The sequence below is a fragment of the Opisthocomus hoazin genome, chromosome 5 (assembly GCF_030867145.1).
Source record: "Opisthocomus hoazin isolate bOpiHoa1 chromosome 5, bOpiHoa1.hap1, whole genome shotgun sequence".
Taxonomy (NCBI): domain Eukaryota; kingdom Metazoa; phylum Chordata; class Aves; order Opisthocomiformes; family Opisthocomidae; genus Opisthocomus; species Opisthocomus hoazin.
Window position 1 is genome coordinate 82,064,346 of NC_134418.1, and position 288,358 is coordinate 82,352,703.

Genomic DNA, 288,358 nt, shown 5'->3' on the forward strand with positions numbered 1-288,358 from the left:
GTAATGGTTTTAAACTAATAAAGGGCAGATTTAGACTAGATATAAGGAAAAACTTCTTTACTATGAGAGTGGTGAAACACTGGCACAGGTTGCCCAGAGAAGTAGGAGATGCCTGATCCCTGGAAACATTCCAGGCCAGGCTGGGTGGTGCTCTGAGCAACATGATCTAGTTAAAGATATCCCTGCTCACTGTGGGGCAGTTGGACTAAATGACCCTTAAATGTCCCTGCCAACCCAAACTATTCAATGATTCCAAGATTCTGTGATTATATTTGATGATCCAATGGCTACTGTATGAAAGAAACAGAAATTGCTGGAAGGTAGTTTTGGGTAAATGTACACAGTGCTCACTTTTGTTGTTGAAGCAGCATGTGATAATGCTCTCTGGAGTGTGAAATTTTCTGACAGAGCCTGTTTGAATACAAATTTCCCTGGATATTGTCACAAATGTAAGTGCAAGTAGAGTTTCTTTGGATATTGTTATTCATTTTCAAAATTTCCTCACATCTATTACAAAGAGAAGTATTTCAGAAAAACTCTAATGTGCTCTGAGCTTCTATTTTGTGACAAGTCTGACAACCTCAGTAATACATATTTCTTCTAGGGTTAAAGGACAAACATATGTGAGCTACCAATTAAGAATTAAGGTGGTGCATATGTAATTACAGTCTGACCTTTGAGTCTTTAGATGTCATCAGGTTCAGAAAAATTTATATTTTTTTAATGAAATAGAATACATTATTCATAAAGAATGTTTAACTACACCATTCTCCCGTGTTCTGTGAATTAGCCATCGATGCAAAACAAAGACACAAATAAAAGTTACTACTAATCTCAAGCAGCCTTTACACAGGCAAAAGCTGCCCAAACATTTTTGTGATGACAGATAAATCCCTCGCTGGGAGGCAAGGGTTAAGATTGTTTTAATGTTGCTTTAGATGAGCTGAAAACTACCTTTGGTCAACAGTGTTTTAAAGGCACATCCACAAGATGTCTGCAGGACATCTCGCAGGATTTTTTTTTTTTTTTACACTAGTTCTGAATCAAAGACTGGATGGATGTTAAGACCCCGTTCATCTCGGTTCTACAAGCTGGTCCTTCTAAGCTGGGTCTGGGGAAGATACACATACTGTAAAGCCTTTTGCTGTTTGTTCCCATTTTACCTCTGCTGGAGATTAGGAATTCATACCTACAGGGCTTTGGGAAAAAAGAATAAATTAGAGTAGTCATTTGTTTGCCTGTTCTCACTGCTACAGTGAATCCAACATCATTTATGTTTTATCTGCTTAACAAATGTCTTCCCACTGCATTTAAGTGTAGCACAATGATTCTTGACAACTTTTTAAGTAGAAGTACCTGAGATTAACCTATTTGTTCTTCCTGGAGAAATATTCTGCTTTCTTCTGTTCTTTTAAATAACTAACTTAGTATTCAGGCAAAGTTTAACTAATGCCTTACTTCCCTGACTTTCTAATTAAAGAGAGGCTCAACACTGTGCAGAAGCCTTTGAATTCTACTGCATAAATAAATGAACATTCCCTTCCCTTTCAGACAATCCCTAGCCTTACAACACTTTGCTATTATGACTTCAGTGAATATACTGTCACTACTGATGGCATAGATGATTACAAAGTTTTCTCTTCACGATACATAAAAGGCAGTTTTGGTTCATGATCTGTCAGCAGCTTGTATTTAAGGTCCCTTCCTGTACATTTCCTTCATGCGTGGCTGACTTTGAAGTCTTTTTTCTGTATGTTATTAAAAAGCAAATGTTGCTGCCATTTATTCTCTTTTTTTCAGAGTACATAAATCAGATACCATGTGAGTGAGAGAGCCTGTGTTTTCAAGCCGAAAACTTTCACGCGGCATAAAAGAATGACAATGTCACTTCCCCTAGCTGGAAAGACTAGTAAAGGACAAGAGTTTTCAAAAACACTGCAGCTGTTTTCGAATAAAGAAACACATCAAGATATTTATAAGGGAGGGGAAGAACATTCGTATCACTCAAGTGAGAAATAGAACTTCACACGGTATCTTTGCATCATATACAGTTCATATAACCAGAGCATAAAACTTGCAATGATCTTTTTAGTGAAGAGAATGCACCTAAATATGGATGTATTTAAGAGTGAATACATTTTAGGGGAGTGAAGGAAGTAGTAAACTGTATAGAAGGAGTAATGAGAAGCTGCTGTTAGCAATATCTATTTGCTCTAACTCCCAGGAATACCCCTGTGACAAGAGGTAAGCTCACTACTTCACCTGCCTGCCGAAAACCCCATCCCATTCAACACTGGAGTCTGTGTAAGGGAAGTTAAAGACTCACAAAATGAGGAATGGCCTCATTCTTAGCCTGAAGCTAAATACATCATGCTATACACATCGTCACTTGCCTGAGAGAGAAGAAAAAAGACCAAAAGTGAATTAAAATCCCAATTTAGGACAACAAAAAAACAAAATAAGCAGGAAATACCAACTCGTGACTATAGCAGTACAGCTGTGGTGTAGTTATATTAATATAGGCAGGATTATCTAAGAATACAAGTGACATAAAGGAGAATATTTATTAGACCAAATGACATAGCTGGAAAATCCAAAATGCCCCGGGACACATAAGTTTTTCTGACTTGGTTACTGAGGAATTCAAGCAATACACAGAATCTGAGGAGGAGATCTCAAGCTCTGAACTTCATTCCCAGCTTGCTTCCTTTCTATTGAGATATGTTATAATGCAGACATAGCACTGAAAGCTCTAATGTGACCACGTACTGCACACCTATTCCTGGGAGAAACATGTAGGGTTGTTATTCTCTGTGATTCAGGATGGTGATCCTGTGACTTACGGTGGTGAAACACTGGCACAGGTTGCCCGGAAAGGTAGTGGAGTCCACACCCCTGGAAGCACCTAAGGCTGAGTTGGACAGGGCTCTGAGCAACCTGGTCTAGTTAAAGATATCCCTGCTCACTACAGGGGGTTGGGCTAGATGACCCCTGAAGGTCCCTTCCAACCCAAAGCATTCCATGATCCTGTGATTCAACCTGGCTCCTTGTGAACCAAGTACTTACATAGGTCAGTGCTCTATGACTAGTTAGTTCCTTTTATTATTCTTCAAATGAACTGTCTACCAAGCAGAGTATCCACGCTTTTCCTTACAAGCATTTGAGCTCAGTTTTAGGATAGGGGTGTTTGTGTAAACTGTCAATTAGATATGAAATTTTCTTTTTAGAGATGAAACTTAAAAACTTTTGGTTTGTTCCAGTTATCCTAGAGAAGGATGAGACCAAAGACAGTAATGTCTGACACCAAAAAGGGAAGGGTTTGGTTTTGATGTTTCTGCCAGAGATGTGGGAATGTCCAAGATGCATGACTCGGGTCTTTTCACTTGCCTTCCTAATTCGTGACAAGTCTACTCCCTCCCTGCCAGTCAGAACATCCCACTCAAACAGCTGTTTGGGCCAGCTGATAACAGTTTAGTTTTTCCTTGCTGATCTGTTTACTTTTACTCAGCTTACTTTAGTCTGAAGAGAAGACTTGCATAGTAATTGTGCTTGCTGTCCTGTAGAAGAAATTGCTTATCCTGACTGCTAATTGGAAAGAAGAAAAAGGTGATGCGAAAGGCTCTCAGGCCATGGAGACATTTTCCTACATATCTGGGTGTATACTAATAAGGAACTTTTAACACTAGAAGAATAACTTTCCAGAAAGTCCATTGTCAATACAGAAATAACAAAGCAGGGATGAGTAAGAATAGGAGTAGGAAAAGGTTGAACTTCTACGGAATTATGAAGGAATGAGAATCTGTACACAGTCACCTGACTATAAATGTGGCAATGGGACATGTACGTTTTGGTTCAGAGTCTCTGAGGGAATTTATGTGAAGAAGGATGGCTTTGCTGCTTAAAACAGCTGCTGAGGGAAAGCAAACCAACCCGATCTCCCTTGCACCTGCTCCCAGGGTTGTGTGGTAGCCTCACAGGAATATATTTAAGCTTCTGCCCCTCAGCTATTGTCTCTGCCTTAACACCATCACATTGCAGGGCAAGACAGTCACGAACTTTGGATTACCTGCACACAGGTTTCAGTTTTCTCATTCAGCGTCTGTTGGCTGTCTTGTTTTCTCAGTAGCAAACGTTGCAGTTATGGTGGGTGACTTGTTCTTGTGGGGTCAGACAAAGCTCCGTCTCCTTTTGACCTTTGATGAAATGAATCACATCATATGTTTCACACGTGCCCTTTCCAGATATGTTACTGCAATCTATCTGACAAAGAGATGGAGGAAAGGACAAGACAAAATAATAACTGATGTTATCAGCAACAGCAGGAGCAGAAGATCACAGGTTTTTGAGTTTTTCCAGCTACATATGATTTTTCTGAGATAGCAGAGTAAACATGCATTTCTTTTACAACACACAAAACCTTTTTCTTTCTGGAGAAAGTCAAGCCACCGCAGGAAAAAAAATATAAGCTATAATACACACCATCTCTTTTTCCTGTCTCCTTTCTCTGTCCGCTACAACTAAGACTTTCAGTGGTTGAGTTTCTGGAAAATTCATCTGACTTGAATAAAGCAGCATAAAGTCTTCTCAGCAATTACTTCAGCACATACTGCTGAGCTCAGCCTTTATGGAAACTGCAGTTCTGAAGTTGGTCTTTTGTAGAAGCGGTAAAATAAGCATAAGCATTACCTAAGCATAACATTTTCACTTTATAATAAAAATGATCATACATCAGCAAACAACCTGAATTCTTCTGAGCTGTTCTCGAGGAAAGTTTGCCAATAATTTATCCACCAGTGAAACAAATGTCTTTACCAATGACGTGAACAAAAATGGAACAAATTCAGTATAAATCCTGTTATTAATGTAAGCTGAACTTTGTTGAGCCTTGGAAAAAGCATTTTTTTTTTTACAAATAAACACAAAGATGTGAATATGTGATTTAACAAAGATGCTGCCAAGTGTCTACTCCAATAGGTGTTTGTATCAGCATGATTGCCAAGATATTCTGCATGTTGCACACAAAGTGTGTATCATGCTTGCATATCTGTGCGTTTGAAAATATCATTTATGTCTTAGTTCTATACATAGCGGTTACAACACTTTATGGTAGTTCTTGGGTCTGAGTGTGTACGCGGCCACATCCCTGCCCCGCAGTGGGATGAAAGCTGCTGTGCAACAGGCTTTTTCTTCTTACTCTCTTCTGTTTTTCCTGGTAATGCACCTGGTAATACAGGAAGGACACAGGAACACCTAACCATTCTGTCTGGAGCTAAATTTTGTATTTTAGATGGCTTTTCACTTTTAAGAAATTTTCCTTCATTTTATAGAAGATAAAACTCCTCACTCCCATAATCCAAGCAGAGAGACTGAATTTTCCTTTACAGCAGAAAATGAGGGAGATGAAAGGACACAGTTCAAATGCTGCAATCATTATGTGTGCCACTAGAAGATCTCTTACTGCCTGCCTGATGGGTAAAAGCCATCCTCACGAGTTTTAAAACTTGTGGTCTTGTTTAATATGTAATAAAACAGAGGACCCTGTGCCCACAGGATCTGCAGATGATGAATACCTGGTTCAGAAATGGAACACAATGTAAATTGAACAACTCTCCATTTCCAGACTTCAGGTTTAGATTATATTTTTCTTCGGTGTCTTAAATACAACGCGTGTGTCTTAAGCAACTAAATAATTTAAGTTTTGGAATGGAACTAATGTCCAAAGCATAAACAAAGCATATAGACTAACAAATAATAAAAATATATTACTTATGAGCACTGTATGCTGACAAAACAGATTTTTAAAATTGTTTTCTGAAAAGTTATGGGAATAATAATATCTGGTAAGAGCATTTTTAATGTTTCATCAAGGGTCTTAATGTTCCCACTCCTAATCTCAGACTGAACATAGTATTTCATCTGAAAAGGGTATTATATCACATCTTTTTCCAGAAACTGGTAATTTATTTGTCTAACCTCAGAAAAGAAGCCAAAGAAAACCTCAATTCTGCCTCTATTACCTGCCTTTACCAGTTAAGACATATCTCTGTGCAAACAGTAAGAAGTCTGCTTGGATGCTAACTCAGAGGTGCAAAGAATGTTGATTCGAGATTTTATCTCTCCACAGGCAATAGAGCCTACATTTTGACCCAGTGAAATTACTCTATTATTTGTAACTGCTTGAAATATTCATATAACATTATTTTACAGGTCCCAAATGGTAATGTATGCATACCCAAAGACAGAAGGGGAGGCACTTTTGAAAATTACCTATGATTTACATAAGATATATACCCTGATATATGTAGCAACAAAAATATGAATAATGCAGAAAAGCAGGATTGGATTACTAGAGTTTTCTGCATATTCATAACTAGGCACAAGAAACATAAAAACAGTCTCAGCACAGTCACTTTTATCAGGAAAAAACCAAACATTTACATTTTTCCAATAGGTACTGTGCTTGATTTCTTTCTTTTCCAATCATATAGATTAATTGCCTGCAGAAAGGGATATTTAACTAATTTCAAGTAGCAGTAAACAGAAAAAAACTGTTCAGTTGTGGAACGAACACTCTGAGAAAGCGACCGAGCCACATGCCTCTCTTAGCCTGGGGTGCAATAGATTTTTGTCCTAACAAAAGATACTAAAGGCTTTGCTAAAACCGGAAGTATAAACCCTGTCAATATGTGAAAGACCTGAGCACCTTTCTGCTTTTTTCAAAGTAGGAAACGTCATGTGGAGTGTGGGAGAGGAATAAGCCCATTTAAAAAAGGGGAGATGTGAAAGAAGGAAAGAGCACATGTGCAAGAGAGAAATCAGTCAGATGAAGCATTTCTGAGCTTTGAAATTTCAAAAGGATATGCTTACATACTCTAAATAATCTGGAGATTTTTATAAATAGGTGAAGTACCATTATTTTCAGCTGGATTATTCTATAAAGACACGTGATTGATTGAAAAAAATGTTCCCAGAATATTTATTTGAGAGATGTAACTTATCATGAAACTATGTCCGAGGGCAATAAAATGTTCAAATTCCACTATACTCAGCTCTACTTTAAGACCAAAAAAATTTGAATTTCAAGTGATTTTGTGACACAGATTTGAAATAGCTCATGGCAAGTATTTGGTATTCTGTGTGAAAAAGGCACACCATCACATCACTAGTATTTTTACAATATGAGAGATATTAATCCATTGATATTCTTACTTAATGTCTTTGCGATGAACGAAACCTTTCTCTATGGGAAGCCATCATATTTCTTACATGAATAACAAGAATACTTCTTCCTGCTAGTAACAAGAAGCTATGCAACAGAACTTGAAAGATTTTTATGAGTTATGAATTTCTGGCATAGTATTTAACCTGTAATATTTTTTATTTTTTATGTATTTTTCAACACACTGGAGATGTTGAGTAACACACTGATTTATGCTAAGTGCCATAAGACCTACCAGAAGTGATGATTCTCTTCTTGTCCATGGAAAACAGAGTTTTAAAAATCAAGACTTAAAGTGCATTACAAAATTCAAGGAAAGTTTTAGCTGATACTGAGGCTTTGGCATATGCTCTGATATGAACAAAACAACAATTGAGCAAGTATACAGAATTTTCAGTGGCTCTAAAGGAGAAAAAAGGCTTCTGTCAGCTGCGCTTGAACCGCTGTCTACAGACTACAATCTGGCTTTTTTTTTTTTTTGTGGATCACCACGTAGAGTATATTAACATTTTCTCACTTTTTAAACTTTTTCTAACTCAATTTTTGTATGATATTATTTTTCACCCACAATGTTATCACAAGCAGAGGTAGCTGGGACAAGATAATCTTAGTCCGATATCGACAGGGGTGTTATTTATTAATGAAGCCATTCCTTTCATTTGTGTACTTTTACTGAAGTGGAGAGCTAGCAGAGCATCTCTTCACAAGAGAAATCTGAACCTCTTTGTAGAAATTTCAATTCAGACACCTTCAAAATGCCGAAAGAGTTTTACATCACCAGCAATCAATACAAAGGATAACTTGGAATATACATCTTTTAGTACCGAGGAAAAGATATTACTTCATTTGCAAAATTTTCTATGACTTCTCCACGAACATATCTATCATCAGCAGTAATAACAGTAATGATCTTTGATAAGTTCAACCAAGAAATAAGGAAGCGTAGCTCGTAAAAATAGAACTTCAGCTTTCAAATAGGCGATGTTATTCTGCACACAGCAATTACTCCTGTTGTCAGCAGGATGAAAATTTACTACCCTGGGAAGTCATAAAGACTCTGATGTGTTCTTACACAACGCAGCGTGAGCTGCATCCGAATGCGACTGTCCTTACCGAGAGCCTCCCCCTCCCCTGTACGACGCTGTGCCAGTGCTTGTGCACAGTGCAGAGCCCCACTAAGTTGCACACCAGCGATATCTATGATTATTTCAAGGCTGGATGTATTTTCTACCTGTTTTAATCAGGGGGCTTTTTCATTGTTTTAGAGAGTATGCTAAGAAGTGGTTTTGGCAGGACTGCTTTTCTCCAATGCCTAAGCAGCCAACGGAGCAGATCAAAATTTTGCGATGCTTCTTAGGATGGATGTGGCACAGCTATGAAAAGGAAGCTCACTTGACACCCAGAGCCATGACTACTGTTTCTGTGAAGGTGAAGAATAGGAGAAAATACACCATCAGCCAGAAGGGGAAGGACAGCCTTATGCAGCACCAGACACAGGAATAACACGAATCAAGCTGCTGAAAATGCTACTGCAGTCGCTGAAATATTTGACAACAAGGGATACTCCAGAAGAAAATTTTGCATATGCAGCTGAGGTTTGCTGAGGGCTTGCAATTTTGCCATAGAGATCAATCCTGATGGTGGGGCGAGAATAAAAATTAATTAACCATATAATGTAACGACCTAATGACAGCTGTGGAATGTTGATATAACAAACTCATGTTGAGGATTTGGTGTAATCTATGGCTGCAGCTCTTCAACAGGGCTAGTAGCTGAGCTCTTTTCTAGGGCTACCCAAGCCACTCTTTTTGGTTCTGCAAAAAAACTGGGGACGTGTCAGCCTACTGGCAGACAATTTGGACCAGATTTCAGAAATACCTGTATTAGTTATGGATATCATGTCAGCTGACATGGTTATTGACTCACAGAAATTTTAGGTTTTAGTACTTTTGACTCAGTCTGTAAATTTTATACACATATGGACCAGCACTTGAAGACAAAAAAAAAATTGTTCCCATTCCTAGTCCAGTATCCATTCTGTATCAGCATATGTCATGCACATGGAGAAGTTAAATTGACAGAAATAAAAACTTAAATTGAATTTAAAAATATTCACACAGAGGTACAAAAAGTGATTCTGTGAACATGAAGTACAAACAACCGTTTCCTTTCTTTCGGTGTCAGATGAATGCTACGTATTGAACATTTTTTAGGATTCCTTTCTGTTCTGGCAGATTGAACAACAGAGATTAGTGATTGATCTCTTTGAATCACCTATATAGAGAAATTTCCTTACAGGTTCCAAGCGATCAAGTCAGAATATTCCGGTACGGTGCTTCATCAAAGGGAATTATAGATTAAACAAATAGTAACTCAGTCTCTTTTTTTCTGGTCTTTTACTACAGAAATGTATGTTTATTCAGTGAAAGCTTGTCTTCTGCCCATTGATTCCTCAACATTTCTTGTAAGCATTGTTTATTTAGTTGTTTTTTTAATCAATAAAAGCACAAATAAACTGCAAGTTCACTAAAACTAGCACAAAATAAGAAGGAAAGAAACTACATTTACAGATAACTTTTTTTAAATCAGTAGTGCCATACAAGATAATTCAGAATACAGTAGTATTTGGAGTTAAAATCTTCTTGTTTAATCAAAGTTCCATGATTATATCTAAAGGTGGATCTTGAAGATACTCTACATTCCACCAACCAGACTCTTTTCAGTGGTGCCCAGTGACAAGACAAGGGGCAACAGGCACAAATTGAAGCATAGGAAGCTCCAGATGAACACGAGGAAGAACTTCTTCACTCTGAGGGTGACAGAGCCCTGGAACAGGCTGCCCAGGGAGGTGGTGGAGTCTCCTTCTCTGGAGATATCCAAGACCCACCTGGACAAGGTCCTGTGCTGCCTGCTGTAGGTGAGCCTTCTTCAGCAGGAGGTTGGACTGGGTGACCCACAGAGGTCCCTTCCAACCCCGACCATTCTGGGATTCTGTGATTCTGTAACCACAGAACTTCCCAGAACTCTCAGGCTGGTTGTCTTTTGGATTAAGCTCAGGACATGTGCCTTCTACAAGAATCTGATTGGCCAAGTTTGCCTTGTACAAAGATGACTGAGGTGTGGGAGTTAGAGATGCAGGCTCTTCCTCATCAGAGACATTTATACTTGATGCACACGAAAAAAAAAACAATAATACCCAGGTTCCTAGAGATCTGACGACTCTTTCACTTCCTTTTATACAGACGGTGTTCATTCACACACGACGGCATCTGCTGTCTTTCTCTGTCCTGTATGCTCCAGTTTCTGGAATATTAGAAGTGTTTTTCTGTTTATACCTTCTATTTATTCTTTTTTAAATCAGTGCTGTGTGGTATACTCACAGTGTACCATACAATCAATTTTTCCTGAGTGCATATAATTTTTACATTATTTGTCCTAAATGTTGTTAATAATGACCTGATTGTATCTTCATGGTTGGGTTTTCCTATAGTCATCTCCCTACAGTATTATATAACCTCAGTGTACAGCTTTTCTCTTTTTCAATCCTATCTCAGTTCTGCCTGGAAAAAAAACCCAAAACTTTGCAAATGTGTTTCCTCCAGCCTTGTAATCATTTGTAGTCAGTATTCAGTTTGGTATGATGTGCATATTGCATAGCATATATTGTGCTCTGGGAAGTAACAGCAGTAGTAAAAAAATAAAAATAAAATCCCTTCACGTACCTTCCAAGTACAGCATGTAAACAATCTGGTACACAAAAATTTGCTCTATACTATTTTTTTCCATTAGTAGGTTGTCACACTTTACATTCTCTATCTCATTTTTAAATAATTTTCTTCTCAGTTTATCATGAAACAGGCTCCAGAATTGCTGATTTAAGATTTAATGTGACAGGTTTTACCCTACTGATGTCATTTTCTCTTTGAAGCATATGAAGACAAACTATCAAAAGGAAGCCATGAAACCACTGGATAACTGCGGATTAGTGTCCTGGTGTACTGGGGACCTTTGAACTTGAAATTATTTCGTTGAACTACCTTAGCACTGAAAATTAAAAAGGGTCATGAATACTATCAAAGAAAACTTGCAGCTTTTATTCAAACTAATACTTCTGTGATTATGTTTGCACTGTTCTTTCAGATCACTTCCCACAAAGTTTTTCCCATGCTGCCAAGACAGTAGTTTGTAATCTGAAATTGTTTCCCATGTTATCAGATTGATTCTGGAATGTGTTTAATTTACTGCAGTAAGATAATATCATGACCATCACTTGTTATCGCCTTGTATTCAGTTTTTATCTCAGCTTCCCAAAATGTTAAATCAAGGTTTTGAAATTTAGCACCTACTGAAAGCACTACAATCTGAATCATATATGATTTAAAAACAGCTGCTAAGTTCTTGGTTAAATATGATTATAAATGGTGTATCAAGCTTGTAGCCTCTAAGCAATAAGAGAAAATTTCTTTTCTGAACAAAGAAAGATACGAAACAGTGAACGGATCTCAAAAAAAGTTAAAGCTCATATTTGGGCACTAGATTATCTCAGGTTTTCTTAGGTTTGCATATCCAATAATTATAGCAAAAAACATACATAGTGTTGCCAGGGAATAAAGAAACTGTTGTGTACAGTAACTAACTTAAACAAAGATACTAACCTAAACAAAGAGGCCTCGTCAGCTATGACGACTTGCACGCACTACTTCAAGCCCGTGCTGATTTCAAAAGGAAGTATTGGTTGTTTTTATACTCACAGATCAAGGTTAGCATCAAGAAAATATTTTCTGAGTCAGAGAAGGGATATGGATATGCGAAAATACCACACAGTGAGATCAGCCTGTGATTGCTTACAGTCTTGTGCAGCTGAGTGTAAAGAAAGTAATGAGAGCTGTGTGTAAAGGTGGTAAAGACTTTGTGATAACTGTCTTTCCAGTTCTTTGTCAGCAGCAATTCTTCAGACAGTTCATTGGAAAAACATTTTGTATGTACTAAACCAGTCCAAATTGTTATCGTCTATTCCTGTAGCATGCATCCTCATATAGCAGCACAGAATATCTCTAAAATAGATGTAGTTTTATTAGGCTTGTGGTCGCAAATAGATTTTCTTTATTTTGTTTCATCTTCATGATTGTTTTGGTTTGGCCTGGATAAATGCCAGGTGCCCACAAAAACCGCTCTGGCACTGCCCCTCCTCAGCTGGGCAGGGGAGAGGAGATATGGTGAAAGGCTCCAGGGGCGAGACAAGGACAGGGAGAGATCACTCACCAGTTACTGTCACGGGCAAAACAGACTGAACTTGGGGAGAAGAGGAAAGTTTAATTTACAAGACATCTTCCCCCCACCCCTCCCTTCTTCTGGGGCTCGGCTTCACTCCCATTTCTCTCCCTTCTCCCCCCGAGTGGCGCAGGGGGACGGGGAATGGGGGCTGTGGTCAGTTCATCACATGTTGTCTCTGCCGCTCCTTCCTCCTCAGGGGAGGACTCCTCACACTCTGCGCCTGCTCCAGCATGGGGTCCCTCTCACGGCAACTGTTCTCCATGAACTTCTTCAGCGTCGGTCCTTCCCACGAGGTGCAGTCCTTCGGGAACAGGCTGCTCCAGTGTGGGTCCCCACGGGGTCACAAGCCCTGCCAACAAACCTGCTCCAGCGTGGGCTCCTCTCTCCACGGGTCTGCAGGTCCTGGCAGGAGCCTGCTACAGTACGGGCTCCCCACAGGATCACAGCTTCCTTCAGGCATCCCCCTGCTCCGGCGTGGGGCTCCTTCCATGGGCTGCAGGTGGAGATCTGCTCCACCGTGGACCTCCGTGGGCTGCAGAGGGACAACCTGCCTCACCATGGTCTTCATCACGAGCTGCAAGGGAAGACTCCTGCCCCTCCTTCTTCACTGACCTTGGTGTCTGCAGAGTTGTTTCTTTCACATCGTCTCACTCCTCTCTCTTCACTGCTGTCTCACCCTGAGTTTTTTTTTTCGCTTTCTTAAATACGTTATCCCAGAGCTGCTACCACTGTCGCTGAATGGCTTGGCCTTGGCCAGCGGCGGGTCCGTCTTAGAGCGGGCTGGCACTGGCTGTATCAGACATGGGGGAAGCTTCTCGCAGCTTCTCACAGAAGCCAATGATTTCTTAACAAAAATCATCCACTCCAGAGACTTCTTTGCTCCTACCTCAGCAGATACTCAGGAGCACATGGTTGCAAATGACAATACTGTTTCCTACTGAAAGTTTTTTCTGAAGGTGAGATGCAGGGAAAAGAAAGTCTATATTTACATGGCTCACAGAAAATGACATTGCAATTGAACAGAGAAATTTTGCTTTTATGTTTTTATATCATCAGAGATTAATACTGAAATATATACATCATATAAGCTACATAAATGTACACACATGTACAGATATATACACATATATAATAATCTTGTACAATGATATTCTTTACTGTGACAAAATTTTTAGATTTAGTGAAATATTTTATACACTCAAAACCACATTTCTGTGCAAATGAGGAAAATACGATTGAAATAACATGCTGTTATATGCTTCACATTCACCTGATGTCTTACTGTTCCCCAAACATTTAAAGTAATAAGTTCATTATTTTTTATCCTCCCATTATATTTGTTCTCATTTTCATAAAGATGTAAAGAAAGCCCATTTCATAAGTCCTTTCGCGAAATACAACAAATTATATTCATTACAGAAAGTCATACTTTCTTCCTATAATTTTTCTAGTTTCATGGCTATTATCTAAAACAATGAATTTTTCTAAAACTCCGGTTGCAGACAACTAGTAAAATAATACACAAATTGCCATATTTTCAAAAAGTCCCCAATAGCTCAAGGAAATATCACACACGTGAAAGCCAGCATTCCTAAACAAACATAGAGATAACAACCCTGAAAAACTGCAAGAAGATGTATTAACAGATTATTCTACTCACACATCTTCACAGCTCTGCAAATCCTATCGCTGTGGAGTACTGAATAATTTCACAACAGTACCGAATTCCATTACAGAGCCTTCATTACTGGATTATTGGCCCATTAAAGCCATCAATGCATCGTTCTTGAATAATCACCATAATGATGAGCCACTGCCCTGAAACATAATGATGTGTATAAGCCCTGCAGCAATAATAAAATCACAAATTAATGTATACTAATACAACAAAGTACTAAGTGGATTTGACAACAACCAGTAAAAAGACTGGCATGCCTGTTTAGTATTCCCTAAAGCAATGAGAACAGTGGGTGAAGAATTTATTTTAAATACACCATGTCTAAGAGAAGATACGAAGAAGGAAATACTATTCTACCATCTCTGAAGTCCAGCCATGGAGGTACAACAAAATTGTGTCTGTATGTTTGTATAACAAAGTGGTTTATTCTATATTTTCTGTATTTTTCCCATTTATTAATAGAAACAACTGGGAGAGTCACAGAATAGTTTCAACAAAAATTCTGGAAACAGAGGTTCTGTATTTCCCAAGAGAACAGATACTGCAGAGCCCCTAGTACTGCACATTTTCATTTATGTCTTCCAAAAAACCTTCACCTGTAAGCTGATAAGATTCCCTTGCAGGAATGAGAGAGTAGCTCATTTTCAGTGCTCATTCAGCTCTTGTAATTTCTTCTGAAAGTGCCAACAGGGATGCCAATTAGTTGAAGTTAAGATAGATTTTATGATGTGTCTTGAGATCCTTATTGTATTTCGTACAGGTCACTGACCCACTGTTGGCTAGTAATACATTACTGAGCGAGAAACTTCAAATTGTTACGATTCATCTACCAAGCTCTCAATTCTTTTTTGAAGGGAATTATTACATTTTCCTTCTTTTCAGATAAAAACTGGATTCTACCCTGCAAGATACGCTTTAGCTCAAATGCAAGTTACAGAACTCGGTTCAGGGGCAATTGAGTGAAATATTATTATGACCTATGGGAAGCGATCCAAGTATATAATCAGCTTGCCCCTTGAGCTCCTCAAGCCTGACAGTCGATGAAGTTCAGCTGAAATCTTCGTGCTTTTTGAATCTGCATTGTTGTGCACTGTGATAAGCTGCTTCTCAAAGAAGAGCTGTTCTCGGAGTTCTGAAGCGGCGAGGACACCCCAAAACAACTATTTACTGCTCCAGTTGTATTGATAGAAGTGTAATCATTGACTGCAGTGCCTGCCACTATAACAAAGTGGAATCTATTCACCCATTATCCTTGAAACCAGTGCATTTTCACAGTTAGCTTTTTTCTTTTCAATCCCTTTAAAATGAGAGAGAGCAGGCAGATGAGGAGGGGTATTGCTTCTAGATGATTTTTTTAAAATAAATAGTCTAAGCCTGGTAGGACAGGCAAGTTCATCTGATGATATTTCAGACTTCCATGCACATGTATGGTTTCTACTTTCCTGGCTGTAATATTTTTTAGGACACAGGGGAAGAAGAATTATTTTCAGTTTGGAGGGCACTGCTACGTTAACTATAAGGAGGCTGAAGGGTCTTTAGAACTTTGAAATCCATCAACTTGCCTCCCTGACCAAGTCTCTTCACTTAACAGAGAGTTTCCTGATTCTTCTTAATGAACTCTCTGCAAAAGAATGAAGATACTAAATAATGTGCATTTTCTTTGGGGGAAATTTGCAGCCGGCTACAGTCTACTTGCCCTCTTTTGTTTTTGAGGAACAGAGGTAAAAAATAAAAATGGTTTGCATAGGGAAGGCAGCGATAATATGCTGTAGCTGTGACCCCACTCACAAATTGTTGGTCTGTGAGTACAGTGAATACAATGAATAAGGCTTCAAAACTCTTAATTAAAGAAAGTGCCTATAGTAGTTTCCATGGTTAGAAACCTGCAGTCAAGCAAGTCTAGTTCATTCTTGCTGTAAAACCTTTGCCAATGAACTTCTTGACAATATATTTTATTTCATCTGGTCAGAGGATGTGGTTGCTGACTACAGCATACAAGTTAGAGATGTAACAGATGGAGAGAGTACATTAAAACTTAAAATTTTTGCATATATAAGGCAGTAATACTCCATCTGGGACTTACTCCGCCTTTGTGCTTCATCAAACACCTCGTCAGGCTGCAGCAGGCATCCCAGCTTTTATGCTTCACAGACTGTCCCAAAGTTCTAAATACCTAGACAAAACTTTTCAAACTACATTTTGCTTGAATGCGTTTAATCCACATGGGGATGGTTTAATATTTTTACCTTCATATTTTCAAACCATGCTAAGGAAAATGGTGCTGTTTCAACTCAAGCAGATTAAGGTTGCATTCATATTAAGGTGCTCAAATTTTTAATGAAAAAAAAAGAAAACAGCTTATTGATCAGAAAACTAGCTTTTTTTAAAACTTAAAACATAATTCTGGAAAACATTGTTATTAAACTAGATAGTCCTTACAGGATTAATTGCCTGTAAGTCCCTTTAGGCTGAAAAATAGAAGTGTTAGGTAGTGAAAAATCCAAACATTTCTCAACTGTTTTCAAACTTTTCTGGTTTTGCCGTTGTCAGCTTTGTATTCTTTTCATTATTTCTTTTTCATTTTTTGAATTAGCATAAATAATTTTTTAGTCTCATCTGAGACCATTTAATAAGCACAATTGATAGCTTTTTGCACTTCGACTGTTTACAGTTACTGCTGTGGTATCTATGTCCAGTTCCAGCAGATGGCTGTTATCCAGTGAAAAATACTGGATTAATTAAATCAGCTCTTAAATACAGAAGCCTTGTGGAGCCAAACTTCTACAGAAAGAATATAGAGCAATAAGTACTTCCTCTCCTTAATTTGATTAATTGCATTGTTTACTGGTTGTCAAAATTTACTATAAAATGTAAACAAAAAGTAATATTTGTCCATGTATAGTAACTATAGCACAAGGTATACTGGACGTATTTGTGAAAAGAGCATGAAACTAAATCCAAGATACATTTAATTAAAAAAAGATTACTCAAACTCTGCAACATAGAAAATAAAATTACATCTAGTTGAATTCTGGGACAATGCTAGGTCACTTCAAACCTAAGCTGCATTCCAAACACACAGTTTTCTGCCTCCTCAATCACAGTAAGGGAGGAGTCACAAGCTAGACAGCAGCACTTGCAACGCTCTTCTCAGCAAATGGCTGAATCTAACAAAGCCTATTGCTTTCTGCATACGCACCGGTAGAGGTGGGAGGGAAAGGGACAAATGCGGGTGCCCTGTTTTGGAGGGTACTTGTGGGAGGAAACTGTCCCCAGTCCTCTCAAGCTTGGCTTAAGCTCTTTTGTTTCACACCATCTGACTGCAATCCTGCCGAGTCTGCAGTACCCAAGGGAATAAAGAGGGAATCGTGCACACGTTGACAGCACTGCAAGTTGTCCAGAAAGGATTTTAGTTTTGCACATGTTAGAATTTGGCTGGCCCACCACTAAATCTCTCTCTTTGCACAAAAGGAGGCATTCAATGGAATAATTGCATCTTGGGGACATGTCAGGGAAAATGGAGTGAGAGGACTCTCTTGCATGAGATGGGTATGGTGCCTCCAGCTATTTACGTCTTGGAAACTTTATCTGGCATTGTCCCAGCATGGTTCTGCTTAAAGTGAGTAACACAGTTCAAAGTGAGATACAGAGATAACTTCAACACATGAATATATTTAATGAAGAATGATAATTTATCTTTTTGCTGATATTAATTAGCAAGTGAATAAGGTTGCACTCCAAACACCCGAAATCAGCCAGAGCTTTAAGGCAGTTCTGCCTATGCTTTTACTTCTATGTGAGTTTTCCAGCAAAATTAAACACATTTTACAGAGCTGTTTTTATTAGAACTTAAAATGGAACGAGAAATTATTTAAAAAAAAAGAGAGAAAAAAGAGAATGTGAACAAGGAGAGAATTCTGGCTCCCTGTGCCAGCTATGTCCTTGAGGAGCAGGAGCTTTCATTTAGGGTTGCTTTCATCCAGCAGCCTTTCCTGCCTTCGTGGACTGTGACAAAGTAACCCTACACAGTCTCTCTGTCACCCTGGAGGGATAACTTTGGATTTACTTTCTGCTCAGCAGTCTCCCAAGCTTAGATGTTCTGCAGAGGTACCTCTGCCTGCCTCAACTTACACTCTGAATACTTCCATCTGCTCCCACAAAGGAGTCAATCTGTTCCCCTTTTCAGAAAGTTTTGTTTGACAAAGTATGCAGCAACCAGGACATGACAAACTGAACCCTTCTTGCTTCCCAGATTCATCCAGAGAAATAAATATTATGTACAAGGTGTGAACAAATGGAAGAGCTGCTTTTCACAAAAAAAAAAAAAAAAATAGGCCATAATGAAAGGAATCAGAAAAGAAAACTGAATGAGAGGTCATCAGTTTTAAGGAAAAATTGTAACTTTGCTGTTGAACACAGAATTAGTTGTTGTGGTAAAAGATAAAGAACTTCTGCACTTTCAAAGAAAATTTACTCAGTGTTTCCCAAAGCAAATACATCTCTGTCCTATTGCTCAGAGGAAAACCTTTCTTACCTTAGGCATAGTGCTGTCACTGGAGAACACCTATAACCATCCCAATGCCTATCACAGCTTCAACACTCATTGTGCAGAAATGGCGTTATAAATGCATTTTTAGTTGCGCATGTACGCTCCTCTGTAACCTGGTCCTCAGGGTCCATTCAGCCTTGGAGTATGGACCTGCCCTGTGCTTTTGGAGGAGAAGATACATTCCCTGTTTTCTTGATGTTCATTGTCAATGCATAGAGACATGTTGGAGTGGACATCCAACATGCTTTCAAATGCTTGCAAAAGACATTCTTCTTACAAGGGAAAATTTTCACTTGAGGAGGAAATTTTCCTTTAGCTATTGCAACTGTGAAGTTTGCCGCTGCATGCAAGTGGGACAGAGGAAGCTCTGTGAACCTGGCTACTGGGTGGACAGGCAGAATAGGCAGGTGCATGGAAGCTACATCACAGCCATCATGACATGACTGCACATAAGTTTATCAGAAGAAATGGAGAAGAGATGGCACTTTACAAGATAGAAATAAATCAAGCAACACCTAGATTACAGTGTTTTTCTTAAAATAAGCAATCCAAAACATCCTTTATAAATTATTTTGGAGCTATATTTTCCACAGAAAAAAACCTGGAGACTGAAGAGCAATATTCTCTGATTTAGATTACACTATGGGACAGTCAGAAATACTTCCTTCAATTCTTCTCCTACCATGGGGAGACTACAACAGCTCTCCAGCCAATTTTTTTATATTCTGTGCCCTTATTTACAGAATGTCAGCTACTGTCTTCCCAGCTAATCAAAAAGTAATGTGATAATGCTATGAATGCTGATACTGTAGGCATCAGACTTTATCGTACCGAAAGTCTGCTAAGCTTTTTCCTTTGTGCAAGAGCAGGTCCTAAGAATTCTACCAGAATCACTAGGGAATGATCTCTGACATTTTAGATCTATTTTTTCATGTAATTATGCAAATGTACTAATATACTATGTCTTACTACTTATATTTCACATCAGCTCATCCTCTTGCATTAGAACATTATCCTGCATGCATTAATTAAGAAGTTCTCTCACTCCTCCTCCCCCCTCCCTGCCTCGTAACTGGCTGGAAGTGTATTTATTTACTGAACTTCTAAACTACATACCAGGATTTCTTCTTTTCTGGTTTGCAGGTCACCTAATTCGAAAGCTCTCTAATCTTTCACTATTGCAAACAGTCCGAAGCCCTCTCTTCTGCACACCATGGCACCTATGATGTATAATCTTTAGTAATGCTTCTCTACTTTTCACATTTCTGTTTAGTGTTTGAAAGCTCTAAAAGATTTCACCAGTCTCCTCAAGGAAAGCTGATTTCACTCTTACCTGCTCCTCTGAGGACTGGCTGGATTTCATATACTACCAAGGAAATCCGGAACCTGTATCTATTCCAGGAATCACAAGGCACCATGACAACCAGTCACTTTATTTGCTGTACAGATTATATGGCTTTACTCTCTCATAACAGAGCTCTTTTTTGCCCTGCCATTTAATTCTTTTTCAACTTTTCAGTTTGCTACCCTTTTGACTACTATTGCTGGTCACCTGCAGCCCATCACTTGCTGCTTTCTCAAAGGCAAAATCTCTGCTGCTCATTATTAAGATCAATGCTTCTTTAGTTTTTTTCCCCTCCCTGTAATACACCTCAAAGTTTCCGTGCTCTTCCAGTTACTTTTCCATGTATCTGCCATTTGACTTTGAGAACTTCACTGGCCAGGTTATTGTGTGGATTTTGTCATATTTTTCTTTTTAACTTCTTGTCATGACTCTCATTTTCATTTATTAGGTGCATTTATATTTAGAAAGGAAACATTTAAACAGACAAATAGGGTCAGTAACCGTACTGTTAGGGTGATGACACCTATTTGCACCTGGATACTTTAATATTTTGTCTGAAGAAAGATACTTTAATCACTCCTCCTCTCTTGCATTAGTTCCCTCATTCTTCTTTTAGTACAGTTCCCGTATGTTCTCCTTTGAACTTTTTTGATTCTTTGGTCTCATAAATCTTCATGCCCAGTCTAATCCCCTTTCAATGTCCATTTTATGCACAATTCTTCAGTCAGAAGAAATCCTGGAAATTTGCAGATTCCTTAATTTACTTATCTAAATTCAGAACTCATTGGTGCTTGCCTAATATTGTTTGATTTTCTCTCTGGAACACTGCTTCTTTCTCTCTTCACTACTAATTCTTTGCTCTACGTTGGGCTGAAAGGTTTGACAAACTAAGGAAAGCTGCAGATAACAAGGGAATGCGCAGAGCAGTGATAGGTGAATTAAGAAAGACAAGCTGCTGTGAGCAGATGTGTGATTATTAGGAGCAGAGTTAACAAGCAGAGAAAAATGTAGGGAACATAATGAAATTAGACGAGTTATGAAATCCAGCTTGTTAGTATTTAATGAGGGAAATGGTTATAACCCTCGCCTGTCCGAAGTGACTCTTTCCACTAATGTAATCCATTGGTTACATCAAGGTGGAACACCCTGCATGCTATAAATTTCATGAGAATATCTACAAATGTTATTATAACCAATACCAGCCAATGTTTGCCACACTGTTGAAAAAGGTCAAAGTAAATTAATCAAAATTTGTAGAAATGAGTATCAATAGCAATCAATTCTTTATGCTCTTGCTAACAGTTACATAGTACATATAAAACTAATTTGAGCTGTTATTTTTGTTGTTTTACAAAGGTCGCTTTGGCTAATTTCAGTGGTAAAATCTTCAGAAATTAGAATAAGAAAACTTTTTTAAAAATTAAATAAATAAATAGCCAACACTATTTCTTATATTTAACTTTCAACCATATCTATAAATAAGTTTGTCTGGCATTGTCAGCAGAAAATCACATTTGAATGTGTGAGTGTTTCTAATTTTCATGAGTTTTAGAATCCTGTAAATCTCCCCACCTTGTGTACTACTGTATCTTTACATTTACTACTTATATTACTTACAAACAGAAAGATATGTCAAAAGGACTCCACAGTACCATTTGTGATGAAATCTTTATCGAATTCAGTGAATTGCAGATCTCCCCTTGGACACAATACCAATTATTTTAAATGTCCTTAAGACTCTTATATACGAATTCTTCAAGGAGGCTAAGATTTCTTAAATACAAGGGTAAGTATTTATGCCTGCAGACTTACAAGTGTAGTTAATATCTATAATGAGTTTATTTAGAAAATTTTGGAGAAACTATAAAGATATTATCAGGTTAAAATTGTTCAGTCCTCAACATTTCAACTAAAGTAAGTAAAACCTCTAAAATATTTCACAGAAAAAAAAAAACCCTTTCAATATTTTTTGTATTTGCACCTGAGTTATTAGTAAACAGGTGTTTAGTATTCAAGAGCTCTAGCTAGAGATTGTCTATATTCCTTGAATTCCAGACAAAGTACTAGAATAACTTTACACTGTATCTTGTGAAAGCTACAGCAGAAATCTAGTTGACATCTTACCCAAAGTCCCAGCTCCTTTTTAAAAAGAAAGAAAAATTCTTGTCCTCCTTCCCAGCCCCTGAACAATAACCTGCCAACTAATTATGCTCAAACTTCTTCTTAGTCTTCTGATGATAATAGTCATATTCTGATGATAGTTTGCTGCTTGCAAGTAAAAGTGACTAGCTCAGAACCCTTCAGGCTGTGTTGTAAAACACTGTTAAACAGCGAAAAGGAGTGATTAAAAAAAATCGTATTTTCTCTAAGAAGAGAGTTGTACTATTTGCTTCTAGTTCAGCAGTCTACAAGGGGTGACACAATCAAACCCCAAGGGAAGAAAAAAAGAGAAAAACCTGATTACAGCTTCCTAGCTTCATTTCTATTATATTCTGCATTAGTATTGCACAGGTGTGGAATTCAAATGTTAGACTGTAGCATGTAAAAACAAGTTCTTTCAAACTCGATGAACCACAAAAAATATTGCCATTTAATTAGCAAGGTTTTGGTTAGATCATATTCAACTCAATATTTAGAAGTTCACATATCTCTGGCATACTGTTTGCTACTATATAACATAAAGGGTGAATATATGGATGCCTGCTGGTTAGCTACGCACTAAGCCTCTCAGGTATCTCCTGTTTGACGCTTACATTTTATTTAACTACATTAATCCACTTGCTCATTTCATTATTAGTAAAGGGAAGATGTTTGAATCTCCAGATTTTGATTCTAATTCCACTTGCTTTTCTCAGCCCTCAGTGGAGCATCAACTTCATCACCTTTTCTGACTTTAGAAATAATCTGTTTTTGAAATCAGTTAAATCAGAATTTATTCCTTATTTGGAGACTTTACTCTAACCGGATCCTCTCTGTCCTTCATGTCTGAGATTCATGTACAATTCCCTATGCCTGGATGTTCTTCTATTGTTTCTGACCACCACCCCTGTTATTAATTGGATAGTTCCTTTCCCATAACTGGTACTAGTACTGGAGTGAGCTGCATCCTGAATTTCTAACTTCTAGATCTTCTTGTGAACCCACCTGGAGTCCTGCATCCAGTTTTGGAGCCTTCAGCACGGGACAGACATGAACCTGTTGGAGCAGGGCCAGAGGAGGGCCATAAAAATGATCAGAGGGATGGAACACTTCTCCTATGAGAAAAGGCTGAGAGAGTCAGGGCTGTTCAGCCTGGAGAGGAAAAGGCTCTGGGGAGATCTTGCAGCAGCCTTCCAGTACCTCAAGGGGCCTACAAGCTGGAGAGGGACTTTTTACAAGGGCCTGGAGTGATAGGACAAGGGGGAATGGTTTTAAACAAAAAGAGGGTAGATTTAATTAGATGAAGAAAGAAATCCTTTACTATGAGGTTGGTGAGGCACTGGCACAGGTTGCCCTGAGAAGCTGTGGCTGCCCCCTCCCTGGCAGGGTTCAAGGTCAGGCTGGATGGAGCTCTGAGCAACCTGGCGTAGTGGAAGGTGTTTCTGCCCATGGCAGGTGTGTTGGAACCAGATAATCTTTAAGGTCCCTTCCAACCCAAACCATTCTATGATTCTATGATCGTTTCTTTCCCCTGGAGATCAAAGTGCTTTCCACTCAAACCATGCCTCCCCCCAATTCCTCAGGGGCTATTCAAGACTCTTTGGCATCAACCAGGGATGGGAAATAGACCTCTTTATTGCCTTAATTTGCTGCTATGCTGAATAGCACTCTATGAAAACATCGACTTTCTCTTACATACTTCATTGACAGCACCTCAGTTTTAAGTTTTATGAACACAAGATCTGTACTGCATGTATTTCACTGTATCCAATTCAGAAACAGAGGTTAAAAACTCAGTAGAACTATAGGCAAAATTTCATAACTGCTTGGGATGCTTCAGTGAACCCCTCTTGCAATAAACAAAATACACCGGGGAAACGGTGAACTGTATTACTGATGTTGGAAGAAAATATACTCAGTATATTGAAATCCACCATTCCTATCCTGAAAGCTGTCATAAACTTTAACTGGTGGCTACATGCTAGAAAGGCAGAACTTCTGTTTCATTCATGAAAAAAAATAGTCACAGGCTTAACTAGAGGGCTGTTGAAAAATAAATGGTTACTGTATAATCTCAGTCTCTGGAACCTTTTTTAATTCCACAGTGAAAATTCAGAAAAAATTGTATTTCACTGTAAAACCAGAAGCTGACACGGAATTTCCTGTTACCTGACCAGTGAATCACACCTTTTGGTTGCAAAGAAGAAAAATCTTCAAGTTTTCAACAGAAGAGTCCCAACAACAAATGGGATATTTGTCAATGTGAAACACAGTCAGGTTACGGACCTCTACCGTAGCATCCTGGTAAAATGCTTCCACTAGAAGCTTTATCCTAAATAACTGTAAGAGCTGAACAAGAGATTTTCCTTGTCAGCCAGGAAAAAATCTGCTTCATTATTTCCTTACTGTCACTATTCCACTGTTATTCACTGCAGTCGATTCTCTTCTGTCCTTTCCATTCCCTTTCAGGCCTGCCATTGTGCAAAGAGAAATGAGATACTGGAGTAAAAGAATTGTTTTCAAAAGTTGATCCAAGTTACTCAGAGACAAGGAGTATGGAAATTAGAGAGAAAGAAACTTTCAGAACAAAGTAGAATCTCAGCAGTAATAACCCAGGGACAAATTACTTTTGGACAAAGTGACATATTTTACACATCTGTGGCATGACACATCAAAAAATATTTGCATAGCTAACGATAAAACTAGGAAAAATATCTCAATATTGACTCCAATGTCATTATAACAAAAACAAACCTTGAAAAAGAATTTGTGAGCATGGTCTAGAAGATATCTACCTGATAGCTGGACATGAACGGGTAAGAGGTAGCCTGAGAATCACCAGAGTCTATGAAGCCTGATTTCCAGAATTTTTTTTCCCTGAATGTATTAGCTTTCATCTCAGCTAATCACACCAAATGAAATCGTGTTACACTAGAGAGTAAACAATCCACATAGGAGAGATGTTTTCACTGAGAAGTAGGTTTTCAAATATCCAATAAAGTGTAAGCTGTCAGGGGGTTCTTCTGTGATTCAAACATTGCCAATAGATCTCTCCTGTGTGGTTTCTCTGATGCAGAATAAGGGCTTTGCTCATCACACCGCATTGTGTCCTGCAACGAATATACTAGTAAGGCTGCTAGTCTCTGCATGATGTCTCATATTTATGAAATTTGTAGTAATTTAACATCTCTGAAGCTCATCAGACTTGTTGGCAATTTACTTCAGGGTTCAAAAGTTATTAGGAGGGACTAACAGGCATACAGTCACACAAACCTGTACATTATCTCATATGTACAGATCAAGCCTGAGAATGTTTATTTTCTGAGAAAAACAGGCTAAAAAAAAAGTACACATGTTTGAATCTTTTAGAATTCTTTGAATGCACAAGTTCAGTGAGATCCTGTGAGGATAACTTAGGTGGACTTTCACAGTCTTGTCAAAGACTTGAGAAGACTCCATTCAGGAGTCTGAGAAATGAAGTAACCATGAATGGCAAGGCCAAGTATTGATATGGATAAACACCTACCTAGTGGACCAAAGAGAAGAAAAGTTTCATTGTGGGAAATGATTAATAGTTGTGTTTCAGACAAGAACTGTCCCTGGAAAGCAAGTGAGCAATGAGACAATATATCTGCAAATAATACTAAATTGTTAGGCTAATCAGGACCAGAAAGAGCTGTGAAGAGCTCCAGAAAGCTGTAAACAATCAGGACAATGGGCAACTTCATAAGAACACGAAAAGTGATATTGCCAAAAGCAGGTAGAGTGCATAAGGAAAAGAAATGTAAATCTTTCTTCTTAAAAATGACAGTCATAAACAAACCAAAGAGTTGGGGGTATCAAATGGGAAACACTTTACAAGTCAGTGTTGCAGCTTTCTCTGGGCTTTTGATCACTTCTCTTTTAAAAACATTTCAGATTGAAAGAAGCTCAAGCAGGGTGAAAATACTGAAGCTATAGGGAAAAATGCCATATGAAAGGAGGCTGAAAATGTTGGGGTTATTTGCATTATAAAAGAGATACATAAGAGGGAACATGAGGAAAACCTGCAAAATAGTCAATGAGAGACTTGATGGAGTCAGCATACTTATCTCTTTGTTTCATACCACAAGAACATGTGGACATTCACTTTAGTTCAAAGGTGGAAATCTGAAAGATTATCTGTACTTTTTCATATAAAATGTAGTTAAACTGTGACAGTTCTGCTTTCAAGAATATATTTAGGTTATATTTAGGAAGATTCAAAGAGGAATTGAGTATTTATATGATGATCAGGTCAAAGTCCTCCAAATTAATGACAAATAAAACTTCAGAAGTTAAATTCTGCCTTTCATGGCTTTTATGCTTAAATCAGTCTCCAAAAATTAGAAAGCAGCAGGTGACCTATGTATGCCATACATATGCCAACTGCACATTTCTTAACTCAGTTCCTCAAGCTCCTTGGTTGTGCTCTTTCTAAACATAAATTACTGTATAAAATGACCACTAGACTAGTCCAGCATGATATTTAGTTTACTTCTGTGTTTCTGTGTAGTCTAATTGAATATGCAAGTTCTAATGTAGAATTACTTTATTTTTTTACAGCATTGCATTATAGCTCAGATAAGAATGCAGCTCAAAGTGAATTCAAAAATGAATAAGAAATTAAGGTAGTTACAAATGCAATCTGAAGTACATGAACAATCATTTTATATAGCTAGCAAAAATCTAACGGATGCCTAAGCAAGCTTCCCAAAGGAACAAACAAGCAATTAAAAAGTCAAAATCACAAAAATGTCAGTGGTTATTTTGGCTCTCCTCCCCATCAGGAGCACTCATTAAATAAACAGAAGTCTTCTTTTTACATTTCTGTGGTTTTGCCTTTTCCTTGAGTGCTTATTGTTCCTCTGGGTTTTTGGTTTTGTTGGATATTGCTTTCTCCCACATTTTATATTACAGCCTGGATATAAGGAATATAAATTGTAAACTAGTCTCACCAGATGTCAGAATTACCATTGTGTTAAAAGGGTCTCAGGCTAGAGAAGCTTATAAAAATGAGCTTACTGTGAAATAATTTTTTTTTTTTTTAAATAAGATAATATAAAGATAGTAATAGGATAAGAATATCTGCTTGCATTCTGAAAAGGACTTAGGTACCTGTTAGGTGCCTATTAATTTCAGTTAGTATCAAGTTCTCAGCGTTGGTCTTTGTCAGTTTCCCCATTAACTCTAAGAAGTTCACTAAGTTCTTGGTTCTAGAACTGTTCCATTAAATAACAGGAACTACAATGTCAGAAAGGTCATTTTTTTCTGGAAGTGACTGTCTCATATCACAGAAGCACATAACACAGTAGAAAGAAATATTGTATTGGTCCATTTCTACCATAAAAAAGCTAATTCTTAACATCAAAAGACATGAAGAAGGCTAATTCTTCACATCCACCAGCCGAGAGAACAGCTCTACAAAAGGTAACGAAGTTCTTTTATAAAAGTGGCAATGTACATAAGGTTTAAAATACAGTAAATAAAAACATATACTTTGATCTGAAGTCCAGAAGTGGGAAGATAATTTATTACTATAGAGTTTAGATAACAGTTCATCACATCTTTGAAAGACATGTATTATCAATTACACTTATCATGGTATTAAATCATATATTAGTCATCTTTGATTCTGTATAGAAATAATGTTAATATGAATACAAATCACTGAGGAATGAGATTATTCTTAGTTATAGTAAAGAAAATGTTATTGGTTTGGTTTGGGTTTTAGGAAAAGATATGAAATGAGTAAAGGTCTACCTGCATCATTGTATAAGCTAACGATGGATTTTGGAGAAACTCTTGCTATAATTATTCACTACAATGTTCCTTCTGTCTCTCTGTCTAACAATTGATGCCAGCTATTGCCAAAAAGAGAATATTGAAATTTATTGATTGCTAGATTTTTTTTAGCTGTAGCAATGCATATGTTCCCTGTCATGGAACATTTGTAAATAACTATTTTACTAGAAAATCACTAATTTTTTCTATGATAGTCAACCTGATTTTTTCCTCAACTCAGAAAACCTTTTAGTCATTAATTGTAACATCTAACATGCATTTAAATATCCCTTAAAATTCTGTTAATCTTATAGCAGGATACCTGGTCCCCTTCAGGGTTGTGCTGAATATTTGCCAGGCAACTTGTACCAGTGATCTTCTTTTAAAAATCATCCTGTCACTCTCTCAGCAATGTTATATCTGTCTGACAGTGTTGCCTCCTCGCTTTCTCTTTTTAGTTTCATTAACTCCTGGCAGTAGCCAAACTTGTTCATAAATGAAAATGAGAAGACCTTGATGAGGTTCATTATCTCTGAAAGTGATAATTATGCGATGATCAGAGGACAAGATGTTGATGCAGCAATTTTTGATAGGTGGAGCTTCAAGCATAAAATTATAAGCCCAGTAACAAATGTCTGTGGCGATAGCTTGGAACAAAGCAGGGAGTGAATAGTAACATTTCTAAAGAAAAATTGTGGTGGAAGAGGCCCAGTGGAGGCATAACAGGCAAACAAAGAATACATCAAATAGGTTGGCAAGATTGTTGGTTTCTATTGGTAGTGTCACTGGAAATTAAAAGAAAGCTCAAGTGCTGTCAGGACAAGATATCCTTTAAAACAAATGGTAAAAAATAAAAATAAGATTAGCTGCAATGAACTCGGAGTGCTTTATGATCCCTGAAAACAATATCAATTTCAGTCTCAGGAACAAGAGAGTACAGAAAAAAACCCTAGGTGATGCTACTTTGGGTTGAGACATTGTACTGATACTATACCAAAACTGCTTAAATAAAATAAATTTATGTTAGAAACAGCAATGCAGCAATACCTATGAGTCAGAAAGTTGTGATTAACCTGCTTCGTCTGCTGCGTAAGCCTGCAGAAATGTTGCCATTACTGTTAAGGAGAGCATGTTAGCATTATTATTTAAATCGCACTGAAGCCCTTTGAGCCTACTTTCTTCTTGAAAGGCATTTTAATTTCCTTGCCTTAGCTTGTTGTCTAGGCTCCCTCAATAACTGATAGAGAAAAGTAAGCATCTCTGGAGGACAATTAACACCACCTGTATTAGGCTCCATCTTTGGAGAGAATTAATCAGTCTGTGGAGGGATATTATAGTCTAACTACCATAAAGACAGCGTAGATGTCTGGTTTAAACTGCACATCATTTTTGAATACTTCAAATTAATTTATGTCATTTTCACCCTTGATCTTCAGCACATGGTTTGGATCAAGTGATTAACCATCTAATCAAAGCCACAAATATTTTAGGGATTTTGCTGAAACAAAGCATTGAGATGTGAAATGAGACACGTTTGTTTGCAGCATAGGACCACAAGCTTCAGTGAGGACTCCACGTAGATTATACAGCAAAAATATCATATGGCACTGGAAGAAGCACTAAATAAAAATAAAAAGTGAATCATTCAGGGGAAAGCTATCAGTAACTTTTATCTCAGCACAGCCTCTCTTTTCATTCCCAGAACTATTTTATAGATCACGGACTTCTTGCTCACCGAAATACTCCCAGTGGACTTTCAAAGGGCTCGATCACTTAGACTAATTTCTCATGTAATTCTGTTGAGGTCAAACAAATCTAGGATTGAGTCTGGGTCTAGGATAGACATAGAAGGAGGACAATTCTGACCTGTAGATTTTAAAGGAATTTGGACAGAAAGGGCCAAGAGTAAACACATTAAAGGAATATATTAAGGAGTAACCCTGAATTAGTTAACTCATAGACTATATAAACAAGATAGAAAGCGTTTTGTGAGAAATATAGTTTGATTTCAATTTCTTTTCTCTTCCTTTGGAGTTTACTTCTGTCCATATTACAGGAATTCAAATGCTGAATGGGAATATTTAAGCTGAGTAAATTGGAATTTCCTTTGAAAAATTTGACACAGAAATACGAATTTAAAAGCATGACTTGCCTTTTGCTTTCTTTAGTTTATTCCATTGTTTACTCTAGAAAGAAATACTAAAAAAATAAAAATACATTGTATTTCACTTGTGATTGTGCTGTCAAAATGTCTGTGCCTTGTAGAAGATCTCTTTTAATAACTCCTGAAACAGTTATTTTGAAATCCAATAACTGAAATCTTAAAAGATATGGTGTAGTTATTCTCTCTGTAAAAATTTGAACCACTAAATTTTTTTTGCATCCTACTGTATCCGTTCTCTCTCACTGCACTTTCTAAAGAGGTTTTTTTAAAGGTACATTTTTCAAATGTGTCCTTGTACTTTAGGAGCTGAATATGTATTTTTTAAAATTCCATCGATTACAGAAAGCTGATATCCACATTTTGTGTGGATTTAGGAACACACAGTGGCAAATGGAAGTTGAAGCATTGGACATCAGGACTCTTTATGGACAGACTTTTTAAAAAAAAATTCACTAAGCACAAGACTGAATGTTTAATGGTATAACTGGTATAACTATCTTTTAAAAATCTTACTTCAAGTTTCGCTGGGAAATCTGCAAACAGCTGCCCTTAAAAGAAGGAATGAAAGAGGCACAGAGAGGACTTACATGGTTAAATTTTTCACAGGTTTATTTTGGTCCTGTTCTCTCTTTATTTTTTTTTTTTTGGTCATTTGCTGTTAGATGCATAGTTATGGGCTTTTTGGTTATCTTTTTTATCTCCAAAGTCTGCTTTTCCAAGTGCAGTGTCAAGGTGCCTTTCTTTAAATTGGTAACCGGCACCGTTTTATGAATGCCTGACTGTCTCTACCATGGAAAATGTTCCCCTGCAGTACAATTTTAAAACCAGATTATGGTCACTGTAATGAAATCAGGGAGTCTATAACCTCCTGAACTTATTTTTCACCAGCTCAGAACAGAGACTGTTTTCATCTGTGGGTTGAAGTGTCTGTAAATAAAAGGTAGTAAGAATAAAAAAGTGGTATAGCTGCTATTGTTAACTACACTGTGCTTACATCTTTTTGTGAGATGCAAAAAGCACATGAATATTAGACTCTGACCTCTTGAATGAAGGCACAAAACTTGCTGTGTACTTACTCATGGCCTACGATTCTGGAGCATGAATTCTGTCCAGAGATGCTATCTTTTAACAAAAAATATTTTGAAAAAGAGAAATGAGACAACAATAAATAGCTACGATAATAGTGATAAGAACCAAGCTTACTCATATAATGGCTGTAAATGCCTAGGGGATGTTTGAGCTTGCTCACATAGCGATTGCAAATATCCAGTGGATGCTTCCTCATGATCAGAATCGAACAATGAATAATGGTTTGAGCCTTAACTCTTTAACAACATAGCCAGAAAACAGGTTCACCTGGGGCAAATGGGGAGAAAAGCCCTGTGACGTTATATGAGCTGACTACGCCAGAGAAAAGTCTTCAGCTGAGCAGCTCAGTCTGTGCTTTCGACATGTAATAAATTCCACGTTATGATTGAAAGGAGGACAATACTTCATGTCTTCTACCAAAGCGAAAGCAGGAGCATTTGAGGTGTTATTCCAACTTGTCACTGACTTCGCTAGATAGTAAGCATATTTCTAATGTCCATCTTTTATAAGGGGCTAGTGCCCCCTACAAAATACTGGTTTGATTTCTTTTTGTTATCTTAATAATTTACAAAATAATGCTTGGTCGGACTCCTCCTAATCTGTATAAACTATTTAGAATGAAGATGGGATATTAATAGTCTTAATTTTTTAAGCCAAATACAATAATCTCTTATCTGATAATATGAATGTCCTTTTTTTTTCTTCTGTCAAGAATTCCCTGTAAGTAGAACCTAGTTGCAGAGGAAGAAATAGTGCGAAGTGACAGTTTCCTCTGATACCATAAAACTATAAATCAGGTAAAGAGGCATACCAAAAATTTCTTTAAAATTTCTTGCTTAAATAATGATTAAAGTTAGTGTTGTTTCAATATCCGAAAAGGTAAACAGAGTGGCCAATGTAATTATAAGCTGTACAGCCTGGGTGTCAGTCCTGGGCAAGTAATAGAAGAGCTGATATGGTATGTGACTAATAGAAAATTAGAGGCAGGTAATGCAGTTAATGATAATGAAATGGATCTTGGGAAAATATATACTGTCAGACTAATCTGATAGTCCTTTTTTTCCCCCCATAAGATTATAAGCCAATTGATAAAAAGTAATTATCTGTAAAGCATTTGTCTTGTTTCTGCATGACAACTTGATTAAGAAAGTAGAATGATACAAAGTTAACATGAGGTGCATTGACTACACTGAAGCTGACTAATGAGCAGTCAAAATATAACGCAGTTGTCACCGAGGGGGTCGATTCCAGCTGGGTCTCACAAACATTGATTCTTGGTCTCGTTCTGTTCAGCATTTTAACTAACAGAACAAAACCCCATAAAATCAGTACTGACAAAGTTGGCAGATGACGTGAAGATTGAGAGAATGATAAAAAAAGGGTATGATAGGTCACAGAGTATGAGCAAACAATATGTGCTTTAGTATAGCCAAATGAAACATGATGTATATGGAAAAAAGTATGTAGTTCAGAATTAAAGGAGACTGTCTATGGAAGCCTACAGTCTGTGATGTCCAAAAAGTTAAATTAGATTATTACAGAAGACTTTTATAATTTTTGAATGTATAAAACCAGAGGGAGGTAAGCTAAAAAGTCCAGATAATATAAAAGCTAGAATAGCTTGTTACTGTCCCACTGTGAAAGAAGGTGAATTGGGCTCACCTCTGCTCTCAAACCAGAATTATAATGGGGAGACTCACAGTAAGAAGTCCAATTCCACCAGGCTGTAGATGAAAACATGCTTCAGGTAGCAGAAGAGGCTGCAGAAACTTTGGGACTTTGAGGGCTCTAATTTAACTCCTTTTCTTCTCAGATTCATTACAACCCCATGTCTTCTTTTCTCTCCCTTTTTCTGTCCCTCTGTCTCATCACATTTCATTTTTCCTTTCATTTATCCGACCTTAACAACTGTGAGAGTTACATGCTGTTTGCCGCCACTACTGTTTCCATTCTTACTTTCATTCATTCTTATATTTTGCTCCTTATTTTCAGCCAAATGTCACTGTTGACCTGTATCATGCCTTTGGGCAAGGACCACCAACTATTCCATGACTTATCAACATCTATCTCACCTCTTAGTTACGCTTTTGGCAGTACAGGACTACAAACCAGTTTCTAATCATAAAATAATTGAAAGAAATTATACTACCTCCCACTTAATTTTATTCATGAATGTGTTCAAATGCTTTGGGATTTTCACAGAAAATCAAGCTTTTTGAAATGTTTACCTCCTCCAAATACTACGAAGTCTATCTGTAGCACTGTAATGATCCTTCAAGTCTCTGAAATGAAAAAGGTTACAAGACGGGAAACATTACTGACTTCTTGTATGAGATGGATTTTCCCCCTCCTACATTTGTTGAGCGCCCACTGCATGTTTGCACATTCAAGAGGATGGTTGATTTAGTCCAAATTCAACCAGTTGTAACTATGCTTTTGATGCTTCCAGCACCAGTTTTCAAATTCCACCCACATCTTAATATCTTGAAGGCTGGTCAGTCACCTCACCAGCAAGGGTGAGTGATTACTGGTTTTCTGGTACTTGACAGAGTGTTTTCTCAGTGTAAACTTGCCCATAGGTGATTACTGCTGCTAAGATAATTTTTAACCCTTTATCCAATAAGCAAAAATTGTTCTGTTGGAATCATCGTATCTAGTGACATCATGTATTTTAGAATTAACATTCAAGTTCATGTGTTAATCCAACCTTTCCTGCAGGGAAGCTGGGTGTGATGGGTGTGACTCATTGATTAAAATATTGGCCAACAGCCAAAACCCTCTCCACTTCTTAATTTATCCTTCACAATAAACAGCCTCTGGCCATGCCCCAGCAGACAGACTCGGACAGATGCAGGAAGACTGTCAAGTACTAAATGCCCATCCTGACGACTTATCCACACAGAGAAACTAAATGCTAAATGTAGTCCATGCAGAGTAATCTCCTCAAATGACTTAATTTTCCTGCCAATTCCTGTAGTAAAGTCAGACTACAAAGCGGAGAAACTTGCCTCTGTCATTTCTGCTGTCCTCCAGACAAGCCATACTAGATGCTACTTTCTTCTGTGTTTCTTTTACTGGCAGTACTCCTAACTTATTAATCAATTTTCAGGCATGCAGATTCTTGAAGTAAATTACAAACTACTATGCAAAGGAACATATAAGTTCCACTACCAAGCTAGCAGTAAATGTATAGTGTTTATGCAGCATTTTTCTTGTGTGTTGACTTCATTTCCTTTACTCAAATGATAGTGTCCTCTGTCTCTCTCCCTACTAATATTTTTCTCTGCTAATCCAGACAAAGCCTCTTTACCTTTGGGACTGAAGGGTTAATCTTCTTCTTTCCTGCCTGGCCTGTATATTTGCTCTAGGAGTTATCAAAAGGATTTGGAATGAAGTGTGAAAATGAAGTCAAAGCACAAGGGCATATTGCCAGACAAGGTAAAGTTAAGAAGTGGTATAGAATTTTTAGAATTGTTATATTTATAATTTGCCTATATTAAGATTGAGGGGTCAGAACAAGACAGTTAATTTGTCATAATATTCTAACAGAATATATATGTTTAAGTGTCAGTGACTAGAAAATACCAAATCTTCTGGCTTTAAAAAAGAAAGAGTGTAGGAAAAAAAAGAAACTGACAGAAAAACTGTAATAGGGTAAAGAAAAGGAAACAGGGAGAGGGAAGGCAAAGTGAGACTTTTCATGGCCAATTTTTTTTCAAAGTATTTCATGTGCAAAGATTTGGTAAAGCTAGCTACTCCTGTACAAGATTAATTAACTAGGCAAATCAGATGAAGAATAAATCATAAGTAATCAAGGACAAGAATCACATCTATTATGTCAAATATCAGAGGTCTGATCCTGTGTTACCTTACATCTTGCCTAGTCTTTTTCTAATGAACACAAAGCATATACAAGGTAGATATAAAATGCCATTCAAATATGTGAGGCAATCCGTGTGCCTTGTCAGACCTTTGCACCTTTCCAAGACTAGAAGCGACAGGACAAGGGGCAATGGGCACAAACTGAAGCACAGGAAGTTCCACCTGAACATGAGGAAGAACTTCTTCCCTCTGAGGGTGACGGAGCCCTGGAACAGGCTGCTGTAGGTGACCTTGATTCAGCTAGATGGACTAGATGACCCACAGAGGTCCCTTCCAACCCCGAACATTCTGTGATTCTATGGACAAGGTGCAGGGCAGGAAAGAACAAGCATCCACTGGTAGAGAGAGACAGGAGGATAGACACAGGTGCCTGCTGAAAAAGCTCACCTCATTCAGTGTGCAGTCCACAAATACTCAGCAGAATCACTGCTCTCTCTGTGTAGCTTGTTTTGTCATTTCTGTGGCTGTGAAAATAAAAACTACAGAAGATATCCTTTGAGAACTCTGTCTGAAATAGACTATGTGGTGTTGAGGCCAAGAGTTACCCAACGTCCTCAAAATTTTTCAGCTCCTCAGCCCAAGAAGAATGAGAAGTATTACCAGTCCTGAGGAGGACCTTGGTTGATGGGCAGTGTATGAAATAATGCAGATGTCAAACAGGTTACAACAACAAAAAAAGATAAAATCACTACACTAGACAATTAATAGTATCTTTTTCTACTACTTTCAGGTTACCATGTATTTCTTCATTAACATTAAAAGATATATTAATGAAATTGAGGAAAAAAGCCAGTAACTTGAACTTAGGCAAAAAGGTAAAAAATCTAAAATTATATGAACTACTTAAGTACATATGCTTTTACAATTCTTCCGATACATAGCATTTTGTGTCGTGCTGTTTATATTCTCAGATAAAATGATCAGTCTGAAAGCACTGTGCTCACAGAATTCCAGAATGTTAGGATGTGGGTTGGAAGGGACCTCTGTGGGTCATCCAGTCCAACCCTCCTGCCGAAGAAGGGTCACCCAGAGCAGGCTGCACAAGACCTTGTCCAGGCGGGTCTTGAATATCTCCAGAGAAGGAGACTCCACAACCACCCTGGGCAGCCTGTGCCAGGGCTCCGTCACCCTCTGATGTGAAGTTGCTTGCCATCAGTCATATTGCTATTTTTTTTTGGTCTAAACTTTTCTACATGTTTTGTTATAATTTTTCAGATAATAGATCCATTATGGTCCTCTGCAACAGATTATTTTTATCTGATTGTTCCCTCTAAACTTAAACATTAGTCACCCTATCTTGTAATGTTGCTCCTATCTATCTCCACTGATCAAGTTTTAATAACTCTCTTACTTGTGTTTCCTTCTGGTCTGGAGTATATTAAACAACTTGCCAGTTATGGAAACTTTGAGTGCATCTAGTTTTTAATAATTTTGATTTGTTGCAGGAAGCACAAAAGGCTGGAATCTCAGTAGGATTAAATACATTTAGCTTTCCATAGTTCTATGAAATTAAATGGCAGTGTGCCAGTCTATATCCTGTGGGCTTCTACACATAAATATGGAAACAAAATACTTTTGGCAGGAAATATTTGAGGATTTTCTACATATTATCATTTTTTCTTTTTTCCTGGGGAAAGCAAATTCTTCCACATAATACCCTAAGGGTTTGCAGTTGTAACAATGGGGAAAAACGCAGTGCATTCCTCTTGGGAGACGACAGAATGAAAACAAAGTCCGTCTATAATTCAGAGTGTATCATATAAAAATAAAATAATAATAAAATAATAAAGATGTGTTTCATGAACCAGAAACTCTATTCTTCAAGAAATGTAATAGTAAAGTAAAAAACATAATTCATTAGTGATACAAAATACAAGAGTTTCCAAGTAGCAGAAAGTCTTGAAGTAATTTCTTCATTAGAGTTTATAAGAAAATTGAACATGAATTCATGCATAATGAAGGTTGAATTAGCAGCAAATAGGAGACATAACATCCATAGCACCCTCACAAGTGATGAGAGTACTTTGCTTAACAGTGAAGTCTGCCCAGGTGAATCCCACCTTCAAGAAGCTCATTTGCACTTTACAGCAGCATATAATGAGATTAATGTGGTATTCAGTCTGCTTAATTAAAGGTAACTTCCCAATGGTCAACTTCTTAATTAAGGAAGTGGCCTAAGTAGGCCAGTATTCCACTTTTTGTCATTATGACTGTAATCAGTAGTGCAGTACAAGTTGTATGACACCTCGTGCAGCTGAAGACTACTGCTTCAGCTTTAAGTGTTTAGCAGAACTATTCTTTTTCTATGTAGCAAAATGGCAATATTTGCTTTTTCAAGGACATAGGTTATAGCTGAATTCATGTGACAGACGGAAGATCTGAAGTCTAGGACTGAAGGACAGCATCTGCTTCTCTGGCTTGGCGAATGAGATCTGCTGCTGCTTGGCTGCTCAGGCAGCTGCGCCGAGCGCAGGTGCTTGTCTGGGGGTTTTGCTTTTTCACATAGCTTTCTGAAAGTTTACTTTTCGTTTCTGTCTTCACCTTTACTAGCAGATTCAGCTACTGTAACCCCATATTACTATTTATGGCACCATGTAACTGCCAGGAGAACATTACATATGACAAAGTAATGGCAGAAATTTGTCTCCGAAGTGGTTACAGGGTAAGAATTTGCTCCTGCTCCCTTCCACTGTGAACTGCATGGCCTTCCCAACGTGGTGCCAACCAAACTTTGATGACGTGCTCTAGCATCCAGCTCCGTCTTGTTTCTGATCTCTTTTATCTAGACTATACTCGTCCCTTGCATTAAAACTGTGTGTTACACCAAAAAAAAAAAACTGAGTGACAAAACAAGCATTCCAGGCATGAATGTTTTAACAGATGATGAAGTAATTAATTCAGTTGCTAACTTCAACAGAGCAACGAGTTCAGCATGTAAGGCCTTGAATTTACAAAGCTGCAGGCACACAAATGCCTTGCTCAAGTATTCACTGAGTTTAAAACATGAACACTGTCAAGTATTGAACTAGAAATGTGAGAAGTAAACAGTTTACCTACTTCGAAGATGCAAAGAAAAAAGCAAGCCAGATGTGGCCATTTCCTTATAGAAAGCAGGGAGGTGGGAAAGTGATATGCAAAGACCCTTTTTTGGTACGGATTTAAACCAGCCCACAATGCAGACACTGATGTGATAAGTCTGCTATAAAGGCAAATTAATATAGATAAGCCTGAATATAAATCCTACTAATAAACATTTCCATATCTAAAGACCCTTGGAATAGAAGCTGTAGTACCACTGAAATAAAAACATTCCTTCAATGTTGGCCTTTGATATCAGATTTCAAGTTATTAGGCTGATATATTTCATATGTACAATTCATCTTAAAATAGATGGAATAATGAATTTCCAGCAAGGAAGCTGCTGATAGCCACGGTTCCTAGAACATGGAACGACTTTCGGCTTTTCACTGGTAAATTACAAAAGTAATCCACCCAAATGCCTGACTAGAAAATAGGATGTGTCCTGGTTTCAACTGGGACAGAGCTAATCGTCCTCTCAGTAGCTGCTGTGGTTTGGATTTAGTATGATGAGAATGTTGATAACGCTGATGGTTTTAGTTGTTGCTATGAAATAAAGGACTTTTTCCAGTTTCCCATGATCAGCTGATGAGCAGGTGTGCGGGAGCTGGGAGGGAGCACGGCCAGACAGATAGCCAATGGAAATACTCCATACCATGGACGTCATGCTCAGTTTAGGAATGGGAGTTAGCTGGGGGGGCAAAAAGCTCATTCTCTCTTCCATGAGCTCCAATTCTCTCTTTTCCAGGAGTCTGAACTTTTCCAGTAATGTGTTCTTTTTCAGGAGTTTCACTAAATTCATGAAATCTGCAATTTCTTGGTTCCGCAATCGCTGCCTAGGAACTGGCTGTGAATTGTTAATCAGGCTGTGAGAAAAATTTCATTGTACACAGTTTGCTTTGTGTATTCATTATTATCATTATTACTGTGATTATTATTATAGTAGAATAATTAATAGTATTATTATTGGTATCATTATGATTTGTTGTCCTAGTAAACTGTCTTCATCTCAACCCACGAGTTTCCCTTTTTGTCTGTCTTACCCCATTCTGCTAGGGAGGAAGGGAAGGGTTGAGTGAGCGGCTGTCTAGTGCATAGTTGCCATCTGCTGGGTTAAACCATGACAGAATGTTACTTTAACTCTGTACAGCGGGATATTTTTACACTTTACCCAGCAAACTCAAACTGATTTTCCAGATGTGTGCAATGAAAACGAAGCACAAGATGCCTCTCTCTCAACATCAGTAGTAATTTTGCCATTCCCATCAATGGCTCTGATACCGTATGAGCAGTACTTGATAGCCTAATTTCAGCGACGGGATGGGGATATGGCTTTTTAAATTGAGCATCATGTATGCATAGTGTACATCTCACCTCAGAAATGCCTCCTTCTTGTAGTTTGGAACACCCTATGCACTCTTTTGACCTGAAATAAATGAAAATTTTCTAGGCCATATGTTCATTAATGTAATGAATGTAAACACAGGAATAGTTAGAAACTAGAAAGACATTATCTATAAATACTTATTATTTAGCATTGCTTCCCATAGAAACCAAAAGGTAAATAGATCAGTTTAAATCATGGCTTATTATTACTGCTAGCTCTTTCTATTAATGTTCTTAAAGGTATCAGGAAAACATGAATATTTCTGTCTGATTCTTCAAACGTCTTTCATTCACCCACTGATTTTTTTACGTGTTACACATACATCCCATATGCAAAGCACAGTCCAGTAACTACAGTAAATAAAGGTAAAAAATACATCATTGAACTCTCAGGCTTTAAAGTTACCTTTTCATTGCCAATGTGCTGAATTCAGTTTTCTTTTGAATATTCATACAAACACAACACTGGCAACTCTCCAACTTTCTCCTCCTTAGAGCTTTAGCTGGTTCTTATGGGTGCATTTTTTTTATTTGAGATTTTCATTTTTATTAAAACAGTACTAAATCTCTAGGATTATAATTATAGTATTATACCAAATTTCTATTTTTAAAATAAAGTCAAAATATCTCCTTTCAGAAAAATTATTGTAGCAAGCTTCAGTATTTCTTGATGTCAACACTTAAAAATATTTCTCTTCTCATGCTGCAATACAGTGATTGTGCTTCTGAGACTTTTTAAATGACTATTATGCCAAGGTACCATTAAAACAGAACTTTAATTTGATCTAATCATCTGCACCCTTTTCTTCCAGCAAAATAATTGAAAGGAACAAGCACATGATATTTAAAATAGACATTTAAGCTTAGTTAATATAAATGTTTAAGCAAAGACAAATATGTTAGGGTGGAGGTTTTTTCCTAGCCCTACTACTGCCAGCCCTACTATAGTCTCCTTTTTAAAAAGGAAATTATTTTAGTGCATCAATTTAATTTCTCTGAAGAAAGTCATATTCACAAAGGTAAACCCTGTAGTTTAGGTTTCTGGTTGTTCTGTTGTATCTATTCTTGGAAATGCTAGAAAGAGTTTGCTTTTTTCCACCCGCCTTTTTTAATATGATCTAAAAAATAACCTTTGAAGTTAACGTCTTCATCCCGCAGAGAGCAAGCAGTTTATATGAACATATTGTAAACGTTATCAGTACAGCAGCTGTCTGCCTGTTGTAATGCTGGCCATCTTTTGTCCTTTTTGCTTTTCTTTATTCCTCGCCTGCAGTGCTAATGATTTAGCTTGTAATGGGATGAAAAGGTGAAAGAAGGGGCAGGACCAAAATGAATATGATGACAGAATTTGTGTGTCTGCTGTGTGAACCATCTATCCTAACTCCGTCCCAGTCCCTTCTGATTGCATCCCTTCTTCTATTTTTAAGACATAGATCCTAGTCAAAACACAACATCTGAGAATCAGAATGGGTTTAGAAAACTGTGGAAGTGAGTTGATCAGAACATGAAGAAAATCAGATCGCTTAAAGGCTTCATCAGTCTTTGCCATTACATCCATCCACAGAAGAAAATTGGTACTAACAGAAAAAAGAACCACCAACAGGAGACCATTAAAGAAATCTTATATCATTGTTACTTCATTTTGCAGGCATAATAAATTTGGCCATTATCTGCTATAGAAAAGTTTCTCAGTCTCATATGTAGTTTATAACGGTGTGGTTTATGGGTTTAGGGGAATAGCTGGAAGGGAGATTTTTGTAAAGACACTATGAAGCTTATGAAAATTGTGTTTAAATATTAACTACTTAATTTAAATGTTGGATATGTCATTCAGGGAAGGAACAGAGGCAGAGTTCAGAGAGATACAGGTACGTAAAATCCTTAAAGTTCTTATTTTAAACACAGCAGACTTAAGTTTCAGTCTGCACAGTAATTATTGAAAAGACCTGCAAGACAAATGAGCTTTGATTTGTGGTTCATCAAAGAATTGGGGTTTAGGGTGCAATCAAATTTGCTTGCAACACGACCAGCTTTGATGTCCTGGCTAGCACTGCTGCCTATTCCTTTCTGGTGCAATCTGGGCTGCTCAGCCACAAGCAAACTAAGTTGGTAGGCCAGTCTGGAGGAAGCTGCATTACTGCCCATGCTGCTCCTTACTTGGGATTAAAAAATGGCTCCCGCCTTCCTCTCTTCTAGCATGGTATTTTTCATAAGCGCTAGACTAATTTACAGGACTGCTGGATATATAAGCAAGCTTGTCTGAAAATATTTTTTTTTCTTGGAATAAATTTATATTCTGTTGACACTGCAACCTGAGGTACTGTTGTGCATATCAGCATTTTTAATGTACACTGGTCTGCTCATAAAACCATTGCTGCCTGAGTCTACATACTGTCACATTTTAATGCCCTAGCAACTGAAACAAAAGAAAATGTGATATAAACCTTTTCCAAAATAATATTTGGGAAACAACCAGTGCCATTTACAAACCAACAGAAATATAACTATTTAATATAGCAGTACGTTCTGTTCTGCTCTAGTCCCTCTGCCTGAATATAATATCCCAAGCATATATCACTTCCTTTACTTATGCTAAGCACATACAACTAACTCAGATTCCTGACTTTTCTTCTCCACTTCTACGGCTTGAAATGAGATCCAGATGTTATTAAATTCTTCTATTTTGTTGTCTATCCTGTAAAGATATAACCTTTCCATATGATGCCATGGATTCAAGACCCATTCAAAATTCTGGTCATTCCTATCAGTCCAATACCATGACAGATTTCCATTCAGAATCATCAGCCTTCTAGGCGTCACCTTTAACACTGATTCAAACACAGCTATAATTCCCGAAATATAGATGAGCGAGAAAGAAGAATCTGACCTTGTTTTCCCCAGCTGCTGACTTGTCTGGTTGTTAGTGGTTCTTTGTGGACACTTTCCATGTATTCCTTTATTTGCTCATAGTGCTAAGGTGTTTAAATTGCTTCCTATTTACGTTTAAAACTCTGTTTATAATCAAACAGCACTTTTTGTTCATGGTGTTGAAATACTTCTACAATCTCTCTCTTTGAGACATGTTTGGAGAAATATTTGGGGAAATGTCTCCCCGGGTTTTGAACTAGTTCACTAAATGGAAAAGAAGCTATGCAAAACACAGGTTTTGATCTGAACATGACCAAGCAGACATTAGAGACCAGACTGCAAGAGCCATTTTCTGATTGCCTAAGCAGTAGATGCAAAATTTCAACCAGGCTGTAGGACGGGGATTCAGGATAATCGCAGAACTGAGAGAAGGGTGCTTAAATCAGCTTCTAAGAAAAGATAAATAGATGGAGATCTCTCTTCTTTCTTGGCCTGTGCTGTCTAACCAAAGGCAGCAGTGAGGGGCAGCTGTGAAACTGGGATTCAGAGTCAGAAATCCCTACTCCTCTGAGTGATGGGGGAGGACATTACAGGTACGACGGCTGCAACCTTTTAGGAGGGTCAGGACTTCAATCCCTGTGTGTCTGTGCCTTTCCTCACCTCTGCAGCCAGGAATGTATGTGCCTACAGAACCACTGATGGTAAGGGTGAGAGCACTCTGTTGCGATGGGACCGTCCTGGACTCTGCTCCCTGCTTTCAAAATTCTTAAGATTTTTGTCCTATAGTAGTTTAATGTAAACTGTATCAGTATGTGAGTAATTATGATCAGTCAAGTTTCCGTATGCCTTGTGCCTTCTTCAAAAATCAGGTGTTATTGCAGCATATAGTAGGCATTTAGTAGAGTGGCAGAGAATGAATAATGAAACAACAATTATTTCACTGTGAGATAGAAACAGTAGTCTAGATAATGGTTGGATACACTGAAAACTTTTTTCACAAGAGCAATTTGTTTTATCCCAAGAGGGGAATATGATTGATTAAACACAATTAGTTCCATCTTAGCAATGTGTTAAAATACCTGTTTTAATTTTAAACACAAGTCGTATGTTACATCTTTCAGGAATGGCTGAGATTCAGAGTACTCTACACTCATGAATTGTTTTTTAAATCCTTGGAAAATGGACATGACACAAAAACTATTGAGATCAGTAGAAATGTAGAAAAATGGGACTGGGGAGTGAGGGCATGGAAATCATTCAAACAACCTGCTGGGCATTCGGAATAGCCCCCTTGCTGTTCCCATATTACTCCTTCATGAAGTGACCCATTTTAAAAGCAATTAGGTTATGCTCCTGTTACTCTGACAAGGTATTTTTCAATTTATAATCTAAATGTGTTCAGAGCCACTTTATACCTACTTCTTCTTGTGTCAACACTCGTCCTTTAGCTTAAGGGGGTGGTGGTGGTGGTGTGTGTTCCCCTTCCCTATTGTTTTCTCTTTGATTTAGTTATAGACAGTTATCCTCTACAGCCTGCATTTGCTTAACTAAACCAAGTCATATTATTTTAGCCTTCCCTATTAAAAGATGTGCTCCATTTATTACTCAACCCAGAAGCAAATATTTCTCAATATTGACCCTCCGTGACCCCCACCACAAAAATTCACAAACCTTAGAGCAGATTTCAGAAATATTCAAGTTGTTCCTTACATTCGCAGTCTCCGACAGTGAGCAGAGCACTGCAATTTTCAGAATAGGTGGTATCTCAGAAATAAAATGGCACTGCAATAACAGTGCACAACTCTTGGCTTTATTTAACAGCCAAGGACTGCTGTCATGGATCTTTGTTGCTGCAATCAGAAAGTACATTCTTGTTTCCAAAATTAATTGACATCCTCCCCCCTTCCCCCTTTCATACATATTTCATTCTAGCTTTGAATTGCTCCTGAATTCTAGCCAACAGAATGGATTTTACGATTCACGACTGAAAAAAGAATGACATTGAATTTAACCTTCTAAATGTAATCCTTTTAAGTCTTGGTGGCTTATAGTACAGCCATCTTGGTCTTAAAGGCAGCTGTTTCCTCAGATTTACGGATCAATTTTCACAAACACACGAAACACTTATTGTAGGTCTCAAATGACACACGTTCAGGAACTTTACAATAATGAACAAAGACATTTTTGTAGTGTCACTAAACATATAATCAAGCTCTCAAGAGTCTACAGTTTTGTGCTGAAGTGCTACTTTATGGTTTTCTTCCTTCTGGCATTAACTCTATTAGATGGTCTGTACAACCTGATTATTTGTCCTTTGTGGAACATTCACCTTTACCAACTGTCAAATAAAAGCTGCTAAAAGACATATCTTGCAAAGAGCGTTTATAGACAGAGTCACATGTGCAGTATTCACTATACATTGAGAACATCTATCTGTTGTAGATATAGGGAAAGGGTAAGTTGCAGAAGAACTTAGCAGGCTGAAGGCTAAAAATTAGTAAGAGTTCTCATGCTTGATTTCCACAAAGTATTTTCTAGAGATTACTGTGACCTTAAATGTTGTGAATCTTGTGAGAGATTCTTCGATAATGTGCACTATTCCATGCAAAATCTGGAAACAAAGATACAGTGGATTTACGTGAGAGAGATAGGAAGAAGAGGCATATAGGACTAACTCCCACCAGCTGCTGTGATCTTGGATGAGAAATTCCATGTCGACAGCAAAGGGGAGAGAAGTAAATATAGGAAAAACTGGGCAAAGTGTAAGGAAAAGAGTGTGCCATGTGCCGCAATCCAAAATGTCTTTCTTTAGCTCTGCTTTTATTAGTTGCTTCTCTAACTCTGTACCTAGTTTTGACTATTCTCTCTGGAGCTGTAACTTGGATCAAGTTTTACATGATGCGGATTGGACTCTATGCAATGACCAGCATATGAAGAATGTTTCTTTTCTGCTTCAAAGAGTTGAATTTCCGAGTTTACAATTAGTTCTTTTTTATTGTTAAAATCCAATTGCACTCCTTTCTTTTAGTTTGAATTGCATGTTCTGAATATGGCTAGCTTATTGTAATTTAATTATTCTATTTAACTGTTACTGCTGTTTATGTTTCTATGATAGAATATGTTGTAACATCTAAAAAAACCAGCATTCTCTATGTAGAGACCCCAGTGAATAATAATCAGTTAAGACTGAAAATGCTGCAATGAACTACATCTTCAGAAGAAAACGTTCTGCTCACATCACTGCATTTCATTTCACCTGAAGAATTCACTCAGTGTAACAGAGAACTATGATACTGTGTATGAAACACAGAATCCATATTTTTCTGAAAATAAATTATTTATGTCAATGACTAATAATGTCTTAAGTTACTATGCTAAAGTTGTAATGCATTTTATTTATGCCAATGCCAATTCTATGGCAACAGTCCAATGTGTGATATGAAAATCACAACTGAAAAAAAACCCAACGTATGGAGAAGACAGTAAAAAAGACTTGTAGCAATTTTCATGAAGTTGAGAGTAAATAAAATCTAAAAAAAAAAAAAAAAGAAAGGAGATGGAGAATATTTCTGGTGTGCTATGCTCCCTCCTTTCTAACATTAGATTCTCTGATACTAGAATTTCATTACACTGGCCAACACTGGACACGAGCTGTTAGTGTGACATACCACAGTATTTCTTTACAAGAATATTGAAAACTTAGCTGCTGCGTTTCTATTTCATTGAGGTACAGCTTTATTAGTGCAGTCGTTGTGGTGGCAGGGATTACCATTAGTGACCTACACGTATATTACTCCTTAAAACAGATTTTTCAGTGCTGCTCATTGGTTTGATGTTCAGATAGAAGTTCTTGGGAAGTGTAAAGTTGTTGCTCCTTCATGAACAATAAACTGGAATGCGGGGGGGGGGGAAAGATCATACAAACAGACCACAGTTTTTTGTCCATGTCAACTTTAATGTACTCATACAGCTGCCATACTAGCATTATATTGCCTTACCTTTGAGATAAGCCAAAACCCCTACTTCTAGTACAAAATTCTTTAAGAAATGTTGTGGTTTTAGTCTAGGTTCTTGTCCAGATTTTAGTATCAAACCGGAACCAAGAATCTTCACATTTCTGAACCAGACACAGAAATTTCACCAAGTGCCTTTCTGTGTTCCTTGTCCTGAAAGACTTTATTTAGAGCTGAAATAACTCCGGGACCCTGCATAATTCACTGTGAATACCATGACCAACCCTTTACCTAGGGAAGACAGGACAAAACCATAACGACTTTCTAGAAGAATAGTTCCATCAAATTAATAGCTGGCTAAGACTCAAAACTCTGTGGCTTGAGTACAAGATTTTTGTGAACCTTCAATGTCTCTGCTTAATAAAAGGTTGCCAAAATACATGTCTATATCCTATCCAAAACAGTGCAAAAGGCTGATCCAATAAAAGCCAAAATGCTAGTCATCCTTCATTTGTAATCTAGTTGTAATAATATTTCTAATGACTACTATATTTAATCATAGACATCTAGATGATAGCTGTATTTAAAATGCACAAATGTACTGGATTAGACAAAATTAACTCAACTGAGTTCTTGAGTTTTGTAATATTGCTTAGAGTAGTGAGGTCTTTTTATCGCTCACACTACAGCAGAAACCATCATCTACCTGGAGCACATACAACATGCTAGAAATGCAGGATTTGTGTAAAGAACTTGTACAAAAGAGACTGTGAAAACAGAGCCAGATTTTTGTGTTGTTTTAGCCACGGAACTTTCTCAGAAGTCCTTATACATTTTCTCCCATTAGGGAACATTCTGCTACAAATGACCTCTCAGTGTTTTCACATTCCAGAACCATCATTTGGTTTTAAAGCCTCATATAGATCTGATATCCAATAGCACAGCTCTTTCCTTTTTTTACACTTTGCAACCTTAATTGCTACTATTTTATAAACAGCAGTGTGGACCATGACTACTTGACTGAGCAGAACTTTGAAACAGAACATATGCCAGTCTCTGCGGAAACAGGAAAAACTACAGTATCTGCTCTGCATCAATTACCCTAAGTGAAAATAATTTGTATAAGATTTCTGATCTGTTCATTGCATGAAAAGAATAAAGCTAGAGTTATGTGACACCTCTTATTAATTTTCAGGCTGAGAGGACTATCAAAACTAACTAGGAATTCTAAAAGTTCTATCTTTAGGTGTCAAAAACATTTCCACAGAACTACAGCTTCAGCAACTGGTGAAACTAAGCATAATTAGTCATAGCTAGGCCTTTCCTAAATTTTCAAAATCAAAAGCAGTTGAAAGCTTTTTATTAAGGAGACAAGTTTGACCTTAATGAAATTATACATTACTAATAGTTTTAAAAGAAATTCTAAATGAAATGGAAGAAGAGATATAATCCATGGTCAGTTTTTAATGTAATAAAAGCAATTGGTTTCTCTGACTTAAAAGAAATAGCATGTTCTGTGCTCAGTAATACTAATCCTGGCAGTTGCTCCTGGCCATGTATTTCATATAATTCTGAAAGGTACAAAGACATGAAAAACTTCTTACGCGAAAGAGAACTCATGGATATTAAGATGACAGAGGGTGAAGTGAAGAGTGTGGGCTTTGAAGAAAGCAAGGCAATTTTCAAAGCAACTAACTTTTTATTCTTTTTCTGGAGTTACTCTGTCAAAGATACTTAGCTCAGCTGTCATTTCTTCCTTACTAAAGCCATATGTTTCACAACTTAAATCAGCAGATCCTTCTGTGTTATTGGTGGTGAGTAGCAGAGGTTAACCAGACGCTCTGCATGCAGATCATTCTGTTATAGGCAGACTCAATTTTGAATAAAAAAAAAAAAAACAACCAACCAAAACTGCCATCTATAAATCATAGACATTTTCAGGTTTCTGATCCAGGAACTGAGAGGAATAAAATCTCTTTTTTCTTACCTGCATAATTAGTTCATATTCATTACGAAAAAAGCATTTTTTTCCATGTAATTTCTCTAATATTTTCAAATTCAGAGTAAGTCTGTTCCAATATTTGCAGTGGCTTCAGCAGAGCACACAGCTAGGATACAAGACATTACTCCGTTCCATCATGCACAATAAGCTTTTATGTATTGGACAACTTTAGTTTTAAATAACATGAGGTAATAAAGTTTCAGTAACATCCACTGCCTCACCATCTGAGTCACATTCAGTAAGATATTTCAGATGATGAAATACTTTGTTTGATAAGGTGTGTTATGTGGGTTACATTTTGTAGAAGCTGCCTTAGGAAATGGAGGGACAGAAACCGAAACCTTACTGATGCTATCATGGTTTCAGTAATGTGTTGTTCTCCAGGAAAAAAAAAAAATGCTTCCTCTCACCTTCAAACAGCTCTGGTAGGGCCACTGAAGAGTCTCAGAGTTGCATGCTCCTGTCAAAAGTGTCACCTTTGCATAAGAGCCCCACCACCCCACTCACAGCATGTTTCTTTTTCTGGCATCATCCATTACATTGCAGTAGGCAGGTATCCTCATTCCAGCATACTGATTAACACATTGCTGATTTAATTTGAACAAAATAAAAAACACCTGTCTCTCATAACAGCTTTCTGAAAGGGCAGCATTTGAAGAGCCAAAACAGATGATATTTGAAAGCTCAGCATTCCTTTAGAGGATCAGACAGGTGCTATGCAACGAGGAGAGGTGTTATGCTGGACCTTGTTCTCACCAACAAGGAGGGACCGGTGGGGAATGTGAAGGTGAAGGGCAGCCTTGGTTGCAGTGATCATGAAATTGTAGAGTTCAAGATCCTTAGGGCAGCGAGGAGGGTGTACATCAAGCTCACTATCCTGGACTTCAGAAGAGCAGAATTTTGGCCTCTTCAGGGATCTGCTGGGTAGAGAACCATGGGATAAAGTTGTGGAAGGAAGAGGGGTCCAGGAAAGCTGGTTAATACCCAAAGATCACCTCCTCCAATCTCAGGAGCAATCCATCCCAACAAACAGAAGTCAGGCAAAAACACCAGAAGGCCTGCACAGATGAACAAGGAGCATCTGGACAAACTCAAACACAAAAAGGAAGCCTACATAGGGTGAAAGCAAGGACAGGTAGCCTGGGAGGAATACAGAGAAGTTATCTGAGCAGCCAGGGATCAGGTTAGGAAAGCTAAAGTCCTGATAAAATTAAATCTGGCTAGGGACATCAGGGACAACAACAAAAGCTTCCATATGTATTTCAGTGATAAAAGGAAAACTAGGAAAAATGTGGGCCCTCTCTGGAAGGAAACGGAAGACCTGCTTACTCAGGACACAGAGCAGACTGAGGTCCTCAAGGACTTTTTTGCCTCAGTCTTCACAGCAAGTGCTCCAGCCACAGTGTCTAATTGCAGACAGCAAAGGCAGATAATGGGAGAATGAAGAACCGCCCACTGTAGAAGATCAGGTTCGAGACCATCTTAGGAACCTGAAGGTGCATAAGCCCATGGGACCTGATGAGATGCATCTGCGGGTCCTGAGGGAACTGGCAGATGAAGTTGATAAGCCATTATCCATCATATATGAGAAGTCACGGCAGTCCTGTGAAGGTCCTACTGGCTGGAAAAGGGGAAACATAATCCCAATTTTCAAAGAGGGTAAAAAGAAAGACCTGGGGAACTACAGGCTGGTCAGTCTCACCTCTGTGCCCACTAGATCCTGGAGCAGATCCTCCTAGAAACTGTGCTAAATAACTGTGGAAAATAAGGAGGTGATTTGTGACAGCCGATATGGTTTCACAAAGAGCAAATTGTATCTTATAAATTTGGTGGCCTTCTTACTGCATTAGTGGATAAGAGAAGAGCAACAGATGTTATCTACCTGGACTTGAGCAAAGCATTTGACACTGTTCTGCGTGACACCTTTGCCTCTAAATTGGAGAGATGTGGATTTGACAGATGGACCACTTGGTGGATAAGGAATTGGCTGGATGGTTGTTGCACTCAAAGAGTTGTGGTCAACAGCTCGATGTCCAAGTGGAGACCAGTGATGGGTGGCATTCCTTAGCGGTTGGTATTGGGTCTGGCACTGTTTATTATCTTTGTCAGTGATATGGACAGTGGGATTGCGTGCACTCTAAGTAAGCTTGCTGATGGTACCAAGATGTGTAGTGCAGTCAGCACACTGGAGGGAAGGGACGCCATCCAGAGGGATGTGGACAAACCTGAGAGATGGGCCCATGTGGACCTCATGAAGTTCAAAATGGCCAAGTGCAAGGTCCTGTACATGGGTTGGGGCAAACCCAAGCACAAATACAGGCTGGGCTTAGAATGGATTGAGAGCAGACCTGGGGAGAAGGACTTGGGGGTGCTGAATGACAAGAAGCTCAGCATGACATGGCAATATGATCTCGCAGCCCAACTGTATCCTGGGCTGCATCAGAAGAAGTGTGGCCAGCAGGGCAAGGAAGGTGATTCTGCCCCTCTGCTCCGCTCTGGGTGAGACACTGGGAGTCCTGCGTCCAGCTCTGGAGCCCTCAGCACAGGACAGACATGGACCTGTTGGAGTGGGTCCAGAGGAGGGCCATAAAAATGATCAGAGGGATGGAGTACCTCTCCTATGAGGACAGACTGAGAGAGTTGGGGCTGTTCAGCCTGGAGAAGAGAAGGCTCTGGGGAGATCTTGTAGCAGCCTTCCAGTACCTCAAGGGGCCTACAAGAAAGGTGGAGATGGACTTTCTACAAGGTTCTGGAGTGACACGACAAGGAGGAATGGCTTCAAGCTGAAAGAGGTGACATTTAGATTAGATATAAGGAAGAAATTCTTTACTCTGAGGGTGGTGAAGCCCTGGCACAGGCTGCCCTGAGAAGCTGTGGCTGCTCCCTCCCTGGAAGTGTTGAAGGTCAGGTTGGATGGGGCTTTGAGCAACCTAGTCTAGTGGAAGGTGTCTCTGCCCGTGGCAGGGTGGTTGGAACTAGGTGATCTTTAAGATCCCTTCCAACTCAATCCACTTTATGATTCTATGATCCTCTGATTTCACCTTCAGAGAGCATGTGTGACCAGACCTTGCTTAGCTAACATGTAGGAGGAGGCAAGTTCAGAGAGGAAAAATCTCTCTCCAGATCCATGCAAGGGTGATTCAGCTCTCCATGGCTGCTGTTCTTCTGAGCTAAAACATCATCTGTTAGTGACCTGTGGGATGAGTGGCAGGAGCTGAAATCTTTGAATCAATGTTTTTCTGGGTTATCTAGTTGCTTCTTTTCTTTCCCACATCTTCCCAAGCCCAATTTATGGTCTGTACAGAAAATAGTTTTGTTTTCATGCAGACACAGAGCTGTTTTATTGTAAGATAAGAACATTTTGGAGTTCTGACACAGTCATGTAGCACAAGCCATCTACCTTTCTGTAACCATACCGTCAACCTACCTTTACTTCAGGCCTTCACCCTGAACTAAGTAAAATGTATATCATCCTCTCCATACCAATAAAATTCTATGGAAGAGTTGCTTTTGGTCTCATAAAATTAGTCCAAGAAAGAAAAAAATCCTTGATTAGCACAACAGACTAAGGATGAAGGTAGACTGCAAAACTTTTACCTCAAAAAGTATGTGTCAGTGAACAAGCGCAAGCATTTCAGCATTCTAGCAGCTTGTCATCCGTGCTCAAATTTATTTTGAATGGAGACCTTTCCAGAGCCGCTGACATAGGGATGAATCTGAGTATTGGAAGAATTGAGTGCTTTATGATAAAGTTGAATAGTAATGCTGATGCACACCAAAATAAATATAATAAATAACAAGCTTCTGCATAGCGTGCAGTTTTTCATCTGCTTCTGTATCAGTTATGTGGAGAGCTGACTTTGTCACAGTAATACTGCAGATGTGTTTCTATCACTTTTCTTTAAGTAGAACCTAGGTGCAACTCTTGGCAACAGAACAGGATTTCTGTTTGAAAAGGAAGGTGCTCTAAGAAGGGTAATTTTAAAAATTTTTTTTAATATTATTAACTTCTTTCTGATTAATAAAAGCATACATAATTTCATATAGGGTATATATTCACTGTGTCCACCACCACCAGATTTATTAAAAACAGCTAATCCACACGAAAGATGTGGTGAGGAAAAAGTGCAAGAAACCCTGTCTGGGGTCAAGAGCTGTGTGTAGGCTCAGGCTCTGCCCTGTTGTCTGGCCCCAGCACTGCCAGACCTCAACCCAACTCTCCCAGCTCCATGTACTGGCCTAGCGTGCAGTGATGGCTGTTGTTGACCGCAGTCCTTTTCAGCAGTCCTGCCTTGCCCTGGCTGGACACTGGGGAGCAGGTCGTGCTGGGGGGTATTGCCTAGACCTTAGCCTCACCCACTGTCCCTGGCTCACTGCCCTTGTTGGGGAGCCCACTCCTGCTTGTCCTTGGCAATCATTTCCCACCTCTTCTTAATGGTTTTGGCAAGGGTCAATGGTAGAGCTTAGAGACCATGTATGTTCCCAATGCATGTAATGTTCACAAAATTCATGAAAGATTTGTCTGCCACCTCTTTGGCCAGCATAGGTTTCAAGCCTAGAACTATCAAAGACAGTAGTGAGCTGATAGGTTCTTGGTTAGAAGCTAGTATGGAAGGACTTCTGCAGAATTCTAAAATGGTGTAGGAAGGAATAAAACAGTAAATATGAAATATATTGTAGAAATCTAGGAAAGATGAGAGCACTTCACTGCAAACAAAAGTAGTAGTTGCATAATGGACTTTCACCAGTCTAGAAAATGTTATCAGCAATAGCTCTGAAACGTCTAATATGAGACGATCAAATCTGTTGAATTAGAAGAAACTATTGGAAAGATAAAACCAAGGGTTGGAAGAGGTAACACACATAAAAAAACCAGTGCCCTAAAGACACAGATTTTCCATCTCCGATTTCTTTTAGGCTTTATATCATGTGAAATTCTGATTATATAATGATGTCTCCCTGTGCACCAAGACAAAACAGATCTAGCTACAAATAACATCATGTGCAGAAAAGGAAAATAGTGGTTCATTTTATTCTTTTATAGATAGGCTCTGTTCCACATTTGTATACATACATAATATATGTAAACTGTTCAAATATTCACTTCCTCTGCTCCTCAAGTGCATTGCAAACAATCCACCACTCCATTAGAAGATTAAAATACCTTGTCTCCTGCAATCATGATCAGAGGGATCCTGAAATTAGGAGTAGAACTAGATAATCACCTCTGACTCTTTGCAGTTACACAGGTCTGCTTATGTCTTCTTTTCTTTCCCCCAAAGAACTGGAGAAGGATTTCTAGACTAGGAGCAGAGGTCACTAATAGTAGAGGACAGGGATTTAAAATACATGACAGATTTTCTTTTTTTTCAATAGCACTGTAAAAGTTGTGTCAAATGAAGCCTATTTGTTTTTCTAGCTGCATGTGCGTTCATTTTGTCCTAGTGGTAATTTTAATTATGACTGAGCTGCTATGCAGAATCTAATCACATTCTAAATTTATAGCTAAAGTATTGAACCAAAGCTAGTTTTTCCTTCCCCAACACAGGATTAGATAAAGAGCTTGATATTCAATTTTATTTTTTTTCTTAGACATGCTAAATTTTTCTTCTTTGGGAGGTTTTGAGCTATTTCTTTTCCCTGATAAATGGGAATCCTTTCAAAAAAGCAGTTAGGGTTAGATACTGACTACACATACTGACTGCATGTGTAGGAAAGTTTGAAAAGGATTCCTTCTCTCGAGTGCCCATTTCCACAACTGCAGCTCTTTTGCTTGCACTGACGAGACTGGTAGCTGTAGGGAATGTTCCTGTCGTATGAGCTGAGAAAACTCTAAATTTCAAAGAAACACCTTCTGAGAGATCAAAAACAATTGTGCTTCTGATGGCTTTTTCTTCTGAAGTATCTTATTCACCATTTTGCTTATACAGTATTCCCAGTCATATCGAACTACAGTGTAAAAAACCCCCTTAGATTAGTTTCCTTGACATTAATACAGACTGTTTTAAAATAGTTTAGGTTGTTTCCATTAGATTCTTTGTTTATTAGAAAGCTTTAAAACTTAACAAGGTAAATGTAGTGAATTGTAACACGGCCAATAACCCCTACTGGGAAATGCAAAAACTGTCCAACTCATATATAGACTAAATGAAAAGTTACTTTTGTCATGTCTGGTTTTATCTGTCAATCTTACTACATTCCTGTTTCCTCTGTTTAGATATTTATGTCAGGGTTCAATTTTTCTTTTCCAACAAAGACCAAATTTTAACAACATCAAGAAAAATTAATGGAAACATTTTCAGAAGTGTTAATTTGACCTGATCTTTTCCTGACAGTTGATACTTTCCAGTCTTGATTTTCCAAGGGTCTGGGCACCCGTTGCAACTCCGGGTGGTAACTGAAGCAGCAAAACCACAGAATATCTATGAACCAGCCCAAGATTTCAGTCTGGGCATTCACACAGATGAAGGCACTTAGTGTCAGTAAGTAACCCGGTAGAGTGCAGTTTTAATTCTACTGAAAGGCTGAACATGGAACTCTAAATTTCTTTTTTCAGCTTAGTGTGCCTGCTTTGAGGCTGTACTGAACCCCGGGGAATGCCTTCTATGTTCAGGAGTGAAAGGAAGCTGAGTTAAGATTTCAGCATTTCAATTCAATATTTAGAGTGCATTTCCATTCATTAAGCCAGGCAGCAGGATGACTTTCAAACAATTACGAAAGATAGTATGCCTACTGCAGTAATACACCTGCTCCAGATCTGTCACGGGTGATCTGTCTCCGCCATCTGAAACATCACTCCAGAGGATCTTATGTCTTTAAAGTCATGTTCCTAAGACAAACCTTTCTGCATTTCATTGACTCCTTTTCTCATTTTATTTCCTTTCCTTTCACCTTCTTGTTTCCTTTCAGCTTGAATTAAGAAACCTATCCGTAGCTCATCAAGGAACAAAAGCGGGCACGCTGGAGATGACACTTTTTACAGTAGCTTCTGAATTTGCTAGAAATTAGTTCTAGAAAGGCCAGGCCATTTCTGCTTATCAGATAGTGTGAGGAAAGGTTTTCAAATGTGGCTGACGGTGGACAACATTAAAATGCTTGGCCAATACGGAACAGGAAAAACTGATGTGATAATATTAGCATGAAACACTAGATAATCTGTCCAAAATTAATTCAGTCCGTTTTACTGACTGATATCTATGGTAAAATAGGCAAAAACCACAAGCTGTCACTTTAGAGGTTTCTCACCAACCTATCTCTAAACTTCTTCCTACACATTACACAGTGTGCAGCCAACCCCAGCCAATGATATTTGCTTCCAGTATGCGACAATCATGCTCAGCAGGATGGATAAGCTATCAGAATGCTAATATAGGGTGACATATCCAGCTTCTCACTGATGATTGTAGGAACCAATTTCCGAAGGAGGGTCTGCTGAAGCAAGTAACGTGTTTAATGCATGTGTTAGTGCTGTGCACTTAGACACCACCTGATATCTGAATCCTAGGTGTTTTAATTTTACGGGGGTTTTTGTCTGTATTTTTTTACTAGTGCAGTAGAGAATTGATGGGGAATGATATTCCAAATACACGTTTTTTACTGTCAAATCAAATGTTGATGTCATATAGATAGAAATTCTCGTGAGAAAATCTCTCAGTGATCCCTACTCTGAGAGTCAGTTGTTTTGAAAACTCGTCACTTCTGACTTACTGTGTTAGTCTTGTTTAGCCATTGTCAAATCAGCATTTCAATATTTAAGCAATTTAGCTTTATAAATTATCATGCTAAGTTTCTCATCTGTGCCTCACTATAATTTGAAAATCTCTTCTCCTGCCAAGTTTTTCATAAGCACTAGAAATGTACTGTAATAATAAACATCAGAAATGATTATACTGATACAGCTCGTCCTTTTGGGGAAATTATTTCCTTTACACCAGGTAAGCACGAAGTTTATAGTTGTGTTTGCTGGAAGAACTGATGTGGAAATTGTGCCTAACTGGATAAATCAATGTATTGTTTGGGCAATAAAGCAAATGATATTGCATAAGAGGCTGATAACTAGCAGTGTAGGTGCTAGATATTTAATAATGTTTAGATGTGCTAGTACTTGTCTGGTGACTGAGTTTTCAAACTTCCGAAATTATTCAATAAAGTATATTATCTTTTCTGATGTTATCCACCTTCATGTAGAACTAATGGAATTTTCAATTTGTAGTACCATAATTTTAATATCTTAAAATTTTAAAGCAGTAAAGCCTCAGCCCTGCTTCATATGTTATTGCGATTATATAAGATCGACATAAGGGAGTCTGGGAGAAAGCAGGTTGTCTTTGTAGCAGGAATAACTCTTTGCACCATTGCCTCATGTCAGCACTGCCTCTGTGGGGAGGATTTGCTTCTGGATTGCAATTACAGATAAGAAGTGGTATGGAAAACTCACTAGCTTTACATTCACCATCTTGCTTAATTTCAATCCTTGAGCCTGCCTTGGTGTGACTAGAACCTAGCATTATGGGGTTTTTTGGTCTTTTCAGCGTACTCCCATGGCATGGATATTTATTGCTTTCTTTAAAATTGGACTGTCCCATCTTGCTGTTCTACCCTCAAAGCAAGTTTGTATTCCCCAGTTTAAAATGTAACTATTTGGGGGTTTTAAAAAGTGTTAGATAATTTTTCATTCTCATAAGGAATTTCTGGTGCTCTAAAATTTTGAATGTAAAGCCCTATATCTTACAAAGCAATTCAAGGAAGACAGTTTGGCATAGCATCCTTCAGCCGTCAAACCTCCTAAGATGCTTTTGTGGGAAAGGATAGTAACCCTCTATTGATACATTTATTGGTGGTATTTATAGACAGATTCCACAACATCCCAACTTCACGTATTCTGTAGTAATAATTTAGAAAAAAGTCTTAAGAACACAAAAGTCATCATACCTTGTTATGTAACATCCGTAGAAGTTCAGATACCCGTTCTCAGCCAACCACCAGCCTCCAGACACACTTTGTCCAAGGGCATAATGGAATAGAAGGTAAAAATCTCCTGGATAAGAACTCCTATGCAGAAGGGTGCTGGAGAAAAATGTGGACCCAGGGTAGGTATACTACTGGCAATAATCTAGATTGATTTTTCAATTAAAAACAGAGTTAAGTGAAGAGTAAACATATCTGTAGTTTCATACTGTTACTATTAGACTGCTAAAACATTTCTTCCACAGATAAACATACTTTGTCCTGTTAATCTCATCTCTGCTCGGTGAGATAAAAACTTATTGTTTAAAAGCATATATATAGAAATTGTTGCTCTGAATATTCTACAAAGCTGTTTATGCAATATTTATGAAAAGGAAATTCTGCCAGCATTGTGTTATTTAATAATAGTAGTTTAGTGCTCTTTGCAGAAACTGCATGGTGGTATTTTTCTCAAAAACAAAACAGTTTAAGTGTTTTAAAAAATTGACGCAGTGCAAAATATGCAGCAAAGTTTTTTCTCCAAAATAAGTAGAAACCCATATACAGGATTACTATTCACCAGTAACTTGGAAGGCATTGTATGAGTACAAATGACAGATTATACTCTCCTTAATAAAACCACAGGAATTGATTTGGATTTGAACTAATGAAGATCAAAATAATACTGCACTTCTTTCCATGACATTTTTATTTCTACTACCCTTTTTTAAGGAGACAGTTTATAACTTAATGAAATAAACTCCTAAATTAAGTGAACATTCATGTTTTTTAGAAAGATATTAATCTAGCCATTTAAATCCTTAGGCAAAAGGAACACCACAGGGTAGTATTTTTATGAACTCCCATTCCTTCAAACACAGGCATGTCTGTCTTGTGAAATAATATCCAAAGTGTGTCTCTCAATACCAAGAAACAAGAAAGGAAAAGAAAACCAACAACAAAAAAGTCCAACACCACCAGCCCGCCCTTCATGACAAAGAAGGATAAAATGCAGGGAATAATGGAAGAACTTTAGGAGCTGTTGGAAAACTTTACATTTCACAAAAATATTAAAAAATTATAGTACTCTGAGAACTTCCATATTGGGGGTGCCAATATCTCAACCTTTCCCCAAAAAGCCCACTGTGACAGCATTTCAGCTCTGACCTTCCCATCTCATATTTGAAATCCAAACTGGGCAATGGAGAGAGAGAGGTTCTTTATGTGGCAATTCAGATGTCAGTAGAAGCTCCTTGAATGCTGCTGATGATTCACGTGCCAGGTACTGCATTATTGGGCTTCAGGAAATAGAAGTATCTCAAGCTGGAAATTCCACTAATATTTCCATCTTTGTTCCCAACACTGAGTTAAGTGGCTGTTTTTATAGATCTAGAACCTAATTAGGTTATTTCAGTAATGTTCCAGAATAGAGGGGACCCAGTTCTATCTCTCTAGACCTATAGCTCATAACTGACATCCAAGGTTTTTTGAAGGATCTTGTGTTATTAAAGATTTGATTCAGATCACCATTTTTTACGTAAGCAAGCTCAGAAGATGCTTCTCACTATGTAGCTAACACTTATTTTAGAACTCCTGATGAGGATTATTACTGTTTGTTTTACTTGTTTAAGCAGGGGGGTTTTGGAGTGTATGAATTACTATGGTTACAGTCCAAATGATAAAGAACAATAGATCACCCTTGCAACTTTGCTTTGCAATGATATTTGAAATAGTGCAACAAAATTAATAAAAGAAAGAAAATGTTCTTTGGCAGTTGTTCTGCTTTATTATTCCTCAAAAAGTGCTGCATTGATTTCTACTATGGTTGCACTTCATCAAAGGTTAATTTCTCATGTTCTGGAACTTTTATAGATCAGATAAATAAAATGAAATTCTGAAAAACATCAGCAAAATTGTAAGGTATTGGAAGAGTTAAAATATTCTCACAGGTATGAATCTTTTTAGCAGACATGAAAACAACGCCTAGACCTTTTTTCCTAACTCTATTTCATTTTAAGAAGGACTTCGTGTTTGAAAACTAATTACTTCCAGTATAGATTTACTTTTTCAAGAGATTTAGAAAACAATGTAAACTTGAGTGACCTTTTCCATGAGTTTGAGAACAGCAGTGTATCAATGAAATTATTCAATATTACTAAATGTGACTTTTGCCAACCAAGACAATGTAATAGCAGAATCCTGTTTGACAGAATACCAGCAAAAGAAATTAAACACTTATTGATCCATTTTGAAACAATTCAATGGAAGTTATATTAAAATGGGATAATTTTGTTGATGCATCTCTCTCACTAACAATGTTTCAATGTTTTAAAAGGTCATGCTGCACATTTCTGCAAGATACCTGATTATTTTAAATGCCATTTAAGCACCAATTTTGGACAACGAAGGAAGGAGAAGGAGTATTTTAATTATGCAATTAAAAAATGCACACTTTATGCTTGGTCAGTCTTATTTTTCATTTTGTTGCTCTGTTCTAAGTAGATTTGCTTTTAGCAATGACAATTCTTTGATTTACATTCATATTAGATGTGTTTATTAAAAAAGTACTAATTATGTGGGATTCCATCTATTCTGTGATCTTCCTTGAGGCTGTTCTTTCAAAGACTGGTTTCAGTTCCCAAGACTTCCACTCAGCCCAAGAGAGTACATGCTTTAGCATAAACGCAAATGGTTAGGCTAAGTGTTATTATCACTAACTTTGGCAATAACATTGGCAAAGCCAATTTGATCAATTACTTATACATATTTCATTTTAGTCTTGTAAAAACACACAATTAACTTCTGATCAAAAGAACTGCAGGAAATTACCTCGTATCTGGAAACAATGATGTGACTATCCTGTGTGAACAGAATGTGGCAAAACCGTAGCGAGCGTGTGCTTGCAGGCAGAGGCTCAAAGGTCCGAGCTGCCTTTTTCAGCTGGCTGCATTGTTATCTCCGAGTTCACAATCGAGCAAGCGGCCTCTGCTACCCAGCCTGACATTGAGAACTGAAGAAAGCTGGGTCTCCGTAAGGATCTCTTCTGCTTTTAATAGGCTCAGAAAAGATGGGGTCAGGCTGCATAGTATGAACACAAAGCTTTTAGATGACCTTTTCTTTTTCTCTTTTCCTGTTAACTAAGTCTGTTTCTTAATATTATGCCAACCTGTCACATCCTATGTTACTAATGATAGACTGACTTCGGAGGAATTGCTGTATGGGACCACATCCAGGACAAGTCCAGTCTACCCAGAGAGGAAAGGTTACGGACTCCTTCTTCAGCTCAGCAGATCAGGATTAGCCACTCGAACCGTCTTTGCAAAGAGTGGGCAGAATCTGAGATGGGAGCAGGATGACTGTGCAATAGTGGATAGCTTTAAAACCTTAATAAATTCAGAAGTGACTGTTTTAGCCAAGCACTTGATTTTTATTTGCTATTATAATGGAAGTTAAACAATGATGATAAAATCTCAACTGTTTGCATAAGACTGTCTGGGGGTTTACAAGAAGTATCCAGCATGTTAGACAGGTGACACGAAACTAAATATATACCAGGCAAATACACACTCCAAGCTGCAGCCCAAATCAATGGTCTGGGAACCAAAACAGGGCTGAAAATAGAAATTATTTTCATTGTTCTTGCAGGAACACAAATTTTGGAATATATTTTTCTGAGATAACCTAAAGTTAATTCTTTTATAAGTCTTTTTAAAATCAAATAGTACACTGCAAATCCTCCCAGATAATTGCTGACTGGGAAAACACGTTATTCGACCAAATATGAAACTTTCCATTCTGTTTTCTGCCCCTGTGTTTTAATTAAATCAAAATAAACTGTGAAATAGAATTCATTTTAAAAGAAAAAACAATAACATTTATTTTAAAATGGTAGAATCAAGCATTTTGGGGTTTTCATTATCCCCTGACCATTTTTTCAGCCAAAACTGCTCTCAAATTTTATAAATGGTTTAAACTGTTCTTCTAAAAGGGCTTTTTTTGTGGGCAAGATTTGGCCAGTTATGTCAGTAAGCTGTATATTCCACACAAATTAAGAAGAATCTCTGTAGTCCTCCTGCTGAATATGAGAGAAAACGAAGCACAACCTTACCCTACATGTAGCCACTTTCAGACCTCGATGTCAAGACGCTTTGTGTTTTTCCACTCCACCTGGCAATGTCACTGCAGGTACCTATGGTCACATAAATAATGGTGCCAACTCACAATATTTTCTTAGACCACTAATCCTTGCAGTCATGGGGATCTCAAGTTAACCTTCAGCAAGAAGATAAATTTCCAGACACAATAATTGTAAATAAGAGGTTGGAAATGTGACTGAAACGCAGCAAAAAATTTCAGAAACTAAAAGTGATTCCACAGTCCCAGGAGTGTTATCCAGAAATACTGTGCTGTTGAGGGGCAACAACCCAGAATTTTCAAAGCATGTCTGGCAATACTGCAGAAGGCAAGTGCAGGCAAGGATGGTTGAATGCTGTTGGAAATGTGGGGAGGTGAAGGCAAAAAATCACACAGAATCACAGAAAGTTAGAGGTTGGAAGGGAACTCTGTGGGTCACCCAGTCCAACCCCCTGCCGAAGCAGGATCACCCAGAGCAGGCTGCACAGGACTGCGTCCAGGCAGGTCTTGAATATCTTCAGAGACGGAGAATCCATGACCTTTCTGGGCAACTTGTTCCAGGGCTCCATCACCCTCAGAGGGAAGAAGTTCTTCCTCATGTTCAGCTGGAACTTCCTCTGCTTCAGTTTGTGCCCATTGCCCCTTGTCCTGTTGCTGGGCACCACTGAAAAGAGTCTGGCCCCATCCTCTTGACACCCACCCTTAAGATATTTACAGGCATTGATAAGGTCCCCTCTCAGACTTTTCTTCAGGCTAAACAAGCCCAGTTCCCTCAGTCTTTCCTCATAGGAGAGATGCTCCAGTCCCCAAAAAATGTGGAACACTGTAGGGCCTTATAGACACAGGAGTGAAGGAGATGCTGCAGGCAGAAATATGTTGTGCTCTGGGGTATTTGGATCTTTTGAGGCGCTCCATAGAAAGGTTTGTAGAAAATTTTCTTTGTCATTGTGTTAGCAGGCATTGTAGATATAAACTCAGTGAGAAGCAACAGACACCAAAAATCAGATTTTAAGTAGAAATGTTGAGACATCATTTTTTGGGGATGTATGTATGAGAGATACATGTTGTTTTATATGGGAGGTAAACCAACGTATCTCAAGCTAAGCAACCCATGCCTGTGTCAGCAAATGAAAGCATACTCCTTTGGAATTTTGGGGTTTATTTTTTGTAGAGTTTAATCTTTTTAACTGAGACATAGCAATAGCTAAACGCAAAGCATTCTTCTGCATCTGATAGAAACAGATGAAATATGAAAGGAATGCTGTAGGCAGTGGTTTTCAGCACCAGTTTTCTCTTACTTCTGTAATTAATCCTAAAATTATGCTAGCAGAAAATGCAAGTGCTCCGTTGTGTTCCAACAGAAATGAGGTCACCAGTCACCAAATACTAATACATAATACAACATATACAAAGACAAATCCAGCCTATAACACAATACTTGAGAGCTGGGGAAGTCTAAGTGTTTTCTCTTTTATTATTCTTCCATCTTTTCTACACAAAAATTCCCATTGGCTTCAATCAGAAAACATGTCCTAGTGGAGAATTTTCTATGAATTGCACCTAGTTTTGATTATTTTTAGCTTTAGTATGATATACTGATTCTCATTTCAGACTTTTCATTAAAGTTCATAGACAAAATCAATACTAATCAAATGATATACAATAAAATGTTCATTTCTTTAAAATGTGTGCATGGTGCTCAACTTAAAGTGAAATCTGGCAATTGAAAGCATTATCATTTTAATTAAAATGACTCTTAACAGTTTGAGAGGTTGAACCTCAAAAGGTTAGATACTGTTTGCAAACTTCCAGTCTCCAAGTCAGTAAAGTAAGAATGATAAGAACAAGAAATCAGAATAAAGTAAGAACAGAAATCTGCTTACAATATTATATAGTAACATCATGACATTTTTCAAATAGAAAGCTATTTCTGGCTTTCTAAATGACATTAGGTTCAGGGAATTTCAAACAACTTCAGAGGAGTTTAAGATTTTAGATATTTTCTTTTTCTTCTCCTTTTTTTCTTTTTAATAAACTGGTAGTGTGTGATGACAACTTTTATCTAAAACCAGCTTTTATGCTTATTGGAAACCTGAGAGTATCTTGAAGTCTTACACATTCCTCTTCCTTATTATTCTGGCTACCAAATCTCCTGAGCTGAAGCAGTCAACGTCATGATCATGCATTTGATGACACAGAGCACTGTATGTTTCTTTCATCAGATGATGGTTTGGGGGCTTTTTAGCTGTTGTGTAAAAGGACTTGAGGTTTATAGTTCACCTTACCAGTAATCCATAAGCTGTGTGACTTATGTTTACTAAAAGTTTGCCCTACACACTGTGAAATCATTATTTCCAGATGTTTGTTTGTTTTGATTGGGTCATAGCACATGGTTCACGTAGAATTCTTTTCTCTTTCACCCTTCAGCAGAATTAAGCATAATTGCAGCAGAATTCAAACAATTAGGTTTATTTCCATAACCTGTCTTCCTCCTACTGTACAGTGTTCTGATTCTACTGCAGTGGTGTCAAAATGCATAGTTTCTCATTTCAGGATTGCTGCATGAATGTGCTGTAAATCTGTTGTGGTTCAGCCTCAGTTGGCCACACAGAACCACGCAGTTGCTCTCTCACTCCTGCATCCTTCCCAGTGAGGTGGGGAGGAGAATCGGGAGGAAAAGGCAAAACTCGTGGGTTGGGATAAAACCAGCCTAACAGAACGGCAAAGGGAGAAGAAAAGAACAACAATAATACTGATAAAAAGAACATACAGCATGAAATGTTCTCACCATCTGATGCTCAGCTTGCTCCTGAGTAGCAAAATCCCCTTCCTTCAGCCAGCTCCCCACTTAAATACTGAGCATGACATCACATGGTGTAGAATATCCCATTTGATTGGCTGGTTTGGGTCAGCCCAGTTGGCTTGTTGTGAAAATTAACCCTATCCCAGCTGAACCCAGGACAACATGATATGGATCCAATCCATTATAGGCTTCACTGTTTGATAGTGCACAATTTTTTAAAGCTTCACAATTATTTAGGAAAATTATTTCTATTGACATTTTGTACAGCACCCATGGAACTTAAAACTGGTAAAGCATGGACAAAAATTACTTTAGAACATTAATTCTTAACAATAAAATTACTGGCAGTGACAGGAAGAATGAAATCCTACTAGAGCCACTTGCCTTTCCTTACAGCTTCAACTCAGAAAAACTTTCCTATCTTAAAATTGCAGAACAAAGTGTCAGACAGGAATTGTGTACCTCGGTCAGTCTGTTCTGTCTGGGGGGCTTTTGTGAAAGGACTTACAGCTTTTATAACTGACCTATTACTGCTATTGCAATTCACTATTATTGAAGTTTTCTCTGACTATAGTCAGATCTCAGTTGTTTTCTTGTATGGGTTGACTTGTTTCTTAACATTAAACTTTGTTTGAAAAAAAAAAGGTCTTTATCCTTTAGGATATATAGAGTGCAGTGGTGAAAGGACAACGTTTTGGGAAAGTGTCACTTCTGCTCTAATGAATACAAAGGAGACATATCTACCTCAGGAGGTGAATGTGTGGTCATTATCAGTCACATTAAATATTTTAACTGCCCTCTGGAGCTGTGACTTCTGGGCTCTCATAAATCAGATGAGATACTGGTGGTCAAACAGACTTATCTATATTCCCTGAGTCAAAAGAACTATTTTTCCACAATCGTGTTCACCCTGAACTCCTCATCTAGTCCTATTTTAGAGTAACTCTAAAAGTTGTTTTTCGCTCCTGGCTGATGTCCAGCCAAGGAAAACTGGTACCTGACTTTTGTGCAGTGAAAAATGAGAGCTTCATAGTGTATTGCGAACCTGATCTCCCATGAAATTCTACCATTTACCAATCAGCAGGACTTAGAAACCTAAATGCCTTAGAGTGTGTGGCTGAGTGTATACCTCTTGTATATGTGCACAAGGGCTAACGCTGTGAGCACCGCAGGAAATCCAGAAATTTAAGGCTGCCCTGCTAGGAATAACCTCTCCTCCCACTCTTCAAAGAGGTCTTACATCTGAAAGATAGCTGAGCCCCTACTAGTGTTTTCTTTCTGTAATAACTCCTTGCTGAGCCTTTGTTTTCTCTTGTTGCTTTCTTCATGTTTCAACAAGATGCCAGCTCCTGGGGAACTTAGAGATCAAATGAGCTTTATGCACATAGTGCTACAGCAAACAAAGAGTCAAACTACGGATGGCACAGGAATGAAAATAAAAGAGAAAATCAACCCCAGTGTCACATTAAGCCTGGTCCAGACAAACTGGAAAAAAAAGGGAGGTATCAGTGCACAAGCAAATAGTTTATCATGCCAGCGAAACTGAATGTGGTAGAAGCATCTGTTTCTGACCTGAAGAGGACTGTCTTGAGCTCTGATCTCTTTTCAGCTCCTAAAAATGAAGGTTGAAATAGTTCTTTCTCAAGTACCAAGCAAGGCCTCGAAGAGTATTTTTTTTTTTTACCTTGAAGGAGTAGCAGTATTGACCAGAATTACATCTTCTTCCTTTCTTGGAGGTGATTTGCGGTGGTATTAAAGTGAAAAGTATAAAATCCCAAACCAAATATGTGCTAGTTTGGGAAAGCAGGATTCTATTTCATTTAAATTCTGTTAAAAAGGTGGCCAGTTTGTTCCATTACAAGCATTCATCAGATTATATAGCTGGTTAGATAACCCAGCAAACACGGTATCAGAAATTAAATTCTAGCAATTCATCAGAGGGTTTCATCATTTACTGTGAAAGAAGACAGCTATCTAAAACGCACTGTGAATAAAGCCATATTCTAGGAGAGGTAACACAAGTTCTGTATGCAAAAGAGAATAAAGCATATTGAAAAAGTAAGCTGTCTTTGTAACCAAGCCAGTCACCCAGAATCTGCCTTTTCATCCAGTGACCCAGTCAGTATTGCTGCTCAAAGAAGCGTGGTGGTTGGCCTCTCCTCTGTAAATGCAATTTAGCTTCTCCTGATTCACCAAGCAGGGACAACCTAAAGAGCTCGAACAGGATTGTAAGGACATCGTAAGGACTGAGGACAAGTACTCCCCTTCATGAAACGGACTTCAGGTTATCAGGTGTGTGGGGTTTCTGCAGGAAAAAGGAACCAAATGTTGACGTGTTACCTCGTAGTGGCATGGACATGCCACAGCCTTGCAAACAGAACTGCTGCACTTCAGACATCGGTCGAGTCTCGGGCCCTGCGGGTGCTACAGGCTGCTTCGTTGCTTGCTCGCTCAATCACCATGTAGTCTGGAACTTCTGTAAGAGCATTATACAGGTCTTCATCAGAGTTAACAATACATAAAACCTAAGGCTATTTACTTGTGTGTGTATGTCCTACACTAGGCAAAAGTAAAATTTCAGGAGGGGAAGAACTGAAGTTGTTCCTTTAATGGTAATTGGAACTGCAGTTATTAATCTGTCCAGAAACTTCATCCATCAGCTAACAATTTCTCTTAAGTTGTAAAATTAGACAATTTTAAGCATCCCAAGAAAAATACTTCACAAAATCTGAACAGGAGGCTGGACAGACAACTTGCATTTTGAAATACAGCTACTGTTGTGTTACCAAGTCACTTTTAACAATCAAGTGGATCTATTAGGTATTGACAAATTTACACTTAGGTAGTGGATGGAATTCAATGTTTACACAATGGAGGTTAATCAATACAATCACAGTCAAATCGTTCTCATACTAAAATAAGCAGGAGTTTTACAACTGGCTTCAGTGGCTGTAGAAACTAACCCCTTCCCAGCATAAATAAAAAGCAGAGCTGATAGTAAAAACCTGAGTTATCTAAACTGTAGGAGAAATAATTTGTTGTTACTGTGTATGTGGTGTTTTACTCTCGAGTTTAATGTTTTTCTGAAGAAATTGTGATTTCTAATCTTGTCTACTTCAGAGTAATAGTTGTCCCTTCTAACAAACACATGGAATCTGTCAGCTTTATGATTTAAAGAGATTTTATTACATAGTATATAACTATTTGTGTGTATATATATATACACAAACTTTTATGCATGAATTATGTATGTATCTTGGTCCTACAAGAAAGTTGGAGAGGGACTTTTTACAAGGACATGGAGTAATAGGACAAGGTGTAGTGGCTTTAAACTAAAAGAGGGCATATTTCTATTGGATACAAGGAAGAAATTCTTCACTCTGAGGGGAGTGAGGCCCTGGCACAAGCTGCCCAGAGAAGCTGTGGCTGCCCCCTCCCTGGCAGTGTTCAAAGCCAGGTTGGACGGGGCTTGGAGCACCCTGGCCTGGCGGAAGGTGTCCCTGCCCATGGCAGGGGAGTTGGAACTAGATGAGCTATAAGGACCGTCCCAACCCAAACTATTCTATGATTCTAAGATCTACATATATCCAACACGACTGAAAAAAACCTCTACATCTTTAGAATCTTCCTTGTAGAATCTTCAGTCCTCAGCTGATGAGTGAAAAAGCTATTATTATATGCAATCTTATGAGAAATATTCTTCTAAAACTTAAATGGAGACTCTCTGAGGAGCTAGACTAAATTTTATGAAGAATTTAGCTACAGGGCAAATATTTCCTATTTTCAGTTTTTATGAGTCATTCTTCTCCCAGGATGCTCCCTAATACATTAATTTATAATCCAAATGATCTTTCTACTGGATGGTTTTACCTAAACTGTGTTTCTCGTATCTGTGAGGTCAGAGAAGCCAATCTCATCGGTATTAAAGCTTATCTAGAATTTTTAGTGACTCTTCTCAAGTTCACTGCAGCACGTCAAAAGTTCAGAAGACTCTTTCCAGCTTCCCTGGGAGTTGATGGCTATACATATAACTCCCCTCCCTTCCTCCATGTCTCCAAAAATTGTAAATTTGTAATGATCTTTGGGCTTTTATTTGGCCCTAGAATAACACAACCCTGGAAGAGTTTCAAAGCATAGAGTTATTACACACTCTACATATCCTAAATAATTTCATAAATAGTCACTATATTTCAGGGTAAAAGAAGTATGATCTATTGAGGTGCAAGAAGGGAGTGGTCAGTTGTCTGAGGGCCTCCATATCCATACCCAGAGAGCATGGTACACCTGCTAAAATTAAGTCAGAAGAACACAAGTCGTCTCTCTCTGCTGTGCATTGCTCCACCTTTCCAAACATTGCATTCATAAAAACAAAAGCCTCTGTGTTGACAAAACTCTCATTAAAGGGTGAGTTCTCTGCAAAACAGGTTCTTGGTTTGTGTTGAAAAGACAGCTACATCAGGAAATTGCTGTGTTTTATACTAATGTGTTAACAGAAATACAGTTTTCTGAGGAATGTCAGAATTGCTGAGATAGGTTGTGGAGGTGGTAAGAATATCAGGTAGAACCTCAGGAAGCCAAAGTGACACTCCTAATTTCACTAAACAAGCCTTCTGTGACCTTTAGTAAGTTATTTAGGATACATTTTGCGAAAGTTCATAAGGAATTCAGATGACAAAATCCCACTTGTTTTCAGTGAGAACTGGTGTGCGAAATGTACCTGGGTCACTCACAGATGTGGGACACGGTCTTGGAAATTGCTTAGGGAAATGAGTCAGCAGGGAATTAGGATGGCAAATATTTTAAAGAACCTACTTGTAGAACAGTGTTGGATGATACTAAGCTGTTTCACAGAAGTACAGGAGGAGCTTGAATGTTACAGTGGTTGGTATCTTTGAAAGATACATGGATATACATGCATAAAATGCATGTTTTCTATGTGACCTAGACGCATACTCTGCCTGTCTTCTCTTGATCAGGGTTAGAAAGCTCACCCTGCACGGCTGGAAATGCAGGCAGCTGATAGATCCCATCACTTCTGAAAATTACGGCCAGGTTGCTGAAGTTATTTGAGAGAGTGCTGACTTCTTAGAAAATTAGGACTATTAATACTTTGTTTCAGGAGACCCAGAGGTATCGCTGCGGAAAGTGAACAGCCTTTGCTTTGTTTTGTTTTCTTCAGAGTGCTCATTGTCTGGAAAAAAGCTGATTCTATAATTCAGTTGATTAGCCTGCTGATAACAAGGACAGGGAAGAGCTGAAGATTTCTCGTGTAACATTGTTCCTTGTGATTAGCTTTCCATACTCCGAACCCGAAAGCAGCTCTCTCCGAGTCCAAAAGAAATCACAGTGTTTAATCATCTGGGACTGGGAAGGCGAACACAGCCCTCGCTGGGTGACAGGAAAGGGTAGCACAGCAACATTCAGAGGCTGGTGATAAAGTAGGAGTTGTTTCATCTTGTTTTTTGCTCCTCTGAAGGAGCATAGACAAGTTCACTGCTACAAGAAATAGGAAATGCCCTCAGGCGCTGGAGATCTCATGAGTGCGTGTGTGTGTCTCTCCCTCTCTCTCACACCACTGAACAGAGCAGTCCTTTAAGACTCCTCTTCCAAACAAATAACAACTCATCCCTTAGAGCCGGGAGAGAAATGAAACTGCATTAATTTCCAGGATTAACCATTGAGAAGGAATCTCACACGCACTGGTCCAGCAGCTAGGTAGTGGAAGAATACATCGTGTGTTCCTAAAGGTACCAGCTGGTATTTCTGATTCACAGTCTGGACAGAAACCCAGGCAGAATATGTCGTTTTCCTTTCCCTCTTCCTCCTCTCCTCTCCATAACACCACAAGTACATGCTCAAATATTTCTAAATGAGGCAAACATTTTTTTGATCTAAGCCAATAGTCCAGGAAAGCAGGTGACCCTTTAGAAACACATTAATTAGAGAAAATTTCTTTATTCTTTTGATGGTGAGTCAGCAAATAGGAGTAAACAGAGGCTAATGAGGAAATCAGAGGTAAGCTGAGGCCATGCTCTTGGCGTTTACCTTTTCGTTTTGACAATCTGTTCCCCTGTACGTTTGCCCTCCTTTCGTGCTTCCTTCCCCTTCCCCAGCCCAGATGGTGCTCCTGGCCATGGGCCTCCGTGACAGAGCTAAGGGCACTGCCTCCACACGGACCTGAGCGGACTCACCAAGGCACAGCCTCCGAGGAAGAGAAAGATCTTTGCTGAGGGCATCTGGCAGAGCTTGGGTGTGAGCCACACATCCAGCTGTTCAGCATTATCCAGCTGGCAGGGCTTTAGGGCTTACGCTGAAGCTGGTTTTTAGAGACCGAGGGAAAATTAGTCTCAGCACCTGATATGCCTGTAATTTTCAAGCATCTCCAGGGTTAAACAGAAGCTGGTTATGAAGAGTTTGACTGTGTTCTTGTACAAAAACCTTTTGGATCTAATTTTGTATATGTAATTTATGTTTTGATGGGAACACAGGTGCTATTTGAGGGTTTGAATTCACAAATTACAGTGCACCTCAAGAGACACATATCCATGTAAATTGAATCTAATGAAGAGGTTCCTACAAAGCCTAGCAAAGCCAAGCTATGCAGCTTCACAGATCTTTGCAATAAAGGCATTCTCTAAAATTGAGTTAAATGTATTAATGCAGTAGTGTGCTACTGTATTAACATACTGCAACATGAAAAGAACTTAATGCCTTTAGAAAAACAATTATTATTTAATGTAATACAATTTCCTGTGTGTTAGTCCTGCAGGAACGAGGAACCATAGTCAAAATACAATTATCATCTCAGCAAGACAGCTGTACAGATTCTGCTTATTTACTGGCCCTGGCTTTTTTCTCAGCCTTGGACTGGCTGAATACAAACAAACCAATATGAATTTCAGACAATAATTTTCCTAAAATCGTCTAAAAGAATAACACATTGCCCAGACTATATGTAGATAGGATTGTATTGAATGACATTTCTAATGGTTACTTACTCTAAGAAAACTGAAAATCAGCTGCTTTATAGTGTTTCTAATTTGCATTAGAATTCATTTTAACCCAATTTCCATTATTTCAAATGTAACTGAACATGAGGGGCACTGCACCATTTATCTGGGGAATAATTCATGAAATTCTGTGTCTCTAAAATGAATATTCACTTTACCTCATTTCCTAGCTGATTTGGTTTAATACAGAAATATGACTGAGATCTACAGTTTCATCTATATACTGATGTGGAAATATATTTCTCGTACTCAGCTAAATGTGATGCATAAAAGGAACATGGCTGGAAAGCAACAAATCATTACCTGTTGCTAGTGCTCTATCAGAAAAAAAGGTTTCCATTTGTATGTTGTTGTTTAGTTTGTATCCAGGATAAATAAGCTATGTGATCGGTTATGATGATTTGCCAGACAAAGTAAAAGATTTGTTTTCTCTGAGCTGGTACCAGCAGTTCAGCTGCAGATGTCACAGAGAGATGGAATATTGAACAATTTTCCCTCTTTGAGCATTACCTTTCCTGTTTGGCATATATCACCCATTAGAATCAAGCTTTGCAGGCTGCAGCGCCTAGCCAGATCATTCTTGTGACTGTTTGAAACACTGACATTACAGATTTTGCAGTTTACTACACCATGCCACAAGATTTGCTTTACAGATCCATGAATGTATATGACTAAATGTTATGCTTTAAAAGATTAAAAAGCATTTGAATAATTAAAACTTTGCCATCAAATAATGAAGTAAATGTGGTTAGAAGCCAAGATGAGCCAAGTGTTTTGTTCAAGGGACAATAGTACATTATTATCTTCACTGAATTAACTATCTATCTTAACAATTTTCTGTACTACCTTCTCTCAGCCAACCTCTTTTCTAACGTATTTATCTTCACAGTAGCACTGTAAAATAGGAAACTACTATGTCCTTTTTAGACATGCAGAACTACAGGACACACTTCTTAAGCACAGGCCGTTAGCAGAGGTGTCCAAGTCAGAAGCCTGGAGAAGTCAGGACAGTCTGGAGCCCCCGCAGCTTCTGCAGTCAATCTGTACCTTGCTCACAGAAAATCCAGGTGATTCTCTGACCATGTTTTTCTGTTGCGCCTCACTGCACTGGGGGTTTCCAAAGAGAGAATAGGAGCACTTCTGGAGAAAAGCGAGGTGAAGAAGAGAAATGGGTTGTTTATTTTTGAAAAGTGTTGATTAAATTATCTTCCGCCTACGTTTGTGGGGGGTTTTTTGTTTTGCTTTTTTTCATGCTCTATAGATGATCAAGGAAAAAGCAGCAACGTGAGAAGAAGAGCTATTTGTCTGCTGCTGATGTTGCGAATACTAAGCCTGATAGGTGGACATGGAGAAGCAGCTATTACCCTGAGCTGCACAGAATTAAAGAATAGGGGTCATTAGAGAAACTTGCAGGAATTTTGTGCAAGAAACAGAGGGGTCCACAAGAGGGCTGTGGGAGGGGACTCTTTCACTATGACAAGGCTAGTTTATTAAAGGGACACCGGTTCCTTTAACAGGCAAGCTTGGCCATTTAGGGCCCACTTAGCCTGCAGTCAGCTGCACACATTCAATTATAAGACCTACTGGGAAAGAAACTGGTGATTATAAAAATCAGCAAGTGGCTCAGTTCCGACTGAGACCTGCAGGGGGGAAGATAGGATCCTGCAACAGGCCTGAAGGAGGGGGATTAAAGAGGAGACAGTGGGGAGTACATGTTTCTTCAATTTCCTTACCTGTGGTAGGCAGGGGAACTCTTTCGTTTTCATGTTCGCATAAGTCTCATACTGGAGAATAAATTATATCCTAAAAAAGAACAGATTCCCTCCTGCTCTGGGGAAAGCTAAGCAGGTCATCTTTAATGAAAACCTCCACTGACACTATGATTTACCTGATAATATTACTTTAATGCCTCCAGTACTTCCAAGAACAATAAGAGATGCTTTTTTGTGGTGGTTTTCCTCTTTTCTTTTTTTAACATCTATGCCTTAGTCCTTGTAATATCCCACTGGAACGCATCCTGTCCTGAAAACTATCCTTTCATGTCACCTATAGCATAACAGACCTGTCAGGCTCTCCATATTGCAAGTGCTGTGGGTTCTGGAGTAACATCAAGTTGCTTATCTGTGCATTGACTTCTCCATCGTCCCCACAGGAGAGCAAGATTTTAATTTTCTCAAAGACAGGGCTGGGAATCTTGAGCATTTCTATGATACAAAAAGATGCTTACCTTTTTGTCCCTTCCCCGGTTACTTTGAGCTGTGCAAAAAGCATCTGTTTCCTACAGGCTTTCAAATAAATTTGCTGTTCAACGATTTTAACATGCTTTTTAGAAACAGGAGGAAACTATCAAGGGCATTTCCCAAACTATTTTATTTCCAAGGTATTACTCATCTTTATTTTTTTAATAACTTTATAAATTAGTTTAATTCTAGAGAGCAGCAAAAGCTGCTGCTTAGGAAGCAATTAGCACTTATTAACATGCAGAACTGGGTATTATTTTGCTTAGTCTACTGTGTTTTAGAATAAACAATAACAATGTGACATTCAAATTCCTTGAGAGTGTTGATAGAAACATATTTAGTCAGTGGGTCTGCCAGTAAACAGCACTTTTTGAAGAGCAGGCTATCCCTCTCATCACTGTTCATATTCACAAACATGACAAATTAATGAGCATTTTGAAATACAGAACCAGATAGCAGATTTTTAAAAGTTCCTTGCTTAGGAGTTTCTGGCCCTAGTCCTCAGCTTTAGTCTTCAGAACCCATCTACTTCTCTAGGAATCGACATGTCCTCTTCCTCTCAGACACCAAAAGTAAATGTAGAAGTCACTGCATGTAAACTAGGAGCATCTGGTTTACCAAGTATTATCTGGGCAATGCCAACTGCTTTCTGCATTACTCACTAGTAGGGTAGTAGCTGAGGTGCTACTCTCATTTTGGGGAGAAAGACACTTGTATCACCTTAGTTAAGTCTTGAACAACTATATTTTTAGTTAATTCAAAAATGTAAGGCAATACTTCTTTCTGGACCGAAAGAAACAATGGCAACATACAAACATACAAGATTATATTACAAAGACAGAAAGCTGTCACTCTTGTTAATCAAAGTTTATTAAACATGAAAATTGTAACATCAAAACCTGCTGCTTAGCCCTTTATTTTGTCAAGTAAAGAGAGGGAATCACTATATGTTCTTCTAGCCAAACCTTTATAAAATTGGGGTTCACACTTTCCTTTTCTCATTCTGTCTAAATTTTGGGCATGTTTCCTACAAACATCTACGCCTGTAAATACATTGTCCTCAGAGAAGGAGGACTTGAGTAGACTCAGAGGCCTTCAGGGGTTAGGATGATCAAGACATCTCCTGTATAAGAATGGTCATGGAACTTCCCTAAATTAACTCATGTTTGTATTTTTAGGAAAATATAGTGCTTTATTTCAAAATTGCCAGTGATGGGTGATTGTTGCTTTTGGGCCTATGTTTTATTCTGTGTCATTTAGTGGAGAGCAACAATAATTAGCAACTGTTGACAAAATCTGGAGCTTTCAGGTAATTCCAATAGATGGCTCAACATTTGAAGGATTACGTTTAGGGACTATTTACTTATCAATCCTCACACTAAAATTTAGGAAATAGCATGATGGGAAAAGGCAGGATAAATACTTTAAAAATAAAAATAGGCAATTTTCAATACTTAAAAATGTGCTTTGGTTTTGAGCAGCAAAGCTCCCTTGTATGAAGTTTGCTGACTATTTATCAGTCAATTGCCCTGACTATGAAGCTGCACTGAGTTACTTTTGGGATGCCTTTAGTCTGTTATCTATGTAATGAAAAAGCAACATTGGTTTCACCCTCACATAACCCAGAAGTGAATGACCAGAATTTTCTTCACTTTTAAACAATTCTCCTTCCTCTTAAATCAAGATCAGATCAAACATGCAAAACTCCAAACCCACCAGTTTCTTATAAAAGACCTCACAAATAGTAACTATAGAGAAGGTCTGTTAAATAAATACTGTGATGATTTTCCATGTATATGGGTACTTACCATTTTTCTTATCTCATCGGCTGAAATTTCCTTAGCCATCAGTCCGGAGGAAGAGCATCTTTATGATTTTTCAAGGTCATGGCTAAGCATTAAGTTCTGCTACAGTCTATGTCCCATCAGCTCTCTGTTTGAGACCACTGACACATGATGCTCAAAATTAAATGAAATTAAATTAAATTTTCTTGTTTCTGCACAAATACTGATTTTGTTCCCATCTCCACTTTCAAGTATATAAAGCCAGCGACAACCTGAAGCCACTGGGCATCAGGTTTAGGATCCAGGCACAGCCTGTATGAAAGCATAGCAGCTAGCACACTGCTGGGCCAAAATTAAGCAATGTGATATCTGGGATGGAAATGTTGAGAGGAGAAGAGGAAAGCCCCACATCTCTGCCGGAGTTGTCAGTAGAACAAGAAAATGCAGAGCACAACCGTGAAGAAAAAAAGGCTTCTGGCAACTCTGTATGTCGAAGTGCGCCAAGGAGAACAGATCCAGATGTGGAGACCCACTGGCAGTGCTGACCCACAGTGCTGGAGGCTTTGTCCCCTGTAAGGGGGAGAGCAGAAAGAGGTCAAACAGCGTGCGGTAACCATCATAGCCTTGCAGTGGGTGGTTTGAATCTGCTCTGCACAATAAGAATCAGAGGTTTCTGAGAGGCTGTCGCAGTCTTCTGAACACTGGAAGCTTAGGGGAAACAATGAAACACTTTCCTCTGGAAAACCCTGTGCAAAATTTCAGCCTTAATTTGGAAGAGCCTGAGCAACTACAGTATCTGTAGATTACCCGAGATAAATTTTTGCAGTATGTTTGCAGTCCTGCAAGAATCCTGTTTATTTCAAAAGGTGAAACTGAAGGTTTAGTGAGTGAAAATCAACTGGGAAATACAAGGCAGTGTTTTGGAGAATCTGATGGACTCTAAGTAATGAGATTTTTACTCATTTTGCTCATTTAACCAAGAGTAAATCAATGTAATTTTACTTTTATAGCAAACAAGAAAAGGTGTTATCAAAATACTAAAACTAAACCACTGTAAATTACATCAAACTAGTTAAGGGTTGAACAACTTAATTAGCAAACCAAAATCAAAATATATTGTAAGCCAGCCGGTTGCATCATTGCTGGCTTATTATTCCTGGCAAACTATAGCCATTCATCACTTCATAAGCCTCAACAAAAACTTGAAGGAAGTGGTGTTCAATGTAATTTCAAATTGTATTAATTTTCTTAAGTCTTCAGATTTTATCAATGAATCCATTTAATCTACAGTTGCAACAGACTAATTGCATGCATTTACTGTATGTCAGCAGTAAATTTGAGTAAAATACTCTCAAGAGGTATTTCAGTAAGTGATGGTACCTCAGTCATTTGCAGTCCTGTGAATATGCTCTTAGGCATCTCAGTATTAGCTGGCTTTCACATGTCTACAAATGCCAAGTACAAATTATTATCATAAAGGAGTTTAAATAAAAGTGTTCCCTCCATAATGCTTGAAGGAAAGAAAGCAGGCTTCTTTAGTTGTCGTTGTGCTCAGATTAAAATCAAGATGAATGAAAACAGAGTGAAGTGGGATGATGAGGATCAGCATGTCTTCAAAAGTTTATCGGTTTGCACTAATGGATGTTCTGGGGTAAAAGAAATGAAGTTTATGGTTACATGGCATCTCCCCCTTTTTCCTGTCGTGTGATCTAATGCATGGCCTTAAAAGCCAATTTTGTGATGACTTTTAAACTAAAGAAAAACAGTTGCTTCCCCTTCTAAGGGTTAATATTCTATTTTATTAACCTTTCTACACATCTTTTTGTAGTTCAAATATACAGGGAGAAAGAAATCAGATAGATAAGGCACAGCAATGGATAAAAGATTATCAGTGGTCAGGAGAAAGCAGCAGGTACTCATACTGATGAGAGCTGTAGCCAGGTAGCTGAAACTGATAGTGAAAGATTAATCCAGCTAAGGAAATTAGTTTCTGGTCAGTAAAAAGTAATTGAAATACTATATATTAATGCCAGCAGTCCCAGCGGCAAAACTGAGGAATAAGAACTGTTGGTGCAGGACCTGAGAAACAATATTCTCCAGGTAACAGAAGCATATTAGAACAGCAGCCATGGCAGGAACACAAATATGAAAAGATACGCATTGTTCAGGACAGGTAGAAATAAAGACATAAGGTGATTGTATCTTAAGGATATGAAAAACTTCAGGAAATAAGAAGATATGAAATGCATAAAGCACAATCTTTTGGAGTCAAAGCCATGTGGGGAAGCATGATAAAAGACGAATTACAGGTAGGATACTGGGAGATTTAGGGTCAGATATAGATAAGGGTAGATATCTTCATGGAGTTTCTCGACCAAGAAATATTACCAACAGTTATACATCTATGAGAATCTTCAGAGCTACTGGAGGTAGACTGACAAATACATGAAGCAAATATTCATAGGATCAGCTAATCCTGGAGATGGTAGTTCAGAGATTTCAAAAAGTTAGAGGAGAAAAGAGGAAATGCTATTTTAAACTCAGTATTGGCAAGTATTTCACCAGTACACATCTGGTGTTAAAAATAACCAAAGTTGGAAGATTTTAAATTAAATGGTAAATAAGTGAAAATAACTAAGGTACTTGATTTTGAAATGGCAGACTTAGAGAAAAAAAAAATGAAACAAGTTGGGGAAGATCAAGCAAACTGCTGAGGGACAGAGTTGTGACAGAAGCCAAGAATTTATTTCAGTTCAAGGTACTATAAATACTCAGGATCCTCGTCTCAAAAAAAGACAGAGAAACCCTCAGAGAAAAAAACCCTATGCTTACCAGTATGAACACCTTGAGACAGATATTTGAACTATATATAGCATCTGAAAGGAGACAGAAAAAGGAGGGATGTTCAGCAAAGTGTGTCAAACTAGAAGTCAAGAAGTATAGGGAAGTATTAAAACAAAGAAGGCTTGTTCTTTGGGGCAGAAGATGGAGGTGAATAAAAAATTATACTGGAGGCCCCTTGGCATATTTTCTTTTTTTTTTAAATCCATCTTCTTATTTGAGATTGGACTAGACTATTCATCTGAGAGTCATCACAGCCATAGAGAATAGTAAAAGTAGAGAGAACCCCCAGTAACAAAGCAGGTAAAATGTCCTGGTGATCTCCCACCATGCATCCCTTCACAAGCATTACAAAAGGCTTTAAAAAAGGCTCGAAGAAGAGGAAAATGGAACCCAGACACAAATGAAAAAATAAATACAATGCAGCATAGTTTTAACAAATTAAGGTCATGCCACACTAATTCATTAACTTTCTTTAAGTTTTCCATAAATGAACTCATTTTACTTATCGGAAATAATTGATGGTAGTGAAGAGAGAATGGAGAAACTGGAAGATGGACACGGAATTCACAAAACATATTGAACATAAGAGTTTATTGTCTAAAAGATTATTAGTGGACTATAAGATAAATTTGGGACCCAATGGTTTAAAATATTTTCATTAATTATCTTTGCAGAAAAATGACAGAGTATGGATGAAATCAACTGATATTACAGAATCCATAAATATACTCAGCATAAAGAAGGAAAGCTCAGTCTCAGGAAAAAGATAGCACCCTTAGTTAGAGTAAAGAAAAGAAATAGGGTATATTCAGCTTTACAAAAGCCAAGTTCTGCACTTGGAGACAAAACATACTTCAACTTAATAGGAATTCACTCTCTCAAAGCAGCTGAAGACAAATATGAACCTGTATTGATAGAGAGATGTCCAGTAGACTAAAACAAAAATTGTGTGAGTACATAGATCCTGAAGAAATTTCATGTCAAATATTATTCTCACTTCCAGTTGCTGAAACTGTCAGAGATGTAAAGATTGGCTACAAGTGGAATAGAAAGCATACTAAAAATAAGCCTAGAAAAGCTGGGTCTTGGCACAAAAGTTGGAAGCAGACAGAAATCTCTGTATAAATGAATAAAATGCATTAGCTGGTGAATACTTGTCGTACCAAGAATGTCAAAAATCTGTAAAAATTATCAGATTGTGTCTTGAGACTCATCCATGGTGCCTGTCTCAAGTCAGGCAAGACACTTGAGTCCCTTCCATGATATTAATGGCTACTTAGCCAGCTTTTTGCACACTTTGTTGCATTGCAGCTCCCTACATACTTAGTCTTAAGGAGATGGTGTCCACCTTTGCATTTGGCATTGCTATTTGGAGATGTACAGCCTCTTGCATACCTTTGAGATATGGCCCTAACTGTATCAGTGAAGATTCATTCACAAGGTCTGTATTCGACCGTCTTCAAAACTTTGTTGTTCTTTTCTAGAAGCGCAGCATTGGATTAAAGCCTATGCATAAATCAAGTTTAAAATACGAATAATTAATGTTCATTCTTATAAACACAGCTGCTCTCACTCATACGCAGGAGATTAGGAAATGCATTCATATTTGAAGCTGCACATGTTGGTCCTCACATAACCCTGAGGAATGTTTCCTCCTGGGAGCACAAAGTGTATGTGGCTGTTGCATTCTTGGTGCCAACCCCCCTGCTGCTGCCACTTCAGTAGAAAAGTTTTAGCAGTTACTCTGTGCTGTGAAATTTGCATTAGTTTTGCTACAGAACCTTTTCCTAGCTGGCAACTGTATCTGACTGCTGTATTTGAGGAGATAGTGGGACAGTCTGACATAACCAAATCACGAGTAGAGACAGAGATCAAGATGGTTTGGGGTTTATTTGTCAGAAGAAAGGTTCAGCAAAACTTAGTTCTGCTCCCATCAGTCAGATCTGCTTCTTTTCCAAACCAAAATGAAGTTTCTGGAAGAGGCTGAAAACACGGAAGAATCATACTGGCAGAGAAGACACCCTTCATGGGAAGATCTCATTCATTAGCTGTAACAGCCACGATTTTACTTGGGTAATTTTCTCTCCGTAACATTTGGTATTTATTTTTGTGTTTTGTGTAAAAACAGTCAATTAGTCTGGAGAGTTCTTCTGCATGAATAGGTTAAAAAAATGGGAAGAATTAGAAAAATGGCCACAAAACATATGTTGACGAAGAAATTAGTTTATCCCAACGTAATCAGAACTGCACAAGAAAGTGAGGTGGTAAAAGAGCCATTTTGGTTTTAGTCCCTCTGAGTACAGCTGTCATCAAATCAAACTTTCCTCAATCAATCAAAAAAACATGGAATTAGACCTTCAGGCAAACTACCATGTCCTTTAATCCTCCCAAAACACCAGGTGTTATTCCCAAAGGTCAGGCAGGGAAGTCAATGACAGTGGAGACATCCTGGTGTCTAGGACACCTCTGAAACCGCGTGCTCTAAAAATGTGTGTTTATGTAATGCTATCTGATTGAAAAATAATAGTAAGAGGTAGAGATTTAGTAGAAAATTCAAGTGAACTGAGAATGTTGCATCATGCTGTATGATTCCACCTGACCCTGTAAGATCCAATACAGTGGTTCTCTACCCTAGTCTCTCACCTTCATTTCTTCACTGAGCCCTACTTACATCAGAGTTCAGGGAAAATATATTCACGAAAGAGTTAATAAGGAGTATTTTGTTCTTCATTACCACCTTCCAATGGTAATCTAAGACCTGCAGAGAACGCATTTAAAAAAACAAAAATCCTTGACACTGCTCCCAAGCTGGTGAGCTGGTACAGTGAAAAAACTCAGTAGCTGAATATTCTCACTGCCTGCACAAGGTAACTAGAAACAACAATTTGGTGTGTTTAAATGCATCAGCAAATACAGCAAGCTGCAAAACCTGACTGTTTCTTGCCAAAAGTGATAGTATGAAACCAATTGCACCATTGTGAAAAGTAGTCCATGGAAACGAAATAATTTCCTGATCCTCCGTGTGTAGAGAATTTAACATGGAACCTGTCACAGAATTATTCAGGCAAGGTGGTAGTACCCACGATTTCCACCTTATCACCCTGCCTGAAGGGCAGAAGTAGATGGGATGAAGCTGGAAATTTTCTAGCTGCTTGAAATGGCTTGGTTTTTTTTTTGTTTAAAATATTTTGTTTCATAAATCAATAACAGAAAGCCCGGAGGACAGGGACTGAAACTCTGGCACTGGTGAGAACATTACTCATCTTCCTCGGCTGGTTGTGCTGCCCACTGGCATACAGTCTTACACGGAAAACAATAGCCATGCCTAGCATGAATGGATGATAATTTATCTAAAGGGTACATCTATTGGGTCTGTGTTATTATATTGCTGGTAAAGTGAGTTTTGAAATTGACTCAGACAAAATGAAGATTTGGCTCTGAGTGAGATTACGTCTGAGTGGGGTAAAGTAACTTTAGGTTTTAACGCTAAATCAGAAATGTAATCACATCTTTTATTATTAGAGGCTGAAACTCATCCACGTGTATCAAGCCAGCACAAAGATTCTATACTACTGTCTAGAGATTCCACTGTTTGAAAATATTACCGTATAATAATTTTAAATTATATAAAATATATAAAATAATAAATTTAAATGAATTTTAATTATAACCTTAATATCTTTGCTTCAAAGAGGGAATCAGCTCCCCCCAAAAAGAAGTCTTATCAACTCTAAAGAAGGAAGGCAGTGAAGAGTTCTCACACCCATCTGTCAGTATGTGAAAGAAAATGTGATTTACTTTTCTGAACAGACCCTCTTATATGCACAACCGACATGTATGTATATCTAGTTCAGTCACTGTTCATTTGAATTGTGCTCCTTTTAGCCACCCTTACTTCATCTATTCCATGTAGAAAGAAGGGTTAGGAGAGAGAAAAGGCTTTCGGAAGTGTAGACGCTCCCCACAACGTACAGTAGAAGAAAGCCCATAGGTGCTGGTGACTCATTCTGGCCCATGCTTCTGGAACTGTCCACTTTAGATTTCAAGCTCTTCAGAACAGAAACTTTTCTTTCCTACCGTGCTTGGAAAACACTTGACAGCGTTACATAGACCATTATAAAAACACCCATCATGCACAGTTATTCCACGAATGTTGATTATTTCCTTCTGACCAACCTGAAAAAATCTTCTAACTCCTTACACTTGTACTTTGAGTATCTGTCATCTTACATCTATTCATTTACAGCTGACAAAGCTAAATGTGCTCTGTTTTTTTCATCTTTCCTTTAGAGTCTTCTTGTAGTCTTTCATGTTCCTCTATGTGCTCTCTTAGATCTGTCAACATTAGTGATCACAGAAAAAGGGAAGAATTCAAGATGATCCAATAGATAGCTCTAAATTAGGAGCTGGTTTGACAAAGTAACACAAGTGAACCTGCTCAGCCTGGTACACTGTGCCCAGCGAGGTAAATGGCACAAATCATCGTACAAGACAGCCAGACATTTTTACGGTGAGAGAAAATTGAAGGAGACAGTCACATATCAGAGAGCAAGGGGTAAGATAAGCTTAAGAGGGACAGACTCCGTGGGATACGTTGGTTTTCTTTGTATAAGTGATTCTTGTACTTCTATGACACCTCTCACTTTCAGCTCTGATAATGTTCGATTTTACACTGAGGTAAAAAGTTTGCTAATAAAATCAAATTAGATTTTTTTTTAAAAGCAGCACAGAGTTGCTTCAGGAGTTCAGGGCAGGTTAAATGTGACACATCTGAGATTTGATATTTGAAAAACTAGTTTTTCTAGCTAGAGATACTGCAGATTTAATGTGCTTGATAAATCACTGTCACTGCTACAATGGGACTGACATAGCAGGTGTAGTAATAGAAGCCCAAAGGAAACACGTGTTGAAGATGAATGATATCAAATAATACCTTTAATGGAAAACAACTTGGACAGAAATGCCCTGAGCTGCTATGGTTCTTTATCACAACACCTTTTAAAATGTTGCATTGCTTCAACAGTAATTTTGAAATTGATGTGTATGTGTAGGAATACGCTGTAAGAATTCAGAAATGGAAGTGTATCTAATAGAACATATATGGCACACATCTTTGAATGCAACTTCGTTTTATTTGCCCAAATGTATCGCAGAGTAAAATCCAGGAAAATAAAGTGACAAAGGCAGGCTGAGTTCTAAGAGCTGTACACATTGGGATATTTCCACTATATCCTTCAAGTTTTAAGCACAATAATGTAGAATACAAGCAAAAAATAAGCAGCAATATTATGATACAGACTAAGGAGTGAATTTTGTGAAGCAGTTTCTCAGGTGAGCAATGGGATTGCATCTGCACATGAGTAAAGTCTAGATACCAAAGAAAAAGAGGCAAAGTTTAGGGGAGATATTTGCATCACTTTGAAAATTATATTCCAAAAAATAAAATCTTACAACCTTTGTCCAGACATTTTCATTGATGTTTATAGTATAATATGAGAAGCTACGATGAATTTGGAAGTTATAAGTAATAATTGCCTGTGTTCAGTTGGCATTGTACAGCACTTTATCGTGCCATACACAGAAAGCAATGGTCTAGTCACTGGCAAAGAATGCAATTAAAAGTCCATCTCGGGAAGCGCGGTCTGCATTTCATTATTTTTTTCTAAGAGACTCGTTACATTTGTTTGGGGGGAAAAAAATCATCACTTTCATACTCAGCCAGTTTGCCTCTGGATGTGGCTGGACGCATTCTGTATGCGTGCCAATGATTATTTGGTTATCTTTAGGAGCTAGAAATGCTTTTAGGAGAATGTCTCACTGCTATTTCTGCCCCTGGGATACACTGACATTATGCCAAATATAAATATTAGTAATAAATTGATAACAATAGTGTAGGATTCCAGTAGCATTCATCATAGTGGTCTACATTTACTAAAATATTTTCAAGTTAAATACAGTGCAACTTTGGGAGTTTGTGAAAAAGGAGGCTCTAAGTGAATATGGTGGGTTGATTCCATCCAGCAGCTGAGCACCCACCCTGCCACTCACTCACTTGCTGCCCCGAGCAGGATGGGGGAAAGAATCAGAGGAGCAGAAGTGAGAAAAACTCTTCGGTTGAGATAAAGACAGTTTAACAAATGAAGGAAACACCAAAAAACCAACCATTGCTGCAAAGGCAATCGCTCACTCCTCTCGCAAGCAGACCAACGCCCAGCCAGGCTCTGGACAACAGCCACCTTGGAAAGTCTGCCCCACCAGTTTTTCTTACGAGCATGACGTTACACAGCACGGAATATCCCTTCGGTCAGTTCAGGTCCACTGTCCTGGCTGTGTCCTCTCCAACCCCCTTGCTCACCCCCAGCCTACTCGTTGCGGGGGGCAGAGTTAATAACAGAGAAAGCTTTGACATCGTGCAAGTACTGGTCAGCAATGCCTAAAACATCAGCATGTTAACACCACCATTTTAGTCACAGATCAAAAACTCAGCACTGTACAGGCTGCCATAAAGCAAGTTAACTCCACCCCAGCCAGACCAAACCCAGTGAGGAAAAGCATTATGGACTAAAATTAATTTTAGTCTTCATTACTGCGTGCCAGGGAATTATCTGCTGTGTGGTACGATCCCTGCTGGCACTTGAGTAAGTGCAAGTAGACCTTAGACCACAGTACAAGTAGAACTAGATGTTCTGTTGGCTCTTGGAATATCCAGCTACAATATTCAACAATATTCAAGTTGCACCTGATTAAATGCCTTTGAGGCCAAGTAAAATATGAAAGTTAATTAAACTGGAAGGGTGGAATTTACAGAAAGCGTCTGGTGCAGTCTTTATGCCTCTCTGAAATCCAGATTCAAGTCCAGGGATTTGGGTCTTTTTGTCAAGATATTGCTTCATTTTGGCCACTCTGTTCAAAGCTGGATATGTTTTTTTATCCACCAGTACACCTAAACCTCTGCAATATTGAAACAATAATACACGAGATTGGTATACAACCTTTCACTAGAGTATTTCAATAAATGAGGTATAAACTGTACTACTCTCAAAGAGCTGTCATTAACACCAGTACTTAAAATACTTGTTTGGACTGAAAACAATTCAGGTGAAAACAAACAAATAAAATCCCAAACACTATTTCATTTTCCTTTCATTTTCCCTTTAGCAAAATTTAGACTATCTACACAGTGGAAACTGTTTACCCACACTCAAAATATGCTAATTTTTATCCTGGTCATGATTTGATGTAGACCTCATTCATGTCCAGCATTTTTTGCCAGTTTCAGACATGCAGGTGGAAATACCTCAGTCCTTCTCATGCTGTTCATTCTCTGCCACCTTTCCTTCCAGCAGCTCCCTGGTCTGAAGATCCTTGTCAGGAGTGGACAGTCAGGTGTTGTTTTAATTGTATTAGCTACAAAACCTGTGGTTTCTGCCTTCTAAGGCACAACCAGTGGCAGCTGAGCTACATGATTAAAATGTGCTTCCCCAAATGGATAAAAAATAAATAAACCTCACTGCAGAGTTACACAATTTTGTGAAGTTTCTCTAACAGCAAGAAAATGAAAGTTGTAGTGTTTTCCTTTCTTTCAATGATTCAGAGTGGAGTGAAAATTGCAGGTCAACTTTATTGTTGGTGTAACTTCACTGGAGGTAATTTCTTTTGCAAAATTATGTCCTTCTGTGGCATTCTACCCCCCCCCCCCCCCCATTTTCCCCATATGTATTAAAAAGCAATATATCCTTTCATAGTCCATACACCATTTCTAAGCCGAGGACAACACAAACCAAAGTAAATTAATAAAGTTAATAAATATTCCATTCAAAATGTCAAATATCATAAACTCTGGTGACAAAAAGAGTGTGGGTTTGGGTGCAACAGTAATATGTATCAACTTAAAAAATAGATCACATAATTTTGGATTGCTGAGAGAAAGCTCTCTGAGTGTGTTAGATTTATGACCGCTGAAAAGCATATGAGCAATAAATCCTCCATTGGCTGTGTGACTGCGGTAAGGAATGCCAAACTGGGAAGCAATTTTACCTAGCGGAAATGTAAACAAAAAAAATTTAATTGGTCCAAGGGGATTCCTTATGCCATTAAATATGCAGGAGAGTTTGTATGCAACAAACTTTTCTCCAAACTGATAATAAGATTGGATCCACACCAGAATTGCCTGCCCCAGTGCTAGGTACATATAGAATTAATTTGTTTGTATTGTCATCACTGATGCATCGCATTACTCACTTTCAATATTCATCATCAAAAATAAATCAGACTTAACTGAAATTCATAGTTGCTTGTATTGACACTCATGTATTGACATAATCACTCTCAAAATTCACAAAGCTGATGCACACAAGCAAAAAGAAGTAACTATTTTTGCAGAGTCATCTACCATATTTTTCTATGATTAAAATTTGTAAAAGAATTGGAACATCGCACTGTTTGCAAGACGTGGTTATATTTTGTGTATGCAGCTAGAATCATTGGCACTGTCAGCTGGCACTTGTCAGAAAGGCCATGCTCTCAGTAATAGCATTCTTCTCTTTGGGGAAACTTTCTGATTTTTTTTTTTCTTAGTTCAAGAGATATTTGTAGAATAGAAGATTAAAAGGAGCATAGAGATCCTGAACCATCAGTATAGTATAGCTGATATAATTCATTGTACTATCATATTTTCCTTTTCTAGGACAACTGCCAATTAGCAGGAACAGTGATCCCTTGTGAAACTTACTGATTCTTCATTACTTTCCTTTTCAAACAAGTAATGATCTTTCCTTAAGATTGGGACCTGCATTTACTCATATAGGCTGTAACCACAGGTAGAAACAGCCATAAACAGAAATTTTTGATGGCATTCCTTATAGCACGATAAGAAAGGAAGTCAGACGTTACTCGAAATACATCAGAGCCTACCAGCTCTCTTAGTTTAGATGGTAATTGTGTATTGGCAGTCACTATAACTACTGCTGTGAGCTGGATAAACATCCAGTGAATCACAAAGTGCTTACACATGGCTGCGTGTTTACTCCAGATTTTATCACTGTATTGGGTTTGCGTGGCAAGATTTTGGTAGCAGGTGGGGGGCTACAGGGGTGGCTTCTGTGACAAGGTGCTGGAAGCTTCCCCTATGTCCAGTGGAGCCAGTGCCACCAGATCCAAGACGGACCCACCGTTGGCCAAGGCTGAGCCCATCAGCGATGGTGGTAGTGCCTCTGGAATAACATACTAGAAGGGGAAAACAACCTGTGCAACTGCAGCCAGAGACAGGAGTGAGACTGTGTGAGAGAAACAGCTCTGCAGACACCAAGGGCAGTGCATCAAGCTGAAAGAGGGGAGATGTAGATCAGATATAAGGAAGAAATTCCTTACTCTGAGGGTGGTGAGACCCTGGCACAGGCTGCCCGGAGAAGCTGTGGCTGCCCCATCCCTGGCAGTGATGAAGGCCAGGTTGGACGGGGCTTGGAGCAGCCTGGTCTAGTGGAAGGTGTCCCTGCTCATGGCAGGGGGGTTGGAACTAGATGACCTTTAAGGTCCCTTCCAACCCAAACTATTCTATGATTTTATGATTCTATGATTAGTTTCTTGAAAGAAAATGTAAACATAGGCAGGGCTGGAAATAGGGGCTTACTAGAAAATGAAGTGAGAAACATTGCTAATATGTAGTGGAAAATGGAATTTCTGATGGTACATTCGTCTTTTTCCTTCCCCTAGTGTCATCTTTGAGACAGTGCCTCTTCCTGGTGTGCTGGCAGGAGCAGCACTAACCCTGATCCCTGTTGTGACTCCAGGTGGAGCAGACTGGCTCCAGAGCAGCACCTGTCCTACTTGCAAAGTCCTGATGATCTGCAGTGTCCCGGACCCATCCTGGATCTCAGGCTGGGCTCACCCCAAGCCTGCATCCCTGTACACACAGAGGTCAGAACCCAGGGGAAGCAGGGAGGCAGGACCACTTATTTCCGTCTAGATATAGGACATTGCTTCTGTGTGAGGCAGTAATTCCTATGATTACTTCATGACACAGTGGAAGTCACAGACTTTTGCAAAGGCAGGATACAGCCGTTATGAAAGGTGATTTCTCCTTGGCTCCTGTCTACCCTCCAGCTTAGTGAAAACCAGGGTGCCTTGACAGTCAAGGTGTCAGGTTCTCTGTGCTATAAAATAAGGTGCTTTATGCACAGGTCCTTCTGAACCTGGACTTGAACACTTTGAGAGCTGGAACTACTTCTCAGAAGACATTAAATGAAGCAGATCACAACAGATCAAAGAGCTAGATCCTAAGCAGCCTATAGGATATAATGTCAAGCATAGGCCGTGAGCTGTAGACTGTCATAGCAATATTGGAAGCTTAGGTCAATCAGATAAGAATTAGCCACTTTTCCCTGCTTGAGTCACACATTACCACAATAATTAGTGCACATTATCTTGAGAAGTAATGAAATTTCTAATAGAACAGCTTTCCCTGTGACTCTCTTTTCCTCCCCTTTTTCAGCAGGTAAATTACCCTCTGCTTTTATCCAGTCTGGCTCACTGTTTTCTCACTCCTCTCAGAGCTAACCTAGAGAATATACATGAACAATTCCATCTTGCCCACAGGCATTGGTGTGAGTGTCTCTGCTTACCTTTTGTCGATTCTCAACTACCTTGCTTCTTCCTAATGTCATTTACCTGTACAGAAACTGGCACGTTATTAACTTTAAAGGTATTTTACCCTCTCTCTCTTCTTTTCCTGTGACAGAAAGCTCAGCTTTCCAAATCGGCTTGGTGATTTGACTGTCCCTGAAGGTGGAAAGTCATTCCTGCTGCACATCTCCACCTCGTTTACTTCTCTCCAGATGCCACCCTCTACCTTGCACCCAGTATTGAATCAAAATGACTAAACGTAAATCATCAGAGCATTAGTATTTTTTATATTTGCCATAAAAAAACAACATTTACTCATGATGGCTGTCTTGCTCTGGAATGACATTAGAAATGAGGTTGAGAAGCTTTGACCTATAGACGATACAACTTCCCTAACAATGGCACTGGTTTGGTTTGCTCTCCACTGCAAGTCCTTTTGATAACTGAGATGCTGTTACAATAATAGCCCGTCATCTCCTGGCTCTCCTGTCTTAGGCCAGCACATTTACTTTTCATATAAAAAGAATTGTATTTCACCTTTGGTTTGACTTTAGAATGGCATATACAGCACAGTGTATAGCAAAGTATAAATATTTCTGTTATATTTGACATTTTCTGTGTCATATTCTGTCTATACCCAGACTCCAGCTATTCCTATTTACTCTAAGTAGTGGAAGCTACCTCTGACATTGAGAACCAGAAGTCTAGGTTGCTGGAATTCAAATGGAAGTCTTTATCAGAACCGTTGTCAACATTTTTTACTAGACACAATTTCAAACTGAAAAGCATTGATCAGATTTTAAACGATTAGATTACATTTATTTTTAAATCCATGTTTTTTATTAATGGAGAAAAATAAGCAAGCTGGTTTACTCTTTGCTTTCTTTAATGCCATCTTCTGTGCCGCCACTAAAAAGCGCCTTACATTGGTGAGAAAGGTATCTTTTTAAGTGATCCAACAAGTTAACTGTTAGTAAGCACGAAAATATTCAATGCTGAATAATATTTCTTAAACCAAACCTCCTCTCTTTTATTGTGTATATATTTTGTTTGTGTTTTTGTACTACTATGAATTTTTATATAAACACATTTCTGAGGAGGTAAAAATATATAAAAAATTCTTACCTCTTCTTCCCTTAATAAATGAGACGTGAACTGTATTTCAGTGCATGAGAGAGAACAAAGATCTACTGTCCCCTGAAGGCGTTTGGTAAGATAAGAAATAACCTTAAGGCAATATTGTGACTTTTGCAACTACTGCTGTTTTTTTGGAGATGTAGGGTAACGAAGTCCATTCCTTCAGTTTTAGCTGCCAGAGGCAGTCTGCCCACAGAGGACAGAGCTTATGTTTCACATTTCTTGTCTTTCATGGATAATGCTGGAACTAAGAAATTTTTGACATATTAAAGGAAATTTCATACAAATCTCTGTGGCCTCAGAATTTTAAACATTATTAAATAGGAAAGAAATATTATCTTCATCACTGAAATGTTCAGACATAAGGCTATTTCCAAGCTTGTTAAAGGAAAGGAGGGTGCACTGTCCTGAATTTCCAGCATACAGGCTGGGTAATGGGGGGAATGAGGTGAACCCAGCAGCACCATGAACTCTGCAGATGTAAAACTGCCATTAAAACAAGAGAAAGCCTAAGCAAGTAACTAATCTTTGAGAAAAACATTAAAAATTACTGTCTTACTAGAGAAGTATATCAAGGTTAGATCCCATAGCACTCTCAAAGACAGTCATTGCTGTAAGACAGTTCTGATCCTGGAACGTGACCAAATCTAGCACCGAATACAGCGCACATGGAAATTAAAACAGCTGAGATGAAAATGTGGATTATTCCTATTGCATTTAACTCAAAGATAAAGAGTTGAATTATTTGCAATATATAGAAGATTGAGACTAAACCAAAAATCTGTATATTTATAAAGTATTAAAGATTGTTCTTATTCTGCTAGCGAAAGCATTTTAGCATTTCCAGCTGAGCCCAAGATCACGGGGGAATTCATAGATGAGAGTAGTTCCTAGGGTTGAAAACATGGAATCAAATCATGCCTGGAGCACAACATTAACCATTGCAAGCTCCCCAGACAAACCGCCTATGGATTTCTCAGACTATGCGACTTGTTGTCAAAAGTGGGGAGGCATCGCATTCCTTCTCCGCGTCACCGTGAGCACAGTGCAGCGGGAAGCGGGCCCAGTGTGTTCAGATAACGTGTGATAAAAGAGCATAACTCTGTCTACCGTGCTTATTAGTCACTTGCCACTGGTTTCCTGCTGGAGAATCACAACACGGTGTAGTTCAGGTGTAGCCTGCTAACAACGTTTCTCTTTTACTCATTCTCCCAAGGCTTCAAATAATCCCAGATGAGCTGAAGTGGGTCAATACATTCCCAAATATTCACTGAGGCAGGAAATGTAATCTCACGGAATCCTGATTGTCTGCTCAAGAGACTCCTAAAAAAGTTGATGTTGTGCATACTTGTTTAGGCTCAAAGACACCGAGACAAATGAAATTTGCTTGCATCTCACTCATCAGGATTTGATCTCTGTTTTTTATTGCTGGCGTATAGATGTGACAATAACAGGAATGATTTCTGCAGACACGGATAATCACTAGAACTAATATTCCAATAGCATTAGATTCATAAAATATTACAGCCAAGGCACAAAGTTCTAGTATTAGCGAGTTAAGTCACAACCTAATGAAGTTAACATAAAGCAAACATCCTTTCAGGAAAAACAAACAAATTTAAGACTTCAAAGAATACTGGTTAGCTGGTTCTTCTAGATGAGAATATCAGCTATGCTACACTCTAAATTACCAGGAGGATTTGATTAGGCAATGATGATTTCAGATTCTGAGTTTAAGCAGTTGCCAGACAACAGCGGTAGCCAAAATTTCACTCAAGCTGTTGTCTGCTAGCTAAACTCAACAGCAAAAAGCCTAGGAAACTTAATAAGCTTAGTTTACACTGCAATAGAATTTTCAGCCTAATGAGCGAGAAGGGATATTGTTCAGTTAGTGTCCTATGAGAGACATAATCAAGAAATATGCGTTCTCTGTACTCTTTCCAAAGGCGCCTAAATTTGCATCATAGTTGTGTGTGTATTTCTCCGTATCTCTACATGAGGCAAGTGCTTGTGTGATGAGTTGCCAAACTGGAGCAAACTGACTCACAACACAGTTATTTCTCATCCTAGGAACACCACTAGGGATTAAAGAAGAGAAGACTGTGCATGCGAATCTCCTGAACGCCTTCAGTGATGAGAGACTGTTTGGCTACAGCAGTCTCCATTTCTGCAAGGAGTCTGTCTGTCTCCCCGTCTAATGGGTCCCCTGGATTTAAATAGCGATTCCCGGATGAGCGTCCCTCAAACAACTTACCAGAGCAAGCAAAACTGCTTCTGATCATATTCTGGTGTTGTTACCTCACCTATATTTTAGTTATGTTTTTCCATCTGAACTTATTTTTACAAGTATCTCAAGATTCCCTTTCCCTTCCCTTCCCTTCCCTTCCCTTCCCTTCCCTTCCCTTCCCTTCCCTTCCCTTCCCTTCCCTCCCCTCCCCTCCCCTCCCCTCCCCTCCCCTCCCCTCCCCATTGTTTTTTTGGATTCTGCACAGTGTTAAAACACCTTAAAATCTCCAAAGGACACACCAAAAAAAATCATGCAATGCATTTTGTTGAATCCAGGACACATCATAATCATGCCTTAGTTCTTGTTATCAAAAAGGAAATCACACCCATAATTGGATAGAGATTCTGGCAGTGTCAAAATTTTGACAGTCGGGGCACTATTTTTTCTCTGTTTGGTAACGTGAAGTGCCGCTTTCTCTGCACAGTGGTAAATTTAAAATTATCTCATTTGCTCCAGTCTGTTTGAACTTTCATTTCTCACCTTTCCTGTCAATCAGAGAAGGCAGAAAGGGAAATAACTTCTTTGCGATTGGACACATGGAGCTTTAATCATCTGTCAGCTGCTGTAAATCAGCAGAAAGAACAGCCACAGACTTAGTTCAAAAACTATAACCAAAGCGTCTAAAACCAGTCAGGCTTCTCTGATCGCTGGATTAAACTAAAAAAAAATTAAAAAAAATATTAAAATTGAAATTAAAGTACAGTGGGCAGCCAAAGATCTTAAATAGCTAGGGGAGAAGTTATAACGAGCCTACACTTAAAAGAATATGTATAACCTAATGGTTAATTAGACTTTGGAGAACATAATGTGCTGAGGAATTTGGTTAAATGGAGAATATCATAAACTCATTTCTCTGCCTAAGATGCTTGAATGGAGATAGAGTCACTCCCATAGGCTGGATTCTTGCACTGGATATCCTCTCTGAGGCTGCCCAAGGCTGGCCATCTCCTGCTCTCTGCCACCAGTCTCACACCAAAATTGAGAAAAACAGGTTCACAGGGGCGAAACTGGGTTTGTGTCAGCAGGGGCTTCCTGTGTTCTCACTGCTGTTAACTCTGTAGATATATCTCTCCCTAATTTAAAAAGTGGTCAGGAGACCAGGTGAAGGAGTGGTCGCTCACCACGTCTCGCCACCGACACTTCCTGCCTCTCCCCGGGTTTCGTTGTCTTGCTTGTTCCATCCCAGTTGCAATGCCCAGCCCGTGCTAACGAGGACAGGGTGAGTCAGGGAGTGGTTTTTCTCTATGGCCAAGCTATCGACAGCTGTAGGTTATTTCATTTTGGCAGTTCCTTCCCCATTTCTCAAGGCCTTTTTTCTTCTCTCATCCAACATTTACTTGTCTTTCAGGTTCTATAAACCATTGCTCATATTACTGTTTACATCGATTTTTGGGCTAAGTGTTTACAAAGTCAGTTTTGTTGCCTTTTTTCAGTCTGTAAAACATCAGTTCTTATGGTTGAAGGAATTCAAATAGTTTTCCTAAAGGAGTTACAATTTTTTAAAGGTTTCCGTTCATGACAGAAAATGAATTTCAAGTCAAAATGCAGTTTAATGAATACTGACAATGCAATTAAAACTTTTCCTATGATGGGTAAATCCCAAGGAATATGATGAGAAACAAATAAAGGTAGTTATGAATCGCAGCTCCTTTTTCTTTGCAGAATAAAAAGAATGCAAATTAAGAGGCAGAGATGGTCATGAGCAAAACATCCCACTACATCACCATCAGAGAAATGTGTCTTTATTCTTTGAGTATATTTGTATGTTTTTCCCCATTGCTTTAATGGTCCTCCACGGGTCAGTGGAAGCATTAGAACCGATTTCTCCTCCTGAGGCACTGAAAGAAGTAGTAATAAGAAATAATTCTGATAATATCAGTGATTGACTAACCTCCAAGAAACATGGAAGTATAGATAAGGCTCAGTGCTCTCCTCTGCAGAAGATCCCAAGGCCCCGTACAAGTGATGCATGCAGGCATTCCTCTGTCTGTCAAACCAGCGCAAAGGCCTTCGGGATACAGCAGCTGCTTAACAAGACAAAGTAACGATGCTGAGGGATGCAGACAGAGTAAGGCAGATGCAGTTAGATCGGTGGGAATATTTACGTGCTTAGCAAATAGGCATCTGGAGCATCTGTCCTGTAAGGAAAGGCTGAGGGAGCTGGGCTTATTTAGCCTGAAGAAGAGAAGGCTGAGAGGGGACCTTATAACTGCTTATAAATATCTCAAGGATGGGTGTCAGGAGGACGGGGCCAGACTCTTTTCAGTGGTGCCCAGCGACAGGACAAGGCGCAATGGGCACAAACCACAGAGGTCCCTGCCAACCCCAACTATTCTGTGATTCTGTGATTCTGTGATTCTGTGATCTGCAAAGTTGACATTTACTTTTGGAAATTCAAAATAATTCATTGTATTACCCTTCCTCTTCTCAAAAAGTGATTTGCAGGCTAACTGATTTTTGAGGGTCTAGGGAAGAAGGAGGGTGAGAAGTGTGACAGAACACGGGCGAGGCTCATTGTATTTATGCTATTTCTGAGCAATCAGAGTAGCAAAATCCCAAAACCTGGAGCTTTATTGCAAACATCCTCTCAGAAATATTTGCAGATATTTCAAAAATGTCTCCCACACCTCATGCGCTGATTTCTGTGGTACTCTGAGGAAAAGGGAGGAACATTGCAGCAGTTTCCCCAGTATCTGCAAGCACTTCAACATTGCACGTCACCAGTCCTGACTGGATGAGACGCCAATAGCAACATGTGAACATAAATGTGAAACAAAACATGAAGGAGAAGTGGGGGAGAAAAAAAAAAATCAGTGATCAGTGCTGTTTCATTAGGTTACTTGGGAAACGACACTTAGCAGGGCAAAGTAGCGAAGCTGCCATACGGTGATCAGACGGGGAAAAGATCAGAAAGCAAAGACTCCTGGCGATGGATCTCCAACACACCCATCTCTGCCCAACGTGTGTGCAGGTTATTATTTTAGGAACATACCGATAAGGTAACAAATGCAGACACGATTAAACATCCTATCAGCATCAATGGAGTTTTTTAGAATCAGATTTTATAAATGTCAAACTACTCGCGTTTCCCCACGAATTGATCAGTATTTTTATTCAAAAGTCACAATCAAAATGGGAGAAGGAAGAACATTTCCTACAGTAATACGCATTTTATAAATGTATAGCTTAACTAACCAAACATGTTATCAACAAGCACTTAAGGAAACATTTAAAAAAACATTTAAAAACACATAAATGATCAAGATCTGTTCACAACTTACAGCTAATGTAAATATTGAAATATTTACACAACTGATAATTCTAATTTACAGTCAAATTTTGCAACTATGAATATTTCCCCAAAAGATTTATGTGTAATTGCAAATGGTGGATAATTTTATCAATTGCAGTGCATTTTTACAGCTTATTAGACACAGCTTAGAAACAGCACCACTGAATTCAACAGATTTGGTACCTTTCTGACGTATACATTTTAGACTCCAGCAGCTAGTTATATGTAATATGAAGGTTTTTCAGTTTCTTTACTTTATTTTATTTTGTTTTACTTTATTTTATTTTACTTAATTTAATTTAATTTCACTTTATTTTTCTAACCTATCCTATCCTATCCTATCCTATCCTATCCTATCCTATCCTATCCTATCCTATCCTATCCTATCCTATCCTATCCTATCCTATCCTATCCTATCCTACCCTGTTCTGTTCTGTTCTATTCTATTCTATTCTATTCTATTCTATTCTATTCTATTCTATTCTATTCTATTCTATTCTGTTCTGTTCTATTCTGTTCTATTCTGTTCTATTCTGTTCTTTCTGTTTTGCTTTCTTTTATTTTATTGATTCACCTGATCAATAATTCCCAGTAGACTCAGATTTTGGCATCGAAAAGCTCTCATTTTCCTTGGTCATATCACATCTTACCAATTACACGGGCAAACCGCAACTGTGACTTGCATATTGCTCTAGGATAGACACTTTGCCAATTTTCATACATTTTTGTGATGTTTGTAGAAAGAACTCAACTTTTTTTATTCCTTTAGACAAGCTTAGGGCCTACTCTTCTCCAATCTACAGAATCAATGCAGTTTGTAGGATGCAATATGAGAAATGTTGCAAGATTTTCAGTATTATTTAAATAAGGTGACGTGCTAGGAGTTTAGTAAATAAGCACCTAAAGTAACCATAGAGAAATTACTGTGCTTTCTGATTCACAGGACAGCAAACTCTGCAGAGTGCAGAGGTGCTTGGAGCTCCCTCCAGAGGCAGGAAACCCTGCAGGTAAGGCCGGCAACAGCTTGAGGAACGTGTGGTGGTGGCCCATGCAGCAGAGCTCCAGCTGGAGGAGGTGTGGGGGACGTGTGGGAGCATGGTGGGTGTGCTCCGTGCACCCCGAGTGATGCTGTGCCCACTCTTTCCCTTCACCCCTCCACATCCCAGCTGGGCTGAGAGCAGTGGCTGCTCTTCGGTCACCGAGATGGACCCAGGTAACGGTGTGTACACCCTGGGGGAGGACAGGACACACCGGTGGGAAAGGGGAGTGGGTGCCTAACGGAGTGGCTATCCAGATTTGTGCTGGATCCCTGCAGGGACTCAGTGAGGGCTTTTGAAGTAGATAGGTGATGTCCGCCTGGGAGGTCCTGCAGAAAGCAAAGTAACCACAGGATGTCACCTACTGGTTCAGCCCTCTTGGCAACTGAGCTTGAATTTCTTTTTTTGTTTTTGCTTTTGCTTTTATTTTTATTTTTATTTTTATTTTTATTTTTATTTTTATTTTTATTTTTATTTTTATTTTTATTTTTGTTTTTGTTTTTGTTTTTGTTTTTGTTTTTATTTTTTTTATTCCCACAAATTTTCTAGTCTTTTGCACTTAGAAAAGGATGCAAGAGGTTAACATTCAGAGTTGTGAGGACAGTAGCATTCCTTAACGTAGTATTTTTTCTCGTAGAATCATAGAATCCTAGAATCATTTAGGTTGGAAAAGACCCTTAAGATCATCGAGTCCAACCGTCAGCCTAACACTGCTGAGTCCACCACTGAACCATGTTCCTAAGTGCCATGTCTACATGTCTTTTAAATACCTCCAGGGATGGTGACTCCACCATTTCCCCGGACAGTCTGTTCCAGTGCTTTTCTCTGTTCTTGTAAAGGAAGAAGAAGGAAATGGGTTCAGCCACGGTGCTGCTCGACAGTGTAGCCACATCTCTCACGCTGGCAGCTAGCACCAGCACAACATACTTCATGCGCAGTTACTTTGATGGACTGTACCCCGGTGACACTGGACAAGAGCAGTAATGGCAGGCAGTAAGTCCATCAAGCGGATCCACATTGGAAAATCTGCAGACCTTGTCAGAGGGTGACCTGTGTGTGACAGTATGACCATTAATTTTCTCTTTTGTGATTTTTTTTTTCCTTTTCAATAGCAAAGATTAGTCTTAATTAAACACTGACTGTTAGATCAAAGGCAATTAGATCAAAGAAGGAAAATACGCAATTCATTAATGATAAAGCATTTGGCGTAATACTTTCCCAGCAAGCCCGCGAAAAGGGTTTTCAAACCATATGTTGGTAGCCAGAGCCTGAAAAATAGGAGCCTCCTGTTTATTAATAGCTAGAGTCCTGTGGATTACCTTTTTTTTCCAAGTCATATAAACATCGCTTTCAGGACTGTCTCAGACAAAGGTATCCAGTTATTGACAATCAACTGGAAGTGGTCCCCAGCTCCGATAATAAATACAAATCAGCCTTGCCTTTGCTACAAATAAGCATCTCCAGTTTAGGAGGCAAGTGAATTTGAAGATGATTAAGTGGAAATCTGCTCAAAGTTTTAAGAAGGATTTGACAAGAGAAGCAATTTTCCTTTGAGCTTGTATTCAGCTTTGAATCTCACTAGAACAGAGCTTTCATTTCACAGGCAGTCACTCGCTGCACACCCCAGCTTTAAAATTTAATGAATGCACCCTTTGCAGAAGGCTCTGGCAGCATCTCAGATATATTAGTAAGTGAAATGATGTCAATCAAAAAAAGAAAAAGGAAATGCAAGTGATGTCTTTCATTGTTATAAGCGTATTGATAGTTTCAGAGCTTCTGTGTTTTGAATTCCAGAAATGTTCCTTATTGCGAACAAAACAGAACCCTAAAAAAGAATATGAGCCAATAAGATATATCTACTCTTTTCCTAGCTATACGAGTTATGTTATATTAACTACTATGCTAACTAATATTAACTCATTATATATATAAATATTATATATTTATTATGCTCTATAATTATATTAACTAATATGCTGTTATATTAACTAATATCCTGGGGTGCATCAAGAGGAGTGTGGCCAGCACGTTGAGGGAGGTTCTTCTTCCCCTCTACTCTGCCCTGGTGAGGCCCCATCTGGAGTACTGTGTCCAGTTCTGGGCTCCCCAGTTCAAGAAAGATGAGGAGCTACTGGAGAGAGTCCAGCAGAGGGCTACAAGGATGATGAGGGGACTGGAGCATCTCTCCTACGAGGAGAGGCTGAGGGAGCTGGGCTTGTTTAGCCTGAAGAAGAGAAGGCTGCGAGGGGACCTTATAAATATCTGTAAATATCTGAAGGGTGGGTGTCAGGAGGACGGGGCCAGACTTCTTTCAGTGGTGCCCAGCAACAGGACAAGGGGCAACGGGCACAAACTGAAGCAGAGGAAGCTCCAGCTGAACACGAGGAAGAACTTCTTCCCTCTGAGGGTGATGGAGCCCTGGCACAGGCTGCCCAGGGAGGTTGTGGAGTCTCCTTCTCTGGAGATATTCAAGACCCACCTGGACGTGGTCCTGTGCAGCCTGTTCTGGGTGACCCTGCTTTGGCAGGAGGGTTGGACTAGATGACCCACAGAGGTCCCTTCCAACCCCTACCATTCTGTGATTCTGTGATATGCATATTTTAGAGAAAGTGTATCCAGTTTAAAATAGCCAATGCTAATTTTCATTTAGCTGCTCTAAAAGGTAGCCACAACTCACATATGTAAGAATTTCAGCTAGAGTTAGGGTTCCGATTAATATTTGTACCCTGCACCAACATGATTCACAAACGTGTCATGGCAAGACCGGGGTTAACCCCAGGAATAAAGCAGGGCTGAAGGAAACAGGCCCAGCTGCTGGGAACAGACGAGCAGGAGGAGGCAACTGAAGCTTTGCAGAGAGTAAGGAAGCCTCCGGGATGTGGAGGGTATCGATCGCACGAGTAACAGTGGTGCGTGCCTGGTGTTGGGGAGCTGGAAGGGTGTTAGGAAGCTGCCCTCTGCGTTGGAGAAGGTTTTCTGGGGGGCAGAGGCTGTCCTAGGCACGGCCGTGGGGTTTCAGCCCAGCGCCGGGTCTGTGCCGGCGGCTTGGTTTGTGAAAATTACTGGTATGTGGACATGGAGGTAAACCTCACCTGTAACTTAACTTTCTCTATCAAAGCGCTCATTTCATGTCCTGTGGACTTGGGGCTTTTCCTGCTGTGTGAGGAACTGACAGGAAGAAAACCGGGTTTCCTCTGGGAGAATCGCCGTGTGTGAGGTGCGAAGCCCTTTCGAGTGCTGCGTCTGCCTGAGATTCCTGATTTTCCTGAGTCGATCAGAGGTAGCTGAAATGGAGCTGTTTCTATCTTCTCCTTGAAGTTAGGATGCCAAAGGCCTTGCAGTTTTTAAAGGTTTAGTTTTATTACGCTACTCTGAATAAGAATGCAGAGCTGCTATTCAAGATGGAACCAAATATGAGTTATTTAACCTCGTGTTGTCTTGCCCGCTATGTCCTTGTACAAGGGATGATTGTCTTCGGTCCCCATAAACGATGTGGTCTCTCGTGTGCTCCTTGGACAGGACGGTCTCTAACACATCAGGGTTTTAGGTGTGGATCTGCTTTCCTCTACAGAGTGCCTAAAGCCTCAGCTGATGCTGTAGGTACCCCACTGCTCGGTCTCCCACCAGCCTGCCGCCCGGCCCTGTGCTCCCAGCAGCCGGGGCCAGCAGAAGAGACCCAGCACCCACGGGGACCGTGCCATGTCCTTCGCTCCCGGGGTCGTGTCCCGCCGGGAGCAAAGCTGCCTTTTTGCTTGTGCTTGCCTTGAACAAAGGCGTATTTAGCAAAAGGAGCAAATAACCTGCAGCTTCCGTCGCGATATCCATGACAACTACGTGCAGCTGGAGGGGAAAAACAGCCTTATAGGTGCATTGATTCGTTTTTATTTTCATTTTCATCAATTGATTTTATTTATCCACATTCCAGTTACCTTCATCTTCGTGAGCTCCTTGGAAATAATGGAACCTCACAACTTGCACTTATAACTGGAAATATTCCATGCTTTTCTGTTTTGTGTTGCCTGTTCTCTTTTGCTTTTATAGTCCTGGTTTACTGTGAGGAAAGTAATAACTGAAATAACAGGAGCCATAACTTGTAAATATAAAGCTGCTTTCTAGTATGAGACTTCTAAGCTTGATTTAATCTCTTAATCAGACTCACCATGCGCTCTTATTCTTGCCATGTTGCTTTTGATTAGGACTTTGAAGATGATAGTGATAATTAGCGCACACGCATGTGCTTGCTGGAAGCGGCAGTGAAGAACTCAGCCCAGCAGTCTCCTAAACAGAGCAAACTGGTAACCAATTGATTATTTCTAAGTAGGAAGACAACTACTTTGCATAAGAAAAGATTCATGTAAAATGCAATTGTTGCTTTTATAAGCCAGGATTATTCATTATTATGTATCTCATAAAACTGTAATCCTAATTACATGGAAGGCTACATGTCAGATCCACAAGCCAAATCACTCCTATATCCTCTAGTCCTAAAAGATTTACTCTAAAGACAGGACTAATTGTACAGTATTGTCTTTTTTTGTGAACAATAATCAGATTTTCTTTTAAATTAATGTTTTCTTGAGGCTAAATAGGATAAACACAATACATAGATTAGATAATTTGGAGCAATGCACTGCTAAAGAGATGAGACATTGTAGGATCTAAGTAATATTTTCTGGATAATTCTTGCTGAATCCTGTTGTGTTGGATGGGATCAAGAAAAGCTGACTGTGTACTAACAAGAGGATAGTAATTCAAGAAAAAACATTAGCAACACTAAGAGATAGTTCCTCTTCTTTAATGATTAACTGTACTTGAAGAAACACAGTAAGACATCAATGAATTTCCAGTGCTTTGGATTGTATTAGATTTAAAAAGGGAATACTATGGTTTATGCTTAGGTACAAATTATGGATATGAAGAGGCTTATCTTGAAGATTTACTATTGCTTTTTAAAAAATAAAACTAATCAGAAAATAGTAATACTTTATGCATGAACATTACTTTTCATTTCAAGGTGCTTAAGAAGCATTTTCTCTATGTAGAAGCTAAAAAATTGCTCTCCAATTCCCAGAGCTACTCAGCAACTGGTAAATGACCAGTACTTTCGGATTTGTACCTTATGCACATACATCTAAACACCTTCCTTAATGGCTCTGAGTATGCACCTACTCCTCTTAAGCTCTAAAAATAGTTGTACTTCAATGTGCTTGTATATGGCCCTTTACAGGATCATGGCTTACATCATCTGTACTCCTTTGCATCATTTTTGGCATCTAGCTCTACAGGACATGCGGTATTTGGTGCTGAGCCGAAAGGTCACAGCAACCGACAAGCTATTATCTGATGAAAAATATTGCCTGTAAAAAGAACGAAGTATGCTTATTACCGGGTTTTGATATAATTGCCATCAAACTCCCACCAAAGCTGAAAATAAGACTTTGTACTGCTGTTCCTTCGGTGTTTTCTAGGACTTTGTTGCTGAAAGCAACCATTTATGTTGTGGTTCTCCTTCCCCTCATCACTTACTGGAACCTATTTGGTTTTGGCGACTGATTCTATGTGTAATAATAAATCAGTGCTGATTGCAGCATACCTTGCTACCTTTTTTAGGTTTTTTTGCTATGTACCTTGGCTAGTTTATTTAGCTTTTTTACCTTGATTTAGCTTTTTTACCTTTATTTAGCTTTTTTAGCTATTTACCTTGGCTAGTTTGTGTATGAGGCGTGACTCGGTATCCCGCATCAGTTGTCATAGCCTATATGATAACTAATTTGCAATATTTGCAGTTAATCCAGCTGAGAGGTGATGGTGGCATATATAGCAAACAATATGCCGGTAGCAATTTAGCAAGGCAACTAAATTTTCTGCTTTGGTGAGCTGAATTAATTGTTTTAGAAACTTGGTAATCTTCTCCACTAGAGACCATCGGATAACCTTTGTTTTATGGCTATCTGGAAACGGAGAACCCTTCCCTTGGTGGAGGTAACGACACTGGAGACCGTTGTGTTGTTAAGCTCAAATCACCTGCTGCATCCTCTCTGTACGGAGTAGGGGCTGAACGAACCCTTCCCATCCATTTCCTATAATCAGCATGATGCAAAAGCTTTATTTTGTCTTCTAAAAATACTGCAGCTGGGTTCTCTGTGCGGGCTGTAGCACTAAGCACTGAATGCCAGCAGTTCCTTACAACAAACTTGGTTTTATGCTTTTAGTTCTGTTATTTAGGAGTAGACTTTTCAGTTACTTACCTGAACACCATCTACTGTTGACTGCAACGAACACGTAAGTTTAAATAACGGATTATCAGCACATAACATATATGAACGCAAATATTATTTATGGGGAGAATGAGGCCCAATTCCTTTATTTCTTCACAAAACAACATTGGTTTGGGAAATCCGACAAGTGTGGACACCAGGAAAGCTGGCATGAATACACCTGTTGGTAAACTGCAGCTAGCATGTGATAGCAAGAGCCTGCTATGTGTCAAGAGTACATAATAATATTGTAAATCTACACGCTGAGTAGTACTCTTGCTTTGAGACTTCTGACACTCCTGGGAGTACCGCTGCTTGCTTCACCCTGTCTGCAAGTCATGCTAAAGCCTAGTCTGTATCAAGGCATTCTATTATACATCTTCATTTATCTCTATTATCTCGCCCAGTTTTTTGTCTTAATTAATGCACGGCGCACTAGAGCACCCTTCGCTGCTGATTTATACTGGTGTCACAAAAATTGCGACCTGCACGAAGGAAAATCCCTCCCTCGAAAGGATGATAAATATCTGCTTAAGCTTGTAATGACATTAAAAGTTAATGTTTTCCTGAAATGAATCAGCAGCAGAGGTGTTTGAAGGAAGAGTAACCCAGAAAGCATGACCAATTGAAACCAAAGTCTCCTAATGCGCTGCTTCGGGTACCCCTCGGTGTGAATGACACTTCAAAGCACTAAGCCACTTCAGGAAGAAAAGTGATGATACTTGTGCACTGACAGCAGTCGAGAGGCTCTTACAGGAACAGCAAATTTTAAAGGTTTTTAAACACGCCTGAGATCTGGCAAGAAAGGAAGCTGAAAGAAAGACCACGAAATGAGGGGTTTAAGCAGAAGACAGGTTTAACATGGGATACTGGACACCCAGGCTTATTGTGGACTGCTGTTGAAGAGCTCTTAGTGATCAAAATGTGGTTTTTTTCATTTTTTCATGCGACTTAATTTCATAATAACAGTGACCCTAGAGGCATTCAAATGTCCCTAGATACACAGGGAAAGAAAGAGGTGTAAGTTATTTGGGATAGCCTGAAGACGAGAAGGCTGAGAGGGAACCTTATAAATGCTTATAAATATCTCAGAGACAGGACAAGGGGCAACGGGCACAAACTGAAGCAGAGTAAGTTCCAGCTGAACAGGACGAAGAACTTCTTCCCTCTGAGGGTGACAGAGCACTGGAACAGGCTGCCCAGGGAGGTTGTGGAGTCTCCTTCTCTGGAGATATTCAAGACCCACCTGGACAAGGTCCCGTGCAGCCTGCTCTGGGTCACCCTGCTTTGGCAGGAGGGTTGGACTGGGTGACCCACAGAGGTCCCTTCCAACCCCGACCATTCTGTGATTCTGTGATTCGCCACACTGGCATACGCCAGCCAACTGGCATCGCGGGCAGTCTGACTTTGCCTCTCCTATGCAAGGTGACGTGCTTTCGTAGCTAACAGCCAAAGCACCTTGGGAAAGGCTGCAGCCCCCTCCACAGTCCGCATCAGCCTGTGGACTGGGTGGTTGGAGTTTGGCCGTCTCTCCCCAGCTTCCAGTTTGAACGCTGCTCTACAAGCTCACAGCTCTACAAGCTCGCAGCTCTTCCGCACCAGCAGCCTTTCTCTGGTTTTGTGTGAGATATAATCCGTTCTTCTTGTTTTCTCTTGTCTAGAAACATTTCCCAGTTCTTACCATACTGGTATTTTCTGGAGGAGGAACAGCTAGAGCATTAGCTGAAGTGAGTTTTACAAAGTCTAGTCAATCTTATCCTCAAATTTAGAGGCATTCCTATATCATGAATGAAGAAATCCCGACTTCATGTCATTCCTGGAATGCCAGTGACAGTGAACTGGGACTTGGAGAAGTACCAGTAGGGAGGAAAAGAAGCAGCAGGACTGAGGCAGAGTATCATGTGATTCTTCTTGTTTCCTGAGCCACAGAGAATATGCTATGCAGGGATACGCAGAGGTTTCTCAGCAACTCACATGAGATGTGCGCAGCTCCAAAAATGGCATTTTTCAATAGCATTATAAATTCTTACGTAAGCTGTTCGCAAAGCTGTGTGAACACAGAAAACTGGCAACTGCTGCAACTCCCGTTCCAATGGACTCATCTGTATTGCTTTACAAACATCATCAAGGATAATACATTCCTTCTGCTGCTACTTACAGAGAAAAACATGTTGTGGATTAAAAAATATTGTTTCCTCCCGTCCTCCCATTCTGCCACCACAGAGTCAAATTAAAAGGATCCACGTTCTGACTGATCTAAGCCTTCTTGCCTTCAAGATTCCACAAACCATTTCGAACTGCATCCTTTGGCATGCGAGAGAGACGAACGGGCAATGTATGTATTCTGAACACTGCTGAGGCAGGGAAAGAAGATATCCAGGATGCAAACATGTACAATATAATTATATATCAACGGCTCAACATGTCTAAGGTGATCAGAGACTATAAATACACGTACTGTTTGAAAGCAAAGTGATGGCAAGGTGCATGCAGTCCTTAAATTATAGTTTCCACCACGTTATTTCTTGTAACAGTTGTTGAACAAGCAATGATATTTTGTTCAGTTCTAAAACACATCTCAAAAGCTTATAACAAACTTCAGGTGAAAAATCTTGGCAATACCCTTTGGCACCATGTACTAAAGTTAATGAGCAAGCCTTAAACAGAAAGCCATTATAATGAACTTTATTTAAATTATTGAGCACACCATATTCTTAACTTTTTAGCGCTTCCCAACGATGTGTTTACTGTATGTTTCTATAAATTACACATTCATTGCATAAAACTGCATTCGTTTCTCTATCAGCATACTATATAAATTATCACAAAAACAGATGAACCAACAAAAGATTCTTGAATACATGTAACATTGGTGGGCAGATAATATCAGTTATAGCTGATCTTCATGGTAAGCAGCTCTGAATGAATCCCTCTTGAATTCATTTAATTAAGAAGCTGGAAAGAAAGAAAACATGATTAAATGCTGAAAAATGCATATAAAATATAGCACCACAATTATTGGAAAAGAATAAACAAGGATTTCAAAACATTCATTTGAAAAGTCATTTGACATTTGTGTAATAATCTCTTAAGTTTTTATATCCCATTTAGTAATCACTAAGCGAGCATGAAAGTTATCAAATAAAACTTGAGTGACTGAAACTTAAATTTGCCCGTTTAAAAAAATTAAAAAGCAAAATGCACTTCAAACATCTGTTCTCTTTAATCAAGTTCTGCATCTGCTCTTACTACTTAAAGTGCGAACTACCGCTCCCAGGAGGTGTTTCAGATTCATTTAAAACATTCTTCTTCTACTGCTGAAGTGGCCCCAGAGCGGGGAGGGCATGGAGAACTTGGCAAGGCTCTGTGTAGGGTTGCAGACTCTTCAATTCTTAATGTTTTAATAAATTGAGAAGTTTCAGGTGACGTTGCTGTTTCTTTACCCCTGGAACCAAACCCTGTACGTTTTAACAAGTGGATATATATTGTGTGTCACACCTTTCCAAGTACTATACCAAAGAAGAGTTATCTCATAAACTGGGAAGGGGGAATGGAGAAAGACTTGTAGACTGAGTTAACGGTACAGAAACCAAACCAATGAGCTACTGAATGGCAGGGTTTTTCACTGCCTCTAGCTTCGCATTAAAGATCCTTCATCTCCTTATAGATACGCAGTGTGCTCTGGCATACACATGTTGCAGTGATTTCATCAGTTTTCCATTCATGGTATCAATAATTAATCGTGACAAAACATAAACACAAGTGCCATAAGCTTCAAAGGCTGTACCAGTATAAAGATGTTCCCTGCTGCAAAAAGTTGACAAGCTCATTAGGCAAGACATCCAAACCAAGGCAGAACAGATGGCAGCCGCCCGGGTGCTGGAGGGCGAGGGGATTATTGACAGAGGAAAGCTGGCAAGAACAACGGCACGAAGAGGTGAATCACAGGGTGCCGAGCGGAGAAGCCAGAGAACGCTGACCTCACCAGACTGACAAGATAACCCAGGCTGGACTTGACGATCTTGGAGGTCTTTTCCAACCTTAATGATTCTGTGATTCTAGGAGAGAGATGTGTAAGGCCACGCGTAGGAAAGGAACTGAGAGGAGAAGAGAGAGGAATACTGATAGTGAAATTGAAAAAGTTTGGGGGGAAGAGTGGGAAGGGCTGAAGATTGCAATTATCAGGCAGGTAGCGCTGATAGGCCCAGGGGGGGTAGAAGATGGAATGATACAACTGCAAGCAAATACAAATAGGGCAGTGTCATTTCGGATAAATATGCTACTACCACAGCTATTGCTCCTCAGTTTCTGTCTAGAAGTGAACTGCATCGTTAGCAGCTGAGAGACATGATACAGAATATGGATAAGGCAAACACAGCAAGTTATATGGAAGCTGTAAAACAAGCTTAAGAGGCTAGATACACAAGCAAGGAAAAAGCCTAAGGCAGAAACCCACAAAAAAGCCAAAACCACCATAAAAAAAATCATAAACGAGAGAGTAGCCAAAAAGAAGGGAGTGGGGGGGTGAGGAGTGGGCAGGGTTTCTGAAACATCTAGAATAACAAATTGGACAACATCTGCTGGGGTAGATCTGCAAAAAGAAAAAAGAAATCATGTCTTCTTCTGCAAAGCAGGGGCAGGCAGAAGACGAAAGGCTGGCCAAACTGCGCCCTTCCAGACGTTAACTAGCTGGAAATGAGTCGAATAAGGAAGAGCAAATGATGAACTGCAAGGCTTGCAGGAAAGCCGTAAAAGCAAAAAGAGGCATCCTTGACGGTGGCAATGACAGAAGGAAGGTTCTACTTGTAGAGGAGCACGCCAACTATTTGCCTCGGGAAGAAGCATACCCTTCCTAAGAGATCTGCTACGGGGCCAGACACCTGGAATTCGCATCTCCTGTTCTTTGAAGGACTGGAAACCAGCACTGGACGTGGACACGTCCCACAGAGAGGATCGGGGAGCTCTGTGGATGTTCATGGGTTCAGCGTGCTGTTGGGTGGTGGAGACTGAGGTGGTTTGCCTTCCATTTCAACCGGCAGCTGTTTTGCTGAAGAACACGGTGTCTGCCCGCTTTAAGAGAAGTAGTATAGAGATCACTAAATGTAAGATGCTCTGTTCTGACAACTGTGTGTTATTGTTTTCCTGTCTTTTAAGATAATCCTGATTCCTGCTGTTTCGAAGGGAGCAGCCTATCCTGCTGAGCACTACAGACCTGAATGTGAATCTGAGTGTTTTATCAGAAGTTGATTTACCAGTTCATAAACCTTAGGTGAACCAATTTAGTTATGCATGAAATCAACATGGAACATCTGAACAGTTGTTAGCAGTGCTCACGTTTCTTAATAAATTTAATTTAATGTGTTTGAAAATACTATTTGTTCTACTTACTAATATTTTACCAGTATATTTCCAAGAAATAACTATTCCATTTTATTCACTTGCCTTTAATTTCAATTGCTCATTATCATACAGGATTCCTTTACTGAAGCTAATTTAATTACAATGCGAGTAGACATTTCTTATACGGTGTATACAGTGAACACCAGGAATTTTCAAGCTCTGGGGCAACTTGCAATTCGTCTGTTCTTGTTGCATTGACTGTTTTTGCTCTAAGCAATGAATGAATACTTCATGTCTGACTTAACATTTACGTTTTTTTGATGAAAATAAAGCATCTTTTATTTATCACGCCTTCTTGCAGCTTAGTTCATTTTCTCTGCTAGTCAGTACAGGGTATGTATTTTCCATTCTGCCAATCCATAGTTCAGAAGGCTGATTATTTTTTATGGTTTAACTAACAACTCTTCACATTACTCTTTTAAATAATACCCAAATACAATGGCTATAAAGGATAACCTGCTAATGAAACAAATGCAGGCACCAAAAAATTCTTTAAAAAGCTACTTAATGCAATCTGGTTAATGAAAAGTTATATGAAAGCTTCAAATTTTCAGGTATTCATAACTTTTAAATTCAGATTAAAACAACAGAAATTGATAAAATGTAGACTTGAAAGGACAACTGGAAGTGTCAACAATAATGAAACTGTGCTAGAAACTTCATCTAGAAAACAAAGCAGAAAAGACAACACAGGGCTGCTAATAGGTTTCAGCCAAAGCCACAAAAAAATAATTGAGCAACTTTTTTTAACCTCAGTAAACAGTGGATAAAACTTTTATATTCCTAACACTCCCAGTAAGACAATACTGTGCTAGTGTACTGATGTCTTCTGCTTTGTTCTTACCATCCTTCCTCATTCTTTTTAATATCCTGTCTGGTTTTTGGACTGAAACTGCCTAAAGTGAGGTTTCCAGAGAGCCCTCCAAGCCCCTTCCTGACTAGCAAAGCTAACTTTGGCTTATAGTTAAGCGTAGTCTCTCTGTCATTCCAATCTGTATTAGCTGACAGATAAAATTATGTTGATATAATGAAATTTTATTGCTCAATCACTGAGTATCCGATACTTAATATATCGCTTATTCACTTTAAATATTGGGGTGAGGCAGCTTCCAAAAAGGATTCTCTTGGATATATCACCACTCTTGTCTTACCCAGAAAGCATCATAAATAGGAAAATATTCAACAGCATAAAATAAAATGATTACATTATCTTTTAACAGTTAATGACACCCATTAAAATAAAAGTTTTAGCAAAATGAAAAATTTCATCTAGTTCCCATAAAAAGGTGGATTAGTACAGGCATGAAAAAGCCCTGCCATGGTAAAAATGGCTCTAGCAGAGAGATCTGTTACTTGCTAGCTCATCCATCACGACTGTATTTGCTCAGTAAGTCACCTTCATGATGACCTCCATTTTGCATCACCTCTCCCATTCCAATGCTTTATTGTATAAAGGACTTTACCAGAGTGCTAATTAAACCATTTTTTCCACAATCCTAGCCTTCAAGAAGAAAATTCTGTGGAATGAAGAACCAAAAACTTAATTGGAAAATGTCTTCAGTGGATGGAAAAAATGTGAACAAAATGCTACCCTCCCTTCCTACATACGTGCCCTCTAAATGGCACGCTTATATATTTGTGCTCTTATCCAGCACTCCTCTGGACACCTGGCTGTTTGTCACCGAAATTAACAATGACAATGGCATTACCAGAGTCAAAGAAACAGCATTCCCAGTACTTTTAATCATGCACATTAGAAAGGGAAATAACAGTCTTTCTCCAGTTCTTGACTCCTGCCTTCTGTTTATCCACCTCTGTTTTGATTTATCTTCACCACCCAGAGGTCACTGGAGAGAGAGAGGATGCACAGCAGGTTATGTTACTGTTTCACTTTTTATCAATGCATGCTGCTTCAGAGAGGACTTATTATTTGGTCGTTCAGTGCCAGAGAAAAGAAATGATTCAGTATATTTGCCTCTTTTTTTTACAAGTAGGACCGTGAAGTTGATGCTTGAGATCATGCATATAGCATTAAAACAGCCTCAGTTTTCTTTAACTGTTCCTTTAGGCAGGCTAACATAAACATTCTTTTTTTCTGATAGATCATTAGTATGCGTTGTTGTTAGCACTGTTAAAGGCAAAGCTTTACTAGCCTGAGGACAATTTAGCAGACAAAGACTGATAGTTTCAAGGTGGAATCTACAACCAGTGAAAGTAAAAAGACAGAGTGAAAGTAAAAGGACAGACGTATTTCACGTCTTAAGATATATCTACACCGGGATCAACTGGTGCGACACAGAGCTCCTTGGAAGATCCTAAAGAATTCAGATAAAAAGATTAATATATATCAACATATATGACTGTTAAAGTCAAAACGCAGGCTATTGGGGGGGAAGAGAGAATAACAGAGGTTATATACTTGGTCCTCTCAGTGTTTTGCATGCTGACTTCATTAAAATTTGTAAGAGCAATGGACATAAAGCAAAGAGGCTTCTCTTATGAAACACTATAGCATTGTCACGAAGCTGACATGGTTGAGATCACTGAAGTGTCAAAGAATCAACAGTATGTTTATTTAAAATAACGCAACAGAAAACAGGGTCAGAGCTACCCAAGAGACCAACAGAAATTTGAAGGATTTAATGCTGGAAATGACCAGATAAGTAAATTACACATCTGGGAAACTAGCAAATGAAATTTAATAATAGCAAAGCAAAAGGATCAGTTCTAGTGATGGTGTCCAGTAATTCTGCATTTAGTGAGGATTTAAGATTGAATGATTAATTTATTCCCATGAAAACATGAAGAATCTAGGACAGTCCAAGTAAGCCTGTAAGATCTTGCTTAATTCTGCAGGAGCAGAAACTTTATAAAAAAACCCAAAGAAAACTGTGTAATACTTATCCAGGTATTAAATGTTCCTCGTGTACTTATGCATCCACAGGGTTCATTCTTTTATGAATTTACTTGATAGGTGTTGCTGATTAGTAAGTTACAAGTGACACTGAATCTACTTAGCTCCCTAAGACAGAATTTGGTTTATGGATCTAATAATTCCTTCCTAGTAACAACCTGATGCAGCACTACGTCATTTTAACAGGGTTGCGATGAATCATTCTTTTCAGCACTATCCTGGATTTCTTTTATTTCTTTCTTCACCAGCTTTAACACACTAACAGGTGCACTTCTGTTCCACACGCGTTGCATATCAAACTAAATATCCTGAAACTAAACTTTTCATGGAATTCAGAAGTTCTCTTCCACCCCCAACTCACGATGTCCTTTATTCTTAGCTTGGATACTAACAGAGGAGTACAAAATTTACATAGGGCTCCAACTTCTGCTAGACACTCCAAAGATAAGATGTCTGATTTGCTGGAATAAATTCATCCCAAATTTACAGCAAACAGATTAGCCAGAAAAGAGGGGAAAGCCCTACACTACTTGAATTAAGATTCTTAAAGCTTACAGTACATGATACTACAAGATATGTGGTAGACCTGAGCAATTAAGCCTGCAATAACATCGATGGTACTGTGTAGGCACACCAACTCACAGAGCACACTGATGTTCATCCACAGACATCCTAGGTATCACACAGCAGTCCGAAATACCTAGTGCCAACATTCACAGAGCCATCCAGGGTCTGGAAGTTGGCACAGTCATATAAGCATCTTGTTAATAGGCGCTAAGAACCTTCCTCAGATGAAAGAACTAAAAACGAAACTAGTACGACGGTCAGGATTTCTTTACCAGCTGTTAAATTGCATGGCAAGGAACACGACAAAAACAACGTTTTGCTTTAAGCACACTTGTTGTGAGAAGATGCAAGTGAGCTCAGGCCATGGGCTGACATTCTTTGGCAGTGCTTCCCAAGCAGGCTTACAAGCTGCAGATCAAGCTCCTAATTCCTTCTTCTCTTAAGACTTAAGCACCTAATGGGAAGTAAGAGTACCTCACACTTAGGAAAACTGGATCCCGCCTTTCACGCCAAGTCAGTCGAGCTAGAAAGCAGTCTCCAGAGAGGGTGCTGGAAGGCCGTACAGACTATCCCAGATGGCAAACTACTAACTCCATCCTGATGAAAACTTGCAATATTACACTTCATTATACCATACTTTACAGACTTTCCTTAGCACAAATGAGTAAAAAGCAGGAGCAGACCTGCATATTGCAAGCGGAAGAGTTTCCTTGACTTGAGTATGATGTTATTAAATGGTAAAACTAATCTGAGGTGATCTAAATTAAATTAAATGTCAATTAGTCTGCATAAAGAGATCAAGCTCAGTAACAAGAAAATAATTCCAAAGTCTCGCAGCAAAAACTAATAGAAAAATGCGATGTATTAGCTCAAATGTTAGATCTCAGTCGGGTTTGCAAGGCTGAATCCTTACTAGTGGAACATAACAAAATATAAAGCTGACTGCTGCACGAATCGCAAGACCCTGTCACAGAAATCGACACTAAGGAGCATCTAAGAGAAACTGTAGAAGTATTCCTCACAGGATTCATCAGCAGTGGCTGTAAAAACAACAGAACTGTTAACATTAACAGAAACAGTAGTCTTGTTCTCTGCTTGCTTCAAAATACAACTTGAGGTATCTGCTGTACTAATGTTTCCCTTAAGTATAGATTAGCTGACATTTGATCGCACTAGATCTTTCAGCAAAATGATCCTGTATCTACATTGCAACACACCTGTCATCAACTTACTTGTCCACATCTGGTAATAGTAATGTAGACTAATATTCCATGAAGGATTAGTCTACTAGTTTATACACAGTGATTTCACTGGAAATAACAAAAATCTCATCTGTTTAAACGCACTGTGGCCAACTAGAGGAGGGAAAACTGCTTACATGCGTATTATCTCTATGGTCAAGCCTAGCATAGCAGGTTAAGACTATGTCAACTGTATACATATATATATATTTATATATGTGTATATATATAGACCTCTGCAGGAAAAGAAGTTTAAAAGGAGCAAAGACTGACGCAAAAGAAAGAACAGCACAGTTTCAAATAGGATCAAAAGTCAATGGAACAAAATTGCTAATCCTGGACAATCAGAACTACAGGAAAAGGGCTCCTCTTCAGAACAAATACTTCACCATCCAACAAAACAAAGCTTCAGGAGAGAAAGTCAACAGGTCTCTGTTTTGTTCCACAAACTTGGTGACTCAAAAAGTGTCACTGCACTGCTTTTTACCTGGTCCATCATTACGATAGTATTGAAGACTTTGCTTAATTGCACCTTTTCCTTTCCTCTAGCTAAGCTTTTTCATGGACATCTGAAAATGGTACCAAGATCAAAAGAAAATGATCTAGGCCATCTGTTCCTGGCAGACTACTAAAAAACTATGCAACTGATCAGCAAGACGATACGAATCAGAAGTCTAGCCTACACCTGTAGGTGACCATCCAGCTGAAAGCATCCACCTATACAAGGCAAGAAGTGTGTTTCCCTTACTATTTTTCCACTCTTTCTGCTTGTCAGATAAATTATAACTGTTTCATTGACAGCTGTACTTATAATTAAGAGAGACCATAACCCTTTCTTTCCTCTCTGGTGTGGCTGACAAACGAAGAGGGTACCTTCAGTGATAAATCATAGCTTAGCACCGTACACTGGTTTAGTGGTTTTGTGCCTTGTGTTATGTATATCTCAGCTAGTGAAGGTTTATAAACTCAAGCACATGGTTTTTTTGACATTCTTCATGGCACACTACGTATGCCACACATCTGTGCTCAAACCCATTTAACTGGTCTGTGTTACCAGTCACATTAACAACATTGGCTTCTCCAGCCCCCTTCCAGTTTGCTTGAATCACAGTTCTCCCTGCTTCTTCCAGCTCCCATACACTTCAGCAGTAAAAATTAAAGATTGTTTACCTGGAAGGTATTCTTAAACTTCTACAAAGCTATTAAAATCTGTAAGATGAGAATATAATGAGAGATTACCTGTATGGGTAGCCATGGTATTTGGAGCGGAATATGGATAACAGGAAGCTGAAGAAAAAGACCACCAGACCCAGGCCTACCAGACATATTACTGGGAAGAAAATAACTTTGTTTATTAGCACATAAAAGATTTTAAACTGGAATTTCTACCAAGAATATTATTTATGTCAATCATTTATGGAGAATTTTGACACAGTTAAATGAAAAAAAGTTCCTGTCTTGACTACTGATGCCCACTATCTCCTGACAGAGCTTCAAACACATACGGAAATAGTATTTATAGTTATCAAGAAAAAAATAACTTGTCAGTGTGAATGTATTTTCAAGAAAAAAGAGCAGCAATTTGCAGCTCAAATGTTTGTGGATGCAAACACCTTACTGCTGATAATGGATTTAATAACCCTGTAAATTACCCACATCAAGGAATGTAATTTCAGGTATTTGCTTGTTCTTTTTGGAAAACAAATTACATTTATAAAAATGTCCCTTGACTAATATTCTCTCTAGTCAACCATCTAAGGCTGAAGTAACAGCAAAGGCAGTTTAGTAACTACTTTATCTAGTTCTTAGCGGCTAAGACATTTCACTGCTCTAAGTTCCAAGGCTGGTAGCCAAATCACTCTTTACTCCTAACTTGATAGCAGTATAATTCTTTGGGTTTTGAAGATAAATAACAATGACACAGACTTTCTCACAGCATCCAGATGCAAGTGCTTTGAGCCTCTTCAGGCAAAGAATGAATTAGCAAGGTAAATGCTTAAATTAACAAATAAAATTTGGAACACCAGTTGGCACCCAGTGTAATAACAGCATAAAACCTTTTTGATCATGATAGCTTGCTCAATTGCATGTAAATAAATACATTAAAAGGGCAACACGTTACAAGCTGATGCATATAATTGAGATGCAGCTCGTCTACATTAGGTAATGTTTTGGTTCTAGTGAGCTACTTTGATTTTAAAAGCTGCTCCTCTTATACTGCTCCTGCTTTAGCCAAACCTTTGCTATTTAATTGCAATATTCATGCTTCAAAAGTGTGCTGGCTTTGAGCAAAGGATGAGTAACCATGAAGCTGGGGAAGCTGACAATGACGCCTTTTTTCATTAAAACTGACCATGTGGAAACTGATGCACGTCAATTGAAATGTAAAATTCCTGCAGTTATTCTGAGAAAACCAGCTATGTATAAAAATTATAAACACACTTCATTATAAAGAAATCATGGCTCACAAATATGATTTCAAAGCGTGAATGAATGAATTGCAAAGCATGAAAAATGCAAGGCACGTACACGGAAAGCATTCATATAATGGCACAGGAAGACAGTTTGAATTTATACTGCAGCCCACTGTTACTTCACTGTGTCCATGTTCACAGACCTAGGTCTCAGGCATGATCTAAGATTATACACCAATTAAACTCATGTCACTGTCTTGTTTGACATCAGTATTAAAGACAGATACTGTAGAAGATATTCAGAATTAAATTATACGTCTACAGCTCATGGAAGAAGAGCCTCAAACCACTACAGATTAGAGATCTCCAGCCAACATTCAACCAGCCGTTACGAAGAACCATAGAATGTTTTTACAGAAAACAGCTGGCCAGCCCTATCTGCAACACTGTGTATTACATAGAACTGATCTAGAAAGAAAGTGAAAGCAGTGTAGGAAAAAATGTATTATTAAAGGTACAAAGGCAGATGCACCTATTTGTTTCAACTTACGTCATACACAGTAAAAGTTTATTCGATATAACACTTAGGAAGTTTAAATCTGGATAAAATACTTTCATGTTGTGTGTTTATGCAATTCATTGCCAAAAAATCTTGCAAATATTCTGAATGACAACAACATTCAGAAAAATATAAAACTTGTACTTCAGGCTAAGAAAATTTAGACATTAGATTAGGATTTGTTCTGTACTACATTGACTGCTGGGCTTTCAGGTTCCTCTGGAGACAGGACACTGGCAAAGTGTACCAAGCAGAAGAATCTTCACACTCCTTCAGATGTCATCTGCAGCATCTTAAATGCCTACATTCATTTTGAAAACAATGTTTCGAAACTCTTGTTCTTTATGTCGCTGACTTTCAATATAATTCAAGAGCCAAAAAGCATTTATGCAGTACTATGTAGTGGAGACACTGTGTCAAGCTGTACCTTTGCTGAGTAAGCTTAAAATATGTTTTTACTGTTACAACTTCATGTGAATGTAGTTTTATCAGCAGAATTTTTCTACTTTCCTCTTCTCCACCCCACAAAAGGTAAAAACTGGTTTAAAGTAGAGAACTTCTGAAAACTTAATCAGATATTCATTTGTAATTTCTCAATGTCTTATAATTGTCTACACATTGTCTTAGTTGTGCTAAATAACTTACTTCGCCTTTTTCCAACATCCCCTTTGGAGGTAGCAGCTTCATTCAGGAGTACCATTCCCATGGTGATAGCAGCATCTGTATTGCTATTGTCAAGGAAAACAGCGTATGCGTGGATACCTCAGAAAGCCCCAACAGTACATCTATGAACTAAAGCTTTCAAGTTCATAAAACGAAAGAAAACATTTATACATAAAACTGCACATCACAATCTGTACTGTACCACTACACTCACCTGTGGCAAAAAAAATGTCGTAAGATTTTCCTTTGTGCATTCTAAATAAAAAAGGAAAGATGGTTCAAAAAGCTTTAAAGGACAACTCATGAAGTAGGACACACAAATTATGGACAGTTACGGAAACAGCTATTCCTCCATTATCTCACCATATTCTGTATATTGGAAGTAAATGATTTAAAAAGATGAACACTAGAAGAACCAGCAGTCATTCAGTGTTGTTGCGCACATTCATTCGCCATTTGATGCAAACTGCAGCAGATGAACACTGCTTCTAGATAAGACTTGAGCTTCCTCTTTAGTGTCATATTGCTTAACAGTTCAGAAGAGAAACATCTCAGAAGCAAAGTCCTCAGTCACTTTTGGTGTTTTATTGTCTCATTGTAATTGTTACAAATATTAACAAGCACATAATGATAAATCAATTTAACTAATTTAGCAAGATCTTAAACCATTCACTTAATTGTTTCTTTGAAACTGTATAAATAAAAACAGAATGCTGAAGCAGGCGTGCATCATGGGAGCCATATCTCACAATTTCAGGAAATAGAAACTTCACCAGAATTAACCGATTCTTGAATAAGGTTGGATTTTTAAGCATTACTTACCCCAGGGCTGGGTAGCAGGATGACTACAAACTTTAAGAACCAGAAGGCATTTCTATTTATGCACACAGATAATTCACGGGAGATACTTCAAACATGCTACATCCATAAACAATATCTGCATCCTGTAACACTATACTTGCACTAATCCTATCAAAATTCATATTAGTATTTTTCATGTTAGACCAAAATGCTCAAAGACATCTGAAATTTCAGTTATACAATTTCAATTAAGCTGAGCCTGAGCAAAAGGCTTTAGAAATGTCAATGCTAACTTCATCACATTTCATCGGAGTTTAGCAGCCTGATTCAGGTTTGATACTTCCAAATTTCATATACATAGAAAGAGAAAAGTCAAAAGAAGAATAACAGGATTAACAAAAGCAAACATCAGTGGTCAAAGGAAGCAGATGCCAATAGGCAATGTCAAGGAAATACAAGTTTTAGCACCACGTCTTATCATAGAATGAATCATAGAATTTTTTGGGTTGGAAGGGACCTTAAAGATCATCTGGTTCCAACCTCCCTGCATGAGCAAGGACATCTTCCACCAGCCCAGGTTGCTCAGAGCTCCATCCAACCTGGTCTTGAACACTGCCAGGGAGGGAGCAGCCATAGCTTCTCTGAGCAACCTATGCCAGTGTTTCACCACCCTTATGATGAAGAATTTCTTCCTAACATCTAATCTAAATCTGCCCTCTTTTAGTTTACAGCCATTCCCCCTTGTCCTATCACTACACACCCTTGTGAAAAGTCCCTCTCCATCCTTCCTGTAGGCCCCTTCAGGTACTGGCAGCTGCTCTAAGGTCACCCCGGAGCCTTCTCTTCTCCAGGCTGAACAGCCCCAATGCTCTTAGCCTGTCTTCCATATAGACATCTACCTACAGTCCTAATATAGACACATATTAGAAACACAGTAGTAGCCCAAATTACTTTCTTCCACGTGCACACAAGGTATAATGCATAGGGTCACTCTCATGAATAAATGGTTACATTCATGTATTCCAGAAGCTTATTACTAGACTTGCAAAAATAAATTTAAAAAATTTGCAAAGTTTTGGAGAAAAGAACTCTGTTCTGGAATCCACAGGACTATGCAAATTGGAAGGGAAGGCAAAAATTACTTTCCAAAAATTTTGCCTGTTAAGATTCAGATTCAAGTACAGAAGAGACTGGAAATGTCCTGTGCTACTGCTATGCTGCAAGCAGCAAAAAAGAATTGGAAAGAATGTCAAGATAATCATTCAGTTCTCTGCTTTCAAAAGTTACAAAAGCATAAAGACAAAGTAATTGAGGAAGCTGCAACAAGAAGGGCTGAGAAAAAAAATTCCATATATATTTCTACCCTATCATGAGAAGCCCCTAATCTAGCACTATCTAATAACAACTTTATTTTACCAGTCCCTCACTTAGATTTATAGCGGTGGTTTTGTTCCTAGATTAACTGAGTCATGGGAAAACACCAGGGAAAACAATGTGAGGGTAATTCACCAAAGCCTCTCGGGGAACTGCTACTTCTTGCAAAGGCTTTGGACTGCTTTGTAAACGGAATTTGTTTGCTTTATTACCCCATGCGATATTGCACATAATGGGGTCCTTTGCTATTTCCCTTACCTGGTTGCTGCTCAGAAACAAACCAACCAACGACACACTAAAAAGCCATTTGGCAGCCAACCATTGCGTAACCGAGTTCCTGTCTTCTCACCAGACCATGAGTTTTAATTCACGTTTCTCACCATCAGGAAGAACGGTCTCACAAAAGCAGCTCTCTGCTCTGCGACCGAGAATTTTACATCTGTCACTAGCTGAACGGTGCTGACGTTTTTTCTTCTCTTTTGGAGTCTCACATCATTACCCCTCAAGCTTCCCTCACAGTGTCACTATTTTTGCTGCAGTTGTTGCTTTTTAACTTCGGTCCCCGCTGGCGAGCCAGCAGCCTCACCGGTTGTCTTTCGGCGTCAATGAGATCAGCTTCACAGCTTCACACTCCGACACTGAGCACGGCGCTTGCCTCAGCTCTGGGATGTTGAAGCGAAAATTCAGTCTGAGTTGTGATGTCAATGCCATCATTAGCTTTTTACCACGGAATAGACAACTTATTATTTTTCATTCCTGTTTCTAACTTTGTATGTTATGTCTTTACATTATTTGATATAAATGTACTTATTTTCTAATTCCTCTTTATCTCCCTCACTACGCAGTACAAAACTATTCTGAAAAGAGGAGGGGAATGCGGCACTCGGATAAACTATGGCTACCAAATGTTTTACATTCAGATGCTCCTGTTTTCTGATAAATGTATCCCCCTGTAGCAATTTTTTTTTGTGGAAATCCAGTTACATGTCTTCTCCAATTTGGAATTATTTCACTTCTACATATTAAACTTCTGCTGCTCCTTTTCCCAGCTGTTACATGGTTTTTATAGGAATTGACAACATGTATTATTTGATTAGTGCTTTTGAAAAGGTTCTGGATGTTTTGATACATGAAGAAGAACTGTTTTGAAGTGGATGAAAAACACAATCATCATAATTCATAAAATTATTCAGAAAATGATCAGCAGTAACAGAGCATAATATTCAGCCCTGCAAAAATCAAGAAGCTTGATCAGAAGTCTTAAAGAAAACACACCGTCAAACCCAAACAAAAATGACTGGACCAATAAAGTACAGAATGATAGATACTTTACAAAATGAAAGTGATTTCTAGTAAATTCTGGATACTTTTTATTAGCATACTTTAATAAAAAATTTAATCACTGTTAATTCTAGCAAGAATGCCCAAAAGGAAGAAAACCTCACAGTTCATAGGTTTATTAACGTGATATATAAGTTTATCTTTACTTCACAGATTTAATCCTAATTAGTAGTGAGTGTGGAATAACAGGAAGACAGAAAATAGGCTGACTAACATTTGGTTTCCTTTGTGAAAAATGTTTGGTGGTCTCATTCATATTCTGCTGGATTTCTGCCAAGAGTAGAAAATCCAGCATTACAGCATCAGACACATAAAGAAACAACTACCTTTGGCTGCGGATCATGCAGTTGCTTATTAACACGTGAGAAAGAAAAACCAGGGAACAAAATATTCATCCACGTGAGTCCATGCTCAGTTTACTGTTAACTAAAATGGGGACAGATTATCACACAAGCTTTAAAAACTTCTGGTTCACCTTATCATACACGGAACAAAGAAAAGCACATACATTTTTTGGGAAGGAGTAATATGTTCAACAGGAAAATCTATGCTTTTTCGTCATCTCTTTTTTCTTCTTTTAGGTTGTTTTTTTTTATGGTTGGGGCATGATGAGTAGAACATGAGAAAATCTCTGCTGGTCCCTTATGAGGGGGGCGTATTTTCCTAACTAAGTGGTATTTGTCTTAACTTTTTCCTATTAATAGCTAAACCTCTAAAATACCTGGTATAATTTCAGAAATACTGACCACACAACAGGTTCTTTATCTGAACCATTTCAGGTTGGATTTAACTTTGAACGTATATTTGAAAAATCCCAGCATAACATGCATTCCTACTTTGGAAATATTCTTCAGCTATGTGCAGTTCTTGAAAACAAGGTATTAGCCACTTTTCCCAGCTCGAGGATCTGATTTTTTTATGGTAGGTTGAAGAAACTAATCAAGACAAAAAGCACGGTTCTGCAACGGAACAGGTCTCCTGGATTCTTTCAAGACATTGTTCCTTCAGTTCATGAAACAATGAGCAATGATTCCAGTATTCCCCTTCTGCAATTCAATGCGCAACCAATTCTCAGTTAGAGCAGAACCATGGCAGCGGATGATGCACCAGGCCTTGAGGGCCGAGGAAGGAGGTGCGTTTCAGATACCAGTCACTGTATGGCTCGTCTCAGTGAAGAAGGATGACTCCTAACTCAGAAGCTGAAAAAGTGGAGCACAGTCTGAAATATTATTTATTTGAATACAACTTTAATTTAAGCACCAACTGTACACAATCAAGATGTACTTCAGCATTTTTTAATGGCCCGAATTCTAGTTGTACCGATACTCACAATAAGCCTGAATATTCTTTCAGCTTAAAACCTTCTGGCTTCAGCTACAGCAAATGGCTTTTCAAGAATTTGGGGAATTATTACATGAGCCTTGGCCCTGGAGTTCCCCTCAGCTCCTTGAAATGTGCAATTCATAACAGCAAGGTAGCTGGAAGTTTGCATTTCAACCATTTAAATGCCAACCAAAGTAAACCACTTTCCTTTTTGATTCTTTTTCATTATTTTAACAGAGCAGAGAATCAATTTGCTCCTAATATAGAATCTCCTATAGCGAAAAAGTTTCTTTATTATTAATTCGATTAGTTTCAGCTTCAATCTATGAGACTGTCTCTCAAATCCAGAGATCATCTGATGGAACCGTCCCTCTTGTGATGCTCGTAGACACTTGAGGATGGGAAGGCCATATAAAAGCTTCAAGAGTGAAGAGAAATACTCTGGAATTCAGCTTAATTCAACTTCAACAAAGTAGCATACAGATACCTAAGTTTGTGCTAAACCACTAATCAAACACTCAGGGCTGAGTCCCACAGGGTTTTCAACCTGTTTTACATCCTAATTATACACATAGGTGTGATCTCTTAGGATCACCTAAAACTCTGAGATTACTTTTATATTCATTATTTACGACCTTTTTGGTTTTGTAAATTACATCTGAAGGAGTTTCAGGGTTAGTCCTGTCCATCTCACAAATTCTTACAGTGTGGTTTGCCACCGTACAAGATAACTATTTTTTTCTAACCTTATTTACATTTCATAATTTGTCTCTACAAATTCTCTTGCCTAGAGACATACAAATGACAGAAGTATACACATCGCCAGAACAGGCAGATGTATAACTTTCATTCCCTTAATGTCCAGCGTACCAGAGATTAAAATAATTGAATGAATTTTTCTTAATAGCTTCACTTCTTAACTTTTAAAGACAGATATATTGCATAAAACAAACTCTATTTGAGCTACTTATAAGTATTTATGATGCTGTGTAAGTACTTCTGATGCTGTATAATTTTCTCTCACTATTCTAACACTTAATTCCAAACACACACCTTATTTTCAAGCACTTCAAGACACTTCAAACGCTGGACTTGTTCTGGTATGTTGTCTCATTCGTTCCTTAGTACACACTTGATCCTTCAGCATGCAGATATGCCATCTCTCACGCTTTCTCTAAGTTCCCTATAAATCTTTTTAAGAATATCACATATCCTTTTTCTATATCATAAATCATCATCAGTATGACTCTAGGCTAGCATTAGCAATGAAGCAAAGTATAAAGACCCGTGCAGTATCTTACACAGTTTATTCTTAGTTGAGTGCACTTGAGGACTGTTCAATTTAGTAAAAGTTATGAGTGGATCCAAAAGTAAAATGTTTAACTTTGCACTATGTTTCTGCATCTTCTAGCCACTCCAACAAATATGTTTCTTACCAATCAAAATAAACCTTAAAATTATTAATTGATGTCTAAAGGAACCCTTAAAAATGCTGTTGTCTCCAGCCTGCGGTCAGTGAATGCCTCTTGGTCTGAGGACAAGGAGTCAGGGATTTGCCAAAGGCAAATAAAAATGGGGACGTTGCCAGAGCAGCCCACAGCTAAACCTGCTCGGTGGTGGTCTGCACTTCCATGGGAAAATTTCAGAGAGCCAAAAACTGAAAATGGTTGACAAATCACTGAACTACAGAGTTAGGAATTTCATACAAAGGATACACACCATATTTGAAGGTAATTCAGCAAACGCAGTATTATTCACTCAGCTGATGACAGAGAATTATGCTGTTTGCTGCACTGACACCAATGCCCAGCTGTAAATTTCAAGTCCCTGTGTATCTCTCTGACATCTACAAGACTTTAGTATCTTTCTTAAAAGATCATTTAGTGAATTATTTTAAGGTCAAGCAGTAGGAAAATGAGGTAGTGGAAGGAAATTTCTTGATTTTTCTAACCAGCATCTCCTTGTGCTTCGTCACAGTTAGGAGGAGTCAGGCAGCCTCCAGCAGAGCCTACAAGGTTAACAGACAGTCTTAGTGCAAAACGTTACTAAAGAACAGAAAATGTGCAGAATGTTTTGCTGCTCTGGACATTGGTTTTCATAGCTAATTAAGAAACGTACTTAAATATGCCATAATTTTGTGCTTTTAGTAGTATCTTTTCCCACTGCGGTGTGCTTCCCTTTATTTTATCCCGGAGATGAAGCCTACAAAAACCTTATCTCACTGCTTTAGTTGTTGCCATCTCTCCCTTTTACACAATTTGATTCCATTACGCATGACTGATAGTGTCTTACTACCGCGAGCTAAACGAGTATTGTTCTGCTGACTTCGCCTCAAAATTCCAGGTGCTTACACCCAGTGACTCTGCACGAGCCCTCCTGACACACAGAACATCTCCCATTTAAATTCATCCTGCAGTTAAGTTTCTCTACACCAAAGAGACGCTTAGTACACTTCGTTGAAATTCACTCTGCAGGGCAGGAAATGTCTTTCGTAATAGGTATAATTTTAATGCTACAGAAAAGATTCGCCTTTTTCTTTGTAACCAACCAAATTTCTTCTTCCTTCCCAATCAACATCTCATATCCACCTACACAGCTGTCACATTAAACTCTGCCTTGGGAATGCAAATTAACAAACTGAAAAGACATTTCCGTTTTTACTTAGCTGCACGTGTTTTATCGGCATCGAAGTTAACTAAGTTTAATAGTAATAAAGAGCAAGATTATCAGGTTAACAGTAACTGCTAATTCCTATAACAATGGTTTAGATTTATCTCCCGTACAACAAATAATTTGATTAATAATTGAAACTTTTGATAAGGAAAATATTTACTGTAACTCTTAAACTTACTCTGTATAGTAAAGATTTACGGTTAACTGCAAAAGGAAAGAAATGACACGTTACATTCAAAATAGTTTTATTTCTCAAGGGAATGGCAAAAAAACTTGATGAAAATGGACATTCATTGGAAGTATTGGTTAGCGTCTACTAAAGGGAGAAATGAAAGAATTGAAAAAATCTTTCAGCTTCAGCACAGCCTCTCCAACCTTACTATCCCTTACCTTCCTTGCTGTGTCTTCACACCCAGAGCCATATTTACAGCTCAACACTGCATAGTCCAGTGGCTGTTTGGTTTACAACAGCCAACATACTCTATCTGTATTCAACTATATTTAATTACAACAGTAATAGTGTTTGTGCAGATTACTTCACATTGCTCCTCCTGGAAAATGACAGCTCTTAATTCCAGTTATATCTCTTCTGCCTTATGTCTTCTTAACAACTCTATCCTCCCCTAACTCTAGCAACAATACTTCAACATCCCTGTCTTTAGTTTCTCTTACCTTGTCTCTCCAAGAATGCTGAACTACCTGGCACTTTTTTTTAATAAAAACCTGATCATTTCTGCTGATTCTTATTATCTACGACCCCATTTCTGTCAGGAAAGGGTCGCAAGAATAGACACCAGCAGTATGGAACATCTTCTGCATGAGGAATGAGTAGAATTTTTCAATTTGAAAAGGAGAAAAGAAAGAGAAATCCATATGACAAATTCTATAAAGCCCCAAACAGAAGGAAAAAGGGAAAAAAAAAAAAGAGAGAACAAGAGAGAAAGGACTAAACACTATTTCCTGTGACTTATTAAATGAAGTCACACAATATAGTTATCGTGCAAATTACAGGCTAAAGAAACAACATAAAGGAGTAACTTCTGCGTACCGTGAGAAGTTAACACTGAAAACTCATTGCTAACGAATGTTGAGCCACTATTAATTCAAGAAATTATTAAAAAGAAATGAGAATGTATTCATTGGTGGCCAGGATCTATAATATTCTGTACACTAGATCTGGCTCAAAAGTTCCTAAATCATTGATTATGGTTGGATGTTTTGTCATTGCTACACTTCCACACATGGATGTAAACCGTGATGATAACTTGAGAAGATGCTAAACTTTATTGTTAAATCATGATGTGTTTAGATATATGCTCTTTTATGTGGTAGAATTAGCTATCTAGCCAACAAATATATTGTCTTACCAGGATTACTCACGTGAACAAAGTCATTCACCTGTGTAAATTATGCAGTCATATGGTCCTCAGAGATATCTGAACTCTCCAGAAGTAAAAACCTGGCATTACAGGCTGCACAATGTCTAGCATGTTGATAGCTCCACGTAAGTTACTGTCTTCACATCCATTTCACAAAAAAAGATTTCTATTTGAATAAAATCTATTCCACACTCCTATTTTAAATAATTTTTGTTTGTGCAGTCTGCCATATGCATTGTACAGCAGGTATACGGCCACTTCTGCGACATCTTATTGCTAACATTTCTACTTAACAGGGAAGTCCCACTATTGATATAATTCTACATAACCCCCAAATTGTAATGTGCGTAAATTATACCCAGATGCTTAAAGCAGTGATTATCAGGCTGATGTGGGGACAAATACCATTATATATTACAGAAAATGTCTTCCTCAGTTGCAAATGATAACAAGGTTCCATTGCTCCTGGGAAGGAAATCCAAGTGAACAATTTCAAAGAAAATGGAGAGCAGATATTTAAGAGACCAGCATATTTTTATGGATGATTAAATGCAACCTCAAATTAAATTTATACCTAACTCTTATCCAGTATTACTTTTTCTCTGGAAATAAATATTAAAGCATTCTGTCCGTGCCAAAAAAAAAAAATTGTACCTGCAAATCCATGGCTAGGAATGAGCTGTAAAGTAGCATGAATAAAAGCAAACCTTGTCTTTTGTTTTCTGCCTAGGCAATGCAAAAGCTAAAAACATAATGGATCTCATTATTCTATCCCATAGAATGTTCTGTTGATTTTTGAACGAAAATATCCCTGAAGACTTCATTAATTCTTCGAGGCTGGCAAAATACCCCAAGGGAAACCAAAACCTTGTGACAGACAAGATTGTTCTACACAACAGCACAACTCCTGAACTGCAGCTTGGGAAGTGCAGACTGGAAGTGAGGAACAATTTCACTTCTGTAACTGCCCTGAGAGGTTACAAAATCCCTATCCTTGGAGTTTTCAAACACTTGCACTAGACAAAGGCAGGTAAGACCAGATCCAGAGTTGGTGATAATTCTGCTTTGAGAGGAAGATTGGAGTATGTGATCTTCAGAGGTCCCTTTCAACCAATATTTCTATGATTTCCATGATTATTTCTTGAAGTTAACACTCCAAGACAAGAGAAAGGGCAGCCAATTAACAACAAACCTGAATAATAATAGTCATATTGTTAGCACAGCATGAGCCCCTCAAAGTTTCTGAGTAGCACTAGCCTGAAAGTCACTGTTCTTTGCTAAGTGCTCACCCGCAAGGACTTCCACTAGCTCAGACACAGGTCTGGACGTCAGCTCGATGGATCTGCTCTATACCTGAGATAACAGCCTGTTCCTGAGCGCCTTCTGCGTGACTGCACAGGCATCAGTGTGTGCAGCAAAGCTTATCCACTCCGGATCAGCTTGAGCACGGGCAGCCAGGTACTCTATACTGGCACTCCTACGAACGGGAAAGGTCCTCTACAGCCTACTGTAGGTGACCCTGCTTCGGCAGGAGGGTTGGACTAGATGACCCACAGAGGTCCCTTCCAACCCTGACCATTCTGTGATTCTGGGAAAACTGCACTGGGGCACCAAGCCAAGTCGGTGGATTTATTTTTTTTAGATATATCACAGTGCAGACAGACGAGATCTCTGTCTTGGCAGGGTGCAGCTAAACTGATGTGGACTCAAACACTCCTGGAACAAGAATGAAAGCAGTGATGCCATGCTGTCCTGGAGTTTGACTGGAGTTGCCTCTGCACACAGCCAGCCCGGTGTCTCTGCACGCTCTGGACCGCACAACCATTTCACCTCGAACACTGCAGTCTAGAATTAGCATGGGCAAATGGCTCTGAAAGATGCAGAAACCCTCATTTCTTAAGGTAAAAAGAATATCAGAATTATGGGGGGATAGTTCTTAAACGAAGAACTGTTTCTCAGTTTTTAAAAGCCTACTCAAATTTTTATTCACTATTTGGCAGCCTGGCATTCCACACAGTCTATGTCAAACTGTGGTTTCTTCAGTTTCTAAAAGGAAACTTTATTCAGGGTAAAAGATACTGTGGACTCAGTAAGATGGTCCCCATCAGCCACCTCTCAGGAGCCTCAGAATGAATCAGAATCTGGTCTGGGACTTTGGAAATTAAATAATGCTTCCTTGTTCTGGGGAGCTTGCTTAGCGTGAGTTTTTAACGTCTTCAGAAAGTGTTAAATCTAACCCATTTCAGTGACTTTCATCTGCTGCTACATGCAGTATCAGTATTTTGGCTGTACAGAAAACATATCACAGCAATAAAATTAAGTACAAAAACAATAAAAATGCTTTTTTTTTTTTAGAATTGTTTTACTGATGTAACACTGTAAGTGCTGCATTATTACACTGACTTCCGTTGGGTTACTACTAAGATGTAGTAACTGATAGAGCTAAAACTACTTGTTTAGAATATAAAAATTCAGGGCATACACCTAGTATGTAATCCATAACATTGTACAAACTTCACTGAATTTAAATTTGTTTTATAGTATAATTGAAACAGAATTTCTGACATCTTCACAAGTCCTTCTTACCCAGGTCCTAATTATGTAGCTGCAGCTCTGGAAAAAACAACAGCTCTTTGTATGGAAATCACCTAGCAGACTGGGTAGAATCATTATCTATAAGCAAGTACAGAAATGCAGTGGAACTTCATATTTTCTCATCAGAGATATTAAAAATTCACTTTACAGAGAAACACAACATTGCATTTCAACATCTTCCAAGAAGTGACAACCGTGTCCTTGTTCCTCCTACTACAAATCAAGCATGCACATTACCAGCATAGTAATGTCTTGTTTTAAAATTCCATGCATCTTCTAGACTTCAAAGGATAAAGTGAATGTACTACTGTTTATCAATCGGTCATAATTTTTTCTAATTCCTACATTTTCTATCAACATTTCCTAAACAAACAAATAATGAAGAAGCAGTGAAGCAGCTAATAACTACTACCAACACTGAAAAGATAAAGAAATGCTAATACTTTCATGCAGAACTGTTAAAATCTGTCAAGACTTCATGTCACTCGTGAAATTTGTGTGTGACCAAAAACCCAGCTCAGTAGTACTGAGCCATGAAATGAAATTCTTTTTGCAAGTGGCGATGAACGACCTCACTGAAAGTATTCTTTCAGCCAGCTGCTGTAATGTAGGTAGCCAACTGCCCCGTTCAGAGACAGGCTCTGCCAACACAGAGATATCACTTTCACACCCAAGTCAGACAAACTAAATGTGTCACGAACAAAAATTTAGTTTCTTTTTAATATCAGCTGATTTTTTGGTTTACTTTTCCCATTCTCAAGCAGCCAACAGGATTTGTTTTAGATACCAGATTTATTTAAATTGTGGCAGCTCAGGAAAAGCAAAAAATATTGAAAAATAAATCGTGGCTACACAGAAGAAAGCATAACGATGATACTAAACAAGATGCATACTATCTATTATACAAGAAACTTTTCATCGGAAATATAATAGCTGTCTGTGTACTTTCAAAAAATGTAGCAATTACATTAATAACCACTGAGTTGTAACTCGGCAGTTTTCAGGTAAAGCTATGTATCTTTAACTCTCTCTTAAGAAAAGGAGCCCAAATCCAGAAATAATGAACGCATAAATGTGCTCCCAAAACTGTAACGAATACAATCTGATTTTGACATAACATTCATCAGAGTATGATATGAAACCTGGAGAACTGACAGAATCACTGAATGGTTGAGATCAGAAGGGACCTCTTGAGATCATCTAATCCAACCCCTCTGCTCAAGCAACCTGCTAGAGCAAGTCGCGCAGAACCGTCTCCAGTCAGGTTCTGAATATCTTCACAGATGGAGACTCTACAGCCCCCACGGGCAACCTGTTCCAGAGTGTGACCACCCTCTCAGTAAGAAGTGTCTTTTTGTCTTCAGACTGAACTTTCTCTTTTTCCAATTTGGGTCCACTGGCTCTTGTCCTGCGTCATGGTTTAACCCAGCAGCCAGCAACTGGGACCACGCAGCTGCTCACACACTCACTCATCCCCCCAGTGGGATGGGGAGGGAAATGGGAAAATGTAAAACTTGTGGGTTGAGATAAAGACAGTTTACTAAGACAATAAAGGAAATACTAATATTAATAATAATGAATATGCAACACAAGCTGTACACAACACAATTTCTTCTCACCACCCGATGACCGGCTGCCTAGTCAGTCCCCATGCAGCAGTCGCAGAACCCACAGGTTTCCCATAGCTCATGAATTTCGCAGATTTTGCCAACCTCGGGAATTTTGCATAACTTGCCAAACTCACGGAAGAAGACCGAACTCCTGGAAAAGTCGAACTCACGGACAAGAGAGCTTTCTGTCCCCTGGCCAACTCCCATTCCTAAACTGAGCATGACGTCCACGGCATGGAGTATTTTCACTGGCCAGCTGGGCTGCCAGCTCCTGCACTGGGAGGGAGCATACGCTGCTCATTAGCTGAATAAGAGAAACTGGAAAAAGTCCTTGATTTCTTAGCAACAACTGAAAATGTCAGTGTTTTCAACACCCTTCTCGTACTACCTCCAAAACACAGCAGCTACTGGGAGGAAAATGAACTCTACCCCAGCCAAAACCAGCACATCCTGTCAGAGGGCACTACCAAGAAAGGCTGTCTCCTCCTTCATTCCCCCCATCAGGTATCTATACACATTGCTAAGACCACCCTGAGTCTTCTCTGCTCCAGGATGAACAGTCCCAGCTCTCTCAGCCTTTCCTCATGAGAGATACTCCAGCCCCTTAATCATCTTTGTGGGCCCTTGCTGGACTCGCTCAAGCAACTCTGCACCTTTTCTGTACTGTGGGACCCAGAACTGTACGCAGCATTCCAGTGCAGTAGGGAATATTGCATTTACTCTGCAAAATATGACTATAACTTTGAAATTAGATTTGCAATGGCTAACTGTGGAGCAAAGAAGTTTCACAGGTAGCAGAATTGCTGGCAGGTAAATGAATATAATGAAGCAAGAGAATATAACAATGGTGTTCTCTTTGGATAGTAAATGTCACAGACGAAATTAGATGGGGAAGCCAAAGGAGAGGCAGGATCTAAGCCAACATAACCTCAGGGAGAGAACAATTGAGTAGCTACGATCATCAGCTCCGAGATCTGCTCATTACTTCAAATTGGGAAATGTTATTTTCTTCCTCTTATTCTCCTTAGAGGAAGGTATCTCTGATGGAATGACTGTATTTTAATAGTGGTTAACATTGACTACAGTTCTCATTTAATGAGCAAAGCTGATTAGCAGCAGTGTTTAAAGAAACCAGATAGTATATGAGTTTTTCTTACAGATTATTAAGACACATTCACAAAAAAGTTAATTCAACTTTCTCTGACTCAGTAAGAATGAAAGAGTAAAAGTAGGTCTCGGAGTCTTTCTGTGAGGACATGATGTCAGAACACGTGGGACTGTCTTATTTGTTTCAATAAACAGTAAACTGTATAGATTTGTTGGGGAAAAAAACCTCCAAACTAAAGGCTACTGGAGGACAAATCATCTTCATGCATGATAAGCAAATTTCATATGCTTTCCTTGTCAGCTAAAAGAAATAAAGTATTTTTTAACATCAAATTTTAAACTTTTATAATAAAGAGTGAAAAAAAGAAAATTGGCTTCTGCTATTGAAGAGATAACACTGAAAGGAAAACCATTAAGATTAGTAACCAGGCACAAGAGTAACAAAGGAGATAACAAGGTACAAGCTAACAAGGTACACATTAGTAAAAAGCAATGTCAGCTTTACTTGGCCGTAAATAGCAACAACACTGACTATTTACTGAAACATATAGTAAGCCAAAACACAATACCTGCTCAAAAGTTCGAGATCCACTGTCAGAGCAATTTCATTTAACAGCACGCTGTGCCTCAGCTTGTTTTTTCCTATTCATCACCAGTTTGAAGGATACTCAGCAGCAGAATAATATGCGATTCCGCAACAAACTGAGCCTGACTGCTTCCATGTATGTAACTCTGTAAAATAAAAATGAAAAACAATCCTCCTTACAACAAAGAAATCCACTGAAAACGGCACAACTGGATATGCGGGAAGCAAAATAAAACCTGTTCTGCAGGCAAATACAGGCAGCAACAGGTACAGGTGAACAGCACGGTTTATGTACATATGTTTAGAAAGAGAAGTCTTAAACCCAGCATATTCAGGTAAAGCACATATATACAGCAAATGTAATGTTTCATACACAAGTGCACCATGCTGGACCCTTTTTCACACAGCCGCTAGCATGGAATAAAGAACACGCATTTATTTGCTCAGGAGACACAACTATTCAGAAGAGAGATGATGAAATCAAGGACATCCTTCTGCATGGTTTTGTCACAAGTTAAAACTGAACCCTGCCTTTAAAAAAGTCAGTCTATTTTAGTCTTAGATTGAGTGAAGTTTCTTCATACAAAGTCTATTCCATCTTTCTCCATGAAGGTACAATTGTATCCATTAAGAAAATCCTATTTCATAAAATGTCCTATTAATGTTTAATGTTTAATTAACGTTTATATGGAATTGTAGTAAATGCTAGCATAGATGTTAATACTAAATGCAAACCCAGTCTATTTTTTTTTCCAAATTATTCTTAATGGGCTCATTTTGTAAGTTTATTAAGAACATACAGCATATTATTCAGAAGTTGTTCATGTTTATTGTTAACTAGATATGCTGGCAAAAAAGTAAGCAAAAATTTGAAGGATTGCAAACCTGCACGAAACGAGGGAGATTCTCTCTCTTCCTCTACTACACCAACTGCAGATATTCAGCACAGCGTCTCATACTATTCTATGTGAAATTAAATATAACCATGTTCTCAAAGTATTATTTATATGTATGCTTCTTCAGCATAGATGCAATTTACACCACAATTAAACAGAAAGAAAAATGCTCACTCTTATTAAGGTAAAGAAAAAGGAAATTTTTGCCCTCATTACGGATTTAGGATTTTGTTTGTTCATTTTTTAACTTACACATTTTCACTTAATTCATTTTATTCTGAATAGTTCTGCCTGAGTAGCGTCCTTGTCAGGATTCTGAACAATTGAGATTTGAAACACTCTGATGTTTTAGCATACAAAAGAATGCCTTCACCTGCACTGGTTAAATTCTGGTTGATGCACTGTCAAAACACGCGGTTCATAAGATATGATAGACGTTTTTACTCAGTGGATGGTTATCTACTGTTCTCAAAATTCAGTTCTATTATGGTCATTTAAATAATCAATTCAAAGCTAAACCAGGCAAGAACTTCATGTATCTAAGGAACTACTGGAGAGAGTCCAGCAGAGGGCTATGAGGATGATGAGGGGACTGGAGCATCTCTCCTATGAGGAAAGGCTGAGGGACCTGGGCTTGTTCAGCCTGGAGAAGGCTGCGAGGGGACCTAATAAATGCCTATAAATATCTCAAGGGTGGGTGTCAGGAGGATGGGGCCAGACTCTGTTCAGTGGTGCCCAGCGACAGGACAAGGGGCAACGGGCACATAAGGAAGCAGAGGAAACTCCAGCTGAACATGAGGAAGAACTTCTTCCCTCTGAGGGTGATGCAGCACTGGAACAGGCTGCCCAGGGAGGCTGTGGAGACTCCTTCTCTGGAGATATTCAAGACCCGCCTGGACAAGGTCCTGTGCAGCCTGCTGTAGGTGACCCTGCTTCGGCAGGGGGTTGGACTAGATGACCCACAAAAGTCCCTTTCAACCCCTAACTTTCTGGGATTCTGTGTAAAGATTCCATCCCTCGAAGATGACATCTGTTCTCTTTAACAAGATAAAAATCACCACTCTCATAAAAATATCTCATTGCAGGATGATATGACAATGAGCCAATCTGTATTTCTTGATTTTTTGCAGTGCTCTTTATAAATCTCACTAAGACTACGTATATATACACACACATACATATATATAATAAAAGGAAGGAAATAGGTGTATTTTACATTAACAAAAATTAATTACAAAGTCAAAATGCTTCACAGTTGTGTACTGTGACTCAGTTGCGACCACTGTCCTGCAAATAGTGACCCATTATTTCTCAGGCAGCTACAGCAATATATATACACGGAGACACACATACACACTTGCAGGATCTGGATTCAAGTGTGCCTAATAATTAGTAAACATCTATTTCTTCTTACAATCGTAGCACCAAGCCACAGTCTAAAGCTCACAGTGATTACAGTATTTGTTAATGCATTGTGAGCTGAAATAAAAAATGAGCCTTTCATCAGAGAAGTGTAACTGAGTCTGGTAGCACTATTTAGTTATTAAACACCTACAAGCATTTCTATGCATTTTCTATGATCCTGTGATTTATACATAATCACTACTAGTCTTTCTCTATAAGCATGCTAAATTGCTAAAATCACACACTGGGAACTAAAGAAATACATCCTATGTTGAAGAGACAGTATTATTATCACCGATTAATAAAACTGGTTGGCACATGACTCCTAAAACTATAAAAGCCTTCAGTATTTGTAAAACATTTAGATGAGAGATGGCATTTTTACTGACATGCTTTATACTTTGTTAAAGTAAATTATTTTTCTCTGTCTCTTTACGGTAGCAATTTAATTCACCATAACACCACTGAAGGAACAGTATCCAAAGTATATACATAAAGACATACACATGCAGAGACTATATAGAGAAGTCATTCTTTTCCTCAAAATAGTTTACAGACATTAAATTATTTAGCTTTCCTCCTAATAAGGAGGAAGAGTCTCACCTCCACAAAATGTAAATTTTATGCTACTGCTTCTGATGACATAGATCTGTCCCACACTGGGGAGGAATCACATTTTAGGTGCTAGTCTTCATCACCCAGCGTAGTAACTTTGTTTAAAAACATCACTCGAGTTCATGCGACTTCTGGTTTCGCTTGGGAATATCAAAAAACTACCAAGAATTTTTGGTAATGAAACAGGTCATTCTTGTAACTGTCTAGCTGTCAAACCCATACATTGATGATTTTTTTCAAAAATGACAGCAAATATAGTCTCAACTCCGAAAATCTCAAGCCTGATTTTTCACTAGTTATTCATACTTGGAAAACTGACTGGAAAATTCTCGCTCAGTCAGAGGATGATCAGAGTTTGCAACAGGTAAACCCAGTTTGCGATGCTGTACGTGTAGACTACTCACCATGCAAAGGTGAAACACCACAAAGAAAAGACTAGAAGCTGTAAAAACTAACCAGATTGTTAATGTTTTTTGAATCATATTCTGATTAAAAATACCTAAGTCTTGTCCGCCTGAGAAGGCACGTTTTTATACATTACAGCAGCAGTACAGTGATTTCATCTAATCTCATCTACCAGCAGGGTTGGTATCACGACAATGGAAAAAGGATACAGCTATGGGGAAGACATTCTCAATCAGACATCTTTGCCTGCCTGTTCATTAAATTCCCCAAAGTCATTAGTTTTATTGCATGATGTAAAATATATACGTTTGTCTCAGGATTATTTCATTTGAGGCTTTTTCAGGAGCTGTTTGAGCAGCTTTCAAAGTACGAAATGCATCACCAGACCAGTCCCTCAAAAGGTCCTTAAGAGTCCTTCAGGAGACAAAATCACGAAAACAAAGATATTATCGCTATTACTCAGGTGACAGATAAGAGTCCTAGCTACCACCTAATACTCAATACAAAGAAAAACTATGGACTAGAGACAGTGTATTTGTAAATGCTGAAACTTGAACCAATGGAACCCAAACAAACCAAACCCTGAAACAAACAAAACCTGCCTAGAAGCCTTGATTCACAGACTGTAATGTGAAAACTAGCTGATGAATATGAATTTCTGGCTAAACGTCTCATAGGGATTAATGTTGTAACTATATTTCTTTAAATGTGAATTGCTAAAGGCATAGTCATGCTTGCAAGGCAGTGGATGTTCTTTAATTTAGTTCTGGAAACGTTCTGTGTATATTAAAAAGCTACTAAGAGACAATTGTTGCCTACTGCTCTATCCCCAAAGCGGGGACAGAAATGGATAAAAGCAAAGTGAGTAGTCACCTTAAACACAAAACTTAGAAACAAGCCTTCATCTTTATTCGAGAGGTCTCAGGTTAACTTAGAAGAGAGGGAGCACTAGCTGACAGCCAGTTAGTTAAAATGTTAAATAAGGCAGATGTTTACTGCCCAGTATTGCCTCTTCTTTAAAAAAACAAAAAATCATTTTAGCTGTTAACTTCTTTGTTCTGTTACAAACGTCCTGAGGTAGATTATTCTATAAAGTTACCCAGTAATAAATCTGACTGTGTGTGCTCGAAAAGCTCCTCAAATTGCCTCTGCACGACACTGTTCTCCAGACGCTCCGACAGCAGCACGGTGCAGCTCCTCCGCAGCTGTGGGTCGGGCAGAGCGACGGCGGTGAGGCGAAGAAAGTGAAAGACTGTTCCAGTGATGAAGGATAACCAAAATAATTGGCATTCGACAATATAACGTGGATCACCTGAATTTATGACAGCACCTCACCCCATTTCTAATGGGAAATGGATCTTCACCGCTTCACAAAGGAATTATAGGGCGTGTTTTTCCCGCAAAGAACTTTTCCAGCCTACCTTCTAACGACAGGCAAAAATCAGAGTAGCAGTTTTCAGAAGACAGACCAGTACTTAATGTAAAAAGGATGGCAAACAGCTCTTCTTGAAGAGAAACTAGTGAGAACGTCGTTGGCATTTGTCCTTGTGTCCTTCCCTACAGGCATACGACGACACTGAGACTACTTGAAGCACAGATTATATTTGTATGGATACATATTTATGCAAATGTACCCCACACACCAGTTTTGTATGCTGCAATAGCCATTGACTCATCAAATTTTAAAATTCATGGCTATCTGTGGCTCATGCTTACCTAAAATCGAATATATATATAGTATTTTTTTTAAGGAAGGTTGATAAATTAGCTGTTCAACAGTTCTCAACCAGTTGTCTCCATACATTTTTGTAGTTCCACATCATCTTTTAACTGGGCAAAGCTCTTGAAATTATACCCATATAACTTAAAGCAAGGATCTGCTCACATGTGAGGTTTCTTTATTTTCATAGTTCTTCTTTAAGAAGATTGCTGAATGACCTACATGCAAGGAGCATGTTCTCACGAAATTTTATTTGAAGCTACAACCTATTAAAACACTGAGAAGTAAGATTTCTGGTATTTCTGTCTTTTCTGCTTTTTGGTGCCGAATCCATTTAATACTTGGAAGTTCTGTGAAGTCTACCCAGCTGCAAATGCTCTAGGCAAATGCTTGAAATAAATTAATGAATAAACTCTGTATTTCTCTTTCATTTTAGAGGCATCAAGAGGCAACCATGCAAGACGCAAAGCTAAAGTTCGTCAGAAGAGGTGCAACCACGGTTTGAGCAGAAGAGCTGTTCAGCCACACAATCACCACAGCTGCAAAATGGATGCAACGGCAAACATCACGCTGCTAGGACTAATAGGGGAACCAAAGCATGAGTGACCGACACTTGGAGCCGGGTCCTTTTCCAGCTTTAACGTTCTCCTATCTCAGGTCTGATTCCGCAGAGGCAATTTGGATTGCTAACTAAAATAATCATGTCCCCAGATCAGGCTGTTTTCTTTGGCAGTGACAAACAACTGTCCAATGCATGCACATTTCTACAAAGCTGCGTTAAATATTTATCTACTATTCGTGAACTCATTAAATATTTAGTGTTATTGAACTGCAGATGGCACATATATATAATCCCTCTCTAGGACAGTCAAGGTTAACAACGTAATATATTTTTAAATTTCCCTAAATACAGCATATGTTTGTGATTTCCTTTCAAGAGTGATAGTCGTCATGGTTCGGTAAAATACTTCAGTGTAATCTGTGCTCCTTCCTTCCTTTCTGTTAATACAATGCAAATAAAACAGAAACAAAGTAATTGAAAATAAGGCCTCTGTGAGTTACATGTTAATTCTTAAAGCAACACAATTAACTTGTGGAAGAGCCAAGATTAAAACTGAAACATGATTTCAGGTGCTCGTGTACTCTTTGCTAAAATAAATATAATGATATTGATTTTTTTATGAGTATGTGCACGACGGCTGCTGGGGTGGAGGGAGCGGATTAAACTGAGTTGGGTTTAATAACAGCATCCCATCACCAAGTATGATTATTTTATAGAATCACAGAATCACTAAGGTTGGAAAAGACCTCTAAGCTCATCAAGTCCAACCGTCAACCCAACACCACCATGTCTGCTAAACCATGTCCCAGTTACGTATTTTGGACAACTAAGAAATAACTTGCCCTGAGTTTACAAGACATGACACACATCTAATCAAGCGCACTGGAAACCAATCAGAAGCAGACAGGTTTGATAATAATTACCTAACAGTAAGCTGAATTTGGATTGCACGTTGAAGAAACCTCTCGATGGAGGAGACAACAGGCCAAGTTCAAGCTAATACATGTGGAAAGAGGTGAAGCAACACACTAGTTACCCGCCCCCAAAGAAAGAGTTATGAAGTCCACACCAACAGGATAAACACCATCAGTTTGTCTTCCTCTACCACATTAACATTCAGGGTGAAAACCATCAGAGAGAGGAACATTACGGAAGGCCAGGGATTACTTAATTATGATTAAGCCTTCAGAATGGCCTACTTTAATTGAAGTCGATCAGTTTTGCCAAGAACATACATCAGCTATAAGAAGTTGTTCATTTCTCTTAATTTATAGGGGGGAAAAAAGAACCCCACAACAACAGAGTTTTATACTTTTTCCACGTCCAGAAGTAGCACAACTTTCAGCAGTATTTAAATGCTTAAAAAGCTAAAGTTCCAAAACATTCTCTCACGATACCATCTATAAGCCCTATCATTCTAAGTGGGAATGCAGAGGAAGGTGAAACGTATTATGGAGAGCAAACAGTTCATTCAGAAAAGCAAACACTTCAAGAGCAAACATCAAGATATATTAATATATACTGTTTTATTGTGTTTTCATGATCATAACCATATTCATCCACACAGGTTTTCTTCCATGCTAACGATGTAACACTCCACAAGTAGCACCGGGCCCAGCAAGATTAAGAATAAAATCTTCTGCAGCTCATAATACCTAGCTTTCAGACTCTGTTATTGCAGCTATCTGTTGAAATACTAAGTTTTCTAAAAACAGCTCAGTTTCAGACAGCTTCACTTGAAGCACGCTCTCCAAATATGCTCATTTTATTACTACATAGTAGTACCTGGGCAGTTCACACACGCAGAACAGAGTTTTAACTTGCTTAAGAACCCAACAGGGGACTTTCATACGCAGTGATTAGCCTAGGCAGGTGTGTGGATATCTGAAAATAGAAACCTAATGTAATTCCCTGTTTTCTTTCCATCAGAGAAGACACTGCTCTCTGCTGTGGATAGCACATGTGCAGTGACCTATTTCCCCTGTAGCAGTCAGCCCTTCAGAAGCCCTTCTCCTGACTACTGCTGTGAAACACTGGGAGATGCTGCTGGTTTGGGCTGTCCACACGCGCGAGAAGGGCTACTGACGTCGAACATCTGTCGGCGTACGGACATGATCTGCCAAACGCATTTTAAACCTCTTTTTGGACAGAGGGATGTAATGCGGGTATGGATTTATTCGAAAGAACTTAAACAACACTGAAACTGGGTAAATAAATATATGAGGTAACATCTCAAAAACTAGATTAATACAAAAAGGCCTGACTCCACTTCACTTACGAGACAGCTCAGAAACCTCTGACTATTCTAATCACATATTAATGCCCAACAGTTAGGATAATGTCCAAGCATTTAATAGGGCAATTTCTTTTATTTATAAAAAGGCATTATCTGCAAACGATGCTTAACTGCTTCAAAATTTAGTGTGGTATTAAACACAAAATAAATCTAAACTCATGTACTGCTAACAGAAATCCTGAATTAATGATGGTGTTTTTTTCCCTAGTAAAATGAAGACCATATATGTCTACAGCAAGAAATGTGCAGCCAGCTATCTGAGCCAGTAGTTTTTTTCAGGGATCCTCATTTTATTTAACAAGGAAACAGGAACATTTTAGTTTAATACTAACCCACACAAAATAAACACTTTCTTTTAAACAGTTATTAGCTCTATGAACATCTCCAACTCAAATACAAGCCAACAGAATGCCAATTTCCTTTATTATGTTCCTAGCAAGTAACCTCTCTAAGCAACGTCTCTCCACGAAACCCAGCCCAGCTCGGTTACAGGCCAACACGACCGCGACGAAGAACGCAGCTAAGGTGCACACACCCGCGCACACACAACGGTAAGGAATCAACAGAGTTACTAGAGGTGGTGGCTATGCACTTCACCTGATTTTGTTCAGCTTACACTCAAACGCTTCACTGTAAAAAGCAGGAGGATAATCTACACCATCAGAATTTGACCCCACAAACACAACTCCGTGTATTTGTACCTGTTTCAGCATCCTTGGTGTAACAGCTAGTGCAGGTGTTCAGACTCCCACTTACTAAACATGACCATAAAACATCTCAGCCACTTTTGATGGGGGAGTTTAGTAGCTATGGATAAATTTTACCCTATTTAAGATGTATTTAATGTTGAATTTTTAAAAAATTTATCTAATACAGATACACACAACAATCTCCTACAGACTCCTTGAGTCACTCGTATTAATTCAATGAATATGAGCTACCTCTTCCACGCCTGAGCTCACCGCTGTGTTCATCTTTGCCCCAGAGCCAGCAGCCCGTGTTGGCAGAGCCGGCTGGCTGAGGCAGGCTGGGCTGGCTGCCTTCCACGGCGCCCGCCTGGCACCCAGCCCCCAGCACGAGCTGCCTTCCCAGCCCTAGAGGAAAAGCCCACAAACGCTGCCTACTTTTGCAGACTTTTCTGGCTGGAAAGGGTAGCTGGTATCATTGAAAACAGTACACAAACTGTAGTTTATGCTGCCCCTTTGGTTGTCTCCAGGCAGCTTTTATAGCTATACAGCGTTATTTAGGGTGTCTAGAAGTGCTATCAAAGGAATTGATTAGTAGAGGTGGTCTCACAAACCCAGAAACCGCATACTCTCTGCTCAGCGATCCAGAGGCTTAGATACAACCCGCTGAGTAAGAATTTATTCTGAGGAACTTCTCCCACATTTATTAATTGCTAAATAATAAGATGACAAAAGACACAGCAACCCTTTGATGAATCACCACTTCACAGGTTTCAGAAGCAGAGCAGAACTTCACCTCTCCTTAGGAATAAAACATTGCTACCCTCATACGACCTCATTCCCAAGTTACCTAACAGACTGGCACGCAACAAATGTCTTCGCCCTGAACGGGCATTACAACACGCAGCAGCCACTGTGAGGCTTGGACCGAGAGGAAGGTCAGGTTCCAGGATGTCTGCAGCAGCGTTCTGGTAGTTTTGGGAAGTTGGCACGACGCAGCTCAGCCTAGCTGCCTAAGGAGAGGACACCTTCCAACTGTGATGCTTTGCTTGACAACGTGACTAGTTATCAACCAACTTAAGAAAGACGGCAAAAATACCTCAAAGAAAACTGCCATTCCTACGCATTTCACAGAATCCCAGAATGGTCAGGATTGGAAGGGACCTCTGGGGGTCATCTAGTCCAACCCCCTGCCGAAGCAGGGTCCCCTACAGGAGGCTGCACAGGACCTTGTCCAGGCGGGTCTTGAATATCTCCAGAGAAGGAGACTTCACAACCTCCCTGGGCAGCCTGTTCCAGTGCTCTGTCACCCTCAGAGGGAAGAAGTTCTTCCTCATGTTCAGATGGAACTTCCTCTGCTTCAGTTTGTGCCCACTGCCCCTTGTCCTGTCGCTGGGCACCACTGAACAGAGTTTGGCCCCATCCTCCTGACACCCACCCTGCAGATATTTGTAAGTATATATTAGGTCCCCTCGCAGCCTTCTCTTCTCCAGGCTGAACAATCCCAGCTCCCTCAGCCTCTCCTCATAGGAGAGATGTTCCAGTCCCCTCACCATCCTGGTAGCCCTCCGCTGGACTCTCTGGATTTCATTACAACCAAACCCATGATTCCAATGAAAGAAAAGCTGCAGGCAAGGTTCAGCTGTTAAGAGTTGTTTTGGAGTACGGACTGCTTGCTCACCACATGGAAGCCACACTGCGATCCTTCCAATAAGGAAACAAAAGAGATTGAGATGCTTTTCATGAACAGCAGTCCCCTAAAAACACAAACACGCTGTTAATAAGAACTCTTTTCTGAACTCTAAAATATCTCTGTACTTCTTGCCCTCATTCTGATGCTAAGCAGAATATGAGATGTATCTCCTTGCTCATTTAGCTTCTCTGTTTTTTCTTTTATTTTTTCTTAAAAAAATATAGCCTAGAGTAAAATACACACCTGGACGCTGCCATACACCTATAATTACTTTCGATAAAGTGATGACACAGCACTCATGACCCATGCCAGACAATCAGGTAAGACCAACCAGACCGTGGTTAAATAACTTTACTTTTCCCGGTAGCAAGTTCTAGGGTGGGAACTCTTCTTCCCCACCCCATCTCCCGAATCCTTTTGTCCAAGAGAGCGTGGAAGCACCATGACCTTCAGAGCACCGGTGTGCTGACACAGACTGGTCAGCAGGAAAGACAGCCAGAGTATAGTAGCCCCTAAGTTTGCCTTACAAACTACAGAGATGGAAGAGCTGAAATCGCCATTCAGCTGAGCTCATTCTGTTGCTGTTATTTAAGTTTCGGTTTAGAATCTAAGACTACTGAAGTTTCATATGATTCCAGATATCCATAAAATGCTTACACCTTTAAGTTTCCCTTTTCCTGGGTTTGTAGCAATATTTTCTTTTGACAAAGAAATTACAGCCATTTTGGATATAGCCTTCACCGTAACCACCTGTACCTTTGGGTAATATTTATGAACTTAAAGATGTTTTAATTTCTTAGTCAGGACCTGCGATATTTTCTCATTTGAAATGTCGAAGTGTTCTTTCAATTGGTTTCCAAGCTGTGAGGCCAAAAAAGGTAGTTTGACCTAAATGGTGAAGTGCTGGAAGCAGAAGTGAAGAGAGAGAGGTTTTGCTACGACACTAACTCTAACGTACACTTTGCTGAATTCAAACAGCTGTGAGACACAAACAAAAAAAGTTTACTTGGTAGCAGAAGCAAGGGGAGGTGTAAATCCCAAATTACCCCAAAGCAACAATCCAATTAACGGCAACAGGGGAATGGGAGAATAACAGAATCATAGAACCACAGAATGGTAAGGGTTGGAAGGGGTCTTAAAAGATCATCTGGTTCCAATCCCCCTTCCACCAGCCCAGGTTGCTCAGAGCTCCATCCAACCTGGCCTTGGACACTGCCAGGGAGGGGGCAGCCACAGCTTCTCCCGGCAACCTGGGCCAGGGCCTCACCACTCTCATGGGGAAGAATTTCTTCCTAATCTCTAATCTAAATCTGCCCTCATTTAGTTTAGAGCCGTTCCCCCTTGTCTTATCACTACACACCCTTGTGAAAAGCCCCTCTCCATCCTTCCTTAGGCCCCTTCAGGTACTGGCAGCTGCTCTAAGGTCACCCCGGAGCCTTCTCTAATCCTGTGCTTGCTGGAGTTACCTACCCTAAACAAACTGGATACTGCCCCTAATTCTGCTACACAGAGTTCAGAGCTATACATTAACTTAGTTTCGCTGTGACCACTGACTGCAAACTCCACAGTAAACAAAGTCATTGTTTTGCATCTGCAATAGCAGAGAAACCTGTTGAATGTAAGGGAAATATCGGTCTATTTGGAATGCTGCTTTTAAAACGCTAACGAACTAGGAAGGTGAGACACGGCAGGCACGCAAAATTGAGCATGAAAAAATAGTCTACATGATTGAGTAGTCAGATACATTCCAGAGAAGAAAACTATGCTAGTCTTTCTTGCCAAAGTAATTTTGAAGCACAGCCTGTGCATCAACCTATAAACTTTACCACTTATTTTAAAAATAGGTAGCTGAGTGAACACAGTATACTCTAACAGATCCATGAATTTAAAAGTTTATTTCTTGAGCACAACTGTGGGTCTCTGATCTCCTTTCAAATTATGCTTTTTAGTAAACATTGGATTATTCTTGAGATGAAGATTTACAGCTAATTGACAAAACATGAACACAAGAGAGTGAAGCTGCAACTGCCATTAAGGGACAACAGTCATTTTTGTAGTAATGTATTTGCTTTCAGCTATTGATATTTCAGGGGTTTTTTTATAATAACAAAAATAAAATGATACTTGTGTGAAATACACGTTTCAAATACTCTGAAGTTTTATCAACAGTTTTATAACAGTTTTTTACTACATGTCTTGTAGCACATGCAGTCTTACATATACAGACACATCAAAGGACTTTATACCCTTTGGGATTTTGGCATTATGTGACAGTGAACCAGAACAAAATCTTAAAAATGAATATTCTTTATTAAAAACAATTTTATGTACCAAACTATGCAAACACATCAGGTATCAACACTGAAGTCAGTAAAAAGGAGGAAGTACACTTTCAGTACAGCAAGAGTTTTATTATTCTGTACAGATTTAGTTGTAACTTCTCATCTGATGTTGTTATAATAAGGTACCATTTCAATGATCTAAAGCTTTAAATACTGACATTTTAAGTTCATTACATACTCTCACCGCACAGCATTACGTATTAACATTACTTTGGGGATAAAGAGAATATCTCATCAAATTTTTAAGAAAACAGAATTCAGGTTGGCACACATTACTTAAGGGAAACTTATTTACACTCCATCTTTAATTCTTCTTTTTCCAAAATCTTATTTTTCATTTACTATCTCTTTTCTTCTCCTCATTCCTCTACAAGCTAGCTTAGTAACTTCCACTATGATGGGAAATTCAAATCTACACCCAGATTTTCTCAATGGAAAAGAGGTATATGCTTGTTATCTTCTTTCCAGTACAATCTCTCTCATTTGGCCTTTGTTTCTGCTAATTAACACTTAAGATTACAAAGAAGCAGTCTTCTGGAGAAGGAGACCACGAAAAAAGTTCGCATGGCTGAACAAAAAATTCAAAATAGAACTTAATGCATAGAAAAAAGGTTCAAGCTAAATGAAAAACCAGGTTTTGCTGTGCTGTTTTTAATCTCCATATCAATATGTTAGAATAAGCCTACATTTTTCGGAATTGTACAGCTGAGTTGTTCTGTGTTGCCCAGAGCAATTTTTTGCATGGTATATTAGGTCTAGTTAGCACACTGGAAGCAACACTGCTGACATGACACAGAAACTGAGCAAAATGAAGCCTTTAGCAGGACAGATTGAGAGCAAAGAAATCACTCCATGTTTAGAATATACAATTTGAAAGCAGACACACTTGACAAATAGGAATTTATTTCATAGTAACAAATGCGTTGAATCCATGATTTATGAAGGCAGCTCTGGGAGTCACTTATTTAAATTCATTGTTTAATGCACTGGCAGATGCTTCCTAATTATTAGAATATAAGAGTGAGAACATTTTTTTCAATGGGTGTGCTATGCCATTGAACATCTTGTACTTCAGCAGCTACCAAATTTGTGATGATGGGTTTTATAAAGTTCTGTTTAGGGTGGCAGGCATTGACTTCACATACCATAAAAGCCAGCAGCTAACAATTTTTTGTTATGACACAAAACCTCAGACCTATTTGCTGTGCTATCCTTAGCAAGTATTCCAGCCTGCAATGAATGCAAATCAAATACCGCTGTCAGCAAGGCAAACTGCATTGCAAGTTCCTTCCGCCAGCTGTCTCCAAAAAACCCACCCAAACAGTCAAGAACCAAAAAGTTCCAGGACTGCAAAAAACAACGCAAGTCTTGCAGACATTCAGAATGATCATTACACTCAAGCTTATGCAGAAATATTTAAAATGCTAGCTTTACTCAAGAAGTTATAGAAATTAATACCTAGAAGATGAAAAAAAAAATATCAATAAAACATTGAATGCCCATGTATCTGGGACAAAGAGACCTGGGAATTATTTGAGGCCAAATGAAAAAGTCTCTGAAGATGTAATAAGTGCTTGCTCATGCGAGACTTTCACACTCGTACTTCAGTATGCAAGGAATTTAAGAGAATATTACAAGTACTGAATTGTGAAATTGCAGCATGTTTTCAGCTCAGAAAGGGGAGAATGAACTTGGTCATACTCCACAAATACCAAAAGTCAGAGTTGTTCAAAGCTCAATTATTGTGCTTAAATAAATGAAATAAGAAAGTTGTAGTTTCATGACACATTTAGTGTTTTCAAACAGAAAAAACAACAAACAGGCCACTGTGAACATATAAGCTCTTAGGTCAAAGGCAAAGGCCGCATAATGAATTTCATTAAGAAAGTGGACTGAAATACAAAGTAGGTATCTGAAAGAACAGCTACAACACCTCATGAGAAATGCTTTTCCTTTCTTTGTGGTAAGGGAAAGAAGGGAGGCGAGGGGAGAAGGTGTTATAAGATCTGGTTTTATTTCTCGTTATCCTGCTCTGATTTGATTGGTGATAAATTAAACTAATTTCCCCAAGCCAAGTATGTTTCGCCCATGATAGTAGTTGGTGAGTGATCTCTCCCTGCCCTTATCTCGACCCATGAGCCTTTGGTTGTATTTTCTCTCCCCTGTCCATGGAGGAGCGGGAGTGACAGAGCGGCTTTGGAGGGCACCTGGCCTCCAGCCAGGTTAAACCACGACAGAAATAACTTTTCTTTATCAGATCGTGGCTTTGCAGAAATGAGGGCAGTTTGCATATAGGTACTATCAGTTTGGGAAAAGTTGTTGAAAAGCACAAACCTACTTTTTAGAAGAGTGTATTAATTTACCCAGAAAAGGGCACAACACTGACATCAACATCAAATTTTATGTAATAGCATTCATATGTTCAACGTGAAAGCACTCTGATGCCTGAAAGAGGTACATGGGAACATACTAAGAAGAAAAGGGGAAGAGAAAGATCAACATCTTGTCTGAGAAGGGCACCATGAATAGGCAAAAGACAGGACAAGGCTAAACAAACAAAAAAAAAAAATCCAGAAGTTAAATTGCTCACATGAATTTCTGAAAAGCTGATATACCATGAAGGAGATGGCAACCAAGTGAGCAAATTCAGTAAGATGTTTAAGATTTTGAGATGTCTTATGGGTTAAACTGCAAATTACTATTTGGGGGGGGGGGAGAGAGAGAGAGAGAGATGGATTAGAATAGAAATAACTAAAAAACCACACAAAGAAGAATCATACTACGTGATACTGTTTAAGCAGGTGAAAGAATATCACAGTGAAATATCAACATAAATGAAAAGATAAAAAGAGCACATACAAAGCTGTCTCCCAATTAAAGCAAGAACAGAAAAGCTCCAGGTCTGAAAAATGATTCTATGGATGTCCTCAGCCCGCAAGGCAGTGAAAAGCTGCTTCCAGCCAGCGCAGCCCAGATAGCTGGAGAAGATGGACCTGCCTCCCAAGACCAGCAGTAAGTGAAAAGAATTTACAAATTACAGAATATTCTTTTGGTGCTTTGTATTCAGTGCTTTATTTTGAAGGTGGTTCTGAAAAGAATTTATGAAACAATAAAACCAGAAATATTAATTGAACAGTAAGAATAAAAAAACCTGAGGAGGCCAAAGATATTCTAGCAAGCCTCAGGACCATTAAAAAACCCAACCAAACAAAAAACATTATACAAGAAATAAAACATTCGTTGCACCTCATTTGGGGCATTTCATCTGGCAGCATTTAGCAGTGGTCAGCATGGGATCTGCATATACTGTGTTGAACCATGGCATTACATGGAATAGTCTGCTGCAAAGTTGCAGATACAAAACCATCAGTTATCGGCTGTCTAGGAAGGTGCAAAACAAAATTAGTACTATTCTCTTACCTGTGAAATGCTGTAACACAGATGGAAAAGGAAAGCCTGGGAGGCTTTAAGAGACAACAATTTCCTCAGCAATGGCGAGTATGCATATAGCATATGGGTCAATAGCTCTCATGTACAATAAAGACAAATTTTACATCTTAAGACAAAAAGAACCACCAAGGCAAAAAAAAGTTGAAGACTAGATGAAGGAGGAAAACAGAACAAGTTAAGGACTGTACACTGTCTAGTAAATTAACATAAAAGAACTGTTCAAAGAAAAATTAATGCACATGAACAGCCTGAAAATCTCATCAAAGATCTGGAAACACTGTTAGACAGAGCTGCATTCAAGCAGATTTTAAAAAATGTTCTAGTTATGAACGATCACGTCATTTTTTTGAGTAGTTACATTCAGATTCTTTAGCATTCAGATCTTAATGCACAGCAGTACCAAACAACTGCATGCTTTGAGAACATTCAGAAAATTCACCAGCTCTGAGGTATATATTATTCTCCTCTTTTCTTGGCATCTGGAAAGATCCAAACTTCTGGACTTCTGGAATATCTACATTACAGTTGAACTGTTTTACTCTAATTCTTCTGTTAAGTGTGTTTTTTCCCAAGTGTTTGTTCCAAGTCAAAAACATTTGTATTCTACTGTGGTGCCCACAGCAGCTAACTGAAAATTAATAACAATTAAAACACCTAGCATAGGAACACTATTGTATATACAGTGAACCCAAGACACGGTTCTCCAGCAAAGGGGCAGAAAAGAGCACAGATGTCCAGGCTTACAAAGTCAGTATAAAGAAAGGATGCAAAACACCGTGTTCACACACGTGATGGCGAAGAATTGTTCACTTACTCATTGACTTCCTTAAGTTTAGTCCCACTTGCACATTGTACATAAATACATAGCATTTAAAAAATATTTAAAATATTTCAGAAATATTTTTCATTGACACTTTTGTCACAACAAGAATTTCAAGACAGCACGTCAAATCCAATTAAAATTTAAGAATTTTACGACACATACAGTATATTCATAATACTTTCAGAGTACTTGCAGCCCACTGAAACTAAGCAAAACCTCCAAGCAACTTATTCCCTAGGGTCTGACAGGCAGAAGCCTACCTCAACCTGCTGTATTTCTCTGAATTTAACTAATTCACTGAATTTACTGTTGACTGAGACAAGCAAGTTCTAGCGTGGTCTTTCTTTTTTTCTCTAAATGAATTACCACAAAACTCCAGTCAATAATTCCAAGCAACCTCCGTGGCTGCGTCAGTTTTCAAACCTCATCTATACAGGCAGTTTTGTCTCCAACGTGACAACATGAACATGAATCTGAAGACTGTTTCTGCACGCACCCCACCACTTCAGCGCAAAAGGTTGTCCCCAGCGTTGGCCCAGCAGTTGTTGGCTTTGTAATGAATTTTGCCCATTTCATCCCTCTGGACTTTCAAGACTCCTTTCAGTTCTTATTGACTAATTAGGGGATAACACAACAGGTGATTTCTCAAAGCATCTTTTATTATTAAAAAAAAAGGGGGGGGGGAGAAGAAAAGAGTTTTCACCACACACCTATCTCTTTAGTTTATAGATGGTACAAAGCTCTAGTTACCAAACCTCATGGTGACTTTGACCTAAGCAGATTTCCAGTCCCATGATATTCACAGATGAGCACAAAGGTTTCTTCTCTGTACCTCAAATAATTTGGGTGAAATGCTGATTCAAAAGAAGTCAATAAGCATTTTGCTATTGATTTCAACACAGCCAATATTTCATTCTGATGGTTTATTGTTGATAGAATTTCAGAACATCAATATTTAGAAAGATATATAGTATACAATAAGCCACATAACTGCATAGAATAAGCTATGAAGTAAAACCATTTACTCTGCGTTAAAGAATTTCAATCTAATGTATTTATTTCTACGTAACATTTAATTTAGCTGCAGAAGACTAAACTGGCAGACACAAGGAAAAAAAAACACATTTTCAATATAAAAGAACGGGTTCTGCACATAAACTCTGGCAAAAGATCCAGCAGGTAAACTGTCGTCCATGTTTTGGGAGGTTAGAAATGCCTCTCTCCAACGCTCCTTCTAAACTGACCTGGAGAGAGAATTACTTAGTGAACCAAAGTATGACTAACACAAAGTGCTTGAATGGGAAAAAACATCTAGGAGAGTCATGATATTCTCACAGCAGTGCTCCACATCCAGCCCAGTATCCCGCATTTAGCATTTGACGTTTCTCTGGGGTGAGTTCTTTGCCCCTTCTCAGAATACTTTTTTTCTTCCTTACGCGGCAATTACTCCTTGATTACTCCAAAACGCAACTAACCGATGAAGCACTGGCTTTTACTGAGACGTCTGTCTTAACAAGGAACCGTGATGGCTAGAAGCTGCTGTGTGCACCGTATGTCTGTGCTCGCTCTTCTCAAAGATTCTGACAGGAAGAGGATTTGATCACACATTAAGAACAGTCGCAGTCCTCCAAGTATCTCTCTACCCTCTACTACCTCTCAGCTTCTCGTAGGAGGTAAGTTTCTCCCACTTCTATCTAAGCATCTTTTACATGTCCTAAAACTCCTTCAAGCAATAGGGAATCCAGCATCTGCCTTGATAAAGCACTCCAAAATGTAGATTATTTTCAAGACTCGGAAGTACGTTTTTATCTCTTAGCCTAAGCAGTTTAAGAGCCCCCTACTAGCGAACACCTTTTCTGTTTTTAACTGTCTCCATTGATCCATACTCTCTCAAAAGCTAATGTGAACAGCTGGCTTGCATGTCGACTGCACGTATTACGACTACGTATGGCTCCCCACCAGTCCACATCTCATTTTCCTGTCCTCTTTAAAGCTGGCTGACTCCAAAGGACATGAATTAATATGTCCACCGTGTGAATGACAAGGGTGTTCTAGTGTGACACAAAGACAGCTCTAGCATGACCACGCAGAAAACTCATCAATCTTGCAATGTAACAGTGAAAACCCAGTAGTTTCCTTCTGATGACCAGTTACTGAAAAAATCTTCATTCTTGTGACAATGCTTCCCACATCTCTTGAAGTACACACACTAAATCATTTGCAGTCAAATTTTATCCTATTATTTTATTAAACTTTGTGGACAAAGGAAGAATGACTTTGCACTCGATAGTCTTTTTTTCACATACTCAAAGACAGACGCTATTAACGGCACTACAGGTTAATGCTTATGCTGAGGTTATGATCTAGAACAGTCCCTTTAAATCTCTCCCTCAGACGCTGCCTCCCACAACATACTCCCAGTTTTCAGACAGCCTACCTTGAAACTACTATCTTGAAGGGGTTTTAAGAGCTATAAATTTGTAGAGTAGCTTTTTCAAAGCGGTAAAAGTTCACTAGCTGCAATAACCTGCGGCAAAGAGTTCCACAGCTGTCTGTGCAACTTTTATTTGAAAATTTCACCTTCAAATTTAATTTGAATAAATTGAAAAATATTCGCTTCACGCTTCTCTCCATCAGTCATTATTTAATGCAGCTCGCTCACATCGGCCTGTCATCAGTCCTTCTACAGAAGCACTTCCATACTTTAGCTCATCCCCTGTCATCTTCTGAGTTTCTTCCAGACTGTGTTCAAGCTGTGCATTATACACAGAATTTATAGCATTGAAAGTGTTTTTCTCTCCTAATAATTCTAAACTTTGTTTGCTCTTTTGCCCACTGAGTATTACGAGGTTATTTTGATTATGCTATTCAACCCAAAAGACCTTACTCTTGAATAGAAATAATCTGCTAAGAGCCAATCATTTTACAGGCATTTTACTTTTATAGAGAAACTGTATGATCTGCTTTCTCACTCATACCACTTTACAGTTATTTCCAACAGAGCAATGCAATGGCAGACAACACTCTTGTACAGTTCTTCTGCACAGAACTCCACCTATACTTCTCTGCAGCTGGCCCCTCTCTTTATCCTTCCAAATAACTTTAGGCCAACAGCAAAATGCCAAGCTCTTGGACAGGGATGAACCTATCAGTTTCTCATTCATTCACTCATGACAGGAACTTCTTAGACCTCGTTCTGTAACTTCTTCAAACCTGTATGACGACAAAACTTTGTCAGTTCAAGTGGACTGTCAGCGGTAGCTCTCTCATTCCTCTTGATGCCTTCAAGGAACTTGAGTAGATACCTGAGGCAAGACTTCCCTCTGCTGCCATGTAGTTCCTCCCAGTGTGTCGTATTTAATCAAGAATCTGTTTGCTCAATACAGAAATTATACTTTAACAGTCTCCAGTTCCCAAGATCTCAAGAGCCTTGATGAAAAAAACTGCTCAGCTGACACAGTTTTATCCAAATCAGGGATTCCAGGAGTGCAGTTTCCCCTACTCACAGACGTCTCCCTCACTGTGCTCTCACTTGATGTATATCCATGATGCTCCCTTCAATCCAGTAACGCACACACCAGTAAAAGCATCCCTCGCATCCTGAGTCTCTACTCACTGCATCCTACGCTCAGCCCACCAGCTAGACACAGGCTATGCCCAGCATCCGAGGGAGAGGATGCTCCACCAGGCCCAGGCAGTGTCACATTGCCACTGGGGTCGCTCCCAGCAGTGGGAAAGCTACTTGCTGCTGCTCTGTTCTCCCTCCAAGGTCCTTCCTTCCCTTACACTTCTTTTCAGACCAAATCCTTCTTTTATGTCAAAAGTCTCTTTGTAATTCCCTGGTTACTGTTCAGTCCATCGGATTGTTGCTGCCCTCTGTAACAAAGTGTTAGGGCAAACACCTTCTCAGTTTTGGTAATCCGTTCACACACATTTTTCACACACCTATTCCTATCTTCACAGCTGTTATCTAGAGCATGTTGTTCATCTAGAGTATTTGTTATCTAGAGCATTTTGGGTCTTGCAAGCACCCCTACATCTTCTTTAAAAACTGACATTGCATTAACCACACTCCTAGTCCCCCAATACCAACACTACCTCTCATTTTATTTGAAACTCATTTAGAAGTCTTCCTTACCAATCTCTTCCTGTTAAAAACTTCTTAAATAGTGAGCAAGTTTTTAAACCATTAAATATGTGCCTTGTCCATTCCTTACAATGTAACTTAAAGATGTATAATGCAATACTTAAACTCTTGCAACCACCTTTACTTGGACTGGCTACTCCTCTTGGCAACATACAGCTGTGGTATCTTAAATCTCCTCATCCTTTGTCTCCCCGTTTTAAAAGCTCGCACTGTCCATTGCCTTTCAGTGTAAATTAAACAATATACCATTTTTAGCTTGAAAGTCAATTCAATATAAATGAAGTAATCAATACATATCTCCGATGCCTTGTGTATGTTCTTCAAACTGATTCCAAATACAACACGGTATCTTTAAGAACTGAAGATTTGATTGGTATTTTTATTAAGTGTATCATGAGGAAAACTTATAACCTATAAAACGAAACCGCTAGCACAAAAACTTTTTAGCGAACACAGGACAGGCTCAAGCACATTTTTTCCCTCCTACACAACTTCCCTTTACCCTTTTCCAGCTTTCAAGGAGGCCCAGGCCCATCAAAACCCAGAAGTGGCTGTATACACCCTACTTCCCAAGAAAAAAAGCTGACTGGAACTTGTCACCATTTTTGTCGTAGATCTTTGTTAAAGATGTGAAAGAGGCACATTACTGTTTTACGTGTAAAAGTTTAGCGCAATTGCATTATCGCGCAAAATTTGCACAATACTTTTGAATGCACTGAGATTTCGCACATTGGCTAGCCCATAGCAAAAAATTACAATATGTAAGAAATAAAAGCAACAAGCCCATGAACAGCAGTTCAAACAAATTCACACAGTCAACAGTTAAAAACACAGGGCTTGAACGCCTTATCAAAAAAAGTACAAAAATTCATACTATGGAGATCATGAATAGCTTGTAATGGTATTGGTACATTACACAGCTTGCTAGCTTTTACTCTGTACGTTTACATTCCAGTGCTAAACTCTGAAGTTCCAACTGGCTGACAGTTCAACACATATCCCAGAAAGAAAAGCACATTTAATGTCTATTTCCTAACAAGGAGGTTAGAAGTGTGTTTGACAATTACTTTTTTTCCAGAAAATGCTCATAAAAATCTCCGAAAGAGACCCGAGTGGAATTTCATACTGTATCAGGACTGGCAGAAACATCCAGAATTTAGTTTAAAAGTCTGACATATTTATCATTATACTAATATCTAAACTGTATTAAAAACTGCATTGCAGGACATGCAATGAGAAATTGGCTACACTATAAAAACCCTGATAATAGCGTTATCTCTTCTGTTCCAGCGCATATCACCTCAAAGAGGAAGCTGCCTCTATTGACAATGCAAAGCCTTCGTGAGTATTCACATTATGACTCTGACACTTGCAAGACTGATAAGAGACAAAGTCAGAAAAAGTTTGAAGGTTACTCTTTTGTCTCCCTTGAAACTGGTATTTTTAACACCATCCAGCAACCGTTTTCTGGCAAACTCTGTTGAGAAATGCACTATTTTGGGGTAGGTATTAAAATGCAACTTCTGTATGTTTGGAAGTGTTTTACTCCCCTATTTTTAGCTCACCAAATTTAAATAAAATCATGAAGAATAACAGAACTGACCTTTAAAATGAAAATGGGAAGCATTACAATTAGGAAATATATCTATACAAACCAAGGTATATGTTAGTTCTGTGAAAAGATTGAGCTTTTAAAATTATTTATGTCTAGGACCTAAATATCAACTTGAATAGGAGTTTTTACTAAAATTTCAACAGAGTTGTGGAGAAATATAAAAATATTAAAGGACTGCATATTGTGTTTGAAAGCTGTAAGTAAGAGGATATAAAAATATTTCTATAGTATGATCTGTAAAATACCGGAAAACTATATTCATAGCATATTAAGAAAGGAAATTATCCTCATAGTATATTAAAAATAAGTACATGAGAAAAGGTGCCAGGATTCATCCACTGTAATCCTTAAAAATATGACAGAAAGTCCACATTGAAATGTTACGTACAAAGGATGCAAAATATTTTAAAATTCTTATTATCACACATTAATAGCATTTAGGTATTAAGTCACCTTACTTAGTTGAGAAAAATCTTGATTGGCTAGTTAAACAAAAATTGTATCAACCTTACCTCTACAAGACCTAAAGTAAGTCAAGATGTAAACTTGAAGAATTAATTACAGTTTTTGTGAATTTGAGTTAGCTATTAATTACATACAGACCACCTCTACAACACATTATTTAGAATCTTTTCTCAACACCAAATCTGTTTTAAGAATTTGGAATGAAAAAAAGCAGTTTATCCTTTGGTAGTCATATTTTCTCAACATTCATTCAAAGAGGCATTTTCACTGTCAGTAAGAAAATTACAAGATTGAAGAGGAAAGATCTTCACCTTTACAAGCAGACTCCAGAAAATACATTTTCTCATCTGACACACAGTCTAGCAAAGTCTTAAAAGTATAAAAGCAAAGCAGGCAGCAAAGCATTTAAGTCAACATTCTGAGAAGCCTACTGAGGTTTGGTCTTTTCAAGAAATAAAGAAAGGACCAGCACAGAGCTACGAAGATAAAAGCAGGCATGACCAAAAGCTCCATCTGGCTTTCATTCACATTTATTAGCAGGAAACAGATATACATTCATTTGATGATCCATTACCAGAATATATCTGATAAAATGTAAGACACACCTCCTAGGAACAGGGATATCAGATAGAAATCTGCGATTGAAATGTCTGCACGGAAGCAGAGCCTCCTGCTCAACATCACCCTTCGTATCAGAACGAATTTCAACATTTGACTGGAAGAATGCCACCATTATTGATGTAAAGATGCTTATGCTGCACTGCTGACGTCTCCAAAGATATGTTTTTGTTTGTGAGCAGTTCATATTAATTCTCCAAACCCAGTATGCACGCAATACACATCTCAAGTGGTTCTACTTCACACTAGTTCCTCTTTGGTCCAATGGAGGGAACAAATCACTAGCAGCTGGGACTGTACTGGCTGAACTCCTGGAGTCCACCTTCTGGCTTAATTTCATCCAAAAGAATCATAGTCCGTGTGCCTTGTGTAATACGAACCAAAGCCTAGAAGGTAGGAATGAAGGTGGCATGGGCTTCAAACGAGCATCCCTTATCTGAACTAAGCACTGGTGCTGGCAAACTCACAGAAAAATGGAAATGAAAAGATAAGCTGAGCTTCAGCACAACATTTGAGGCTTCAGAGGAGGAAAATAAAGTTAAGAGATATCTCAGAGCCCACTCACGAAGAAGGATATTACAAAGTTGAAGAACTGAACAGCATTCAGAAAAAGAATTCCTCATGACGCATTACAGACTAATTTTCTAAATAGAATTGAAACAGATACCGAACACTGAGGTCTGCTGTCAGTAGTACGTGACACCTGGCAGATTCTGTCCTCAGTTACTCACTGGTTCAACAGGAAGGAATAATATTTGAAGCAACTTTTTCATAGATAAAAGGGCATTGTAAAGACACAGGAAGTATAAAACAATTTCAGATAAAATGACCTGACTTGATTCAGTAAATTAAAGTGAAAGCTTAATAGTAACACATTCACACCTCTCAATTTAAGGTTTTTCCATTTGAAAAGAGTTGAACTGAAATGAAAAATTAACGAGGGAAGACATCTACACTAGAAAAATTTGGTGAATTGAATGAGCCGGAGACTAACAGTTTAAGTTTCTTAAACTACCTTGGATCTGTATCCCACACATCTTAAAAATAAATAAATAAATCGGTTAGTGACCTTTCAGGGAAGGATTCCAGAACTGATTAATAGTCCCAAATAGACTACAAGGAACAACCAGACCTTAGAAAGAATGGAAGGAGACTGACTAGCAAATCTATCTCCCTCTTAAAAGGTCAAGAAGCTTAGCGATAAAATGGAAGATGTCAGGAGGTAAGCTGAGGTGGCCCTGCAAATGCAATGAAATCCGATAGCTCATATTTCAGCCATTAAATCTGAGAACAGGCAAAGAAGCTGATATGCATTAAAGGGTGGTAATAACCCAGTTTCTGAATTCTGTTTTCAGCAATGTTTATGATGAATAAAAGGGATACAAGTGTCCACAGCTGACAGAATGCATCTATACCACATAAAATGTTGAAGGAAAACTGAAAAAGCAGAATCCCAAAACTAGTACATAAATCTTTAAGCCCAGTAGCAGTTTTGGTTGTTTATGCATGTATTCTAGCCAAGTCTATCTGAGCATGTTAGTGTAAATCCACACAGAAACTAAACACATCCTGGAAGGAAGTTAGATTTCAGTAATGTGAAATGCTTCTGTGTAAATTTTGAAGTAAAGAACAAATAAACATATGAAGGAACATGAAAAATGAGATGGAAGTACAGCACGCTTATTCCCAAGGGACAGATACCGGATTCATCAGGCACAATCTCCTTCTTAAGGTAATTAATCCTCTTGCCAAAGAAAATGCACTACTATTTATCTGGACTTTGGCAATTCATTCTGTTACACGTAAAGCTGGAGAAAATGGGTTTGGAACAAACGCTCTAAGCAGACTGAACAACTGGCTCAAGGGGAGACAGAGTAGGCTGTTTAAAAACACATAAAGGAACTCTAGATCTTGGGACTAATTTATTAAGTTTCAAGTTGATGACTTGAGTGCAAAAATAGGTACTAAAGAATTCAGCTTATGCCAGAAAGGAACTGAGGAAAAAAACACGACTACATTACATGGGAAGAAATGAAGGTTATACACTTCAAAAGTCAGAAGAATTTCCACAAATTATGGTCTCATTATCTGAAAAGAACCCAGCCAGAAAAAAGTACCCATCATATAAGTACAGGCTGAATATGATTCATTAACGTGATCTGCCTATTAAAAAATTAAGTCACAACCAAAGTACAAAGTAATGCATCTGCAATCCACCCAACAATTAAAGAAGTTTCACTTGAATACAAACGGACGTACAACAGCACCGTAAGGCAACTCTGGGAGCAAAATCTTAAATAAAGTCAAAGATTCTGGTAAGATACACTTGCTCACAACTGGACAATGTATAAGGGCCTTCCCACTACTCTGTACCCAAGCACTATGAATTTAGCATTAAAGTTATTTTACTGGATCAGAGCGATATGAAATGGTAAAAAGAGTCAAATAAAAAAAATAATTAAGGGCCAAAGAAGAAGGAAAAAACCTCAAACCAGTATTCTGCATTTGGACTGAACTTGTTAACTTGGTAGTATACTTACGTTAATAACCCAACCTTGCAGTATCCTTTAACTCCCAAAGGGAATAAGTTCCACTGAAAAGAGGCTCATTTTAAAGACATTAAATATATCAGCAGACGTGTACTGGTCACCTACACCAGTAAAATCCAGGATTCTGCTGGATTTTATGTTTTTTTTCCAGTTGCCTTTTTCTTTTTCAGATTGCTGTTGTGTGTTTACTACCTCAGTTGTGCTGTCTATTTTCAGGATTCATTCTATCCCATGCCATATCTGCTATCTTTTTTGGAAGGTATGTTCTTCAGTTTATACAGAAAATAATCCTCTGAGTAACAGTGGCTTGAATGTCTCTCTAATCTGTTTCCTCCAAAAATTTTTACTCAGCTTTAAAGAGACTTGATTGGAAGCGTTTTGACTGTTCTTCAGTAGACGAAGCTTTCCAGTATTTCAGTACAGTTAGGGAAATCGGGAATGAAACAAACGGGAGAAAAAAGCCAGAAGAATACAAATTAAAGTGTGGGTATTGTTTTTATTTTTCCGGTTGCTCAAGGTTTGCAAAATACTTGTAGGCATGAATTTAATGTAGTGTTTTCAAGTGACGAAAGAGACACGGTGGAAAGACCACGGAAGCAAACGCAGCATGGTGCCTCTGGGAGCACCACCGAAAGCAGCACATACATTCACATCGTGTCCCTGTGGTTCTGTATTTTCCACAGATAATTAATAATAATGCAACTGATCAATTATTGGGATATTAAATGACTAACAGCTTGAATTTAATTCAATTTGCTTCTTAAATCGATTCTTAAAATCCATTCTTAAACTGTGCAGCTGATCCAATGCTCGCATTATTTCCACTTACTGTAGCGTATTTCTAGTTAAACGCACATTCAGCAGGTGAAGTAGCTAACACTGACAAAACTCTCTCCAGCTCATTACAGTGCCACAAAAGGGCTGTGAGTACCACTATGCCCAAATATTTCTGCACATTTCCAGGGTTCAATGTTAGAATTTTATTTTTACACACAAATCGTTTTAATGGCAGTATACCTACTTGTGTTCTAAAGACAATCTATGTCTTTTTTCCCCCATTTCCAGCATTGATAATGTCTTAAATGATAGCGCTGGAAAAGACCAGAGGGTATTTATACATTCATTATATCATTCATTGAAGTGTTCTCTGTCTACAGCCAAATGAAACAAAAATAACAGAAAAAAAACCAATTTTCATTTTAGTTCTATGACTCTGGTATTTAGCCACAGAGAAGACGAAGGAACAATTCTTCCTTTCATCCTACAGGGATTACTCTGTCTGATTAATATAAACTATAGAAATACGTGTGTGCAAAAGGCATGTGAACATTTTTTTTCTTTGGAATGTTTTTTAGAATAGTGATTACAAAAAAAAAAATCACTGACGCATATCAGAAGTGTGAAGGGCTGGTAAAGGCAGACAACTGCCCTCTTTCAAATGATAATGCTATTTTCTCTTCATGTAGAGCATTCTGCTGTGCTAAGTGACCTCAGGACCTGTGACCATAAAGCACGTTATTTCCTGGTTTTGTTTATTGCTCAAAATCTAGATTTGCAAGACCTTCTAGTAAAGAACTCTCTTGAATTTGCACCGTACCTAGAGTTAAAGTGCTCCAGCCTTTCACAGCTTTCATATAAGTATTAGTGGTACACTTTAAGGGTAACAATGAAAAATGCCTCCTCTTTTCAGTACAAACATGTACAAAAGAACTACAGTTTATTTCTAATGAATGTGAAAATGTAATTCTGTAACTACTGAATAGGGAGAAAATGTGATGTACGTTAAATCTGCTTCTCAACCCACTTCTGTGCATCATAGTAGCCTGATGCAAGACGCATTTGAAGAGCAGAACAATCTCAGTTGTGTTATCCAGACGTAAACTCTCCTAAGCAGGGCTCTAGATCAACTTTTCTAACCAATACGTGTGACAGTTCTGCAACGGCTTTTAAAGTGTCAGACAGGAGTGTGCTTGTCTAATGGGCAGCGTAAAATGAAAATAATTCCTTGTTCTAAAGCTTCTGTAAAGCCCATTCCTTCTGTGAACTTGTTTCTCAACAAAGTGGAGATAAAGAGGGTTTGAATGCCGATCAGCAACCAGCAGAGAAGTTAAATTCTCTACTACTCGTCCTCCAAGGAAGATGGACGGAGCAGTTGGAAAACAGTAATTCCCTTTCAAACATTTTTGGTGACTTTTTTGATAAATATAGCTTACTACTTACACAGCCATAGCAAGATAATTGACTCAGCAATGTCTGCTTCTGCACATAAGCATTGATAATGTAACAGCCACGTAAGCTACCCTTGTGAGCAAAATCTAATTGAACTAATATAAAAATAAATTAAATAATCAAACTTCTCACCAGGATCCTAAATTATAAAGACTACAAGTTTGCATATTAGAGTATATTCTAGAGAATCCCAATAGTTTACACTGAATTTATCCTTTGGACATAACAGAACAGCACAAAGCTTTAATATTAATAACACACGTGGTATGGCACTTCTGACACCGCCAGTTTATTCTTCTAACAATTTTGAAATAACTTTTATATTTTCAAGACATATTGCAATAAGGAGTACTGAGAAGATGAAAGTATATACATGCATTCCAAGTCTTTTATAATTACAACCATTGTAATAAACAGAAGTAAAATACCAATCCATGAACATTAGATAAATAAACTACATAAATTAAACTGAGAAACTCGAAAAATCAGGAAACCAGGTCCTTTATTTATTTAAAGATTCTCATTGTTTATTCTAAAGCTAGACCACATTTCGTTTCTGCTGCTGAAGAACTACTGTGCTGAAAGAAAAATTAATACAGACATGTTCCTTGGGTATGATCTACAAAGCTGCTTTGAATAGGTCTACTGTCATAAAAATCAGTCGTAATTTTACCACTTGAAAAAAAAAAACCACAACAGAATCAACCTAAACAAAAAAAACCTGTTTAACCCAGTAGTCAATCGTTGCCTTACCAGAGCACTTACTCTCACATTCTACTTATACGTATAACCTTCCCAAGCACCACTTTATTCTATGTTAATTTTAGCACAGGAATAGGTTTTGCCTATCTGAGCACAATATTTGAACCCAAAACTGGTTCCTCAGCTACTGGTTTTAGACTCAGTTGAATTCTATGTAAGTATGCTGCTAGGTGGTGGGGAAAGAAAAAAAAAACAAGAATAGGACACTTCTAAGTCTCAAAATGCAAGGTACAAAGAACAGCAGTGGTAGCATCATGAACCTGGTGAGTGTTCATAATGCTTCAAAAGAATACGTAAGGAAAATAATGAAAACACGTATGTGTGCCTGACCCTCACTATATTATCTACAAGATTTGGCTGTCAACATATATAAATAAAAAGAAATTGTTAGGAATGATTCAAAGAACAGAAAAACAAAAACCATCCATATCCTGCCATTTATTGTCCAGGAACTCTGAGAAATATTTGTTATCTAAAAGGTGGGATTTATAGTACTACCCTACTGCTTTTTAGAGGCTCAGAAGAACAATCTGCACATATAATAAAACTTTTTAGATTACCTTTTAATTTAGTCCTTATGTCTTCTATTGTTTCTTCCTTCAGGAACAGTCAGTAAACATGCAAGGTTAGCCAAAGAATGAAATTAATGTTGGCACTAGAGCTAGGCAAAACAAAAGAATAATTTTTGTTTCTGTGAAAACATACAAAAAGCATTTTCTATTTATCAAAATATCAAGTAGCAAATAACTATTACCTCACAGAATGAAAAAAAAAAGCTATCAAAAGTTCCCTGTGTTCAATAGAAAATAACCACCATAAAAAAAGAGTAACCACAATAAAAAGGTATCTCTCTGAACCGGAGATTATGGGTGAACTAGTCCATGAAGGACTGTCTGAAGTACGCTGCTTCATTCCCATTAGCACACTCAAACGCATGTTCCTTCTCTCTTGACTTTGTTCACAGGCATCAGAGAAATCTCATCTGCTACATCGAAATGACAGCATTAGCGCTCTCCAGCAAAACGATACGGAAAGGCAAGAGCTTTCCAGCGGAAAAATGCACCAGGTCTATCAGTCTAGAAGGCTCTGCAGGGTAGAAAATATTTTGATACTTGCTTAGTGATTCACAAGACAATTCCCAACTGCTGAAATGTTACTTCAGCAAAAGGAACATCTGCACCCTTGTACTATAGATTACCTTTCTGCAGGGAAGAGGAACGATCCACAAAATAATCCATCGAAAGCAGAAGACTGTGTTGTGCAATAGGGAAAGTGTGTTAGAGTTCTTTTCTCTTTTCTCCCTCCCCTGCTCTCTGAAAATTGCTGAAAACGTGTAAGATTTTATAAGAAAACAGACATGCTGAAGTTGTTTAATAGCTACAGGACGAATGTCTGCACAGCTCTATACAGAGAACAGAATCTATACAGAGAAAAAGCTCTACGACTTCTCCAGGCTTAATGCTTTCTGGTGTCCAGTGTGGACACCACAGTGGTACCACAGCAAGCCTAGTGCTACGGAAGCACAGGTACGCTGTCAGGAGCTCTGAAAAGGTGTAATGCTGGGCTAAGGCTGATTTTCTTAAAGTCAGCATTAAATTCTAATTAAGAACTCAGCTAAATCAGCTCTTATTGAAGAGAAGGATAAAAATTACCTTGACTGTTCCTGAGAGAAAGAAAGAAAAGATAAAAATAAATAAAAAAGTAAAATTAAAAGAATGATGTAGATGCTCAAATGTTGGAACAAGTTGGGGAATCTCTAACAGTGGAGACATTCAAAATTTGCTTAGACAAAGTCCTGAGCAACCTGACCAGCTTTGAGCAAGCAGCTGGACTAGACTTCCAATCAAAATTTTATTAGAGAACACTCTTACCTTTTAACATCTACACCACCAGTAAAGTCCAGGAAGACAGAAAAACTAGATTCCTACCTGGCACTCAAGCTGGGTTTAAGAAAATGGCTCTTGTTGTAGTAGTTACAGAATGATATAAACAGGTTTTCCCTTGTGTCATTCTGTTTGTCTGTCTTAAAAAAATATATTTTTCTGTATTGCATTATCACTCGATTTTCAGATACTTCATCATTTTACACATTCGAGGTCTCTCTGACTTCTGACATAAAAAGCGCTGCTCTGTACAAAACAGTTCTTCCTTCAAATGAAACTAAATTGCTTCTAGGAGCCCATCTTAGCAAAAGGTGGGCAGGAGGAGGAGAAGTGTTTCTTACTTGAAAGTGGTATCAGTCAATTAAAATTGGGTATCTGTTGTTACAAGCAGCAATGAAAGTCTAGTGGGTTTTTTATTTTATTGGATTTTACCATGACAGACTACTTGCTGCCTGATTATTTGTCTAAAATCCAGTTTTACTTAATGGGAACGTGTTCCTTCCTTACTCTGACAAAACTGCAGTACTTGCAATCAAATGGTACTATCAGAACTTCCACAGCATCCATGCTGCAAGAATTGATCATTTTGAGAATTTAGAGGTTCTAATGCCTCATCTGAGCAGCCCTTCTGCCATGACCATTTTCCTACCTCCTTTTCTTCCCAAATTAAAAAAGGGTACAAAATATTCTGTACGGTTTCTCTTTTCTAATATCAAGTAGAAACAAGTGTTATACAGAAAATTATCAAAATACCAGCTACAATCACCCTTGCAATCTCAGAACTTAGGAAAGACGTCTTCTACAGGTTAACAGCCTTCCCAACACTAATTTCGATACGATGTTGCCTATTCGTTCATGTGCTCATCTGTTAACAGAATTAACCTTGGTTTCTACTAGTGCTCCATCTTACACCGCCAATTGTTGATTTTTTTGACTAAATCAAGACCGACATTTAAATTTAAGGCTTCAGAGACCCTTTACTAGTTGCAGCTTCTGAGAAGACTCACTGCTCTGATATAATAACCTGTATGAACTTTTTTTCATCCAAAAGCAAGACAAATACATAATAATATATCCCACAGCAAAGCCACTTCTTTATACATGGAAACTGCTACCAGGCAATCTGGTCACTTTCAGAAGAGCTGGGCATCACAAGCACAATCTTGGCGAGCTGTACTTCAAACATGCAGAAAGGTTGAAGGCACAAGGGCAATGTATTTACTGTGACTTACTGAGCTGGAAAGGGAGAGTCATTCTTTAAAACTGTTCCAAGAAAGCTCCATTTATTTTAATTAGACTCATATGAAAAAGTTATGTCAGATAACACAGAATATGCTTCAATAAATGACACTTTGTCCTGCTTAGCAGTAGAGAACCAATGTGAATTAAGAATCTTGATATTCTAAGCACAAAATTTTCACAGAGTACCTTAATTCTGCATTGGCAAATGCAAAAATGACTAACAACAGTCAAACATATTTCCCATTTAACTTCAGAAACATACAGATTACATATACCCACACCAGCTAGACTATTTGAGAAGCGGTATTTTAGCGACTGCTCCTGAATAAAGATCAGCGGCTATAAAACAGTGAAAGGTAAGCAGGAAAATAAAAAGCTGAATAAACTCCACAACTGAACATTTATATTTGATCTAATATTGCAAGGTGTTCTAAGAGATCTGCTAAGCAGATATAAATTGCTTCCTAAGGACAGAATTTGTGTTATGCTTAAACAATTTTAACAAGCTTTTAAAATATAAGACATGTAAAAAAAAAAATCCTATTAATATAGTGGCAATACCATTATCCATTTCACAAAGCATCAGCTTATGCAGGAAAACCATCTAATACCTGACAATAAAAATGTCATATTTCCCGCTTCATTCAAAAACTTTTCCAACTTCTCATCATTTCTTCTCAGAGAAGGAAAGAAAATCATGAGCTTTGAAAATCATCTTAATTCAGTATTTTGGACCAAGCTTGTCCTTTGCCCTGTTCTCTTTTGTAGCAAACTATCAATCATTTTAAAGGTTCAGTCTTGAGCACATGACACAATAAAAATTGTAGAATTTGTACCCAAGTCAAAGCAATGGCTGCTAACCCCTGGATAGAAATACATCAATGCTTTCTTAGCCATTGCTGCTATTTGATTAAGAGATGAAGAAGATCTAAGGAGAATTCTTTGGTATCAGGTCAATTAAACAGCAACAGCACTACCTGGGCAGGAGGCTCAAAAATATGTAATTGCTTTCTCCAGCTCTCTGCTTATCTCTACAGACCAAGCTCTGTCTACAAGTGAGAACTCTCCCAAGACTGTTCACGTACAGACACCAAGGGGATGTTGAGTTTTCACTCTCAACTCCGGTAAAACCGGTACAGATTTTAGTGTCACACAGTCAGTAAGGGCCTAATCCTAACAAAACTATAAAAGATGAGGAACTGCAAAAATATAACAAAGGTAAAGAACATGTCAAGATAGCAGACTAGCACCAGCTTCATCAACGTAGGCCAATGGGATCCTGGGGTGCATTAGGAGGAGTGTGGCCAGCAGGACGAGGGAGGTTCTCCTTCCCCTCTACACTGCCCTAGTGAGGCCCCATCTGCAGTGCTGTGTCCAGTTCTGGGCTCCCCACTTCAAGAAAGATGAGGAGCTACTGGAGAGAGCCCAGCGGAGGGCTACGAGGATGATGAGGGCACTGGAGCATCTCTCCTACAAGGAGAGGCTGAGGGAGTTGGTTGGGCTTGTTCAGCCTGAAGAAGAGAAGGCTGAGAGGGGACCTAATAAATGCTTATAAATATCTCAAGGGTGGGTGTCAGGAGGACGGGGCCAGACTCTTTTCAGTAGTGCCCAGTGACAGGACAAAGGGCAATGGGCACAAACGGAAGCAGAGGAAACTCCAGCTGAACATGAGGAAGAACTTAGTCCCTCTGAGGGTGACGGAGCCCTGGCCCAGGCTGCCCAGGGAGGCTGTGGAGTCTCCTTCTCTAGAGATATTCCAGACCCGCCTGGACAAGGTCCTGTGCAGCCTGCTGTAGGTGACCCTGCTTTGGCAGGGGGTTGGACTGGGTGACCCACAGAGGTCCCTTCCACCCCTGAACATTCTGTGATTCTGTGAACTGAAACATCAAACAGCAGCACTGTGTGACTCAGCTTTCTAAATAACTGATGCTGCTTTCATGTGGACCCAAAAACTGAAATTAGCTGACGGCAGCAGGGAATAAAGGAAGCAACTGCAACAACCCCAGTAAGAGAGCACATCAACTTCACACAACAGACCCACACAGAATTACAAAAATATGGTTTAAAAGCTTCGTTCAAAGAATACAATCATAGAATTAAAGTAATTCAGATAATCGAGCAAAGAATCATAAACACAGTGCACATGCCAAAAATTTTAAGAACTGGTAATGTTACTGCTACAAGACACTGGCACTAGTAAGTAGTGATGTTTAAGCAAAGTAAACAAATGCCTTTTCATCTTTTGAAAAACAGGAATTTAAGGAACAGGAATGAAGCGTCATCTAAAATTCTGACAAGAACAAAGCAAATAATAGGAGATATCTGAGGCAAGGAACAGTTTATGAAGAGATAATATTCTCACTTTCAAAGTCTGGTGGTATATCAGGCTCTACAGCTAGGGCAGAACTCAACCACTAGCTCCTATGAAATAGGAAAAGCTAAGAATTAGTAAATTTGACTCTAACAATAAAACAAGCTTGGTGAGCTATTCTATGACTCCTCTTAAAACAGAATTTTACAAGGTAAGACTGTTAACAGTGCTTCAGCCTTACATGCAAGTAATCCTGGTACAAAACTAGTATGGAAATTTGGAATTGGTACTAAATCCTGGACACGGGAAAGAAAGTGATGAGTTAAAGTTCACCCAGATGTAAAGACAGCAGTTGCTACCTTAACGCAGAACCACGTAACAGTGAATTGCCATGGTTGAATAAATCTCATAGAAGTGTTAGATAAGCACTTTTATGACTTTAAATTCAGAGGAACATAGATAAGTGCTAGAAAAATGAAACAGGAAAATGTTCAATAATGTTATTTGAAAAAAAAATGCAATGAAAAAAAGTTAAAGGTTTACAGAATACTTATTATGCTTGTAACACTGGTAAAAACCAGAGCTTTAAGTTACAACTGTAGTGGCCAGTGATCTCTTAAATAAATCCGTAACTTGGTGATCCTGCACCTGTATTTTGCTTCATTCTTAGAATCTGATTGGTTTTACTGACTGACACAGACATCGCTGCCAGGAGGTGAAAGCACTGACACATATGAACAAGGAGAGATAGGTGAATCAGAGGAAAAACTAATTTAGCTGAATGGAGCTAAACCACAGAAGAAGGTATGTGTGTTGACTACCACAGCAGGTTAGTAACTAGGACTTAAAACCATCTCTATCATTATACTCGTTAGTCAGTTGTGTGTGTTAACACTCACAAACCAGTAGTTTTTCAGACAGGCAGGGTATGATGAGGTCACACTCTGAGACGAGATGGCACAAAATCAGGAACAAATAAAGCAGTATTTTTAAATGATTTAATGCAGTCTATACTTCAGAAACAGGTCTAAGAGCAACGTGTATAACACTGGATATGGTAAAAATTAGTTTGTCACAAACAGTGCTGTTTCTATGCAGTATTTCTCCTTTCTGTCACTCCGTAAGAAAGCATCACAAATTTAATACTGCAAGGCAGTAATGAAAAACTCTAAATTTTTATAAACACAGTGTTTTACCGAGCTTATTTATGTTATCAGTTCTACTTCTGCACAACAAAGTTGACTGATAGAATCACATCATTTTACGACATCAATATGCTGCTACATTCATGATACAAAGCAAATTCATAATCAAATTCAAACCGTCATTTTTGTGCTAGTCTGATTAAGATATGACACAAAGGGAGCTTCAGATAATTTTTTTCTTTAAGCCATAAGCCAGTCTCCTTTAACCACTGATGGTCAAAGCTGAAAATAGCTTGACAGGGCACTGGTCATGAAATAGCTCCCTGACCACTAAGTTCACTGCAAGTTTTGTAGATTACACCCCAACAACTTGCTTGAAAAGTGGTAAACAACAAAGGGTGGTAGAAACTAACCAAGATGCCCTTCATCCTCCTTCTGAACTCTGATAAACATTTGCTAATTTTTGAGCAGGAAGGAGCAAGTAAGAGAATTCTTTCACAGACAGCAGTAGCAGGATACAAGAGTAATTTTGGCAGTAACCAACTACTGATAAAGGATTTAAATTGAAGGATTGAAGAGATAAAGGAGAAAGCATTCCATAAATTTCAGTGGAAGAGTTACATTCATGATGGAAAAAAACCACACGAAAAATATAAGGCACATGAAAATACTTGCCATCTCTTTTTCTAACAAAAATGCTCAAGAAAGAGGAAGATAAGAGGTTAGTGTAAATGGAGCCTGAAAAGAGGAAAACCTCCAAACTTGCTTTTCACCTCGTGAAGGAGCACATTTCTACAAAAAGACGTAACATCCATTTATCTTTGGACAGCAGATTTGAGAATGAGAATTTTGAAAAACATGGCCACCTGTTTCATTGATCAAATCACAGATGGTCAAACTTTCTAAACATCTGAAATTCCCAAACCGACTCTGCTTGCAGCTGGAGGCTTAAGGCTGGCACACTGTCACACAGGGCTACGGAACCGCAATGACTTGCTATTGTCAACTCACTGTAGGGAGTGACTATATAATATTTCCCCTCAAAATAAAATTAAAAGAACCAACTCACCACTTGTCCGTTCTGAGGATTTTTATGTGCATACGGGGGTCCACGGATGTGATTCCACATCTGACCAGACGTCATAGCAAATACAACACACTAGAAAACACAAAAAACCAATATATTCAATTATCCACCCAGAAGAACTGAATAGAAAGCCATTCTGCTGGTGATGGTTGTTTTAGATACATAATTGTTTATCTAACCAGATACAATATCTACCTCTATTTGATTTTTAGAACTGGGTTTTCAGATGTGCTGCTCTCATAAAATTCATAATGACTTCCGTTAGAAAACGAGTTGGCTCAAAACAGAGATTTTCAAAATCTCACTTGAAATAATCCTGTCTTTATGTGCACTAAGAATTGCCACATTTGCACATCTATATGGCAAAAAGCACTCATAGCAGTAGAAGGCATCCATTTGAAATATTCTACAAACTAGTGTTTGAGATTTCGAAAACCTTTCATGAAGTTATTTCTGCCTCTAATCTGATATAAATATTTAGCTTAACTGTTTGTTTTCAGGTGTACGAAATGATATATAAAACCATAAAAAAAAAATCCAATTATCAAAAAAAACGCCTGTCCCATCTTATGAAATTCTCATTGTGTGTCCTATCTGACTGTGATTCCTCTTAGCTATGACAAATAACAGTGGTTCAGCTGGTAGAAAAGTGAAATTCCCTATGGGAAGAAGTGTGGAGTTAGGTTAGGAATGTATGAAAACTGTAACAACGGACATTAATTCTCGCAGAAGGTCATACTGCTGAATCTACACGACAAACATCGCAGTCATAGCAAGAGTCATTATGACTAACTTAAAGACGAAAATATAGTATCTTCTGACTACCAAATGAAAAAAGAAATGGGAAATCTGGATGATCTAAGTATGTCTTCTGACTTCTCAGTACAGACAATCCCTAACAAAAACTCCACGATCATTTCAGTACAGTTTATACATATATGCCCATTTTTACTGTACATCAATATTCCCACCAGCATAGTATAGACACAGTGATTTAAGCAGATGGATCATGAATGTAAAAATTCGTACCATGATGCTTAACTAAATCAGGGCTTACTAAAACTTTTTGAAGGGTTTTCTTTAAACAATGTTTAGTAACAAATTTGTGAAATATATGTAAGCTAGTGTAGCTCTGTGTCCCCATAAATGCAGCACTGCCATCTCTAGCAATATGAATTGAGCAAACTTTGGAAGGCCTCAGGATGGAATCTTGTCAGGCTTTATCCAAGTCTGTCTTGGCTTTCCTGGATATTGTTTTTTTAACTTGTCTAGCTGAAACAGCTATTTTTCCAAAGACCAGGTGGCTATGCCTAGCTTACAATACTTTCACTTATCTTTGCATGGCATAATACATTTTTTTCTATTCCATTTAGGGTGAAATAACTACAACCAAAATAATGATGTAGTGTAGGCATGGGATGATAGAAGAGACAGCAAAAGTGGAAAGACAGGATGCAGTGTACCAGTATGGAATGGTAAGAAAGCAGGCACAGGATTACACTGGAGACCTCAAGTCCATAAATCTTACGCCAATGGTGAATTAAAGAAAAGCAGACATGGGCGCTGGTCAAAACCAGTTTTAGAGGTAAGAAAGAGAACAAAGGACAAGAATCCAACGTATGTAAGACAATCCCCATTTACCCAGTAAATTCTGATGTAAAATGTAGTTGCAGTTAAGGAAGGACAAGGCGTAAAAGTAGCCCCAGGTGGATCCTAGAGCAAGAAGGAAGAAAGCAGCAGGATCATACCCCTCCCAGCAAAGAACCTGGAACACTTGACAATTCACCACAGCACCCCCAAACCAAAGCCACTGAATGATCTCAAGATCCACAGAGAAACCGTGGAAGAGTAACCACGACATCAGAGAAAGCGAAAGATACTGGGAAGCGTGTGCATAGTGATTTTAACTTTGTTGTTATTATTGAGACTTCTTGCACTTGTAACAGAAAGAAAAAGAAAATAATAAAAAAATTCCTATCTGGTTAAATAATAATTCTTTGTTGTAGAGTTAAGATTTCAATTACGCTAAGAACAGATTCTTGGCTTTAAATATGAGGTGTTTCATTTTGCCCTTAACAGGATTTGGGATGTAACAGTACAGTAATTAATGTGGCAGATGAAAGCATACTGGTAGTGATTACTAGCAAAGAGAGGGAAGGAACAACGATTTGCTGCAACACATCACGGTTCCAGGATCAACTGTCCACGGGATGTCTTCAGGGGCAACGAAGTTCGGCCCTATTACCAGTCCTAGGTAAGTACACTGTGTGCATAGACAGGGCTACTCGAGGACCTTGGTAACAAATTGCAAGCAGTGCTTTCCTGAGGGCTTCACAGTGCGTGACTTCAGCCTTAGTTTCTCTAAGAGGGAAACTGCTTTGAGCTCACCTGCGTGTGTGCCACGAGGCTCCTCAGAACAGACACAAGGCAAACAGGCACCAAGAGTCCCACCAGAACACTGAATTGTTAGCAACACACAACTTTACAGGTACACGGGCAGAACTTCTCGACTGTTCTTGGTCTTGCAAGCTTTGTCAAATGACACGGGTTTAATGCACCACTTTCTCAAAGGCGTAAGTTTTGTTTAACATTATCTGCCAGTTTATGAAACAAAATTACTCGAGACTTAAAAAGCCATTTGGTATGCATTTCAAAGTGAAGATTCCTACTAGCAGATACTATACAAAGCAGATCGTTAGCTTTCTCTCTGTAAGTTTAGATCCCGGAACATGGCAAATACTTTGTAACATAAGAAAGATAATTAAATTCTAGATTAATTTCTAAATTCAAGCATGGTTTCAAAAAAAGGGGACACACAAGTAGCCAGTTCTGTACTTAATTTCTATACTGTTCTCTATAAGTAAGTTTTAGCCATCTCACAATTACTGAGTTAAAAAAATGTAATCCTTTCTATCCAGTTTAACTTTGCTTTTCTACTCAATGCAGGCTACAGAGCTGCCAGAACCGTACTCAATTTTTCAATAACAATCCATCATTTATTAGAATCTCCAATAAGAGATATACAATTCAAGGACAGGGAGTGCAACACAGAAGCAAAGAGAACGGGTTTCTGTATCTTCAAAAGGTACTATGCATCTCTAAAACCTCTAACTATGGGAAGAAAAAGAAATTAATAATCTGCATTTATTGCTGTTCCTTTGAGATGCCTATCTGCTCACGTAGAGGAGCCTGACTTTTTCTAGCTGTATCTTTGAATAAAACACATTACTTTTTTATCCTCTTTCCCAGAAGGAGGTAAAGAAGGCACCAGTAGCCCTTCAAGCCCTTTTAGAGCAATAACTGATGATGAATGTACTGTATGGAATAGGTACCGTGGAACAGATCAGCACAGAACACGCTTCTCCTAACCATTAACTGTTACGACAACAGTAAACACACGCTTTGTCTCCGCATTCAAGTGACTTGATATTATATTGCCCAATACAGTCAACTCCTAGGCAGCTGCCTTTGAATCTGAGCACAGACTTTGCCTTCCCAGACTCCTCAGGTGTACAGGCAAATCTGAAATACACACATAAAATAAAACTGAAAATTACATGCAGAAAACCATGGTGGCAGCCTGGTAAAGAAAACGCTGTAAAAAGCCCCCTAGTAGCCTATGTTCTAGCCAGCTGAACAAATAAACTCTCAGCACCAGTACCGTGGTCTAAAATGTAGCAATTCCTTATCTACAATGTTAGAAATTTCCCCAACTTATACTGTCTGACCTTTTATTCTCTCTGCTTAAAAAATGAAGAGCCTTGACAAGAATCTGAATTGCTTCTTGTTATCAGTATAAAACGACAGGACTCTGCAAATATCTAAGGACTAAAGCCCTTTCTCATCTTTTTGCTAGCGTGTCAGAAGGAAAAAAATCCACAGATGAACAGTAGGATTTGAATTAAAACTTAAAATAATCTAGCGGATAATTTTGGGATGTGGTCTCAAAAGACATCTTCTGGGATATTATGTAGTGTGACTCAACCATCATGGTTTGCCATTCTCAACGTCTTCTGGGTAATGTTGCAAGTAAAAACGCCTAAGGCACACAAGATACAACCGGAGCCTGCAGTGCTTCAACAAGGGGACGAAGTCGCTAATAGCATTTCTGTTGCGCAATGGAATGTTGAGGACAAAACCAGTTCAACAGTCTTGTGGAACTGGCACTGGAATCAACATGTGATGTGAAAGCTCTGGTCTTGCTTCTGAAAGTCTATCAAAACCACTACATGGATCACCTAAAATTGCATTCTTAAACATTCTCTGAGAACAGTGCTGGAAAAATACCTATGAGATGAAATGTTTTTGGTATCAATGGAGATATCAAATAAAAATCCTGCCAACACTTCTGGGATCCTCTGTTCTCCTGCTGGCAAAAACAGCAGATGCACTTTATGCTGAGAATATTTTTCTGATTTTTAGGAACGTTTCACTCAATCAGGCAGAAAGGCACTCTCCATTTTTCATTTAAATAAAAAGTATCCAACATCTGAGAGAATAAAAGCTCTGAAAAATGAACTAAGAAGCTCTGAAAAACAAGGAAGAGAAAACCAGAGACTTGTCTGTTTGCGACGATACAGTTTTCAGTTACTGAATTCCAGAATATCTATGAAAGAGTTTCAGCTGAAACTAAGTGTTATTTTCCATATAGCCAACAAATGCCAGCTACCTAGCAGTACAGCACCTCCCCAGCAACACTCAAAACCCAAAACTGCACCTTTCAAAAAAAGCTCCTGTGCTTTCTCAGTTCTGCAACATCTGTAAAAAGAACTGCCACTAAGGAACAAAATAATGGCCCATACTCCTACCAAAAACATGCGCTTCCTGTAGGTTTTACACATCTTGCCAGGCTTTCCCTCTTTAATTTGTTTCGTAAAGTTCAAAAAGCAAAAAATATTCATGAAGAATATAATTCTTTAAAATTATTTATTAGTTTATACACTTCATAAGTGCATTTTATTAGGCATGACTCACTCCCTTTAACTAGACACAATCTTCTCCATTTTTCCTTTTAATGAGCTTTTATGAAAAAAGATGTTCTAAATTTTACTGGTACAAAAAAGCACCATGTAAGAGAATCACAACTACACAATACCTTAGAATTAATATATTAGTGACTATCTGTTTTCTTCTACAGAACTTGACATAGTCTAGTCATTTTACAGACTAAGGTCATCTGTACAAAAGCCTGCAATCTGGAGTCCCTGCTGATTCCTCCAAATAGACCTTTTAACATTAATTTGTCTGTCCATGTAGTTCTGAATAAAACCAAAAGGACTTCTGGTAATTGCATAGTCTTTGCTAAAACATCATTCTGCAGTATGGGGCTTTGACAACATTGTGAAGGCAAAAGAACAGTAATGATTAAAAAAGGGAAGCATTGGCTCAACGCCATGATTAACTGCTGCTATAGATCTTCAGCTATAAGACCTTTTCCTAAAATATCCTCTAAGCGCTATTCATTTTTAACATAAACAGAATTTTACAGGGAATAGTATTAGCAACAACAATAAAGGCCACTAATTTTGCTTGTCAACACAGTCAGCAGGATGACAATTACTGAACTGCATTAATACAGTTTCTTTAAATGTTTGATCACATTTGGACATTGACCCTGTCCACGGGGTTCAGCTGAACGTGGTTATAAGTTTTCTACATTGCAATTTACAGTTACATTCAGATGTAAAATGTCCAGCTGCTGCTAAGAAGAACAGCAAATATTTTAAGACAGAATTGAAGTGTTAATTTTCTTAATTTAATTAGAAAGTTAATTATGTCTCCAACCATTTATTAAATGCCGATTGTAATAGAAGGATTCTTGATTCGAAGAACTGATTTTTAACCTCTGCAAGACAAAAACCACAAATCTCAAAAATATTAAGACATAAAATTTCTGATCTGACACCCTGAGGTATGTAATTGGAATAAAAATGCTTTCTCCAGAAATATAATGCATGGTTAAAAAAAGGAAGTATCACTGATTACATATCTTTATTTGATTTTTGACACAAGCATCTATTTTGGTGTGCTAATTATTGTTTTATTCAGGTGATTTCTAAAGATATTTAATTAGGAGTCCAAAAAACAGGCTGATACATATGAAAGTTGAGCTTTCTGGTAGCAGTGCATCTTTAAAAAGTATTATCATTGAAAAATACCGGTAATCTAGAAAAATATATGGAACTACATATTACAGACTTTGGAAGAGAACTGTCAAAACTCTGCGTCAGAGCTCAGGATGCTCCAAGTGACATCCTGGAACAAAGACGACCTTCTGCTCCCAGCTCTCTAGGTCAAACGAAACATCATTCTACTGGAAGTGTAGCCCTGGAGGGGGTTTATTTGAAATCCTGATCTCTATTCCTTCCTCAGCGTACGGGGCAGATTAACAAAATTGTTTAAACAAAGAATGTATGCCATGTACAGTAGTAGGAAATGCTATGACAGCACATGAGAGAAAACAGCATTACCAGTAGCCATTACTCAAGAGTAATGCCAAATATTAAAGGCATTTTGAACAAAGAGCTTGCTTCAAGATCTTGTTGATCATTCAGATATAAAAATGAGTTAGAGCCCAACGGGTACTAGGTAACTTTGTTTTTGAACTGATGTAATAAAGGCTGTTAACGGACTCATCAGCTGAACATATCACAAAAGAAGGTATCTTCTCATCTTGTTGAATTGGAGCAGAACAGCAAACCATCAATATGACGTGGCTTTGAACGGCAAAAACAATTACCAGTAACCTACTTCTGGCAGAGCTAAAATACACAGAATAGCCCAGGTTGGAAGGGACCTCAAAATACCATCTGGTCCAAGCTTTCTTGGGAAAGGGAGCCTAGATGAGAAATGAAATATAAATGCTGCTGCACAAGGAAACTCCTATTCCATCTACAAACCTAGCCATGAGCTTTCAAGAAAGGTTCATTCATATTGACGCAAGTTTAGAAAAAGTCTTTGAAATGATGAAGTGAATGAACAACCATTTCCACGGAAAAAGATGAAAAACTTGGCTTATGGTGTACAAAATAGATGGACAATTTTTTAAGAAGTACTGTTCTCAGTTAATTAATACATTGCTAATACAGAAGGAGGGAGCTTCTGCTTCTCAGATTTTTCCTCTTCTGTCAGTAGCAATGGTGGCAGAGCAATGAGTGCTTACCAATACACCTTAACTGTTCTCTAGCATCCTTGCACGCTATTCCTATCTAAAACCGAGACAGCTGACTGTGCAACACAGACCGCATCTTCATCAGTCTACTCAGTTATTTGAAAACTCTGTTCTAAATAAACACACTGCAATACACTATTTAAGCACGTTAAACCTTAATTCATTATTTATGGCCTTGAGGGTTTAGTTGACTACTATTTCAAACAGACTATTTGCTAGTTTTCGAATTTCCTCAGAGTTAACCCTGTAAGATCATCCTATTCTCATCTCGGTTAACAATGGAATGTTAAGGTCAGTGCTACTGAAACCAGCTTGGGAAAGAAAGCCGCCTTTTTCTTTGTTTCTTTTTTCTTTTATAATTTTCTTACAAACAAATACAAGCGTTTGTTGCTTTTCTTAACCCATTACTCTAAAGTGATACAGTCTGACATTAGTATCTACACTAAACCAACCATAACATTGCTGCTTTTACAAAAAAGGGCAAGCTGAACGACAGCAGTGAACATTAGCAACACTTTCTATTAGAAATGTTTTCTGTTAAAGTTCAGACAAAAATCTACAGCTAACTGTCAGAGAATTTGCCAACTTTCAGTGAATCACTTGTAGTAACTGACAGTCACTGGTTATGAGAATTAGGCCCAAAATCTAGATTATAAATCTTTATCTGATCGTACCATTCTGAACAATGTATTAATACAATGGGTTTTAATTTACTGTGCAAGTAATGAAGATACACATACTATGATAAGAAACTAATGAAAAGCATATTAGTAAGGAAAATCTGCACACCAGAGCTGCCATGGCCCAGCCAGTTTTGTTGTAGATGAACTCCAAGTTATTTCTTCGCAGATACAACAAACCACCAACAAGAGATACCAGAAGAGCCAGTGCAATTGTACCAGAATAGTTAGGAGGCCTGAACACTCTGATCTGGAAAAGATAAATGCAAAGACAGATCACAAGTAAATGCATACATACAGATCACTTTCCACATAAACAAACTGAGAGCATCTGAAATCTGTTTCAGAGTCAGAAAGACTAATCCCTAAAGGTATACTTAAATAAGAAAAAATAGGACCTCCTTTAATAAGCACAAAATATGAAAAAAAAAGTTTTAAGCGTCATTTTGAACTGTTCAAAACATTATTTTGTCAACAGATTTGCAGGTTGTGTCTGAATTAGGAGCAGTTAAACTTTGGATCCGTTTTGTACATAGTCTTGCAAAGCACATTTTACTTCTTAACAACTAATTATCACAATATCACTGCTTGTTTTCATCCCAAATAAGACTACACACAATTTAACAAAGCAAAAGTGGAATGTAATCTGCAAACTGCAGAAGGTACCACAAGAACCATGATTTATATAAATATATTTATTTTTTTGTGTGTTCTCAAACCTACACTTGATGGAAAAAAGGTACTAAGGAAAGATGGAATTTGTCATCAGCCTGTCTCAGACTACAAGGCTACATTTGACTTCAACTTTTAAAATTGTCGACAGACTTACATGAACATCTGTTCTGTCAGCTATCCATTTAGCTAGCTGCTCAGCTGCAAATCCGATTCTCTGCAGGTCAAACGTGTCAGCTCTCTTGGGTTTACCTTTCGGAGGAAAATGCATGAAAGTCGGAGCAGAGTTCATGTTCAGCTACACACCCAGGAAAAACAGCAGAAAAAAAAATTAGTAACTCTATCCTCAAAAATGTTTACTTTTTATGTACAACACAAGTCTAATTAGCATAAAAATATTACTGGCCTGCATACATTACTCTTTTTTATACATCTTCATGTAGAGTCCTACAAAAAGAGTGCTCAGAATATTCGTTCCAGCACATTCTTTGGGATATTTAATTATTCAGAGGATTTCACCCACAAGCTGTTCTGAGTAAGAGTACCTTATGCTTTAAAGTTCTCACACACCATGAGAACTTTCCTGCAACTAGTAGAACAGAGCACCCACACCCAGCCAATCTACTGAGGAATATTTGCTCATAATTCTAGGGGAGGAAAACAGTGTCCAAATAGCTTGACATTGTTTCTCTTGCCCAGCTCTCACCAATCCAAAGGTAACTAAACTATTCAGCTAGCTTTCCACCAGCTTCAAGACATACTACCCACTAGTGAGTAGACTTTTCTAACTCCAGAAAAGCTTCAACACCTAGCTTAGACTACATAATATGCCCTACAAATTACATGACTGTTAATCCATGTATTGATGTCACTGGAACTATTCACAGTATGTCAAAAAACTCAAAGGTGATGAACAAATAGTTTCACATTTACGTGTACCACCTTAAATTCTCACTTTCACTTTGCAAGGTGGTACAGGAGAATATAATTTTATTATATAAAATTCCTCCATATTCAGTCCATTTGTCAGTTCTCCGTAGCAGAATAAAAGCTGACAAATCAAAGTCACATTACTTTTCGTGGGTTTTTTGCTATGGCATCAATATTACGTCTTGTTTGCACACATAGGATAGAACAACACTTTCCCCTTAAAACAGTCCTTAGTGTCACTTTCTCTTACCACTGTATTTCTCAAAACCAGTTAGAAATGTACATATTTTATCTAATTTGGTCTAACTTTTACATGACTTTAAATGCATACCACCTGAAATAAACTGAATCTGTGTCCTTTTGCACAAGGAATACGTTGGACAGGGCTATTCTAATACATATTGATTGCCTTAAGGCAAGATCAATCAACATACTTTGTATTATTGTAACCATGTAGGATAACATAAGATGATCTTAAAAACTTATTTGAATTAAAATTTTTAAAGCGAAATCTTAAGCCATTAATAACCATTCTTGACAGAATACATTCTAAGATATCAATTGGAAGCAAAAATATTTACTAAATACAGTAGTTAAACTTTTAAAATTAAGTACTTTAAAAATAAATATTAAACTATGCCCCTGAAAATTTTAAACTACACACTTCGCCAGAAGGTGGTTAAAAATACAAAGAACTTCAAAACTTGTCACTCCTCTTAATCTGCATTTTTAGCTTCAACCAACGGATAAATATCAAAGAAAATCATGTCAGTATTCAGCGTTAATTTTCAAGAGATGCGTTTTGCCTTGACTACTCAATTTAAGAAGGGGCCTTAGACTGTTCTCCAGCAACTCATTTTTCACTCTTCATAGCCAATATATAAAATCTAAACCAGTCTTCTCTTTTCCCTGAAGAATTTCCAGACTAATACAAATGTTCCTGGAGCTGAAGAATATTGCATTACATAAAAGCAATTAAAAGGCTCTTTCAGTTAAGATGGTTTTTCCACTGGAGATAAAACACAGGAAATCTTTGAAAGCAAATTTTAGTTGCATTGTGTTTAATTCTAAAAAATGACATTAACAATGGGTTGAAAGAAATTTGCATACATATAATGTAATCTATAGACAAACATTATAAACTACACTTGGAAAATGAACTAGAAGTGGCTACCGGTATAACCTGCCTTGGCTGATGTCACAGAAACTGCAGTGCTTGGTAGTTTTATCCAGGAAGAATCTGTATACAAAACACAGAGGTACACACCTATATAGAGGAAATAATTTGTCTTGTATCATTTGGCAAATCAACATGAAGTTCTAAAAATTACGAATGTTTGACAGCATCCAACGTTTACCTGCTGAAAAACGTCTGCCCCTTCATCGTAATCCACTATTGTGAAAAACAGTTTGTTTGAAAAAGCAGACGAATAGCGCCATGAATTAGCCAGCACCTGATATTCTTCGTTAGCTTGCCTGTTAAGGAAAAGAAACAAACGTACATCCAATGTGGCATTTGCTGGCAAAAAAGATTCCATAACCTGCTGCAGCGGTTAGATGAATCCCATTTGCAGCATCATTCGCAAGACCCACACTCTCAATTAATACAAGGTTCAAAGTTATGTTACTCTTCGCTTCAAACCTGCCTTCTCCAAAATTCGAAAGAATTAGAAAAAAATACATTCTCCCAAGATGACGTTAACCAAAAGTAATGTTTTCCGTATTTAAAAGTCTCAGAAAACAGGAGTGGCCTGAGCGGCAAGCGCCACGCAGATCTGCTGACCGATCCCTGCAAGGAGAGGCTTACGTGGCCCTTGAGGACCACACCAGGATTTACTCGCTAAAGACAACCGCAGGTAAGGAATTCTGAAACTCCTGGAAAAGCAGCACAGAAATGTGACAGCAGGCATCTTCCTAAAATAGCAGAGCCACAGAAAGAGCCATGGAAACTGCCAAGCACCGGGGAAACGATACCAACTAAACGAACAGGAGGCTTGCAAGTAGCACAATACGCTCAAGATTATTTCTACAAAACTTGTTTTCAAAGTGATAAAGGACAATTTTGCACAACATATAGGGTTAAATAATCTATCATCACTAGAAAGTCCTATTGCTACTACGCAAATTTGTCAGAAAGCCTCTTCTTGGCTTTACGTACGGCTCTGTATTCAGGTGAGGTTTTTTGGCTGGGTGGGTTTTGTTTGTTTGTTGGTGTGTTTCAAAAGCAGAAAAAAAACCAAACCAAACCAAAAAAATAAATAGATTTACACTAAGCAGAAAGGAAAAAAGTAATTCCAGGAGAAGAATTCTGGGATCCTTACCAGCAGAAACATTCTCTAAACACACAGTCACAGAACCATAAAACCACAGGTTCTTCCCCAGGACAAGTCTGTATCAGTGCATAATTCAGGAAGGAAAAAAAAAAAACCCACCCAAAAGGATCCTTGCCAGTAATTTTAGCTTTACAAAGGATCCTTTGCTAATTATTTCCATACTGCTAACTAATTGTATCTGCTGTAGAGTCCAAACTAAGGCACTACCACTTGGGAATTTATCTTTGCACATGGTAAGATGCAGAAGTATAAATAAATGTATTCCGCAGCTTTTCTCAAAACAGTGTTTCTACAAAACCAGCTCCACGTGTCTGAAGGTGCAGAATGCTGTTTGTTTAAAAGCTGTAGATGCAAAAAGCTGTGTGTTGCAAAAGAAACTCTTCACTAAACGCACATAATATAGCTGGTATTTTGAGAGAGCAAAGAGGGGGAAGAGGACAGCAGGATCACAGATGTCACAGGAGCCTCCCCATTTCCTCATAACTGACATCAGCTTTCGGCATGAAATAGATGGCATACAACTCCCGCAGAGGTGTGTTGTATCAAGGAATATACTGTACATGAAAAAAACCTATCATAAAAAAGAAGTTAAAATGAGATTTTATGATCTCTTACCCCTGAAGAATAAACCTCATGCAGCACCACAAAACTAAACTATCACCCTTCTTACCCGAGATGGAGTAAAATGTGCTACTTAACACCCTCACTGGGCAAAGTTTGCAATTATACAAAACCCATGTGATTTAGGCATTAGGCTGGTTAATTCTAGAAACAGACAGTAACATTCAGCAGGCCAACACCTTCGCCGTCATCCTGAAGAGGGCAGTCAGGCAACATCAAAGGAACGCTGTAAAATCTTCAGTAGTATCAGTAGGGCACTGCTCTGTTAGACCTGTTATATTCAAGCTGGACCATTTTTATTATAAGAACAAGATAAAAATCACTTCATCTTGATGCCATCATTCTTCTTAGTCTACCTTTCACTTGTGACGAAACAGTATTTCTGGGAAATTCAGACACTTGAGAGAAGACTCTTGGTTCCCGTTGATCTCCACGCATTTTGCATCTTTGAATTATTTTGAATGAATATAATCAGTGGAGAGGATACTTCAGAAAGTATCATTTTGCAAAAGGTTGTCTTAGCTTTTCTGTAACAGATACAAAGCACAATTCCACCCTCCCGCTGCAGAGAGCAAAGCACTCTGTAACAGCCCCTCGCAGCAGCTGGAGGGGCACGGGGAAGCGAGGGTGAAACAAGGAGGGCAGGAATACAACGCTACGGGATGACCACACACAGACCTGAAGAACATCCCACAGTCCACGATATATAATTTCCTACGGATACAATGCTGATACAGCCACGTTCATAACTTTTTGTGGTGTTGGTTACTGCAAAAAGCATAAGCACTTGGCTGAAAACAATTCAGCCCCCAATTAACATCAGGAAATATCGGTTCCATCACTTCTTACCTACCTATCTCTATCATTAGTTAATATTAATTGTCTCCATTTGTTTCTATGAAGTAATGTTAATTATATAAAATTATTATAATAATTATATGAAATACTATAAAGGCATAGGTAGAACTACACTTGGTATGAACTCATCAGAATAATAACATGTTAGCACTGCTCTTGTTAGTTTGACAGGAGTTTTTGATAGATAAAGAAGATTTAAATGTTACTGCTGCTATAGTCACCTCTTAAGAATTTCATCATAACAGCAACACAGGAATCAGCAACATCAACTGTAATATTAACCAACTACTAGAAAATAGTGGCCAGCTCAACAGGCAATGCTACTATTAGATTTACCTAGGAAATTCAACTTACTGAAAAGTAAGCTGCTAAGCAAATGTTCCACAAAAATGTCTTCCATTACACAAGAGGTGCTCATGAAATATTAAAAGTTTTATTTAAAAAGATTAATTATGTGGGTGTCTATGGCAGATAATCAGATTTGTATAGCTTGAACTATATAAAATTAGATTAGTTTTGTTCTATTAGTCCAACATTATAGTAAGGAAAACACAAATAGAGTATTAGGAAAAGAATAAAAGAGACTGTGGAACTATTTGCAAGAAAGCAGTAAAGCATTATTTTTTGGCACACTATGGACTGTACAAAACACTTACAAACGTACAATTGGCAAAGAATGCACTACCAGGTCACCTATCCGTTCTTGTCTATCCGTTTAAAGTAAACTGTGATCAATGCTGCAATTACCACCTAAACAGATTCCGTTTTTTTATTTGGAATAGCTTTCCCAAAGTGAGGAGAAGGAGCTAAGTGCATATTTTGACTTCTTCTCAGTATCGACAAGATAACAAATTCAGAATGCTTATTTGCTTTCATTTCTGTTTAGGGTGACTCGTAATGTCACAATAAAAAGCACTGAAGAATCTACAAATACGTCCAGAAAATTCACCACACACGACAAAATGACGAGAGTATGGACACTAGTTGAAAACTACGCTGTTTATGCAATCTAGATCTCTGTAATAGTAGAAAGCAAGCTAAAATCCATGTTTTTCTATTTACAGCATCCCATGAAATTTCCAATATTCTGCAGATGAAAAAAAGCTATGACATCACATTTTGTAGAAGTTGCAAAGTAAAAAAGAAAAAAAAAATTGTGACCACAGGAAGAATCAGGAGTCTCTTACGATCCAAGTTTAAAATTATTGCCTTGTTAAACAGGACTCATCAATACTTCCATCAAGATCCTGAAGTGCACTGGAAAAGCAACTGAAGAACTTTCAACAGCTCCTTTCCACATTTCCTGTTCCTTCTTTGAACAAAAGTTCAAAAGATAATTCCCTCTCAGCACAGTTAAGAGATCTGTCACTGATTTTCTTGCTACCTGCTGCTGATCAACCAGCAAAAAACTGAAAGGCAGAGGATCCCGTTTCTTCTTTCTGGTGACACCTCCTTGACTGTCAGAATTCTTTCTGCTGTTGACCCACTCTTTGATCAGCTACTTGAAAACAGTTTTCTAAGATATCTCACTGAACAGGGAAACCAGCAGAATGCCTCTCTTTTCTAGATTAAAAACTTCCTCTTGGAGGTCTCATTCATGGGGTAGATGTTAATAAAATTATGTGGAATCTCTTCTCTCATATATTTTGGCATTCCTTCCCATACACTGTGAGTCAACAGGAGAAGGCAGCTACATTCAGAGCCCTTCATGAAACACGTACTACATTAAGCTCAAAACTTGAAAATACACAAACTCTATGTTGAATTACAACTTACCTCTTATATAATTCTGTAAGAACTACAGAAGGAGTATCTTAAGCAGTTGGTTCTGAGCTCATTCTGCAGCAGGCTTTCTGCAGCAACTACAAGCTTGTTCCAATAGACGCCGTTAATAATTTCTGACAGAAGTCAGCCTTGTCACTCAAATGAAACAAAAGAAGTTTTTAGAAAAGATGTGCCACACCTGAAAAACTGGCCCATCTCACTCATGTCCTACATATATATTTTATGTATATACTTTATATGTGTATTTACACACATTTAGCTTCAGCTAACTGGAGTAATCAGTGCTCCTTTCAATATAATGAAACTTCTGATGCTTTTAAAAACGTAATAGTCTGGTCAGCATGGGGGTGAAGAAGACTACTGGCTACACAAACTCTGCAGCATTACCAGTCATTTCTAGTTGCTTCTTCATAAATACTGTCTTTGAAAAAACTGCGTTTTCCAAGAATCTGAAAGCAGTTTTGTCACTTCCACAGTAAAATACTATTAAACATTATCCAGGACTCAAACAACACAATTTTCAGTTTGTGCAGTTGACAAGCTTGCCTCCACAAGAGGTTACCTGCCATTACCATAGTCTTCCTCTGCAGCATTTCTTCATTTTTCTCCTGATCATTTCCGATGCTAATTCTAGGCTTTGATCTTGATTTGCAATGATTCAAACAGGCTCAGTTACCTCTTTAAAAGAAACATTTGGGAATTCACAGGCATAAACAAGCATAGTAGACAGCATGCAAAACAAAATCCATTTGTTTCAGGTAGCTTGAAATTCACAGCGATGTACATGTCTAATTTAAATTTTTAACCATTATCACGTAACAAACTAGTGGCACAGGTCAAGGCATAGACCCTGTCCACTGAAACTCCATTATCTTTAGCCTCTGACACTGCTCTGATCTTTTCAAGGAACACTCCTCTAAGGAAAAAAAAAAAAAACAACAAAACAAAATATGCATCTTTTTGTTGATGTGCTTCAGCTGTTGGGGAAAAAAAACCTCAAGTGCCCAGTTTCATTCCTCTGACCCAGATACACCTTTCTAAGTCAAAATACTCCAGCAATGAATTTGTAAAATGAATTAGACAAAAATATGAGCTGTTTGGCAACAAACAAGGCATCTCTGATACGCACCTGTATGCAAAGGAGAGATAGTTGTTTGCCAGCAAGATGAGAGAAGCAGAGCTCAGCAAGTAAAATAAAAGACCTCATATAATTTGCTTATGGAGTGATTAGATGGTACAGCAACAAGCAAAAAAGAACAAGTTAGTGATAACAATGAACGAAGCAGAGGAACAGTCAGCACAACGATGGTTTCAGCAGGCGAGAGCTACAGCCCATGTGCCGCTGAAAATCAAAGCCCCAGCACGCAGACAAGTGTAGCTGGGGGGGCACTGAAGCCTGGCTGGTAAAATGGTGCTGATCCCTTTGCGAAAATGTAGTGATAATAAAATGGGGGAGCAGACTGCAAGAGGCAAGAAGACAAAGGGCAGAGAAGCTGGAAGAGAATTCTCACCCAAAAACGCACTCAAATCTGGCTAGTAGTTACCGTTTGCCTGGATGCAATAGAAAGTACAGGCTGAGAAATCGTCTCTTCGTCTCTGTGAAGATGCTCTTGTCAGAGTGACTGTTCTTTTGTTCTCCTTTGTGCATACATACATGATTTTTTTCAGTAGTGTGACTGAATGACATGGGTAACAGAGAGAAGCTACCTAGTTGAGTGAATACCTAAGCACGAAGGTAAAAGGGAAACTGGTTATATTTCCTGAGAAGTCACTGTTTAGAGTTAGATTACTTCTGAGTGTTCATCCAAACCAAAAAAACCCAAACTGATTCATCATCACAGTGCGCCAAAGGGCTTCCAATGTGCTGCTGCAGAGTACAAACACCAAGAATAGTAACAAGATGTAAAGTCTGAAGGCATCAGACGGGTTTCAATAGCTTTTTGGACCAGAAAATTGAAACTTGCTTGTCCACAAAGGTGGATGAAAACGTTGTACTCCAAATTCTGCTTTAGGATAAAGACAGAATTTCCTTGAAAAACATTCTAGAGGCATGACAAGAGGCACCACCAACACGTATACAGAACTGCTGGTTTACAGAAGCCTTCAGGTGTTAGGACTGGATGGATGCAGATAGCCTACGGATATATTTTCCAGTCCACAGTTTGCGAAAATATTTCATTAAGATGAATACAGAACTAATCTCTGTCTCAAAGACAATAAACTGGCAGGTGTCTTTTAGAAACACCTAGAAATCAACCAAATTTGTTCTAGGCATAGAATAAATTCCAATTGGTAATGCAGACATATGATTGCTGACTTTTAAAAGTACATCTTGAAAAGGGATAATGTGAAAAATGAGAAGCAAATTAAGCAAAATTAAGTGAAGGCCAAATATTAAATGCAACAGTATGACCTGTATCAGGAACTAACATGCCTAGCACTGCATGAACAGGTTTCAAACAATTGGCAAACAAAGCATTGAAAAGATTTTTCTAACTCATCTTTCTCAAGATGATACATATGATTATGTATCCATCTCCTGCAACAATAAAGAAACCCTTCTCATTCCATTGGAAAAAAAAAGATCTTATGTTAAGTAACATTTTCTGGAGAACAACTACAAAACACACAACATGCTTTGGTTTAACAGAAAAAAAATCGGCTCCTTTGACTGAAAGGATATTTTTTTACATATAGAAGTTTCATCCAAATACCTGGAATGCCAGGGACTTCTTTGTATTTGGCATTTTAAGAGTACGTTGGTATTGTTTCTGTATACTTTCTCAAATCACTAAAGTGATTTACGTGATCAAAGTTACAACGTCCTTCCTGCTGCGCACAGAAAAGCCTTGGATTCTCCGAGACAAATGTGGTCAGCTTTCCACATGTAGGTCCGTGCTCTATGGATAGGTTAAGACTTCTGTTAAATGCTTAAAGATCATGCCTCCAAGGGTTTTAAGACTTGGTTAAGTTCACCTCAGCCAAGTTTTATCTTAGATTTGGAACTTCTCCGGTGTTAAAAAGGATGGAGGGGACTGGGGGGCAGGAATCCTTCATACCAACATCCAAACATAGACAACATCCAAACTACAGCACTTCTCAGCAATGGATGGGCACAACAGCCCTTAGTCTGACTTTGCATCCACTTTGAAGAGCGCCAAAAGTGACACTGACTTCCTGAATTCAAGAGACCACCTCTCCACCTTTGGCGCCACGATCACTCAAAACACCTACCAGAGAAGTCATACTGATTTTACTGGAAGCAGGGACTCAGTAACAAACATTCGAAACATAACCAAACACAACATCCGATACACAAACAACGTAGTTTATTTCAACAAGACGGGACACGCTTGATCTCTTCAGGCCTCAAATGCGCAAATCTGCAATGGCCTGCTCTAACGACGATGAGCTTTCATTGCTCTCCTCCAGAAGAGGACCACATCTCCTACCATTGCTCCCCATCCTGTTCTCTTTTTTCTGCACAATGCTGTGGTTTTCATGCTTAGCATTTGACATAGCTCTATGGAACAGCAGCACACAAACATCTTTTTTTTTCCCTTTTGAAAATACTGTGCCCCTGTTCTTTATAATCTGGACATTTAGTAGAGAGAAAATACTGAATTGTCAAATCTAGCCACCAAAGGGAAAAGAGAAAACCATTTTTTTTTTAAAATAATTTTGTGGTGCATAAATTAACCAGGCTCAATATTGGGGGAGGGGGGGGGAAGTACTAATTCTTGTGACAAAGTTATTCAAAGACTCCACTCCAAGTGTTTTTTCTATATTTGAAATATGACATTGACTTTTTTGTATAAAATTGTTCTCAAAGTATTTTGACGAGTAACAGTTAACTTAAATCTTGGACAAAGGCATCCTCACAGAACATCACAGATGAAGTTAAAAATCTATTTTTCCTTTAGGCAAAGTGGCTAGTGAATAGCTAACAATAAAGTAATGCATGCATTTCGGTTCTGTACATCCTTTCAGCGCTCCTGTCCATTAATTAGCCATTGATTTGAAAATGTCAATTTTCCTGATAATGGTTTTATGTGCAGTACGATCAACCTCATTAAGTTCCTTTTATTTCACAAGAAAAAGCCGATCGCAACTTCACATTTATTTAAACAAACCAAACAAAGCAGTATGCGGATTTTTTTTCCTTCATTTTATGCTTAAAGATTTTCAGTTGCTTCTGTACATAAATGGCTAGGCTGGGATATTACAGGATGAAGTTTACAAGCTCTTTTTCAATACAGTAAACAATACACAGTTGTAAGCAAAATTAAATTCCTTAATAATGGCAATATTTATGTTGTTTTCACATGCCCTACAAAAGAGTTGTACACAACACAGGGAAAGAATTACGAATACACTGACCCTTCTAAGGCTGAATTTAGTGCATCTTCTGTAGCTTTATCTACTGGCTATGAAAATAAGAAATGATTTTAAAAAAATACTTTCAACTCCTATTTCACCTCCTAAAGTTGAACTCTGGCAACACAAAGAAGAAATAACAGCAATGAAGTGCTGGAAGTTCTAAAGAAAAAAATCCTTTGACTTAAGAACGTTGGAAAGCTTCCATACCTACTCCTTCACCTTCAGTTCAGATGTGACGGGTGAACTCATGGGAATGCAATTTATACACTTCCCCTCCAAACTGACCAACTTCAATGACAAAAGATTAATCTATTAAAAAAACCTGATAAAAACTGTACATGACTACAGGCACACAAGTTAAAAGTTTCTGTTGTAAATGGTGCATTCCAACACCTCAGAAATGTAACAAGCAGCTACGTGTACCAACTTTGTGTATTGTTTAACCTGCACCTCTTTAAAACCAAGAAATAACACTCCTTCATAGACAGCTTATGAATTTCATAGTTCAATGAAGTATTTTTCTGCCTACTGTTTAGAACTCTCCGCACAATAATCCCATCTATTACTAAACACAGTAATTTCTAATGCTAATTTCTAATTTCTTTGGCTGAAGAAGGTTTTATTAGCTCAGTTTCTGATTTAGTAAGGTAATTAAGTGCTTGACTACCTTTCAGTGCCTTGGCCCTATTTCCATGTCTATCATTAGTCATTTTTGGATTAATTTATTGAAGTAGGAACTTGCAGAGAAAGATCTTGAACTCAGAAGAATACCAGAGCCACTCTAATACGTACTCTAAACGGAGCCACCAGAACATACCACAGTACAGTGCCAGGCATTATTCCACAATAAGCGTGTCCACGTGGAAAAAGGCGCTTGCATGTAAGAACTGTCCAAAGCTGTGAAATCGCAGGGTAACTCACATCTGCATCAGAGCCTTGGACATCTCTTAACTGAAGAAATCAATGAAGTGTCATACTACTAAATGGTAATGAAACTCTTCTGTCACAAAATGTCTTTGGAAAGATCAAGGTCAACTGATAATAAAATAAAGCAGATTTCTTGAAGGGAAAGTCTTCCTCAGCTGTGTAAATTTTATTCAAATGAACTTAATGAAACCCAAAACTAAGAAGACTTCTAAATTCTGACATATAGATTAAAAGGCAGTTGAAAAGATGCTGGGACAAACACAAGGGCCTGTTAAATAGTAAGCAACTGTCCCATGCAGAGAACAATCCTACTCAGAGTACTGCACATTGATTAAAATGTTCACTTGAAAACTGCGGTGAGGAAGATGAAAAAGATCACAAAGGTATAAATTACCTGCAAACAGAGCACTGCCGCTGCGGCTGGAGAGCTGTGAACATCACTACCACAGAGTAGTTACGAGGTGGAGCCTTCACAAATCTTCGGAATTTGTCTCCATTCATGCGGATGACCGAGCGCCTTGAGCTCCACTCCATCAGCTGTTCCACCTTCTCAGCCAAAAGATTCTGCAATTGAGGATAAGGATATGAGGAATGTTGAAGCTTAACCTTCGAGCACTTTGTACCTATATTCTGTCTTTGCATCCTTAGAGCTCCTACAGACTTCAAGCAAGAGCTTGGGGGCATCTCTATAAAGCTTATAGCACATTTTAGTCTTCTATCTAGATTAGTAGATTTTAAGTATTTAAAAAATAACTCAATGTGGTCTTAAAAAGAAAGGATATATAAAATGAAATCAAGCAGGTTGCTACTGAAGGCAAAGGAGTGGAGTAAGGCTGACTGTCTAAATACAAGATACCATTACAGCAATCATTTAACTTTCATTACAGATTGGAAGCTTTATAAAATGCAGCATTATATTTATTCTATTTAGTAAAAATAACAGCAGGATATTGTCTGTCACTCAAATATTAAGACAAAAGAAAAATGTAGCTACAAAGAGATAGAAATAGTTATGTTCAGAATTTCCTTACAAATACGCATAATATTGAAATTAAATTAATATCGTTTTCATATTTTGCTACAGACAGGAATGCGCTATATATAAACCCACCTAGGCACATTCTGTTATGAAATCAGCATTTTTAGTTGCTTTCAAGATTGAGATCCACAAAATATTCTGACTGAAGTAGAAGTGTATCAGAAAAAAAAAAAAATCGCTTGTGTGTGGCTTTTCTTTTGCATGAAAGCATTCCACCAAATGAATGATCGAAAAGCACACTATGAGACATATCAGAAGACGGCCCTCAAGTTAAATACATTCGTCTAACCATTCCTGTGAAAAAATATTTAATTTTCTTTTTTAATCAAGTAATCCGAAAGTCATACTTGCTCAGCAGAGATTTCTTAGTCGCCTAAGTTACCTAGTTTCAGTGCACTGACCATGCTCTAGGTGGGCTGCTACATCTACAGTGTATCAGGATCAACGCAACAATCCATCTTAAGTCTTCACTCCCTGCTCGAGGACACTGTGGAAGCTGCCTATATCAAGGAAGAGCTAAAAAAAAAAAAAAAAGGTGGAGAAAACTGGAATATTATGACCTGCACAGAAGCCAAGTGATGAGAGAAAGTGGTAAGGACAGATGAAGAAGAAACAGAGACAGAAAGTGAAGAAGGGGCACCAAACAGAAGAGAAATTAAGTTCAGAAAACTGGAAGGTGTGAGACCTCCAATAAAACACAAATGAGTTAGTGAAAGGATGTACAGGCTGATGAGGGTCTGCCGTGGAAGGGAAGAGCAAACAAGCTTAACAAAACATATTGCAATGGGGACATCGAGAAAGAGAACACGATGACAGGCAAGGCACAGATAAAACTCAAATACTGTGCAGAAACAACTGAGCAAGGAGACAAGGTGGCTTTTCCAGGACTTTTTTTAAAAACAGTATGAAATAGAAAAATTAGCTCATCTAGTAACATTTCACAAATCAGTAAGGCTATAAATAAAGTAGAGATAGATGTATGAGGGGAAGGAGGGAGCGAACTACAAGGGCAAAGGAAAAATCACATTTTGCCTGTCAGCTCTTCCATCTTAAAAATTAGCAGAAGATGTCCCTTGGAGGTCCTCATAAGGCACGGCTGCCTATCAGAAGTTTTGAGTCCAAAAGCAGCTTTGATTAGTGAACAGTTCAGAGATAGCCACATTTATTTGACCCTATAATGACTTTAAAAAAAAATCTTTTAGGTTTTCATTCCTATTCTCAGAATTTAGCTGACATTTGTAATCACAAATGTGAAGGAGAGATTACAATTCTGTTCATCATAAGAACACCAATGAATCAATTAAGACTACAATTATTCTTCTGCTTAAAGACATATTATGATTTAGGTAGTTCTATGTCAAAAGATACTACGTAAATTCTTCTATTTAAAAAGAATCATAAAGCAGATTACATAAAAATGAAGCCTAGTCATTCGTAAAGTTTCCTTGGATTAGCAGTGCCTGGATTAAATCTCGGAGTTCATTTCAAAAGATTCACTAGTTTTGCACAAGGTGCTCCAGCTGGTAAAGCGCAAGAAAACACGAGGTAAAAAGGATGTGTACTTGTATTTCCAAAAGTTTTAATAACTGAAGCAAAAAGACAAACCGAAGAGAACTAATAAAAAGACACAACTGGTAAATTAACACAGGAAGGATGCACAATATCCTACTTGGTACAGAAAACCAAAGACTTTTCAGAACAGGCCTTATTCAGAGAAGAGAAACAAGAAACCCATGAAGCATCATTAAGGTTATTAGAGCAACAGCATGATCTTGACAGAAGAAACAGGTGAGAATAAAAACCAGTGCCATTACTGCTACATAATTTGTTTCTACAAAATCATCAGTGGTATCAGAAGATTCTTACTCAGAGAAGGCCCATACAAAGTTTTACTTGGAAGCTGGTTGCCAATATTCAATTGCCTTGATTCCTTCAGCCCATGGTGTTCTCAACCACTTGCATAGGTAAACAGCTAGTAACTAACCTATTTACTACACTAGGTAATCAAGCCAGTAGTACTTCAGGAGTATAAAGTCACTAGGTACAACTTTATTACTCGCTTCGCTGGATTCTGAAGAAATCTGCTTTTTTTAAATAGAAAGTTATCACTGATAAGATTGCAGATAATCACATACATCATGACACATTCTGCTATAGGGTGGGTTCCACTTAGGTAACTGACTGCACTCAAGATATCCTACCACTTTTTAGTCTATTCCAGAAAGTCTCCTTTCGCAGAGTAGTTGACAGAAGAGCCCTTGGGACCGAAAGCTCTAGAATTCACAGTGAAGTCTGTGGAATATCCCCTACTTTACAGCTTTCTGATTTGTAACACTTTACAGACAGATGAAGGTCTGATATTGTTTTGTCATTTATAAAACCTTTGCACAATATATGCGGCTGACTAAATTATCAACCTTTTCTCACCTCATTTAATGATGAAATCCAAGAAATAAATCTAGTGTTAAATGAGTTTCCACTTTAGCTGTGTATTTTACTTTAAGGTTGAGTGCCTATGTTCAGGAACATTTCAACATTCCAACTATCTACTTTAGCTTTGGATCAAAAAGGCACCCACTTTTCAGACTCTACACTCATAAATTTGACCAGTCTGTTAAAAGGGGCAAAAAAATGTATATTTTAAACAAATGTTTAAGCTAGCAGACTGACCTTATGGATTTCATAATTCAGAATGTAACTTTTATTTTTTAATATGAAAATTAAAAGTTATTAAACAAAAAATAAGAACAGATTGTTGAATAAAAGTGCAAGTATGAGCTCTACCTCCAGTCAAAAATTTTCTCCTCTGTAAAAGAACATCATTGAAAAGTGAAGAAAAAATGTCAGAAAACATCTAGAAACAAAAGGCAAAATTCTCCCTATTACCCTAATGGAATAATAATAAACATAATAATCTATTCATACCCAGGAAAGCACTGTTAGAAAAGACAGTGACCTATCCCAAATGATTCTTGCCATGAATGTACCAAAAGTGAACATGCCCTCCAGTATTTTTCTTTTACCATTTACCATCCCACTATACAAACCATAAATAAAACTGTCACCAAAGTGAATCCCCACTAGGATTCTAGACATGTACAAAAAATTTATTAACTCGCCTCTTTCCACCCCCTGGGGAAACTCTTCTGCCAGAGAAAATCTGGAAATAGTAGAGGATGGCTGAATCAGCCCCACCAGACAAAACACATCTTGTGACGACTGAGACATGAACAACCCTTACTCACGTACAGAAAACGAGAAACACTATCTCATTTTTGCTCTAGAGTGCCCATTTTCTGCTCCTTTCCACAGTGTACACAGGTGAAGACCCTACATTTGTTTAAACCCGTTTATTTACAGAACTCCTCTGAGTATTTACTAACTTTATGCTGGTAACTCCAGGGGACTCTTTCAGTTGAAACACTGAAAAAAAAAAAAACCAAAACCCACAAGCATAAATCTAAGAGGGAAAATTCTTCCTTTACATAGAAAATTGCAGTTTTTGTCAGTGCAAGGAACTACAAAAGGCTCACCAGATAACAGTCTACTGATAAAAGCATAGAGAACATTTAAATCTATGGGTGAAGAGGCAGCGATGTATCATTTATTTATTTCCATCAGCTGATGCCTCAAGCAGAATAAAAGAACATGTATGATCTATGTGTGGAAACAGCATGAATGCTAGTATCTGTAAAATAAACAGAACTGTAATATTACTTGCTGTTCCTACGCTATTTTGTAACAAGTGAAACCATATGGCACAACAGCATTTTTCCAAAACTAAACAACCCTTAAAAACGTCACCGAGAAAATCCAGAATCCATGAATTCTCTGATGCTACATGGAAAGCAGTTCTTGATTTAGGATAGGGGGTTCTCCACCAAGAGATCACCTATGAAAACTCTTTTTGTTGCTTGGGACAGCAATCCTAAATAATTCTGATTTTGTCCTTGTGGCTAGCAAAAGCTCTTTCCATTCGCAGTCGTCCCTATCACAAGAACAAAGCAAAAGAATAAAGTTCATCTATTACAGATCTCAGTTCCCAGTGATGTGATGAAACAGCCGTGCCACCTGTCAAACACGCAGGCAAACTGTGACAAGTTCTGGACGAGAAGCTGCTGGCAGGCTCACCTTCTGGCATCCGCACCTGAAGCAATTCCCTATTAGGGACCGCTTCCCAGTGATCCCCCATTATCTCCTCTCTGCTTCGTAACCCAGCAGAGCTTGGCACCCACAAGCCCTCCCTTCCGTACCCTGCGCCGAGCAGATTAGCTACTCAAAACACAGCTTGATTTATTTGCTCTCCCAGGACACAGTGCCTACAAGACAAAGCATAAACAACAACAACCAGTCTGTACACACACATTTTGCCTCACTTGACTGTTAATCTTCCTTGGCTAGCTTTGCTAAACTTCTTCTGGCCAAATAAAACCATCTCTCTCTGGAGAAAAAAAATCACAAAAACTGAAACCAAACAAAAACCACCCAGATTTTCCTAAATGCTGCTTACTCTGTCTGTCCAATGGATGCCACCGACATTTTCCAGACATACCTCTCCTGTTTAAAACAAAAATAATATTTAAGATTTAAACACCTGTCATTCAGTTTTGTTGATCTGGGAAGTACACATCATAGCAAAATAGCTGGCGTATGGAAAAGGGAAGTTTCTCCTTGGTTCTCACAAAAGTTTCATCAGATTGTCTTTATCATGTAAACATCTTTCTAATGGGTTTACACTACCAAATATGTATTTGGAACTAAGTTTCTTCTTTAGACCTACTTTCATTTACTTTGCCTTCAGTCACAACATCACCACACAGGTAACTTAAGGCATAAAGGACTATTAAAAAAAGCAATGAACAAAGTTCCAACAGCACTATCCAACGCTTCAGCGTCCAAACTAGCCTCCTTTCATTTGGAACACCCTGGCTCTACCAGTTTGCTTCTTTCAGGTTTCAGAAAAGGGTTCAGCTCTTCCACAGAATCACAGAATGTTCGGGGTTGGAAGGGACCTCTGTGGGTCACCCAGTCCAGCCCCCCTGCTGAAGCAGGGTCACCCAGAGCAGGCTGCACAGGACCACATCCAGGTGGGGCTTGAATATCTCCAGAGAAGGAGACTCCACAGCCTCCCTGGGCAGCCTGGGCCAGGTGTCCGTCACCCTCAGAGGGAAGAAGTTCTTCCGCATCTTCAGCTGGAACTTCCTCTGCTTCAGTTTGTGCCCATTGCCCCTTGTCCTGTTGCTGGGCACCACTGAAAAGAGCTTGGCCCCATCCGCCTGACACCCACCCTGCAGATATTTGTAGGCGCTTCTAAGGTCCCCTCGCAGCCTTCTCTTCTCCAGGCTGAACAAGCCCAGCTCCCTCAGCCTTTCCTCCTAGGAGAGATGCTCCAGTCCCCTCATCATCCTCGTAGCCCCTCGCTGGACCCTCTCCAGTAGCTCCTCATCTTTCTTGAACTGGGGAGTCTCACTAGGGCAGAGCAGGGGGGAACCTCCCTCGACCTGCTGGCCACAATTTCTGATGTAAAAGGGTACCCTCCTGAATACTACTAGACATGGGAACTTGGAAGACCTCAGCTCTGGATAGGTAAGGTCAAGATCTATAAGACAAGATAATTGTACTAGGAAAAGTCCTCAAAAAATGAGGCAGGGACTCAACCTACTGTCAGTTACTAGTAAGGCTGAGGCATTGGTTCTTACCAAGCCGTTCCCCTTTCCTGATGAAAAATTCGAGTTCAGTCCTCTAGCTCAAATTTCAGTTTCTGTAGTGAAAGAAATAAAGCTAGGAGTTTCTAGTTACAGATTTTATATTATAGTTGCTACTGGAGATAAATTAACTACACACGTTGCTGAGTATTTCTTAAATTATGATGTTGCAAATTAACAAAAACTGAGGTGGCTTGACTTCCATATTTCCTTTATTTGTATCTTGCCAACGTTGACTGAATGACCACCCTTGATGAAGACTCTGCTTGGTTCACTTAAGAGGCATCAAAACCCCAAGAAATGTTAACTTTGTAGGTTATTATTCCAGGACAACACTCACTGTGAAAAAAAAAAAAAATTAAGGTTGCACTGATGTGGCCATGTAAAATATCTCATCTCAATCTGATGCATGTAGCTTAAATTCCAATTTAACAGTCTTCTTTTTCAGTCTTCAGTTACACTAAGAATAACAGAATAGAGTAACTGTACTAATAAAGGCATTTCAGCAGTATGTTGGCAGAACAGTTAACTCCTCTAAAAATGTGTCTGATAAACATTCACAGATACGCAATTACTGGCTCCGTTATAATCATGGCAGACAGAGTGGAATGAACATTCAAAGTGTTGTTACGACCTATTTAAATTAGCAGCCATTCATTCCCTTCTTGTCCCTTGCTCACCTGATGCCTGCATCAGTAATTTACGCTACCAACGTATTAGTATCCTTGAACCTATCAAACATCGTCCTATCATTCATAAACTGTAATAAACAATATTTGCACATACTCAGTTAATTTTATGTATTTATATAATTCCCTACACGCTAAAAAGGGAGAAGATAGACGACTACTTTCCTGCGCAAGCCTTCTTAACAAGACCTCACGTGGCTCACGGACTTGAAGGTGCTAAAGAGGAGAAATATCTTTGATCTGTCTGGATCTTCAGTCTTGTCCCCAACATTTCCTAGGTTATTCTGGAACCCAGCAAAAAATTAAAACATACTTCACTTTTATCAAAAATTATTCCTCTTCAAAGTAAGACATACAGCATCAGTAGCTTTATTCAAAATATTTATTCCCTATTTTGAACTTATCTATAAAACAAGAATAGAAACCACGGGCCATGTCAAATTTACAAAAATTTCGTGAAATTTAATCTCTTGATTCACAACACAAGAAACCCTAGGTCTAATGGAGAACTCCAGTATTAAGTATCTGGGTATTCCAGTGAGCAACACACTTCTCTGCAGCAGAAATTAGCAACGTTTACATCAAATTCTGGAGGCACAGAACAGATTGTACCGTGCTTCCAATAAGTCACAATGGCATAAACTAACTCTTCCATTGAGAATGGCTGTACCAGTACTGCAAATGTTTCCTTCCCTGCCCTGCTCCCCTGTGCAGCTTTCTATCATCTTTCAAAGGCTGTTTTCTAATTTAAAAAATAAAACATGAAAAATAAATACGGGAAGAGCATGAGTTAATGCAAATATTACTAACCACTAATGTACACAGAAATCTGTCAGGATACCTTTTCCCCTTTCAGATTATTTATTTATTTATTTATTTACAAAAACGCCATTGCCTGAACATAACCGAGAAGCCACGTAAGCTGGCACAGTATGACTGACTTGATATTATGCTCCATTGACTTGAAGTCATTTAGCTGTGACTGAGGATTTGCTTCTTGGAATCAGACACTGATTTTCATTTTTATGCAAAATAGCCTACATTTTGTGGTATTAAGCCTAAAAATGTCCTCATAAGGTTGAGTAGATAAATGAACAGAGAACTAAAATTACTGAGGTTTTTTATTTTAGCCCATAAGTTGCTCTACTAGCAATTTAAGAAAAATCTGGTTCATTTCCTACTACACGGAGCTGTCATTTTCTGATCATTATACAACAAAGTAATAACATTCATGGTTTTTTCCACTGTGGAAAATGCAAGATAAAAAGTAACCTGCGTAATGGTTTAAATGGATGTATTTTGTCCAGTTGATTTTAAAAAGATCCTTCCTTTCCATGAAGTAAAATCTAAAACTGAGGATTTCTTTCAAACTATAAGAAATGCACCATTTTTGTAACTAATACTTTTAAAAATTTTTATGATTTGTCACAAATTTTATTTTTTAAGGAATGTCAATATTCCTAAAGTTTACAGACTTTATTTAAATTAGGTCAAGTCAACAACATGAATTACAGAGCAGGACTTCAGTACTTAAACAAGCACACAGTTTACTTAAGGAAAGAGAATCCCTACTGCACTGCATTAAATAAACATAAGTTAAAACGTTTAAGAGTTCATAGAAATAAGCCTAGGTAAGATGCCTTATACAACTATAGGATTTTTTCCTACTGTTTTATTTTACTTTTTTTTTCTTTTACAAGCATGGAAGTAATTAAAAACGTAATGAGAAATATCAAAAGGATGAATTATGAATTAGAGAAAAGATACTACAACAAAAGCATCAGCTAAACCTCAAAGTACATTTCGCCTAGGTCACCTTTACACTGAAAGGATATTAGTCTCAGGAGAGCATAATATAGGACAACCAGGATGATTCCAAGAGTACTTGTTATACAGAAAGGCTAAAAAAGTTCCATTTATTCTCAGTGGAAAACACTTCAGGGTGACCTAGCAAAAATATTGCAAAAGTTCTTGATTAAAAGATGAGAAAAATATTAAAAATATTAAAATGATGCAACAACGTTAAAAACATCATTCTGCACAGATGTTTCAATTCATTAACAACATGATCAACCTCCTAATTTTAAATGTCTGCATATTTTTTCAGTCTTCAGAATCTTTAGATGCCTGCGAACTGGCTACGACCATACATTTTAGAGTGCTACATTTACAATTTTTAAGCAGATACTTCACATTAATTCTACGCACAATTATTACTTCATAAATAAAAACCCAGGACCACATGTCACAGCTACAGATTATCATCAAGGCACGTGTGACATTAATATACTCCTTCAGTCTGCCATTTTCAAATATTTCTGAGTTTTAGGTAAGATTAAACTTAGCTAAGACAGCCTTTTAAACTAATTGCTATTTATATTGCCATTTTGAGTTTCAGAAATTCTTCCACACATCCCCAAGATTTTTTTATTAGGTTCAGCTTGCTGCAATACTCCTCTCACCGCACTCAGCAGCCTGGCTGAATCCACAGTGGAGAATCATGAATTCACTACTGAAAGCCATTCAAGAACTATTATACACTTTGTGTACCTCTCTCTTGCTACGAAGAATATTGACTTCTCACACACATTATTACCATTGTGCTTATTTTTAAAAGTACAGTAACTTATGATGCCATTCTTTTGCCCTTTTTTTTTCAGCGTTTGCTGCAATCAGCAGGCAGCCTTATTTAAACTATCCAGATCATCTGAAGAAATGGAATTTCTCTACTAAAAGCAAAGGCTCAATAATACAGAAAGACACATGCCGTTTCTCCTTTTTTCCCCTCCCAAATGTCATTTTTATGTTGTTCTCTGAGAATGAGTCCAAAGTATCTTTGAAAACATTAAAGTGAGGTCTCTTTCTTGAATGATATTCCTGTTTGACTACTCTCAAGCACTATTTGTGAACATAAGTTGAACATTTCTCCAAACAGTGCTACAAAACCACCTGTTCCCTGACAACTTTACTGCAAATTATTTTGTTCAGCTGAATCTCTTTAAAATAAGAGAGCAATTAAAAAAATGGCATTACAGAGCAAACCATAAGAACTCAGTAATCCAGGATCAGGTTGCTGATATGCTAAATAGCTTTGTACATACCAAAGCATGTAGCTCATATACGTTGTACAGAATGAGGAGATGCTGCCCAGGGAGAAATGCAAATAACTTGTGTAGTATGATTCTTTAAAAAAAAAACAAACAGAAAATTCTTCAGAATAATTTGTCCTGTAATACTTCCTGCATCCACAAGAGAAAGACTGGAAGAAAATAAAAGTCAACGTTAACTCGAATTTGCCGTTTCTCTGGGATACAACACAGGCAATCAGAATACTGACTTCAAGTCTGAATCTGAAGAAAACAGTCTGCATTTCTTATCTAGTCTGGTTGCAGGTTCTGTTTACAACTCTCGAGCAATTTCACAAAATCACAGGATGGTTGAGGTTGGAAGGGAGCTCTGGAGGTCACCTAGTCCAACCCACCTACTGACGCAGGGCCACCTAGAGCCGGTGGCCCAGGACCATGTCCAAACAGCTTTTGAGCATTTCCAGGGAGGCAGACACCACAACCTCTCCAGGCAACCCTTGCCAGTGCTCGGTCATCTTCACAGTGTAAAAGTGTTTCCTGATGTTCAGAGGGAACCTCCTGTTTGTGCCCGTTGCCTCTGGTCCTGTCGCTGCGCACCAATGAAAAGAATCCAGCTGTCTACTTCACACTTTACCCTTCAGGTATTTATCTCCATTGGTAAGATCCCTCCCGAGCCTACTCTTCTCTAGGATAAACAGTCCCAGCTTTCTAAGCCGTTCCTTACAACATTTTCAATTTCGGAACATTAGATGGAAAACATGATATTTAAAGGACGTGTGTGACAAGCCATCACTTTACTGAACAGTAGTTCCACCCTACAGCTTGTTCTTCATGAGTTGTAACGCGAGTTCTACTCTACAGAGCGAGTAGCATCTAGAGGAGAGGGGACTTGAACAAGCACAGACGCCAACAAAATAGCCCTTTTGTTCAAAGTGTGTTTTTCCCTTGTTTCATGATAAAGTAATTCAGAAATCCACATTACTGGAAGACCCTTCCACTCCTAGCGATATATACACAGTGTTGTTGAATTAGCGTACCTCCACTCCTCTTCCCCCCTTACGTGCACATTCCTCTGCGTATCTGTGGAACAAGCTTTTCTGTTGAAAGTTGATACAGCAGTGACGATGGTAACACCACACAGAGGTAAATTGCTTAAGAAATTTGAGGTTGCTTTGCCTTTGGTGGAATGCTGCCAACAAATCACAATTTGAAAGGGGGCACAAAGCCAAAAGAGCAACAAAAGTTCAGGGTATTAGTGGATTTTCTCTCCAAAAATTCTGAGAACTTAAATGGCATCTGGATCTTTTCACTCTCTGTAAATAGGGATTCTAGAGAGACACTTTACAAAGCCAGTGATAGCTGGCTCTCTTCACTGTGGAGTCAACGCACAGAGGCTAATCCCCCAAAGCCCTGAAATACTCTGCTACCACCGAAGAACTACCCAGCAATCAAGTCAGACAACCAAACTACAGGTAATGTTAAACAAGAACTTTCTTCCCCTTCTTCTATTTTCTAAGTTATTTAAGCATCAGGTTAAAATACAGATGCTGTAATTTCAATCACTGAAAGTATAGAATAGATGACTAAACTGCTACAGTGAAAACAAGTTTTATTTTAAAAAGAAGCTTATGAACTGCCAACTATGGAAAACGCATCAAGACGTTACAGTGAGTTCAATTATAAAGGTAAACTGGGAAGGGCAGGAGAATTCCCTGTTAAAAGAAATAACACTAAGAACAAATTAATTCAACAACAATTTAAAATTCAAAATGTGTAGTAAATACAACAAAAGTCAGAGATTCTTTGGTTCCATGGATGAGTGAAAACACACCAGAACGAAGAGGAATAAAAGGGCAGAAAGTAAATTGTTATAAGAGCACTTAAGCACTGTTTGGTAATCAGAAATATAACTGCTTGAACAGCAAAATAATGAGGTCTCAAACAAACATTCCGGAACAATTTTGACAGAAGCCCCTTAAGAATAATGAAAAAAAGTTATCTTTTTTTAAATTGCTCCACCAAGGAATATAACAGTACTTCATCTTATTTTGCTACTATATAACAGACAGTTAAAATGAGGGTGTAGAGCATAAAAGAATTATAGAGGAAGCTAAGTGACCTTTAACTAAATCAACAAATCGGCAGAGTTCTTATGAATGAGTTGCTCCAGACAAGCACAGAAAGAGCAGTTAAGTTGATCTAGAGGCCACATAAAGCATCTAGATGAAAAACATTCTGGGTATGAGCACTCTGACTACTTCATCTCCTAAAAGTTTGGAGAAAAAGAAACGAAAAACGAACCCACCAACGAAAAAACCCACATAGGCAGAAGTCATGGATTTGCCTTTTTGGTATTACGAAGAGGATTCTCAAATACCTGTTCCTTCTTGGCACCTTTGCTATTAATAAGAAAGGTTACCTTGCTGATCCAGCACACTGGAAAACTAAAAATTAGAACGAAATTTCTCTTCTGCTTCTTCCCAGCAACTGAATAATAAGCAAATGGAAAGACTAATGGCAGAAGAAAGACGTGGTGGTGATAAGCAACAAACACTTCTGTCTTGTGACAAGCCAATTAGGTACTTTTTGAAGTTAGACATCTAACTATGCACAAACTGGTTTATGTACAAATTAAGAATGTCAAAGATTATAATGGAAAAGTTGCACACAAAATAGTTATCAATCTTTAGAGTGGAAAATGTTACTATTATTACCAAAGACATTGTAACATCTTCTAACTACCTACCACAGATACTAGTTGCATTTCTTCCTTAAAATTCCAGGTGTTCTTCATGTTTTACCCATAAACCCAAGCGCCCATATATCTAAGCCTCTAATGTACGAATATGGTAGAACAGAAACAAATATTACATAAAATATCTTTACTAATCTCATTACACAAAAATGATACCTCTTACATCTGCTAAGTTTGGAGATATTGGGGTTAAAAATAACTGGAGATTTTCCACCAAAAAATACTAGATTATTCTTTTGCTAAAGAGCAAAATGCCAACTTCAAGACCCAAACAAGTCAAGAAATATTAAGCTTCAATTCTGTAATAGACCCAGTACAGACCGCTGACTATTCCGCATCTAAAGTTAAGGAAAACAGAAAGCGTATTTGTGCTTTTGAAGTGTAGGGTGTTTAAAGATCAAGAAGAATGTGAAAGAAAGAAAAAACAGTTTGCTGATGTAGAATAATGAAAAATATAAAAGGAGAAAGGAAGTATGGCTATAAAATTTGCCATTCCACAGACCTAGCCCAGAGATTTGCTTTGAAAGCAATTAGAAGGATAATTCTGTGAAGCACTTTGCCTAATTTTATTTTTCAGCTGAAGAGGAGACATCACTGTTCCCAACTACCTAAAAGCATTCAGATATACTCTGAAGTCCTCTGTAGATCCCAATTCCATCATCGGAAGGACATAACAGAGGCTGTACCAGCTCAGGCCAAAAGTCAGCCTAGTCCACAACAAATTGTGGACTCCTACAAAACATCACGGGAACTAAGCAAATACATTATATGTCCTAGCATACATTCTCCCAGCCCTCACCATTTGCATCTCGGGACATCCTGAGGTAGAAAATGCTATCTTTGTATTTAAAATAACTCCACTAAGGATAAACACTGAAAAATTACTGAAGTCAAAGGCTGCGTTATCTTTAAAGAACACATCCATTCACACACGAATAAAATTTATGCAGCTTCTTCTCTTGTCTCAGCAGCTAGCTGAAAAGATACACTACGGCTAATTCAACTTATTATCTCCCATTTAAATACTCTAGTTTTGTAATCTGCATTCTTTAAGGTCAATATTAGCACACCAGTTTACCATGCCACCTTCCAGCACCCCACTTTCAACTCCCATTCATCCTAGCTTTTAATATCAGCAGGGGAGGGAAATGCACCTCCAAAACATTATTTTATAGCCTGAGGAATCTGCAGAAATAGTTTCCCTACAAAAAGTTTGCCTTTACGAATGAGAACGTCTTCAGTACTTTACTTTCCCCCATGCGGCCCTACAACAGCCATTCCCCTAGTTCCCCCCCAAATGCTACACCATTTGCCATGATAATTTGCTACCCAATAAATCCAGACAGAAAGCAAAACCAAATCATTTTAGTTAAAAGATAGGATACGTTGCCATGATTATTTTTTTACAAAACCACAATGGTCTAAGCCAGAACAGTCATACCTTCCCATTGGAAGGAAAACCCACGAAAACCGAAGCAGCAACTGACCAAAAAGCACGTAACAGTTCTGATCTATTCACCTGCCAATTTAACATTACAAACTCATTTACAAAGACGACCTAAGAGTCAGATTAACGAACTAATCAAAGATTAAGTGAGGAAAAAAACCTCTTTGATAAGCTTACTGTAGGGGGCAGGGGGGCGGAAGAGGGTGATACTTTTGATAGATTAACAATAGTCACTATTGAGAGGAAGATTAGAGAGGCCTAAAACCGATTACAAGATCTGATAAATAAGTACAAAGCTCATCAATATGTCTAGCAACAAAATTGGTGAATATTCACTGAACATGAAAGAACAAACAATAAATTACCTCATTACAAGGAAAAACGCCAACGAGGAACATTCACATTGGTTGCATCACTTTAAATATAGTCAGTTAGGGCGATTTTCATCACTGAAACTGCTTACAGTCTTAAAAAGATGTCTGAGAAAAAGCAGATACCTATTATCAGTTCATTCCAATTTCAGTCTGGCACAATTTATACTCTATGTTGTTCAAGACAGTCTGGGTTTCATATTTCATGAACTGGACACTAAAAAAAATGCCTTTTCCACAGAACTGTACTATCCATTGTAACAAAATGTCCTTCCCCCTTTGGGGGGGCGGCAGTGGGAGAGAGAAGATCAATATTAGCATTATGCATGTGCACGTCTCTAAATAAAATTCTCAGCTTACATAATTAATTTTTTTCCCTTCTATATTTAGAAGAAAACAATTATGGAAAAAACTCTCATTCTGACAAGCCTAGAGATGAACCAAAGTAACACAAATTGCATTCCGACGTAAGAAACCCACTGCAGACACTTCAACTCCTCCCCACACATTTTCAGTGAAATAATACATCAGTGGCCACAGGGAGGAGAAAGCGTCACCAGAAATTAGATGCAATTACTATCCTAATCCCTACAGATACAAAGACTGAGAATACACTTTATCTCCCGGTGACAGAAACCTATCCTTTCACAAGAACACCACATGATTTGCTATAAACTTTTAGGTCTGAATCACATTTAAAAATAAATACATGAGGCATTACTTTCCAATTTACTTTCCCGGTACATAAGTACTTATCTCCCACTCCAAGAATGCAGTTCAACTGAATTGAATTTACTCTGCAAAACAATATAATTCTAATAAGGAAAACACGTATACATGTATAAAGTTATGAAGTGTATATAGTACATAACAAATATAAAACTCAAAAATAATGTAGTTAAATATTCTGCACTACATATACACACAAAGTTAAGATATACAGGACTGAAACTGGATGGATATTAATCAGCCATACAAATGGGCTGCTTTATACACACAACCCAAACAGCATTCTCACTTGACTGAAATCACCTGATTGCTTAACTGACACATTGAGTTTGGCTCACTGGGTTTGGTCATATACCCAATAATTTAATGTTTTGTGGTACAAAGTGAGAAGACACACTTCATATTTTTCTGAAAAAATACTGCTTTGCCAAAAACTATGTAAACATATGGTTCAAAAGACAAATAAGAGTACAGAAATGCAAGTATTTAAAGATCCCATAAAATAGAACAGATAGGGCTTGTGGGCCAGATGGCTTTTTACCAGCTCCTTGTAAAAGGGGGTCGGAAGAAGTAATCTGTAGAGTGATTCAGTCACTTTGCATATACACAGTTGTGTCTTCAGGATAAGTTACCAGACTCTGTAACACTAAAATCAAACTTCATATTTATACAACAACAAATGCCCTGTTTGAGGCACATAACAGTTTCCACTTAAGAAAAATACAGTTAACACAAGAGGAAAATTTACTCTCCTGCTGCTTCTGAATGGCATTTAAACAGACTGGCAGGAAGAAGTAATAAGATGCAACTAAAGCAGTGTTCAGAGAATTAAAACTGCAGATATCCATGAACAAAAGAAATTTCAAGAAAGGGTATATTTTAAAAACATTAAGGCAAAAAGGTATGTACCAGAGGCAAGCCAATGCTTTCACCGAGGTGGCAGGTTTTAACAAAAAAGTTGTGCCGGAGAGAATTCAGTTCCCGAATCAACACAGAAACCCCTTGGAGCAAGCTCCATTACCTGCTGATCTTTCCTCACAGTCCATACTACTCTCAACAGCTCCTTCTTCTCTTTTCCCTTCTCCCATCACTCATTGACATGAAATTCCCCACTTTCCCCAAGGAAATGAAGAGCAGAAAGAGAAGAAACAACTACTGACACTGACAGCAGACCAGGCCACCAGAATTGTTAAGTGGTGCCCAGAGAACAGAACACAAAGATTCCAAAAGCCATGGAATTTCTTCTTCTAGGAAGAGGAGATCCAGAAGATATCCTAAAAGTAACACAGGATCAACAACAACAGAGGGAGGTCACTCTGAGGGTGACGGAGCACTGGAACAGGCTGCCCAAGGAGGTTGTGGAGTCTCCTTCTCTGGAATTCAAGACCCACCTGGACAAGGTCCTGTGCAGCCTGCTCTGGGTGACCCTGCTTCAGCAGGAGGGCTGGACTGGGTGACCCACAGAGGTCCCTTCCAACCCCGACCAGTCTGTGATTCTGTGAAAGCAGACCTGGAAAATGGTCGAGGAGGTAGAAGCACGCAGGATGCAAGCTTCTGCCATACCCATAGCATATGGCTGAACAGTATACTCTAATGTGTGCTATAAAGCTTGAAGAGGCAGTAAGTTACATTCCAGGCCTTAAACAAAAGTCTGTAAAAGAATCCGTGACAGCTGGATTGAACTCGCAATTGAACACACCTTCTAAACTGCAGAACAACGTATTTCTTCTTGTCTAATATTAGGACGATAAAGAATTTATAGACCAGATTATATTGTCCAGGGTACAAGCATAATATCGTTGATTTCATTTATGCTCTTAATGAATTTTGTGCAAGGAATTATTATTTAAGTATTGTTGGAGTTTTTTTATAATCAGAGCACTAAGAAATCCTAGTCAAGGAGCAGAATATAATTGTGCAATGGAGAAGCACGTAACAGAGACAGTTCTTGTCTCCAGGAGAGTTTGGAAGCTACAAGTCAAGGAACAAAAAGCAGATCTCATTTGCTTATTTATTGCATGGCTGCACACAGGATACAAGAGACCAACGAAGACCATGGGTTAACATGGTGCACAGCAGCTTCTCCACATTTGTTGTCTAACCACTGTCTAGGTTTTAGAACCTTGACAGCAAAACAGACTTAAAGAGGGATTTCAAAGAACAGGAGTCTTTGCAATGCTCTGTGAGGTACTGTTTCAATAGGAAAATATTAATAAATTTCCTCCAGAGATAACTGTTCTTAAGACTTCAATAGATGGACAACAAAGACTGACACTGGAGAATAAGGAGGAGTAGGAAATGGGTAAAAAAAATTTGCTCAATTTGCTCACACATAAAAAGAGTAAAATACCTTCTGTAACTTTTGTTTACTATCCATAGTTGCAGAAGCAAATGGTATGCCATTTGTCACAAAAACTGAAGGACCAGCGCTAGAACACAAACAGAAGACAGATGTGGTAAGTAAAATGCTGTCATTTTTTGTAGGTTTTCAAAGCAGCCATTGCTTTAATGTTCAATAACTGTAGGAACCCTTTATTTTATCCCTGAAGCCCTAATTATTGTGAACCCACACTGTCATCTACATTTTTTTGCAAGACTGCATCCTCTCCCTTTTTAGAAAACTTAATTAAATCTTTAATAAGCCAGTATAAATGTAAAGGATGTGGAACAGAAAATATCACCTTATGCATATTTATTAAATTTCTGCAAACCCCTAAAGCATTTCTCCCCAAATTAATGGTATGGAAAAAATTGATTTCAGTTTACCTGCCAATTTCTTTCTTTGTAATAATTCCATCTGTTAGTTCACATGACAGGGACCTTACTACCAAATACTGTCTCCAGAACCTGGTATCATCCCTACAGCCTGAACCACAGCTGATCACTTCCTCGGGTAATTGATTAAAATAATGCTGCTGTAATCTTTGTGTGAAATTAAGCGTGAAATCTACCTACCCTCAGCAAGTGGACAGCCTTGTTTACATAGTCTTGCTCAAACACCAGCATATAAAGTAGTCTAAGATCATCGAGGAAGTTACTAATGACCTTCAAGTGGTCTCACACCATACGGATGTGAGATCTCATATATGGTGATAGTATAAGTGCAAATTCTAGAACTACTTAATCCAACAGATTTACTTCAGGTAATCTGTTAGACCTCTTTTGACAAGCAAAGATGGTCAGATAGATACGACAGACCACCGAACTGAATACTGATGGTTGCATATATGCAAGTAATCTTGTCCTAACACCAAATGCTCCTTTCACATAACATTAGCATATTCCACTTGTCCAGGGGACAGAGGAGAAGGAAGGAGCAGACAGGACAACACAATGTTGAAATGTTCTAAAGAAGTGAAAAACCACACTGCTTTTGGAGAAATGACATTAACTTTAAAATAAACAAATAAAATCTTAATTCCAACTCTCGGGCTTGTGATGAAAGCCCCATAAACAAATTGATTGATTAGGCTTCAGCGTGCTGTTGATTTCCTCAGGTTGTGGAAAATTCAACAGCTATGAAAGCACGACTTGCATTATTCATCTGGTCTGACCGAGATCTGCAAATGGCATTTAGAATGTCAGCACTTAAATTAAGTGTGGAGTACTCTGATCAAAACATTCAGCTAATATTCCAGCAAACTGAACCCAACCAACTTTCAAACACTCAAAACCCAACGACTAACAAGATAGCAGTCTATCTAGTTCGTCACTCTGCAGTGCAGTTATGCTTTGTTGATACAAGCCTGTGGCACACAGAAAGACAACAGAGAATACAAGATGAACTGCAAAACAAAAATCAGTTACAGAACTGGTGCTGTTATAAGTAGTTCTTATAGCTTCAGCCAAAAAGAAGCGCTACAGTCGCTAAATCTAAATGACAAAAAATACAAAATTACTTAAAAACCCAACTAAATTAACCAGAAGTTAATGAAGTAACTTCTAATACAAAACTTGTACCTAATCTCTTACCTCACTTTGCCTAAGCTTCAGCTTTCAGCTGTCAAACCAAATATAAAATTTTCTGGTAGATGACAGACACGTTTCTTAACAGATCTTTCTTTATATAAGTAGTTTTAGATTGGGGTCAAGGCCATCCTTCATGTTTGGTTTTAGCCAAGGACTGAATTCAAACCTTTCTGTTCGAGGCAGATTATAAATATTTGTTGTAATTCTCTCCTAAATACTTCACTATCTGTCAAACATATTCTTTGGCACCGATACCAGAACTGGCTATAATACTCTGTCAATGGTCATATCCATGCCTGTACTGGGTGCATCTGCGTCACGTCATCAGCTAATTATTTCCTCAATGGTATATTGAGAAATCACACTCACCCTCTCCGCCTACAGCTTAGAACTGGTGTTCCCTTCCAAACGGCTGCCATTACTCTCCTCCCCGCATCGCCACAGTGTTCCAGGACCACCTTGTACAAGTGACCTTCACGCTTTGTTCCCACTCACACAGAGTAACCAGGCACACGAGTTCAACACACAGAACTACTGCCCCGTTAGTTTTCAATCACAGGAAATAACTCATGTCATGTATAAACCTACCTATTCCACGTTTTCTTCTACTCCAAGCTTTCCTCCTTAATAAAAGGACAATATAGAGAGATACTTCTTCAAAATAATGTAAGTCTATTTTTGTCACTAAGGCAGATTCAGAGTAGAATTATGATTTGGGAACCAGGACAAGGTTCTCCTACCCAAAACATAAAACCATATTTTTTGGTGTTGTTAAGGTAAACTACTGTTATGTGATCATGGGTTTAGTTCCATTTCTCAAGAAAAACTGCTAATGTACTTCAAAAGCAGCCAGGTTTGGTACTGGGTTGATCTTCATCACAAGTTCATTCCACATTTGAAGGACTATCATTGAAAGCACTATCTTGTGCCCTCACACAGGCCATCTTCAACGGTAAAATGAACTGTCACTGTGTTTTTAAAACCCAGAAATTTTGGCACGCAATAAATACAGGCAAAACAAAGATCATCTTGCTGCTTGTTCAAGGAAGTGGTTTGGGGGTTTTTCGTTTTATAAAGCTTCAGAACAGACGACAGGCGATTACCTCACAAGTGACAACTGTCATCTCTTTACCAAGTGACAATATTCTTGAATTTTTTCCCCCCCATATATTTAAATCACTCCTATTGGGCACGTTCTGTTGCAGTTCATTCATGGTTACCTATTAAAGTAGCAGTTATGCACTTTTAGACAAAAAAAACAGAGCGGTGACATTTCTCCAAAAATGTTTATTCCTGGAAATTTGGTGCAGGTAGATTGAGGAATTTTCACATTTATTTACATTTTGGACCTTTTAGAACTACTACACCTTCTATCTTTTAGAACTAATACAGCCATGAATCCCAGGTACACTCACTGAGCATACACAGATCCAATGCACTGTTCATATATCCATAGCATGTATGTTTAGTACGGAATTGCTAATGAGTAACGGTACTGCATCTAGAAAGTACACTTTTACACAGTTATAAAAACGTGAAATGAAAACGGCCTCTTCTCAGTTTACAAGCAAATGAAAAGTCCATGTAAAATTCAAAAGTGTATTGCAGATAATCTGTTCAGGGAATGCAGTCATTAGGATTTTCATCATTAGAGCACATCTGCTAATTAGGTTTAAATCAACTGTTGGAGTACTAATGTTTTGATGGATACCAACTGCCGTGTTCTACACAGACATACACTTCACAGGACTACATATTAGCAAATACTATACCTTATCTCCTTATATTCTTATTATCTGATTATATTCCCCCCATAGCCACAGTAATCCAGGACCATCTTGTAAGAGTCTTCAAAAAGATGTGTAAGAGTCATGCAAGCAGAAATGGTCAATTCAGAATCACAAAAAATAAGCATAAGTTTGGTATTACAGTCTTTAAAGTGTTGTGTTTCATACACAGTCCAAGAATCTGTATTATCCAACTAGGCAAAATACATTTTTTTAAAATCTCATACTTGTTACAGAAAATCTTGAACTTAGAGAACTAAAACTACAGATGATACAAAACTCAGAGGAGTAGCTGATACACCAGATGACTGTGCTGCCCATCCAAAGAGCTTCGACAGGCTGGAGAAATGGGTCAACAGAAATCTCAAGTTCAGCAAAGAGAAGTGCAGACTTCTAAATCCGGGGAGGAGAAGCCCCATGCACCAGCACACCCTAGGGGACCAGCAGCTGGGAAAAAAGGACCTGGGGGTCCTCGTGGGAGACAAATTGAACCCTGAGCCAGTAATGAGCCCTTGGGCAAAGCAGCGCTCCGTCCTGCAGCAGGAACAGCATCACGAGCAGGCTGAGGGAGGGCATTACTCCTTCCTCAAAAAAAGTCAATATATCAGTATTTATTATATCAGAATATATCATGCTTTTCAAATACATAAGTTTTTTATTCAGTTATTCTCATTAAAATTTTTTGTGCTTCAGTTGTGAGAAGAATTAATTTTAGTCATATAGCTGCAGTGTTGAAAAGTAAGACCCATCTTATCTTTAATACTTCTAAAACAAAATCCTCCTTTGCACAACTTACACATTATTGAAAATTAGTATACGTAGCTCAATCTTTCCTTAAGAATCAAGACTATCCTACTTATTATATAATGATGGTAAAAGCTGTGGTAGGAAGGCATCTCCAGAGGTCATCCCATTCAACCTCCTCCTCAGATCACCGCTAACTTCAGCAGTTACACTCAGTTCCTGAGGGCCTCGTCCAGCAGAGTTTTGAAGTCTTCAGGGACGGAGATTCTGAAACCTCCCTCGGTATCCTCTTCATTATGAGTATTTTTCTTTTCCCTTCAATATCCAATGAAAATTTCCTTCTTGCTGCATCTCGTGGCCCTCACTGCTTGTCCTTTCACTATGCAAACTACTGGACTATGGACAACATGTCCATACCTCATGTTTCTTGGGAAAAAGTTAAGTAAAAATAACTGAACAGCTCTGATCTTTCACCAGCTCAGAAACTGCATGACTTGCAGTTATCCACAGGAGGGAAGAAGCGCTGCTCAGAGAACGCAGCGTATAAAACGTACACCATCTCAAAAACTAGCTCAGTCTGACACACCACCTCAGCTATCTGTACATCAGTCTATCGCATAGACAGAACCAGACCTACACTAGAACAGTAAAGCGCAGTCCAGTTTTGCAATTTTCCATCTGTTTCAAGCCAAAAGCTTAGCGCCCAATTCAAAGGTCAAATGACCACAAATTTACTCCCAGCTCAATCTTACTTATTTACTCTCAGTCCCAGAAAGCTAGCAGACTGTGTTCACAGTCTAAGAACACCATCAATAAAAGGTCCAAATATCAACCCAATTATCCCAAAAGAAATAAGCCCTTCAGCAAGAGAATGAGCTCTCCGCATCGTAAGTAGAGGCGCCAATATTCTGGTAGAGTCTTGGTGCAGTTTTTAGTGGAAAAAGGACAATCTTACCCTTAAGAACGCTGATCCTCTGTGAAGAATGTATTTTCTGAGAAGAATATATTTCCATGTATCGATTAAGATGTGAAAGCAAGTATTCGAAAGATGTCAACAAACCCCCTCGACAGCGGTGGCAAAGTCATCATTACAATTAAATTTATGCATAGTAAAATGTAAGTTTGAGTTCAGACTGATTTGGCAGTTTCGCTTCCTTCAGTACTCAAAATTAAGACAGAAAAAAAATCCACTTCCTGCAAGAACAGGTTCTTTTAAAAGGAAAAATTAGCTACAGAGCAATGCAGTTGTAAGACGTTTTGAATAGTAACTCTATTGAGAAAATTCAGAGGGATGTCTAATGGACAACCCTACCCTACACAGTAGGATAAAAGAAAAGCACTCGCTGACTTTTGACACCAAAATACTTGGCAAAGACAAGGAGTAGTAAAATGACACGGCGTGAGCCATAAGACTTGCCCGAGCTCCTCCGCCAAGCTTCTAAGATTTGAAATTCAGTATGTCTGTGTTAGCATCTGAGAAGATGCTGAATGAACACAAAAACTAAACAAACTATTTCATGCACGGTTTTACCAATTTCTGGATTAAGAACACCACATTCCTGCAACAGAAGGCATACAACAGCAGAATTTAAATCTGGTAAGATACTCGCAGCCTGGGGACAGGTCAATCCTCTCCAGGTACAGTTTGTAACTACAGATCTAGATTCATTAACAGCCTCATTTGGAAAAGCATAGCAAGAGAGGTGCAAGATCTAGGACTGCTGAATTAATCATGACCGAGCATGCCTCAGAGAGATTCATTAGTGGAAAACACTGCACTCAAGAAAACCAGAGCTGAGAATAGCTGAAGGGTGGGAGATTATGGGTTAGTGAGGGGGTAACGCTTCCCTCCCTAGGCATCCATTTGCAGATGCGGTTTGAGTAGAAAAAAAAAAAAAAATATCAGGAATAGGTGAACACAGCCTGAATGGGTTCAGCCATTCTTGCCCATCTTCTATGGAGATCCTAACTGATTTGATGTTATAAAATATTCAAAGTACAAGGCAGTTTTTCACCACTGCTCAGCAAGGAAGGGAAAAAAAAAAAGGCTTTCTTCTGTTTACCATAATGTGGCACACAGTTTGCTGTTCTGGAAGGAGACCTCATCTGAACTAGTCTCACTCAACAGGACAAAAATCACTTCCATGAGGACTCCTGGATAACACTGGAGGCAACAACTAAAGCCTAATGAATGAGAATCATTCCTGTCATAGATTAGTGCAGAGAGCGATCCTAATGAGATCAGAATCCATTACTAGCCTTGTGCATATCAGGGAATTGCAATAAGGACTGGAGAGTGAAATATAAAAGCATCTAACAGAGATCATGTTTATTTTGATAGCATTTCACAGCATGTCGTCCCAGTTATTTTTATTCTCCAACCGTAGCAAAGAAAAAATAGTTTACAGAGCTAATTCATGCAGCCTATTTTGAATTTTCAAGGAAGAAATACAAACTCAAGACACACTAATCACAATGAAAACCTTCAAGCCAAAAACAAGGAACCTAATAAATCTCAAAGACAAAAGGAGGTCACAGAGAAACAGAATTCTGCTGAATCTCTGAGAACTTCTTCACTTTATGTCATGATTAGAAAAGCCACGTCCAACAGAATTACTAAAACATTTTATCTTTCAGATTAACGATCTGTGTCAAGTACCTGTAAAGCTAAAAGTCCTTTTGTATCTTACTGTTACAAACAGTAACAGTGGTACCTGAAGGATTTATCCTTGTTCTTACTTTGCAGTGTTTGGAAACGCAAGGAGAGTGCTTGACACTTGAATATTTGCTGATAATCAGATTAGTATTACCAGGAATTGTCACAGAGAAAACCTGAATCACACCAGACAGCAACCGGAAAGCAGATTTTTAGTATTTCTTTCTGCACTGCAAGCTGTAAGCTACCTTTCTAAGACAACGATTTGATCAACCTAGAAGCATTTAGATGTTTTGATCTTGGGGAAAGTTGACTCCTTAAAAGCCCCTAAATGAACAAAAGAAAGAATCCTTCAGTTTCTGCCTTCAGTTGCAAGGGGTAAGGACTTTGAAGAAAAGCTGATGTGAGGCAGAAACAAATCACTGAATTCAGAACCAATGCAACATTCAGTGTCAACTCAGCAATGGGGAGGAACTCAAGGAGCGGCAGACATCCACTGATGGAAATCTGGAGGAAGAACAACCTAACAGGAGCTACTCTTTCTTGAATGCTTTCAGCTGAGCCCCTCTGGGTCCTGACTGACACGATACATTTGCGTATATACCAGCACCAACGTGCACATGGTCTCTGATTTCAAAATAGATCATACGAATCGGAGGGTGCGAGAAAAGAGATGAGTACCAAATAATGAAATCAAACCTTCAACTCCTTTCCACATTTGTCTCCAGATACCATGATCATTACAGACGTACCCTCCTCCTCCATCCCAAACAAATTCAGAAGAATGATACTGAGATTCTGAGGGAAAGAAAAAAGAAAAAATTCCAAACAATACAGATCTCTCCAGACACATCAAACTTTGACTCATCTCACCTTGTTATTTCATTCAGTTCTCTCCTTAAAGGAGAGTAAAATGTGACAAGCTATCTTAGAACAACAGATATACAACAGAACGTGGGAATGACTTTTAAAATCCATCTGTACATATCAAGAAAAGCAGAATATTGAAAAGAAGGTAAAAAAAAAAAAATCAAAATTCTTGAGCAAATGTTGAAAATATTCCAGAAAAACACAGCAAAGGCTATAAGGAAAAACATCTAGATAATTACAAAAATGTGACACTAAACAAGAAGTATGATGATGAAAATGATACGAGGAACAGCATCGTATGAAGAAAAAAGCACAACCTTTGGGCGTTATGAAGAAACAGAATGGAAAAAAATAATGCCCTCTAACACTAAAGTGAAGAGAAATACAACGTAATACAGGAAGTGAGTGGAAGCAGTCTGAAATTTGACTTTGAACAGACCTAGAGAACAGTTTTTGGCAGAATGAAAAAAACATTCTGCCAAAACTGAGTAACTTTCCCCAGGGCAGTCACAAACAGGATGGAGATTGCTCTCTGAGTTGAGCAGGCATCAAGAGTCCTTCAAAATATGTAAACATTCCATTTCTAGAGAAAACAAAAAAGCTAAGATAATAACAGAAACTAAAAGAAAGAGGAAATGAGTGGTAGGAAGCAATCCAAACACCAGTTGGGATACAGAAAGGAAAGAAGTAGGCTTTTTGTTTAAGCAGAATATGAATGCAGTCACAGGAAGAAAAAAGTATCTTTTTTTGTGATGACTTAAGACTGCAGCTGTCAACTCTGCATATTATAACTCAGCTTTTTCTTTATTTACAGGTTTTATCTACAAATATCAAAGGACAACGTGGATATTAAACTTTTCCCCAAGAGAACTACACAGAAAGGGATAACAAGAACAAAAGGAAGATAGCCAATAAAAACAGTCCGAGTAATAAAAAGATAAATACTTTTCTGATCTGAAGTGATTTAGAGTCAATGCAACAAGCAACAGCTGTTACAGAACTGCATTCCCTACCATAAATTTAGGAAATAATTTATTCTGAGTACATAGGGGAACTTCAAGGAGAAATGATGAAATGATAGGTCAGGACGACTACTAGATACATGAAGAATATCTGCTGAGATGGCAAATTTATTAAAAGATCTAAATATTATCTAGAGGATGAAGTAACCTGTAACTTGAAAATGCCATTCTGTATCACAGAAGCATCTCTCAGATGCACTCATTACATACCTTCAGTTCCACTTCAGTTACTTTAGTTACCACAGGAGTAACCTACTGATTGGACTATTCCTTGATCTGTTTATTAAGACTGAGCATCCAATAACCGAGTCTACGCACACCCTTTTTATTCAGGCTTCCTTGGGAACCTTCGCTAGCAAGCGTTGCTTTTTGCTGTCTGTACAGTGCCATAAGACACACCTTCTCTCCCTGTCAAACACCTTGTGTTATGTGGGTAACTGTTAGGCCACCCCTCTCTGGAAGAGACACATATTCCTGAGCAATCTTCTCGGCGGTCTAAATTTCCCCTTTCTACATAGTAATTAAAAAAAAAAATAGAGGAGTTCTTTGTAAACTACTTGCCCTTTTTGAAAAATTAACTCAAGAAAAAATGGTTAAGAAACTAGAACACGTAGACAGTTTTAACAGGAGAAAGGGTTGACTGGAGAGACTAAAGCGAGGAAAGGACACCAAGCTGGGGAGGCCATACAGAATCACAGAATGGTGGGGGTCGGAAGGGACCTCTGTGGATCACCCAGTCCAGCCCCCCTGCCAAAGCAGGGTCACCTACAGCAGGCTGCACAGGACCGTGTCCAGGCGGGTCTTGAATATCTCCAGAGAAGAAGACTCCACAGCCTCCCTGGGCAGCCTGGGCCAGGGCTCCGTCACCCTCAGAGGGAAGAAGTTCTTCCTCATGTTCAGCTGGAGCTTCCTCTGCTTCAGTTTGTGCCCATTGCCCCTTGTCCTGTCGCTGGGCACCACTGAACAGAGTCTGGCCCCATCCTCCTGACACCCACCCTTCAGATAATTTATACAGTCCCCTCTCAATCTTCTCTTCTTCAGGCTAAACAAGCCCAGCTCCCTCAGCCTTTCCTTGTACAAGAGATGCTCCAGTCCCCTAATCATATAATCATCTTTCTTTTAATTATCATATTTCTTTCAATTTAGAAAGTTGTTCTCAGAAGTCCAAAACTGAAACACAAGATCATTCTTCCTTATAAAGAGGATTCTTTACATAAACCAGTAATAGCACACTAGTTTTGTAATGTGTTTTTGAAGGAACATTATAAAACATTGTTTCAGGTGGGTATAGATCTACTGTGCATACCTAAAACATATTGTCATACACTTGAAAATTAATACCACTTTGTGCTACACGATTTGGTAAGTTTTTTGTAAACGGCAAGTTTAGGTTGAATTATTAGAAGCATTTGTTATGTGATCCAGTACACCCTTCACGCGGCCATACGTGCATTCCAGCGGTACGAAGACATCTGACCACAGCACAGCGCGGCCGTAGGAAGCGCCAGGCAGGCTGACAGCGATACGGCCAGTGGAACCTCACGGGCTGTTCTAACAGGACAGACTCTGCCTGCCCAACACAGGATGGCTAACGCTGCATCTCCAAGAGACCATTTCAGCAGCCAGTAACCTTAACGGACAAGCGATGCTGTTTTTCCCCAAGAAACTCCTAAGAATGCAAAGGTAGCCTACCTAACCGTATGACACCTTAGATATGTTCCTACTGCACTATTCTGACAACTTTACTGGAATCGAGATTCACCATCACCAAAATGAAGGAGGCAATGATCTGGACCAACCCATTTACATTCTGATGTATGACTTTCGAGAATTAATACATAGCATCCTGTTAATAATAAGCACCTAGTGCTATATGTATTGTCATTAGTCTTACAATACACAATACTTTCCAGCAAAAATGGTTTGACTATAACTTTACAAAGAATTTGACTTCAAAAGTTTCCTACAAGAGTTCAGAAGTGATCTACTAATGTCATTTATGGCCTCACAAGTTTTAAAGAATTAGAAGCCTGTGGGGGGATGGCAAGGCTCGACCGAATTGCTTGTTGTAGAAAATCCATTTTAAGCTTAGCATGTCCTTGACAGAACAAGGAATTTAACAAATCAACTCTGCGGTTAGCAAGAATGTGAAAAACAGAATGCAGCTGGAGAAGAATGAGGGAGTATGGGCGGAGTTGACATTTAGCTGGCTAGCCAATAATGAGCTCTAACTTTGCAATATGTAGTAGCTAATTAATCACTCTATAAATTGTGTGACCAAACTGTAATAAACGAAGCTTGCTTATCACTCACATTGAGTCGGCTGCATTCTTCCGCCGCTTCTCCAGGTTCGCGACCCTCGGGGCAGGACTTAGCCGATCGCCCCGACAGAAGCCTTCACCTAATTTATCAAATTGCAAAATTTTTACAAATTGTGTATTTTAAGTTTTGCGTTGTAGTATTATAGTCCTCATACCGCTGCAACAAATTGCACATCTTCCCCTCAGTCTGTAAGTGTGCAAGACCGAAGACCTTAATTCTTTTTTCCAGGTTAAATATGCATAGTCCATGCCCTCAAACAGCTGAATCTGAAAGAAATAACTCTGTAATCTTGGTGCACATGCTACCTAAAGCATATTTTAAAATGATGGCCATATTTTTATGGAGGAATTACCTCCACTGCAGTCGAGTGTGGTCTGGCTGCCTGCCCCGTAGCAAGGGCAGCTGCAAGACACACAGACACAGCAGGAGGAGTTACCAGGGCAAGACGCAAATCAACAGCCAGGAAGACACAATGGTAAGTTAAATAACATGCATTTGGAATGTCTCCAAAAATCCAACCAGGAAGATACTAGAAACGCAAAGGAGAAAGAAGCAACCGCAGCCCTGGACCTCAGACAACAGTAAAATAGATCACAGCATAAACTGAGCATTGAGAGGTTTGGAGAATTTTTCACCTTATTTCAGAATCAGGTTGCTGAAATCCTCAGCCAACTCAACACAGCTATGAACAGTAAAACATTCACAGCGGGAAACTTGAAACCGCCGAGCATGTATCTTCTAACAACACAAACTCCAAGGTGCACTTTTGTTTAAGAAGGGATGCACTGAGAATTGTTTTGTATGGAATTAACTCATAGCTATTCATCCTCCAGCCACAGTTTTTGGGACAGGGCTGTAGCAGATGCATTCCCAAACACCTGCATCAGTGAAGTGCAGAAACTTTCTCTAAGCTGTCTGTAACACAGCCTGCAGGTCCAAATGACTTTTTGCTATTGCTTACGACTGTTTATATGACTACTTTATGACTGCTAGAGGCACACTATATACCGCAGTTATCTGCACTGACACAAGACTTGACATCTATCCCAAACCTGAAAATAGCAGAAACATGGAAAAATATAGGCAATATGAAATTGGAAGAGAGCACACACACCCTTCTGCTCATCTTATTTGTACTCATAAGAATCTGTGTAAACATAACATGCTCTTGTGAATATAAAGACACACAAAACTACTGTTATTAATTTAAATAAAAATTCAGTACTGCAGTGTAGCAATATTGCTAACTTCAGAAGAAATCTGTAAAAATCTACATCTGCAGGGGAATTAAAGACAAAAGTTATTCCTGGCATTACATCATACTTTTAAAGAACGCTGAGACATGCATATTATAATATTTGTATTCTAGAACATGAATTATAATAACACCAATATCAGCCTTTGAGTAAGAAATTACAATAAAATTAGACTCATGTAATTAGAAAACATGATGCCACTGACCAAGTGGAGATCAGTCCAACTGTTACCATTCTTCGCTTTCTAAAGCACCACTCATGGATATCTGGAAATCAGCACCTTCTGACATAAAAGTCTGCCTTATACTAGAATAATCACGGCATACCTCCCATCAATACTAGTATGTAAAGAAGGGGAAAATGTATCTTATGTTGACAACGGACAACTATGGGACAGCTGCCATTTCGGCCATCACTCAAATTCACAATTAAGAGATCAACCCTTACAGACTTTTGCTAATCAGACAGTTCTAATCTGGAAATCTGTTATCTACTCTACATTCACATCAAATCATAATTCTAACTTCGTAACTGCAAAGTCTTGAATGTCTTGACCTCAGCATGAACTCCATGGATGAAAAAAAACCTTAATATGTTAGATGCTATTGAGCAATACAAGTTGTAACTAGCCACTTCTACCTAGGCCAGCCTCCAGAGGAAAGGAAACATTTAAGCTACTTTTTTTTTTTCATCTTCTTTCTTTGCTATCAACAAGAGAATATTGATAGGAAGCCTAGATTCTATTACTAGCTCTGAGAAATAACAAAGGTTAGAAAGCAGATGGCAAATTAGCGTGGTCACTTTGAAAGGCAGGATGAGATAGTGGGTAAGATTTGGACAGACAATCAGTTTTCAGTCCTAAACCAGCATTTTTATTTTTTACTTGGAAAATACACTGCTTCCTATTTTCCAAGCACCATTTTAACTTTCTGGTTCACATCTCCAGCAGTGGTCTTCTAGACAAGATGGATCGTTGGTAGAAATACAAGTAGTTCCCTCCTCTTTCACCCATATGCTGACAGGAGGATAACCATATTTGACCCACAGCAGGTATGTAGTCAAAATCCACTGGGCTTATCTTGGTACATGAAATCTCCATTATCGCAGAATACCCCTTGTAGTCTACTTCATACAATTGAAGTGGCTAATCAAGAGATGATATACTACACAGCCCAAAGAGATTCCAGTAAGGGGCTTAGACTACATGTAAACCATGTTAAAAAAGGAAGTGAGCACTATGGCTACAGCTGGGTAGAAACAGAAAACTAAGCATCCTTGCATCATCACATTTTCAAGCTTGTGTGAACGATTCTGATATTGTCAAAGTTTACATTCTGCATGTTAGTTTTTGCACTTCAAACAGATGAGCAGGGAAAAAAATATTAACAATATTAATGACTCCAGAATTGGATTTAATCATTCTGTAACTACCGTTTTAAATGCATTAAGCCTATCCATACAAAAATGATCTCAGAAGGCAGGTAGGGAAAAGTGTGTGATTGTAACATTGATTGTGTTGGCTTGCTGAATGCACACAGTGAAGTCTGAAGTGGGATGGAGGAAAACAGCTCAGAATCAGATGGCCTCCTCTATGCTTACACCGGTTCCACATCCCACCAAGAGCAGCAATGGTAAATGAGACAAATTCACTTTGAAAAACTGTTGCCAAAAAGAGGCCTTCCCAAAAAGGGCTGTGACCCTTCTACTGAGCTCTTATTTTCTCTTTTTACATGAATGTTATCTACATTAATTTAGGCCAGGTCCTTGTTTCAATAACGTGAAGTCTACAATCTTCATGAAGAGGGAAAGAAAGAGGACACAACAACTGTCATCCATACTCCTTTATTTTTATTAAAAGAATCACCGAATATTATTAAAGCAATCTACACTACTAGCAGGTCACTGGCCTTTTAGAAATTGGTTTTAGAGAAGTTCGGAATTTCCTTCAATTTATTAGTTCACATACACTTTTCTTTACAACCCAGGTGGTATACAGAAATAATTTAAAAAATCACTTCTTTGGATTACTGTTTTAAGTATTTCAAAGCAACTGTCATTACAGTATGTATGTAATATTACACATTCTTTCATAAAGAAGCCAACCATCTGGATGTATTCTTGTTCCTACATTTCCTTAAAAGGTAATTTTTCCACAGGAGGAAAGTCACTGACAAAAGTGTCAAAAATTATAAAGGAAAAAAACCCAAAATACTCCAGACCGTCGTGCTTTTCTTTTCAAATGTGTTACCATTAAAAAAATCACAGATAGCGCTTCAAAAGGCATAAGGGGAAGTTGGGTTTTTTTTGACCATGAGCACCCCTATATATCTGATGGACTTTTATTGTACACTCAATTTCCTCTGCTTTCATAAAATTTCATAACATACAAAAGAATTTCATAAATCCTTTTGATCACAGATTTAACAGTGCTTTTGCAGATTGACAAAACCTATCATGAGCACTTACAGCACTTCTGTCAAAGTTAAATTTACTAAAATTGACACTTAGTGCATGCTACTAAGCAAGGCATTAAAATATCAAATTCCTTAATATGCAAAAGTTTAACTGGCTGAAAGGTGGTCTTTTCAAGTAGGATTTTGTTTTTGTTTTTTTAAACAGAAGACTTTTAATGCTTCTGAATTTACAGCAGAATTACGTAGCACAGAGCACATACCAAAAAAAGACTGCTACTTTTTCCAAAAATACTTAAAATGAATTTGTGCTGCCATACCTCAAAGCCAAAAGAAAGCAATTTATGTGCTTAACGCACCACTTTTTGGCTATGAAGAGGAAAAAGCAGGAGCAAAGGAAAGTACCAATCTTTCCATTTTGTAACAAGTAACAGAAGCTCGGTCAGAGTACACAGGAAACCGGTTACACAGCTAACAACTGAATTCAAATATCCTAAGTCTCCAGATGATGCTTCAACATTAGGGTCAGTCTTAACAACGACTCTGGTGGTGAAGGTAAGATACCAAAATTTCTTTTTTTTTTTTTACAAGGATATTAGAAAGTAGTACCTTGTTTCTCTACTTCACTTCAAATTAGTGAAAGTCACTTTGGTTTCAAGGTCAAATTGTTCTCAGGATGAAGAAACTACTGTGAGTTCCCCTCCCCCACCCCCCAAACATCAATCAGCCTGCCTCTGTGAACAGATGTGCATTTTAAGGGCACTGACAATACCTATCACAGACAACCACAAATATCTACGGCACTTTACATGGGTAACACTAGCAAAATGACCTAGTCAATTTAATGGACAGTTTACTGTAAGATAAGAAAGGTTTGGTTCCGAAGTAGAACATTGCTCTGCATGACTTGCCACAAAAAAAAATCAAATTAAGAAAAATGCTACTTCATAGAAAGGAAAATTTACAATTTTCTCTTCTGTTAGAAATGAAAAATTGTAATACAGAAGGGTTCAGATGACACAAATGCCTCATCACAAAAGTCTGGATGCAAGTTCGGACTGATGATTTTTCCTTCTCTCCTTTCATCATATGCAAAGCAATCTCCTTCCTTCTTTTTCTTTCCGTAAAAGATTTCAGGAAAAAGATTCCACAAGCAATTAAAACAAAGTTATAAATACTAGTCAGTAAAGAAGGTTTTGAAAGCACCAAAATTAATTGAGTGTAAGCTCCACTTTTAAAAGTCAGGCAATCTGCATATTGTGCCCATTATCCCTGTGTTAATGTATGTCTCAGTAGTATGCCTCCTAATATTTTTTTTGAACTTCTGATCATGACTAATGTTCTCATTGTGAGAAAAACCTCCATCTATCCTCACTTACATTATTTCACTGTCATTTTATTACTAATAGTTACTCATACAGTCTTTGCCATCTCTGACATTTATTCTCCATAGTTTTATTCTATTATGCCACTCTTCTATTGGTCACTTCATTATCAGAGTTCCCGAGCAATTTCTATTTCTCAGGAGGAAAAAAAAAAGTCACACAAAAATATGACAGAAGCATTAAATTCAGCATTCTTCTTCTCCGTGACTAGTACCCTCAACATCTTCAGACAAACAAAACCTTTTATAAAGCTTTCCTTTCTCCTGTCAGCCATCCAGGTGAAGTTCTTGCATACTTGCAATTACCCGGACATTAAGGGACAGAAGTATTACGCTGTTGCTGGAGCCAGAGTTCCCTCCATCAGAAAACTACCTTCCCTGGTAAGTCATTCAATTAGAAGACAAAGGACATAGATGGTCCTAAATTAATGGATGGATTCTCTGGTTCAACAGCAGGTAGACAATCTCTAGTGACAGATAAAGCCCTTAATCCTTTTAACATTAAATAATTACTTTGCAGTTTCAGATCATTTCTAAGTAGTTTAAAGAAGGACTATCCATTGATACCAACACATAATTTTGATCTAAAGAAAAGTTCAATTACTAAGGCTAAAGCACAAGTTCATTGTCGAACATTAAATTAAGACCGTACAAGTGGTTAGGAAGCTTTAATGCAAACCCTAATGGTTTAAATATGTTAAGAAACAGCCGTTTCAACAGCCACACTCAGCATTAATTTTTGTGTTGAATATTAAAAATTCAGGTAATTTATAGTGGATAACTCAATAACTCACACTAAGGAAAGTGGAACTGGAATCAGTATCTGCATTAGAAAAGAAAAAATCTGGTGCGTTTACCAAAATAACGTTGCTTTCTCATAAAAAAATGGACCTACCATGAAGTCTAAATTCTGGCCTTCTGAAATTAACTCCCCAAATTAACCTGAAATCAAATTTCTAAAGGGCTATGCATTTTTCATTCTTAGAAAAAGTGACTATAAATCTAATGACAGAAAGTAGCTGAAAGTGTCTCTCAGCTCATTTGTAAAACATACTCTTTTAAACCCTTCGTAGACTCGAGATTCACTGTAAAGACCTGAGTAAAAAATGTGTTTCTTCCAGAACATTTTTACAATCAAAACAGTTCATTAAATTCAGGAAAAGTTCCATTTTCACTTCTTGGGAGAAGTACAGACTTCAAATTACTTTGGAAAACAAAGCTGCTGTATCAGCTAATGAACTTGTAATTTTCTCTCTCACAGCCAAGTAAGCATGAGTTCTGCATGAGAGCACAAGGCATTCACTGCCCAAAAAACTGATCTTGCTATAACTGAACAGCTTCAGTTAGATTTCTGAATCACTTAAGATACATGCCAATAGACTAATACACTAACACAACCACAATTATATCACTTTAATCGAATTTTTGTTGTCCCACAGTGTTCAAGATGAAAGTTTCTATGAAACTACATGTCATCTGAATATGCAATATATATTTGGACTTACAGTCTCAGCAACACAGCTCACTTGAAGCTCTTGTAAAATGAACATGGCTAAGGCATCAGCATATCTGTCTTAAATTTATGAAGAGCCTGAGGATGGAAATATCATTCAGCTCTTACATAGATGGAACTGTCTCCATCAGTACCGCCACTGAGCCCACTAAAGGTTGCTAAACCTTCAAATAACATCTCATCTAAAAGCCTATAGAGTGGGATGACTTCAGACCTCACTGTTTTCCAGTGTAGCCCACTTACTAATCTCTTCTACAGTATGAAGTATTTTGCACTAAAATACAGTTCCTGTTTTAGTGTCTCTCACCCCATCTAGCATTCCATTAAAACCAAGTCAAATCTGGTGATATCTGACCACCTGTAAACTAAATCAAACACCACTACAATCTTGTGCTATATTCTCTTTTGCTTGGTACCTGCAGAGGTAATGCAGTTTAACCAAGCCACACTGAAGCAGTTAACTGAGGAATGTGGATCTACGGCAGATAGGAACTGAGACCAGCGCTGGCAATTTCAGATTTGAACAGGCTTCTCCCATCTGCCACCAGGTACTCACAGGCGAGATTTTCTGTAAACCCCCCCCTCCTCCACATTCTTGTAATATACGAACAGGCTAAAAAAGAAAAGTGCTGATTTGAGCACCTTTATGTTCCCAGCAAGGTCCCCATTACTGCCAAATACTCGGGGGCTGACCCTCTGAGCACTGGGCTTAGCGCACTCTGAACTTGCTTCCTTCGGCCACCTCCGCTCACAAAGGCTGCTACAACTGAGGTGGTGACAGAAGTTTAAATTGAGAGAGTGTACACAGATTATACTGACTCTTACTACTTAGAAGTAACCTCGATTTCTTTCACCGCTCTCCCTGTGGTCCCCAACTTAAAGGTTTGGCAGGCAGCGCTCACATCCAGATGGTGGACAAGTAAATCTACTTGAACAGATTGTATTACAATGTTTTACACTAAACAGTTATTGGATTAAGTGTATAAATAGTTGTGGGAAGCCGGGACTTCCCTCTTCCAAATGACCACCATTCAGCTAGAAAATTGTCTTCCCTCTCGTCCCTCCTCTGCGGCCCAGTGAATCCTGCAACCTTCTCTGAAGCTCTGTGCCTGTGCAAGAGGACAGTTGGACGAGATCAGTATCAGCGAGTCGTGCAATGAGAACAAATACGCCTGTAGAACAAAACAGCTGCCGCTGAAGCCTTAATGCCCACAGCCTGCAGAATTTTGCTCCAAACTAATTCTAAACTGGTTCCAAGGACTGAATGTGGATTAGCAATTGGAGTCCATTACCTGCCTTTCTGGAGTGCACGCTTCAGTTTAATTTCAGTAACCGAATCCAGTTCACACACTCAAGAGACCATTTCAGAGAGCAAACAATGCACTGCAGGGGGAAAACAGCTGATTCACTTCAGAGCAGGAGCCTGCTCTTTGAATTAAAACAATAATGCAGACCGCCTTAAGAGGATCCAAGCTCCCAGAGCAGCAGACACCCAAGTCTTCAGGGTACTTTACGTGAAGCAGGATATCATTTCCCAGAAATCAAATGATTATCAACCGCTCCCCCGGTTTCAGTTTCCCAGACACGCTCTAACCACAACGCTACTGGATAAAAGGTTGAGATGTCACATTTCACTGACAAATTATATCCTATTGTGAATGTTACAAGTTCATAGCAAACAATGCCTAGTTACTGTGCACAGAATGGGCTAAAATACAACATACCAAATCAGATGAGGATTGTCCTGCACACGTGCAAAAGCAGAACTTCAGGTGCCTATTACTTTTCAAGAAATTGAATAATGTTAGCAGCCTGCAGAGCCAATACGCAGTTACATAGGAGCATTTTAGACAAAAATTTTACTCTGAAAGCTGCATTACCCCTTTGATCATTTGCAGGATCTAGGTTTAGAGTTATAGGAAGACAAGAACTCACAGCTGTCGACACAAAGGTAAATGTTATTTCATATAGACCAGGGCAAACCAGTGTGTGTGTATTCAGGTGCGTACCTACGCATGTGCATACATATATATAAATTTAAAAAAAAAAATCCATCTGTATTGACTGATATATCCACTTACAGGAAACAAAAGAAAAATGAGAAAAGCTACCATCCATTTTAAGTGGAAAATGATTAGCAATGCCCTGAACCAAAAAAAGCATAAAGGAAATTAAAAACAATGATAATATCTGGAGCCTGTCTAGTGTATATTAATAATGTTTCATCTTCGTTTCTAAATAAATTGCTCACTAAAGAAGTTAGTGCACTGCTATCAATAAACACAGATTTGAAGAAAAGTTTTAAACATAGACAAGAGCTTCTATCCACATCTAGCTTAGAAGAGAAAGTGTCTCAGCAGAAGGAAAATATTTACACAGCAACTTCAGTTCGGCATTAATACGCACAATTCCCATCAATTTCTGAACAATTTCTGCCTCACCCACTCAAAGCACCATCACATTGTCAATAACTGAATGTATCTGTTGCAGACAAATAAGAAGCATAACAGTCCTACATCTCAAATTTGGGTTAAGCTTCCTAGGACTGATGTCCTCCTTGAAATTCCAATTAAATTCCTGCCATTCACTTTCCGTTTCAGCTGGAAGCTCTAGTAGAAATGAATGATGAAGAAGCTTCCAGTGCAATGCATTGAAGCTGAGCCATCATACGGTTACCAAGAGTACAAACTATGACTACAACATTTAGAAGTGCGATGCAAAAAGAATACAGAATCCAGACAACTTAGCCCTACCAGTTGCTATCCTTTAACAGATTTCTAAAACATTTAAGCACCCTCACTTCTGAATACACTCGATCATTGAACTTGGCCTCTCTTAAAACTTCACAGTTCAACCTTGCAAATATTTTCAGTTAAACCTAGTAAACATATTTACTATTCTTTAAGGCAAGGTCATGTCATGTCTCCTTACAGAAAAAATACATAGTTAGAATGTTTTTCTGAATTAAATTACCACATATTGCCATCTGCATTTTATGATAACAATAACTGCTTAACTGTAATAAAAGGACACATTTCAAGAGCATGACCAAAATATTACTGCTGGATTAAAACAGTATTTATTTGGATGATCAAAACTTTTGTAGTATCTTATTGTAACTTACTGGAATTTATTAGAGTACCTTATTGTAACTTCTTATGTAACTTATGTGTATCTCATTTTGTGATTTTTAATATATTTACATGCGATTTTTGTGGCATCGTATTTCACAGGTATTTTGCCTCAAATTCAGATTAACTGCTCACAGAAAAGAAGAAGTTCATCAGATTCAGCACTCCTACCTCATCAGGCCACTCACTGAGCAAGTCACATTTCAGCATGAGATATGTTAGCAGGATCTAGGACTTGCTGAGAGGACAGGCAGAAGGAATGTGGTTGTTAATGAAGTTTATGTGCCATTAACAGCATAAGGCATACGGCTGGTAGCTGATGAGAAATCTTATCAACTTCAGTCATCCATCACCACAGAGACTAATCCCCTTCAAACTGATTTTTGCAATACTCAACTACTAGATCCATAGACAGCCTGAAAGCCTCCTTACGGTTGATGAAAATCTAAAGCATTTTTTGGAAATGAGGTCAGAAAGGTTAAAGCATAAGAGCAAATAAAGTTTCACTTCATGCTTTTACAGTAAAGCACTGCATTTAGTGAAATTTTAACCTATGTACATATCCCATAAATTCTGCTAGAGTAGTTACTGTGGTAAAAAAAAAATCTAGGATTATTTCAAAAAAGTAAGGCAAGGTAGCATCTCAAAGAGATTGCTGAATACAATTAAAGCCACAATAAACATAAATCCCTGGCAATTCATGCCTTCTTCATTTCAGGACAGCTTTTAATAGTTCTTTATTTTCCCATATGTACTTTTTCTACTCTCCAGTCCAATAATAACAAAACCCCCACCTTTATCAAAGAAGTTAGCTTCAGCAAGTTGCCTTTGTTTTCCAAAACACACCATTCAGGAAAACACCTGACAGGATTTCCATTTAAGGCACCAGGATGTGTCATGTTACACAGGACATGAGGCTTGCATGTTTAACTAACCTGCTTTTCACTGAGTAATGAAGTTCACTAGCCACAGGCATCTGCAACTTGTAGTAATTCTGCTTCGTTTCCAACTAACCAGTTGCAGAGCCTACATGTAAAAAACTATTCAAACACAACAGTAAAGGAGAAGGAAGAATTCCCAATACTCTTCAGGCCTCTGAACATGCGCTGCATTTGAACATGTCAGACTCTGCATTGAGACAAAGTCTACGGTCCCACTAAAAAGACCAATAAAGTAGGCAGTGAGTGTGTTAGTTCCCCTATGCATTCAGTTGTAAGCACAACCTGAAAATATCTGATTAATACCTGAAAACGTCTCAGTAAAAAGCATCACACAGGACTTACTTTCAGACCACGCTTGAAAACAAAACCCACTTTTTGCTGTGTGCATTTGTGCACTCTTCTAAATCTTAGTGTTTGGCCAAGTAAGGAGAAGTGGATTCAACGTGATCTTCATCAATCTAGAAGTATGCAAGTCCCACATCTCAAGAGAAATCCCTGAAATCATATCTCATAAACCACACTCAACAGGCATGCTTGCACCACTTTACATGATCTGGACGGAAACCAGAGTATATACCACCTTAACCATAAATATATCCCCATGTGGAGAAAGGAAAACAAACAGGAAAGTAATACTCTAATCGAGTGATTACATTATTTATTTTACTTTATTTATTGTTATCTTTAAGGACCACGCACATAATTCCTACTGAAGAATTAGTATACAGTCATCACCACTATCTCCTCCTGTCGCTGAAGTCTGTACGATACTTTACCATGACATCTTCTACGTTAGGAAACTACACCAAATTCTGGACAGCACGGAGTGAGAACAGCACAGCCTTACATTTCTGACTTTAGCATCCAAACTCCAGAGTAGGACAAGATTTCAGAACCATCCTTTTGCATTTCTTATTCCCTAGTTGAAGATCACCGACTGTGCAGAACACTGGTACAGCAACCTATGATGAGGTGCCCTACTCCTGCTGTTACGAAGTTGCTCTACGATTGTCTTACCTAACTGTAGCTTGAATTACTCTCTTTGGACAAACACCTAAACATATGCTGGTATAGCTAATTTATTCCTTCACTATATGTAGCTCTAGCCCTGCAACTTTTCAGGTATCCAGAAAAATATACGTTCCCTCTCTCAGTCAAAACAAATTTCTACTTGTATTCACATGGCTTCTTTACACTGTTAGATAACCTTGAAAATAGAGAGCAGAGAAAGGAGCTGTATTTCAAAGCATCCTGTCTGCTCAGTTTTATCATCCCTTACATTAATCTCCCCTGCAGAATCTGAGTCTCTAGATATGTCTGTTATAGAAAACTGAAGATTCACACCAAAATACTGTAATAGGATTAAAAATTTAAATTATTTTAAGTTTTATATTTTTAGCCTATCAGTACCCGAGTGAATTCAGTAATTACAGATTAAATGCAATTTAGATTTCATGCTAGTTTACTACTAAAAGTAGAGGAGGGTCATATGGAGTTGATAACTAAAAGAAGGAAAAAGGACAAAATATTTTAAGCAATAATTTGAACCACTGAAGTAAATAAACAAAAGCAGCTACAATGTCCAAGAAAAGTTTAAGCAGCATCAACCAAAAAAAACCACCTCTCACTTTATTGTTAAAATAACCATATTCTTCAGCACAGTGAAGAAAAAACACTGCAATATAACAGTTCATTATTCTAAACAGACTCTTGAAGGACAGTGTAATTTTAAGTTAAAGGCTTAACTTTAGATTCAGAATAGACCTCTGCCACAAGACATAAGAAACAAAATGCATCAAAAAGTCTGAATGTGTAGTTCAGCAGGACCTGATAATATGCAGTATTCGGGGAATTAGCTAATTAATTAGGTGAACAACTGTCAAATATTTTCAAGTGTGACGAAAAACAGCCTAAGTACCAAAGGACTTTGTAAAACAATCAAGCTTACAAAAACATTTAGTAGAAGGTATAAAACAAAAAAGAGAAATGAACCTTGTATTTCAAGTAGGTTTTTTACTATATTACCTACACTTTTGCTCTACAAGCTCAAAAATCTCCACTGAAGAAACATTTACATGGATCAAACATGAACATACACACATCAAAATCTAAGAGTTAAACAGAAAAGTAAATATGTAAGATTCAGGATTAGATCCTGTCTTAGTTGGCCTACGTAAGGCAACTGGATAAGGAAAGTAACTGAACGTGCCAATTTTGTAGAGCAGACAGCAATAGCGATACGAAATTATTAAAAAGCCAAACTAAAAGCAGAACAGAGAATAGTTCTTTTCCTTCAAGCAGCAGATGCTATAGCTTATAACCTTAGGCAACAGTGAGCTCAAAATGTCATTCCACAAAGGGACTGCACAACTGTATCACGTTATAAACTTGTTATACAAATCTTCTATGCAACACTGCCAAACTCTGCTAAGCTTAACAACCAGTGCATCTCAAATTAAAAAATAAGTTGGTTTAGAGTCAGAAGAAAAAAACAAGAAAAAGTATCAGAATGGCATAATTAGGCTAAGGACTGCAGTTGCTTAAGAGGAAGATGAAGAACGTGGGGTATTCCAAAATGGTATTATCAGATACAATCATCAGAAGAAAATAAAATCCTAACAGTAAATTCTATCAGATGGAAGAACAGAGAAATGATAAAAGTCCTGCCACCACTTTAGCAATCATGAACACGAGTGTCGTCACAAAAGTCTGCACTGGCAAGGGTGCAAATCTTTTCCACCTCAAACTTCTGGGATTATTTTCTGTCACCAAAATATTCCCAGTTCTTTTTAATTCTGTCACAAGAGAAGCAATCCATTCAACGCAAGAATCAATTCGCTTATCTTTCTTAAAATGTGAAGGACTTGCGATAACGACATACAAAAATATGAACTGCTCTATCTGAAATGCAGCTTTGAGGATCACTATAAAGTATCTTTCAATTTATTTCATGGCAATGCCTCATTATTGAAAGTTCTACCAAAAAAAAAGAACGGTTATTACAGTTGATATACACACTAAATATTATTATGTACATAATAATATCTCATAGCATTAGATGGAAAGATAGCAATACTTTTTATTATGCCTGCTTTCAGATTTATTAGAGCAAGAAGAGGCAGCCTAAAACAAACACCAAGTAAAGTTCTTTCTAGTTCTGATCATTAGCTTAGCCAAAAACTGTGACCTTCAAAACACTTTTAAAAACTAAGAGAATAAATCTGAAGATCCAAAGCAGTAATGAAAAAACCCAATGCTTTTCCACTCTAATTGTACCGACTGATTTTTCCAGAGCCCTTCAAACTCAAACAGATACAATCTGTATTTTCCATGTGGTTGCACAGGATGCGCCGCATAAACGGTTATAGAACAGAACAGGGGAAAAGATCAATTACGCCACTGATCTGTCTTATGACAGCAAGGATGCCAAATGGAGACATCTGGGACAGAGAAGATTCAGTAATCCCGTTACAAAATGCTATAAGGCTGCTGTAAGCATCCTTTATTTCACTTATTGTACGCAATCATTGAAGACATCCAAGTTTTCTATATGGATGTGTTAAAGTAAAAACTGCTAGTTAATTTTGTCAAGTTTCTCCAAAAGTTTAGTTGATTAGGAATAGAAGAGGAAGGGATACAGAGATTTTTGCTGCTTGTAAACATCAGCAGGAAATAAAGAAATCTTGCAAACACTTTTTCCCCCATTCTTTTTAGGACAGAGTAGAGAAAAACATTTAAAATTGCATTTAAAGATTTTTACATTTTCAGGCATGACTTACCACTGTTATTTCACTTCAAATCCAGGACAGTTATCTTAAAGCACTTTAAGACTGATTAAAAAAAAAACCTCTTTGCTCTACTGCAACAAGAGATAAAATGGCAAATTACACAAATGGATATAAAACCTCCACTTCAAATACATCTTTAAAATTGCTTGAAGCCGAATCTACAGTTAGGACTGAGTTTCTCTTCAAAGATTCAACCTTTGCCACATTTCAATTTTTAATAAAGTTTTCAAAGAGCAGTCTATACTTGGTGTAACTGCCAAACATTTTCCTGCATGATGTCTCCAAAGCAAAAACACGCAACACTCCACAGTCTGGATACCAAAATCAAAATCTTAATTATTACAAGACCGAAAAGGCTTTATACTCAAGTTTGATGTTAAACAGAATTTTAAGAGATAAAGAGAAGAAACTTAAGTTTTAATTATCACTACTTTGTTGAAATAGTATTAGAGATCCTGAGAGACCATGAATCTCTCTTCTACTAAATGTGCCGTTGAATCTACGCCGAACACTGCTCACTAATAATACATCTTTTTTCTTTTTCTCCACTTGTTCTACCACGTTACTCCTAATTTCTTTAAATATGCAGGCAGAACATTGATCAGAAGGAAAGAATGCTACAGATCATCGAAAACAGCGTCAGGAGACAGAGGAAGAAACTAAGCAGTCCCCTTTCCATTTTGGAGCAACTGAGACCAAGGGCAGCTGGCTTTGCTGCACATTTTGCAGGCCTTAGCTCTGAAAGGGTGAGAAATGCTACATTTATGGTGAAACACCACCACGAATTAGACTAGAAAAGGAATTTTACAGTACCACCTTGGCTGCAAGGGAAGGAATACAGTAATAAACATCAATAAACTTGAATAAACAAGATGGGCTCAGTACATAAACCCAAAGGAAAACAAGAATGCATGGTGCAGAAACAAGAGGATCCCGCCAATCTATCCCAGTCAATTTCACATAGGAAAGTTTGTTCATGATTGAAGATTCTCTCAGGAAAATTATCACATTTAATACTCAAAACCTTAAAAAAAATTACATGGTCCCTTCTATTTATAGGAAAAAAAAAAATAACCCTGGAAAAACTGTCAAATGCTACCTTTACTCCCTGTCTGAACGGAGAAGACTAACCTGTTTGTTATGGTCACGGTAAGGACAAGAAACAACAGCCTCAATAATGTGGGGACTGAACACACAAAAATTTAGGTCAGATCTTTGGGAAAAAAAAATGCTTTTAACTATAAGACACAGTAATAGGTTACCTAAGTAAGCTGTAGAGTCACCACCACTAAAGGCTTCTAAGGGCACATCAGGTAGACATTTGTCAGGAACAATAAAAGGCTAGCTGAGCTTTGGGATAAAGGATCAATTAGATTGTCCTTCCAACCCTATCATCTACAATTTCTCACAATCACCGTAACTTTTACACCCAGTTGGGGAAAGGGTGAGAGATACAGGGATGAAAATGTAAGAAATAGTGCCAGAGATACCAGTCTTGAAATACTTAAAAAGTACTCAGGGCAAACGAAGACATTACAGAAGCTTACATCACAGAAGAGTAAAATTACTACAGTGTTGTTACATGTTAAGCTCAAATCTACTCAAGAACATGACAAGATATTTCCACCTGAACAAAGCTGCTATATGTTGGTCTACACAGACAGCTTTCCTGTGCCAGATTTAGCAGTAATGACAAACTCACCTACAGAAAAATGTCTACTCCAACTGCATATCAGTGGTTTAATTAAGCTTCTAAATCATCCATCTGAAAGCTCAAAAATAAACTTTACCCTCTAAGAGAAATGCCTTTAATAATGCAAAACCAACATTCTCCTTCCACATGTTTCAGTCATAAAAAAATCTTATTTATCTATATAAATACAAACTACAAATGTGAAATAATTTATAATAAAAAGCCAAGCGGTGTATTTCAAAGTGTAATATTCGCATTCTGATTCCTCTCAACTTTTAATAGTTTCATCTACTTAGAATTTGTATTATATAAAAGCACCAAAAGGATTGGGAACAGGCCTTACAGAAAATGCATACATGTCAATATATTATCTCAGACGCTATGGAAACAATCAATTATTATTTTCTCCCATTATGAATATAGTTTCAAAGAGAACAGTCCTTCTTTAGTTACTTGCTGCGGCTTCCGTGACCAGGAACTTTTTTTTTTACTCCACTTTAAATAAAGGTACTGCTCAGCACCAGAATGAAAATCATAAAAGCAGTCTTTTCAAATCTAATTAGCTCTTAAGTGTGAGCCATGGGAGAAAGTTCTGGTGTTGTTCTTCATCTAATATCCAAATTATCACATTTTATCTGTGGTTATTTTAAGACAGTTTTCTATTTGTCTCCTTAGTGGTGAAGGCTGTCATGGGTATCCACAATACAGAAAAGCAAACAGCAGGATTAAAGCAATAGGAATGCTTGTACCTTTACATATTCATATAGCCATTCTAGAAATAGCTTCCATGACAGCAGATGACTAATTATCAACTAATGAAAACCCATTCTCGAACAGTTCTTTAAATTTTTACAAATTTAATCAAACCTAAGATGGACCTCAGCACTTTCCAGTAATTTGCCACACGAGAAAGTTTCTGCAGCTATCATTAAGAATATTTTACTGTGCAGGACAATGTATTTCAGTAATTTAAGAACTCATGTATTTTCCACTCTAAATACAGCTGTAACACAGTATTCCACAATCAACACAGAAAGTTACACCAATGTTCTCTAGTTTCCCTACTCATCTCTCTCTGCTAGCACTAAGTCCTTTAAAAACATCTAATACCTTAACTGGGTCCTCTCCTTTCTGAAAAGTCATTATTTCCATCTTCCAGGCTAAGCCACATATGTCTAATCATTCAGGCTTTATGCACACTCTTCTATGTAGTGAATGCTTTAAAAGAAAAAAAATTACCAAAAAAAAAAATCCTTTTCTTCACCTGGGATACCTTCCTTGCTTAAGCTCCAATTACAACATCTCAAGTTCTTATTTTCAAGTACTTTTCAAGTAAGTCTAGGTTTTCAAAAAAGTTGACTGGGAAAGCAGTTTCCTTTCTCTAGCCCTTAGCCTCTCGAAGACCCACGCTAAGCAAGTAGGGAAGAGGAAACTGAGATGGGACGACTTTCTATCTCATGAGATACACATTTTAACCCTACTACATTAACTTCCCTCTTGCAGTGTTCACTTTGAAACAATTCACTGTATGCTCAACCATTTTTCCAACTTCCATAAAAGCCACGGCAATCTTACCAGTCTTCGTATAGAAAAACTTCGGTTCACCTTACGGATTTAACCTCCACCATCTTTGCCTTTTACCACTGTGCTTCTGGCCAGTGTTGTGAACAGGAACCTCTCACAGCACAAGATCCTGTGCTCTTTCAGATCATGTCATTTTCCTCAGAATAGTTTTAAAATGTTATTTCCAAATGGCTTACTGTAGGAAAGTTCAAGTTTCATCTTTCACACACAGATTTTTTCCCCTCAGATATACTGGGCAAACTACTACAGTTTTCAACATGAGGTTAGTAGGGTAAGAAAAGGAGCCAAACTTTCAGCAGTAACACGTACAACACAGGCACATATACAGCAATATGCATAATACAAAACCCTGAAAACACTAAGTTACAGTTCTTGCATCCAACGCCAAGCAAGCACTTACAATGTTGCGTTAGTTTCTGTAAAGATGCAGTTGTAGATACAGCACGTCTACAGAAAACCACTGTTTCGTCTGTATCGAGCAGGATTTAGTCCATTGCATTAACAGAGAAATATTAAACAAGAATGAAAAATAGAGGCAGAAGACTGAGAAGTGTTAATCAATTAAATCATTTAAACAGGAAAAAAATGAGTAACAAGCTTTGCAGAGGAGAAATACCAGCTTGAACTTAGCAAATGGCTAGGCAAAAAATATCCATTTCAATCCTGTTACATACCATCTCTGCAGCAGGATTAGGAAACTTTACAGAAAGTAATTGTAGATGTCCATTTTAATTTGCCATTATTTACTTGTTAGGAAAGGATTCCATTTAAAAAGAAATAAAGGTTATTTCAGCTATCTCGGTAGCACAGCTGGCACTCCACATGAAAGTGTCAACAAAAGTCGCAGTGCCAGCACATCACAGCAAGAGAGAATCAAGAGTGTCAAACATTAAACACATTTTATTAAAAAAACCTAGTAAGTTAAAGTTTTTAAAAGAAGTTAATTATAGGAGAAGAGCAATACATTACCGCCTACTCCTTCCACAAACAGGGAAAAAGAGAATGCCTAGACTGAAGGTGTTTGTCGTTTACACTGATGCCCAAAGGACTTATCTCAATGATCAGATAATTATTTAACTTGGCAAGACCACAAAGTCAGACTATTATTTAGATACTTCAATAAGGATCTTACATACTAACTTTGGCCTTTTGGAATCATAGAATACCCCGAGTTGGAAGGGACCTATGAAGATCATTGAGTGCAACTTAAACCACCTACCCAAGCGCATTGCCCAAACACTTCTTGAACACCGACAGGCTTGGAGCCACGGCCACTTCCCTGGAGAGCTTGTTCCAGTGCCTGACCACCGCCCCAGTGAAGAACTTATTCCTAATATCCAACCCACTCCCTCAGGTCCTGTCACAGAACACCAGAGGGAAGACAGAGGTACTTCTCACCTCGCTCCCCCTCATTTTACTTCTTTGGCTTATAAGCCTTAGTAACCTACATAGTTCTTTAAAGAAAATAAAAACCTGTCAGCAATACTGTCCCTTCCCTCCCCTCCGCCACCACAAAGCACGAGTCTTCTGGCAGCGCTCAGAACAGAAAACAGATGTAAAAAGATCACATTTTACTGAACTGTGGAATTATATTTTTGTTACTTTTCTTATCTCCTGCCCTAAATGAAGTTCTAGAGAAGCTGTAAAGAGACTCTGCTGGCTGGCCTAGCACTGGGCGTGTGAGAACCCGGCCTGGCGCCGAGGGCAAGCTAGGAAGAGAGCAGTGCAGTAAGCTCCGATAGCACCGAAACCTGGAAAAGGCCAATATTTACAGTACTCATTTTTGCACATCTCCCTGTTTAAACACCGAAGCTGCCGAAGACAGACTTTGCTACTGAAACGGAATCAGAACTCCTTCTCCCTCCATGGCCCCCTTACCCAGCAGACACCTTCAGGACAGCACCAGCACCCCACCAGCCCGCACACGCCCCTACTTCACCGTCAGTTACGAAGCCGGGGCATTTCTTTCACCCGGCACCACAAACACGGGGTTTTTACTTCACCCCCCTCGGCTGGCGGCGGAGGCCCCACCGCGGAGGCCAGCCGAGCGGAGCAGGGCGGCCCCTGCCTTCACCTCCTCAAAGCCAGGGACTCGCAGCCCCGCCACAGCCGGCGGGACATCAGGCTGGCGACCGCGAACCGGGGAAGGGTGGGAAATGCCGCCGGCAGCCGGCCATCTTCCGCGGGGTGGGGCGGTGCGGGGGCGAACGGCTGCCCGGCGCCCTCCCTCCGCCCCGCAGGCTCCCCTCAGGGCTGCGGGGGAGAGGGGGGGGGGGGTTGTCAGGGCAGCCCCGGACCCTCAGCCAGGCGCGATGGCGAAAGAAGCGAACGTTTCTACCTCCTTCTTTTTCTGTCCTCCCCCGAGCTGGCCGCAGAGGAGGAGGAGCAGCAGCAGGAGGAGAAGGAGGCAGCTCCCGGCCGGCAGGTGCAGCAGCCGCCACGACGCCCGGCTACCCGGCGCCATGTTCCGCGCACCCCGGCCGCCGGCCTCCGCCGGGGCGCACCTGCGGCACCGCTGCCCACCTCCTCCCCGCTGATTGGGCTCGGGCTCCGGCCAATCGCAGCGCGCTGGGGGCGCGGCGGCTGCTGGGAAATGTAGTTCTCCTCCCCGCTCGCCTCGCCGCGTGCGCGCTGAGGGGCTTCGACACCATTTCGTCGGCGATGGCGGCGGGGATCGCCCTGGGGGGCCCTCGCTGAGGCAGGGCTCGGTGGCGGGCACCCGGCATGCTCTGCTCGTACGATGGAGGCTTGCTGTCAGGGGCCGCGTGCTGCAGCAAGGCCGCAGCCTCGGGCGTGGCGGTGGTCCCCAGCCGAGTGGTGGGAATGGCTGCCCGCCTGGGGCTGAGGTGGGCAGCGTTACCTGCTGCTCCGAATTCCCTACCACGGCTGCTTGAAGCGCAGAGTGCGATCATGAATCAAGACTCTGTGGAAAAAAGAAAACTAAAGACCCTTATTTTCTACACGTTTGCATGCATACACTTACAAGGTTTCACTAATCGCTCAGAAAGCCATCTTTGCAGAAAATTATATTAGTGTAATACACTAATACAATTAATTTGAATTTAATTCCCAGAGCATTAACCATGCAGCTTTAATTTGATACTCTCATTCATGGTAAAGTGTTCAAGTCAGTGATCGCTTATTTTTTTGCCGTGGAAGTACACACGGCAGTGCACAAGCCAGGTAATGTTAAATTAATGAGCCTACACTTCATTTTTCCTTTTTTTTTTCCTAGAATTCCAAGTACTTACCTTATGCTACTTTATTTACACACATCTGTGATGAAGACTCCAAAGACAGAACAATTTCTTCAAATATTTTGCTATATCACTCAAAAATTTTATGACTTTTATGTTCAAAATGCCATAATAAAGTAGAAAGATGAGGCACTGAGAGGGTATTCAAAAGCATCTGTTTATTTTGGGCACAGAATTTTTAGATGATATTCTGATGATAATATCAGATGCTAATTTGACGATACCGCTGACATCTTAGCACTGAGCATTTAAAACACTAAATAGGATGTTGTGTTCCCTTCGGTTATATTTACAATGTGCCTTTCAGAAGTCACTTATATGCATAGGAGTTGTAGATCACATTCAGATAATCTACCAGACACTTAGGATTGATCAAAGTGTCTAAGGCCAAGAGAGTTCAGACCACGTTATGCACATCCATCAGATTCTGACTGTCATTGGCTAATAACAGTCAAAAGTTTATGAGTTCAGACACCAGGGCTGCCATAAGTCTTCAAAATAGGTGACGTTCATATGCCGACTTTTTCTCTTTTTCAAAGAGAAATCGCAGATCCTGTCACTCCAGATCTGAGTTACCCAAAGTTTGCGCTGTTCAGTAAACAGCTGCTCCTCATTTGCAAATGGAGAAGGAATGTGTTCAAAAGAAAGACTGAAAACAGAAGGAAATGGAAGAGAAGACAGAACACTGGAAGATGGTCACATGCATGAGCGAAGTGAATGTAGGCAGAGTAGAGGTGAGAAGCTTGAGTTTTCATGCGTTGCAGGGTTTTGGAGGCACAGTGCCTTCTGGAGCACATAGACCTATCCTCCCCAGTATGAGCTGGGTAAGAAAGAGATGGAGAAGACGCCGTATGTCATATTTTGTGTCTTTTTTTGTGAACTAAGGAAAGAGAGATTCTGTTTCAGTTGCGGAAGCCCTCGTGCTACCATGAATCTCTGAGGCCCTATTAACCTCAGATAGGTGGTTTTTCTTTTTTCAGATCAGAATAAGGCTTTTACTTGAACTGGCCTCTTTTTTCACTTTGAAAACACCTGTCTGTTTAAAAACGTCCACTTGCAACTAGTTTAACGGCTGCTTTCTAGGGTATGGCTAAAATGAACAGCAGGAACAACTAACTGGGAAGCAAGACAGAGCTGTGTGCTTGAGAAGCTACCCTTCCAAGATAATCTCTCATATTATTTGTATTAGGAGTCATAATACCATCGGTACAAATACTTCAACATGACTGCGACAAAAAGTGCCTCAGTATTCCCACTATCACGACCCACACACTGTGCTAGCCACTTCTAAGTAATTTCTGTAATTAACCATAGAATATTGCTAAGTGACGTAGTGAACATAATGTAATACCATGGTGTGGTATTGCAAGCCAGCCATAGTATCTGCCTCCCTGCTTCCCCTCAAAAATGAGGACAAGGATAGTAAGTAATTAGGAAAAGGTAAAGATAACCGTCGTTATAGTGGATTACAGAGGTTTCTAACAAAGACCTCTACTCTGTATAGACAGGATATACCTATTGATCAGAACTGTCTATTTTTAAAAAGGCGTTTATTCCTTCTCTTCATTTAGGAGCTAAGAATTCAATAGAAAATTTGCACTGGATTAAGAGAAGCGTATCTTAATTAGTATGCTAAAAAAATAACATTTCATTAAAAAATCTCAGGCCACTCTTGCTAAATCCAGAAAGTGATTTCATTGGAACCTTGTTTGGAAACCTGTTGATCCCCTCCTGAGCCTAGTAAACCGTGGACCTTTCACGTTTTCACTATATGAAAAGAGCATTAAAACTACAGAGAATGTGAAAGCCACTGAGCACTCATCATTCCCTGAAAAGACTAAGAAATTTCTTTGACACAGTGCAACTCTTAACTGTCAAAGTCCTTGCATTTATTTTGAATCAAAAATCTCCATTTTCAGGCACCTGAAGTCCTGACCCCAAGCAGGGAACAGCAACATGGACAGCTTTACTTCTTTTCTGCTCAGATTTCTAACCAGAGTCCAGATAAATCAGAACTTTCATGTGCCTGATTGTTTTCTTCTAACTCACTGGGTAACGAAGACGTCACACAGCTGATGTGATAACTGGGGTGTACTATACAACAAGTGACCCAGTGAACCTGCAACTATAAAGTGTTCTTCTATGTATTTTGTATTCTGGAGTCTATGCGGATAGAACTAGCCTCATAGATACGATATACAGGCGTAGCCACTGTATCATGACATGTGTGAATATGAACCTGGTAAGGAAGTCCTAAAGTGAATGGAAAACATCTGTTCCTTCTTTCCTCCAGGAATGACAAAGGAAGAAGTATAAGCCCGAAAAGAAGTGCAGTGCTGGAGGAGGGGAGGTTAATGGAAAGGATGATATGAGATCTGACTGTTTTACTTTTGTTCTGTTACTGTTCTCGACAGTTACATCTGTTGAGTTAGTTCTGTCACAAAATTATAAAGAGTTTGTAGTTGTAATAGTGTGTGTATTGTCTGGCCCAAATAGCTGTGTAAATGTGCCTGGAAGGAGTGTTGTGCCCTTAGAAAACAGAATATCTTTTAGTACTGGGATGCAAATGCAAGATGCTGGGACAAGAAGGGTGTTAACGTTTTGAGCAGAAGTCTTCCTAAGGTTTAAGAGAGAAAAAAAGTGAGCTATGCATTTCTTGTGAACTTAAGCTTTCCTGCAAAATGTGTTAGACAAGAGTGTTTAAAAGCCTCCTGTGAGCTGGAAGACTGTGCTCTTTCTCAGTATTACATGAGCTCTCCTAAGAGGTGACAGAATAACCAGTGAGCAGAGCTGTGGGAGTTGGCTGGAGTGGTCATCAGAGCAGTCAGATGGCAGAGATGGGATGAGTGCAGGAGCAGACGATGGAGTGAGGGTGCCTAAAACTATAGCAAATGAAAACAGGTAGGGGAGCAAGCAGCTGCCCAGTGTGTGGCTCTGGAGGCGAGGAGTGCAGCGAAGCTTGGCTAAGGAGAGTGAAAGGAGGAGCAGCTAAAGTGAACATGGCAAGACAAAAGATCAGATTAGCTCAAATCAGACCTTGCCATCCAGAAACACTTGAAAAACTGTAAGGAGTGAGTGAAAATTATTGCATGAGGGGAAAACAGCAGCCTAACAATTACCTAGAGGAAAAAGAAACAGTGAACTGTTTAAAACCATTTTAGTAACACTTCAAGAATTAGTTATTCTTATCTTGCGTACCTACTTTGTTAGCTTTTTTTTTTTCTTGTAATAAGAGTATTTTTTGTGTGCTGTTTAATTTGTATTCATGACTGAGGAAAATCAGCTCTCACAGAACCAGGAAGTTTAATATAATTATCCAAAGATTTATAGGTGTAACTCAAGCCAGCATTTTCTTCTTTCTAAGTAATCCCTGTGAATTTCAACCTGACCTTTGTTACAGCTGGTCGAGTCCTGACAGAAGAGTTATACGATTTAGGCAGCCATATCCAGCTGTATAAAGAAAAAAAGTTACTGCTCTGGTTGTCAGGTATTGTCTGCTGCTTCTCTGAGTCACCATTAGTTTTATTTGGGGTATTTTTGTTGGGCTTTTTTTTTTTCTTTGGAAAAAATTTCCTCAACCTCCCAACATTTTCTGCAGGAGTACAGCATTGCATGCTCTAACACTACATACCCATTCAGTGGTGTGGTTTTGGGTTTTATCCAGTCCATCACTGGAACGTTTAGTTATGATAGCAGCCTGGCCCAGTGACAGAACTGTCACATGAGGCTTATATGCTACAGCTTCATGGAAAAAGGAACTGCATTTCTTAAGTACAAATTAGTATTGGACTGACCTGAAATGAAGCAGCTTTGTCATTTTATTAAGCTGTGATGAAACATCTAAGCTCTCGGAATGCTTACCGGTTTCCTTAAAACTAATGATGCTGGAATATTTTTACGTTTCTTAATGAAAATTTCAAGGATATGAAAAAAAGGTGAATTTCACTGTGATTTGGGATCAAAGTAAATACTGTGTCAGAACTTTCTGCAAGCTATTCAGAGTTCTAACTCCTGTATCTGATATTTGTAGAGGTAATAGGCTTGGGTAGTAATCCGTATTAGTATAATCCTGTTCTTTAGGAGATGGGTGTGGTGTGTAGGTTATGATACAGACAAAGTGTCAAAGGCAGTACATGGGCTGCTTCCAAGAGAAAAGATTACAAACTTCTGGACGAACACAGTTTCTTAAGGACAATCTTTTACTGCTTTTATATGATCATTTAACAGTCACAGGTCAGAAGTTGCAGACTTTAATGTTGAAAGATGGATTTACTCCTACAATCAAATGGAATGATATCTTCTGTTCTGGCTTTCAGCCGTCAGCCTTCAGAGAGCTCTTTTTCATTCATGCCCCGTTGATCCCTCTCTAACCAATGAGCCACATCACATCCAAGTCAGGTCTGAAGGGTGGTGTACTGAGTTATATTTTTTCTTTCTCCTTTCAAAGATGAAGCGTGCAAAACAAAACTTAGGAGTTACTGGGAGATGCTGCCTCCCGGAGAGGCAAGTTGCCATTAATCAGTTGCTGTCCTTAATAGGACTATTACCTCTCATAGATGTGCTTTTCGAGACACGGAGGCTCCTGGGTTTTGGCATCGCACAGATCCTATTGCATGCTGTTAGAAAAAATCTACTCATGGTTTATGGTTGGCAGTAGTGTGGCGGTTGCTGATTCCTGTTCTGGACTTCGTTTATTCTGAGTAGAGAAGATAAAACTACCTTTTTATCTGTTAGCCAACCAAGCTTACCAGTTTACGAAGTGAACTATTACATTTCTCTTTTTTTTTTGGCTGTTTTTTATTTTTTTTTCCTGAACAAAAGAAAGTCAACAGTGGGCCAGGCTGCTAATACTGGAAAGACCTTCTAAAGTTTAAACCACGCTAACAATTTTTTCATTATCTTTTCTTCCTGAACAAGGCACTGGTCCTTTCCTCAGGAACTGTAATACTTGCAACAAAGTGTGCTGTGTTCGTTGTTGCACATAAATTTTATTAGCATGCTTTATACCCCTTATATAAAAGTTAAGTGCTAGGAAACCAGGTTGACTACAAAACCTCATACCATCTTCACTTTGTTTGTTTTTTTTTTATTACATCTAATTTTAGTAAACAACTTATTTATGTATACAATTCAAGTGACGTAAATTTTTCTGTCATTGCCCTCTTTTACTGACTTCAACTAAGATTCCAGGAAATATTATACAAAAAATTACTAGATGGAATTGAACTACAAAATAATTTACATCTATACCAAAACACCACACATTTAAATTTCTTTTGGTTTGCAAACTTTCCTTTTGCTTTGTTCAAAAATTAATTTCATATTATTATGATGAATGCATTGCATGTTATCTTGGATATAGACTTACATACAGAACAAAATAATCCATATATTCAGGAAAACTAAAAAGCAATCTAAGCATAACCAAGAATTTTCTTAGTAGATGCTGTATTTAAAAATATAAATATCTAGTTAGATGCATATGTCTATGTCAGCAACGGGGGTTCTTATATATGCAAGCAGGACCAGAGCTGAGATTGCATTATTTGTCTAATTTTGCACCCATATTGATAAAACACAAGTATTTATGGTTAGAGATCCTGACCCTTGTTAACTCCCAGGCTGTTACAGTACAGCTGTAGGATAGGCAGATGAGGGTATAAGCAATAGGGCTGATGTTTAGGCTTCCTGGGATTGTTCAAACTGTCAGGCACTAAGAAAGTGTATGCAAGTATCTCTTGGGGCTCCAAAAGAAACATTTGATAAAGAAATGGAGGATGCTGGAAAAAATGTGACAGGCAGGTAAAGAACACAGTGCTGGTAAGTTAGTAAGTGCAATAAAATTTTGTAAGCAGACAGAGCTTTTATCTATCCAGAAAGTGTCAATGCAGCGTGCTTCTCTCGTTCTCTGTGCATATGTGTACTTGAAGAGTAAATTAGGAGAAGAATTTATTATTATGAATAAACATGTAATCATATCTTTGTTTTCATAGTTGTATTTTGAGTGGATTTGTTTTTAGATTGGTTTCTTAGCCTTGTTTCAAACCTTGTTTTGATTTGGTTGTTGAACATGGTGTTGACTAAGCTTATCCTAAAAGTTAATTCATCTGTAAGCAGTGGTGTATCATCTATAATATCATAGAAATAGTTTTAACCTTGAAGAAAAGTTACAGACATAAGTCAATAATATTGGATTGTGAACAACTTGAGTTAGAAAAGTGAAAATCAAAACATTTAGAAAAAATTTTTCAGTTCCCCGGTGAACAGCAAATTCATTTGCAAGTAATGAATACGGGTTTAACTGCTCTGTAATAACAGCACATTCATACAATTTTATACTTAATTTAAAATTTACATTTTATTTTGTCTTAAGAAGTTTGCATATTTAAAATCTTGAATAGGTTGGAAGGATGGTGAAGCTCTATACTTGATTTTGTGGATTAGCTGTCCAGTTCTTCCTCATGAATATCTGGGCTAAAAAGCTTTTTGAGATTTTCTATTGTTGGCAAACAGTAGCAAAATCGATATTAAAAACTATGCAGTGGTCACCTGTAATTCTTAAAATAGTGTCACCGTAACCCATTCCCCTCTCAACAGCTGTGCTATTTTGTATGAAAACTCTGAAGTTATATCCTCTGCCAGGGATATAAGGTGGATTCATGTCACCTAATTCTGTTTGAATTTAATTTTTATAAGCTAATCAAAGATACCAGCTATTTTAGATAACTTGGGGGGGGATCAGATGAATCATTCTTTTAGAGCATTTATTTTCATTGACAATATAGGCAGCTTATTTCAGAGTAAACATTAAACGGTTGGTGGAAGTTGGGATAAATGAACACTATTCAAGGAAATAGAATCAATACATTAAATACTTTGGGTGACTGAATGGAAAGCGATCTGCGTTTTGAAGTACAGTCACTACAGTTACTTCCCCGAGAACCCTGAACCTTGAATTTCCTAATGGTTGCCAAGAATAGGAGCTTTCTCTTGCCACAAGAAGTCTGGCTTTTGATTTCTGGAGATACAATAGTAAATACATAGTTGATATGGACCTGTGAGGAAGACAGGAATAGTGAGAAAGTACACAAAACTAAAAATTTAAAATATAAAGAAATTATAGTCTGAATTTCAGTCATTGTCTTGGTAACTGTCATGATAGATGCTAATTTAGAGATGTGATGCAGGACACCAAGCTCACAGGTCATTTTCTACTATGTCTTGAGGATCATCAAAATTAAGGACGTGTAAAATACTTACTAGTCTTAGGTATGAATATTTCATTACAAATGAAAAGAGAGGAGTGCGAAAAAATCCCAAGTCAAGCAGCACAGGTGGTTATTTCAGTAACAATCTCTATTACATGTCTGCCTATGGAAAGGTTTAAATAAAAATGACACCTTAGAGAATGCTAGTTATTTCTTCTCTAGGAAAGTTCACACAAATGTACATCATTTCTGCATCAGTAATGAGTCTTTATTGCACAGAATAGGATTTAATCGGTTCCAGTAATAATTGTCATAGAGTATTGAAATGCTGTTTTAGTTGAAGATCCTAAATATTTCTGTTAAATGCCAGTTAAGAATGTGTACTTTTCATGGAAGAACAAATTAATGTTTGATTAGTCAAAGAATATAATTTAAGGACCACTGAATATTGTTTAGTTCATTGTGGATAGCCAAAACAATTTTCAATTGATAAAAGTGGCAAGAATATCAAATGAAACTCAAAAGAAATGTTTAGTCTCTTGAAATAAGCCATTACAGAGTTAGTCAGATGCAACAGCAACATTTCAGTTACAAATAATCTCTTATGGAATTATGTTAAGAGAGAATTAACGTGCGTTCACCTAAGCGTATGCTTGGGTGAACGCTGATAGCACACAAAATTTTAATTGCCCCTTTTTAGTACTCAGCACTTTCAGACTTTTTTGTGTGAGGATAAAAGGTCCAATTTTCTCTAGAGGGTGTGTGATGAATGCAAATATGATAAAGGGCCCTCGACTCAGTTTGTGAGAGATGGCTAGACCAGGGATTGATAGGCAATGTATGAACCTCTTAAAGATCCTAGAGAAAAAAAAATGTTCTTCAAAGAGGAAGCAGGATTTTGCCCTGTGAGAAACCCCTCTGTGCTGTTTATTTTTTTTACCAAAACACTAAGTTTAGTTAAAAAAAGAAGTACCAGCTTTCAATAGCTCTCCCTATGATCTAGAAAAATCAAATCGTTCTAGAAAGACAAAACCAAAACATGGTAACTTACAGTAAGGTGTATCTCTGCAGCATAACAAAAATAGATGCGTGTATCGGAGCTTTTTGCATATGACATTTTCAGAGGAAAAGGATTTTGTAAGTTTAACTATCTTAAATATTTTACTTAATAAAGTAAACAACAACATAAATATGTAAATTAAGATATTCATCAAGCATATGAGGATAATTTTAAACATCTGATATTAAGTGAAGGTAATGGAAACATTTTAATGACCTATAATAATCAGAGTAAAATATTATAATTTTCTTAATGACTTCGTTTGCATCCCTATGGATATTTATTCCTCACAGAATGCTATTCTAACTTACTGTGGATAGAAAATGACACAAAATTTCCTAGGCTTCTAACTATTATTACTTTTAATACTGATGTTCCTGATCACATGTTTCTAACTAGTGGTATGTCTCCTACTTTATATTTAATATAGGAGAGATTTTTGCTGATACCTATTTATTTTATGAAAGCTCATCAATTGCACTGGAGACAGGTCTTAGTCACCCACTTGAAAGTCTTCGGGAGAGATTCTCCAAGTGGGAAGGCTAGTAGGTGATGCTGCTGGGATGGCAGCTCAGTTTACAGGCTATGAATGTCTCCCAGTAGCACTTTATTTTCATCGTTCTAAAGAATTTCGTCATTCTTTGAAGGCTGCAAGCTATTTAACACTGATACTAAGAAAGAGAGCTTTTCCCCACTGAATAGGTCTTTCAAGCTATCACAAGGCAGTCTTCTCCCTACATAGGGAAAAATTTTTAACGTTTTATTTGCATGTATTTTAAAGCTTACCTATATGGCTGTATTAGAGGGAGGAGAGGAAATACAGTATTAGAAAACTTGTGGGCAGTGAAAAGAATCTCCTTTCACTCTGCTTCCCCTGGTAGTCTGTGAAGACATGGGACTGATGGACAACATTTTCACTACATCCTTCTGTTTCCCTAATATGGGTTGGGATGATATCTTAAAGAATAAAAATGATAGTACCCATAAGAACTGCCAACGTGCATCTTGTGAACTCCAGAAGATTAATTAGTACTGCCCTCCCTAACATGAGGACTAACATACATCCATAAACTGTGTGTATTGAGAGCTTTAAGCTTCAAGAGCCACTATTGGCCAGTCATACATCATCTCTCACAGTTAGCTGGTAAAGACAACCTCTCACCTCACCCTTTCCCCATCCAGCTTTAATATACTCTTGCAGGAAGTAGTAAACCATCCATCTCCAACAGCTTATTAGAAACATCACACGTATCCTACATAATGATTTGGCTGTTATCTGTGGTGCTATGACCCAATACCTGATTCTGTTATGGTAAGATCATTGCCAAAGCAGAGTTCAAATGCTTGCACAGTTAAGCAAAGTCTGCTAAATGTAGTATTTAATAGGCTCTTAGTTTTGTGAGCTTCCTTACAGCTGCTGCCACTAATAGAATTGGCTTCACAATCTGCAAGGAAATCCTTGTCCTTTTGAAGATTCACTCTGCATCCTGTTGCATTTTTAAAAAGATGTAATTTACATTAATTTATTAAACTTGGGTAACGCATTCTAGTAACAGTAAATGAAAGCCAAAAGATGAGAACAAATTTAGAGAACAGTTACAGGATAGAAAAACAGCAATTACACATGACCTGGGGGTTACATTAGTAACTTATGTAGTATGACCTCTCACTGCCATGCAGTAGCCATGTGCTGGTTCTATAACACAGTTTTTCCATGAATAAGCAAAGAGATATAAAATTGACTTAGAAGATTATTACTGCTTTTCTGTAGCAACTAGTGAGTCCAAGATTGTAACATGGTATCTACATTTCATGAAATGCAGTGAAAACTAGAATAATGTGTAAGCACTATTTATTCATGAGATTAGCGTGAGCTCTATCTTATCTTACAGTAGAGACAGAGGAAGGTCAAACTGTTTAATTCTGAAGAAGAGTACAGCATAACGTGATTACAATCCACGGGTATGTATGTATAGAGAAAAGACATCTGACAATAGGTCTTTAACATACATGAAAAAGACATTAACAAGAATCAGTGATTAGAAACTGAATTTAGATTCATTCAAACAAAGTACGGTGCAAAATGTCAACAATATTAGCAGTGTGCTGTTTGAAAGGCTTCTCTAGATATTCTCTATGACTTGAAATCGAGACTGAATGCCATTCTTACAGATATATTGTAGCCCAAGGTTACAGCTTGTTTCAGGAGTGACCAAATGCAATTCAGTGGCCTCTTTCAGATAATTGAAAGCATGTTTATGAGAGTACTCTTTGCATTTATAATCTGTGATATGGTATTTTAATTAATATCTATGATATTCTAATACAATGGGTTACCTTGAGTTTTGGTTTATTTCATTAATGAGTATTTTAAGTTTCATTTTCAAAGCTCTTAACCTTTAAACGCTGAAAAAATCTGCAGCTTTTTAAGAAAAACTCAACAATAAAAAGCTGAAAGGATGTCTTTCAGCTCAAGGACATTTATGGAAAGTAAAATTACTTTCTTGATTTTATATGTAAAAACTGAGATATTGTGTCAAAATAAGTTAATCTTGACACAAATGTAGTCAGAAATAAGTAAAAATGGTTGATTAAGCAAGAGATGTTGGACTTGTTTTTTTTCACTCAGACTGTAGTCATAGTTTCCTAAAAATTTGCCTCAGTCTACAAAACTTCTTGAATATGTTTGTTCACTAAGTACTGCTGACAAGTTTCTTGCCAAGCAATTGAAGTTTGTATGTTCTGTGGTATAGGTGGAATCCAGAGGACAGAATCTGTGATGAAATAAATTTTATTCAGATGATCTAGAACAAAGAGAACTTCAGGAAGGAGCAACTTCTGTTCCTTCGTTTTTCAAAACTCAATCAACAGAAAGACTTGCCACGATTTGGGTGTGATCACCAGTCCTACAGAATCAATGTGCTTAAGTTCCTGAGAACTCTGTTCATGATAAAAACTAGCACAGGCAAAAGAAATGTGTATCAGACTTACCATTTACACTATGATGATTGTTTAATTGATATCAATAGGTAAAATTACTTGAAGGAAACAATTATGCCTGTGAACAGATGCCTGGTACCAAAATAACTATAGTCTTTATTTCTGCCTAGATAAAAATTAGTATATGATTTTCATAGATATTTAATGTCTAAACAGAGTATAAAAAGAAAACAGTAACTGTGCGGAAAAGGTGTGTTGGGATTAAAACCCAAAAAATCATACTTTGAATGTTTGTAGGCTACAGATCAGCTTTTACATCTAAAGTTTTAGAAGTGGACTGAAATCAGTAAAATATAAACAGTGTTCTCACAATCTAGCATCTTTCATCATTCTTTAAAAATTTAATTAGAAGATGAACAATAAATCTTATGTTAGCAGATGAATGTATCACTATACACTGTGAAACAAATTAAGCACTTCAGAATAGTGTCACAATAACCTTTTGCTATATAAGCAAGGATTTAGACTTGATTTTTTAAAAAACAGCTAACTATTCATTTCTTGACTGAACTTAAGGTAACTGTCATGTCATGTTTGTGTTATTGTTATCATGGCAAATGGAAAAAAATTACACTAAGCGCTTTAATGGGAATCTTAGATTGAATCATCTCTCCCAGTGAGGGTGTATTCAAAAAGTACGAAATGCAAGTGTTCTTCAGCTCTGTATTAATATGATGGCTGAGTCACCATTTAGGGTTATATAAGCATGAAAAGGATAGAACCTCTTGAAAAATGAACCCCAGCAGTCTAATTAATCTAATCACCAGAAATTATATTCTCCCTCAGTAATATATTTTCTAGTACATATAGAAATATAAAAAGTGTAATTTATAGACAGTCCAATAAGCTAATCCACTCTCTGTTACTACCTCCAGTATCATGAGGTGTGTTAATGTTTGTTGACCATTTTGGTCATTTTTCTTTGAAGAAACACTTGTGAGAGCCAAGTCAGCATTGTATTGTAAGAAGATGTCCACACTGCAAGTCTAAAATGTCTGAACGCTACTTTTGTGTGGGTTGGATCTCAGTGTAGTGACGCAAGTGGTGCGAGGACGCCTGAGCTCGTTTGGTTTCACAGCTGGGGTGAAGGGTCTCAGTGCAGTGCTGGCCTGGAGGAGCCCCCACAACCACCCAGCATGTCGGGGGACTTTGAAAAAAAATCCGGCTATTTGTCCACTCTGCAGTTAATACAGCAAAATAATTAAAAAAAAAACAAACAGCATGACATGAGCATATGAAATTGATAAATTACATTCAGGACTTGTGACAGTGAGGGCAAAAGTGAATGTTTGTACGAATGTCTTTGTTGTAGTTGTATGGAAGGAGGCATTCCTTCCCTCTAGGCAAGTGTAATGGAAGAAAGGGTTGTGCAGACTGTTACGTTCCTTAGAGAACAGCAGTGTTCCTGCTAGCACCACTTACAGTTTAATATATGAAGAGTCACAGTTTGGGAGTGTTATAAGGCACGACCTCTTCCTCCACCTCTCTCTTACTGCGCTAGCCTAACTAATTGCTGCTGCCAGTTTATATTTGACAGGTCAGCACATATGGCTGTAAATGCAACCACAGATAAAAATGAACATTCAGGAATGATGATTTGCCATCAAAATGTCTATTAATGAGATAAATAACCAGGCAAACTGAAGCATTCTGGGGGAAACACAAGAAGGAAACATAATAAAAAACCCCATGGCAATCTGACAACACTACCCATTCTGTTATCATTTCATTAGGTAATGGGCATTGAAGGGAGTGCTGGCCAGCTTTTCTGTGTAGTAGTCCACCTAGCACTTGAACATAATAAACTTCATGTTAGGTTATGACCTAAGTGGTTACTTTCTTCAGGTAGTCTGCCAAATATTCCACCAGCAGCCTCACTGTTCTGCTGCAGTACATGGAGGCTTTAGCTAATAGTTTCTCTGGAAAGGTGCCCTAAAGAGTTCTCTGTGATACCGGCTTCCAGCTGGCCTTTGGAGCCTTCAGAAGCTGTTAGGGAATATCTGACCTTGTGCTGGGCATGTGAGGATAGACCAGTCTCACCATTTAGACCTGCAGCTTCCTACGGAGTGAAATTCCTGTAACTTGGGAGCTCCTCTGAAATCACTGACAGTATCTGGAATGCTCTGATGTAGGAGCTAAGTAAGTTTATTACAGTAAAAAGCCAAGCTTGTGAAATCAAATATTGTATTTGGAAAGAGATACATGAAAGTAAAACAAGACATACATGGTTGGTTTGTTTTCTGGTTTCCTCTCTTCAATTAGCAGACTCTGATGCCAGGCTAACTCCCGAGAAAATTCCTCCAGCCTGTCAGAGCTGGGTTACAATCCCATAGACGGGGCACGCACCCAAGTTTGCCTTCGCAGAGATATTGATGTATTGATTGTTACTGCACTCAGTAAGATTTCTATTGCCTATAAAACCATTTAAAGGCTTATGGTAACTTCTAGTCCTTGTGATCAATCCAACCTCTTCAACCTCATGTCCTGTGCCATGGCGTTCTGGCTGACATGGACTCATCCCAAGAATATACCTTTGCATGTAAGGTCCAGCTAAGTGGAATTCACTCAGTCTTAATACATTTGTTGACAGTCAGATGTGTCAAACAAATGTAAAGATGCCTTTTTTTGTCAGCCAGGTAGTGAAAGTAGTATCTTCTCTGACTACATTTATTTATGTTTTTATAATATGTAGCTTAGAATCATTCATTACATAAATTTACAAATGAGAACAGTGACTTTAATAGCTTTTGTTAGAAATGAAATGTGATTAAGCAATAATGCTGTGTTAAAAATCGGTAAATCCACAATATAGGTATAACTGAGAACTATGGAATAAGGGCGATTTCTTACAGTTGTTTACAAAAGCTTTGCAACAGTTTGGTTCTCTCACCATTTTGGAGAGTGTGCTGAAATAGAAATGAAAAGTACAGTACTGAAGAGGTGCTCAAATAGGACAGAATGGAGCTTAAAAATCTTCAACTGAAAGTTAAAAAGGTTTTAACTGAAATCCTGAAGAAACCAGAAATACCATTTGTAGTCCACCTTTATTCTCTTCTCTGGTCATCTACTAGGGCTCACTGTTCAAGGCCAGGTATCAGGCTACATGCTCTGAGTATTCATGTTCTATGGACCAATTTTATCATAAAAATGTTCTTAATTTATGTTGTGAAGTAGATGACTGGGAGTTATGTTGCTAGAATTCTCAGAAACAAAATAGATATTTGGAAAAACATATTTTATCTGGCTTTTAAGACTGATAGAGTGTTTGCAGTGTTCCTAATAGAGCAGAGCTCCTGTTGTCACAGTCACTGGGCAGGGCAGGGTAGGAGATGGAAATCCTGGGCATCTTTAGGCACTCCTGGTTTGGCTACACAAGGTAGAGCTGCTTTAGTTTGTAAGTATCTGTCTGCAAACCAAATAATCTGAGTGGGTGACTGCAGTGGTCACATCCCTTTTTCTGGGCCATGAATGGCTACAATACAACGAATGCAGCAGATCTGTGCCTCCCGAGGATCCCAGGGAAAGGAAGATTCTCACAAGTCCAGCCTTGCTTATCTTACAGTTTTCTGTCTAGAATTGCAAATGTCTTGTGGAGGAAAGCCCATAATTTTGCTGCAGTCCTTTCGCAAGCGCTGACTCAAGCTTCTCAAAAATATTATGCTAGAATTAGAGCTGACCATTAATTTTAACAATCATAAACATATGGTTTGTCTGTTCCCAGATGAAGAGATAAATCAGAAAAAAAATCATGGTTGGCTTGAAAGCCATTTAAACATCAGTTTATATAAAATGTCTTCAATCTGTGTTAAGTTCTATGGGCAGGATCCTCTAGATAATTATTTAAAAAACACATATACATACAAGTGTAAGTACTCAGAGCAAAGAGATTCAGTTCTGGATTAAGGAATGCAAATCAATTCCAGGAGTACAAGCAGCAAAGCTAACAAGAGATTAGCATAGAAGCTACAAAGCTAACAGGGGATTAACTTTCAGAAGAGCTTACCAGTTTATCATTACGGACAAAAAATATAATATAAAAAAGGAGAAGAGAACAAAAATAACCATGAAGGAATATATGCAGGATAAAACTACTAAACTATAGCTGCAGTGAATATATGCACTGTATTTCTGAGCACTGGCCTGAACATACTCTTCACACCAAACCTGCCTTACATCCAAACTGGTTGCAAGTCCAAGGTTAACCATACAGTTACGAAGCACTAGGGACAAGAAGTTCGAAGGCTTGTACAAATAGCAGATCGTATAAGTGAAAAGTTAAATGAGTGATGTCTTAGGGAACACTAGAAATGATACTGGTGCAATTAAAGTCCATCCTGAAATTTGGTAAAATGGCACCCAAGGATTATTGTGTCTGTAGAACAGTAGAACTGCATTGATTCTTATTTCAGATATACCTTTTAAGTTTTATTTTTATGTGTTCATGGAATAATTATATCTCACTTAAAAAAAAAAAAAACACCCAACCTCAATACGCTGAACTGTATCATATATCTGCATGGGAAGTTTGAAAAGACTGAGGAAGCTGATTTCAGTTGAGGCAAAGCCTCACCATAAATCATGAACGAGATTTTTCTTGTAAGCTGGTTGCTTCAGCTCCAAGTTCTGCTTCAATGGGAAGGAGCATTTGCTTTTCTTTACCTCTGCTCTGTAGAGTAGGTAGCAGATACCTTCCTGATAAGAAGCTTTAAACAGACTGTATGACTGCTGATTACCAGACATACCCAACCTAACTCTCATACTCTTACCTGCACTGGTTTTCTTTCAAATTATTTGTTTGACCTGTTTTTCAAAATTTTAGCTGTCAATATGTATGTACTGGTTTCCATTCCAGAAGAAACAAGAAAGTTACAATGCATAAGGTATCTGAAAGTTAATTGCAGTGAACTTCAGGTGCTTTCCCAACAGGCAAAAAAACTGCAGTCCCTTAGAAAGTAAAACATTGGAAGAAACAGCCTCCATACACTGGCAGATGAATTAGGAAACCTTCCTTTGGTAAAGCTGGGAGTATAGATAAAGCATAGTAAAATAATTATGGAAGTCACGATTTGTTACAGCCTTCCATTGCTGTGGCGGATACATGTGAAACATCATATCTATTCGTTTCTGTCCATCTAAAGCACCCATTTTGTCCTTAACTGTGTAAGGAGTTAACATACTTGATGTTCATTTTGTTCTTAATGAAAGGCTCTTAAATTTTTAAACATTTTAAATTTTTAAATTTCAAGGTCTTCATCCCAGTCTTGTCTTCAGATTACAGACAATGCAAGATGATTACTGTGCTGCATCATGTTCACTAAACTTCAGGCACACATTTCTGATGATCTGGACTAAACCCACTCAGAAACTTTTGCGCTTCACAAGTATTTTGATGAATCATACCCATCACAGATGATTTAGGAGTGTCCCAAAAGGATATTTAAGTAAATCTGTGTGCCTAGTTCTCCACTGACAGTGCCTTGCAAAGACCTTTAAACTAATGCTAAGGGAAATTCCTTTACCATCCCTATTTAGTAGGCTGTTACATTGCCTTTGGGCAGCTGTACGTTACAATTATCCACACAAATTTACTTGGGATGCTAGATTAATTACATTATCCAATTTAATTCTGCTGACGTAATATCTATGACAGGTATATTGCACATTATTCCACTTTTGGGTCAGTCAGTCTCAAACCGTTCATTTTTGAAGCCCCATCAGTCTTATGCTGGCACTAAACGGAAGAGTGTATTGGTGATGGTGTCACACCTGAATGGTGCAGGTTAAGGAAGACATGGTACTGCTTGCCAATCTGTCATCTTCCCACTGCTGCTGTAGATAACTAACCTTCAAGACAAGTGTGCCTGCATGTTTTACTCAGATTTCTGTGTTTATTGCTACTGAAACACAGAATACTATCTGCAACTTTTGAACTGCAGCACTACCTTTAGAATTTAAAAATCTAATCTTTAAGTTGAAAGAAAAGGTGCAGAGTTTCCTGTGGAACCTGCAGAAGTAGATGTCCTGTCCATATGGCAGTTCTGTGGGATGTAAGCACCTTGATCTTGTAGGCTTTACTGACAGTCTCCTAAGAGACTGCGAAAACAATTTCATGCTGACGGCAGTTAAGCCTCCAATACTGAGATCACGTGTTTCGGTTTAACTGCTATGCAACTGCTACAGATATAACCCTCTAACACAACAGTTACAGAATATGGTATCAGGCAATAACGGAAAACAGCGGAGTTACTTAAGAGAAACCTGAAGACTTGGCTTTTTAATTCCCTTAACATATGGTAAGTGAAGAATTCAGAGTCTGTTTTCAGTATTTGCGTTCTCCTGTGTGCTGCCGGATAGCCTCAGGTTAGATAAAGCTGTGGCTACTTTGCTTGCTGTGCTCTGTTGAGTGTTCAAATTCATCTTCCTCCCACCTTTTTTCTTCTCCTCAAGCCCCTCCTGAAGGTTAGGGACAATAATGCCACCCATTGTATGTGAAGGACAATCCGTCCACCTCCCCAGTGTCTGTGCTGTACTCGCATTGCTTGTTTCATTGTTCAGAAGACAGCAAGACCTTCTTGTGGTGGGTTGCCTTGCAAAGACTTTACACATGGTTTCTGCTTGAACCTTGGGGTTCAGCTGCGTACTTTGGACTGATTCTCAGGCAAGAAGGATGGCACCTAAGGTCTTAGTACCTCTGACAAGTGACTTTGACATATTGCTTACTCAGTCTCAGTGAGTTACCGCAATACACATGGTTGGATGGTCAGATTCGGAAACAGCCTTTAAGAGAGTTGATCTCATGCTTGCTGGTTTGTGGAACAAGGCAAAATATTGACATTAAAGCCTTTACCAGATTTGAATGTTGTGATTTTTTTTTCTTTTTTTCTTTCTATTGTTTATATTCTTTTCGTTTTAAATTACTTTCAAGTTACAGTAAAAACTCTGGCCATAAATAAGTCAAATTTATATGGAAGAACAGAAGAATATGTATGTGTGTTTTCCTCTCAAGGAGCAACTTAGACAATACTCGTGTCTGCACAAAGTCTGCATTTTTAGATGTTAAAAGTGCTGGATGCAAAAAAAACCCCACGTGATCTCGGTTGACTAGCTACACGTAATGCACTTAGGCATTACTTTTACTATGCTTATAATTTTTCTTTCTTACAGGTGATTAAAATTGAATAATTATATGTTGGGGTTTTTTTTGCCATAAATGACAATATATTTTAAATCATTTGTGTCAGATTGTAATCTGTACGTGATACTGGCTAAATTGCTTGCAACAAACGTAGCACAATTTCCTAATCCATAGCCCTCTGAGATCAGGCTCACAGTAAACTTCTGCTCTGGAAGGTTTTTTCCCCACTTACTTTTGTTTAGTTTTCAACTCCTGATTGGTATGTCTAGATTTGCGCTCTGGTTGTTGATTACTTGTTTTCAGAAAGCAAAGTCCACTCAGATGGCTTAGGAAATTGTAAGGGATCAGGAAAATGGATAACTTCTGTGGCCTCTGCAGATCTGTTCCTGACCTTTTAGTTGGGTTAATAGTGGGTAATGTGGTGGCCACAACTGCTTCAACAGACTTTTCCATTCCAGCAGAATGATAATCATCTCTTTTGATTTTTCCCAGGTACTTTTTCTTTTTACTGTGCTAGGTGTTGTACAGCAGTTGATGATTCCTGTCACTCCCCAGTAAGGTCAGCCAAGTGCAGGGAACACTTCACTCACTCCTTGCTTGAAGGAGGGTGGTTATTAGAACTTACGGTGAGGATGAATTGCTGGTCTGGCTTTCTGTGACACTTCAAAGTGCAGATAGAGCTACACACTATGCCACCTAGTGCAACTTTGCTAACAACTACACAACACACAGATTAACTCCATGTCTGTTACCAACATGCAAAACTGAAGTTGACACTGGTCTGAAGTGTAGGGTGGTCTGCATTCTTGTGGTGTTGTACCTTGTGTCCTGGTGCCATTAACAGTTCATCCACTCCTACTTGTTACAGGAGTCCTGGTAGAAGTATCTCAATTTCAGGTTAGCACTACTGTAAAGAGAAGTGACAAGTTGCTACAAGATCAGCTATGTATCAGTTCCTGTCTGGCCACCTTATTTGGCCAGGTGATTCTGGTTTTTTTTTTTCAATTCTACTGGAATAACAATGCCTCCAACTGATTCTTCATGTGGTGCAAATACCTTTATGATTGTCCACCAGTAGTGGACAGCCTCAGCTCTCAGGAGCGGGTACCTTGTACCGTTGGAGGTACATGGAGCAGTGCAGGCACTTTAGCCACTGGTGCAACAGATCATTTTTCCTGAGACCATTGTCACCTGCGCTTCTTTTGAAGCATCATGAGGTACCTCTTTACTCAGAAAGAACACATTGGCAAGGCAACATATTGGAGCTGTATACCTGTTACCATCCACATGAACACATCTCTTAATTTACCCTTGCATCACACAGTGTGGTTTTGCTGCTTCATTCCTTATGTGATATTTGAACAGAATTTGGGCCAAACTGAGGTACTGATGGTGCAAGATGCCTTTACTATTGACTTTCTGTACAATTTCTTGCTACACAATCTAAATCTAAATGTGACAGACTTCTGGAAACAATGGTATGCATGAGGTTTTCCTGTTGGTATTTCCCTACTTGTGTGCTTACTTCAGTTTTCAGACCCAGTGTTCTCTTGGTATATTGTTATTTGAATATTTAACACTAAAAAAAGCAAAAAAATATAGAAGTACAGCTAGCTACTTTCTAAATCTGTCTAACTACTTTTTGAACAGATGCTTGACTGAAAACTGTGGTGATACAGGCACACAGGTGCTGCACTTGCACATTGGTTTTGTTTGTAAGTTTTTTCTATTTTATTTTCTTCTGACTGTTGAAATTCTCTGTGTTAAATATTGCAATACATAGCATAATACAAGAGAAACAAAGCAACATTGTGTGGTTTTGCTATGTTCAGAAACTGTAGATGAGAGAGAAAGAAAAAATAGACAATTTCCATCCCAAAGCTCCACATTAAAAAATATGGGGTGACAACCATAAAATCATAAATGTCCTAGTGAAATTGAGGCAGGTGGCAATGACAGCTGTTTCTAAATTCATCAAAATCTTTGAGTTCTTTGAATTATTGGGGATATAATATATCCACATGGACTATATTCAGCTTTTGATGAGATTACAGTTTTGGTGTATAAAGATAACTGTAAATCTAATAAGCTTTGTCTTTTGACAGGTTTCTAAAATACAACAAGTTTTTTTAACAAATAAACTAGCTTCAATAAAGTAGATCTGGAACGACTACTTGTCATATATCAGAATATCTGTTATTAAAGAATCATCAAATCAGGATGCTTCTAGCAGGGCTCTGCAGAGAGCAGCTGAATGCTACTGTTAAACATTTTTATTACTGTTCTGGAAAAAACAGTCCTTAGACACACTGCTGACAAAACCTCGAGACTGGTGATAATAACAAAACAGTCTTGTCGAATCCCTTAAAACACATAGCAGGCTGAAGATATGCAAGAAAATAACGTTTTATACATCTATAAAGAAGAATTGCAGTCCTTGGTCATGGACGGGGGAGTCCTGCAAAGGATTTACAAGAGAAAACCGGTTGACAGTAACCTCAGTGTAATCTGATCCTTGACTGTAAACAAAGAAGTGGGGTCTTAACCTCTCAGGGTGACGTGTCTGACTGCAGTGTTGGAATACTACATATTCTACTACTGTTCACCTTAAACAAATTAGAAAAGGCAGAGAAAAGAACAAAGAATCACCGAGTGCTGAGAAAATGCCTTAGAGGAAGGGACTTAAAAACTTAATCTGTTTAGCATGTCAAAAAGAAGATTGAAGGGTGACATGACTCTATGCATAAGTATTTCCTTGAGGAGCAAATACTTGGCATTAAAGGTCTTTCTACCTCAGCAAAGAAAGGCTTTAATAAACCATAATAACGAGAAGCCAGACACAGTGAAGATAGAAAGAGGACATACATTTTTAAAAAGAAGGATTTTTGTGCACTGATTCAAACTGAGGGAAAGAGACCAAATCTAACTGTTGATCTTTGGTACCAGACTAAATGTATTTTTATAAAATTAGCTGTTGGTATCCACTGGCTGAAATTCAATGGCAGATATCATACATAAGGTCAGAGTAGATGAGCTAATGCTCTCTTCTGGCCTTAAACACAAGTAAAAATACCTTCCCCAAAAAACCTATGAATACTAAGTATCGGAACTACAAAGCCAAATGATATCTGCATTCACTAGCGTGTTTCAGGGTAGATGCTAATTATTAGTTTCATTAGTAGATGCTAATAATATGCATCTACTTCTCTGAGTGTCGAACTCTACAATCAGAAATCTGAGTAGAATATTATGGCAAACAAAGCTACTTAATTCATGTAATATAATCAACTCAAACTATGGTACATAAATTGAGTTAGAGTCTTGATGTGATGAGGACAAAATCTGAGTAGCAATAGCTCAGTGCAGTGAAATATAGTTCTGCTTCTGTATCAACAAGAGCAAGTCATTTGTATCCTTCATCAAAGTAGCAAGCGGATAACCAGTAAATGAGTTCTCACCACACATATTTTGTTGTCTAGTAGTGTGATTGCTCCTAATCTGTATGCAGATCCCACCTGGTAGAGCACAAAAATATTTTTTTCAGCAGGAGAATCTAGTGAATGTGAAGGACCAAGTCCTTTCAAAAGGAACTTCATGCAGCTGTTTGAAAACACGGGAATACTTAACATATCATGAGTGACTACACTGCAGTGCATACATGTCTTCTGCATCAGCAGGCTGGCATCAGCAGTGCCTGGCTCCCACCTAACCCACCATGTCATGTACTCTCCCACCACATAACAGCATGCCAAACTATTCAATGCTAATCAGTCAGAACTACCCAAAACTTTCAATCAAAGACTATAAATTAATTTCAGTCATTCATCTTCCTTAGATAAATTAATTCTGTGCTGCTATTTTGCTTTTGGTTGTCATTTATGTGTTAAAATGTAAGAATTGATTCAGTTACTCGGGTGATTTAGCCATGTAAAACAGAAGATCAACATTTTTAACAAAAACCTTTTTTTAGTAGACAATGAAACCTTAACTGGGTATCTTACCTTATACTATCCTATAATAGTTGTACAGGTAGTACTAGAAAGGAATATCTGGAAATGTTTGCCAACCATAAGAAAAATGAAGAGGATTTAATTTCAGTTGTGATTCATGGAAAACGATCTTCACCTTATTTTCTTGTTTTCTTAAAGACTGAAATTTAGTTGGCAATTGCACTATATTTTGCAGAGATAAGAATGAATGCAACAAATTAGCAGAAGTCAAAATTCATATTTGTATCTGTCGCCAAATCTAAAAACATAGGTAGGAGTAAGTAATAATACCTAGAAAAGGCTGTTTCATTTGTCTGATTCAAAGATGAATCTTCCAGGCACATAATAATAGCTAGCTATTGGTTATAATAGAGTTTAAATCCTGTGAAATCAACAGGAATTTTTTTGGCAGCTGGTAACAGTCCAGTTAAGAACAAGTCCTGTATAGAAAAAGACAATTTAAAAATTTTCAGCATTAGTATCTCCAAAATAAAACATCAATGCGAGACCTTAGTATTCCTCATTAGGATTGTATTTTACATAACGTCTGTGTAGAAATTAAGTTTCTTTTAATGACTTTTGAAACATTTTGTTGAAATATTTTTTGTGTCTGAGTTTGAAGTACAAACAGACAGTTTTTAGAGAAATTAATTAAAAATACGATAGAAGATTAGTCCTATGTCTGGATAGTGAGGTCCAGAACATCTCCATTTCAGAGGCAAGGGCAAGACTTATAGGTAGACTTTGATGGGCAATTCTATGACCAGAATCAAAGGATTCATAAGATCTAAATTGTATGTTAATGACTAAGCTTAAAGACTTCACAGTTCAGAAACTGATGCAGGGAATTCACCCTTGGGAATATGTTGAGACATTGCTTAGTTTGTTTCCAGAGGTAATTACTATTAACTTAGGGTTTTTCTCATAATGCCTCAAGGGCAAATGAGTAAATCAAGTGTGTTTTGATAATTTGCATATAAGGTACCTTCTTAATTGTATTTAGCCATAAAGCCAAGGCACTTGAAAGCTACTTGGATAATTGATCTCCAAAGTGCATCACCTATGTTCTCTGCTCTACATTTTTCAAGTTGATGTAGATGGCTTAGAAGAAGCATTCTTCTTCTCCCGCTTCCCTTTTGGGGCAGTCTCACACTCCTGGAAACACAGTGAGGGAGAAACCCCTGTGCTCCACCAAGTCCAAAGGCTGCATTTACTCAATGTCCCTATGTAAGCCTCACAGGCTCTGGATGAAGAGAAAAAGTTGATTGCCCTCTCTGTCTGCATACGTCTGCATAATTTCTGAGCAAGATACGGCCCCTTGTGAGATAATACACATCTGTTTTGCAAGAAAACCATCCTTCCTGGCTTAGCAGCATCTTTGAAGGTACTTGCCAGTGGCAAAAGGACACGTAGCTCGTAAAGAACGATCACGATGATCACTTCAATTACCAGTGAGCAGGTTGGGACCCTAGAAAGATTGCTCTGATCTTTTCTGAATTGTCAAACCTTCACTGTAAAATTGTACACGCCCTATTTCTGCGTTAACAAAGGTACTGCTGACTCAGGACTGTACAACATCTTTGCCAGTGAAATAAAGCACACAGACTGTAATGGTGCAATCATTGCCCTGTTACAAGAGTCAAAATGGGAATCACTTGTGCCTTATTTCTTCCTTTAAAACCAAAGGACAGACCTCTTTGAATGCACCTTCCAAAAGACACATGTGAAATGCAGGTGACTCAAGAAAAAACCACCTCACCTCCATGAACTATCTCCAAAGACATGTAAAAGCTGAAGCTTTTGCTTTGGAGCAGTTTAATGCTGTCCTCTTACAGCCTGTCCTTTAGTACTACATGGATTTTTCCCTTTATGGAGATGTAATAGAAATAATAGTTTACATTCTGAGGTAACACTAGGCTAATAAAAGGGTAATAGTCTGTATGTAATTAAGTAAGTCTTTGTATAGCTTCTTTGTTTTGTGGTTACTATGGAAGATATTGTAGTTGGCTCATGATAAAAACACAAATGTCCATCTTTCTTACAAAGATCAGTGATACGGAAAGCAGCGCTTTTAATGGTTTACTATCCATACGACGACTTTACTAATTTTCTAAAAGAACCCCTACTAAAGAGAAAAAAGGGTCGTTTAGCTTACTTCTCGATTTCTGACAATGGCAACTGTTTTGAGATTTATCTGAAATGAATTTCAACTAGTTTAGGTTGTGAGTTTATAGTTCCTCTAGCTAAACCGTTATTAGTTCCTAGCCTGTTTACTCTGAATGTATACTGAAGGCAGGTATGTGTGTCATAACATCAATTAAAGAACTCATCTGAGCAACAGACACCTGGAGTACTAAGGCCACACGGTATTAGTTAATGTCTAGATGAAGTGTAGTTTACTAATCTGTAGCATTTAAAAGAAAAACCAAACCAAACCCGACCATTGCATCCAGAGATGAGCCTTTCAACTTGAATGTCTCTATTCCCTTGCACTTCTGTTTTGGAGACAGTGTAGACAAGGATGTCTGCCTTCACCTGCTGGCTCATACACCCAGGTCAGGGAAGCTTTAAAAGCTAAGTAAGCTTGTGAGCAACTAATGCTCATTTATGAGCACTAGCACACGGAAGCAGTAGCAAGTAGCAAGTGCTGTAAATCACAGCCTTGAATCCTGTGTACTAATACCTGCTTGCAGACAAGCTCCCATAATTTTTTTAACATAACTGCTAGGGGGAAAATGTGTTGAACCTCCATGTTTTTTAAAATGCCTTTCCACGAGACTTTGCAGAAGCTACAGTTGTTAATGGCAAGGCAAAAAAACCCACAAATATCTCCACATTTGAGGTCAGGATGTAGATGCCCACTGAGTAACATCTTTGATAACTCTAAAGAAGCCCTGAGTGTGGAAAGCCCTTTCTTTACTAGCGTACAGGATAGACTGCCAGCCTAAGCACGGTCTGCTGTTACATGCCATTGCCCAATAAATGCTTTATATTCCTGAAATAACAGAAGAGCTTCCTTGTAGATGAGAAAGTTTCAGTCCCAAGTAGGCATTTATCTGCTTTGCCTAACTTTTACGGCAAGTTTCAACTCTTTTCCAGTGACAAGCGATTCCTCCTAGAATTGAGCCCTGTCTTTTAGTTTTTACATTTCTAGATAAGCATTAAGACAACCAGAGGTTTCTCTGCACTCTGGGTTTTGATTTGCTCACTCAGTCCTATGATAGAGTGAGATCCCATTCTGTATATGGAATCTTGCTGCTGTTATGTGCAGAAATACAAACTGTGACTCACGTCAACAACCCTTGTAACACCATTTCCCAGGTATCTAATCATAGCAAGTAGATAGTTTTGAACTGGGAATATAATACAACTTATTTTTTATTTCAATGGATGACTATACGCTTCAAAATCAAATACTTTTTTTTAAAAAAAATCATTCACAGTGCTGTTCCTGTTCAACGCTGCTGTTGTCATGGTTTCACTAACTGTGGTGTTACCTGTTAACCCCAGTAGGCAGCTCAGCACCACACAGCTGCTTGCTCGGCCCCCCCACAGTGGGTGGGAGAGACAACTGGATGGGTAAAAGTGAGAAAACTCGTGGGTTGAGATAGAGCAAGTTTAATAACTAGAGCAGAAGCTGTGTGCATGAGAAAAGCAAAATACGGAATTCATTCACTACTTTCCATGGAGAGGCAGATGTTTATCCCTTGCAAGGAAAGCAGTGCTTCGTCAAACAGAACAGTGACTAGGGAAGACAAAAGCCGTAACTCCCAATGCCTCCTCTTCCTCGTCCTTTTCCCAGCTTTTGTTGCTAAGCACGGTGTCTTACGGTATGGGATATCCCTTTGGTCAGTTGGGTTCAACTTTTTGTGCGCCCCCAGCCTACTTGCTGGCAGGGCAACATGAGAAGCAGAAAAGGCCTTGATGCTATGCAAGCACTGTTCAGCGACAACTAAAACATCCCCGTCTTATCAAAACTGTTTTGGTCAAAAATCCAAAACACAGCACCATACCAGCAATTATGAAGAAAGTTAACTCTATCCTAGCCAAAACCAGTACAATCTCCACCCCTTGTTCCACACTATCCAATACATTTTCGTTAACCACCAATCCCCTTGCCCTCCTTTGATTTACATAGATATCATTCCCTTAGGCTATAGGCCACCTCTGTAAAATGTCCACTCGGTTCATGTAGTCTGTGACTGGGGGTCGGTCTGTTCTGACGGTCACTCAGGACAGGAGAGGGGTGGTGTGTTGCATGGAGTTACTGGGCACCAAAGTCAGCTCTGGTCAGGTCGCTGCTGTGCTTGCACTGCTTCTTGTGAGGCTCGTCCGCCACTTGTTTGGGTGGTTCCTACCATCGTGCATAGCATCCATTAGTCTGCTGCAACCTATAGCACAGACATACCTTGAATTTTTCTACGAAATCTGTGTCAATGATCTGTCTTAATTTTCTCAGCAAGTTTTAAAGACTGGGCAAATGTCTGGGTCCCTTGGGTAACGAGAAAATGACAAACCTAGTTTCTTCCATTTCCACAAAACTGGAAACAGTAGCCCTGTAGAAAGCATTATAAGCAGGTAATTGTTCACATAGAGAGCTCTGGACTAGTCTCAAATGCTCCGCACAACCCGGATGAGGAGGGAGCATGTGCTGTGATTGCAAGTAAAATGAGTGAAATAAATATGCTTTCCTTCATCACTAGTAGTGAACATTTCTAACAATGCTTAAGCAGTCTATGTGGTTCCTCTGTACAAGGCATTATAGAAATTAAGAAAGAAAAAAAAAAGAAGCTACCAAATGTTGCATTTCTATGTTTTCTTGAAATCGAGGATTTTGCTTTAATCTTTATTTGGTAATGCTATTTGAAATGCCAGTGAAGTTGCTGAATTGTATCCCTACCACTCAAGATTTGAGGAGAGAGAATGGATTTTGGACTGCTAGTTGTCATTGCTAAGTATTTAATTACAGAAAAGTTGCGATCAGGCATCCCACTCCCTCTCCCTCTTCCCTTCTCATCCATTCTTCTCTAAAAAAAGAAAAAAATTTGTTTTCCTTGTAGAAGGTGAATGGTGATCACTGTCATTGTGACCACATCTACATTTTTGAAGTAAAATGCTTATATATCTTTTGCAACACCTTTTTAAAGGACATTTAAGCTCCATTTTTGATGATATGCATCAATATTCTTTTCAGCTCTTCAACATGCACCTTAATATGACCAGCAGCAGAACTTCTGATTAACCAAATAATCCATGACATTAAACCAGAAATTTTATTCACAGTATAATGATTTCTTAACTGGCCATGTATTCTATAATGGATTCATTAGTCAATTAAATCATAAGTGATTTCTTCGTAAAAATATCCATACCTTTACCAGTTCTGAATAAGATGACTCATATTGCTAAACTTTAAGCCTAAAGTCATTTTTAACCGTGCTTCACTTTTGTTAATAAATTGCATTTCTTTTTATTCCCCCCCTTCAAAAAAAATGCTTGCATGAATAGTAGTCATTTTATGTACAGCAAACTCTGACATAAGAATTTACAGGGGAATATTATTCTGTTTATAAATTAGTTTTATTGTCCACATTAATCTCTTTTGGAATACACACCAGCTAATTTTCAAGGAAAGACTGCCTTATTTCTGGTGGGGACTCTTCTGAGCAGGGGTATGTACACAGGTGCTATTTAGTATGCGTGCGGTGAGCCTCATAGCTTCTGGAAGAGTTAGACTCGTGAACTGCAAATGTATGGAGAATATCTGTCCCATGCACCCCGAGCATGTTGCATCGTTTGCATGGTACATGTGCAGCTGGTGTGGCATTGGCCCTAATGTAGATGAACTGTGTGGTTGAACTGGTTATACCCCACAGACATGACCATGTATCTGCAAATCTCAGTGATCCAAGAATACAGTAGAAAAACCCGCGTGTCAGTGTTTCACATTCTCTCCTTTTCTCAAAATGAAAGTTCACGTGTCAAGTTTGAATGATAAAACCTGATGAAATATGATTCTCAGATTAATTTCATTTCTCTAATGACTGATTCATACTTCTAGTAATGCAGCTTCAGTCTAAAAAAAAGACATAAAAAAAAAAAACTTCTAGAAAATCTTTAAGTATCTTTAGCACAAGAAAGCCCACCCTTAATGTCGTCTCCTTTGTGTGGGCAGGGCTGCTATAAACTGCAACATCTTTGGAGCTACACTGCTTGAGAAATCCAGGATGGTTTCTAGGCATGATCTACAGCTTCTGTAGATTATATTTAAGTGCTTACGACTTTCAGGAAAGAGCAGAATTCAGCAACAGATCAGGATAAGCAGCACTGGAACTGAGACAGAAAGAGCATATCCTGGATGTAAATAATGGGCTGAAAATGGCCTCAGATCTCAGCCAAAAAAGCTGAGCAAGGAGCAGATCTAGAGGAACTAAGCTGCTGGTAAAACCGTTTTATTTGTCCTCCTTAAAACAGTCATAGAAGGCTTCAATTTTTTGACCTTCATAAGATGGAAAGATTTTCTAGGTAGCAGGTCTTTGCTTCTTCATCTGCAAAGTCTTAAGCAACAGCTGTAAGAATGTGGAATAAAATACAGAGCTTATGGACATTTGAGCAAATCAATATATGCAAATTAAACCTTGTTATCAGACATATCTACTGCATCACTTGCAACGATCTAGATTCTTGGCTGCTCTATATAAAACTAGGAAATGAGTACGCACAACCACCTTTCCCTGACTAATTTAGAATGAAAATTGCACACTATATTTGCAAGGCTGTAAGAGAAAGAAGAGTCTGATCTGCAGTTGATGTGAGCTGGGAAGCAGTGGAGTTACACGAGGGAAAGCTATCAGTCAAAGCAACATTTACAGCTAACTAAAGCGCAGCCTGCAAGAACTGCACCTGTATCAGCAGAAGTTTAGAAATAAGAGCTGCTGAGGCTTTCGCTGAGAAGGGGTTAATGCAGACACATCACCAGATCTGTCAGATGATCATATGTGAGCAATGAAACTTCCTTCCTGACTCTCCGGAAAAAATCCAGTCTTGTAAATAGCCTCTCTAACAGACAGAAGCCTCAATTTGAAGACACAGGGTTTGTGGAAACAGTGTGGCTGAAGGAGTTCCTACCTGCATGCTGTCACAGCTCACTGTCCCCTTCGTTCAGCTGTTTGCTGGATTCCCCTGTGGATTGAGGGCAGCTTACAAGACAAGCACACGTAGAGAAAAAGGGAGGGAGGAAGAGACACCGGTGTTTAAAGAGAGTATTTTGATCCAGGTTGAACATGGCTACGCAATCATTTGGTTTGACACAGCTGACAACCTGGTGAGTTGCAGGAGTAGAAACAAGAGCAGGCATTGTGAGAGAGGGAAGGGTGACAGGAGCTCCTGAAGTCAACATCGCCACCAAAGCCCTTAATCCAAAAATGGAAGTATTACTTTCATATTACAAGGTTAGTCCAAGGAATGAATGGCAAAATGAAAATCCGATTGTATGACTCAATAGAAAATCTTCCTACCACTTAAAGATAAGAGAATAAGGAGAAAAATGAAGGATAAACAAAATTGCATTAACAGCTTTTGATTTTAAAGTTAGCTAAAATAAAAGCAACTTCATCTTGTCATTCAAATTCAGCCATGCTACAATTACAAGACAATTAAAAGTTAAGAAAGGAAATGCTTTGTTTATCTGTATGTGTAATTAATGCATTGTAGAGTCTACTTATCCTTTTATAAATGTATGGATTCTATAGGCAAGTTCAGAAATCACCAGAAGATCTTTCACAGTTATGCTAGGGAAAATTAAAAGAACTTGTTGACATTTTCGTGCTTCAGGACATGTGCAACCAAAAACGGGGGGGAGTTAAAAAGAAACTTCTAAAAATAGGTGACTGCATTGTTGTTGCATTTTTTTCTGAATTGCACTGCTCATTGTCAGGCAGAATATATTGGATTAGAGTGATCAATGTTCTCATCTGCATCATATCTGTGATTTCTACTGAACAGAAACAGACTTGCCTAAGTTTGTGCTATGGGTACAACATTGCTAATGACTAATGGTGATTCTCCTAATCTAAGAGATAAAAGACAAAGCATTAGAGCAGTAGGCATAGAAATGTGTCTCCAGTGTCACACAACACTTGACGTGATGTGGTATGCAATTTAAGAATGCTTTGGTTGTCATCAGGGGCCAAGTTCAGCTCCAGATGAAGTTGGTGCGAGTCTTTTCAGTGAATTAAGCATAAGCTTAACCCTGCTCTAAACCAACCCTTAGATTCCATGTACTGCTTCCCGTATGACTTTGGTTGTAACATACGGATCTACTTCTCTCTCGTTTAAATTACATTTAAGGGACTATTTAAAAGTACGTGAAAATCTGTGCGAGTCAGACTGTGATCATTTAGGATCACAGTTAAGTAGAGGAAAACAGATGCTGTATGGTTGGAGCAAAAGCCTGCGTATTGGCATATGCCCATAGGTTTTCCCCACACCAATGTTTTGGGCTACTTTTCTTCAAGGAAACCTAGCAACCCTGAGTGATCACTTTACAGAAGTGTATTTAAAAGCTGGCATGAGCCAAAAAGGCAAGAAATATCCGTCACTGGTAAGGGGTAAGTTTTCTGGAAAGTACTAAAACTATGTACAGACATAAAATAAATCAAGTGTATAAACAGAATTGGATTTCGGAGGAAAATATGCTGAATAATAAAGGGGACACACAAACTAGAACATTTAAATGATCTCTGAATTCCAGTGCAAGATATATTGAATGTACTGTCAGACAATATCCGTTGGGCAAACACTCAAGCAAACTGAGTGGGATCTTTAGTGGATTACAGCGTAGGCACTGAGCTCATCTACCAGATGAAGGGCCTCATGCAACTCAGGAGAGATCTTACTGGTTTAGGGATTGTCTGACAAACGTTTCAGCTGGTAGTTTGCAGTGACATGTAGTTACATGCCAGCATATGGACATGAAAACTCATGTGTGTGCAAAGATCTGCAGGTATGTTAAGTCAGCAAATTAACTGCATTTTTCATCTCTGCTACTGATATTTCCTACAAGTCTAACAAAGATAGGTAAAAAAACCCAAACATTTTCTATGCAGCCAGCTTACAGGCAGAAAAGATTAACTTTTTATGGTATCTGAGATTTGAAACTTAAATAACGAAAATGCTTTGAGAGAGATTTTGTTGGATTTCTTTCCCCCTACGTGCACTGAACTAGAATTTCAGGACTGCTGAGTGATGTCATTTTCCTTAATAAAATTAGCAGGAGGGTCTTTGAAATTTATGGCTTGCGCTTCTGCAGCATAAGAAATCAAACCCACGTGGTATTCCCAGTCCTTGGCAGGAGGTCTCAGAGGAAGGGATTAGTTTTTGCTGAACCACAATAGTGCTTAGGTCATGGGGAGAAAGACGCAGGGAGCGTCAAACTAAGGTTTGTTTCTGAAAATGCTAAGACTCATTTGATGTTTCGTACTTTGAAGAGAAGCTAAGCTTTGCTGAGGACTGAAGCTGCAGTGAAGGATGACAACTGCTTCAGAGGTGCTTTGAACAGAACTTTTAACACTAATTACAGCAAAGGCCAGACAGAGACCCAGGCACTAACATTTCTGCTAAAGAGGCGCAGCAGGAACGAAGGATGAACTAGTTTTGAAATAAGACTGATTGCTAGAGCAAAGAATTTTAGCTTCTTGTTATGTAGTTTCTGTTGTTCATTTTGTTAGGATTTTGGCTTTGTTTTTGCTGTACTGGTAGCTTGAATGTCTTTCAATGTTTCTGCAATGATTTCAAGTAATATATCCTGAAAATTATTGGAAAGGACAAATGAACAAAGTCTGTAACTTGAGTTTTAATACATATAAGCTATGCATTCAATTCAGATTAGTTTTTCCTTTTCCAATTTCTGTTGATTTTTGCTTCGAGTGTTTGAATAGTCAGTACAATTTCGCAAGAAAAATTATACCGAAGATATAAGAATGAAGTCTGTCAAAATGAAGGTGACAAAGGAGAACTCCCTTGAATAATTCAGTTGGACATTTAAAACTCTGAAAAGTCATGGAGGAGGGAAGAATTGCGTAGGAAAAAAGTTTGGAAAAATTGGAATTTGTTACTCCAGTAATTAGGAATTAGAAGGGGCCTCTGTGGTCTAGTCCTGAGATATCATGACTCAGTATAGCCTTCAATTCTTTTCTTAGACTGACGGCACTACCTGTAACAGAAGTTGTTTTGACTCCTTATACTCCAATTGGTAGCCTCATTCATTCAGACCATCACTCCTGCAGTACTTAAACCTTCGAATTTCTAGATTAATTTTATTGTGACCTGTTGAAACCCCCTGATTTCCACTAGCCTTGTCATTTAATTCAAACAATTCTCCCTCCCAGTACATATCCCTGCCTCTGATTTTTTTATGGAGAGAAATCTTATCCCCTCAGATGTTGTTTCACTGAACTGAGTAGACTTCTAGTTCTCCCCCAGCGCCCCCCCCTATCGCTACTGGAAATGCCCATTCCAATGCATCTGGTAGCCAAGTCTTCCTCCCTCCCTTCCTCCTTCAGCCTGGCCGTATGCCAGCAGCAGTTCAGGCATCCTGTGCCCCTCTAGTACATCAGGCTCACTGATGCACCACTCAACCGTTTCTACGCTGCAGTTATCTCTCTCTAACAAGCCAGAGATCAAAGCAGAAGTTATTAATGTGTAACAGGTACCTTGCAGGTTGCACCACTGACTTCCATCCGTTCCTTGAGCACATTCAGTACAAAATCTCCTCTGCTTTCTGCACTGACACCATTTTCCTTCTGAGTGACACCTGCAAGTTTCATCAGGAATCTTCCAACTTTCTTGTGAGGATTTTTGGAAAAAAAAGTCAGACTGTTCATCGACATCTTTGTTTTAGCTATGTGCATAAAGTGTCCTCTGGTACCTACTGAACTGCTAAAAATCCTTGCTATCAAATCTGACACTTGATTTGTTCGTTACTGTGGTGTTTCTTTTCATTGAATTTCCTAGTTTATTGGTTCCTCAAAATATCAGTGCATTAAACTTAGAGAATGATTTTGACTTGAATTGGCAATGGAAATTTCTCTGTCCTCATTTCGAGTAGGCTGGTTTTCCAATTTATTCACCACTTTCCCTCATTAGGAAAAACTGAAATGAAGGTTTCATTTTGTCTTTTGGACTGTACCAGTATCATCCAAACTGCTAATCACCACTCTTTCCTTGTTCTGCTTTTATTTGTGTAGCTTGTTTTTTGTACATAGAGTGTTTAATGTTTACTATTTTGTTTTAATGTTGTAAGATCAAACTCAGCCCTGCTTGAGTCTATATTTGCTTTATCCCTGCAGTTCTTGATCTCTAATGTTCAGGTTTTTTTTAAATCAATCTTTGTCCCACTTTTTCTAAATTCACTCTTTAATCCTTATATATCCTGTGAAGGGATTTTGAATCTATTTAAATTTCTGATAACATTTTTACCTTCTTAGAAATCAGATTTATTTGATTTCGAGAAATTCTGAACCTCTTCTACATTCAAGCCCTTGAGCTCTTAGTTGAGATGACCAGTTCTCTTCACCGATCAAATGTGAGCTTCTGAAATTCAAAAATGTATCACAGAACCCTATCAATCTTCTATTTAACAGAAATAAAGTTATGATTGGGGATAACAGTTTTCCCCACCCCCTTCTACCCCCACAATCACCATTTTGATCACATTTTAATGTCTTACTGAAATCACTTCTGGCATCTCTTTTTGTTAGTGGTTAGCCGATGAAAAACTCTGTCAGCTATGAGATTCCACAATATATAGACCTGTAACTACATTGTCAGGTCTGTCATTAGGCAATTAAGGTCTTCAATGCTGACATGATCTTCCGTACTTACTCTCCTGCCTGATTTCTACATCATTTTTTTCTATCCAAATCTGATCCAGGGACTCTATTACAGTACTATGCCATCACAATCTGGTTTATTAACCTTCCTCAAAATGAATTTTATCTTGAAGCAGATTTTAGTTTATTCCTGGCTAGCTCTTCTTTTTTCTTTGCATCTGATACAGAACCACATGCAGTGGCATTCATCATCTTTACTTTTATATCTGTCTTTCTGGAGTGATTTGTGTCTGTCAGTAGCTGTGTTTTGCCATCATTGCCATGTTAATAACTGCTCTCAGGTCCTACATTAGTGATTCTGGTGGCACTGTTTGACATCTGGGGTCCTGAACTGAGCACAAGACTTTCAGTTGCTCCTTACAGTTTTGTTCTACTGTCCAGGCCTTTCACTAATTACATTACTTACCTGAAGTTCTCACCTGTAACTAGATGTCCTTCTGATATCTGGTACTGTTTTACTTATTGCTGTACCCTCATTTCTCAGTGCTTCTCTCTGTGTTTTATAGTTTTTCGTAAAGCTACATACATACCTCTGAAAGTTATTCTTTTTTTAAAGCCTTTCACAACAGTTCAGACCAACCTCATCCCAAAGAATGTTATTTCCCTCAGCTGCGAGGTACGTAATCCCTTCTCTATTCACACTTCCAAGTCCTCCAACCTCCCTTGAAGATTTATTAACCTTTGAGCCATTTGTTCCTCATCTGTGTTGTTTCCCTTTCCTCCCACAGGTCAAAAAAATTTCACTGAAGATAAAAAGTTTCCACTGCTTTAACTATCTTCCCTGCCTGCCCCATTGGACTTTTTCCATCTATTCAGTTAAGTCCTAATAAGAATTATTTTCTGAAATTTGCTGCATGTTGCCCAGAGAAGCTGTGGCTGCCCCCTCCCTGGCAATGTTCAAGGCCAGGTTGGACGGGGCTTTGAGCAACCTGATCTCGTGGAAGGTGTCCCTGCCCGTGGCAGGGGGCTGGAATGACATAATCTATAAGGTCTCCTCCAACCCAAGCCATTCTATGATCTGCTACATGTTGAAATGAATGCCTTTTAGCCTCAGGTGCATATCTTGTAACAGAAATTCTGGTGCTATGTTTTTTATCTGTTCTTGGCATTCAAGCTGGTGACAAACAGACCTGTCTTTTGGTAGGAGCCTAGAAATCTCTCTCTCTTCTCCACAGTGATCAAAGAGAGGGAGTTTCTCTCCAGCTCTGAGCTGATGCCTTACAATGCAAAGCCTTCCACTGGCAGAAATACAGCAAAATTAATCCCCAGCGGAACAAGGTGTGCTCCCCTCCCACTAGGCATAAGTCTCTTTCATATTCCCTCTTTCAGCTTTAAAATTCATCTCACAACAAGGGACTAAAGCTCATTAAAGCCAATGAGAAACTTTGTCATATTTTCAATGAGTTATCAAGTCTGTACCATCTGTAGTACTTCTAATTTAGTGTTTTCCTGCAAATATACTTAGCTTTACACTGTATTGTCTTCCAGTTTCTTTTAATGTTCTTTCGTTGTGAGAGAGGGTCTGACTATAAAATTTATGTTTCATTTTCTTCTTTATTCAATATACTTCTTACATGCCCTCTTATTCACCTCTTGTCTAAAGTAACTCATAGTATGAAATAGATTTTTTTTAAAAAATTAAAAGCCTGTACATTTCTTTTCAGCTATCATGTTAGTCACAGGATGAAAGCAAAGCTGATGAAAGCATCTAACAGACATTTCTAACAGCTGTTGTGACTGGCAGAGACATATAAATTGTTCACTACATCCTTAATCTTTCTTTTTTTTCCTCCAGATTTATCTAGCTTGATTACTAATTTGTGGTAACTAATGTCATCCTGAAATAGGCAGCTCCTGAACAGATCAAATACTTCAATCATACAGAGGAGTGACAGATTTGTCATCTGGCCATTACGAATTTATAGACTGAAACTACCTGATTTTCTCTTTTGGCTTGCTGCTAAAAAAACAACAAAATGCCCCAAGAAAAAAAAACAATAACAAAAAAAGAATTTTCTCTTTCACGGTCCAAGACTTGCAAGAGATCAAAAAAATTGGTAGACATAACACGCAGACCAATGGTTAAGCAGTAGTTCATCAACACGCAGTATATCAAGCAAAGAGCCTCAGTCTTTATATTATGTTTGAAATATCAGAGGGAGCCCTGTAACTGGAGTCAGCATAGGCTACAAAACTAAGTAGTATTCAACAGGCATCAATTTCTCTCCTGACTTTTTCCCAGAATGAGTTATCTTAAAGGTATTGTAATGAGGAGGAGCTATCCTAGCACCAAAGATGCAAACAAAATATTCTTTCTAAAAAATCACAGAACTGTTACTGAAGACGATGCCAGATACAATCTTTGATGGGGTATAAAAGTCTCATTTAGTGAAACTACCCAGATTCCTATAATCTAATTTCTCCCTGAAATTACAAACTTATCCCGCCCAAACTCTGCTTCTATTGTGATTGCCACCCTTTGCATCGTGTCTTTTGACCAGGTAATTTTTGGCTAAAGGGACAGAATCAGCATTTTTTCTTGCCATCCTTACTCCAAATTGTAAGGTATAGAGACTTGATTTAAGCCATAGTGTTCAGCTATTCCTATAATTAGGTAACTGGCATGTCCCTTCACCAATTAAAGCAAAGCCAAAGACAGATATTTTAAAAAAAAAAAAAAAAACCAAAAACCCCCCCAAAAAAACCTACTTCAGGCAACATCTCTAAATTTTAGCAGGGGAACAAGATTTTAAAGATTCTTAGAAAAATGAAAAGTGTTTTCTCAATGAAACAGTTGCAAGTGATGCCTGTGAAGTCCGGTACCTAGGCTTAGGGAGCTGAAATTTCAACAGAGAGCCAGAGGCAAGTCAGTGCCCTGGGATGGGGTATAGCTACCCAGCAAGCTGAGGAGGAAGCCACGGAGTTAATAGGAAATACCAGGTATAAAAAATGTTCTTCAAATTCCCTCAGGCATCTTATTTCAGAGCACTAAGGCGACCCTCTATCCATCACCCAAAATAATGCCCTAAAAAGATTTCCTTACCCCTCCTCCCCTTCCCCGCCACAGATGTGACCAGGATGTGTTTTTTCCTTTCCACCTGCATTTCCCCAATGCCTGTGTCACTGGGGAGGCTTCTGCTCCCCCTCCTAACAGTCCCTGGGAAGCAAAAGACTGAGTCTCAGCTTCTGTGTACTGCAGGGACCAAAGCCACTTTGCCAGGAGTGCTCTAGATGCCAGATGAAAGGCTCTTTCAGGGTGCAGAAGGGAAAAAACCTGTTGGCTTTCAAGTCCTCATCACCTTTTCCAAGTTCTTTTTCAACTGGGGACAATGTGCTGGTTTTTGCACCCGTTAAGAGCTGTTAGTGCCTGTGATCTTCTGTCCCCAAACGGAGTCAGTGAGTCACTAGGCATCTCTGCTGATGGTATGCTGATGAGCATGATGCTCACTGGCCTTATCTGGGTGTCTAATGACTCCAAATTGTTCTTTATTTTCTTGCCATCATCTCTTACTGGCTTCAACCTATTGTTTTGTTCAATCTGTCCCTACTTTCTTCTGGATGTCTCCTTTGCTGTCTTGTTTTTCTGGAAGCTGCATGTAGATGTAACATTCATGACCTTCTGATGGGGACGCTATTAACCCATTCCAGTTTTATTCCTCTACCCTACCTTCACTGCTTCCACACACAGACTTTCCCATTCAGATCTCAGCTTTTTGACCTTCCTCTTTCTTCTTCTCTTGTGTAGAGGGAACAGAAATTTGAGATCTTTTATTATGCTGTTTAAAGTTAATTATTTAAAAACAGCACAACTTGGTTGAATTGTAAAAAAAAAAAAGTTTTAAATTATTTAATAAAATTTTTGAAGGTGCCAACACATCAAATGTTTATATTAAACATTTAATTTAGAAAACTTGATTCTCAGCATATTCCTGTGAATAGAACTCATTTTCATCCCCCTCGGGCTGAAGGATGGATCTGATATCCTTCAGGTTTTTAGTGAAACTCAGATATTATTTTGGGTTTTGGCTAGCTTTCCTTTTGTGTCTGTTGATTCAGCAGAGTCCAATTTACAGTGTGGAACTTTAACAAGATCAGCTGTAAGTATAAAACACAAAGCTAATATTAGAGGGTTTGTGCAAACTTAGCTCTGCTGCTTCTTTCTGTTTGTATCCTCCACCTTTCTCCTGCCTCATTCTTTTAGGCTCAAAATCTATACTAAATTCCCCCAAACTCCTGACTTACATTATCACAGAGTTATTCATTTGGAAATAAGAGAGAGGTTCCAAGACTGCAAAACTTATTGCAGCATGAGCACCAGACAGGAGAAGTTTTTTTGTCTCTGAACTTACCCGCCCCCCCCCCCCCCCCCCCCCCCCCCGATCTAATCAGTACCACCAACTACTATCACAAAAGAAGGGCAGCAATAGCAACAAATGAGGGAAAAAGAGTGAGAGAGATCTTCACATACTTTTTTTGTTCTTAATGTTAAGAAGCTCGACCTGCTTTACCAAACACTTGCAGCTTGTTAGGTATCTTCAACATACGCTTTCTTGGGAGAATCAGGTGTTACTTAGATTCAACAGGAGATGCTAAATAAATAAAGAAAACTTGTTTGGACTGGTGTTTCTACTAGACTTTTTTCCTCAATGACTCTGGACAGACATTTATATAAATGGGTAGATTTCTGTTATATTTCTGTTTCAGTAAGTAAAATGCTTCCAGGAAGCATCAGGCATATTGAGATTGCTTTGCACAGATGGTCTGTTCATGCACAGTAATTGGAAACTTTTGGGACATGTCAGACTTATTATGCATACAATCATAGGAAAATAAACCTAGAAGGAACCTGGGGAGATGATCTAGCTGAGTGTCCTCTCTAAAGCAGGGCCTGTATCTCCTGACAGGTGCTTGTTTAATTTGTCAGTAAATATTTCCAGTGATGAAGATTCCAGTCTCCTAAAGCCCCCCCTTTCAGTGCTTTGCAGTTCTTACACAGAAGAAAACATAGCCAGTGTCTGACTGGAAACCGTCTGCTGCCATTGAAGGCCATTCCTTTTCATCCTGTGTACCACAGACATAGGGAACAGTTCATTCTCTGGCCTCTGTGGTAGCCTTTAAATACCAGAAAATGGCTTAAGCCCTTCTCAGTTTTACAGGTCTGTATCACCACAGCTTATCGGCAGTGCAGTCAGCTGTCAATCTCAATGCATATGTGCAGCGCATCAGTGTTTCATTCCACTCTTCTGAACATTGCTGGGTCTGCTGTAACTCGGACCAGCTACTCTCCCGTGGTGCTGCAGTCAGCTGACAGCTCTCAAGAGCATCTCCTGTACGGTGTGTGTGCCCTTGGTCTGAGCTGCTCACGGCAAACACGTGCAGGATTTACTGGGTGCTCAGAAGCTACTTGAAGACCCAGAGCTGAAACACATCTGGATATCCCAGATACAGTCTTCAAGGTCATCTAAGGCAATCCTGCATAAGAAAAACTGCTTGGGAGAGGCCAGCTGTGTGGCAGTTCTGTCACTGGAGTAGCAGGCTAACACCGATTTTAAGTCCTAGTTGTTTAAACATGCAGACGTAAATCTACAAAACAACACAGTAAACTTTCTGGTGGAGATCAGCTGCCCCATTTGTAATGCTCCACTATCATCAGTGAGCCCAAGTTAGCAAGAGAAAATGTCTCCATGTACATTATGCTGTATAGAAATGACAGCTTGAAAATAGAGTCTTAGACATAGTCATTTGCAGCCTTGCCAATAACAGTTAATTAATGCACTCGCTAAGGACCTATATTCAGCCTCTGGAAATTCCAGGATTAGCATCTGTAAGGGTTTTATCTCTTTGATCTCAAGAGTGAAACTCCTCCTTTCCCCTGCGCTGCTTGCCCAGTAAGCTGAAATTTAAATGAAACTACCGTGGGCTAGCAAGATGGAGGAGTGAAACTCGTTAAATTATGTGCATGTGCGAACAAACACTGGTAGTTATCAGCGATGTGGATTCTTGCAACTCCACTGCCACTTCCCAGTATTTCATGAGGAAAGAGAATAAGTAGGAGTTTTTACTTTAGGAAAGAGGCATAGGCAATTAACTGATGCCATTTCCGTTTGGGATAAATGTTCTGCAGAGGGCATTCACAACTAAAAGGAGGGCAATGTTTTAATATAAAAAAAAAAAAGGCAAGGAAGTTTCTTTTCAGCCCTGTTGGGATTTTTCTCCCCCCCCCCCCCCCCCCCCGAATAATCATTTAATATTTATGTGTGAAACTTTGGAGAGGAAATGATTTTCCATTTCGACAGCGGAAGTATATCTGGAATTACTAGAATCTGGAGCATACAGAAATGAAGCTTCCCAAGTAGACAGCTGAAAATGGCACATTCAGAGAGCAACAGAGGTCTACAGGGGATGGATACCTGCCAGACCCTTGGGAATGTTTCAAGACTACCGCTAGAGCCCCAGAAAAGCCTGTCAGTGTTTGCTGAAGTACGGGATATCAAAAAACCAAAATGTTACGAAACAGAAAGCACCCTAACTGACTTATTTCACTAAAGTAAAATTTCTCCACCTAAGATTTACTGTTCTCCTATATTAAGGATATTCTTGCTTGAAAACTTACAGAAGTTCTAGTTTTATGAGACAGAAATAAAATTACGGAAATGTGACGTTCTTTGCAATCAATGAGCTATATCACCACTAAACATGTGTCTAGCACTGAATTATGAAATGAGACATAAAATTTACCTAAGGTTCTTGGCTAAGTACCACACAAAGCAGTGAAGGAAGATCTATATATAGAAATCCATTTGACACCTAGTAAAGGTATGCAGGGAGAAAGAAATTGCTTTGAAATGGCAAGTGAGACATTGGAGTTTCTTGGCTAATGCCTGTCCTTTTCCTATGTTATTCACCACCTTACTATTTTTCCCCAAACCTTTCCTTCTCCAGTTCTTCCCTACACCGCTCTTAACGCCTTCAGTGTTACAAGGCTGTTAATAGCCATTGTATACAAATCTCCAACTTGGGACTCATTTTGGCAAGGAGCTTCTAGCAGAACTCGAATGGAAGAGAAAGGTCTATGGAATGTGGAAAGAGGGACAGGCCACTTGGGAGGAATACAGGAATGTTGTCAAAGCATGCAGAGATGCAACGAGGAAGGCTAATGTCCACCTGATATTGAATCTGGGAAGGGATGTCAAGGACAACAACAAAAGCTTTTTGAAGTACATCAGCAGCAAATGGAAGACAAGAAATAATGTGGGGCCGCTGCTGAATGAGGTGGGTGTCCTGGTGACAGAGGATGCAGAGAAGGCAGAGTTACTGAATGCCTTCTTTGCTTCAGTCTTCAGTGCTAAGGCGGGCCTTCAGCGATCTCAGGCCCTGAAAGTAAGAGAGGAAGCCTGCAGAAAGGATGACATTCCCTTGGTCAAGGAGGACTGAGAGATCGCTTAAGCAATCTGGACGCCCACAAATCCATAGGCCCCAATGGGATGCACCCACGAGTGCTGAGGGAGCTGGCGGATGCCATTGCTGAGTCACTCTCCATCATCTTTGAGAGGTCCTGGAGGACAGGAGAGGTGCCCGAGGACTGGAGAAAAGCCAATATCACTCCAATCTTCAAAAAAGGCAAAAAGGAGGACTCAGGGAACTACAGGCTGATCAGCCTCACCTCCATCCCGGGAAAGGTGATGGAGCAACTCATTCTGGAGGTCATCATCAAGCAAGTGGAGGAAAAGAATGTTATCAGGAGTAGTCAGCATGGATTCACCAAGGGGAAATCATGCCTGACCAATCTGATAGCTTTCTACGATGACATGACTGGCTGGGTAGACGAAGGGAGAGCCGTGGATGTTGTCTACCTTGACTTCAGCAAGGCATTTGACACTGTCTCCAATAACTTCCTCCTAGGGAAGCTCAGGAAGTGTGGGCTGGATGAGTGGTCGGTGAAGTGGATAGAGAACTGGTTGAATGGCAGAGCTCAGAGGGTTGTCATCAGCAGCACTGAGTCTAGTTGGAGGCCGGTAACTAGTGGTGTCCCCCAGGGGTCAGTACTGGGCCCAGTCTTGTTTAACTTCTTCATCAATTACCTGGATGAAGAGTTAGAGTGTACCCTCAGCAAGTTTGCTGATGACACAGAACTGGGAGGAGTGGAGGATACACCAGCAGGCTGTGCTGCCATTCAGCGTGACCTGGACAGGCTGGAGAGTTGGGCAGAGAGGAACCTGATGAAATTCAACAAAGGCAAATGCAGGGTCCTGCACCTGGGGAGGAACAACCCCATGCAGCAGTACAGTGTTGGGGTGGACCTGCTGGAGAGCAGCTCTGTGGAGAGGGACCTGGGTGTCCTGGTGGGCGACAGGTTGACTATGAGCCAGCAGTGTGCCCTGGCTGCCAAGAAAGCCAATGGGGTCCTGGGGTACATTAAGCAGAGTGGGGCCAGCAGGTCAAGGGAGGTTCTCCTTCCCCTCTACACTGCCCTGGTGAGGCCCCATTTGGAGTACTGTGTCCAGTTCTGGGCTCCCCAGTTCAAGAAAGATGAGGAGCTACTGGAGAGAGTCCAGCAGAGGGCTACGAGGATGATGAGGGGACTGGAGCATCTCTCCTACAAGGAAAGGCTGAGGGAGCTGGGCTTGTTCAGCCTGGAGAAGAGAAGGCTGCGAGGGGACCTAATAAATGCTTATAAATATCTGCAGGGTGGGTGTCAGGAGGATGGGGCCAGACTCTTTTCAGTGGTGCCCAGTGACAGGACAAGGGGCAATGGGCACAAACTGAGGCACAGGAAGTTCCAGCTGAACATGAGGAAGAACTTCTTCACTCTGAGGGTGACGGTGCCCTGGCACAGGCTGCCCAGGGAGGTTGTGGATTCTCCTTCTCTGAAGACATTCAAACCCCGCCTGGACGTGGTCCTCTGCGGCCTGCTGTAGGTGACCCTGCTTTGGCAGGAGGGTTGGACTAGATGACCCACAGAGGTCCCTTCCAACCCCTGCCATTCTGAGATTCTGTGGCACAACATGTAGTATTTGCTTAATTCTTTCCGAGTCCCCCCAAATTAAAAGCAATAAAACTTTTCAAGTATAACTCATCTAATATTCAGTGCTGTAGGCTGTGGGAGAATCTGAGTGTCCTCATATATATTCAGGTGATTTCAGGTCATTCTTTGTTCCTCGCTGAACCAAGTCTTGATTTATTTATGTCTATGCAGTAGAAATAAAGATAGTGGATGTCATCTCCAGGTTTTGTTTGGTACTAGGATAAAGTGGGGTATGCTGGGGTACTTGGTTAAGTTGGAGGATATGATTGTCAACAGCCACTTCGTGTCACAGCTTGGCCAGGTTCTGTGATCAGAGGGGTTTTGACCCTGATAGGAGAGTCCTGCAGCTATGAGTTCAGTGACAGAGGAGGACAGACATCCCTGCCTTTTTCAGGGGAGGCAACCATCACTTCATTGCACACAATGAAGAGAGTGTCTTCTAACTTAACCAGAGAAGGTCCTAGCTGTAGAGGTCCACAGAGTGTCTGAAAGAAGTGGCATCCTGCCACAGTTCTTTCTCAGCGAAAAGGAGAAATACTCTGAAGATAGAAGGGCTGAAAGCCAAAGGCTGGGATACCCCACTTCACATCATTTTAAGCACAAACTGCAGTATTGGAGTCTTTCAGAATGGTGGTGGGCTCTAATTCCATCAATTATCTGCCATTTCCCCAAACAGGCAGCAACAGTAGCTCCTTCAGTCTATTGAGTGGCTCCAGCTGAGAGGGGGAAGAGGCAGAAAGGAGCCAGGCTCTGGGAGCAGCAAGGAACAGAGCCCCTACAAAGGAGTCTGGTGAGGGAATTGGTGCTTGGCACTGGCAGACAGTCTGATCGTTGTTCCTGTGCAGCAAAGAGACTTTCAGGAAGTGAATTGCTCTTCATGGATTTTATAGCACAATGGTCTTATGCGATTCTTCCTACAAAGAGATGGAAGTCCTTGAAGAAAAGAATTTTAGAACAGTTTTTCTCCCTCTTTTACTGATTTACATTACAAAAAAGCCCTCTCAAAATTTTAACTCTTTTTCGCTATCTAAATACTACTGCCTCTCACCCAGTTCTTAGCATATCTCAAGTAATGTATTTCTATATCCCCTCTTGGTATTTAGGAATAGCAAAAATCCAGACTTTCCCTTCAAGACCTGTTTTTTTTAAACATAAACATCTCTTTAAAGTCCAAAGAATTTTAAAGGTGGACCCAAACTGTATCCTCTGCAAAGTCGTTCACGTCAGTGGGATTTGCATACGTGTTGCAAAAGATAATTATATCCACATTATTCAGCTGTGTCTGTCCAGCACATCTACGTGATCACCCTGAAAGTTAGAGACTAGCAAGACGTAATGGAGATCAAATACTAAACTTCCAGAACACTGCATAGAAAGTTGGAAGTTCAATTAATATTCTTGGGAGAGACTTTCAGCACATAATTTCTCCACATCTTTGGAGTTCTTGTTCTTCATTGTATTCTTTTAAGCATAACTGTGGATGGAGTATTGCCACCAGGGTGGATAAAACTGAATTCTGTACTACACCAAAATATCTGATCTGTAGACCCACACACAAATTCTTTTGTGGTCTCCATCACTAACACTTGATCTTATTTATTTGCAGCTGGTAAGTATTAGAGGTCCTAAATATGTATCGGAAAGAACTCTAGTACGTTATTTAACTGAAAGCAAAATCTTGAATTTGTTTGAAGTTCATGTCTCCAGATTTGGAGCTGGAAATCTAATGAGTATAAATACACCTACAAATACAAAAAGCAATTCAGGGATGGCTCTGCTCACACAGTGTAACAATTCTCCTGGTAGTCTTCAAAACTGAGAAAATAATCAGAAATTCATCCAGTTTGTCAGATTAAGTTATAGAATAAGCAATCAAAATACTTTTTAAAGTCCATTGTTTGAGAAATTGCATAAAGCCTGTCTCAGAACACGAGAATTTTCTTTTGAGTAGCATCTATATGTATAGAAAAACTGCTCATTATTCTTCAGACTTCTGCAGTATCTTAGTTTCCTCTTGTTAAACACGTCCTGCAAAGAGAAAGTTGTCTAAGACATAGAATCAGCATGGAAAAGAGTTTTAACCCTTTTGTCTTACATTTTATCTTGATTCGTAAGGATTATTAGGAGGAAAAACATAGGAGGTGGGACAGGGATGATCTGTGTATCAAGATGCATCTCTTGATCCACATCTTATTTCAGCCTGATTGAACAACTTTCTACTGCCTAACAGGTGACAGCTGGATAAAGGCACATTGCAATACTTTATGTCTTCTCTGCTCTTCCTGCCCTCACATCATAACCCCAGTTTGAGAAGCGCTGTTTTAGTAGACTATTAAAACTGTTAGAAACTCCTACAAAAGGTGCAGGACAGCCTCAGCACAATATGCTCAGTCACAAGTCAAATTTTGCCAAAATCCTATGCTGAAAAACGGGTAATAGTGTAAAAATCACTAAGGAATAGTTTTATGTATACCTTCATTCAAATGAATAATCAGAGAAAATTGATTCAGTTAGCTAAGGCCTTCAATAACAGATATTTGAGTGCAAGTCTTCCTGCTGTTAGCTGTGCTCCCTCCAATGTTTCACTTAAATATTTGACATGAAAATATCCTTTGATCCTTTCAGAGTAAAGAGAGAAAGCTTGTATCTGTAGAAGTTATCTACACTTCATTTTACCAGACAAAGTAGATCAAGCGTATCATTGCTGGTCATATTGATCAGCTCAATGAGTCATTTCCTGCGGGTATCACCAAACTGCAGGATTCTTCAAACCCAGGCTAGAATCATGCTTTGTTTTCAGGTTTCCCTTTGTGTCGGTCGCTCATCGGGTTGCAGCACCTTTAACTAGAGTTGCATCTCAACCCAATTTAAAGTCTGGAAGGATTGAAGGCTCATAGAGCTAGGGGTAAACAAGTCTTTCATCCTAGAATTTTCTGAAAGCCTCTAGTCTTCTGAAGGCCGGGCTTCTTTCATCCTTCCTTCGTCTCTTCTTGGGCTCTACTCACTCATTTGCTCTTGAAGTATTAGGGAATACCCCAAAACCCTTGTTCATTTTTACATTTCCAAAATTCCCAATCGTATAATGTTATTCCTGAACTTAAACTCTTCTGTTTCTTTATTTTGTATGTCCATCTCCCTCCAGTCCTAAAGATTTTCCTACATAACTTTGGCCTTAGAAGATTATGATTTTCCTTTCCAAGCCTCAGTTCCTAACAAAACCTTCACCTATTCCCCTTTCACTTTTGGACTTTTCTTTTGGGGTGGCTATTATTTCTCAGAGTTATTTCCTAAAGTTATCAGTAAGTCCTTCTATGTAGAACAAGTAAGTGAAATATCAACAAAAGAACATGGAGTCAAGTTCCTACAGTGCCACCCTATAATAAGATCACAAAAAAACGCCAGTTTGAGAAATTAGAAAGTCTCAGTAAAGGAAGAAAAAAAAAGAGAAAGTTATACAGAAAATGCAAAGCTCCAAGGATGTCAAGGGATGTGCATTGGTATGATGCAGAAGAATCATTTGTAAGCTTGCACTTTTGGTGATTTAGTTACTATGTTCCTCTTAATGCACAGAAATTATTAGCTCTTGTGTCTAAGCAATATTAGAGGATTAGGTATTCTATTAATTAGGCACTTAGAATTCAAAGCATAGATAAATATTCAGTGATTCTTGATAAGGAAAGAAAGAACATTAGCTGTTACTAGTTCCACCTGTCAAATCCTATTCACTTTGATATTAGGAGGAGGGAATTTGCTAGAATAATAGAAAACATCCTGAAAGTTTCATCAAGCAACCCACAGAAATCAGTAATGAATTTCTTTCCTTCTGTATGCTATTTGAACCATATAGAATGGATCAAACAGAGGGGGGGGATCTCCAATCTATACATTTTCAGACTGTTTTCAATATTCTTTTACTCTTTATATGCTAATCATGTTTTAATCATGAGAAAAGTCTCCAGAAGAGCTAGAGTCACTTTATGGGTTGACTTTTGTAGAATTTGGAGATAGGGCTAGAAAGTTGTTTTATTAAACTGATGTTAAAGTTTCATGTAACATGTAATATAAAACAATGACAAAAATGCGTTTACAACTCTAGTCAGAGCTGCCCCTCCCTCCATCTTCTAGTTTCCAATCCAATGCTTTTTCAGTTATGTAGTATGATTCAGTGTTGATCAAAGCACTAGTCTGTGTGTTATATTGTGATTAATATTTTTTCCTCCCACTTCTACTAGTTCAGGGGACAACGTGCTAGCTAGTGCTTTTCATACTATGTATTGCAGAGCTAAAGATAACTGTCTGCCACAAATACTTCAACTTCTAATAAAACAAACCTTCAGAGTTGCCTTTGAAGCAATCTTGGCAGAGTATAAAGCTCTTTGACTGTTAATTTTCTGAAATATGCTGTTTCAAGGTTGCTTTATCATGAAACACACTGCTACCAGGTTTTTGGGGACAACCATCATACTAAATTCTGGAGGGTATGCATGGCTCAGAAGGATGCAACTGGATAGCAATGCCTTCATATGCTGGTGCTACACATACGGTGAATGATGTGGAGAAGCACGCATAGCGGCTGTAAGAGCCATCCACCCAGCCTGTTGATGAGAAAATTACTCCAGTCTTTGTGTTTGTAAATCTAGTACCGACTTCTCTGAAATATATATATATACACTTAGGAAAAAATCAATTACTGATTCATTTCCTGATTAGAGACACAAAGAAAAACAGTATGTATGTTTTCTTGTGAATAGTGTAAAGTTAGAAGCTAAGTTTATCAGAATTTACATTGATGGAGGTTTAATCTGAAAGGCTACACATCAACTGCCTCTTGAGGTAAGCGTGCACAAGTCTGGGCTCATGTTTGCCAATGCAGCTGAGTGCCAAGTTGACTGTTAGCTTAGACCCACAGCATCTTTGCTGGAACAAACTTCAACATGCCTTTACAAATTTGTGCTCCACCACTATTAGTTCAACACAGACACCTCAGCTTACCTGCCTGTATCACCCATACATATCTTGTTTATGTGCCTATTTGGTGTCCTTGATAGCCACATGGTACTTCCAGTGCAAGCTCCTTGCCAGCTTTGATTGCTGGTGTGAAAAACATGAGTGGAAATCCAAGCTCAGCATCATTCTGACACTCCAGACTCCAACAGTGTTCAAAAGAGTCAAATAGGACTTTGGTTCCTACTCTACAAATGAGAGGATAGTCCTAGCCAAAAGGCAGAGGAGTCAGAACATTAAGCAGGCAATGCTATCAGTGGCTTTTATAGCCCAAATCCTAGTCAGCTGGACCCAAAGTGATTATTTGCAGCTGAAGTTTCCTTCTGCTTAAACCCTGATATTCAAGGTTCTTCTAGTATGGGAAGGATGGATTCAATGCATTGAAGCATAGGGGATTCTGCAAAATGTATATGAATACAAACCCCATAAATACATTGTAAGGAGACTGAGAAAAGCCAATAAATAAAAATCCAGAATCCTTCTTCCTCGGTGCAAATACAGGCTGGCAGTGGCCGCTTCACTATCCAGATCTGACGAATACATTCATTGCCCTTGTCAGAAGGGCAGAAATATTGTGATGGAATTCTGTAAGTCAGGCACTTGAATATGTTTATTCTTTCAGCCTGCATTCATTCTTCAGTTAACCCTTTTGACATAATTGGTTGTATCTTTTTTTTTTTTTTTATAAAGGCTAATTAGTAGTAGTAATAGGATAATAGCAGTCACCCTAGCTACTTCTCTCATGAAAACGTGAAGATTTTGTCAGGCTAGCGGATGCAGTGTAGCTCATTTTCTGTAGTTGCTCCAGGCTAATAGCTTCTTGCTGGCAAAACTGAACTTTTGAGAATATAGTCTGACCCACTCAATAGTTTTGAGTTTCACCACATTCCTAATATTCTGATAATCTGAATCTTTTTAACAAGCAAACAGTACTTACACTGATACTAGTGCTGCTTAATAAAACCAACAGCTGGTGAACTTGTTATTTTAGCCAATATGCATGTGTTAAACTGAGAAACACCTATGAGAGATGAGTTTATAGGCATCATTAATCCAAGCTTTATATTGGGTGAAAGCCATGCATCCAGAAAGCCTCAAGGCTCTTTTATTTAAAAGAAAATTTAGAGAAATAGAGCATGATAGAGCATAGTCTCCAATGTGCATATCTGGCAATATGCGGGCACACAGTGGGTGGGCTGCTGAAGAGTAACCGAGGCACAGATGAGGGA

The 288,358-nt window shown here is 38.6% G+C and overlaps 1 protein-coding gene across 1 annotated transcript; it reads right to left on the reverse strand.

Moving 5' to 3' along the window:
* Positions 1–105,488: 105,488 nt before the first annotated feature.
* TUSC3 (tumor suppressor candidate 3) lies at positions 105,489–238,094 on the reverse strand. Its single transcript, XM_075421923.1, has 10 exons — positions 237,899–238,094; positions 189,063–189,232; positions 179,123–179,240; positions 176,992–177,132; positions 176,272–176,412; positions 168,294–168,383; positions 131,449–131,512; positions 116,560–116,634; positions 114,181–114,271; positions 105,489–105,774 (listed from the first exon to the last, which is right to left on the reverse strand). Exons 1-10 carry the CDS (start codon positions 238,022–238,024, stop codon positions 105,759–105,761), a joined length of 1,032 nt encoding a protein of 343 aa, XP_075278038.1. The 5' UTR covers positions 238,025–238,094; the 3' UTR covers positions 105,489–105,758.
* Between the last annotated feature and the right edge of the window lie 50,264 nt (positions 238,095–288,358).

What these genes read in the sequence shown, in the direction of transcription:
- TUSC3 (XM_075421923.1), bottom strand. Translation starts at nt 238,024, where the DNA reads ATGGCGCCGGGTAGCCGGGCGTCGTGGCGGCTGCTGCACCTGCCGGCC. An exon ending in CTGACAGAACAGATGTTCAT is followed by an intron (nt 176,413 to 176,991) that starts GTAAGTCTGTCG and finishes TATCTTTTCCAG; the next exon opens with ATCAGAGTGTTCAGGCCTCC. An exon ending in GCATATTATTCTGCTGCTGA is followed by an intron (nt 116,635 to 131,448) that starts GTATCCTTCAAA and finishes ATAGCAATACAG; the next exon opens with ATGCTGCTATCACCATGGGA.